The 273,003-nt window shown below is 38.2% G+C and overlaps 2 protein-coding genes across 4 annotated transcripts; one reads left to right on the forward strand and one right to left on the reverse strand.

Annotated features, from left to right (window-relative positions):
* Window positions 1-7,684: 7,684 nt before the first annotated feature.
* Window positions 7,685-171,083, forward strand: TSHR (thyroid stimulating hormone receptor). 3 transcript variants are annotated; one of them, XM_082619937.1, is made up of 12 exons: window positions 7,685-7,944; window positions 8,249-8,570; window positions 87,397-87,512; window positions 95,095-95,166; window positions 100,493-100,567; window positions 117,109-117,183; window positions 119,647-119,721; window positions 121,686-121,763; window positions 125,194-125,262; window positions 142,382-142,459; window positions 165,341-165,529; window positions 167,678-171,083. In XM_082619937.1, exons 2-12 carry the CDS (start codon window positions 8,490-8,492, stop codon window positions 169,089-169,091), a joined length of 2,322 nt encoding a protein of 773 aa, XP_082476063.1. In that variant the 5' UTR covers window positions 7,685-7,944; window positions 8,249-8,489; the 3' UTR covers window positions 169,092-171,083. The 3 variants fall into 3 exon arrangements, with proteins under 3 accessions (XP_082476063.1, XP_082476064.1, XP_082476065.1); XM_082619938.1 differs by lacking the exon at window positions 87,397-87,512; XM_082619939.1 differs by lacking the exon at window positions 87,397-87,512 and having other exon boundaries at window positions 95,099-95,166.
* Window positions 171,084-213,290: 42,207 nt separating this feature from the next.
* GTF2A1 (general transcription factor IIA subunit 1) lies at window positions 213,291-258,488 on the reverse strand. Its single transcript, XM_082620189.1, has 9 exons — window positions 258,033-258,488; window positions 254,087-254,188; window positions 244,525-244,729; window positions 242,802-242,866; window positions 239,299-239,374; window positions 237,126-237,259; window positions 234,454-234,774; window positions 225,926-226,015; window positions 213,291-217,512 (listed from the first exon to the last, which is right to left on the reverse strand). The coding sequence occupies exons 1-9, from the start codon at window positions 258,060-258,062 to the stop codon at window positions 217,405-217,407; spliced, it is 1,131 nt and encodes a 376-aa protein (XP_082476315.1). The 5' UTR covers window positions 258,063-258,488; the 3' UTR covers window positions 213,291-217,404.
* Window positions 258,489-273,003: the final 14,515 nt, after the last annotated feature.

Consider the following 273,003-nt stretch of genomic DNA (forward strand, 5'->3'; position numbering starts at 1 on the left):
CAATTAACAAGATAGAAGAACAAAAGAACCTAAAGTTAGCAGAAGAAATCATAAAGATCAGATCAGAAATAAATGAAAAAGAAATGAAGGAAATGATAGCAAAGATCAATAAAACTAAAAGCTGCTTCTTTGAGAAGATAAACAAAATTGATAAACCATTAGCCAGACTCATCAAGAAAAAAAGGGAGAAGACTCAAATCAATAGAATTAGAAATGAAAAAGGAGAAGTAACAACTGACACTGCAGAAATACAAAGGATCATGAGCGATTACTAAAAGCAACTCTATGCCAATAAAATGGACAACCTGGAAGAAATGGACAAATTCTTAGAAATGCACAACCTGCCAACACTGAACCAAGAAGAAATAGAAAATATGAACAGACCAATCACAAGCACTGAAATTGAAACTGTGATTAAAAATCTTCCAGCAAACAAAAGGCCAGGACCAGATGGCTTCACAGGCGAATTCTATCAAACATTTAGAGAAGAGTTAACACCTATCCTTCTCAAACTCTTTCAAAATATAGCAGAGGGAGGAACACTACCCAACTCATTCTATGGGGCCACCATCACCCTGATACCAAAACCAGACAAAGATGTCACAAAGAAAGAAAACTACAGGCCAATATTACTGATGAACATAGATGCAAAAATCCTCAACAAAATACTAGCAAACAGAATCCAACAGCACATTAAAAGGATCATACACCAGGATCAAGAGGGGTTTATTCCAGGAATGCAAGGATTCTTCAATATATGCAAATCAATAAACGTGATACACCATATTAACAAATTGAAGGAGAAAAACCATATGATCATCTCAATAGATGCAGAAAAAGCTTTCAACAAAATTCAACACCCATTTATGATAAAAACCCTGGAGAATGTAGGCATAGAGGGAACTTTCCTCAACATAATAAAGGCCATATATGACAAACCCACAGCCAACGTCATTCTCAATGGTGAAAAACTGAAACCATTACCACTAAGATCAGGAATAAGACAAGGTTGCCCACTCTCATGACTATTATTCAACATAGTTATGGAAGTTTTAGCCACAGCAATCAGAGAAGAAAAAGAAATAAAAGGAATCCAAATTGGAAAAGAAGAAGTAAAGCTGTCACTGTTTGTAGATGACATGAAACTATCCATAGAGAATCCTAAAGATGCTACCAGAAAACTACTAGAGCTAATCAATGCACTTGGTAAAGTAGCAGGATACAAAATTAATGCACAGAAATCTCTGGCCTTCCTATACACTAATGATGAAAAATCTGAAAGTGAAATTAAGAAATACTCCCACTTACCACTGCAACAAAAAGAATAAAATATCTACAAATAAACCTATCTAAGGAGACAAAAGACCTGTATGCAGAAAATTATAAGACACTGATGAAAGAAATTAAAGATGATACAAACAGATGGAGAGATATACCATGTTTTTGGATTGGAAGAATCAACATTGTGAAAATGACTCTACTACCCAAAGCAATCTACAGATTCAATGCAATCCCTGTCAAACTACCACTGGCATTTTTCACAGAACTAGAACAAAAAATTGCACAATTTGTATGGAAACACAAAAGACCCCAAATAGCCAAATCAATCTTGAGAACGAAAAATGGAGCTGGAGGAATCAGGCTCCCTGACTTCAGACTATACTACAAAGCTACAGTAATTAAGACAGTATGGTACTGGCACAAAAACAGAAAGATAGATCAATGGAACAGGATAGAAAGCCCAGAGATAAACCCACACACCTATGGTCACCTTATCTTTGATAAAGGAGACAAGAATATACAGTGGAGAAAGGACAGTCTCTTCAATAAGTGGTGCTGGGAAAACTGGACAGGTACATGTAAAAGTATGAAATTAGAACACTCCCTAACACCATACACAAAAATAAGCTCAAAATGGATTAAAGACCTAAATGTAAGGCCAGACACTATAAAACTCTTAGAGGAAAACATAGGCAGAACACTGTATGACATAAATCACAGCAAGATCCTTTTTGACCCACCTCCCAGAGAAATGGAAATAAAAACAAAAATAAACAAATGGGACCTAATGAAATTAAAAGCTTTTGCACAGCAAGGGAAACCATAAACAAGACCAAGAGACAACCCTCATAATGGGAGAAAATATTTGCAAATGAAGCAACTGACAAAGGATTAATCTCCAAAATTTACAAGCAGCTCATGCAGCTCAATATCAAAAACACAAAAAACCCAATCCAAAAATGGGCAGAAGACCTAAATAGACATTTTTCTAAAGAATATATACAGATTGCCAACAAACACATGAAAGAATGTTCAACATCATTAATCATTAGAGAAATGCAAATCAAAACTACAGTGAGGTATCATCTCACACCGGTCAGAATGGCCATCCTCAAAAAATCTAGAAACAATAAATGCTGGAGAGGGTGTGGAGAAAGGGGATCACTCTTGCACTGTTGGTGGGAATGTAAATTGATACAGCCACTATGGAGAGCAGTATGGAGGTTCCTTAAAAACTACAAATAGAACTACCATACGGCCCAGCAATCCCACTACTGGGCATATATCCTGAGAAAACAATAGTTCAAAAACAGTCATGTACCAAAATGTTCATAGCAGCCCTATTTACAATAGCCTGGAGATGGAAACAACCTAAGTGTACATCATCAGATGAATGGATAAAGAAGATGTGGCACATATATACAATGGAATATTACTCAGCCATAAAAAGAAATGAAATTGAGCTATTTGTAAGGAGGTGGATAGACCTAGAGTGTGTCATACAGAGTGAAGTAAGTCAGAAAGAGAAAGACAAATACCGTATGCTAACACATATATATGGAATTTAAGAAGAAAAAAAAATGTCATGAAGAACCTAGGGGTAAGACAGGAATAAAGACACAGACCTACTAGAGAATGGACTTGAGGTTATGGGGAAGGGGAAGGGTAAGCTGTGACAAAGCAAAAGAGAGGCATAGACACATATACAGTACTAAACGTAAGGTAGATAGCTAGTGGGACGCAGCCGCATAGCACAGAGAGATGAGCTTGGTGCTTTGTGACCGCCTAGATGGGTGGGATAGGGAGGGTGGGAGGGAGACGCAAGAGGGAGGGGATATGGGAACATATGTATATGTAAAACTGATTCATTTTGTTATAAAGCAGAAACTAACACACCATTGTTAAGCAATTATACTCCAATAAAGATGTAAAATAAATAAATAAATAAATAAAATATAAAAAGCCGGGTGACAGCAGAAAATACGGCTCTACATACACTCAGGAATGAAGACCAGAAAGGATAACTAAATAAGTCTTTTCTTATGACTTAAATTTCTTTGAAAGATAACTGGTTATCTTAACAAAAATAATAAGAATGTATTGTAGAGTTTATAGCTTATGCATAGGTAAAATGTACGGCAACAGAAGCATAAAGGCCAGGAAAGGAGAAATGGAAGTAACACCATTATAGGGTTCTTAAACCATACATAAAGCAGTGTAATAGCAGCTGCAGGTAGACTCTGATAACTTAAAGACATCCACTATAAATCCTAAAGCAGGCACTATAATAACCAAACAAAGAGTTATAGCTGAGTCAACAAAGAAGCTGAAATGGAATCATAAAAACTCCTGAATTAATCCAAAGAGGTTAAAAAAACAAAAGGAAAAAGGGATCAAAGAAGAGATGGGATGAATAGAAAACCAGGAGCAAGATTACATACTGAAACCTAATATCAATAATGGCATCAAATGTAAATGATCTATACAATCCAAATAAAAAGCAAAGATTGAAAGCAAAACCTGTTTTCAATCTGCTATTTATAAGAACTGGCACTTCAAACATAAGGATGCAAAGAGGTGGAAGTAAAAGTATAGAAAAAGACTAGCATGGTAACACTAATCAAAAGAAAGTTGGATTGTCTCTATCTATAACATAAAAAAGTCAATTGGGGCTTCCCTGGTGGCGCAGTGGTTGAGAGTTCGCCTCTCGATAAAGGGGACATGGGTTCGTGCCCCGGTCCGGGAAGATCCCACATGCCGCGGAGCGGCTGGGCCTGTGAGCCATGGCCGCTGAGCCTGCACGTCCGGAGCCTGTGCTCTGCAACGGGAGAGGCCACAACAGTGAGAGGCCCGCGTACCACAAAAAAAAAAAAAAAAAAAAAGTCAATTAAAAAGAAAAGGACATCACAAGAGATAAAAAAGTACATTTAATAATGATAAAGGCATCAATTCACCAAGAAAATAAAAGAGTTCTAAATAGTTGTATATTTAATAGTAGAACTTCAAAACATATGAATCAAAAACTGATAGAAATACAATGGAAAAAAAGACAAATCCCCAATTATAGTAAAAAAATTTTAGTACCCATGTCTCAATAATTGACATAACAAGTAGATAGAAAAATCAGCAAAATATAGACGACTTGAACAACACTATCAACAGCTTGATCTGTTGTCATTTGTAGAACATTCAGAATACACATTTTTTTTCAAATACACACTGAACATTTGTCAAAATAGACCTTATTCTGAGTCTCACTAAGTTTAAAAGTTCTCAAGTCATACAAACTATGTTCTCTCTCTACAGTGGAATAAATTTAGAAATCAACAACAGAACAATATGTGGAAAATCCCCAAATATTTGGAAACTAAATAACACACTACTAAATGACCCAGAAATCAAAGACATCAAAAAAGAAAATTAGAAAGTATTTTCAGCTGAATGAAAATAAAATTACAAGATATCAAAACCTAAGAAATGTCTCTAAAGCAGTACTTAGAGGGAAAATCTATAGCACTATACAATATTATTTTTTAAAAAGGTCTCAGATCAAAGACCTCAGCCTTCACCATAAGAAACTAAGAAAAGAAGGGCAAATTAAACCCAATAGATGCAAAAGAAAGGAGATAATAAAGATCTGAGCAGGTATCAATGAAATAGAACATAGAAAAACAATAGAGAATCTATGAAACAAAAAGTTGCTTCTTTGAGAATATTTATAAAATTGTTAAACCTCTAGACATACTTATCAGGAAAGGAAGAGTGAAGACACAAATACGAGTATCAGGTATGAGAGTGCTGACATTAGAACAGATTATACAAATATGAAGAGGATAAGGGAATATTATGAACACATTTATGACAATAAGTTCAAATATTTAGGTAAAATGGACAAATTCATAGTAAGACACAAACTGTTAAAGCTGCCTCAGGAAGAATTAGATACACTGAATAGCCCTACCATCTATTTTTAGAAATTTAATTTGAAGTTAAAAACCTTCCAACAAGTAAAAATATCCAGATAGCTTCACTGGTGAATTCTACCAAATAACTAAGAAAGAAATAATATAAATTCTACACAAACTTACACAAATTTGAAGAGGAGGGAATATTTTCTAACTTATTCTATGATGGCAGAATTAGCCTTATACAAAAACTTTACAAAAACATTACAAAAAAGAAAATAACAGTTAACATCTATGCAAGACTCATAACCAAATTTTAGAAAATTTAATCATAAAATAAATTTTAAAAACTTAATATGTCATGATCAAGTGGGGTTTATCCCTGGAATGCAAAATGGGTTTAACATTCAAAAATCCATCACTTTTATTCACCACATTAACAGACTAAAAAAGAAAAATGCTGACTCATCTTAACAGATGCAGAAAAACATTTGACAAAATCTAATACCTATTTCTGATTAAAAACTCTAAGAAAAGGAGAATAGAAGGAAAATTTCTCAACCTGATAAAAAGCATTTATGGAAACTATACTTAACATCATATTTCATGATGAAACAATGATTTCCCCCATATGATTAGAAACAAGATGATAACTGCCCTTAATCTTTCTACTCAAAATTGTACTGGAGTTTCTAGCCTGTACAGTCCAATAAGAAAAAGAAATGAGAAGCATTCAGATTGGAAAAGAAGTAAATGGTCTATACTCAGACAATACAACTCATCTATATGGATAATTGGATGGAATCTACGAAACAGCTTCTAGAACTAATAAGTGAATTTTGAGATATTGCAGCCAAGCTATCAGATAACTGCAGCCCTAGCCGTCATTTTGTTTGCAACCTCATGATAGACCTTAAGCCAGAGCATCCAGTTAGACCTCTCTCAAATTGCACCACAGAAACTCTGAGATAGTAAATGTTGTTTTAAGCCAACATTTAACATTTTGGAGTTATTGATTATGCTGCAACAGATAGCTAATATAGCCATTGCCTATTCATTCATTTAACATTTATTATTTCCTAACTCTGAGCTAGGCACTGTTCTTGGTGTTAGGGATACAGTGGCCAAAAAAAAAGCAAGGTTCCTGCTTTCATGGAGCTTATATTTTGATGGGGATGGGAGAGCAGCAAGAGACAGGCAATAAATGAGTAAGCGAATTAATAATAATAACCAGAGATAAGTGCTTTGGTGAGGTAATATGATGGGGGGATCGTTACTTGAGAAAGGTTTTTCCAGAAAAACTTATGATATTTAAATAACAACTTGAATGATGTGACGATCTGGGGACAAATTGTTCCAGGCATAGAGTTCAACAATAGCAAATGCCCAGAGGTGATAATAAACTTGTCTCTTTCCAGGTCCAGCAAAGTGATGGTAAGGGCCGGATCTTGAAAAACAGGAATCAGCAAACTTGTCTTGCAGGTCAAATCCTGCCCGAGTCCTGTTCCAGTACAGCCTACAAGCTAAGAATGGCTTTTACATTTTTAGAGGGTTGTATGAAAAGGAAGAAGGAGGAGAAGATGTGACAAAGATCCTATGTGGCCCACAAAGCCTAAAACATTTAGGTTCTTCACAGGAAAATTTCTTCACAGGAAAAGTTTGCAGGCACCCATAGTAGGATTTCATTGGTTAGTATAAAGAATTTATACTTAATTTTCTTAAAATTTTTTTTTATTTATTCTTTTTATTGTGGAGTAGTATTCCATTGTATGGATATATCACTCTTTGTTTATCTATTACCTGGTGGAAGAACGTTTGGGTGATTTCCAGTTTGGGGGGATTATGAACAAAGCCACTAAAAAATTGAAATACACATATTTAAAGTGCACAGTTTGATGGATTTTGGCAAATGTATACATCCACTTATGTCCAGTCTAATCAAGATGTAGAACATTTCTATCAATATAACTGCCATGAGTTCTCCGCTGTCCTTTTCCCGTCTAACCAATCTCCCCTAACCATTATTCTGATTTCCTTCACCATAACTTCCCCCCGCCGTCCCAGAAGTTCATATAAATGGAACCATATAGCATGTGAGAAGATGCTATATGACGCTATATGGTCCTTTTACCCAAGAAGAATTAGTAAGCAATTGAAAGCTTTTGAGAGCGAAATTGGCACAATCTGATATTTATTTTAAATTATCTTCTTGGCTACTGTGTGAAGGATGATGAGTAGACAATAGTGTGCCCCTTAAGTATTCTTCTTCTTCCCATCTTCTTGGGGGATATACGGCTCGATAATATTCCTGGCCAGACCAGAATTTACAGGTCGACTTCAACTACGTAGAGCAAAGCTCGATTCAAGAGTTCCTTTCAAGGCACTCGAACAGTTTCTGCCGTTCCCGGTTCCCCCGGCAGGTGGCGCCAGAGCCCAGTTCCTGGCCTGCCTCGCCGAGTCCGCGCGCTGCCTTGAGAGCCGGACGCCGCCGAACGCCGCCAGACGGCTCCCCGCGGCAATTTCTGCGCTAGTGGCTGCGCGCCCCCAGTGGTCCGGGTTTGCGCTGAAGTTGGGGAGCCGTGAGGATGCCCCCGTGGGTGTCGCGTCCCGGCCTCGGCCGCACCTTGGGCTGGCAAGCCACGTGTGCCCGCCTCCGATCCTCGGCAGAGGCGTCCTAGGCCAGGAGGAGCTGAAGTTCTGCGGCCCCGGCGTTCGCCCCGGGTCGGTCCTTTCCGCTGCAACTTTCTCTGGATAGAGGGTGCGTGCGGGTGGATCCCGACAGGCGGCGCTTTAGGGAGGCTACCCACCCATGGGAAGAGGTGGCCCATTGGGTTTAGAGCCAAGGAAAGGAGGGGGCGTCTGAACTAGGCTTTGGAGGGAAGTAATGGGAGGGGCGCGCGAGGCAGGTTGGAGAGCAGAGGGGACAGCCCGGACCGGCGCTGATTGTCAGGCAACAGACGGGAGTGGCATGGGGCAAGTAAAGTGAAGTACGTAAGCTTGTTTGGGTGGAGGGTTGCCTAGGGAAACGGAGCACTTGAGAGCCTCTTCTGTTCCCTCTCCAGCCTCCTCTTTGGTGCTGAAGTCACGACCCCATCGATTTCTCCTTCCTCCCACCCCTCCCGCTCTCCTGCAGCCTGAGGGAACCCGAGGCGCAAAGGGCTGAGAATGAGGCGATAGTGGAGGATGAACACATAGCCTTGGAGCCCCGAGGACAATGAAACCGACGCCCTTGCTGCAGCTGGCGCTGCTTCTTGTCCTGCCCAGGAGCCTGAGGGGGAAAGGGTGTCCTTCTCCGCCCTGCAAATGCCACCAGGAGGACAACTTCAGAGTCACCTGCAAGGATATCCACCGCATCCCCAGCTTACCGCCCAGTACGCAGACCCTGTGAGTACCTGGGAGAGGAGAGGGGAGGACTCAGGGGCCAAAGTCAGCTAGAAAAGGTGGATGGAGTGCACAAAAAGAGCTTGAGAGGGTTGTGTGTGCGTGTGTGTGCGTGTGTGTGTGTGCGCGCGCGCGCAATGAGTAAAAACTCCATCGACCAAACGTGGGATTGCTGACGCTCGAGTTACTCATAACACAGAAAAAGTAACGAAATTTTAGTACAAGATGAAAAGTGAGAGTTGTTCTTTCTAAAGAGCTGCTGTTCTGCACTTTGCCTACTCCCAGCCCTGGCTGAATCTTAATTTTACTTAAGATGTAAATAAGATTAATAGCAACTCAAAAACGGATCCCTTTGAGCTTATTTTGGGTGATGAAAATTGCAAAAAAAAAAGGGGGGGGTTCAACTTTTAATCTTTCTAGATGGGAAATTATCTTAGCAGGTCTCTTGGTTCATCAAACAGTTGACAAAAATTTAATCAGGGCTCTTTTAAAAATACAGTCGTCCCTCGGTATGCATGGGGGATTGGTTCCAGGACCCCTGTGTACACTAAAATCCGAGGATGCTCAAGTATAGCATTTGCATATCACCTATGCACATCCTCCTGTATACTTTAGATCATCTCTAAATTACTTATAATACCTAATACAATGTAAATGCTATGTAAATAGTTGCCAGTGTGGGGTAAATCCAGGTTATGCTTTTTGGAACCTTCTGGAATTTTGTTCCCCCGAATATTTTCAATCCAGTGTTGGTTGAATCTGCAGATATGAAACCTGCCCAGATGGACGGTCAACTGAATATCCTTTATATTTTGTCTGGAGCTCACTTTTTATGAAGTATCTGAGTTATTTACTCAAATGTGAGATACCCACTGATGTAGTGCATCCAAAAATCTCTTTTGGGTTTGGCATGGTAGAGGTATAAAGAGATGAAATTTCATAAAGTACATTTTTATCTGCATGTTAAATGTTACCAGATTAGAAACTTGCTGTTAAATGAGTTTTGTGCACATCTGTTCCTTAACAGACATTGAAATCAACGATTGAAAGTATAATTGTAAACAAGGGAAGAAGGCTTTCTTGGATGATTAGAAATAGAACAGTAGGAAAGAATAGTAAGACAATCTGGTTTTACTATTTACTTAACTGGTTAAACCCAGTTAAGGTACAAAAGCTCAGGTTATTAAAGAAAATGTAGGTAAGTGAAAAGCAATGGTGAAGTTGTATTTAAGATTTCCTCAAGAATTCAGCTCATAGGGACATTCAACAGTGGGTTATGAACATTTCGGACACAGGTGTGTATTTCTATGCTGCGATATCTCAGTTTCTTATCTCACCTGGGTCAATTAGTGCAAAAGCATCCAGTGAATAACATTCATTCTCGGGCTTCCCTGGTGGAGCAGTGGTTAAGAATCCGCCTGCCAATACAGGGGACACGGGTTCGAGCCCTGTTCCGGGAAGATCCCACATGTTGCAGAGCAACTAAGCCTGTGCACCACAGCTACTGAGCCTGCGCTCTAGAACCCGCAAGCCACAGCTACTGAAGCCTGCATGCTTACAGCCTGTGCTCCACAACAAGAGAAGCCACCGCAGTGAGAAGCCCACACACCAGAACGAAGAGCAGCCCCCGCTTGCCACAACTAGAGAAAGCCTGCGTGCAGCAATGAAGGTCTCCATGCTGCCACTACAGAATAAAATACGTTCTTATCCTCTTGATTGACTCCCCATGTCTCCCATGATAAAACTCTTTTGTACATTGACTCCCCATGTCTCCCATGATAAAACTCTTTTGTACAACCTACAAGATCCTTTAAGACCTAGTCCAGTCTTTCAAACCTCATGGCTCCTACTCTGTCACACTTTTCACTCCTACTGAACAGAATTTCTGGCACTTTTCCCAAAGTTCTTTGCTCTCACAACTAACTGCCTATGCCTTCCCTTCCACATTCTCTTCCCTCTGCCTAAAGTGACTTTTCCCTTTTCTTCATCTGGCTAATGCCTACTCCAAGGTCCAGATCAGGTGTCAACTCCTTCAGGAAGCCTCTCCTGGCCCATGACCCCTAGGCTGGGTGAGCTACATTCTCCACAACATTCTGTGCATTCACCCTGTCCTAGTCCTTACACACAGCTTTTCTGTAACTTGATATTTCTTTGAGTGCCTGTCTAAGCAGGACGTGAGCTTCTCTAACACAGGGACCCTGTCATTCAACCCTGGACCTACTTTGATGCTCAAAAAAAAGCTTGTTAGGTGAATGAAAGAACAAACAAATATGCTGGTCTCAGATCGTCCGCTGTGTGTGGGGAGAAAGGAGGCCAGAGAAATCACGACTTCAGAGACTTCTTTAAAGGGAGCAGAACTTCAAGAGTCATTGAAGAGAAATGTGGCTCTGGCAGTGGAAGGGAAGTTGGAATCATTCTGTATATAGTTCCACCAAGTGATGAGGAGACAGGTAATGTCAGAGAAAGAGCAATGAAATCAGAGTCAGGATACACATCTCTCCCCCCCTCTCTCACTAACTGTGAAATTAGGTGAGATAATTTATGTGGCAGGACCCAAGTTTCCTTCAGGGTAAAAGGGAGGGTTCCATTAGGTTCTTTCTGATGCCTGTGATGCAGTGAGAATAGTCTGAAGGAAGCCACTGAATCACTGGATAAAGACAGTAGTGGGGAGAATCTGACCTTGAAAACAGTGGGAAGATGGGGAGAGGGAGGGCAGGAGGGGAGCTATTCTGAAGAATGAAGTTATCCTGAGATAGAGAAGAGAAAATTGGTGAAAAGTATAGATTAAAGAGCGTGCTAATTTGAACAATGACCACAGCCCTGGGCAAAAGTAGCAGAATGATTTTCAAATCTTTTGGGGGCAGTAGAACTCTTCTGTGAAAGGAAAGCTTATGAGAGAAGTCAAATATGTAAAGCGAACAATCATACTGTGCTTATTCCTGTTCTCAGTACTTTATACCACCTCACCCATTGAATCCTCACAAGATCCAATCGAGTAGACGATTGTATTACTCTCATTTTATAGATGAGAAAACTTAGGCACAACAGAAATGAAGCTATTTGCTCAATGTCACACAGCTTGTAAGTGGTACTGCCAGGATGTGAAATACTGCAGAGCTGCACCCTGAACACCCTGCTTTCAGAAGAAAATGGGTCTCACCCTGCCAGCTCTTCCCCAGTATGGTCGTGAGGCTTTGGAGAAAAAAGTTTGAAAGGTAGTGATGTCCAATGAGCCACAGATAACCTTGGGGGCTGTTGTCCCTAGAAATATGCAGTAACTCGGAAAATGGGAGGGTAAGAGGAAAATAAAACAAGGAAAGAAAGAAGGAGGGAAAGAAGAAATTGGGAGGGAGGATTGGGACGGAGGGAGGAAAAGAAAGACTACATCTATCGTACAAGACCTTCCCTGCTGGAGCAAACCAGATCCTTGTCATTAAAAACCTGTTCCGAGCGGTAACCCCTTTTCCAAATACAGATGCTGTTTAACCACTGCCTAGCCATTTTACAAATTACTATGGTGCAATTTTCCCTAACCCTTACCTTCTATCCACATAGTATGGCGCTGAAAGGTAAAGAGATTGCCTCTTTCTTCACCACCCATACCCCTGTCGCATGGGCTGGGTGGGAGTTATACTGTTTATGGCTCCCACTGAAACAGTGGTTCTGAATCTTTTCTTCCACTTCCCCCCTCCAAATGGGCATGATACACTCTCTTTATAACAGTGGTTCTGACTAGGTGAGAAGTGAGGGAGAGCTAGTATCCCTACTCCCTGGTGGAACATTCTAGAATCTTTGATATACAAGTAGTCTGAAAAAATTGCTCCTTCCAATTGAGAATTACTGATTTAAGGGAACGTTAATGAAGCAAGAAGAATAAAATTTAAGTTTTCATGTATAATTATAGATCATATTACCTTAACACCAAGGATAACAAGATTGGCCCATCACTCTCATTCAGAGAGTTGCCATTTGCTACTTCTATGTATGAGACCATCCCTTCTCTGAATGAGGAGGTAGATGAGGTTAGACGGCTGTTCTGGATTTGTGTGGATTCTTCCTCAAGAAAGTGCTGCCTTACCTTGCCTTGTCCTTTTACCCACCTGCTTTTTGTTTTATGATGGTGACAATCATTGCCTCCACCCTCTCCATCCCCCGCCTTCCAGAGTCTAGGGCTTCAGTGAAGTAGTAGTTTGTCCATCACGCACTTGTGTGCCTTCAGAAATGTTTCTGAAGTAGTTGTAGCTATTGTTTTTGGGTTCTGGATTTTGCTTCAGTTTTTAGTCATTTGCATTCTGTATCTGTGTCTCTAATTGATGGCTTGTCCTGTGTCTTCTAAACTGAAGATGGTAACTCACCATCTTCAGGATTTTTGCTTTATCTGTGTTCTACCTGTGCTATTATTTACTCATTATTTTTAGGTTGACTCACTTCTTTAACTAAAAGAAATCTGTTTAGAAGGCTTATATTGTGACTATAAATGGAAAATTAGCATGCCTTGCTCTAAATAGGAGGTAACTAGAAAACTAAATACAATTAAAACATAAATGTAATTCTATTCTAGCTCTAGACTATTGTCTGTGAATGTTCTGAGCCTGAGGCTGCCTTCTCTTTGTTATAAAGGAAGTTTAATAAGTGTTCAAGAAATATCAAAGAGATATCAATCCACCAATCCTTGGTGGTGTCAGAAGGACTGAAGGACAATGGAAAAGGGAATCAGTTTCTCACTGTGTGATTCAATATTATTTAATGCCATGTGGGCATTCCACCTAAAATAATCTCAAGTATCTCCAAATCACACCTGTTTTACACTTAGGGAAATGTGGATTAATTCTACATTTCGCAATTACTTCAGTTACAATTAGCGGTCATAACCCGAATAACATTTGGCTTCAACCTAAAGAGAAGCCCTCTGCTTCAGCACCCATATGCTGTCCAAACATGGACCAATACTTTGTGTCTTATAAAGGCAGCTTCACTTCACACTTCCAGGCTCCGTGATTTATTCTCTGTTATTCTGTGTGAGTATGTGTGTGTGTGTATCAGTCAAGGTTTTCATTGGTAAGTAACAGAAAACCCGCTGTGTCTAGATTAAGGAGAAAAGAAATATTTTGAAAGAATTACATATAATTTACAGAATCATTGTAGAACCAGGCTTTGAAAATAGGCCAAGGCCCACAGCAGGCAGGAAGTTGGAACTACCCCCAACCATCTGGTTGGGACAACTCATGGACAATACCATGATCACAGCCACAGGACATCTGTGGTGCTGGGCACCCAGTTGTATAGCTGCTGGACTATCTGTGTGCTGCCATAAGTAATTTCTCGATTGTCCCTGCCTCTTTGAATCTCCAGCCAGAGAATGATATCCTATGTGAAAGCAACTGATTATCTGGTGTAGGTTACCTGCTGTGTCCTAGCTGCTGGGGGTAGGAAGAGGGAAGAGGTCTCCCTCTATCACTTTTGCTGTCAGCAGTAGGAGATTCAGAACAGTGTCCTTCTAATATTACACACAATGGGGAATTTCCCACCAAAGAGGGGCCATATGCCCTCCACATGGCTCATCACTTCTTTCATTCTGTAAATGTTTATTAAGCACTGGCTATATTCCAGACACTGTGCTAAGCTATGGATTTGGTGGAGAATGTTGCCAACATGTCCCTGTCCTCAGGGATCTCACAGTCTAGTGTGGAAGCTGAATATTAATCCAATAATCCCATAAACATGTAATTAGAATTGTGTAAGTGTGCTGAGAGTATACTTGGTGGAAATGGGCGGGGGGTGGGGGCTAGCTTTGACTGGGGTTCAAAGAAGGCTTTGAACTGTATCCTGAACCAGTAGAATTTGGGTATAAGCGTTTCATGGAGGGTGAGGAAGCATTGTTCTAGGAGATGGAACTGCTCGTTTGAAGAACTTTGGAGAATTCTAACTTAAATGCAGAAGGGTTTGATTAATTCACTTGGGACAAAGATATTGATGGGCAACAAAATATGTACTACATACTTTCTTCATAATACAATACAGGTCAAAGTGAATTCTGATGTCAATGGGGGCAGCTTTTATGTCCAAAGAAGGCTTTTGAGGGTAACTGGTTTTAAAAACAAATATTTGACTCATTAAAGTAATAAATGTAGGGCTTCCCTGGTGGCGCAGTGGTTGAGAGTCCGCCTACTGATGCAGGGGACGCGGGTTCGTGCCCCGGTCCAGGAAGACCCCACATGCCACGGAGCGGCTGGGCCCGTGAGCCATGGCTGCTGAGCCTGCGTGTCCGGAGCCTGTGCTCCACAACGGGAGAGGCCACAACAGTGAGAGGCCCGCGTACCGCAAAAAAAAAAAAATTTAACACTCCTGCTTTAAAACATTTTTTAATCCATAACACTTGTCACCTTCCAGTATCTAAGTAATTTGCTTGTTTTTATGTTTCTTGTTTACGTCTTTCTCCACAAGAATATAATCTCCACAAGGGCAAGATTTTTGTTTTGTTTGTTGTTGTTATTGTTTGTCTGTTTTGTTCAGTTATGTATCCCCAGTGTCCAGAAAAGGCCTGGTATGTAATCGATAGTCAGTGAGTATTTGTTTAATAGATGAACAAACGCATGAATGAATGTCTCCAGAGGCACTCTAATGTTATCCCATTGGGTTCTTTGCACCCTTCTATAATTCTTTTTCAAAGTCCTTTAGTTTTATTGCCCTGTTAAGACGGATGGAATTCTGCTTTGTTTCTTATTTTTCCTGGCTATCTGGAACACTAGTTCTTTAGATACTGAAGTGACATCCACATCTCTCATTGTTTGTTCATATTACAAAAGACCTGTTGATGAAGATCCTTTGAACTGCCACCCCCAAGACATTAACTACCCCAGTGCTTTCTAAACTTCCCACATGTAGGGCTCCTCAGCAAGAGGAAGTGGAGTAGGGCCCCTGGGATAGCTGGGACACTCAGAAGGAATCCAGGGCAAGCAGGACATTCCTTCAAAGTCTTTGGTTTATTTTTTAAATTTAACTTCCAAAAAATTACTAAAATTTTAAATTCTTTTCCATCACGTATTTGTTTTTCATGTGGCTTCTTGTATACCTTCCTGGAGTTATTTCCTTGTACCTTCAGGTTAATGCATCTCTGTATTTGAATATCCCCGTCACTTGATCCACAGAAGTGCCTTGATGCACGGAATGGCAGGCACTGAAGGAGACCAGTGAATAATTAGTTTGGGAAGCAGTGCTGTGTGTAAGAGCCCCATGATCAGACCAGCTCTGCAGAGGCCAAGCCTATTCAGTCCTGTTCTCAGACACCTGGGTCCAGAATGGCTGGTTATGTCACCTGTCCCTGGGTCTAAGACTGTCTTCTTATATCAGCTCTGATAAAGTAGTAAACATAAAAAACAAATTCACACTACTTAAAATGTGTTGTTAAATGAGTGAACTTTACCTGAATTTATCAGTCAATTAATTGAAATAGCTTTTTCCCCTCCAGAGCTGAGAAATTAAAATGATCTATTTGATTATTTTAATGTTTCTTGGTTGTACAAGGTATGTTTTTTACCCTTCAGGTTAAGATTTATTCCCAGAGAAAACCATAATTCAAAAAAACACATGCACAGCAATGTTCATAGCAGCACTATTTACAATAGCCAGGACATGGAAGCAACCTAAATATCCATCAACAGAGGAATGGATAAAGAATATGTGGTACATATATACAATGGAATATTACTCAGCCATAAAAAGGAACGAAATTGGGTCATTTGTAGAGACGTGGATGGACCTAGAGTGTGTCATACAGAGTGAACTAAGTCAGAAAGAGAAAAGCAAATATCATATAATAACGCATATATGTGGAATCTAGAAAAATGGTATAGATGATCTTATTTGCAAAGCAGAAGTAGAGGACAAATGTATGGATACCAAAGGGGAAAGGGGTGGGGTAGGAGGAATTGGGAGACTGGGATTGACACATATGCATTATTGATACTATGTATAAAATAGACAACTGATGGGAACATACTGTATAGCACAGGGAACTCTACCTGTTGCACTGTGGTAACCTAAATGGGAGTGAAGTCCAAAAGGGAGGGAATATCTATATGTGTATGGCTGATTCATTTTGTTGTGCAGTGGAGGCTAACGCAACATTAGCCATACTCCAATAAAAATTTAAAAAAAAAGATTTATTAACCAGAAGTTCATGGGCTTCCTAGGGGTCTGTGGTTGGCCTCCTGGAAATCTGTGATAATGTAAAAATTTGTATACAAGAACATTAGGGCATTGCTGAGAGAGTCTATAATTCTTCTCAGATTTTTCAATGAAAATCTTCGGAGGTTTCTTGACCTCCAAAGAAATTCTGTTTTGGCATAATTTGGCATTTTTGTGTAACTGTAAGTATACATTTGGTATCACCTATAATTCTTTTTATTATAAACATTTTAATTTTACTACAACGAATGCTAAAACATATTTTAACAACAAAAAATGTCTTGATCGTTGAATGTGATATATTTTCTCCTGAACACATTAGTATCGTTACTTTTCTATGCCTCACACTTAGCCTGTCCTTTGAATAGGCTTTTCACACAGAAGTTCACTAAATGTGGCTATTCTTCAAGCCAATAGTTTAAAAACAGATTTTGCAAGTGTCTAATGCCTCATGTCTGGCATTAACTCCTCCACACTGACCCTGTTTCCATTTTCACTGAAGCTGGTCAGTGTGGTTCATTACTCTTTAGCCCTTCATTCCTGCAATTAAAAAATCATTGAAGAAAATTTCAAGTATGGGCAAAATGGTCCCATTTGTTCAAAGCTACAAATTGGATTCTAAAGGGTTCCATTTAGATGTCAGACACTACTTACTTTGCTTCATTCTTGTATGAATCCTTTAGATCATTCAGGGTGTCCTGAAAATGTTCAAAACAGATTCTTTTCTTAAAATTACAGAGCAGGCATTTGTGATTTTTAAAGCATCTTATAAATAATACTCTCTTAACATAGTGACATGTAAATATGGCGTAGGTTTTGCACCATCACAATAGTCCAGAAATTCAAATATTTCATCATCATCTTAACTAAGCTCCCCACACCCCTTTTGCACCTTGGAAGAGCTCACTGTGTCCCAGTTTTTCTTTCAAAAACACAATCTCTGTATTTATATGATACATGAAGCTCTTGGTTTATATTTGGCAAGCATTAGCTTAATTTTACCCACACCCGTGTGTTATCGTAATTACTCAACTCCAGTTAGAGGACTGAAATTGTCTCTTCTTATTGCCAGGTCACTTTATATTTTGTTATTTCAATCTTTTTGTGAGCTGGGAAACTAGAAGGCTAACTTTGGGTGAAGGATGTGGACTTGAGAATAAATAGGTTCTAAAAGGAGGGTGTCAGTGAGGGGCTTTTCTGTGACGAGTCCTTAGTGGGCTGGGTGACTGCTCTGTTTCCTTCTCAACACCTTTTTCAATTATTTCTGGCTTCATGACCATGGTCCAGAGATTTGAGATGACCAGAAATCTTACCTCTAGATAGATGGCATTTTGTTCTAGTTAGTTATTCTTCCTTCTTTTCTTCTTTCTTTTTTCAATAAATATTCATTGATCACCTATTAAATGTAAATACCATTCTAGGCATTGGAGATATATAATAAATGACCTCCTTGACCTTACATTCTAGCAGGGGAAACAGCCACCGAAAATAAATTAATAAATAAATAAGGAAAACACATAGAATGTGATAAGTATAATGGAGAAGAATAAAGGAAGTGGGAGAAGGAATGCTGGAAGTTGCATTTTAAATGGTCAGAGAAGACCCCACTGAGAAGGTGACATTTGGATAAAGACCTGAAGGATATAAAAAAACTAAGCCAGGCTGGTGTCTGGGTGGGGGGTGATTCTGAGTAAATGCAAAGACCCAGAGTTGGGGGGACAGGAGAAGAACACGCATAATATGTTTAAGAAGTAACAAGAGAGAAATGTAGCTGGAGCAGAAAGAGCTGTTGGAAATGACATCAGAGAAGTTATAGATCATGTTTACTTTATAGATCATTATAAGGTATTTGTGTGTGTGTGTGTGTGTGTGTGTGTGTGTAAAAATAAATAAATATTTGTTTTCTGAATGAGATAAGCTAGTAAGGATTTTTTTTTGGCAATTTGATGAATTTTTTAAATTAGTTAATAAAGCCAAAAATATTCAGTCAATTATATTTAAGTACTCTCTGTAGGCTCTGTGGTGTTATAATTAGTTTGTTTGGTCCTATTATGTTGTTTTTTAAAACAGTAACGGTTCAATACTTTTAATTTCTTTTTTATATTCAATTTATACCAAGTAATGAAAACAGACAGTGGCCAAATAGTGGCTTTATTACTTACAGGGAAACCACTTTGTCCCATGATGAGAAAACCCATCTTATCAGTCCTGTTCAATGATTTAATCAATGTTCTGATGGGCAAAGTAATATGTACTAACTGCATGAAATGTTGCAAGTTACTACACTCTCATAATCAGTGTCTCCATATTCCCACTTATTTTTACTGAATTAACTAATCAATTCCACAAATATTGTGTATTTTATGACAGCTACTCTTCTAAACATTAGAATATAAAATTGAACAATAACATCAACTTACAAATCTACAGCTTCATGTTGCATATATTTGCTTAAATTATGCAAAATACACAGAATGTTAGAAGATGATACAGAATACTGAAAAAAAGAATAAATTAAGGGTGGCCAGAAGTTCTGGGGTTAGGGCATCTAATTTAGAATTTAATCATCAAGGAAGACGTCACTCAGTAGGGTATAACTCAGCAAATATCTGATCTGGAGGAAAGCATTCCAGGCATCAGAAATGAGTGCCAAGGCCTGAGATGGAAATATCGCTAGTAAGGATTTTTAATCACCCCTCCACAAGAAAAATCGCATGAAAATAAAATACCCCGCATAGGTCAGGGTGTTAACTCACCAACCTTCTGGGTTTCTTATGCATGGATGATAAAAGAGTTTCCAGATATTAACAGAAAAGCCCCGGGGTGGAAGGTGAGAGGAGCATGATGCAGGGCTGAGATGCAGCACTGTCAGGGTGGACCTGGGTGAAGCCAGCTGGCTTCCGCATGAACCGGTGGCTGCGGAATGGCTAGAATAGGAGACACCTAAGGCTGAGAGGATCTCAAGTGAGGTATAAGAGATCTCCAATGTAGTTCACTCTTTGCACCACTCAGAATCTGCCCAAGATTTCCATTATATCCTTCTCCCATACGAAAATACATGATCTGCAGTTTTGTACGAATGATATGCCCTTACTTCTTTCCTGAGAGAGAGGAGGATACAAGTCCAATCTGCCACTCCCTTCGAGATGCAGTCTTTGCAAAGACATAATGCAGGAGAGTTTCTGACATGAGCTAAAGTCTTCTCTGTTGTGTTTGATCCCAAGTTTGTAATTGACAGTTATCATCTCTCTGCAACTCCAATTCTAGATTTCTTTCTCCTTCGGACAGCACTTTGACTGGCTGGGGTGATTGCCTAGTGGTAGGACCCAGACTTGCACCTGCAAGTGTTCTAAACCCTTAGTTGCCTTGCCCTTTTCAACTATAGTCGCCCCATTTTCTCATTCACCATTATCACTGGCCACAGAAGAACCAAGGTATGTCCCAGTGAAATTCCTGGGTTCTAGACATACTCCTTGCAGCTGCTAATGTGTAGCAGCCACACCAGCTTCTCCTGGTTCTATTATTCCCATCAGTAAAGAAACTCCTTTATTTTCCTATTCATCCACTGGTACAAGGAGCCCAAATGACCAGGTGGTTATTATAGCATCAGGCCCCCTGTGTTTTACTTTGTGGAAGTTATCTGTCCATCCAGGAACTAGGACCTCTAATCTGGCAGGAATTGAGAAGTTCAAGTTCTGGAAGTAGGTCACTGTGGTGATGGTGAGAAGGGCCAATCCTACCAACTCCCCTAGGTACTCAGACCGAAGTATTCTAGCTGTAAAGAACATAATAGCATACAATGGCTATTGGTTCAGTGTGTATACTTCATTAGATCAGATCCCCAACCCTGCAGGACTTAGTCTCCAAGTTGGAACCTTAGCTGAGCCTTTAACGGGTTAGTCCCTCATTTTATTAGGCAGTCTGCTTCTGCACGATGAGGTACATGGTAGGACTAGTGGATATGGTGGTCATGCACCCTTTGTTGTGCCTTCTCTGTCATGAAATGTGTCTCTTGGTTGAGTGTTGTATTGCACTGTTGCACAAGTTGCTTGTTGCGGTATTGTGCAGGATTTCCTACTGGTAGATCAAGCATTTTATAAGCCCTTGAATAGTGGTTCTGGTGAATGTGTTGAGGTCAGGGAAGGCAAACCGAAATCTAAAGTAAAAATTCTTTTTAAAATGAATCACTATTTTCTACAGGGCGGAAAGAGTCCAGTGTAACCAAACTGCCACCAAATGGCTGGCTGTTTTCTGGGGAAATTTATCTTATCAAGGTTGCAGCATAGGGTTCTGCTGTTGGCAGGTTGGGATTTTACAGAGGCAGTATCTTGACTAGCTTTGATGAAAAGGAGCCCACGTTTGGCTTCAGTCCCTGTCACCATGCCCATTTCATTCATGTTCACTGCACCATAGAATGGGTCATCTTGTCCACCTGGTTGTTGAACATCACCTGTAGGGTGGCATTGTAGAAATTTCCTTAGGGTGATCCAGCCTCCCTTTCAATCAATAGACTCCTGGTCTCAGAGATATTAAAGTTTTTTTTCCAAAAATGTGCATCTTAAATTAATGAAATAGAGTATCTCTTGATGTAGGTCAAGCAGTATTAGAGTGAAGAATTTGCCATAACAGTAATTTTTAGGGTTAAATTAATGCCTTGATGCCAGAAAACTTGAGTTTCAAAAACATCTAGTTCTTCAGAGTGTTTGGATTTCTGAAAATTGCCATGATTTTTATCTACTATGGTTTATTAATCCAAATTACTTTTATTACATCATAACAGTTTGAGCAATAATAGGAATTAAATGAGTTCTGTGTACTGCCTTAAAAAGCCTATCACTGTTACGTTATTTTCTTTTGTTGAATTATGTTCTGTGTGTGAACTCTGTGTCCAGCCCCATGCTATGTGTTTTCACATACGATATTTCACTTAGGACTCATGGTAGCTCTGTGAGGTAGATGTTTGACTCAAATGAGGAATCTGAGACCTAGAAATGTCATCTCTCTTGTCTTTTATGTCACAACGAGTTTAAGTGAAAGGGTATTCGAACTCGGGTGTCCTAACTCTAAATTCAAGGCTCTCTCTACTATTCTGTAGTTCTCTTCCTAAATAACTCCCCACCGCCCTCTCTTAATTGATGTGAAATTCATACAGTACACCACTGAGTAGTATTTAGTACATTCATTGTGTTGTACAGCCATCACCTCTAGTTCCAAACTCTTTTCATCATCTCTAACGGAGATCCTGTACTGATTAAGCAGTCTCTCCCCATTCCCCCTCTCCACATAGCCCCTAGCAACCATTAATCTGCTTTCTGTCTCTATGGATTTACCTTTTCTAGACATTTTATATAAATGGAATCATACATACGTGACCTTTGTGTCTGGCTTCTTTTACTTCATGTTTTCACATTTCATCCACGTTGTAGGGATAGAAAGAATGTGGGTGATCAGACGAGTGGCACAGTGCAAAAGGAGATGTAAAAGGCCAAGCTTTGTTTACTTTCAAGATTTTTCATACAGGTTCATTTCTAACACACCAGTATAAAAAGGACCCCCACTCCTTGTCTAAACACCTTACACCTTAGATATAATAATCTGAACACCAAAAATGTCCATACTTATTCTCAGAGGCTTAGAGCTACAAAATGACTTTCCCATGTCAAAAGGTTTTAAGAATACCCATCTTGTGAGGGAGAGTGTTTCTAGCCAGTTGGCTGAGGAACACCACGTTCTTATCCCTTCTGGATCCCACAGCAATCTTAGTCAACACTTCTACAAAAAGGTGACTTAATAGCAATGCATGAGCCATTATCCATAACTCTTACCCTTTTAAGAGCCAATATTTATGCAAAGGACTTCCCTTTGTTATAGGGAAGCTACAGAACTCAAACAGTATCCCATTTGTAATGGTGTTTCTTTTAATAATACTTTCCATCTCCGTTAAAAATTTTTAACCAATAGGCCAATAAAGAAAATTTGCTAAGAATAAGAAAAGTTTAAATGAGAGAAGTAGATTATTCTTCCCCTTATGTTTACCAGAGTTTACTTCTCAGCTATTTCTTCCCAACCCGCTCTGGACTTGGAGGCAGAAGCTGTATGGTCAAATCCTAGCTTTCCATCAACTCACTGTGTGGAAGACTCTATTTGCTCAACTCACAGGATGAACAAGCTAGTAAGTTGTGCTATACCCACATCATGGAGTGGTTATGAGGATCACGTGAGGTTATGCTAGTAGCATGTACGTGAAATACCTGATAAACCAGAATAAAGCCTTGATCACTGGTTAACTATTATCACTAATGCAGTAGTGGGTCTGAGAGCCTGTGAGATATGGCCTGATTTAACCCTTGATGTGGGTATTATATTGCCTCGGGGAGGTCAAGCTTCCATGCAGGGACCATTCAGCAGCTGTTTGGCTTGAGGGTTGTACAGCTTTACTAAGAAGAGCAAACACTTGTCCACTGTGCAAAAGGGACAGTTTAAAGATTTACAAGATTTCTTATCTTCTTCCCGAGATATTCATGCCTGAGGAGTTACTGTTAGTAGGGTAAAGTGACCGAAATTCTAGCTGGGAGGGTCTCTGTCCCAATAAGGCCCATAAATCTCTAGGAAGGGTTTATCTGTTCTGTGTCAGAGTTTGGCTGAAAGGCTTGTTAGTATTTCCAAACTCTCCAGATGCCCCTATTTAATGCTTGGCTGGCCTTCTTATGTAGCATAACCAAGTTGCCATTTCAAAACCATCCTCAATCCCTGGAATCTAAAACAACAAAGCCAGAAGCTCTGAAATGTGCTCTACAAAGCATGAAAAATCCATTAAGGTTCTGTCTGATTCAGTTCTGTGTGACAATAGGAGTTCTAATGTATTTATGAAGAATTCCTTCTACTCTTAAGAAACTGGGTACTTTACAGAAAGTATGTTATCTCATGACCAAAAAAAAAAAAATAGAGTGACTTGGAGGGGCTATGCTTTCTTTTTATATTATATCCAATGTCTTCAGTTTCAATAGCAGCAAAGTACAGAGGGAAATATTGTGGTTAAAGCCATGTCAGCTAAAAGTCATAGTGAAGAGTAGAGGATGGAAGTTTCTGGAGCAATAAGTAAATGATTATATGACTAGGAGCAACAAGTAAATGATTATATGACTATGTGACAGGACTCTATATAGTAAGAGTGGTAAATAGAAATGGAGGTCATAAATCAGGAGACCTTCAATAAGTCATGAACATTTTAGCAAGGCACTTAATCTTTCTGTGTCTCACTTTTTGTGTTTGTTAAATGAACACCAAGGAATGGCTCTGTCCTACCTCAGAGAACTGATGGGTAGACCAGGGAAGTAACTGTTCAAGTGTAGAAGGTGCTATTCATTATTCAAGGACAATCTTTCTCATTCAGCAGAGTAAGAATATGGGGGGTTATGCTTTATCAAATATTTGGGGGAACACAGATGTATCATATAGGGATCTTGAGGGAATTAGACTGTAAAAACAAAGCAACAACAGCTAAATACTTAATTTAAAAGCATCCGCATCCACATCCATCCTTTCCTCCTCCACTCTTACAATAATGGAAGAGGAATCTCTCCACCTGTGTCCACGCTCCCTAGTCTCTTCACCCTAGACTTTTTTTCCTCTCTCTTTCTCTCCCAGATCCTTTCCACTGCTCTCCAAACACACTCAAGTCTCTATCTTATTAAAAAATCTCTCTATAGTTCTCACATCTTAGTCCATCTACCACTCCTACTTCCCTGCCTTCCTCCCCTCACAGCTAAATATTCATAAAGAGTTTTCTCAAGTTGCTCTCTTGATGTTTTTACTTCCTATTCATTCTTTAGCTTAGTGAAATCTGGCTTCTGCCCCCACCACTCAATTGAAAAATCTCTTTTCCTAAGTGACTAACAATCTATGTTGCAAAATTCAGTGGACATTTTTAGAAACTTTCCTGGATTGAACCTTTGGTAGCAGTGATGACCATCTCCCTTGGATTCCTCCACTTTACACTCTGATTGCCTGGTGCCTCGAAGTGGCTCTCTGATCGTCATCTAAGGTAGGGCTGCTATCGCACAATGAGGGCAGATACTGAGATACTGAGCCAGTTAAGAATGTCAGCTGCACCCCTACAGCTTAATAGCAAATGCTTTCTTGAACGGAGTGCTCACCTCCACAACTGGATCTCTGTTGGTCTCAGGATCACAATTGGTATTTATTGTCTCACTCTTCCACTGTCCATTCTAAATTCCCCTCACACTCAGCTTTCACCTCAGCTGGTCTTGATGACGGATCTAGTTGTCTGATCCAAGCTGTCATTCCTGAGGGGTTTGAGCCCATAATAACTCTACCCTTCTCAGGTCAACGTTGCTGTCCGTGTCCATTTTAGTCATAATGGAACAAGTACTTCAATATGCCCAAATGGATCAGCTGAATTCCACACATATTCCCTTCTGCTCTCATTGTGGAACAGCAGCCCTACCCCTTCCTGCTGATCAGGATCACTTACTCTTGCCAAGATATTAACTCCTCCTTTAGTCTGCTGATTCCCTGGACATAAGGAGTCCAAAATGCCTAGGTAGCAGTCATAGTTTAAAGTTCCCTGCAGAGCCTAGAATTGTAGGGATGGGAAACACAAAGATCCTTAGTGGCTCATTGGATATAAAGCAACTGAGGCTACTCCTGCTTCGGCTGCTTGGTTCCCAGGCCGATTTTTCTTCCTAATAGATCAAACATCCAAATAGAGGTTTGTGATTCAATGTGTAACCTGCATAATGGTACCCCATCACGGTGGAATATTGCCTACAAGTTGTGCCTTTTGCAGGCTATTCCATTGCTCAGTAAAATCAATTGCTTCCAGATTATATGGTACTTGATATGACCAGTGGATCTCCTGATATGGACTCACCTCCCTATCTCCTTCTCTGTGAAGTAGGTCTCATCGTCAGATGCTCTATTATATGAGATTCTATGCCTGTGGATCAGACACTTTGAAATCTCTTGAATAGTGGTGCTGGTTGAGGCTCTAGAGGCAGGAAAGGTGAACAGTTACTGATAATGTCTACTATTATGACAATAAACCACTGGCCCTTCTAGGAAGAAAGGGCTCAATGTGGTCAAATTGTCACCAAGCAGCCATGTGGTGCTATCAAGTAATAATGCCACGTTGATTTCTGTTGCCAACTAGCTGGACTTTCAATGGTGATAGTGGCCAGGTCAGCCTTGATAAGTGGGGTGGAGGGGGGCGGGGGGGTGTCTATGGTATTGGCGTGCAGTCTCCACTCTGTTAATGTTCCATTTATGCTAGTTCTGGGGTGGCCAATGATGAAGGCTGGCTACTGATCAATGATCAATCATTGATCATTGATCAATTGATCAAGTGATTTTGTCTTGGTTATTTCAGTGTTTCTTCTATGGTAGCTGCTTTCTGACAGTCATTAATATATGATACAAAGGTCTTCACATTTTACATCCTTTCTCATATATTCACTCATTCTCCTCCATCTAGCCCAAACATTTTTCCCTTCAACCTTCTCATCTTTGTCTTTTCCTTTCTTTTTTTTCTTTTCTTTTTCTTTCTTTTCTTTTCCTTTCCTTTCTTTTCTTTTCCTTTTTTCCTTTCTTTTCTTTTCCTTTCCTTTCTTTTTTCCTTTCTTTTCTTTTCTTTTCCTTTCCTTTCTTTTCTTTTCCTTTCTTTTCTTTTCCTTTCCTTTCCTTTTTCTTTTCTCCCCCCTCCCCTCCCCTCTCCTCTTCTTTTCCTTTCTTTTCCTTTTTCTTTTTCCCCCTGCATCCTGAATATCTTTGATTTTCTTTCACCTGGGGTCTTCTCTTCACCTTCCTTCTTTTGCACACAGCGTCAGCACTTATCTTATGGAGCCTGGCCCAGGTGCCACCACATGGGGTGTGGGGCTGGGATTGCCCTGCGGTAGGGCTCACAGAGTGCCCGGGGGGTAAGGGCGGGGGTTAGCCTGGGGGAGAGTGCTGAATGCTGCAGAAGTGAGTGGTGCTTGGCGGCAGGAACTGACGGAGGCTCAAGGGTGCCGCATCTGTTTCAGGCAGTGAATAACCTCAGACTTCCGGTAGCTGAAGACTGTGGACTGTCGCTGCCCAGCTGCTTTTTCTAGTCTTTTTCTTCCCAGGCCCCTGACCAGATGGCCAAACCATTTGTTCACAAATCCATATCTATTTTTTATCTCTGAACACTTTTCCATGAATTGAACCCATTAGGAAGATTTTCCCTTGCTGCTGTCTTTCAAGGCCACTTCCACTTGCAGCTGATGTCCATTTTGGGTGGACATAGTGAACCAACATCTACACATCAGCAAATGATCCATTGACCAAGATCTGGCTTTTTGTTTTTCCTTTAGCTTCTCATATGGGACCTCATACAGCCATAGGTGTGAACAAGGAAGGGACTGTGCTGCAGTCTTAGTAGGTGACTTGAGCGTCTGGGTTACCTGTTCAGACAGTTTACTCATGCTTTGTAGTACTGCTCAGGTTTGATCTTGGATGTACCACTTTCCATCTCATTAATTGCTGCTGAGTCTGCCAGATACTATGACTTAGCCAGTCCTATAGAATTCAGCTCATGATGGACAGTTTAGGATGCGTGGCCTCTTGGTTTCCAGGGTCCAGTGTTCAGTCTCATTTGACTGAGAGCCCAGTAGCTTACCAAGAGCTGTTTTTCTGTACTGCAGATGGTGCGGCCTTGCTCTAGAACTCCAGGGGACTGCGTTATGGTTCTTTTGTGAGGGCTAACCATAAAGTCCACGCCACACCATCTCTTTTTCCAGTATTAACACCTCCAACACAATAGGGTCTACCAGGTCATATGACCCAGCTGCCTGCGCTACAACCTAGTGTGCAGAGTCCTGCTCAGTCCCTACCCCAAGCTAGCAGGCTTCCATGTCAACTGATATATAGACAGAGCAATCCTTGTATAATACTCTATTGAATGAATAAACCACAGTTTGTCCATTTTCCTACTGAGGGATAAATAAAAGCATAACTCTTAACTATAAGTCCTGAGTTTGGTCTTCAGCTTTCTCTGATTTCACACTGGACTGTACAAGGGCCTTTACATTTAGTTTTCAATTGTTTGTTAATTGTTCTCAGCTTTTCGTTATCTGTCTGTAGTAGCTTCAATTACAAGTTAATAAAAGCCAGCTCTTTCTTTGGATGCATTGCCTTCCTTCACTTCCCTCACTCCCACCTTAACCCATCCCCACTACTTTTCTAGACCATGAATCATTGCAAAGGCCAGGAAAGTTCCTCAACAAAACATTCTTCCAAGCCACTACTGGTGAAAGTTTTAGTAATTGGGCTGCTACCTGGTGCCAGGGACTACTTGTACACCGCGTACCACCCAGTATGGGATCCTCATTATCAACCTGCAGAAAGTGATCCATTCCCTAAACTCTACTTTTGCTCCTGCTTTCTCATACCTGTTCTAGTACCAACTGTATAGGTTCAGTTATTCTGGGACAGATGCTGAGACAGAATTAGGAGTGCAAGTGGTTCGTTGGGGGATAACATCTGTGAAAGGTAAAGGGAGAAGAAGCAGACTTTGGCAGGGATACTCTCAAACTGTGCTGCACATCTGATAAAGTCTCAGACAACCCAGTGGGGAGCTCTTGAGTGAAGATTGCCTGTTAGAGGAGCCCCACATTGGGTGTAAAGGGTAGGCTCTAGTGCCTCTTCCATGCTCAGTCACTGGCTGTGGGCTTCCCAGGAAGAGTGGGTATTGGTTCAAACTCTGACAAATCCGAACTTGCTACAGATGGAGGCTGGCAGCTAACTGCCTCTTGACAGCAAAATAGAAAGCTGTTTCTTCCAAGGTGATCTGAGTGGCATGTCTCCTTGGCTGCCACATCCATTTTTCTCTTTCATCTTTTCTGTTTGCACATCCCTGGTTTTCCTTACAAGCTTCTCTTTCTCCATCCATCATTTAAACGATGTTGTTTATTAAGTTCTCTTCTCATAGGACACTTGCCCCCAACTGTCTTGTTCACTCCAATTCGTACGTCTATTGAGATGCTAAATGAATTGCAATTTCAGATCTTTAGGCTAAGTCTATTTTCTGAGCACTAGGCCTATATCATCCAAATGCCTATTTAGACATCCTACAGACTACTAACATTTATATTTCCAAAAGTGACCTCATTATCTTCTTAGCCAAAACTACCTTTCTGTCTACTCATCTGAGTGAGTGGATCACCATTTACCCAGATACGCAAAACAGACAGCATATAATAGTATCTTTGGTACTATCTTCTCACGCATCCCTAATATCAATCCATAATCATTACCAATCTAAACATCTCTTGAATCTGTCTCTATTTCATTCGTGTTACTGCCATGCAAGTTCACACCACCACCATTGTTTTCCACCTGAACCACTATAAGTGGAGATTCTTCTGTCCTTATTAAATGCAGCAGTCAGAGTGATGTCTAAAGTGTACTATGGATGGGGGTCTCAGTTCCCTGTTTAAAATACATTATTGGTTTTCGTTGCTCTCAGGAGAAATTTCAAACTCTACTTGGTTTATGAAGCCTGTGTGATCTGGCCCTGCTTCTCTTTCAGGCAGATCTCTTACCAGTTTCCCTCCATTTCAGTCACTTCTATTATTTCAGCCACTTTTCTTTTTCTTTTTCTTTTTTTTTGCAGTACGCGGGCACCTCACTGTTGTGGCCTCTCCCGTTGCGGAGCGCAGGCTCCAGACGCACAGGCTCAGCGGCCAGGGCTCACGAGCCCAGCTGCTCCGCGGCATGTGGGATCTTCCCGGACCGGGGCACGAACCCGTGTCCCCTGCATCAGCAGGCAGACTCTCAACCACTGCGCCACCAGGGAAGCCCTTTCATTATTTTTATAGTCTAGAATGTGTATGTACTCTGCTGTTCTTATGCAGTTTTGCACAGGCTATTCCTTCTTACTGGAACATTCTTTATCTGCACTCCTTTTTTATCTGGTTAACTCTTACTCATCCTTTACTTTTTAAAATTATAATTTACATATATAAAAGTACAAAAATAGCAATGCAGATGGCTGTGTATTACCATCAAGATTAACCAGAAGTTGGGGCTTCCCTGGTGGCGCAGTGGTTAAGAATCCTCCTGCTAATACAGGGCACACGGGTTCGATCCCTGCTCCGGGAAGACCCCACATGCCGTGGAGCAACAAAGCCTGTGCACCACAACTACTGCGCCTCACTCTAGAGCCCATGAGCCACAACTACTGAAGCCCGCATGCCTAGAGCCCATGCTCCACAACAAGAGAAGCCACTGCAATGAGAAGCCCGCGCACCGCAATGAAGAGTAGCCCCAGCTTACCACAACTAGAGAAAGCCTGCTCACAGCAACAAACACCCAACACAGCCAAAAATAAATAAATAAATTTATTTAAAAAAAGATCAACCAGAAGTTAACATTTGGCCTTATTTGCTTCAGCTCTCTCTTTTATATTTTAAATAAGTAAAATGTTATAGAAACAGCTAAAGCCCTACCATTAGCCTATATTTTCCTTTTCTCCCATCTATAAGTCAAGATATATTTCTGTTGTCTCTTGCCTTCTATTATTGCTGTTAAAAATCTGCCATCAGTTTAACTGTCATTCTTTGTCTTTGACTTCTATTTGCTTTTAAGGTCTCTTTGTCTTTGATAGTCCACAGTTTTACTATAATGTGTGTAGGTATTATTTAATTTTTATTTATCCTGTTTTGAACTCATTGTCATGAGAATTCTCAGTCATTATTTCTTTAATATTGTCTCTCCTCATTTTCTCTATTCTTTTCTTCTGTAAGCCCTATTAGATGTATTTTGGATCATTCATCTTCCATTCTTGTCTCTTAACTTCTATTTTATGTTTTCCATTATGATATCTCTCTATGCTATATTTTATCTATTTTCCATGGCTTTATCTTCCAATTCACTCTTCTTCAGCTGACTACTTTTCTGTTTAATTCATTCAGTATTACTGCATATATTTTTCATTTTTGTTATATTTCAGTTATCTGTTCTTTTTAATATTGCTCTATTATTTTTTGTGGTTTGGGTTATATCTTTTATGTTTTGAATTATTTTAAACAAGCTTACTTTATAGTTATTATGAAATTGTTCTATTTTCTGAAATTCTTGGGGTCTCAGTTTGCTAGCATGTTGAGTCTACTAGCTCTTTCATGGTGAATTGTAACCTCCTTATTTTTAAATTTTGGATTATAAACTCATCTTCAGCAGGGCTGTGTCACTGAGAATCTTGTGCAGCCTGGGCTGTGAGCCGAGCATGTTTCATCGGGAGCTCTGTATTTGTTTCTATCAGCAATGTCATGGATCTCATCACTCAGGTCCATGCTTTGTGTTACTATCACTGCTTGGGAGGTATCTCAACCAGGCAGCAGTTTAAGTGCTAATCCAAACACCCACGTCTATGGGTAGGTGCATTCCAGATTCTCAAAATATTTTTTTAATACAGAATGTATACAAGGGATATACAAACTTTGATCAGTGGGCAGATCTTTTCTGACTCACATTTTCACTAAGTGTGTAGCCATCTTACATTGCTAATATTGTAACAGTATCTTAATTCCAACTCTGCCCTTCACGTATGCCAATGTCTGTTCTTATGACCCACTATCAGCATTAAAAGCCAAGCTCCCAGGTTACTGAGTCTGGCAATGCCTTCCCTACTATCACTTTCCTATTTCTAGAGCACTCACAAGGCTTACCATTCTGTTTGCCGTTCTCTCTTGATACCAGGGGAGCTCACCTATCCATTGAAAGAATTATAGTGTCTTACCCAGAATTTACAGATGGTCATAGTGGGAAGGATTTTGGATTGTGTAGACTTCCAGGAAGTCTCCATCTTTCAGTTTCTAGATTATTCATTCTACAGATATTTTATTGTCTCAGGGACTGTATAGGGTGTTGAAGACAGTGTCTTAAGGAAAAGGATACAGGTCCTATGCTATCAACTGTACAATATAAATTAGGCATCAGTTTCTCCAGGAAAACTTCCCTAACTTTCCTCAAATCTAGATTATGTAGACCTAATTCAGCACTGTATGTTTCCTCATTCTTTAACACTATTTTAATTGCATATTTACTTGTGTGTATCATCTTCTAGACTGGACTATAATCTCCAAGATGGTAAAGAATGTCCTCTCGATTAATGATTCCACAGCACCTTGCACAGAGGCAGCATACTGTAGGAACTAGAATGTAATTGTCAAACACAATTATTTCCAAAGATACTTGAAAATTTTCAGTCTTTATGAAAATTCCATTATCAGCCTTTTATTTCTCCCATCATTCTTACAGTGTCAACCTTTCTTTCTTTCTCAAGTTTTTCTTCTCTGCATATAAATTTGCTCAGGCTTCCTCTATTCTTAAAAACAGAGCAAAGCAAAATGATACCTCCCCTGGTACTTGGTACCCTCTCAAGATAGCACTCTATCTATTCTTCAGTCATGTATTACTTCATTCTCCATTCCTGCATCTGTGAGTTCTCTTAAAAGCAAGGCAAAGCATTTGCAACAACATGGATGGACCTAGAGATTATCATACTAAGTAAAATAAGTCAGAGAGAGAAGGACAAATATCATATGATATCACTATATGTGGAATCTAAAAAAAAATGATATAAATGAACTTATTTACAAAACAGAAATAGACTCACAGACATAGAAAACAAACTTATGGTTACCAAAGGGGAAAGGGGAGGGGAGAGGTAAAGTAGGAGTTTTGAGATTAACAGCTACACACTACTATATATAAAATAGATAAACAACAAGGACCTACTTTATAGCACAGGGAACTATATTCAATATCTTGTAATAACCTATAATGGAAAAGAACCTGAAAAAGAATGTGTGTGTGTGCGCACACGTGTGTGTAACTGAATCACTTTGCTGTACACTTGAAACTAACACAACATTGTAAATCAACTCTACTTCAATTTTTAAAAAAGCCAGGCAAAGCAGTCTTGGTGCTTCCCATATGTCATTTCCAAAGTAATACTGGTCCTCCATGAGGCAACTTGCTGTAGTACTTTGACACTGGATGCCAGCATTTATGACTTCCAGCCAATTCCCTTACCTCCTGGTGACCCCCTGAAGGCTTTGCTTTCTCATTTCTATGCGGGTACTTCAACTCTGGTTCAGTTTTTTAATATTAATTGTATTTTAACTCTACTTCAAGTCTTATGCTGCATCCCACACTTTAAAAAATTAAAAAAATAAAACCTTTCATTCCCACTTTTTAATTGACAGTACAGTTCACCTGAGCAACCAGGTTGCTCAGCTCTGGAAGTTCTCTGTTGTTTCCTGGTAACTGACAGACCAGTACTTCGATTAGGTCACACTGCCAGTGCTAACCATTTTGCTTGATGTAATTACCCCTCAGGTTCTAGTATCTTCCTTTCACTCTCATATTCCTCACTGCCACTGTTTGCTCATCTCTGTTCATTCCTCATTCCTTTGCCACTTACTTCTGACCCCATCCTTCTACCAAAACTTGCTATCCTGTGTATACAAGGGCTTCTTTTCAGTCTTTATCTTCTGGATGCTTTCTGGTGTTTGAAATTCTTGTCCTTCCCTTTCCTTTCTATCCATAACACATTTATTCTAAGAACTGGAAGTTCTGTTACAAATTATCTACTTTAGGGGTTTTCAAATTTGACTACAGGTTAAAATTGCCAGGAGAGCTTATTAAAAATATTGGTTCCCAGGCCCCATTCCTGAAAATTCTTACCCAGTAGGTCTGAGGTAGAGGTTGGAAATCTGTATTTTAATATATTTGTTCAGTTAGGTAAAACGTGTGCGTGCTAAAAATTTAAACAATACTAATGCATAAATGCTAAAATGTAAGTCATTCTCCATCCTTCCCCTTAAGTTCCCTAAATTCTCTCCCCAAAGGCAACCACTGTTAACATTTTCTGGAAGATCCATCCATACCCAAATGTCCATATTTTTAATACATGTTTCAATTGATTTTGATACAGCTGGTTCATCAAACTTGGGAAACCTTTTACCCTCATCTTTCTTGAAATTCTTTCTTCCCTTGGCATCCTTTATGCTGGTTGTCCACTATCTCTGACAGTCTGAACTCTGTCTTCTCGACTCATGCCTCTTACTTCTGACACCTAAGTGTGGGTATTCCCTAAAGGCGTTCTCCTTGATCTTCTTCTGTCTCTGTCTTCCTCCTTGACCATCCCTCCCAGACCCGTGAGTTATTCAGAGAATACACTCATCCTTTAGTCTCTCTCTCCAACATTTTAACCTCATCACAGACCAATATTTTTTCTACTTTTTAGACATTTCTGCCTGGTTGTCTGGAAGGACCTCAGATTCAACACCCAAAGCAAACTCATTCTCCTGTCAACAGAACTGCTCATCCTTTGCTCTTGCCTGCCATCTTTACAGTCTCCCATCATCATTGCCTTTTCTGTCTCTTCAATGTTATCGTACCTCTGAAATGTCTCACACTTTCATGCTCTGCATTCCAGTTTTATGTTACAGGATTTTACACACTACTTTCACTTCTGTTTCCCATTCCCCTGCCCACTGCTCATCACCCGCTTAAGGACAGGAGCTCTGTCTTCTTTATTTCTGTGTTCTCAGCACCTTGCTGTCTCTCTGTCACATAGTAAGTGTTCTATAGATATGCTGAGTCAATGAATACAGGATAAAGCTCAAACTTAGCTTGGTGGTTGAGATCTTCCATTTTCTACTTTACCAATTTCTTTGATTTTGGTATCCATTTACCCCTTGCTTTGACCAAAATGAACTAGTCATACTCTCTCGCATACATGTTATACTTTTCCTTCTGTGTTCCTTCGTGTATGATTCTCCTGCCTGACATGCTCATCTGCCCAGTGACTGCCTATCAAAACCCTACAGATCCTGAAAGCTCAAATGCCTCCCTCATTCTTCACAGATGTTTCCCAAATCTCTAAAGCCCTGGGTCCGCACAACATTTGGATTCAGAAAATGCACCTGTCAGATTTATAAAGTCACAGGATTTTAGGTGTGGAAAAGACTTTTGAGGTTATCTAAGGCAACCCTGTATTTTACAGCTAAGAGCACTGAGTCCCAGGAAGAATAAATGTTGTTCTCAAGCCAGTGACCCATAGAGCCAAACTTAGAAGGCAACTCTCCTGAATCCCTTTTTCAGAGCTATGCAATTATTTTATCTTCTCTTCTAGACTATTAGCACCTAAGGTCACGGATTGAATTTTATTCAGCTGTGCTTCCCTTGTACCATCTAATCTAGTGCCTTGCAGATTCACAAAGTTATCCTGGATTGAAATGAACTTTCGTGTGCTGGTTAATTGATATTTTTAGCTAATAGCCATCTTGTCCTAGATTCCCTGGAAAACAGAGTCTGAGGCAGAGGTTACTTGCTGACGTGAGCCTGAGGAAAAAGAGAAGTAAGGCAGGGAGGGCTGGGGAGCAACGCACTGCTGCAGCTTCCTTCCAAGTAAGCCAGGAAAAATCCTGCAGGTCATGTGGCGAGTGCATCTGCACAGCCATGTAGGGAATCTGTGGACAAGCCCTGTGGAAAACCCATGTTTCAGAAGACAGTTCATAAGAAGGCACCTACCCACTCCCTCCCGTCTCTTGTTTCCCATTGATTGAAGTCACTCCCCTGCACTTACAGGTGTGTCATCTGGCCTCTTTGATGGCTCCTTGGAAAGCCAGATTCCATGCCCAATTAGAAGGCTTCTCATTTGAGTCCATAATAGAAGGGAATGCACATAAGATGCATCCAATAGAATATCCCTGACCTAAGCCTGTTATGACTGTTACTGCGTTAGTTTCTATATTGATGCTAGAAACACAGGACTGGTGGCAGTTTTTTTTAAGAGAGAGGCCTGAAATAGGAATAATTTTTAAACATTTTATACAAGTAAACAGCGACATTCATGAATAAGAAAATTAAAATACAGATCGAACAAGTCCTGATTTTTTTCTCTCTTAGTCAAAAGTAATTTGTAAATTCATACATGGCTTTAAAAAAAATCAGTATTTTCTCCTATAATGTTATTATGCTAAATTAAAAGACCTATAAACTCCTCTTTCCATTAAATTGCTCAGTATAGTGCAAAAGAGTCCAGCCTTTAACCTGTCACTCTCTGTCCTCATATGTTAACTCACATCTTTAATGGAAGCTGCTCACCAGTGCACATGACAAAAAAACACTTGAGTGGGGAAAAGAATTCTTTTTTTCAGACAAGTGGTTTTACCTACTTACAAAAAAGACTTGAGAACTTGGACACACTTCAAGAGCCTCTGAATATTTTTCTTCAGCAGAAATTCCAGCCCAGACATTCAATAACCCAGGTCTGTTTTCAAAGTGGAAATAAAGAAACAAATTTCATAAAGACAGGGCAAAATTTGAAAGCAATTAATGATGACAGGGCCAGGAATTTTGCTTCATTTTGTTATTAACCCTACCCCTCTTTCCAGACTTTATTGTCAGATATTGGAGAAGAGGAGGGGGGAAAAGTCTGGGAACTGAAAATAAAATTCAACAGAAAGGGGACATTTGAAAACCATGTTAGAGTAGAGCAAGAGTAATTGAAGGGTAAGCAGATGGTCCAAGACACTGTAACAACAGATGACAAATAAGAGCCTGAGGAAGGTTCACAGACTTCAAACTCTGAAAGGAATTTTGAGGACCAAGTTCAGCTGACTTATTGGTGGAGAAGTTGCTCTAAATTAATTCACACCACCAGAAGGATTCACACCATTCAGAGGAATTACATCCCTCGGTGCCGAAGAGATCCAGTCATCAGTCTCTGAAGGCACAATGTGGAATATCTGGGGAATCTTGGGGAAAAAAAAGGTGTTGAACAGAAAATAGGACCACTTTGTCCTGGTTTTCTAAAAAAGGGGAAAAGACACTTCTTACTTGCCGGGTCACTTAATTGCTCTGAGCCTCTGGTTCTTCTGTAAACTGAGGATTATTTGCTGACCCTATTATCCATCAGAATTGTTTTGAGAATTAAATAAAATCTGCAAGCTAATCATAAATCCTAAATCAATATAAAAATGTTAGCAGTTGTTTAAATCTCTTCCTTCTTTGCATGTTCACTGCACTTTACACGGACTCACGGACTCCTGTTACAGGTCTTAACACGTTGCATAACATAACTGGAAAGTTTGTGTCCAGTTTCCTGACTGGACTGTGAGATCATCAAGAGGAGAGACAGTGACTTAGTTTTTCATTTGACTCCACAACCCAAAACAGTGATTAGCACTTAGTGGGTGCTTAATCAATATTTGCTGAATGAGAAGAGATTAAAAAATAATCCCAGTAGGCTATGTTATAAGTCAAAATGTGCTAGATGATAGATTTAACCGAGATGAATATAAACCCTATAATCAGCTCTAAATAGTAAATTACACAGTTACAGGATGGTAACATCCTCGCCCAGATTTCATGGTAAAAAACCTCTGGGAGCTGTAGCTAACTATAAAAAGAGCCAAGAGACAGATGAAATTTCTAAAAATATTAACATTAATTTTATTAATAGCATAGGGCATCCAAATCAAGAGAAATGATAGCCTCACTGCATTCAGCACAAGTCAAATCACACTTTAAAAGAGAATGGACAAACTAGAGTAAATTCAGGTGACTGCCATCCAAGATGGTAGACAGTACCCCAGGCTATATTTTAAAAGTTGAAAGAGCCCAGATAGGGCCCTGGGGGAGAGAAAAATAAAAAAACAGACTTCAGCTGTTTTCGGATATTTAAAAGCTATCCAGTGTTGCCCTTGTAGGCAAAACTTAGACGGGTAAAAATTTACTTCCAAATTGGATTGTCATCTTTCAGATTTAGATACAGTGTAAGATGGAATGTTCTGAAGATAGCAGCTGTTCAACAGTGGAATGGACTCTTCTAGGAGATGGAGAGACAAGCATTCAGGCTAAACACTTGTGGCTTAGACTTTCCTTGTAGTCCCCTCGGTGCCTAGCATAGTGCTGAGCACACAATCCATATTCCCTAAATATTTCTCTCAGATTGATGCCAAGCAAAACAGTCATAGTTAATTATGAGCGCATGCCTATCCTGCCCAGTAAAGTTTAGAATTGGGCAAATCATCCAGAGGTGTGATCTCCAGATTCAATTTATTGTGCGCTCTTATCAGTACATTTTTGAACATATACTCCTAATATCCACATTTACTTATAAATTCCATGCTAAACTACTGAACTAATCAGCACACTTTATACACGCTTATAAAACACACAAATAATGTAAAGGCAAAAGGTGTGAGAAAAAGAAATGCTAGTGTGTTACTTTCTGCACTATAGTGGCTCAGCGTGACCCCCTGCTTTGCAGAGAACCAGCGGACCAGTTAAGGAGTTTAAACGTACTTCTGTCTCCAATACCTGGCTGTATGGATGCTTCTTGGTCTGAATTATCTACATATCAATCTTAAATTTTTCCTTTTCCCATGTAGATAAAACTAGTTTTGATTTTTTTTAAAGAAGGGTAAGTGATTTTCTGGAGTTTCTGTATATTTTTATAAGTCAAAAAAATTAATAGTTTCCTGTTGACCCTGCATAATTTTGATCCTATTTTTCTATCTTATGTCTTCAAAATAGGTGCATTCCCTCATAAATATAATAAATTTTACAAAATTGCAACTGTGTGGTGTTCTGTTGAGACAGAAATTTAAATAAATGCATCAGCAGGAACTGAATCAAGAATTTATACTCCTTTCTGTCAGACTTTCAATTAAATCCCAAAGTCCCCACATGAACCCAGCAGCCTTGTTTGAATACTTAGAGGTTCTTTGCTTCACCAATATCTTTTCCCTTTCCTAGGAGATTTGAACTGTTTTTGCATAAATTATTATGCAATACAATGCTACATATTCCCATGATTGTTCTTTATTTTTGGAAACATTGTTCTTTGGCCAAGTGGCTATAACTTTATTGCAACATTTTCTGAATCACATTGCTCCATCGCAGGAAGCTTTCAGAGAACCAGCAGCGGGAGTACTGAGAGACAAGCTGGTGTCATCTCAGAAATTTATTTCCAGTTCCCTAAGGGGCCCAAAAACTCCCACAAATTCAGATCTGGTCCTCAGCAGAAAGAAGCACTGTTCTAGTAATTGGGAAAACCTGGGGTTTAAGCAATGGCACCATTAGGAATCCAATCTCTTGCCTAAGTTTTCTTGGGATTCTCATAGCAATAGAGACGTCTCCTGTACTAGTTCCTCCTTGGGCCTCCCTGGCTCCTGTTTTCTCAAATCTTAATGAAATAGACCCTGTGGACTGAGGTGGGTGGAGGTAGTGGGATAGAGAGAAAAAGAAAAAAGTTTCTCCTTGTCCAGCATCCACTCACCAAATCTGTTTCTCCCAGAGCAAACACAAGCCTTAGCACTGGTTTACCCAGTCTCTTACTACTCTGCTCTCTGGGTACCCTGAGACCAAATCAGTAAGCAACTGAATCTCAGGTTCTTCAACTGTAAAGAAGACATTATTATTATCATCATCATCATCATCATTGTCATTATCATACTATTACCATCTTTTTAGTCACTTCTGTTTCCTGCACTTAATCTCATTTAACCTTCACGTCAGCCCTATGAGTCAGGTTTTGTTGTTCCCACGTTACAGATAAGGAAACTGAGTTTTAGTGAGGGTTCAGGAACTCAGACAGGGTCATGCAATTAGAAAAGAGTAGCCCTGGGACTTAAATGAAGCCTCTGTGACTCTAAAACCCCATGCTCTGCACCTCCCTTGGGAATAAGAAGAGCAATACCATCTCACAGTTATACCTTACACAGCACTTTAGTCTTTAGTATACCCACCTCAGAATAATTCCATGAGGTAAACAGGAAAAATATTAACATCTCTTCTTCCCTATTCCTCTGTACCTCTTTAGCCTGCATTTTAAAAATATTTAAGGAAAGTAAAGCCTAGAAAATGCAAAGGATTTTTCTAAGCTCATATGGATAGTAAATGGAGTTACAACTTTATTTGTGAGCATACTACAATGCCTTGAAGTTATTACTTATAAAGGTCAAGAAGAAGCTACTGCCACATTCTAAAGAACTCCAAGTGATTTCCAACAATGAAAAACTTGAATTTCTTAAATAGTAACTATTCTAAAAAGAAGCTAGAATGGCTAATCTTGGTTCTCGGTCTCTCTAAAGCCAATATAAAGGAAATGAGAGCTATACAACATTATTTTGACCTCATTGGCCACCAGAGAGCCCAAGAAACAGTGCATGCAATATGGTAGAAGGACGGATCAAAGAATGTGTTTTATAAGGATAATGAATTCTGCTGACTTTTCTCTGTCTGGGCTCTCATAATTTTGGCTTCTTTTGTAATCATACCCTGTTGGAAAGCCACATGGCTTGGACTGATTTTTGCCTGCTACAGATTTTGGATTCCAAAAGTACATCTCCATGACTAAAGAAATGGGCAGTCCCAGGTTGGCTGGCTCCATCAAGAACACTTAAAACTTGATTGCACAACTGCATGGCCAACTGGGGTCTTAGCATTAACTTGAATTTTCTTACTGGCATCCAATTTTGAGGATATCATATTGCTTGGGGAAGAAGGGAGTAGTTATTATGATTTTCATGGACTTGAGGAGTTTTAGTATTGGAAAGAGGGACTTGGAGATCATCTATTTTAATCTTCTACTGAATGTAAGAATCTCCTGTAGTTGATTCATGATATTCATCCTTTGAATACGTATGGTAAAAAGAACTTACTATCTCGTTTTTGAAGAGTTCTGTTTTCCTTTCCTGCACTGGAGAAAATCTAGCACTATTGGTCTTAGATGTGTCTACTTGAGCACCACAGATCGAATCAGAAAGAATCTCACTTCCATTTAATGACTTTCCTCCTCCTTAGTCTTTTCTAGGCTGAACATTCCATTTTTTCCCTGCATTTTCTACACAACATGATCCTCCAAACTGCTACACTTTTGGATGATAGATTGAGGAGATGGGAGAGGAGCAAAATATTTGTCTCTTCCCTAACACATTTGCCATTTCTCTCACACACACCCACAACTTAACTTTTTTGGAAAAGTTTCTTAAGTAAATAAAAATAGCCTCCCTTTGTTTCACAAATGGCAGAAAGACAGCAGTACCTTCTTGTCCCCTGTTCTGGATCAGAGCAAAGATTCTATTTCCTCCTTTTAAACTACTTCATTAATCTTTGTGACCAACTATATCAAATGGGCGCTGGGACAGTTCACAGTGGTGTAAGCACAACTCACTTGGCTTTCAAGGTTTCCCTCTAAAGCACAACAAAGCTGCTTCCAAGTTCCATGCAGGGGAGAATGAGCTGTGGATGGCTTCCCACCTCAGCAGGGTCGATCAGCATACCACCTGTGCCCACATTCATATTGATAATTAAACTGCACGGAGCTACTTTAATTGTAAAGATAAAAACAGAATTTCTCCATTAATATAGCCAGATGGGGTGGCTTGCCAACTCATTCTCTGTGGTTCTAGAAAATGCCCAATAAAATAATATTAACTCTAAAATTAAGCTTTGGGTTTGAAGGTGCTACCATGCTGTTGAGCCACAAGAATATATTATTTTTAACTTCTATAATGCTACTAATTTTAGTAACTTTGGCAAAGGGAATATAAAAATAGGCTGTCCCCAATTTATAGGGTTGTGCTCCACAAGTCAGTTGTTTGGAATGTATTTCACACATGTATTAAATTTTCCGGCTAGCCTACTAAAGAGTTTTTAACCCTTAAGATGCCAGATGTTGTAATACCATTTCCAGAAATCAGCTGTAAACCAGAATGCAGTCTCGGGTTTTGTTTTTTGGTTTTTTGTTTGTTTGTTTGTTTGTTTTTGCTTCACATGCACCTTAAGCACCGCCAGAAATAGTCTGGCATCTAACACTATGTTTTACCATGTTTCTATGGGTTAAAATGTCAAATGTCCAAGTGACTACTGGGATCACTAAGAACATTTTCATGCTTTCCCTTTCCTTTCCAATAGTCAGTCCCCCTGCCCCAGTCAGCTGAACAAAGAAACCCGAGGCTCCTTGTGACCTGAGCCTGGTGGTGGCTGGGAGGGTGAGGTGCAGTGATAGATGCCAAAGACCTTCTGGAAAAAAGCACACTGTTCAGGTATACTTCTCAGTCTTCACTGGTTCTACTCAGACACCCATTCTTTTCTTCCATGTCAGCCTGATTCATAGTCTCTTCATATTCATTCTCAGTCTCTCTCTTTTTTTCTCTATCTTCCTGGGGGTCACAATGAAGTCTTTCATGTTTGCTTCACTTGTCCCTTAAGCATTCTCCAAGGTTTTAACGGTTTTTTAGTTTTTACCCCCACTGGGTAGCAAAATGAATGAATGAATGAATATTACTAGGGAAATAGGAACTATAAAGAATCTCTCTAGTAGCATCCTCTGTCCCTCAATATCTCTTTCCATTTTCTGTCTTACTAACACCTGGAAGGGAGAGGCAGGATCACCTTGACCCTACTGGTGGGTCAAGTAAAAAAAAGGAAAAGCAAGGACAGGCTATGCTATACCTTAAAGGAAAGAAGGTGACGTCTGTCTGGCATCTGTCTGAGCCTTGGTAAGGAAGCAGAACAAAGCTTCTTGGGACATTTGGGAGTGAGGAGCTGGGACCTAGCTCTACTAGTCTTCCTTTCACCCCCTTTTCTCTTGTCACAAAGGAATAGGTATTCCCAACCCTTTCCAAGGCCATACCCCCACCTCTGTTACCTTCTCCCCTTCCTTTCCTTCAGAGACATGTTCAGCTATTGTGGGAGCACTGTTCCCTATCCACAAGTCCAAAATTCAAACAGCTCTGTACAGAGACAATTTTTTGGTAACTCACAGAAGCAGAACTTGGCCCAAACTGAAGTGAGTTAGTTATAGTCTTAATTCATTCATATATTTACAAGTGGCATATTTGTAAAGGGCTCTATTTTCCTGCATCTTCCTCTTTCCAGCAAAGTGTAGAAGTTAAAAGCATAGACCCTAGTGCCCCTAGCTGGACTTAAAGCCTATCTCTGATACCAGGTGTGTGTGACCTTGCTTAAGTTACTTAACTTCCCTGTGCCTTAGTTTCCTCGTTCGTAAAATGGAGATAATAGCAGTACCTACCTCAGTGTTGTTGTGAAAATTAAAATGAATTGATCTATATAAAGTGCTCAGAATAATTCCTGGCACATGGTAAACACTTTACATTTATTATTACCATCATGCTTTGTCCTTCACCACTACCTACAAATATTATCTCATTTCCCCATTATAAAAACCCTACCCTTGATGCTATCTTCCCAATACTTAACTCTCTATCAATTTCCTTTCATTCTCTGTCTTAAAGAGAAGACCATACATTCGCAGTTCCCGTTTATGTTCAGTCTGATAAAATCCTGTCTGTTATCCCTTTACTCAACTCTGTGGTAACTGCTCTCCTAAAGGTCCCTTATGACTCTTAACTGCCAATTTAAAATGTTGCAGTTTAGTTTTTATTCTGCTTGATATTCCCATAGATTATGATATTTCTGTAACAAATAGACCCTCTTCCTACCTCGTCTCCATTCTTCCTCTCCTAAGACTTGCTCATTAAATGTTGACCTTCCCCAGGATTTGATCCTTTGTTCCTTTTGTACACTCCCCAGGCTCCTTAGAAAATCTCATCCAGTATTTGTCTTTCTGTGGCTGGCTTATGTCACTTAACGTAATGTCCTCAAGGTTTTGTATGACTCCACTTATTTGGGGTGTTTAAAGTCATCAAATTCATAGAATCAAAGAGTGGAGTGGTTGTTGCCTGGGGTTAGAGGGAGTCAGAAATGGGCAGTTACTAATCAAGGGACATAAAGTTTCAGTTAATCAAGATGAATAAGTTCTAGAGATCTGCACAACATTGCAAATATAGTCAACAATAATGTATTATATACTTAAACATCTAAGAAGGTAGATCTCTAGTATTTTTACTAAAATAAAATAAAATTTAAAAAAATAAAAATAAAATAACACCTAAAACTTAAATCAGAAAAAGCTGGTAGCTGTGCAATAGCCAGCTAGTAAGTTTTTCTTAAATTTTTCGGTAAGGAAAAGCAGTTTGCATAGTAATAGCACACTATGGCTTATGTGAAAGAGATATTTATTTTCTTTTGAACAATATTAAAACAAATAAATTATTATACAGTTCAGTAACGTAATGAGCACACAATAGAGTTAACCTTTTAAAAGTCACTTCTGGTACAATCACAGTAATGTAACATAGACGATTAGAGTTATTTCTTCCCACCTTATAAAATTGCCTGCTCATTTCACATTTTTCTTTTAATGTTCTTCAGTGAATTATTGCATTTTATAAAAATTTCAGTCTCATCATATAATGAACCTCTATTGATTGGTTTATTTTAGTTCCATTTACTATTAATTATCAACAATGAATCACATTTAAAAAACATGTTAAAATGTCATCCTTTATTTGTGTGCTAAGTTGATCATTTCTTTAGAGTTATAAGAAAGTGATTTAAGTACCCTTCTAAAAGAATAAAATTTGAATAAGCCAAAAGAAAAAGGAAAAAGAAAACCTCATCCAATTTAACATGTCATCTATCATCTGGATAATGATTACCAGACTTTATCATTAACCCTGAACTCTTCCAGGTACTTCAGACTTCATTTCCTATTGCCTCCTAGACATCTCCACTTGATGACCTGCAGGAAATTCAAACTCAGCTCATCTCAGCCAAGCTCATCATCTTCTCACCAATATCCTGCCCATAATCCCCGCTCCCAACACCAGAAGAATCCCACATTTGTGCTTCTTCATTCTTAATCTCAGTTTTGACGACATTGTACTTCACCGGCTAGCTTCAGCCAGAAATTCCAAATCACCACCTTTCTTTACTTCCCACATTCAATTACTCACTAAATCCCACCAATTCTTTTTCAGTATCATCACGAGAATCTACCTACTGCTTCAGTAAGAACTTCCATCAACTATCATGTAGATCAGTGGCTTCACACTTTTGACCATGACCCAGAGTGAAAAATATGTTTTGCATTGTGCCCCAGGACACAGACGTATTTATGGATGTGTGTGTTTTATTTTATTTCCTTTCCCTAAACTGATGACCATGATACCCTAAAGTGATTTCACAATCTACCGATGGGTTACAACCTGCAGTTTGGAAAAACACTAACCTAAAGTAATGGCACTTTTCTACACGCTCCCTCTCCCATATCTGTAACAGGGGTTTAATACATAACACTACAGGGTGTGTGTATCAGGACCTCCAAGGGCAGGTGTTGCAATTTGAAAAAGAAAATCACCCCCCGCAGGTGATTCTGATATCTCCTATATGTTCTACTCAGTTATCAAAACAATAAGAAATATTTATTAAGCTGTATATATAAAGCATAAGGCAGTAGTCAAAATAAGCATGATTTACTTATCTGGCTTTTATATTTACTTTTACTCAGAGTCCTCACAGGTCTCTTAACACTCCAAGCATTTCACAATTCATACTTTTGCACATATTATTCTCCTGCCTTGGAATGCCTTTCACACTCCCTTTCATCAGGCGCATGTCTACACTTAACAATGTATATAAAAATCTATTTCTTGGACTTCCCTGGTGACACAGTGGTTAAGAATCTGACTGCCAATGCAGGGGACACAGGTTCGATCCCTGGTCCAGGAAGATTCCACATGCCGCAGAGCAACTAAGCCCATGCACCACAACTAATGTGCCTGTGCTCTAGAGCCCATGCTCTAGAGCCTGTGAGCCACAACTACTGAGCCCACATGCCACAACTACTGAAGCCTGTGCACCTAGAGCCCGTGCTTCGCAACAAGAGAAGCCACCGTAATGAGAAACCTGTGCACTGCAATGAAGAGTAGCCCCCGCTCACCGCAACTAGAGAAAGCCCACACGCAGCAACTAAGACCCAACGCAGCCAAAAATAAATAAATTAATTAATTTTAAAAAACTCACTATCTCTTATAAAAAAAAGAATCTATTTCTTTACAAAAGACAACTCGATAGTAGGGGTACTGTGTCCAGTTTATGTGCTGTCCAGTTACTCTGTTTCCTGGTGAGCATGGGCCCTGCAACAGCTCATGCAGTTCCTACTAACTCACCCCAAAAAGCTCTGGTACATTGACCTGCACCTTATTTTTCTCTGATGTGTTCTGATTCAGAGGTACTGGAAGTCAGGTTCAAGGTGAAACAGGAGGGAAGGGGGCAGGCACACCTTTTATTTATTTATTTATTTATTTATTGGTTGCACCTGGGCTTAGTTGTGGCAGGCGGGCTCCTTAGTTGTGGCATGTGAAGTCTTAGTTGCGGCATGTATCTGGGATCTAGTTCCCTGACCAGGGATCGAACCCAGGGCCCCTGCGTTGGGAGCTCAGAGTCTTATCCACTGCACCAACAGGAAAGTCTCAGGGCACACGTTTTAAAAGAATGACTTAGCCATAGGACATGACAAAAACTGGTTAGAACCAACTAGGTCCAAGATGGTGGAAGATTTGACTTCCAGTGGACCTTTAGCCTCATTATATGCTCATTGTAATACATTAGCATAAGCTAAGTGACACACCAACCAGCGCCATGACGGTTTCAAGGCCGACCATCAAAGATCAAAAAGTGGGTAGTGGCCCAATTCCTGGAAATCTCCACCCCTTCCCCCAAAATAGTTGGAATAATCCTCCTTCTCATTAGCCTGTGAAATTACCCAGCTCATAAAAACCAACCACCCCATATTTCAGGGCCTCTCACCTTCTGAGATGGCCCACACTCTGTCTGTGGAGTGTCTCTCTCTAAATAAATTCACTTCTTACCTATCACTTTGTCTCTCACTGAATTCTTTCTGTGATGAGACATCAAGAACTTGAGCTTCATTAAGTCCTGAGACCAGGTGTGTGATTGCAATTAAAAGACCATGGCTTCAAGTCCCAATCTGGGTTGCAGAGTTTCAAAGGTTTGTTGAAGAACAAGTAGAAAGCTGAATCTGACAGTATGGACTGCAGGTTTTACAACCACATGGCTTTCTGATTAAGAGAGTTTCCATCCTGATGAAACCAGGGTTTTTTTCCTCATCCCTCTCCTACGTGGAAATACAACATGAGGTAGTACTGTTATGATCCCCATTTGAAGGATGAGGGAGCCAGGGCAGAGAAAGATTAAATAATTTGTGCAAGACACATCCCCAACAAGTGGTAGAGCCTATAGTTTGAAAACATCCTTAAAGATGAAAATGTATTACTCGCCTCTACTATTGTATTAAGGGGGGAAAAAAGCCCTAAGAATCTAGTTTATACTTGCTTACCCAGTGGTTCAGTTTTTTCTGGCTACTAATGATATGGTCTCCAAACCCTTTTGTGTACACGCTCTCAGTCAGCACTTTAAAATATATGGGTATGTGTGCATGTTTCATAGACACATACTACTGTGTTAACATACCATGTAAATTATAAGACACACACACACAAACAGAAATCCAAATATTTTAAAATTATAAGTAGAGGTTCTAATTTTTTTTCTGTACTCCAGAACGTTGCCTTGGACACTGCGCTTTGGAAACCAGCTATAAAGTATTATACTTAATAGAAAAACATGCTTTCCTCCATACACAGAAATAAAATTGACCTACAATCAATATTTATTCACAGAATTGCTTTTCAAGGTGTGTTGGTCTGCATGTCACGTCCCCCAGGGCAGCATTAAAGACAAGCATTTGCAGTTTTGAGATGGCTAACCCTGATTAGGAAAGTAAATTATAACTGCCACAGATTATAATCTGACTAATGTGCCCTTGAAACTGCTAGGCTACAGAAGTTTTTGAATTTGGGGTCAAATAGGAGTGATGGGAAGAGGGCTGGTTGATTAACAGCAGATAAGAGTTCTAAATAATTTGACTTCTGCCTAAAATAGCTATGGGACTTGGGTAAAACATTTAATAACGTCCTTTGATTAAATTGCTTTTGCATGTATTAATTCCACTGATGTCATAATAACCCTGTGAAATAAGTAGGGCAGATACTACCACCTTCATTTTACAAATGAGCAAAGGCTTAAAGAGGGAAAATAACCTGCCCACACAGCATGAGGTATAAGTGGGCTTCACCACAGCATTTTTGAGTTTTGTACTGCCTTGTTTAACCTCTTTCGGGTTCACTTCTTTAAAAAAAAAATGTCTATCTGTAGAACAGTTTTAGATTTAACAGGAAAATTGTGGAGATAGTACAGGTAGTTCCTATATAACCTGCACCCAGTTTCCTCTATGTTTTGGTTTGTTAGAGCTGCCATAACAAAGGACCACAGACTGGATGGCTTAAACCAGTGGTTCCCAACCTTTTTGGTACTAGGGGCCAGTTTCGTGGAAGACAATTTTTCTATGGACTGGGGGTGGGTGGATGGTTTTGGGATGATTCAAGCACATTACGTTTATTGTGCACTTCATTTGTCCAGTCTACTCCGTAAGATGCAGCTTAATTGTCACTTGCCACTCACTGATAGGGTTTTGATATGAGTCTGCCAGCAATTGATTTATTATGGTCTCTGTGCAGTCAGACCTCTCTGCTAACAATCATCTGTACTTGCAGCCGCTCCCCAGCGCTAGCATCACTGCCTCAGCTCCGCCTCAGATCATCAGGCGTTAGATCCTCATAAGGAGCTCGCAATCTAGATCTCTCGCATGCGCAATTCACAGTAGGGTTTGTGCTCTGCTGAGAATCTAATGCCACCGCTGATCTGACAGGAGGCGGAGCTCAGGCGGATATGTGAGTGATGGGGAGCGGCTGTAAATAGCTTTGCTCGCTCACCCGCCGCTCACCTCCTGCTGAGCGACCCGGTTCCTAACAGGCCATGGACTGGTAGCAGTCCATGGTCCAGGGGGTTGGGGGCCCCTGGCTTAAACAACAGATATTTATTTTGTCATGGTCCTGGAGGCTAGAAGTCCAAGATCAAAGTGCAAGCAGCTTTGGTTTCTTCTGTGGCTTCCCTCCTTGGCTTGCAGACTACCTCTTTCTCACTGTGCCCTCTCAAGGTTGTCCCTTGATCTGTGTATTGTCTGTGTCCTAATCTCCTCTTCCAATAAGGACACCAGTTGATTAGATTAGAGCCCACCCCAATGACCTCATTTTAACTGAATGACCTCTTTCAAGACCCTATCTCCTGGGACTTCCCTGGTGGCACAGTGGTTAAGAATCCACCTGCTAATGCAGGGGACACGGGTTCAATCCCTGGTGCGGGAATATCCCACATGCCGTGGAGCAACTAAGCCCATGTACCACAACTACTGAGCCTGCGTACCACAATTACTGAAGCCCACATGCCTAGAGCCCATGCTCCGCAATGAGAAGCCCACGCACTGCAATGAAGAGTAGCCCCTGCTCGCTGCAACTAGAGAAAGCCCGCGTGCAGCCAAACTCAGCCAAAAAAAAAAAAGACCCTATCTCCTAAAGCAGTCACATTATGAGGTACTGGGGGTCAAGACTTCAAAGTATGAATTTTGCAGGGGACACAACTCAGTCCACAACACCATTTTATTAACACCTTATATTTGTATGGTACATGTGTCACAATCAATAAACTAATATTGATATATTAACTAAAGTCCATACTTTATTCATATTTCCCTAATTTTTACCTAATGACCTTTTCCCATTCCATGATGCCATTCAAGATACCACATTACATTTTGTTGTCATTATGGACTGAACTGTGTCTCCCCTCCCCCCACCCGAATTTTTATGTTGAAGCCCTAACCCCCAATGTGATGGTATTTGGAGGTGGGGTCTTTGCAAGGTAATTAGGTTTAGATGTAGTCACAAAGATGGGGCCCTTGTGGTGGGATTAGTGCCCTTATAGGAAGTGGGAGAGACCAGAGCTCACTCTATCTCCACCATGTAAGGACAAAGCAAGAAAACTGCCATTTGCAAGCCAGGAACCAAATCAGCCAGCACCCTGATCTTGTACTTCCCAGGCTCCAGAACTGTGAGAAATAATGTCTGTTTAAGCCACCCAGTCTATAGTATTTTGTTATGGCAGCCTGAGCAGACAGAAACAGTCATCATGTCTCCCTAGGCTCCTCTTGATTCCAACATTCTCAAAGGTTCCTTGTTTTTGATGACCCTCACAGTGTTGAGTACTGGTCAGGTATTTTGTAGAATTTTCCTCGATTGGAATTTGTCTGATGTTTTCCTTGTGATTAGACTGGGGTTACAGGTGTTTAGAAGGAAGACTGCAGAGGCAAAATGCCATTCTCATCATATTAACATGATTTATCACTATTGATATTAACCTTGATCTCCCAGCTGAGGTACGGTTTTTCAGGTTTCTCCAAAAAAGTTATTCTTTTTTCCCCTTCAATACTGTGCCTTTGGAGGAAAGTCACTATGTGCAGCCTGAACTTAAGGAATGAGGAGTAACACGTTTTCACATCTTTTATCTGTAAACCAGCAGGGCTGGAGTAGTTGATTTCTAAATCACCTTTAGTTTTTTCCCCATAATCATGAGAAGAGTTTTTCTGATTTAAAAAGAAGTCTGTATTCACAGAACAGGGTGAGAATTCTGAAAGCTTGTGGGGGTGTCTTCTTCATACCAGTGACAGATTTGGATGCAATGCACTGTTTTCAGTAATCAGTACTCAATAATTATGTTAATTGCTGATTAGTTGCATCTGACAAACAAGAAACTATCATTTTCTATACTAGAAATTTTACCTTGAATACAAACTTTATGTAGTTTACATTTTTTATCCCAGTATATGATGCATGCATTGAAATTCAACCAACATGAATATGTAAAATAAGGCAAAGTAAGTGAATGTTGAATGGAAATTGTTTTTAGTCTTTATCAGAGATGAATTATTCTTAAAATATGAAGAATTGCTAATTGTTTCATATCAATTTTCTATTTCCTGCATCAGCTTAAAAGTATCCACATTAAGAGATTCTTGAAAACTCCAATTATTCTAGGAATAATAGACATTTTCTCTTTAAATATTGGAACACTAATTAGTTGTTCTTTAAGATTTCCTTCTTTAACGATTATAGAAGCACATCTGTTCAAGTTAGCAACAACATTTTATCCAAGCAACATGGAATTGTGTTTTACCCATTACCAGTCTTCAGATGACAAATAATTTTGCTGTTTACAAACTAATTAAAATCAAGTTTAAACCCCATTAAACATAATTACATGGGCAAAATACCCACCTTTTTAAAGGAGAGCTCTACAGTGTTAATTTAGAAGAATGATTATAATTAATAGTTTCCACATTCTCAGATTTTTAAAACAATATTAATATAACCATACTTTTATCTCTTTATAATTTATGGGAGAGGAAGCAAATGATCCTGTCTTGAATATAGGACAAATTTTTAAATGAAGTTTCTGGAGGTTTCAAGTTGGCAAAATGTTTTTCAATGGCATCATTTGTCTTATAGGCCACTATTATTCATATACTTATTGGCTACCCTCTGCATATTATAGGTTCTTTATTATAGAACATTTAAAATACATAAACATATACAGTGTACTATAGCAAATACCCTCTTTCAAGAAAATTATTAATAATTTTTCTAGTTTTATCACATATGCCATATCCATAAATACCATAGGATTGTGTTTTATATTTTAACATTTTATTTAATAGTATCACATTTTGTGTATAATTCTATACTTTACCTTCTTGACTCCATATATGAGTTCAAGAGAAATTAATATTGATATATGTAGCGTAGTTTATTTTAATGGCTATATACTATTTCATCACGTAGCTAATCAAACTTTATTTATCCATTTTCTTATTGATAAGCTTCAAGTTGTTTCCAAAAGTTGACTCTTGTGAAGAATGCTGCAATGAACATCTTTGTATATGTTGCCTTGTGCCAGTTTCTTTGGGGTATATACCTAGGAAAGAGGATTTGTTGGGTTGTAAGATACAGTATACTTCAGCTTTATCAAACTATGCCAAATTACTTTTTGTAATGATTGTAGCAGAATTCACTCCTAAGAGTAGTACATGAAAATTCTTATTTCCAAATATCCTCACCACATCCTTAGATGTTAAATGTTTACCAATCTGATGAATATTTTTCTTGCTCTCATTTTTCTTGTAACTACTGAGGTTGAGCATTTTTCATATTTATTCATCATTTTAACTTTCTCTTCTGTAAATTGTTTATTTATTGCCTTGTCGTTCTATTGCTTCAAAGAGTCCTTTATCTATCTTGGGTATTAATGCTTTGGTATACAATTGGTAAGTATCTTTTCCCAGTCCATCACTTGCCTTTTGATCTAATTTTTAAAATATGTATTGAATAGGAAGTTATATTCTAGTCATTTAACTTTATGTGTGCAATCCTTTATTATAGAGGTAATTTAAATTTTGATGTAGCCAAATGTATCTTTAATTTCCTTTCAATCAAATCTAATAATTTACTCCACTGAGGTATTGCATGTCTTCCATTTTTAACTATCTTGTAGTTTTGTTTTTATTTTTCTATGAGATTTTTTTTTAATTATATTTTCTAAATGATTTTTGCTGGTGTACAACAATGCTATTGATGATTGTATGTTAATCTTGTTTAAAACCAACTTTGCTGAATTCCCTTGATTTTCCTTACAGAAAAATATATAAATATGATTGTTTTGTTTCTTCCATCTTAATATCAACTCCTAAATTTTTCTTCTCTTAGTGCATTGATTAGGAACTCCAGTACAACACTGAATACGAGCATCCTATCTTCTTGATTTTAAAGATAATGCTTTGGAAGTTTACCCATCACATATGAAATTTGCTGTATTTTTTAGTAGATGCCCATTGTAAGGTATATCAATCAGGATTTAGAGTTAGAGGTAACAGAAGCTTACCCCAATTAACTTAAGCTGAAATCAGACAAATCCATTACCAAGGACACCATTGCAGGTATTGCTGCCTCATGGCACTGAGTACTGCTCCTATCATGTTCTCATTTCCATGGCTATCAGAAAACTTATCAACTTCATTATGGCTTGTTGTCACTCTCTCAAGATTCAAAGGTGCATATGTGAGCAGCCAATTAGCTATAGCTAGGAAATAAGCATGATTAGGTTAGGCTTTTCCTTTCTTGTACTGTCAAGATTGTATGAACTTCATAAAATTAGTTGGTACACCCTTCACCCTTCCTTCCTTCCTTCCTTTCCTTCTTTCCTTCTTTCCTTCCTTCCTTCCTCTTTCTCTTGTCCTCTTTTCTTCTCTTTTTCTCCCTCCCTCCTTTCCTTCCTTTTCTTCTTTCTTTTTTTCTGGAATGATTTGTACAAGAAAGAGAATGTCAGTTTCTTGAAAGTTTGGTAAATCCATTCAGGCTGGTGCCTTGGGGGAGATAGAGATAGATAGATAAATAGCTAGATAGAATTTAATCATTATTTGTCTATTTAGGTTTTTCTATTTCTATTTTTGGCCATTCATTTTTTTCTAGAGACTAATCAGTTTCATTTAATTTTAAAAATTTATGAGGATAAAGCTATTCATAGTATTCTTTTCAGGTTGTTTTTTTTTTTTTTTTTTTTTTCGGTACGTGGGCCTCTCACTGTTGTGGCCTCTCCTGTTGCGGAGCACAGATTCTGGACACGCAGGCTCAGCAGCCATGGCTCACGGGCCTAGCCGCTCCGCGGCATGTGGGATCTTCCCGGACCGGGGCACGAAACCGTGTCCCTTGCATCGGCAGGCGGACTCCCAACCACTGTGCCACCAGGGAAGCCCGTTTTCAGTTATTTTTATAAATCTGTACAGTATGTGTAGTTGTAGCCTCTTTTGCATTCCTAATACAGTTATGTATTGTGCTTTCTTCCTTTTTTCTGATCAGTCTTGCTAGATGTTTGTCTATTTTATTTTCTCAAAGAACCAGCTTCTATGTTAGTTTATCAAATTTTTAAAATTATGGTACAATATTTATGGCCTAAAAGGAATTACAATTAGAATTTTTAGTCATATGTAGTAATTTCTAGGAAAAAGTTTGTTTGTCTCAATGACATTGAAGAGTCCCCTGGAAAATATGAATTAAGATTTTTTTTTTCTATGTAGTTCTTGCAAGGAGAATCTTAACAGATGTACATATGTGTAGAGACATTTAGGTGTTTTTTTCTGATGAACATCTGTCTATATAGGATTTGTTAGGTAAGCGCCATTGTGATAGACTTTGTTGCTACAAATATGAACATACACGCCCTGTCCTCCAGGAGTTTTCAAGCCAATGAAAATTTATAGCCACTTTTTACGTTTCACTCTACTGTTAGGAGTCAAGGTCATTATTAATCAGTTTTCATGACACTAGGCACTGACTTCCTGGGAAAGTGACTGGCCTGGACCTCACAGCCTCCAAAGCTTTCTCTTCATACCAGACCACACATATGGCCCACGGAGTGATATTTACTCTGACCTTGTAGAGTCCGAGAAAACATTGTTTAGTGGTCTGGCATCATCTATATTTACTTGGCTTGATTTGGGATAGAGTATAATCCTAGCTCTTGATGAAAGGATTTTCATGTATTAACCTTATGGGTCATGATATTTGTGGGATTATTTCCACTCATAAAGTGATTTGTGGAAAAAATATGTACTAATCTTTAATTTAGGATTAAAACAGATATACCCAGGAGACATGAGTCTATAAAATTCACCTTAACTTGAGAAATGCAATAAATAAACATTTCTAAAATATCTTGTTGGTTCAGTTATTTCAGTCCAAAACCAATTGGAGATCTGTTCTATGTCAAGATTCCCAAGCCCTCTTGTGAGAAGGAGCTGTTTTTCACAATGTCAGAGATGGTCCTCCTCAGAGCCCTACAGGGTCTGCCCATATAGAAGTTTTTGTCTCCCCAGGAAGAAACAGGATGACCTGAGCTTAAGTGTCAGACCAGAGAGAACGGTCAGATTTAATATCAACAGCCAGTCCCTGACTTTAGAGGTATCCTGGCTGATTCACACAATGCCAAGCAACAAATATCTTTCTTTTAGGTGTCAGAGTCCAGTATGGTGGGGAGTTTGTATCTAGGGAATATAAGGGAGAATAAATGAGATCCTACATTGAAAAGCCAGCCAGAGTGCCTGAAAAATAGCTTTCAATAGATTTCTTCTCCACTTCCTCCTTCTCCTCTTCATCTCATCCTTAGCACCCCTCTAGAATTGTCTGTATAAGCCCTAAAGGTTTAATTGGACTTTGGCACCATACAGTTAATGCTACTGGATTCTAACATGCTCCAATAGCCACAGTTTCATCGAGTGGGATCAGGGTTGGCAGCCAAACTAAGCTAATGGACTTTGTCATCATAGAATTCCCACACCAAGTAGGAGGCATAAAATGACTTGGAGACCTGGTCATAGTTCCTGTAGCTATTAGTCATGGTGTGTTGGTGGAATGCAATCTCAAAAATTTATTTCCTAAGTGCTTTCCAAAGACCTGGTTCTTCACACAGACAGTTTTGGCCAAATGTAATGGCAGGGAGAAACTACAGTGTCAGGGAGAACAGAATTTATGCTTTAAGTTTAATTTTATTTTGGAGCAAGTGTTCCTTAAAAATAAACCTTCACCTGATCCTAATTTTCATATCAATGCTATAGACTAGTGATGTGAGTGTTGGGGATAGAGGTCTTAGCATCTGTTTATGTGGTATAAATACAGAAATGGTCTGGTTCTGAGTAGTAGGATCATGATCAGTGTTTGGATATAAACTCAAAACCTCTCTAAGCCACGTGTTCTTTTTTGAAGCATAGAAATTGGTCTTTGCCAACACCCTAAATCCCTTTGTTTGAGAAACTTTAAAAAAACATTGAGTCTTCTTGCCATAAAGTTCTGCACTGCATCTAGAAAGCTTCTTTAAAAAATAGCTCTGAAAACCTGAGGCTGGCAAAGAAGTTGGATAGTTGAAGGGGAAATGATAGAGCATTCTGTTCTGTGGTAAAGGGGAACAAAGGAAGGGGGAGAAGTTATTATTGTCAATTTAAAATTTTGTTTTAAATTTCTAGTGTACAGTGTTCAAGACTGGCAAAAATTTCCATTTGTTTTATCCAAACATAGTTACAGTGTTCGATGTGTGTTAGAAATCCAGCATGTGGATGCCACCTCCTTAAATTTTAATAGCACAAGAAATGGGAACAGCAAGGGAATAAGGAAATAAACAGAGCACAGGCTTTTGCAGTTGATGGAATGCCAATGGTGCTTGGAGGTAACAAAGGTAAGCTAAGGAAAGAATTGAATTTGAGCAATGTCTCGCTTTTACCCATGTTACAAGTTTCAACCAGTTCTAATGTTCTGCTAATATTTTATAATTTTATAGATGGTAAATTTGGATGGTGGAAGAAAGGGACTGGCATTAGGGTAATGCCCGGAGGGACCCTGGAGTAACCCCAGTGCAGCTTGAAGGTACTGGGAAGGTAAAAGGAGAGAGGGAGTGTACAGAGGGAAACTTGACCCCTTTACAACTGAGGTCAGCTGTGTGTGACACTCCAGAGCATTATTTCTCAAAGTGTGGCCCCCAGGACAGCTTGCATCCAAATTACCTGTGAAACTGTTAAAACTCCAAGTTCCCAGATGGCACTCCAAATCATTGAAACCAGAACACTGGGAATGTGGCCTGAGACTATGCATTTCAAACAAATAGGCAATTTCAAGGCATGCGAACTCCTGTTTGAAACTTTGTGCCAAAGAATGTCAAGGGTAAGTAAAAAAGTAAGAAAGGAACCTACAAATACCATACATTAAAATACCATATATAAAAATGGCCAGTGCTCAGTCTTCCATAACCCTTAGGTCAAACTCTCCTCTGCAACTGCCTAGAGAGTCATTGGGGAAATTTCGAACATGGAATTTTTGGAGAATCTTTAGTGTAACTGAAAGAAGGGAAGAATTGCAAAATGCCAAATAAGTAGATAACATGCCATTTTTTGGGACAGATTGGCCAGGGCCCATTTCATGTCTCTCCATTCCCATCTTGAAATGTACAGTCCAGCCATACTGAGCTGACTACATTTCCTCAGATGGACCAGGCTTTCCCTTGTCTCCATGCCTTTGCACTTTGTTGTTGCCTCTGCCTAGAATGTCTTTCTCGCGAGGGCAGATTTCTATTTGTTTTTCAAGTCTTAGTTCAAGTGTTGCTTCCTCTGAGGAGCCTGTCCACCCCAAATTCCACATTGCACAATTCTCTATAATAGCACTTAACACCATCTATTGAATTACTTACCTGTCTTTCCCACTAGCCCACTAATTTTTCAGGGCCATTTATTTATTTCCTCTATTTAGTACAGAGCTTAGTTCATGAAAGCTGCTTGCAAATGTTCTTTAATAAATGACTTAATGTCACATACTGCCTAACCTGCATAATCCAGTAGCAAGAATATTGTCACTTCACGTTGTGTAAGATTCCATTTGGAGTAAGTGAGAATTTTAGTTCAATAAATGAAATCAGTCAGTTATCCAGTAGCATGAATTAATTCCACCTTTGGTTTTCCAAGGGTGGGAGAGAAACTACACACAGAATAAGGAAGAGGTGACATGGGTAATTTTGAGAAAAGTTTTAAGGTTAAATTTTTTCTGAGTGCAGCCATGCAATGAATGGGTGAGGGCTGTGTAAGGGCACTGAGCAGGAAGGACTTGGCAGGTAGGCCATAGAGAGGTTGAAAGTGTGGGGTGGAGGTGGGTTAGAGGGAGGAGGATGCAAAGTGCTTATTTCAAAATTTTACCTAGAGATGGCCCTGCACTCAAGAGTGGAGGCAGCTCTATTTACAACAGCCAGGACATGGAAGCAACCTAAGTGTCCATCGACAGACAAATGCATAAAGAAGATGGGGCTCATATATACCATGGAATATTACTCAGCCATAAAAAGAAACGAAACTGAGTTATTTGTAGTGAGGCGGATGGACCAGAGTCTGTCATACAGAGTGAAGTAAGTCAGAAAGAGAAAAACAAATACCATATGCTAACACATATATATGGAATCTTAAAAAAAAATAATGGTTCTGAAGAACCTAGGGGCAGGATAGGAATAAAGATGCAGATGTAGAGTATGGACTTGAGGACATGGGGAGGGGAAAGGGTAAGCTGGGATGAAGTGAGAGAGTGGCATGGACATATATACACTGCCAAATGTAAAATAGATAGCTAGTGGGAAGCAACTACATAACACAGGGAGATCAGCTCGGGGCTTTGTGACCACCTAGAGGGGTGGGATAGGGAGGGTGGGAGGGAGACGTAAGAGGGAGGGATATGGGGATATATGTATATGTATAGCTGATTCACTTTGTTACACAGCAGAAACTAACATACCATTGTAAAGCAATTATGCTACAATAAAGATGTTAAAAAAAAAAAGAGTGGAGGCAGACAGCTCCTCCTTCTCTGATGGCCATGGCCTCCTTATGGCTCCTAAACACAAAACTAAAGCAGGTCCTAATTCCACCACATTAATAAATGAAAGAATAAATGAAAGTGGGGACCTGGCCTGAGAATTTGACCACCCTAAGGAAAAATGCATTCAAAATCCCAGAAAACAGATTTTCAAACAAACTTTTGAAATCTAACCAACTCAGAAATTGAACAGGGCCTAGATTAGCTTTCTCTTACAAATCAACTTAGTAATGAAAACAGATTTTATTTGTGCAAAGGTCAGTACTCCAGAGATACAGCAAGAGATATTTTATGAGAAGGAAACTAGATGCAGTTTGAGGAGCCGGAGATATTTAAAGAAAAAAGTACATTCCTTAAACAAAGAGTAACAAAATGACCAAACTTTCTGAACCCAAAAGCAGACACATGATCTTATAAGTCATATAACATATGAGTTGGCCCACTCCAAAGAATCTGTGGTGTGATCAATATATAAAAAGTGTGACTCAGCTGTGCCAAAATACAAGCAAGATTGAACAGGCAAGAAAATGTGAATGGTTTAGTTCAAGCCAATCGCCATTTCTAAAACTCATTAACAAATATTTATTAAGTGTGTGTGTGTGTGTGTTTGTGTGAGAGAGAGAGAGAAAGAGAGAGAGAGAGAGATACTTAGGCACATAATTATTCGACAGATGTACATACACAATTTCTCAATCTTTTTATTGGGCTGAAATATATGGAATTGCAGGGTTTGGGTCAAAAATTATAGAATATAAGTTGTTTTGTGTGGGTTTCATATGGTTTGACCTAAAGTTCTGGAACAGTACCTTGGGATCTCTGATGAAATAAAAGGAAATCTCTGATACTTATGTCAAGGAACAACTCAAGATCAATTCAGACTAGACAGACAGATGGATAAATAGATGTTTTCCTTTCATTTTACTCTAAGATAAATGTTGAATCTGAGGGTAATATATATTTATTTCTATCTTTAATAATTTCAAATTTCTTAGAAACATAGACTGTTAGACCTGGAAACAACCCTAGATAACTACTCAGTGAGTTTAGGTAGTTAATCAAGTAAATAAATGTTTCAGTTTGCTTATTTATTTTTGTTTATACAAATCAAGATTTTATTAAGCTGCCCATTTATTTCGGTTTTGGGAGCACCATGGTTGATTTTTTTCTATGTTTTTATTGAAGTATAATTGATTTACAATACTATACTTGTTTCAGGTGTACAGTGTAGTGATTTGCTATTTTACACATTACAAAATTATCACTATGATAAGTCTAGTTACCATCTGTCACCGTACAAAGTTATTATAGTATTAGTGACTATATTCCTCAGGCTGTATATTACATCCCTGACTTATTTATTTTTTTACTGGAAGTTTCTACCTCTTAATCTCCCTCATTTATTTCACTCAGCCCTCTACCCCACTCCCCTCTGACCACCAGTTTGTTCTCTGTATCTATGAGTCTGTTTCTACTGTGTTACATTTGTTCATTAGTTATAATTTTTAGATTCTATATATAAGTGAAATCATACAATATTTGTCTTTCTCTGTCTGACTTATTTCACTTAGCTAATACCCTCTTGATCCATTCGTGTTGTCACAGATGGCAAGATTTCGTTCTTTAATAAATGTTTCAATTTACTAGTGGTGGTTATGGGGGCATAGGCTTTGAGGTCAAAGAGATCTTGATTTATCTATTTATTTGACAAACTCTTTTTGATATCTCACCATTAAGCCAGACATTGATAGAAGCTAACTTCAAATGGTGAACGAAAGTCATCCTTACTACCTTACACAGGATTGGTTTTGTGGGACTCAGTTTTCTCTGTTATTGGGATGGGAGAAGGATAAGAGCATATGCCTCAAAGAGTTGTTATGAATATTAAATGAAGTAAATGCATGGAAATTATTTAGTAAAGTGCCAAGCATATGGTAAAATTTCAGTGTATGGCAGCTGTTGACATTACTGTGGGCCAAGTCCTCATTTTAAAGCTGACAAAAACTGTATCACCCAGATGTTCTCATTCTCCTCACAACTCCAACTTCTCTTACCTCTGTATAGGTTTTATGCTCAGAAAGCCTTGCAATATGGTGGCAAAGACGGACACTGGGAGCTCTAGGCTTGTTCTTGCTGCTAATGATTCCAATGAGAAGACCATGCCTTTGCCCAGGGATTAGTGGGTGGTGAGCAGAGTGAGGGGTTAGCCCCACTTGAACCACAAAGAAAGTATTTATGAGAAAGAGGGTTTCTACTACTAGAAAACAAGGATCAAGGAAAGGCAGGCTAGACAGACAAGAACTATAGCTGCCACAGTTCACTTTAGTGAGACAAAGGGGAAAAAAGGGCTGTATATGTGTGGTGGTAGTAGTGGGGTATGTGTGTGTGCATGCACACATATGTGTTTGTGAACTGTGAGTTTGACTTAGATGACTTTAAAGCAATGGACTAGAAACCACAAAAATGATCAGTTCCTAAAGAAAAAAAGAGAAAAGTGAGGACTCACAAAAAGGTCATTTTCAAATTTGCATTCAAATTCTTTCATTTTACACTATTTTGCACAATTCCTTATTAGTTAGTATGGTGAAGTCAACTACAACACTAAGGATGAGAGCAATCGAAGTAAGATTCCTATGATTTCAATGCTCAGAAACCTATCTCAAATTACCATTTCATGAAGATAAAGATGGGAGGTGAAGATAAGCATCGGCCTACCTGGAGATGATAAGGCCAAACCAGATTTCTGTACCAGGTAGATGCAGGTGATGAACCTCTTGTATTTGCAAATACAGAAACCGTCAGGTACACCATGAGATTAGATTCTATAATCTAGAAGAATAGGAAAAGTAGGACTCCTTGAAGAAATTTCCATAACAATCTGAAACTTCAAAATATGTGGGCAACAGGCACTTTCTAAATGAGTATGAGTAACCACTGAATGAGTTCATGCAATGAGCAGAGTCATCAAGAATTTACACTGCTTTACCACATTGATCATAATTTGCATCAACCCAACATCATTGATCTCAGAAATATTAAGAAACATGTCCCAAAGTCACACAGCCCATAATTTAGAAGGCTGGGTTGGGAACCCATATTCCCTGAATCTTAACCTATAGCTCTTTGTCTATACTAGTGGTTGTCAGACTTTAGCATGAATTAGAATCATGTAAAGAGCTTGTTAAAATACACATTGGATTGCCAACCCCTGAATAAGGGCCTAAGAACTTACATTTCTTTCAAGTATACAGGCAATGCTGATGCTTTGGGTCCAGGGACCACACTGAGAATGACAGGTCTATACAAAACCTACTACCTTTAATATTTCCTCAATAATAAATATGAGATACAAGTAACTGCCAACACTCACTGAGAATTTACAATGTGTCAAGCACTGTTCTACGTATATCTATGCATGTTAATTCCCATGGGGCAGGGATAAAGCAGGCAACTTACCCAAGGTCATACAGCTGATATGTGGCAAAGCTGGGTTGCAAAATCAGGCCATCTGGCTCCAAAGGCCAGTATCTAATTTATACACTATAGTCCACCTTTGGTACTGCAGTAGTACCTGTGGTATATAAGTCTACCCTTAGCACGTATCCAGTGTAATGTCAGAAGACCCAGAGCTGACAAAGACAATGGCTCTTACTGGGAGCTGCTGGTGTACAGAAACTGAGGTAATGAGTAAGAAAGAATTCTTTTAGTAATATCCACAATCTCTCCATTGCCCATAATTCTACAAACAGTAATTGCAATTTGTCATATTTTTACATTGTCTTCTTTTCTGGTAAATCCCCAACAAAAAAATGTAAAATATTAAACATGAAATTATGTAGGTACTAATCAGAATACTGATAAATGTTCAGTTTGATTGCAACTTTTTTTCTTTTACAAAATCTGCAAGCAGAGAGTCAAGTAAATAGAAATGGAAGTGGTGACAAAAAACCTAAGAAGAGATATCCAAACAAGTTATCAGAATAATAAGTGTTGAGAAAGATATTGGAAGGTGGAGTCTGAATTCATGGAATCAAAGAGCAGGACTGTGAGAGCAGGGAATGATGGGGGTCAAAGTTTGGGTAATTTGGTTTCCAACCACAGAAAGAAACCTTGGATGCCTTAAGAAAAAATGTACTTAAAGGCTATAAGGTTACTCATATCATTTAATAATTCCTTCCAGAATATGTGTCTTTGCTGACGAATCCCTGATCAACCTTTGAGGCCCAGCTTACATGTCTCCTCCCCTGTAAAGTCTTCTGTCAGCATAATTGATCACTATTGCACTGACAGAGTTCATCCCTTCATTTATGGGATAGGTGTTCTACCTGCTTGTCTTCCTCACTAGGATAAGAGCAAAAAGATTCTGTGTTTTGTTCATCTTTGTTTTCCCTAAATCTACCGATTGTAGTAAGGGAAGGAAGAAAGGAAAGAAAAGGAGTAAAGAACAGAGGAGAGGACAGTAAGAGGGAGAAGGAAAACAGAAAGGTAAAATAAATCATGTTCTCCTGCCTCTAAAGAAATTATGGTGCATGAGAGATCTGGTAGCCTGGTTGTTAGATAATGGAAACCTCAATTCTACTTTATACTCAATAAACATTGTTAAATGACATTAATTGCCCTACCACTCTGGGAAGAAATCTGTAATTTTATAATGTTTTAGATCAGTTCTTTTTAATATTTCTTTGCAGCTCATTCAAACCACTTAGCACACTTTTAAGTATGCAAAATATATAATCTGACTCGTGGTAAAGACATTTTCTAGGTAACAATATCAGTAAATATATGGCTGCACTTTCAGTTATGACCTACTTTTACTCTTTTCTAAGTTTACAACCTCAGTCCATTCTCAATGACTGATACTGTTCAATAGCTGGTACGTCACATCCATTGACCTAAAAGTGGGCTTTAAAATTGCAGTTATTGGTATGGGTATGATGGTTAATTTCATGTGTTAACTTGACTGGGCCACAGAGTGCCCAGATATTTGGTGAAACATTATTCTAGGTGTTTTTGGATGACATTAACATTTGGTTAGTTAGACTGAGTAAAACAGATTGACCTCTCTAATGTGTGGGCCCTGGATTAATCAGCTGAAGGCCTGCATAGAGCAAAAAGGCTGACCCTCTTGCAGTAAGAGGAGACTCCTACTGCCTTACTGTTGAGCTGGGATACTGGTCTTTTCCTGTCTTTAGGCTTAACTGGAACACTGGCTCTTCTTGGGTCTTGAGCTAACAGCTCTTGGACTGGAACTTGTAGCATCACCTGTCTTGGTGCTCAGGCCTTTAGACTTATGTTGGAACTACACCATCAGCTCTTCTGGGTCTCTAGCTTGGCACCTGCAAATCTTGGGACTTTCAGCTTCCACAATCACATGAAAACCAATTCCTTATAATAAATCTATCTCTCTATATATACATCCTGATGGTTCTGTTTCTCTGGAGAACTCTAATACAATGGCTAAATCAGTAGAAATATATACTTGTTTTTTTTTTTAATGTGAGAAGAGTTGGAAAGTTAGGTTTGGACAAATCTGAAGCTGTTTTTATGAATAAATCTCTAATACTGATTTTTTTTAACTTAATGCCTATATATCTTTCACATAAAATTAGATACAATGGGAAGGGTGTTTAGCTGGGGGTCCGGATGCTTGAGTTCTGGATTGGATTCTTATTATAAACTATATGTGAAACCTTGACCAAATCACTGAATCTTGCTAGGCTCAGGTTCTCTCACTTTAAAAGTGAAAAGATGGACTATTTAGTTTCAGAATAGTAAAGATATCTAGATCCTATACCACTCTCTGGAAACAAACCAAAACCAACAAGGAAAATTAGCAACAGATATTCCCATTGTGATTATTAGAAAATCCTCATTAACTTGAACCATAATGTACATGAGGAACAGCTGTCAAGTACAGTAAAATTGGCTCAGAGGGAGGGAATAAACTGAAAGAAGGGGGCTGCTGGGGATCATAGCCTGAGAGGGCAAAGGTCTCTGAAGTAGGTGGTACATACCAAGGAGCAAGACATTCATAAAACAAGATGGGTGGGCTCGAGGAGCTCTGGAAACCACACAAGATACCCTGCAGTGGCAGGGGAGATGATGATTAATAAGGGCATTTGCAGACAAGCTAACTCTTCAGGAAGTTATCTTTGTGTTTGGCAGACCAGATGAGAAACTGAATGATAAGCATTTTAGGCTTTCAATCTCCATCCTCTATAGAATGTAAACTCCATGGAGACAGGACATTTTTTTTTTCTGTTTTATTGCTATATTCCCCAAATCTAGAGTTGTACCTGACACAGAGAAAGTGCATAATAAATAAGTATTTGTAAGATGGATGGATGGATGGATGGGTGAAGAGAGACTATGGCTAAATCAACCCCTTAACATACTTATAAGTGATACACACACACACAAACACACACACACATGCACACACCCTTTCATTTTATTTGGGACCTTGATGTGAACTGAAAAATCTTCCTGCCATCCCAGAGCACCTCTCTGTCCCTTCACATATTCTCATACATTATTCTGCCACACCCAGAGAAAAATCCTTCATTATCAAAAAAGAATTTGATAGGATTTATGCAAAAGCATAAGATTTATGCAAAAAATAAAAACCTATACAAGTGACAAAGAAAAGGAAAAAAACAAATAAAAATTATAAAAAGGATACCTACCAAGCTATTTTTATTGCCATAGAGCAAACAAAACATGTGACAAAAGAGTTATCTGTGAGCTCACAAAACTTAATGAGATAAAAGTCTCAAAAAATAAAAAAGAATAAGACAATGTAAAATTAAAAAAAAATTAATTGGCAGATCTTGGGATAGAAGTGAAAAAGAAAAATAAAGTTATCATAGATATAAAAGCCTTGATAGAAACAGCAATGCTGCCAATGCTGAAAATACATTCAAGACATCTTGAGAAAACTAAGCAAAATGAAATGGAAAAGAATAAAGATTATAGTAGATGGAAAAAAGGTAGCTAAAAAACACAGAAGGAAATCCAACACATGCAACATATGTTTTAAAAGATAAGAACAGAACAAATGGAGCACAAAAGTATTCCAATATGTGTCAAAAACTCCTGAAATAAAAGAAGACCTGAATCTATAGAATTAAAGGACACAGTATTCCAACAGACATAAGTATCTCCTAATACCCATGGAAAATCTAGTAAAGTTAATGGATTTCAAAGAAAAAGAAAAAAAATCCAGAGAAGAGTGACATAAAGATCCCACCTGAAAATCAAAAGAATTAAGGTAGCTTCAAACTTTCCACATTCAGTGCAAGGAAGAATAAAGTCATGTCTGAAAAGTTCTCAGGGAAATAAAGTGTGACCCCAAAATTGTATACCGAGACACACTAGGCACTTTATCTCACTGTTCATATATGCAATAACTTTTTCAAATATTCAAGAAGTCAGGAAAATACAAACTACATGAGTTTTTAAAAAAATGATTATCAAACTTAATCAAGATATGAGGGTATTACATATAATAAAAGGACCAGCTGTGAGCATAGAGTCACTTTATATGTAGAACTCAGGTTAAAATAACTTGAGGGCATTATGATTATAGAACAGACTATAAACATAATAAATTATCACTTTGTAGAAATAATATAAGTAACAAAAACCAGGTCTAGAGAGAAAAGAAGATGGAGGTAGTATAAGTGTATTTATTTCCTATTCTTCAAAGTATGTGCTTAAGGCTGCTCTAAGATCAAGTACATAACTAAAAAAATAAGTGTAGCAGAAAAGAAAAACAAGAAGATGAAACTGAAAGTATTCTAAAAACATAATCACTCAGAGTGGGGCATTAATAGATACTGGTTAAAGAAAGAGAGAATGTTAATATATTATTTGAATTTATATTTTAGAAGATGACAGAAAAATTACTAGAACTAAAATTGGACCATACATCTTCCACATTATGAAAAAGAAATATACACATGGGCTAAATGAACCTAAGAAATCACAAATCAATGGTAAAATGTTAAAAACAAAGCATAAAAGACTTCCACTTCCAGGAATATTCACAATAACATGAACATAACATGCACATAACATAAACCACTCCTGCTGAGAAAAAGTAACAAAGCAGGATAACAAAATTATTTTTAAATCTCACTGTCATCAAGGTAGTAAAGGATTGTAACAAAGAAGAGAGAAAGGAAACCTGGAGAGGTGAATCCCAGGAGTAGCTGATGATTCTGGAAGAGGTAATTAAGGGAGAAAGTGAGCACAGATTTTGGCAGCCCCATAGGTCTAGACGGTTAAAAAAAATTCTAATCTAAGTTTTGTCAAGTAGGGACATCTGACAAAGCCCCCACATTGAGTTGGGATCCCAAAGGGCTTCATCTTAATGTAAGGAGTCACTGGAAGAAACTTGGAACTAAAGTACAGTTTCAAATCATCTCAGTCCCTATAATTGGATTAAGGTGATCTAGAATTGCTGGTGCCCCTAACCACCTCCAAAGGCAAATGTAAATCCCACCTGGAGGAAGATAATTCCAGGCCTTAAATTATTTCAACATTTTTTCCATATACAGTGTCTTGCACAGAATTAAAAATAACCAGACAAATGAGAAGAGAAGATGACTTAATAAAAAAACCAAGAGAAATAACAGCAATAGAAATGGATGCACAGGAAATTCAGATAATGAATTAGAAGACAACTTTAAAATTTTTAATAGAAAAGATTTTTTAAAAACCCAAAGTTTGCTGTACAGTAGAAACTAACACAACATTGAAAATAACTATACCCCAATTAAACAAAAACAAAAAACAAACCAGAGTTGATTGTTTAAAAAGATGAATAAAATTGATAAACCCCAGGTGAAGCTCCTCAAGAAAAAAGAATAAGAAATGAAATAGGATATATCATTACAGAGCTTACAGATATTTTTTAAATTATTATATCATTTAAAGGTATTATTAACAACTTTATGTTCCTAAATATTGGAATTTAGATAAAATGGACAAGTTTCCAGAAAAAAATTCAACTTACCAAAACCGACACAAGAAGAAATAGAAAGTCTGAATTATCCAATAAACTTAAAGAAATTAAAAACCATATCAAAGGTTCATTGTAACTTCCCCAGAGTTATCCCACTCACTTTTTCTACTTAAAACTTTATTTCCATATTTTTGAGAAAGCATTCATTTTTCTATAGGAATGTTTGAGGAATTTTTTAAAATTATGAGTACCTATTTCCTCTTCATCTTATTTTACTCAATTTTCTCAAACTCTCCTATGATTTACTTTTAAGGATTATATGTATTAGCATCTCAATTATATTTCAAACCATAGGAGGCAGACCATGTGGCAGAAGAGTGAAGGAAGAAAAGGAGTAAGGAGGGAGACATGGAAGAAGGGAGAAAAAAAAGAACTATTCTGACTTGAATTATTAAAGTTCTGCAACCACACCATTTGCTGCCTATTTATAGCCTTCTGACATATAGTCATGAATAGTCATGGCTGTCATTAAATATGAAATATATTCAGAGAAGCAATATGAAAAGAGGTTAAGATTTGTGTGTATGTGTGTGTAGTCTTGTAGTCCTTGAACAAGGTCCTTGGACGAATTACTTAACCCCTCTAATTTTCAATTTCCTAATCTATAAGATAAAGATCATCATGGTACACCTCCCATACCACTGTAAAGATTAAATGAGAAAATACACATCACAGTATGAGTACAGAGCCTAGGATATAGCAGAATTCTATGAATAGTAGTTATTTATAATTATGATGGAGAGAAAATAAATTAAAATATATGTGATATGATTTTAGGCTTTAAAATGTGTTAATGAGGAAAAACCCAAATCAGTCAAAGTCTCTTTATGCTTCTTTCATGGAGATACAAACTTTCTATACTAAGTGGTAGAAATGAGTATGGCTATTCCGGGAAACTGTTCTAAGTTGGCCTACCTGATGGCCTATGAGTTGAACGAAACATTTGACATTTTTCTAAAGAAGGGAAGGTGAAATAATAACTTGGCCTTTCTTTAAAAAAATATACCAGGGACTCTGCATCCTTGCCAGTTTTCTGTTACACGGTTTGTTGAGACTGCCCAATATTGTCTGGAATTTCCAAGCCTCAGCACTATAAAAATAATTCACTAAAACCATCCTCCAAATAATTTTATATTGTGTACTTACTTAACACTGCACTTTGGACTACAGTATGGGATGGATATGCTGGGAATTATGTTGGGTTCAGTGAGAGTCCTGTATAAAGCCTATTTTGTCGTAATGAGCAGACCCTGATGTTTAAGGAATTGTGCTGATAGACTCTAGAAACTTATTACCTACAATTACTAGAACATATTTATCACAGCAAAGAGGGCATTTAAGAATGGCTGATGCAAACTCTGCAAAACAAGGTTATTGATGTTCCAGTTTGAACCTTCAAGAGCCCTTGAAGGAAAAAAATTACTTTCACAGTGAACTTTCAATTGCCTGCTCTCTGATATCTAAACAGAATAGACTGAGTTCATTTTTTTCCTCGTCTCTTGGCTAAAAGACCAGAGCAAACTGATCCTTCACTTAATTTCAAGAAAAAACAAATCGTATTTCTTTTGGTTAAATTCATTTTTCACCTCAGGGATTGAGTTCCAAGTCATCACATCAAAATATATTTTCTTTAAAAATCTAAAATCCTTTCTCTGAATTTTACTGAAAGTAAATTCTACTTTAATTATAATACGAGGTAAAATATTTTGGTGTTAATCCTTTTCTCTTTCAGTGAATTAAAACACATAGAAGCACTATTTAAAAATCATGACGAGAGATAAATGTTAAATTCTTTTTACCAAGGACCTTTTGTTTTATGAAACCAGTTTTTCCATATCCGAAGGCATCACTCAAAAAAGGACTTCACTGAAAAGTGTTTTTAATCATTCTGAATGGAATTATCTGAATATGACCTCCCAGATACTGATGCATTTGGATTTCCCATCCACTTAGACTATTTCATTCATAATCAAAAATCATGTGGTTTCATTTTTATTGTTTTTTCAATTGAGAGGATTGTCAGGAGGAAAGGTGAATATGACTTTCTTGTCTTTTTTATTTTAATCAAGAGAATTGTCAATAGGAAATGATTTCTGTATAAAATACACATGGAGCAAATATGATCTTTTGCTCATGACATTTTTCCATTATTACACTGGAGATTTTTCAGGGGTACACATCATGTTTTGCTGCCCTTTTCATATAAAATTATAGCACCATAAAACTTCAGACCTGTCTGTGAAAGCTGAAGAGTATTGGGAACCAAGAAGCTCTGACTGATTGCCATGATGAATAAAACAATCAGGAAATCTCTAGATTTTTCTTCCATAGATTTGAATATCCAGGTATGCCCTGCATAAGCCCTCGATCTTAGAAAACCTGTCTATACTTTTCCAACAGGGGACAGGGGAGATGGAAAGCTGACCTGCCAGTGACATATACAGCATTATACTTGGAAGAGCATGGGTTCCCTCCACCCTGCTCTTGGCATCAAGTCACCAGTTTAGGTTATGCAGTTTAGGTCTCTAGAGTCATACCTTTGGAGGAACTACAACCATAAGAGGCAAAGTGGGCATTGGCTCTGAGTATCTACATTAATATTTTGATGAATACTGTTTTTCAAAACTTATTTTTTACCAAACGTAAGGTAGATAGCTAGTGGGAAGCAGCCGCATAGCACAGGGAGATCAGCTCGGTGCTTTGTGACCGCCTGGAGGGGTGGGATAGGGAGGGTGGGTGGGAGATGCAAGAGGGAGGGGATATGGGAACATATGTATATGTATAACTGATTAATTTAGTTATAAAGCATAAACTAACACACCATTGTTAAGCAATTATACTCCAATAAAGATGTAAAAAAAAAAACAAACTTATTTTTACTTGAGTAATAATTTGAGTTATGGTAAAAATGTAAAGTGTGTTGGTTGGGAAAAAACATTAAGCTTCAATTTGGAGAAATAAATATATTTTAAGGGCAATTCTATCTACATTGTTCCACATTTATTTACACTTTGCTACTATTGAACACCAGTAGGGTATCTGGTCTCAGATCTTAAAAGTTTTTTTTGTTTGTTTGTTTTAGTTAGATAAAATTTAATTTTTTTTTTAATGTGCATCTTTGGGCATCCGGTATTCCATGCATCTCTGGTGATTTCTTTTTTTTCTTTTTAATTAATTAATTTTTTAACACCTTTATTGGAGTATAATTGCTTTACAATGGTGTGTTAGTTCCTGCTTTATAACAAAGTGAATCAGTTATACATATACATATGTTCCCATATCTCTTCCCTCCTGCATCTCCCTCCCTCCCACTCTCCCTATCCCACCCCTCTAGGTGGTCATAAACCACCTAGCTGATCTCCCTGTGCTATGTGGCTACTTCCCACTAGCTATCTATTTTATGTTTGGTAGTGTACATATGTCCATACCACTCTCTCACTTGGTCACAGCTTATCCTTCCCCCTCCCCATATGCTCAAGTACATGCTCTAGTAGGTCTGTGTCTTTATTCCCGTCTTAACCTTAGGTTCTTCATGATCTTTTTTTTTTCTTAGATTCCATATATTTGTGTTAGCATGCGGTATTTATTTTTCTCTTTATGACTTACTTCACTCTGTATGACAGACTCTAGGTCCATCTACCTCACTACAAATTACTCAATTTCGTTTCTTTTTATGGCTGAGTAATAGTCCATTGCATATATGTGCCACATCTTCTTTATCCATTCATCTGTCGATGGACACTTAGGTTGCTTCCACGTCCTGGCTATTGTAAACAGCACTGCAATGAACATTGTGGTACATGTCTCTTTCTGAATTATGGTTTTCTCAGGGTATATGCCCAGTAATGGGATTGCTGGGTCATATGGTAGTTCTATTTTTAATTTTTTAAGGACCCTCCATACTTTTCTCCATAGTGGCTGTATCAATTAACATTCCCACCAACAGTGCAAGAGTGTTCCATTTTCTCCACACCCTCTCCAGCATTTATTGTTTCTAGATTTTTTGATGATGGCCATTCTGGTGTGAGATGATATCTCATTGTAGTTTTGACTTGCATTTCTCTAATGATTAATGGTGTTGAGCACTCTTTCATGTGTTGGCAATCTGTATTTCTCCTTTGGAGAAATGTCTCTTTAGGTCTTCTGCCCATGTTTGGATTGGGTTTTTTGTTTTTTTGTTATTGAGCTGCATGAGCTGCTTATAAATTTTGGAGATTAATCCTTTGTCAGTTGCTTCAGTTGCAAATATTTTCTCCCATTATGAGGGTTGTCTTTGGTCTTGTTTATGGTTTCCTTTGCTGTGCAAAAACTTTTAAGATTCATTAGGTCCCATGTGTTTATTTTTGTTTTTATTTCCATTTCTCTAGGAGGTGGGTCAAAAAGGATCTTGCCGTGATTTATGTCATAGAGTGTTCTGCCTATGTTTTCCTCTAAGAGTTTTATAGTGTCTGGCCTTACATTTAGGTCTTTAATCCATTTTGAGTTTATTTTTGTGTATGGTGTTAGGGAGTGTTCTAATTTCATACTTTGACATGTACCTGTCCAGTTTTCCCAGCACCACTTATTGAAGAGACTGTCTTTTCTCCACTGTATATTCTTGCCTCCTTTATCAAAGATAAGGTGACCATATGTGCATGGGTTTATCTCTGGGCTTTCTATCTATATATTGATCTATATTTCTGTTTTTGTGCCAGTACCATACTGTCTTGATTACTGTAGCTTTGTAGTATAGTCTGAAGTCAGGGAGCCTGATTCCTCCAGCTCCATTTTTCGTTCTCAAGATTGCTTTGGTTATTCGGGGTTTTTTGTGGTTCCATACAAATTGTGAAATTTTTTGTTCTAGTTCTGTAAAGAATGCCATTGGTAGTTTGATAGGGATTGCATTGAATCTGTAGATTGCTTTGGGTAGTAGAGTCATTTTCACAATGTTGATTCTTCCTATCCTAGAACATCGTATATCTCTCCATCTGTTTGTATCATCTTTAATTTCTTTCATCAGTGTCTTATAATTTTCTGCATACAGGTCTTTTGTCTCCTTAGGTAGGTTTATTCCTAGATATTTTATTCTTTTTGTTGCAATGGTAATGGGAGTGTTTTCTTAATTTCACTTTCAGATTTTTCATCATTAGTGTATAGGAAGGCCAGAGATTTCTGTGCATTAATTTTATATCCTGCTACTTTACCAAATTCATTGATTAGCTCTAGTAGTTTTCTGGTAGCAACTTTAGGATTCTCTATGTAGAGTATCATGTCATCTGCAAACAGTGACAGCTTTACTTATTCTTTTCCAATTTGGATTCCTTTCATTTCTTTTTCTTCCCTATTTCTCTGGCTAAAACTTCCAAAACTATGTTGCATAAGAGTGGTGAGAGTGGGCAACATAGTCTTGTTCCTGATCTTAGTGGAAATGCCTTCAGTTTTTCACCATTGAGGACGATGTTGTCTGTGGGTTTATCATATATGGCCTTTATTATGTTGAGGAAAGTTCCCTCTATGCCTACCTTCTGCAGGGTTTTCATCATAAATGGGTGTTGAATTTTGTCAAAAGCTTTCTCTGCTTCTATTGAGATGACCATATGGTTTTTCTCCTTCAATTTGTTAATATGGTGTATCACATTGATTGATTTGCATATATTGAAGAATCCTTGCATTCCTGCAGTAAACCCCACTTGATCATGGTGTATGATCCTTTTAATGTGCTGTTGGATTCTGTTTGCTAGTTATTTTATTGAGGATTTTTGCATCTATGTTCATCAGTGATATTGGCCTGTAGTTTTCTTTCTTTGTGACATCTTTGTCTGGTTGTGGTGTCAGTGTGAGGGTGGCCTCATAGAATGAGTTTGGGAGTGTTTCTCCCTCTGCTATATTTTGGAAGACTTTGAGAAGGATAGGTGTTAGCTCTTCTCTAAATGCTTGACAGAATTTGCCTGTGAAGCCATCTGGTCCTGGGCTTTTGTTTGTTGGAAGATTTTTAATCACAGTTTCAATTTCAATGCTTGTGATTGGTCTGTTCGTATTTTCTATTTCTTCCTGGTTCAGTCTTGGAAGGTTGTGCATTTCTAAGAATTTGTCCATTTCTTCCAGGTTGTCCATTTTATTGGCATAGCGTTGCTTGCAGTGATCTCTCATGGTCCTTTGTATTTCTGCAGTGTCAGTGTTACTTCTCCTTTTTCATTTCTAATTCTATTGATTTAAGTCTTCTTCCTTTTTTTCTTGATGAGTCTGGCTAATGGTTTATCAATTTTGTTTATCTTCTCAAAGAACCAGCCTTTTTTTATTGATCTTTGCTATTGTTCCATTCATTTCTTTTTCATTTATTTCTGATCTGATCTTTATGATTTCTTTCCTTGTGCTAACATTGGGGACTTTTTGTTCTTCTTTCTCTAATTGCTTTAGGTGTAAGGTTGGGTTGTTTATTTGAGATGTTTCCTGTTTCTTAAGGTCGGATTGTATTGCTATAAACTTCCCTCTTAGAACTGCTTTTGCTGCATCCCATAGGTTTTGGGTCATCGTGTCTCCATTGTCATTTGTTTCTAGGTATTTTTTGATTTCCCCTTTGATTTCCTCAGAGATCACTTCATTATTAAATAATGTATTTTTTAGCCTCCATGTGTTTGTATTTTTTACAGATCTTTTCCTGTAATTATATCTAGTCTCATAGCGTTGTGGTCGGAAAAGATACTTGATACAGTTTCAATTTTCTTAAATTTATCAAGGCTAGATTTGTGACCCCAGATATGATCTATCCTGGAGAATGTTCCATGAGCACTTGAGAAAAATGTGTATTCTGTTGTATTTGGATAGAATGTCTTATAAATATCAATTAAGTCCATTTTGTTTAATGTATCATTTAAAGCTTGTGATTCCTTATTTATTTTCATTTTGGATGATCTGTCCATTGGTGAAAGTGAGGTGTTAAATTCCCCTACTATGATTGTGTTACTGTTGCTTTCCCCTTTTATGGCTGTTAGTATTTGCCTTATGTATTGAGGTGCTCCTATGTTGGGTGCATAAATATTTACAATTGTTATATCTTCTTCTTGGATCGATTCCTTCATCATTATGTAGTGTCCTTCTTTGTCTCTTGTAATAGTCTTTATTTTAAGGTCTACTTTTTCTGATATGAGAATTGCTACTCCAGCTTTCTTCTGATTTCCATTTGCATGGAATATCTTTTTCCGTCCCCTCCCTTTCTGTCTGTATGTGTCCCTAGGTCTGAAGTGGGTCTCTCGTAGACAGCATGTGTATGGGTCTTGTATTTGTATCCATTCAGCCAGTCTGTGTCTTTTGGTGGGAGCATTTAATCTGTTTACATTTAAGGTGATTATTGATATGTATGTTCCTATTCCCATTTTCTTAATTGTTTTGGGTTTGTTATTGTGGGTCTTTTCCTTCTCTTGTGTTTTTTTGTTTGTTTGTTTGTTTTTGTTTTTGTTCTTTGCTGTACATGGGCCTCTCACTGTTGTGGCCTCTCCCGTTGCAGAGCACAGGCTCTGGACGCGCCGGCTCAACAGCCACAGCTCATGGCCCCAGCCACTCCGTGGCAGGTGGGATCTTCTCAGACTGGGGCACAAACCCGTGTCCCCTGCATCGACAGGCGGACTCTCAACCACTGCACCACCAGGGAAGCCCTCTCTTGTGTTTCTTGCCTAGAGAAGTTCCTTTAGCATTTGTTGTAAAGCTGGTTTGGTGGTGTTGAACTCTCTCAGCTTCTGCTTGTCTGTAAAGGTTTTAATTTCTCCATCAAATCTAAATGAGATCCTTGCTGGGTAGAGTAATCTTGGTTGTAGGTTTTTCTCCTTCATCACTTTAAATATGTCCTGCCACTCTCTTCTGGCTTGTAGAGTTTCTGCTGAAAGATCAGCTGTTAACCTTATGGGGATTTCCTTGTGTGTTTTTTGTAGTTTTTCCCTTGCTGCTTTTAATATATTTTCTTTGTATTTAATTTTTGATAGTTTGATTAATATGTGTCTTGTCGTGTTTCCCCTTGGATTTATCCTGTATGGGACTCTCTGTGCTTGATTAACTGTTTCCATTGCCATATGAGGGAAGTTTTCAACTCTAATCTCTTCAAGTATTTTCTCAGTCCCTTCCTTTTTCTCTTCTTCTTCTGGGACCCCTATAATTCGAATGTTGGTGCATTTAATGCTGTCCCAGAGGTCTCTGAGAGTGTCCTCTGTTCTTTTCATTCTTTTGTCTTTATTCTGCTCTGCAGTAGTAATTTCCACTATTTTATCTTCCAGGTCACTTATCCGTTCTTCTGCCTCAGTTATTCTGCTATTGATCTCTTCTAGAGTATTTTTAATTTCATTTATTGTGTTGTTCATCATTGCTTGTTTCCTCTTTAGTTCTTCTAGGGCCTTGTTAAATGTTTCTTGCATTTTGTCTATTCTATTTCCAAGATTTTGGATCATCTTTACTATCATTTTTCTGAATTGTTTTTCAGGTAGACTGCCTATTTCCTCTTCATTTGTTAGGTCTGGTGGGTTTTTACCTTGCTCCTTCATCTGCTGTGTGTTTTTCTGTCTTCTCATTTTGCTTATCTTACTGTGTTTGGGGTCTCCTTTTCTCAGGCTGCAGGTTTGTAGTTCCCATTGTTTTTGGTGTCTGTCCCCAGTGGCTAAGGTTGGTTCAGTGGGTTCTGTAGGTTTCTTGGTGGAGGGGACTAGGGCCTGTGTTCTGGTGGATGAGGCTGGAGCTTGTCTTTCTGGTGGGCAGTTCCACGTCTGATGGTGTGTTTTGCGGTGTCTGTGGCCTTATTATGATTTTAGGCAGCCTCTCTGCTAATGGATGGGGCTGTGTTCCTTTCCTGCTAGTTTTTTGGCATAGGGTATCCAGCACTGTAGCTTGCTGGTCGTTGAGTGAAGCTGGGTCTTGGTGTTGAGATGGAGATATCTGGGAGATTTTCGCCGTTTGATATTATGTGGAGCTAGGAGGTCTCTTGTGGACCAGTGTCCTGAAGTTGGCTCTCCCGCCTCAGAGGCACAGCACTGACTCCTGGTTGGAGCACCAAGAGCCTTTCATCCACATGGAAAAAGAGGAAAAGGGAAAAAATAATCTATCTTGCTCCCAATTCCACCTCCTCAATTTGGGATGATTTGTTGTCTATTCAGGTATTCCACAGAGGCAGGGCACATCAGGTTGCTTGTGGAGCTTTAATCCGCTGCTTCTGAGGCTGCTGGAAGAAATTTCCCTTTCTCTTTTTTGTTCGCATAGTTCCCGGGGTTCCTGCGAGGTAGCAAAAGTATCATCTTCCTCCTGTACTTCTTCTCTCCAGGTCCCAACGTCACCTTCACATGGTCTGCTAGTGTTGGAGGGTATCCTGCAGAGGTGGGGGGTGGCTGTGGCTCACTGTGGGGACAAGGACACTGGCAGCAGAAGTTCTGGGAAGTACTCCTTGGCATAACCACTCCCAGAGTTCCTAAAAGTTTTTTTTTTAAATCTGCATCATTTGGTTTATTCCCTTTCAATTATGTTTTAGTATCTCATGTATTTAGAACAATTTCCTAAAAATCTTTTGTGGTTCAGAAAGAAACATAGAATATTAAGGCTGGGCTTACTCTTTATCTGGTGCTGTCCAAGAGAAATATAATGCAAACCACATACATAATTTCAAATTTTCTAGTTGTCACATTAAACTAAGTAAAGAGAAATAGGTGAAATCAGTGTCAATTGTATGTTTAATTAAATTAGTATATTCAAAATTTATAATTTTTACATATAGTCAGAATAAGATATTATAAATGTTTTACTTTTTTTCTTATTAAGTCTTCAAAATCCAGTGTGTATTTTACACCCACAGTTCATACAAGCTGCATTTCAAGGGCTTGGGAGTCACATGTGACTATGACAATTGTGTTGGGCATTGCAGCTGTACTCTATGGGGGGAAGTTATGGCTACTGTACTGGGTTGAAAGAACCAATACTTCCTTCTTTCCACTATGCTCAACCCCCAACCCCCATGCCTTTGACCTTTTAATGAAAAAATGACTCTTCTACAACTACAGAGCATGCTCATAGCTATGAGTAAAAATGATCCAACCCTGCTCCACCTAACCACACTTTTTAAAATGGTTAATAACTTTTCTTTCATTACAAGTGAAATACCTGTTTTCTGTAGACAAATTAGAAAGTACGGATTACAAAAAGAAAATTTTAAATATCTCTAATCCCACTCCCTGAGAACTTCTAATATTTTGTTGACCATCTATTTAGAAGTTTTTTTGTGCAATCGATGTAAAACAGTTTATAATGCATGCACTCTTTTGTGACTCTTTATTTTTTACCTAGTATTACCTTTTAAACATTTCTCATGTTCTTTTTATGCAACTTCTAGATAAATTATTTCCATAATGATCAGATTAAGAGGGATGACCCAGCCACAGGTCCACCCTGCACAGAATCACTATTAGCTCCATAACTATTTAAACTCATGCAGAGTCTAGGTCAGAAGTCTAGATTGCCCTACCACTCAGGTAAGTTCCATCAAGGGGTCCCCTGGGTGTCTTTTCCTTTCAATAAATCACACTGAGAACCATCTTAGTCCTTTGGTGAGGTTCTAGCTACATCTCAGCTCAGGAGGGAAGGGGTAAAAGCTTTACTTCCCAGGAGACCTTGATCCTGGTACAAACTTTCTCATATCTTCTTCAGTGATCAGCCCTTCAAGCAAAAAAAGTAATGGAATAGAGAGCTTCATCAACCCCCAAAATGGGCTTCTCTTACCTTTCTCCCAGGATGGCTTCACCTCTGGCTTCAAAGGTCCTGGGTTCTAATCCTTGCCAATTCATTTGTTGTGTAACCTTGAGCAAGTCAGTTAACCTCACTGAACCTCAGTTTCTCTACTTGTAAAATGGAAATTAATACTATTTATATCACAGGGGTGTTGTAAGGCTTATATAAGGCTTTATGTTACATAAAGGTTTTATGTAACATAAAGCACTTAGCCCAGGAGCAGGCACCTATTAAACTCAGTATTCATTCCTGTTCGTTCCTGTATAGGTATTCGTTCGTTCCTGTATAGGTATTACTTACCTATACATAACTAAGAAGGGAAATAGCAGACTGTGGTGCTCCATCCATATCAATTTAGATCCCTTTATTGTTTCAGTGGACCCCTTCCCCAACTTCTGTGTGTTTTTGCTTCTAGCAAATCATGCTTGCTCTTTAGAGGAATGCCTGGAGCTGATTTGAGGAGTTTATAATGGACTGAAGTAGGACTATGAAAGCCACACTTTTTCTTTGAGTGAGGACCAACTCTAAGGCATGATCTATACTCCAGAGCTCTCTGTGGGACCCCGCTGAGGCTGGGACTCTGCCTGAAATCACACCTTCACTCTCACAGTTCACACACACACACACACACACACACACACACACACTTCTCACTCTTTCCTGTCCTGCTTCCCTCTGTCCCTCTACAGTTTCCCCTAGGAATACTTCCCTAATAAATCACTTGCACACGAATCCTTGCCTGAGGGTCTGCTTCTGGGCAACATGGACTAAGACAGGAAAATCCAGTGATTCTTTCTAAAACAATAAAAATCTATTCCAAGATGTGTTGATGTCTTGACAATGTTAATAGCACCTTCTCCTGTGCACACACAAATTCCAGTCTGCTTAATGGGATATCAGATACAGTAGTAATACATAAAGCTTATCCCTAAGGTTGAAATAATAATGAAACCTTGTAAATTACTTCATGAGGGGAAAATTAGTGTTTGGCCATTTTGAGGCAACTCGTTTTATCATCCAGTTGAAATGATTTCATAAAATGGCTATTAGAAAAGCTTACCCCAAAAGAATCTCATGATATGGAGAACTGAGTGTTTGTAGCCTTATAAAAAAGTAATTGATTTTTAAACTGTGGTAAGAAAGCATCTTAATGTTATTTTTTAAATAAAATTGTTTGGAGTGAGGACAATATTTATTAGCTTGTGCCCCCCTCCTTCCCCACCGAGGAAAGCTCCTTGTGAACCATTTTCTTGTATAATTTGTGGAACAAAATCAGGAAAATGTGTGGAGTAAGATAGCATCTAAAAATGAGGCAGATAGGAAGTCCCTCGTGGTCCAGTGGATAAGAATCCACACTCCCAATGCAGGGGGCTCAGGTTTGATCCCTGGTCGGGGAACTAGATCCCACAAGCATGCCACAGCTAAGAGTCTGCATGCCACAACTAAGAGGTCCGCATGCTGCCATGAAGATCCCATGTGCCACCACTAAGACCCAAAACAGCCTAAATAAATTAATAAATTAATTTAAATAAAATAAAATAAAATAAAAATGAGGCACAAATAACCAGTAAGGCTTGGTCAGTTTGTATAACCCAACACTTTGGGGAAGGAATGAAGTAGAAAAAGGAGGGGGGAAAGACACTTTATAGAGAATTTTGGAGATTCATCAGGAGTGGGCTTGAAAGAAGGGAGAAGCAAAGGAAGGACTTTTAAAAATGTGTTGTGAGGATTAAGAATGATTCCCCTTTGGAGATCAGCTCGGTGCTTTGTGACCACCTAGAGAGGTGGGATAGGGAGGGTGGGAGGGAGGGAGACTCAAGAACGAAGAGATATGGGAACATATGTATATGTATAACTGATTCACTTTGTTATAAAGCAGAAACTAACACACCATTGTAAACCAATTATACTCCAATAAAGATGTTAAAAAGAAAAAAAAAAAAAGAATGAGTCCCCTTTGAACGCTCCTGCACTCTTGGTGGGAATGTAAGTTGGTGCAGCCACTATGGAGAACAGTATGGAGGTTCCTCAGAAAACTAAAAATAGAATTACCATATGATCCAACAGTCCCACTCCTGGGCATATACATGGACAAAACTATAATTCAAAAAGATACATGTACCCATATGCTCATAGTAACCCTATTCCCAATAGCCAAAACATGGAAACAACCTAAATGTTCATCAATGGATGAATGGATAAAGAAGATGTGGTACATATATACAATGAAATACTACTCAGTCATTAAAAAGAATGAAATAATGCCATTTGCAGCAACATGGATGCAACTAGAGATTGTCATACGAAGTGAATTAACTCAGAAAGAGAAAGACAAATACCATATGATATCACTTATACGTGGAATCTGAAATATGGCACAAATGAACTAATCTACAAAACAGAAACAGACTCACAAACACAGAGAACAGATTTGCAGTTGCCAAAGGGGAGTGGGGGAGGGAGAGGGATGGACTGGGAGTTTGGGGCTGGTAGATGCAAACTATTACATTTAGGATGGATAAACAACAAGGTCCTACTGTATAGCACAGGAAACTATCCAATCTCTTGGGATAAACCATAATGGAAAAGAATATCAAAAAGAGAGTGTCTATATATATATGTGTGTGTGTGTATCACTGAGTCAGTGTGCTGTACAGCAGAGATTGCCACAACATTGTAAATCAGCTATAGTTCAAATAAAAAAAAGAACGGTTCCCCTTTAACACTAACTCCCACAAGTAAAGACAGGACTTCCTTTTACTAACTTAACAGTATTTCTTTGAAAATGACATTGCAGTGAGCCTAGGTCACATGGGGCCTTAAGTTATTTTTGAACTAATTTCAACCTCTACCTTTCACTATTCCCTCAATCAGAATCAATTTCAGTTTGAAAATGAGAGACCTCTGTTCTCTTCAAACCACTTCTTTATCCCTAATAATTGGGAGGGCAAATATTATGAGATAAGAAGTTAATTATAATACCTATTAATACTATTATAATCACAATCATAAAATTTTCATTTAACTTCAGTTAGATTGTTTTACCTGGTGGTCATTATAACCCTGTGAGTTAATGAGAAGAGATACTGTTCTCCACACATGAAAAAAAATTGAGGCTCAGAGAGTTTAAAATTCAACTAAAGTCACAGAGACAGTTATTAGCAGAGTTGAGATTGGCCAGCCCAGTCAAAAGGCAGTTAAACTCTCTCCCCCATTGTACTGATGGAACACAGGTGGTAAAATAAACACTAACAATGCTACATGGAGAAGAATCATTTCTAGTTTGCCTCTTTACAGGTTATTAAACTCTGTTATTACCCAAGTTTTCAAGTAACTTTGCAACCAGGATAGAAATAATAGAGGGAAAGAGAACAGTAGACATGAAGCTTAACTTCTGTCATTCTGCAGGTGCTTATTAAATCAATCCTATTACATTTATCTCAGCTTGGTGAGGTTTATTATGATAAGATGTGGCTACTCTTAGCAATATGTGATATATGTAAAATTCATAGCACAATATTTGACTGGGTATTTTAGTTATCTATTATTGCATAAAAAATTAGAGGTTTAAAACAACCATTTTATTATATCTAAATTAAAATCAGGAATTATATAATCTAAATTATAATCAGGGTAGGATAAGATATAGCTGAATCATTCTCATGGCATCATCAGAGTTCACTTAATGGTATTCGTGTGACAAATGGGTGTCGCTGGAGAGCCCAAGGTATGTTCCTTCACATGTCTGCTGCTTCGTGGGGATGGCTGAATGCTGGTCTCAGGTGGGACTGTGACTGGAGCTCCTACACTCTTCATTTCAGGGTAGTCAGACTTCTTTCATGACAGTTCAGGGCCCTCTAGGAGAATATTCAAAGACACCCATGTAGAAGCTTCAAGACATCTTCTAATCTAACCACAAAATGCAAGAACACTACTTCTACCACATTCTTTGGTCAAGCAACAAAGGCTAGCCCAAATTCAAGGGGAGGAAAATTTGTGGCCATCTTTTTACTACCACAGTGGACATCAGTAAATCTTTCTTTCCCTTCAGTAACAGTTTCCACATTATCTTATCTCTCTAAGCAATAGGAATTTTTTTTTAAAAGGACAGGAAAAATGATCCATAACAAAGAGAAACTCAGTTGATAACAACAGACCCATAATGACAGAGATGATGGAATTAACAGGCAATGACACAAAATTTCTGTTATAAGTCTTCTAAAGAAACTCAAGAAAAGAAAACATGACCATAATGAGAGAAATGGAAGATATGGAGAAGACCCAAATGGAATTCTATGGTTAAAAATACATAAAATGAAAAATTAACTAGATGGGCTTAATGGCATTAAACACTACAAAATGAAAAATATTAAGACTTTGAAGACTTAGCAATAGAAAATATCCAAAATTGAGTACAGAGGGGAAAAAAGATATTTAAAAAAATGAAGAGTGCATCAATGACCTGTAAGACAAAATCAAGTCTTTAATACACATGTAATTGGAGTTCCAAAAGGAGATGAGAGAGAAAGGGAACAAAAGAAAATTTTGAGGCAGTAATGACCCAAACTCTTCCAAATCTGATAAAAACTCTACACCCACAAGTCCAAGAAGCTCTAATGAAGCAGAAGAAGAATAAACAGAAAGAAAGCTACACCAGGGCACATCATAATCAAATTGCTGAAAATCAGTGATAAAGAGAATATCTTAAAAACAGCCATAGAAAAAAATAAATACACAGAGTTCTTGTCAGAAACTCCACAGGTTGGAATGCAACAGAATGACATCTTTAAGTACTGAAAGAAAGAAAAAGCTGTTAACCTATAATTTCCGGCCCAGTGAAAATATCTTTCCATATTGAAAGCAAAATAAAGACTTTTTCTGATAAACAAAAGTTGAGCAAAGTCTTTGCTAGCAGACCTGCACTAACAACAATAAGAAGAATAACATGTTAAAGGAAGTTCTTTAGGCAGGAAAAAACAATACCAAATGGAAATTTGGATCTACATAAATGTATGAAGAGCAGCAGAAGTGGTAGGGAGGAAGACTATGGTTTGAAATCAGTGTATAACACTTAAGACGCAAGCACAGAAAAGAAAATTAACTCATTCAAAAAATTAACACCTGAAATGCAAATTAGGAATGAGAAGAACTTGCTTTTTGATCATTTGTTAAATAAAATTATTTTTCTTCTCCCTAACAACAACAGCAAGAACAAAAACATACACACACAGGTACACACACACACATCTCCTTCAAAAATATTTGACCCTGGTATTTAACATTTCTGAATAGAATATATATATGATTAATCTATGCATACTAACTCTTTGATGTTTCACTCATTGTCCTGACTGGTTTGAAAGTTTCCTAAGCCAATAGTCTTTTCTCCCTGGGTAAAATTCACTGACAGTACTTTGAAATTTTAATGAGAGATGATGAACTTAATGAACTGCCAATGTGCACGTGACTACCAGAAAAAAATGTTAATGTTACCGTCTGCCAAAGCCTGCATTGCCATTTTTAAGGAAAGCTACTTTTCGAACACTGGACAGATGGCAAGGGTTCACCAAGTGCTTTTATCTGGAGTACAAACTGGAGGCCAGCTATGTTTATGGGCATCATTTTATATAAGACCTCATGCATTATAATTCCTGACATTCATTCAGTATTGTGTGATATATAATTCACTTTTCATTTCTCCTCATAATAACTAAGTGAGAAGAGTGGATAATATTATCACCCTTCTTTGGTTAAGGTTCAAAAAGCCTTGACTCCCAGTCCATCACCCTGCTTCTTTCACTGACACTTTTAATCCTTCAGATTCTGTTATAAATTATAGCCTTCAGGTTTCAGCTTAAATCAGTTCTTTGGAGAGGACTTCTTATGCACTTGCACAGATCTGGGCTCTTCCGTCATAGCGTTAACACATTTATAATAATATAGTAAGTTAACTGTATTAAATAGGTTTTTTAATGTCTAGCTCCTCCACTGGTCTCAGCTTCATGAAGGCAGGATGTCCATCTGAGTTGTTTATCATCGCATTCCCCTCACCATGCATGGTGCCTGGAACATGGTAAGCACTCAACATATGTGTAGTACTAAATATGTGTTGATTCCTGAAGTGCCTCTGGGTCACACCTTCACAACAAAGGAAAGAACCTATGGTTATGTAGTTTCAGAACACCATATGTATATATACTTTATAGTGGAATGCTTGCAGGACTGCTATTACTTTATTATAAGAACTTAAGTCACTCCACCTTTCCTCATATTATTCATCCATAAAATAACAAGGTTTAGACAAATATATAGGTTTTAAACAGTGCTCCTCAAAGCCTAAAATGCTCCATGAGGGTTGAGGAAGTGTTAAAGGGAACCGTTTACATTTTTTCTTTTATTTACATACCAAGTACGACTACCACACAAAGTAAACTGTAGTCCAAGGCTCTGTAATAAAATATTCCCAAAAACATTGAGGCTGCACTATAATGCTCCCTAGTAAATTAGAAACAAATGAAATAGAGGAAATTTTTAAAGTAACACATAATGGATCATAATAGAGATATATAAAATCTCTTAAAGGAAATAGAACAACCTCATGCAATCTAGTTGAAGAAAATATCCATCTGGCAGAGAATTTATCAGCCATAAACGCAGAGAGAAAGTGGAGTCACACATGAGAATTGTGGAAATTCCTGTCTAGTCAATGTCCAAGACAAATGAAACTTAAACCAGTGAATGCAAAGTGCTGTGATCCCACAGACAAGGTCATTCCTTGTAAGAAGTGGTGATGTTAGGCTCTCTTAGCCTGAGAGCATTAAAAAAATGAGTTCATCTCCTTCTTTTGATGGATTTCATGCTCTACAAGCAATCTCCTGAATCTGTCTTGGTTCCCTACAATAGTCTGCCCACAAGAAAAAATGGGCTTGGCATCATGACTACTCTGGTCCATGTGACAGTTGTATTTCTCATCATTGATTAATAAATTGGCAAACAGATTTGTATGTTTTTATTTCTTTAAAAAAAAAACTCATCTAGTGTTCAACCACTATGTGCCAGACATTGTTTTAGGTGCTTCTAACAATAATTTATTAAATCTTCATGGCAACCCTATGAGGTAGGTATTATTATTATCATCTACATTTCATATTTTGTAAAACAGCAAGCAGTAGTGTATACTGAAGAATCTGATGTCTTTTTACCTGTGATTAAAACCCTGCTCTCCTACTGAACAGCTGTGTGGCTCTTAGCAAGTTATTTAACCTTCCTGTATCTCAGATCGTCATCTGTAAAATAGGGATAATAATATTACATAACTCACACGGCTGTTATGATGATGAAGTAATAAATGTAATGTACTTTCATAGTGCCTGGCTCAGAGTTATATAGATATTTATCATTTTCAATTTACATCCTTATTGTACTAGTCTGGATTCTCCAAAGAAACAGAATACATACATATATATTCTATATACAGAGACATAGGCAGAGAGAGAAGGATTTTTTACAATAAGGCATTGGCTCACATGGTAATGGAGGCTGGGAAGTCTAAGACCTGCAGTTGGAAAGCTGGAAACACAGGAGAGCTGACAATATATTTCCAGTCCGAGTCCAAAGACCTGAGAATCAGGAGAGACTCTATGTAAGTTCCAGTTAAGTCTGAGTCCAAAGGCAGGAAAAGACCAGTGTCCCAGCTGGAAGATAGGCAGGCAGAGAGAAAGAATTTTCTCTCTTATACAGCCTTTTTTTTTTCTATTCAAGCCTTCAATGAATTGGATGAGGTCCATCCACAATGGGGAGGGAAATCTACTTTACTCAGCCTACTCATTCAAATGTTTACCTCATCCAGAAATACCCTCACAGACACAACCAGAATAATGTTTAACCAAATATCTGGGCACTCTATGGCCCTGTCAAGTTGACACACAAAATTAACCTTCACACTTGGGTTTACAAATATACTTTTTTTACATGACTGTGCATATCTCCAAATCCTTTAGCAGTTAAAAATACCAATCATGAGGTATTGGTAAATACCAATTGGTATTTACATACACATCTACCAGTCTGGCTAAAATTTTAAAGACAGATAATACCAGGTGTTGGTGAGGATGCGGAGTTAACTGGAACTCCCATCCATCACTGGTAAGAGGGAACATGGTACAGTCACTTTGGAAACCAGCAGTTTTTGTTATAATTAAGTATATATTTACTTATGATTCATAAATCCCACTCCTAGGTATTTACCTAAGAGCAATGATTATATATGCCCATAAAAAGTTTGCACACAGATGTTCATAGAAGCTTTAACCATAATAGCCCCAATTGGAAAAATATCAATTAGAGAATGAATAAACAAATGATGTGTATTCATAGTTAGCAATAAAAAGGAACGACTGATACAGGCAACAACATGGGTGAATCTCAAAACCATTAAGTTGAACAAAAGAAGCCAGACAGAAAAGGGTGGCTAATGTATGATTACATTTATGTGAAGTTAACAAAAAGAGCAATCTGTGGTTATCTTCTGAGAGGGATGGGGTTACTGATTGGAAAGGGGCACAAAGGAACTTTCTCAGATGATGGAGATATTCTATATTTTGATCCAGGTCCTCATCACATGGATGTATGTGTTCATATATGTAAAGTGTAAGTATACCTACCTATACTGGATGAAATACAAATTCATATTTTAAAGCAAGACAAGAAAAATTTAAACATAAATTTTTTCTCTGCCCTTTGGCCTCCCCCCTCCCCTCTAGTGCACATTGTGTGTCTGCATTATATGTTAACCAGACCTCCCCAACAGCAGAAATAACTGCTCAGCCCTAAAGATCAATTTTCTCCTTCTGGCGCCAGCCGTGTAACTCCTCGGAAGATAACATTCCTTTCTCAATCCTAGAATGAGTCACAGTGACTCACTACTCCCCTGTATGTGCAGACATCTCTGTGAGCTGTATGTACAATGCCAGTGTATCATTTCCCTTAAAGATAACGATTGGTGTGGAACAGACTATTCACACAACCTGAGGAGATACTGGCCCACACCCAGTGGAAGTTCTTAGCTTAAATACTTAACTGATGACCTACTAATATTACTAGTCATATTCCTTGTATTCTGCCTAATTGTACAAGATTATTGTTTCTTATATTACCAAATGTGTGACTGAGACTCAGATAAAATTAATGATGATTAAGCGCCTTGAAACCTAATTGATCAAATTTATAATTCTATAAGATCAATTGTTGTAATAGTGTAACTCTAATTATGAGGAGAAGCAACAAGAGGGAACCATTTCCTGGACCATGACAGACTAGTAAGACAGGCAGTCCAGAGGATTTTGGCTACTGTTAACAGGGCCTACTTCAGTAACAGCACACTGAATGGCCTATCAATGAAATCCTCACCTGACCTGGGGATGAGCATTCCTAGCACCATGGGATAAATTGCTCATGAAATGCCTCCCAAACCTTGGTTGAAATTAAGACCGAAAGGGAAGAGATTATAAAATAAAGAATGTTGTCCACTACCCAGGTCTACACATTAGCCACTGCAGTCGCTGACCTGCAATATACCTTGAAAGGAATTCATGGTGAAGATCAGGATGAGGCACTCTGTACTCTGGGAAAACTGGCAGAACAGACCTTCAGGTAAATATTTTCAGGGGAAATTTTTTATAAACCTGGATTCTTGCATCTTCCCATACTTAGAAAAGCACTAAACCATTAACTAAGACGTCTGTTCCTTGTGACTAGCAACAAATTTCTACTGAGATGTGTGTTTGATTGTATATACCCCATTCACCAAAATCCAATGTATACTGGCCTTCCCCTTTACCTCTTCAGAGCAGTTCTCAAAGCTCTCTGAGAGACTGTGTCCTGGGTTATAATCCTTAGACTGGCTCAAATAAAAATTTCCATTTCATTCTTAGACTGACTATTGATTAATTTTTTTGTTGACACACTGGTATACCCTTAAGTAGCTAAGTAGACATTTAAGGTTTGTGCATCTTAACTGGACACAAATTATACTTGTGAAAATATTTCAATACAATAAGTATCCCAAATGAAATAAAACTAAATTAAATATGTATTTTTTAATCTGGAAACCAAGCATCATAAATAGAAAATTCTCTCCCAGATGACGTAAGCTGGACAATTTCCATAAGCCAGATCTCTCAGGCCATTGCTTGGGTTTCTAAGTCTCAGATAACAAAAATTAAAGCCCAAATGGAAACTGTCTGTCCCAGAATGATGACTCATAGGTGCCTCTGGAATCTGGGTGTTGCAGTTTCACACCTTGTGCTGCAGGCATCACCTGGTATTTTTGTACTGTTTGTAAATAATTCAGCAGCAGCCCTGACTGAAATCCTACCCTACCACCAAAAACAGAAAACACAACTTAGTACAGATTAAAATTTGTTCATACTTAAACATACGGCCTATATGTAAAGAGTCCCAACTATTTGACTGCGTGATTCTTCTGGGTCTACATCCCTGATATTAATCCTCGTGCTTGCTGCACTCTCTCACAGCTCACCACAGAGTTAGAAAAAAAAAATTTGTACAGTGGTAAAACAAATTCACCAATGAGAATTTTTTTCTCAGCAAAGTAGAAACAATGGGAAAACGATAAACGTCATATTTAATATTGTCCAGTTTATAGTGTACAACTTCACAATATATAAGTATCTGGATTATTTGCACCAATTCTCTCTTCTTCTACTGCCAGTACTTTCCAGTGCTTTTTATTGTCACACTTGGCACATCTAAATAAATTATCAGTTGATTGACACAAGTATTTAATAAAAAGGAGCTTCTACAGATCTGCTAGTCAACACAGTGCCTGTAGTTAACAATAATGTATTGTTCACTAAAGATTTGTTTAGCAGGTAGATCTCATGTTAAATGTTCCTAACACACACGCGAAAACCAAGAAAAAACAAAGAAAAGGGGACACAGGAAACTTTTGGAAGCAATAAATATGTCTATTACCTTTATTGTGGTTTCATGGGTGCATGAAACCCATATGGGTGCATATGGCCAAACTCATCAAATTGTATACATTAATTATGTATAGTTTTTTGTATGTCAACTAACCTCCACAAAGCTGTTAAAAATAGAGTTAATGTAATTCTGAATAAAAAATACTTTCTCCTAAAATTTTTTTAACTAAAAAATAAATAAAAAGGAGCCCTTGAAATGCAGATGATGAGGGAATTCCCTGGTGGTCCAGTGGTTAGGATGCCATGCTTTCTCTGCCAGGGCGCGGGTTCAATCCCTTGCTGGAGAACTAAGACCCCCCCCAAGACGCACACACGGCCAAAAAAAAAAGAAAGAAAGAAAGAAAGAAATGCAGATGACAATATTAAACAAACAAGCTTGGTGCAGAATCACAAAATATTCTCAGCCTGGGCTTCCCTGGTGGCACAGTGGCTAAGAATCTTCCTGCCAACGCAGGAGACACGGGTTCAAGCCCTGGTCCAGGAAGATTCCACATGCCCTGGAGCAGCTAAGCCCATGCACCACAGCTACTGAGCCTGTGCTCTAGAGCCCGCAAGCCACAACAAGAGAAGCCACTGCAATGAGAAGCCCGCACACCGCAACGAAGAGTAGCCCCCGCTCACCACAACCAGAGAAAGCCCATGCACAGGAATGAGGACCCAACGCAGCCAAAAATAAATAAATAAATAAATTTATAAAAAAATAAAATATTCTCAGCTGATTGCCAAGAGACCAAAAATGTGACACGCAAGTGGAAAGTTTGGTGTTTCTGGACCACACAAGCTCAGCCGTGGCAAAGATCAGCAGGGATTCTCAACTCATGAGATTCAGTCTGGCTCATCTGCTCATACTCCACATTCTTTATCAAGTAAAGGCTGTAGTGGGAAACCTGAAGCATTGATTAATTAAAACCTCACCCACATGTACACACCGACACACAAACTATGTATTATGAGTACATAGTACTTAAAACTGGATCCTATTTGGCAAAATCTGTAAGTCAATCAGTGGCATTTCACATGCATTTCTATTTCTGCACTGCAGCTTCCAAATGCAGATATTTGAGAAATATAAATCTTGCCTGCTCAAAGCCCAAAGGAAACATTTGACTCTAAGTCATATTCTCACTGATACTTCTTGGTTAAATAAGTCTTAGAAAAACAAATTAAATTACATCAGCAGCTTAAATATTTATTCTCTCTTGTAATTTCCATATCTTAAAGCCAACCTGTTTAACTATTAAATGTACATAGTCCACTTAGGATACAAAACTATAGCTGTAAACTTTTTTCCCCAATGAGTTATATGTGATGCCTTAGTCATTAATAGTAAATACTGATACTATTTGTATAAAGTAAGCCTTCTGAGTTTTTTCACTCTATTTTAGAGAGAATAATCATTGCCTTCTTATTTTGAACCATCAAAAAAAAAAAAAAAAAGCAGAGTCTCTTCTGTACCTGGTGTATTTTCATATGAAATAAACACTATTTTGATGCTAATCCTTTGGATAATAGTGTAAAGCTTTTCTAATGTTTTTATCAAAAGAATGCACTCTTAGATACGTATTTTTCTCTTCCAAAAATATTCAAAATGTATTCTGAAAGTAAAATAAAATATTTTGGCCAAATAATTACAATCATTTGCTTTCTTTCCTCTCCCATCTGCTTTTAAAGCAGTAATCACAAAGTCACAAGATTCTTTGAATAAAGTTCTGCTTTTGAAAATATAGACAATGGAAAGAGCATCCAACTGTATGTCCCTGGGTGAGGGGACAAAAAAGAGAAAGAAGTTGATGATAAACACGTATCAGTTAGCTCTAGTTACAAAATTACTGCCTAACAAAACCACCACCAAACCTCCTTAAGGGTTAAGGCTCATGCATCTGGGGTCAGCTAGAGGTCAGAAAGACATCCACATATTACAATAACTTACTCTCCAGGATCCTCATAGTAAGACTAATGGGGGAAAATGGAACAAAGTTTCTATAAATAAATACGGTGTCATCCTTATTTAATTAGCTAGATGTCATGCCCTAGCCCATGATTTTTGCTCTTTATTAGAAGGGAGATAGATGCTTTGAGAGAAAAGTCTTCCTACATATTTTTGTGTAAATCAGAATAATAACATTTTAAAAGCTGGGGAAGAAAGTAGAGGATATGTGGTGAATTTTAGAGTGGCAACCAAGACAATTTATACCCAAAGTAAAAAAATATGTTTTTAACTCATTAATGAATTTATTTTTACAGATGATATACACACTACTATGATTATATCCAGGTAAATTGTACAAGCTGCTAAATTGAATTTGGCAATTTGTATGATCAGTGGCCATTCTGATAGTTCATTCATTTAACATTATTGAAACCAGTCTTCTGCATTATAATCATCATGTTATTAACTAAGTTCATTCAATAAATAGATCATTCATTTTCATCTTAGGCTAGGACTTATTGCTTAGGACTTATTGTGCATATTGTATCATTAGTAAGACAGCTGTACTGAGATACATAATTCTTATCAGTGCATTTATATGGGTGGCTTTCTTTTTTTTTTTTTACAACTTTATTGGAGTATAATTGCCTCACAATGGTGTATTAGTTTCTGCTTTATAACAAAGTGAATCCGTTATACACATACATCTGTTCCCATATCCCTTCCCTCTTGCGTCTCCCTCCCTCCCACCCTCCCTATCCCACCCCTCCAGGCAGTCACATTGCACCGAGCTGATCTCCCTGTGTTATGTGGCTGCTTCCCACTAGCTATCTACCTTATGTTTGGTAGTGTATATATGTCCATGCCTCTCTCTCCTTTTGTCACAGATTACCCTTCCCCCTCCCCATATCCTCAAGTCTATATGGGTGGCTTTCTTTGATGAGAAATCTGGCTGAGAACAATATCTTGTTTGTGCAATCAAGCAAAATGTTAGCATTTCAAAAATGTTTGTCTTTTAAAACACGTTCTGCATGTAGGTGAGGAAAAAAAATATTTCCCTTCTACTCCTCTAGGTTCTCAGCTAGGGCTTTGTAACCAAACACAGAGTGGCAAGAGAAAAGCATACAAATATACTTAATGCAAGTTTTACATGACATGGGAGCCTTCATGAAGAAATGAAGACTTGAAGAAGTGATTAAACTTGAGCATTCTTATGCTAGGTTTAATGAAGATAGGAAAGTGGTGGGAAAATGTGACAGGACAAAGGGGTATGAGCTGAGAATAGTAAACTAGGGGAAACTTGCAAGGTCTGTTCATTCAGAATCCCCTTGGCATCCCTCTGTCTTCCATGATAAGGCTGCTCCTTTCCTCCGGGGAGGGCATCTCTCACATGAGGGTCTTAGGGCTTGCTTCAGAGTGTGAAGGGGAGTCAGAGAATCCTTCTGACACCTCTGCTTCTCAGATTCCTCCAGCTTAAAGTATTCAGTATGCCAACACAATATGTTTTGGGATAGTGTGTCCTGAACTCCATCAACTACAACTAACTCAGTAGTAGGAAAAAGATCTTTGTTCTGACTTAAAGTGTGTATGTGTTTACGTGTGTGAAAGAGAAAGAGAGAATCCAAGAAACATGTATTACAAATTTCAGAAATTCATATATTGGAAAACGATATACACATTATTTGAAACTTTAACCAAAGGCTATTAAATTGCATTTAGATGTTATTTCTGTTCCAAGTCAAACTTCTCTGAAACCATTGTTACTCTAATTTTCTTTTAAATTAAGTATAGCTTCTTTACTTTTGAAGACAGAATAAACCCCCAAATTTTTAGCCAATGAAAGTTACAAATTAAGTCCGCATTACCTACAAGCAGTGTGCAAAATCTTAGATAAGTATGCCCTCAATATCCATGCCTTAGGACATGCTCTATAAGTAAGACTATCTGTGAGCTTAAGTAAGTCTCTTCGGGTGATAACCAACAGGTGTGTACCTTATCCTTTGTTTTTCTTAGGCATGGCCCAATTTTACTGGGAGATTTTAGTCCCAAAGACTTGTTATTCTCATTTTTTTTAACTTCAGAAACTTGGATCTGGACCAACAGGCTTTTAATCAATCCAATTAAGGGAATGTAAGTGGGAGACCTGTGAGGGAGTACAGGTAATCTATGGGACCTGAATTTCTGGAATCATATGAAGGCATATTGCACTTTATGCTGAATCACCAGTGTTGCAAAGGGCTGACAATCTACCCTTTTGTCATTCACATCACCTCCCTCTGCCCCCTTTTATAAATTAATTTGGTTTTACTGAGGCTTTGATGAGGCAAGTTACAGATATATTTCTTGATAGACAGACATGATGTAGTGGGTAAAAGGAATGGCTATAAATAGGTCTTAGTAACGTGGTGATAAGATGTCAGGGGAGGGGAAGTGTTCTATATTCCTGTGATTAGGTCTTTTAGTGAGCCTATGCCTCTGGACTGTGAACTTCACAACTGTTTCTCAGTTTTTTTCTCTCCCCCCTAGATAGGACAGAATGGCTAGAGTGAGCTGGAGTTGTGTATGTCCCTTCCACAGCATCTGGATAACTAGTTTCCCCTGAGGGCAGGCCTTGTTAAAAAGAACAGAGTGCTCTGATGTACAGTTGGCCCTTGAACAACATGGCTTTGAACTACATGGGTCATTCATGGATTTTCTTCAGTAGTAAATACTACAATACTACTTGATCCAGCAGTGGTTGGTTGAATCTGCAGATGCAGAACTGCAGATACTGAAAGCCAACTATAAAGTTATACGTGGATTTCCGACTGTGTGGGCATTGGTGCCCCTAACCAACCTCTCCATTGTTAAAGGGTCAACTGTATTTCCAGATGGTTCCTTTTCCCCTCCCTTTGACAGAAGCACAAAGGGATTTTCCCCTAGTGTTTACTCTTAGAACCTTGTGGAACTCCTGGAGGTAAATCTCACAAAATTGTGGAGGTCCGCCTGTGACTAGGTTCTCCTAGAATTTCCAACTCTCAGAGTTGTCTGCACTGCACCTCTGGCAATTGGTCAATTACAGCTCAGGTTTTCCTACCCTACCCTGGCACTGGTTCCCCCTTATAGTTTTTGCTCATGAGTCTCTGCTCTGGGAAGTAGGGACTCCTTGTATTTACCTGTCTCTCCAGTCCTGGGGACAGTGGTTTGCCCTATGTCTTCCCCTGTCCCACAGATCCAAGAAGAGTTGTTGATTTTTCAGTCTGTTCAACTTTTTGCTTACTGTTAGGAGGGAGGGGTGACTTCCAGGCTCTAGTCATGCAGAACCAGAAACCAGAAATTCTAAATATATTTCAATCACTGCAAAAATTAGTAGTTCAAAGAGTACATAGATCAAGGAAATAGATTACTGAGAAAAAACCCTGCAGCCTAGAAGGAAAAATACACAATCTCAGTATGATGTCTTTTTAAAAGGTAGCAAATGAACAATGTGTAATTACCAACATTTAAATGGCAAAAACAGACCCATGGAGAAGAGGATAAGCATGGTGAGGCATTGGCTTTTTGCAAAGCCAGCTAGAACAGTAAGTACACCTTTCTCCATACAGAATTCTATTCAAGCAGTTGCTATAACAAAGAAAGACAATAAAAAATGGAGGATCAAGGTGGAGAGACATACTGGAATGCATAAAGATGTCTCATTGAGAAAGGAAACCACTCTCAGCCTTCTGAAAAGTAACAAAAAAGCAAACTGGAAGAAAAGACACAACCATTTGGTTGCATATGCAACAAAAACATCATGATCCTGAGAAGAATTAGCTCCTTGTCAGTCATTAATTTCCAAATTGCAGCAAGTTGATGATAAGATCAAGGTAATGGTTGAAGAGACCTTTGCTTGGGCAAAAAGATTATAATCATACCACTATTTTTAATCTTTAAGATATATCAAATGCATTTAATCCTCTTAATACATACTCTGGTGGCATTTCAAGATATTTCCATTGACCGTGAATTCAGTAGTCTTAATAAACTTATGAATATATTATGTTGCCCTTCCATTAACAAATTAAATATGATGTTATACAAGGCATACTAGTTCACTGATAATTCAAAGGCAAAGTTTGAAGATTTATTGTCTGCATTTGATTCTCACTCTCAATTCTTGTTTTGTTGGGGGGAAAATTGTTTTCTTGCTTATGTATGATAAAATATACATTGTAAGGATTGTCATGCTTCTAATAATGTGTTCTGTATAATTAAGGTGGGTTACTAGAAAAGTCTAATGATTTAAACTCTAATTGTGTAACTGTTATTTTCATAGGAAGTTTATAGAGACTCATCTGAAAACCATTCCCAGTCATGCATTTTCAAATCTGCCCAATATTTCCAGGATGTAAGTCAATTTTTTTTTAATATAAAGAGCAGTTTGCAATTGTGACATGTTATTTTCTAAATGTGTTCTATCAAGAAAAATACTTGTTATATATCGCACTTGCCTAAGTCAATAACATCTACATTTCCAATATATATGAAGTTTATGTACAAGATGTTTATTTGATTTGACTACATCTTTATTCCTTAATTCCTAAATGATTTTTTAAACCTAAAGTAAATTTAAATTCCTTTGGCTTTAAGAATTTAATAATTCTTGATGTATATCAATATATTTTGAGATGTGGCAAAACCTTAGCCAGGAATCTCTCCCTTAAACAGATCTATATATCTATCTCTAATCTATCTATCCCAGTTACCAATTCTTTATTCTCTTTTCACCACTAGTACAACTGTTTACATTTTGTCGTAAATGTAGCCAGTGATTTCAGACTTCTCACTTTAAAAATAACTAAAATTAATTTGAAATTTTGAAATCATAGAAAACTGAATTGCTATACACTCAAGAGTGAGGAGAAAAAGGGGTTCCATGTTGCATTGACAAAGAGTATATCTGTGTCTGAAATGAACCAGGTCTTTATTTCATTTAGTTGATTCTGACAAGCAATGCAGATAATCCAGGCCTACCAATGACAATACCACCAGCCCGTGTGGTCTCTGGCTAAGTTTATTCATTTCATGACCATTTATTGAGTGTCCATTGTGTCATGTCAGGGGCATTTGATGTTTTTGGTTGTCACAACTGAAGAGAAGAGTGCTACTGTCATCTAAGGTGTAGAGGGGAAGGATCTGCTCAACATCCTACAAGGCATAGGATGCCCCCCACCTCCAACAAAGCATTATCTAGTCCAAAATGTCAATAGTGCTGAGACTGAGAAACCATCCCAGCTGAACATCTCTGCAGTTTTTTTCTTTTTCTTCCAGCCCTTCCTTTTTCAAATTCTTGCCTCCTTTGGTTTCCCTGATGTTGTTCTCTCCCTCTTTTTAACATCTTACCCTGGCTACTCTTCCTCAGTTTCCTTTCCTGGATTCCTATTTCATTTCATTTAGTTACTTACATACCAGTTCTTTGTTTATTTTGTCCTAATTCCTTTATACCCTCCACACCTTGAATGAAAACTCCCATTCCTTTGGCTTCACTATTACCTAATACAACTAATTCCTAAATGAGTATCTCTAGCCCTGACTTGTTCCTACAGTTCAGGCCTGTATTACAAACTTCCTTCCAAATAGTGTCACCTTGATGTCCCACAGACACTTCAAACAACATATCCAAAATAAACTCATCATCTTCCTCCTAAACTGTTCCCTCTCTACCCCTTCTTTTAACAGCAACATCATTTAGTGGTCTGGAAGCTAAAAGCCTCAAATTCCCCTTTAGCTCTTCCTTTTCCCTGATCTCCCCTATACAATTGCCTATTTGGTGTCTCTACTTGGCTATATTCATTCATTCATTCAATGAATATTTATTGAGCCCTACTTTGTGCCTGGCGCTTTGCTAGATGTGTCACATACAACAGTAGACAATACTTATGGAGCCTCCAGTTTCCTTCCTAAGAGAGTGATAAGTGCCATGATGGGGTCAGTTCTAGGGTGACCTGGGAACTCATATGAGAGGTCTGTTACCTGGATATGGGGTGGGGTCAGTGAAGGCTTCCTGGAGGAAATGGTGCCTAATTTGCAATGTGTATTATCTGGCCAAAAAACAAAAGATGGAAAGATAGTTCCAAGCAGAAGAGAAAAGGGATGTCAGTGAAGTTAAAAATAAATTTGTTGAGGCTGGAGCTTAGGCTGGGAGTGGAGACAGTAGAGAAAAATAAAACTGGGAGGGAAGTGAGTACAGGGCCTTGTGAATCATTTGAAGGAGTTTGAAATCTTCCCTAAGGACCAAGCCACAGAACGATTATAAGCAGGGAAGTGACAGATCAGATGTTTTAGAAATATTCCCTGGCTGTGCTTTGGAAAAGCGGTGGAAGTGGAACAAGACTGGAGGCAGGAAGTTAGTCAGGAGGTCGATGCAGTGCCTGGGGAGAGGGGACGGCAAGTTGAATGGTGAAGGCTGAGTGGGAAAAAAGAAAAAGTGGCCAGGTTTGAGAAATAAGGGAGAACTGACAAACTTAAAAGTTGGTTGATTTTGAAGGGGGAAAGAGATGGAGAATTTCAATGACATTTCTGACTAGGACACCTCTGTGGTTGATGAGCACATTTGCCAAGGTAGAGAAGTTTTCTGTGCATTTGCTGTGGAGGGACAGGGGGTAAGTTAGGAATTCAATTTGGGGCCTGTGGCATTTGAGGTGCCTTTGAGGCATCAAACAGCTATGTCTAATAGATATCAGGATAAAATTCTTTTATTAATTCATTTGAGAAATATTTATTCAGTCCCTGGTATATATCAATCATTTTCCCAAGAGATAGGGATACATCAGGGAACAAATGGACAAAGAGCCATGCTCCTGTGGAGTTCACATTCGAAAGAAAAGAAATAAGCAAGGAACCAAAAACATAATAAATAAATATATTAATACAGAAGGGAATATGGATATGGCAAAAAGGAAAAAAAATCAAAGTAGACTAAGGAGAACTGGAAATTCTGGGTATATAGGGGCACTCAGGAGAGATTTGGGTAGAGATTAAGACTTGAGAGTCATAAACAGGTAGAAGTAACTTGGACCAGGGAAAGGCATCAAAGAGAAGGAGAGGCTTAAAAAAAAAAACTGAACAAAGAACAATTTTAAGAACATGAGGTCCCTAAGGAGGCAGGAGGGAATGGGGTCCAAATAGAGGGATTGACCTTCTACAGGAAGATGGGCACCTTTTGTACTATAACGAGAAACAGTAGTTAGAGATGGGGCAGATGCAGGTAAATTAATAGGCTTATTAGAGGGGGATTCAAGGAATTCTCATCTCAAGGTTTCAATCTTTTCTACAAATTATTAAAAAGATTATCTACTAATATTTGGGTAGAAAGGGCAGAGTTAGAAATTTGAGAAGGTTTGAAATAAAATGATGGGCAATAAAAGAAGGAAGTTTGACTGGGATATTCAGGACATCCAGGCAGATTTGAAGGTCCTGATGAGGACTCTTCCAGGGAGACTATGTTTAGATTCTCCAGTCTGGGTTAAGTGTGCCCTGAACCCCATCAGAAAATTTATCACGCTACATGTTAATTCCATTTACCTGTCTGTATCTCCCACTACTGTGAGTTCCTTGAAGCTAGGGAACAGGTCTGAGTGGTCAATGCTCATTTACTGACATATAGTGAATGTTTAATAGATATTTGTTGAATGAAAGCATACACACATACCTAAATAATAGTTAGGGAGCTGTCACATCTGCGGGGCAAGAGATCACCAGGTAGCTTTGCCTGGAACAGTACAAATTCCCACCTATTATTCTGGCATAATTATTAATAGCACCCTGTATTAACTCACAAAAATATCCTATTTTGGATGATTAATGATATGGTTACTCTAGTTATTACATGAGACTTGCATGCTTAGAAGAAATATGAGGAAGAGGTGGGATCGGATTTTTCCTGATTATAAAAATGGGATAAGCAAGTAGGGAATCACTGCTTTTATCCTACTGAATAAATGGTTCCTATATGTTGTCTTCACAACCAAGCTATGAGAGTCCTCTAAGGAGGTATCATTCAGTTGGAGAAATCGGAACTTCAGTGATTATGACATGTGCTGAATGACTAAAACCTTAAGAAAGGTTTGCACCTCGTAAACTAAGAAATTCAGGAGAAAATTTGGAGCAGTGGATACGATGCAAAGTTAGGAAAACAAGTTTGCAGCCTTCGAAATTAATCTTGTCCTTCAGATGGCTCAGCTTCATCCATTATAAATCCCCACAATCTCTACACAATAAATTAATTCTTTTCAACACTTCAGTGGTTTCCTCTATGTTAGAGATATGATATTTGGATCAAAATAATTTATGTAATATTATCCACAAATAACAATGACTTGGGAGACCTGATAAATCAAAGGATAATTGTTTAGAGAATAAATAATTCAAAACAGAAAGCACAGGACCTTTAGAATACACACAATACCCAAGAGAAAAAAAACTCAAATGGAACAGTCAGCACTCCTCTTATAAACATTGTATTAATGAAAATATTTTACTGGCAGATTCAATTCAAACTATAGGCCAGTGGTTCTTAACCCTGCCTGCACATTAGAATCATCTGGGAAGCTTTTTAAAAATAAAAGTGTTTGCCCCATCCCTTAAATACTCTGAATTAATTATCCTGGACCGAGTCTTGGACATCTTATGTTTTAAAAGCCTCCCAAATAGTTCAGTTGTATGGCCAGGGTTGAGAAGCTCTGCTACGGCCACAGGTGGACACCATCTGTTAATCATTAATTTTCCCAAATGTCATAGAAATGCCTCTCAATAAAAAGAAGTCATTGAATTTGGCTGCATTAGTCATTCTTATTACAAGATGGAATTTAGGAGACTTTTTGAAACGTCATCCCTTATGTATTCTTGACAAGTTGTATTTAGAGGTTTCTCTTTTCTCCTTTTTAGTACTTAAAACTTTTATTGTGTTGCCTTTCACTTACAAAGTTCAAAATATTGAGTTTTCAGCCTCTCAAAATCAAGAAGTCTTGAGAGAATATATAGTCACCACCCTATGGAATGTTCCACTAGAGAAATGTGGATTTTTCTTCATCTTCTTTATAACTACATCTCTGACCACATGCAATTAGGTACTCCATTAAAAATGCCTCTTATTTATTGGTGAATTCTTTTCTAACGTCTTTCATTTTCTGCTATTTTGAGTAACTCACCTGTTCATTCATTCATTCAGTCATTCACTTAATCCATATTTATTGGAAGTCTACTACATGACAAGCAATATGAAAGGTACTCAAAATTCAGTGTCCATCAGAAACAGACAGTTCTCCATTTCAGAGAACTGGCAGTCTAATGAGATAATATCAATCAAATATCATCCAAACACTTGCAAAATTTCATTTGATAATTAGTGGAAGGAGAAGTTCATGGTGCCATGAGGATATACTAGGCGAAATTTGACCTAATCAGGAAATTTGGGGAAAGCTTCTAAAGGAAGTATCTGTTGAATGAAACCAGAAGGGTGAATAGGTCCAATGAATTGGGAAACTTTTAGATAAAACAAGATCTAAAAAAAGTAATAACTAATTTTAACATAATTAGGGAGAAACCATGAGGGTTGTGCATGTTGCATGACCTGGGAAGCCCCTGACAAAGAAGTTACATCAAAATTAATAGTATGTTTGCAGTTCACAACCCTACTAACTTTCTACTTTGTTTTATATTTTTGTGATGTTCAGCTACTTGTCAATAGATGCAACTCTGCAGCGGCTGGAATCACATTCCTTCTACAATTTGAGTAAAATGACTCACATGTAAGTACAATGAAAAGTGAAGCATAAATCCAAGCCACAGCCACTCTTAATTGATAATTTGGGGGCTTCAGATGGCAATAGAAACTAGAACATGGGTCAGAATTTCCATTTATGATTCAATTCTTAACTTGTTCTCACTCTCAATTTATGTTAATTCATCCTAATTCTAACTTGCATGGCTGGAAGTTAAAGACAAAATTAGAAGTCCTCTTTTTGAATTGTCATTTCTTTCTATTACTACAGTGTCAACAGATTTTATTGATATGGATATCAGTGTCAATAAATATTTACTGACCACCTACTGGATTCCAGGGCCTGTGCAAGTTTCTGCAAAAACTAACTTTTTTTCCTCATTTAGGAAAGAGAAATGTAGCCTTGTGAGATTAGAACAGGAGTGGAGTTAAGAGCTCTGGCTTTGGAGTTGGTCAGAGTTGAGTTAAAACCCTGGTTTCTTTGCCTGTCATTGTCTAACCTTGATGTTCCCTGGTGGTCTAGTGTTTAGGTCACAGCAATCTCATTATCTAACCTTGGATGTGTCACGTAATCCTTCCTAACCTCAGTTTCCTCATTTGTAAAATAATGGTAATAAGAATTCCAACTTAATATGCTTATTATAAATATTGAATGACATAATGCATGTAAGCATTTAGCACAGTGCCTCCCACATAAAACCAGTCAATACACTTCATAAATAATTATTCTGTTTTTATTTCTGTAGTATCTTGCAATCTATAAAAAGTTTTACACAAATAATCACATTACATTCTTTTAAGCAGCCATGTATTATGAAATATTAACTCTTTTCTTGATGAAGAACAAAAATATTTATCATCTATGAATACTTAGTATGTTCTAAACATTATGCTGAACACTTAAATACTTTATTTATTTAACCTTCAAAAAACAACGCGGTGAAGTAGAGATTATCATTTGTATTATTTATTTAAGAAAAACATAAATGTAGAGAGACTAAATACATTATCCTAGGTCACAGAGTTACTAACATATAGGGTCAGAGTTTTTACATCATAAATATGTGACTCAAATCTTCTTTCCCTATGTAATAAAGTATGCTGCCTTTAACACATTTTTGACCAGAGATGTATTACAGCCACAGGTATTAGTTTCTGCAAAAATCCCCCGGTCAATAATGTGTTAAGAATACTGAGACCCAGAAATTTGTCTCCAGCTATGGTAGGCTAACAGACATTATTATATCAACCATTGGTTTGAAAACAACTAGAGGAGCTGGAAAAAAAATCTGTTTAAAGGTATTTGAGTGTTATAAAGGCAGCAAGAACTTAAGGGGAGAGAAGCAAACCCCCAAAACAACATTTGATTACTTTCCTCTTGAAGTATTTTCTAAACTGTAAACAACAGCTGAGAGGCTGCCCAGAGGTTTAGGCAGTCTCATAGAACTAGGGAAATAAAAACTGGAGTTCAAAGCTTACTAAGGAGATGGTTCCTAGTAAACACCCAAGGATTTTAGCTGGGATGCCAAAAAGAGCTTCATCCCAGAAGTATGGTATAATGGGAAATAGATCAGTCCTCACAAAGACTAAAGCTCAGCTTTCAATAAAAAATAACCAAGCATACAAAAAAAATTAAAAATAAAGAAATTATGGCAAAAATCAAGAGAAGAAAACAGACAATAGAAAATGATCCACAAGAGATTCAAATATTGGAGTTATCAGACAAACTTTAAAATAACTATGATCAAGACATTCAAAAATTTAATTGCCAAGATAGAGAATTTTAGAATAGAACTGGAAAATATTTTTGAAAGGATCAAATGGAAACTCTAGAATTTAAAAATTCAATAACTAAAATAAAACCTAAATACATGAGTTTAACAACAGATATGTATAGGTCAAAAGAGAGTAAGTAACCTAGAAGTTAGGTCAGAAGAATTTATCTACCCTGAAGCATGGAGAGAAAAAGAAATATGTGGCACACTAAAAAGTCTAGCATACCTATTACTGGATCCCAAGAAAAAGAAGAGAAAGAATGAAAGAAGCAACATTTGAAAGAAAATTTCCAAAATTCATGAGACATCAAGTCACAAATCTAAGCAGTACTGCAAACCCTTAAAGGATAAATACAAAGAAAACCACATCAAGGCACATCATAGTAAAAGTGTTAAGAAATCAAAGAAAGAGAAAATCATAAAAAGCAGCCAGAGGAAAGAAATACATAATACTTTCAAAGAAGTAACAACATGACTGAAAGCTGACTTTTCAACAGAAATGATGGAATCCACAAAGCAAAAAGTAAGATATCTGCAAAAAGGAGAACCACAAAAATAACAACAGCAAATATCAGCCAACCTAACCAAAAGATTCTCTGAAATTGAAGACAAAAGAAATACATTTCAAGCAAACAAAAGCTGAGAGGATTCATCACCATTAGACTCATATTAAAGAAACTGCTAAAGGGAATTATTAAGGCAAAAGGAAAATAATCCTACCTGACAGCACAGAGGTACAGGAGGAAGTGAAAAGCAAAAAACAAAAACAAACTAACAAAAAGAGCTAAATATAAATTAACCTCGACTGTACAAAACAAAACAAAACGTCTTATGGGGTTTAAAAAACAGGCAGTCTTTGCTCTGCGTGATAGTGTTGGATCATAAAACTGCATGCTGAAACTGTGCAAAGCGATCTTAATCAATGAAAAAAAGATTACTTTTCGTGACAAAAGTTCTTGTCAAAACATTAAAATCTCTCTTACTATTGGGTTATAAATGCATGGGGAAAGTGAAAATAGTAAAACTAATATTTTTAGCACATTGTAATTTTAAACGTTAGAAGGATTTAGAAGTAAAATGTTTTATTTCTTTCTAAAAAGCTTATCAAGAGTAGTTTGAATAGCACACACATTTTTCTCTGTTGTATATATAACTTACAAGAGAGTATCACGTCACTGTCTTGGCAAATTGTCATACTCCTTTCTAGGTCTGGATCAGCTTCCAATATCTATCCTCTGTTCTTTCAATGTCAAAATATTTCTGACAGTCCCTTTAGTGTAAGTTCTTTTTTTTTACCAGCATCATTTCTTTGGGGACATCTTCATTCTTTTATTCACAACCACTTTTCTTATTTATGTCAATAATGCACCTTCACTTAAGTTCCTCTTATTAAATGTCTAGAGTCTCTCAAATGGTAGCAGTATGGATGTTCCCATGGTTAGCAGTTTCTATGACTCTATTTACATTTATTCAAATTTCATTTCCAGCACTATCACACTTTGTTTCTTTGTTTCTTCCATCTTTGTTGGTCAATTACCTCTTTCAATTATCCTCTTTTATAAAATGTTGTGTGGGTCTATCACTGAAAGTCATGGAGGCAACACAACTGCACACCTTATTGTTTGTGTATGAACTGAATAATAGATGCTCGCTGACCTATCACCAATGACTTTGAAAGGAGAGGTGTAATTGATCACCTATCATGATGTGCATCTGTTATTTACATAGTGATGTGTGGGCTGAAGAGCTGGCAGCAAAGTTTGTACTTTATGCAATTACTCATAGTTAATATATTGTGGTAACAAACTTGAACCATGTGGTTGGAACCAGTTATTATTTAAATTTAACTAAATAATGGTAACTGAACCTCATGCATATGGGAACCATGCAAAGCAAGGACTGCCTGTATACATAGAATTCAAATACACAATAGCAAACAAATGATGGGAGGGTTTTAAATAGTGTTAATGCGTTCTAAGTTCTTTGAATTGTCTGGGAAATGGTAAAAGCACTAACTTATATTAGACTTTTACAAATAACGAATAAATATTCTAATCCGTAGGGCAAAAACTAAAATAACTGTAAAAGAATGGATAAATAACAAGCTAATAATAGTGAGGAATGGAATAATAAAAATTAATACAAAAAGGACAAGAAATTAGAAGAAATAAAGAACTTCTGGAACAAATAGTAGATTTAACTCCAAATAACCAATATTTACATTAAGTGCATAAAAGGACTAAACACTCCAATTAAAATACAAAGATTGGCAAATAGGTTAATTAAAAAATGCTGCTTATAAGAGACATACTTTAAATATAAAGATATAGAAAGATAGAAAATGTAAGCATGAAAATATTAACATGCAAAGAGTAACCAAGAGAAAATTGATATAAATATACCAATATATATAAAGCATGAAGCTTTGCTATATATAAAAAGAAATTTTACTATGATATAAAAGGATTACTATACACTGTACCAAAAAGATATAATGATTCTAACCTTGAATGTCTATAAGAGCATATCTTCAAACCATATAAAGCAGAAAGTAACAGAACTAAAAAAATAAAATAGATAAATCCACAATCATAGTGGGAGTATAATATAGCTTTATCTGATAGAACATATATACCAAAAAAAGTAAATAATCATACTCATAAGAAATTAATATCTTAGTAGCTTACAAAAAATTAAAATCAACTGAATTCTCTGACTAGTAGGTAGTACACTTCTAAATAATCATGGATCAAAGAAGAAATCCCAACAGGTACTAGAAAACAATTTTAACTAATTGTCAATAAAATATGACAAATCAAAACCTGTAGGATGCAATTTAAGTCATACCCAGAAGAAAATGTATATATTAGAAAAAAGGCTGAAAATAATTCATTTATATATCTTTCACAATAAATTTATAAAGGAACAGTGAATTAAAACCAAAGAAAGTAGAACAATACCCAAGAAAACAGAATTCAGGTCATTAAGAACACGAGTTAAAATTCAAAACCAAATCTCCAGACTCCAAATATAATGTTCATTTACCATACCATTTTGCTTCTCTGCCCCACTCACCAAAAAATCAAGGCAACTGATTTGTAATAAAGCTCTATATAAATCCTGCATCTCTTAAAAGCAACTGTTTTGTTTTATTACAGCCTTTTTCTCATAAAGATTCTGGTTGTTAATATTTCTCTTATAAATATCCATTTTCCCTCTCTGAGCAAAAGTGTTAACTTCCTAAAGCTAAGGAAACAATTAAATACAATGACTACAACAAGGATGAATTTGAAAATGGGTTTTTTAAAAGATATTTTCCTTATATATATGAGGCATTGAGAGCCTAATATCTTAGAAAGGAAGAGAATAATGCATCTGGCATTCTTCAAATTTTCCTACTATATATCCAACATTATTATCTGCAAATGGTTCTAGTCAACATGAAGGATAAATAAAGACTTTGGGTGCCAAACATCAAAAATTTGTTTAATCCACAGACCGCATAGTACTGTCAACCAAAATTTCCTGGGATTCCTGAGCACAGAATTAAAGCCCTCTGATTTATTTAGGAAATAGCTCTTCACCATGTTGGATTTGCTGCAAGGGTAGGTATTAAACTAAGGAGTACTGATTTCAAATGTCAGTGCCTGTTGCCAGTGCTTATTGAAATGCCTCAGTGAGAACATCAGCAGTCAAAGAGCATAATGTTATTCTGTTTCATGAATATATTTCCTTCCTCAGCTGCCCTCTCTCTACCCCTTTTTGACCATGTGATTTGGTGACTAGACTGATCTAGGGCTACGGAGAACTCACACTTCATCATCCCCACTTCTAATCAACTCTCCAATGCCTCTTCAAACTTTTCCTGCCAAAGCTCAATATTTGTCCTCTGAGACAGCTTCCTAATTCATGTTTAGATTTTATTCCCTGATATGAATTGGGGTGGTAGAACATAAACATTGCTTCTGTTAGTGACCATGAGCTAGGTTTCCAAGGATACAAAGCTACCCATTCATTCAATAAATACGGTATGTTTAACACTGTGCTAAAGCTGTGGTAATTCCATCTTATAGCTAAACGTACACAATAATCCACTATTCAAAATAGTGGATTATTCTATTTTTATCCAAACCCTCTTCCCCTGGGCTCTGTGATACCACACTCCCAGCTGTCCTCCAACCATGCTGGTCAGTCTTTCTCATTCTCCTTTGCTGGTGTCTTCTCCTTCCCCACTTCTAAATGTTGGGGTTCCATATGGCCCAGTCCTGTGTCCTCTTCTCACTCCACATTCTCCCCCATGTGATCTTATCCAACAAGTCTCAAACTTACACATCTAGTCCAGGCCTCACTTTTTAAGTATTGGGCCATTAACTTATTGGTCTACTTGACATCTCCTCAGTTGTGTTACATCTCTCTCACTACTTAAATACCCCAAACTGAAATCTACCTCTCCTCCTGAAATCTGTAACTCCTCTGATATTTGCTGAGCCTGTATATGGCACCTCCATTCACCTTACTGCAAATCCCAGACACCTGAAGGGATCACTATACCTTCTTTCCTCATCACCCACTTCTAATCCTTCACCATGTCCTGACCATTCTACTATGCTAATATATAAAAAATTCATCCTCTTCCTCTCCGCTGCCACCACCCTTGTCCAAGCCACCATCATCTCTTGCTTGGACTACAATAACTTCATGGTCTAACTGGTTTTTCCAGTTTTGGCTTCCTCTATTTCATTTCTGCACAACAGCCAGAATGATTTTTCTCTTAGGATAAATCCAGAGTCTTCAACATAAACTTCCAGGCCCAGGACTTCAGCCAGCCCTGCCCACCTCTGCCTCCTCATCTTGCTCCATTCCTGCACACCTGTGTTCTTTAGTTCATTGAACAGTCCAAGACCTTCTCCACCTTAGGGCCTTCACATCCTTTTGCCTCTGTCCAGAAAGTTCTTTCTCTCTCTCTTTACCTGGTTAACATTACCGATTATTTTTTCAGCCTAAATATTACTTACACATACCCTTGATCCCACCTAAATTAATCCTTCACTTGAATCTATGACTGAACCCTTTATTTTTGCTTTATAGAACTTATTAAAATTTGTGAGAACAATGCAAATGTGTGAAGATAATAATAAATGTTTCCACAAGGCAGTGTATTTTATGTGCCAATCACTCACACCATCAAACCAAAACCAAAAAACGGGGAACAATTAGATATATTCTAAACATGCACTTTTAAAATCATGAATTGAAGTAGAAGGCCAGTCTGAATTAATGAAAATTACAATTGATAGAACATTTAGTATTATGTGTGAACATACACAGATGCATATATGTTTAGCTGTCCTTAATGAAGAATTTACCATGTCCCAAGCACTATGCTGAAGGCTCAACACACATATTTACTCACTTAATCTTTGCAACAATCCTCTGAAGTAGCTACTATTTTTTACAGAAAAAAATGGTGTTCAATAACTATATATATTTATATATAAAGTGTATTTTATGTAAACATCACATAACTGGACCTTGCTTTTCTGTCTAATAATCCCTACCCTTTTTTTTAGTCCATTACATTTATTGTAATTATTGATATGATTTAAACCTGTCATTTTCCAATTTGTTTTCAATTTTTCTTCTCTGTTCTTTGTTCTTTATTCCTCCTTTGTTTTCTCTTGGATTAATCAGGTTGTTTTTGTTTTCTAGTATTCTGTTCTATCTCCCCTATTAGCTGTTTAGCCCTTTGTAATATTTTCTTGTGGTTATTCAAGGGATTATAATATGCATCCTTCACTTACCACAGTCTACCAAGAACCATTATACCAATCCCCATATCATGTAAGAAATTTTTGAAATTATAATTGCATTTACTCTCTCCCATTTTTGTTCTGTTTTGTCATATATTTTATTTCTATATATGTTATAAATCCCACCACATTGTTATTTTTTAAAAGAGTTAATTAACCTTTAAAGAATTTGAGTAAAGAAAAACTAGTCTTTTATATATATATTCCCATATTTAATATTTCCAGTGTTAATTCCTGCCTGTAGATCCAATCATTCCCTTTAGCCTGAAGAACTTCTTTTAGCATGTTAGTGTGGTTCTGTTGGCAACAAATTTTCTCAGCTTTCATTTATCTGAAGATAACTTTATTTTACCTTAATATTTAAAAATTAGTTTTGCTGGGTATAGAATTCTAGCAAGGCAGTTTTTTGTTTCGGCCCTTTGAAGGTATCTTTCCATGTCTTCTGGCCTCCATTGTTCACTCATATTCTCATCATTGTTCTCCTGTGGGTAACATGTCCGTTTATCTCTGGCTGCTTTTCAGGCTTTCTCTCTATCTTTGGTATTCAAAAGTATGTACCTAGGTGATATTTTCTTTGTCTTTAACCTGCTTGGGGTTTGCTGAAATTCCTGGATCTATGGATTTCTGGTTTTGTTCAAATTTTGAAACTTTTGCCCAATATTTCAACAGACTATGGTGGAAGTGACATCATGCATTTTCAGGCCCAGTCTTTAAGAGAACTGGCAGCTTTTAATTTAGACTCTTGGAGGCTTGAACCACTATGTAAGAAGTCCAGCTACACTGATGGGAAGACCATATGGGGAGGCCCTGAGATTACATGGAGATGGAGAAGCAGCCAACTGAACCTAGCCTTCTAACAACCTGCATCAGAGCCAGGCATAGAAGCACAACCATCCTGGACCCTTCAGATTGATCCAGACACCAGCTATATACCAACCAATGATCCTAGGGGATGCCACATGGGGCAGAAAAATTGCCCAGTTTAGCACTGCCTGAAATCCTAATCCACAAAATTGTGAGCTATAATAAAATGGTCATTACTTTAGCCATTTAGTTTGGGATAATTTGTTATGCAGCAATAGATGGCCAGAAGAGGTGGGACACTGAGAATTTGTAATAGAAAACTACAAGAATGGCAGGTTTCTTTGCAAATTATTGAGGGTCCTAAGTGGTTACAAATCAGTTCTCCTCAGTTCTAAATTTCAGCTAGGATACTGATTGGACCCAAACGTGTACATATGATAAAGATTTATAACTGTAAATTGATGAAACACTAGCCACATCCATCTTCTATTTCATTTCCTTTATAAAGAAGCCAATAGCATATAGTAGACGGTTGCTGTTGTTACTCCTATTAATAGTAGCTACCAATTACTGGATGCCTTTTATGGGCACGCACTCTGCTAAAAGTGCTTCACATATACTGTCCCACTTAATCATACTAAGCCTCAGTTTCCACTATGTAAAATAAAGGTGGTAATAAGTATCTCACAGGGCTCTTACCCAAGTTTACTCAGCTAAGAAATTTCAGAGTCAGAATTTGAAACCAAGAGTGTCTGCCTCCAGAACCAAAGCAAACTCAAAATATCTCTTTAATTAAAAGAAGAAATAATTAAATAAAGTGCTGCCCTCAGAAATATGTTTTTACTGTTTTGTGGATTTTTGGGGTTTTCTTTTTGTTTTGTGGATTTTTTTAAAAATCACGAGTAAATAAAAATTCTACAACTGGGTAGGTAAAACGTGTGATTTACAGCAGATAGTGAGATAAGACTTAATTTTGCTGATTCACTGAATTGAATCAAGTGGATTTATTGGAGGTTTTGAGGGCACCAGTCTTAGTCCTGATCATTAAATAATCATGAAAGTAGCTGTATACAGCCTCCAGGCATATATACACTACCATGTGTAAAACAGATAGCTAGTGGGAACCTCCTTATAATGCAGGGAGCTCAGCTCGGTGCTCTGTGGTGACCTAGATAGGTGGGATGGTGGGTGGAGGGGTGAGGGAGGTCCAAGAGGGAGGGGATATATGTATACATATAGCTGATTCACTCTGTTGTACAGTAGAAACTAACACAACACAGTAAAGCAACTATATCCTGATAAAGAAAAAAATAAATTGAAAAAAAGAAAAATCATTTTTATAATGTTCTATTTCTAGTGGAAAATCTGCTGATAAACTTACATTTTCCTCAATCCACTTCAAAACTCTGAACATTTATAAACTCTCTTTGAATTAGCATCTATTTTTAAAATTCCTTAATAAATTAAAAATGCATCAAAATCATGAATATCACCTTCCATTATAGATTATTTTCCCCCAGTTATGTAATGGAATGTTAGTGGTAAAATACTTTATCGATAATTATCATAGTAGAATAATTAAGATCTCTCTCACTGAAAAGCCTTGATACACAGTAGCAGAGACAATAAAACTCAGAAAAGTCTGATGGGAGGAATAAGTTGTTAACTTTGGAGTATACAGTGTAAAACCTCTCCCCTGACTTATGAATCTTCAGTAAATTCTACATTGCTCACTTTCTGATGCGAGTGGATTCCTTATTATCAGCAGGCAAGCATGATGGAACAGAAGAACGATGGGACAGTCCCTATCTGGGTTACATTTTAGAAAAATGTGACTACAACAAGTATTTTATAATCCTGTAATCTGGTGTTGAAGAAGTCCCCCCAAACTAAAATTGATCCATTAATAAGCATTTTAGAATAAAGTTGTTCAATAATTTTGAGTCATTAAACTTACTCTTATCTTAAATTTAAAAAAAGAAAATGTAGGAAATAACTTATTCTGTGAACTTATAGACTATTTCTGAAAAGTGAGTGTTAGTCCAAAAATCAGGACTTTAGAAGCTAAGGATCAAATATATACAAGAGCTTTGACAGCCTTGTGCTTTTTAACCCAGTAATTCCATTTCAGTACATTTTTCCCTAAGAAAATAAACATAGGTATGAGAAAAAGGTTCACATAAAAAGCCATTTGTCTCAGAATTAATTTATAATAGCAAAAATTTGGAAACTACTCAAATGATTAGGTAGAAGAATGGTTTAGTATGAAATATTGAGCAACCATTACACATCTTTTGTCATAGACTAATCTCAGAGGAACTGCTTTTGACACAATACTGTTAACAACAACAACAACCAGATGTATCTATGGAGAGAAAAAAACTAATTTTCTTTGGATCATGGAATGATGGGAGATTTCACGTCTTTTTGATGTGAAAGTGTTTACAAGTTTTACAATGTGTATACATATATATATATATATAATCTTTATAGTCAGATGAAATAAGCTTTTTAAAAATTAAAGAGTCCTTCAATATGCATTAATTTTGAAATTAATACTTGATGTTAAAATACATGGGTGATTTATTATGTGATAAAAGCCTATCACAAAATGTTACTTCAACATTAATTTACTTAATTCTTAGTCCCAGTTTTCACATCGGTATAGTACATCATTTAAAGTATTTAAAGTAACAAAATTCTGGCTTTGCCAACATATTCACATCTTGTTTTTTTTCTTCATGTTTTTTGTTTGTTTGTTTGTTTATTTTTTTCGGTACGCGGACCTCTCACTGTTGTGGCCTCTCCCGTTGCGGAGCACAGGCTCCGGATGCGCAGGCTCAGCGGCCATGGCTCACGGGCCCAGCCGCTTTGCGGCACATGGGATCTTCCCGGACTGGGGCATGAACCCGTGTCCCCTGCATCGGCAGGCGGACTCTCAACCACTGCGCCACCAGGGAAGCCCTTCACATCTTGTTTTTAAAGTAGTTAAATAATTAGTTGCTACTTCCCAACACCTCCTGGAGCATGTAGTAAAGTTGCACATGATAGATGTCCACTAATTATGTGTTTAACTTTAACGAATCTCTCCACACACCACTCACTAGAGTAAGCAGATCTAGTCAAAGTCAAAGTGGCCTGCCTCCCATTTTTTTGAACCATTGCCACTTAAAAGCAGACTAGAAAAAAAAAACCTGAAAATCAAGTTGAAATAAGAGTTGCAAAGGATCTGGGACTGGCTGAGAGCTAGGTTTTTGGTTAATAGTCTTGCTCAGTTTCTTGTTTTAAACAACACAGTCTTATGCATTATTGCATTTGTATTTCTTAAGAGTCCAGCTATGCTGACTGGGGCAGCTTCTCTTCTCTTCAGTTACTTTAATCCAGTCTCCAAGCCCGGTGGGAGTCTGAAGCTTTCCTATCGCCCTTGGCCCCATCTAACTTTGCAGGTGAAATGCCAACTCGACTTTATTATCGCCCTCAAATCTTTCCCAGTTTGGTGTGCTTTTCATTCATGGACTGGAGGTGTTTAGGGTATAGGCAAATATCTCTAAGGCTGAGGATCACAGTCAAATGCCAGGACTAATGCCTATAGAATAATTGAGGTGGGATGGGGGACAGGACAATGGAAGAAAATCAGTAGTTGGAAAGTTCCTTCACAAGAGGGTTTAAGCCTTCATTTCCCCCTTTTTGGCTGCTCCCTCCCCAACCTGAGAACTCCCTTCTCTCACCTTGCTGATTTCCCTGTTCTTTCAGTTTAGACTGGGTGCTAAGTACCTGCCGCAATGCCAGTTGTTTTAAACAAACCAATTTCTCTATTTTGGGCTCTTATTGAGAATGAACAAATATTTCTCAGAAGAAGAAAAAAATCCAGAATCTAGATGTATGATTAAATGAACCTAATGTATGATAAATTATTAATCTGCTGTCTTGTGAAAACACTGCACACTGGACATCATTGTTAGACATTTCATCTAAATGTCCATTTTATTTGAAATCCAATGAAGGAAAATTAAGCAATAATGAGTATTTATATTTAAGCTCTGGTCGATGATCTCCTTTAAACATCATTTAAAAAAAAAAAAAGCTGTATTTGGAGTTAGAATTCCTAGTTTAAGGCCCAGAGTTGCCTCTAACTGTGTAACAGGAGATCAGTCACTTAACCTTTCTAAGCGTCTGCATTGTTTTGTCTGCAAAATAAGGATGATGTTACCTGCTTCTCTAAAATCAGTTCTTCTATTCCCTCACTGGTAGAACTGTCTGAGTAATAAATATACCCAATCCCTTTTTGCCTTATAATTTTCCAATGCTGGGTTTTTTTCTATTCAATAAGCTTCAAGATCCTCAAGTATTTCCCTGACACAGCTAAATCGCCCCACTCCGTGGAAGAGCATACTTGAAGATTTAAGCAGACTATTTGGCACTGCATATTAAAATTTTTTATATAGGTTATATATTGCTTTTTTTAATTTGTTTTTTTTTTGCATGGCTTTTATTATATTTTTTCCTCATTTGAACAAGATAAAATAAAAAGTGAAATTCACACATTCTTAGCCTCCAAACCTTTCTCCTGGAGATGACCACTATTAACAGTGTGCTCTGTATTTTAAGAATTTATTGATGCTTATTTTATGAGTTTGGGTAGGCTAATTACTGTAAGAAATAGACAAAAATAAAAATGTGTAAACCCTAAGGTAACAAGTTTACTTTTTCTTTATGAGACAGTACTGGGTAGATGAGCAGGTGGGCAGGGTAGCCTTCCTCCATGCAGTCACTCAGGGACCCAGGCTGCTGATCCAGACGCACTGACATCTTCAGCTCTTGTTCAAGCTCACCCTGCAGGACATCTCTATTCCAACCCACTGTGCTGCAATTGCATATAGGTTTTCTTTCTCTCGGTGTCCCCAGCTTCCTGGCAGCATATCTGGCCTCCTGCACACTTGAGCCATAATTGCTTTACTCAAAATTGTGTGATTCAAATTCACCCTCCCAGGCATTCTTGGAACTCATTCCAGCTTGGACTCCTATTTCCTCCTTCTTATCAGAGGTTTCTGGTACTTACCTCTACACCTCCGTTGCTTTTTTTTGCAACAGCTATACCAGCTGCATTCAATTCTGACATCGGTCTCCATTTAGCTAAACTACTAGCAGTCCATGCCCCACTCCCCTTCTTTGTTTCAGCAGAGATTTTATTTTTCTAGATTTATTGAGATATAATTGACATATAACACTGTGTAAGTTTAAGGTATACAATGTGTTGATTTAGTATACTCATATACTGCAAAATGATTTCCACCATTGCATGAGCTAACACCTCTGTCCCGTTACATAATTACCATTTCTTTTTTGTGGTGAGAACATTTAAGATCTCTTGTAGCAACTTTCAGTGATATAATACAGTATTATTAGCTATAATCACCATGCTGTACATTAGATTCTCAGAATTGCTAATCTTATAACTGGAAGCTTGTACACTTTAACCAGTCCCCTGCCCACACTCCCACCCCAGTCCCTGGTAACCACCACTCTACTCTGTTTCTCTGAGTTTGGCACTTTTAGATTCCACGTGTAAATGATTTCATACAGTATTTATCTTTCAGCAGAGATATTTTAGAAGTCATTTGTGAACAAGTGTTAGCCACTTACCTCAGAAGGTGGCTTCTTTTGCCTGGTGTTTTCTTGTGGTATCTCTTGTCCATCTTTCCCCTTTTTTTCACTCATACATTTTCCCTGAAAAATCTATCTCCTCTTTTGTGTCTCCCTCTCTCTTCCTGTAGCCTCTCTCACCCCTTTCTTCTCTTACAGCCGCCATGTTGTTTGCCAGCCTTATTTCATCAGCTGTAACCAACAGCTGTGTTTCATTTCCCTTTCATTCTCTATCCCTAAAGTTGATTCAGCCAGGCTACACTCTTTTATTGTGACATTCTCTTGGGCTGCTCACTCAAGTTCACTTGTTCAACAATAGTCACTCAAGGAGCAATTTTCCAGACTGCAAACCACACTCAGTTGTCAAACTCTTCTAACTAGTTTATGTTTGATTGACAGACAGTTGAACCGTCCTCTCCAAATGGAAAGCTCTGGCAAGGAGTTTACTGCTTACCACACAGAGCATCTCAACTCAACAGAGTCTGATAGTCTTAGAGGGGCAAGGTGGGCTTGCTATGAGAGTGCGCAGTGGGGTAGCCAATGGTCCTAGTTTACCCAGGATAGAGGAAGTTTCAGGGATGCAGGGCTTTTAGTTTCAAGACAGAGCAAAATTTAAACCATCTAGTTTAAAGTGAGTCTTTCTATGCAGGGTCTTGGTTGGATAAAGATCATGATATGATAGTTTAGGATTAGTGAACACAACAAGGCAAAGATTTTGAGGTGAGGGTTTCTAAGAGTTTTGGGATATAAACTGGTGAAGTATTGACGGGTCTTTCAAGAAGTTCCCAAAATGAATAATAAAGTTATTTTCCTGGGCAAAAGTTATGCTAATGAAGACAAGGGACCAGGAAGGTTATGCTAATAATAGACAGTAAGCTGAGGTGGGGGAAGTGGGAGATGGTTTCTGTTCTCAGAGTTAATGCCACTCTCTCTTTTCCAAGGTCTGTTTCATATCCACTGTCCTTTGTCAAATGCAAAACCTAGTGGGGTTTTTTGTTCGTTTGGTTTGGTTAAATTTTTGCAAACATTGCATTACCTCCAACCCCAAGTCTCCAATGTCTGCTCCAGCTTTCATTCCACTCAGGAGAATAAGAATAATAAAACTATCACCCATAGAGCCTTCACCATAAGCTAAGACACATGTCAAACCCCTTATAGACATTATTTGACCCTCATAAGAGTCTTATGAAAGAGGCACTATTATTGTCCCTATTTTACAGATGAGGAAACTATGGCTCAAAGAGGTCAAAGAACTTGTCCAAGGTCATGTAGCCAGAAGTGGCAGGGCCAAGATTTGATCTCAGGTCCATCCAACTATTTGGTAATAAAAAGGAGCAAATTACTGATATATGCTACACGTGGATGAACCTCACAAACACTGTTAAACGAAAGAAGCCAGACGCACAAGACTACATATTTATGATTCCATTTATATAAACTGTCCACATAAGGCAAATTTAGAGGTAGAAAGGAGATCAGTTGTTCCTAGGCAAGAGGCAGGGGGTGGGAATTAATTGCAAATGTGCATATGATTATTTTTGTCATTGATAGAAATGTTCTAAACCTGGATTGTGATGATGATTGATTTTACAATTCTGTAAGTTTACTGAACATCATCTAATTGTATCTAATCACAACGCATGAAGTTAATGGAAATTCTCATTCAGTAAAACTCTTTAAAAAATCCCAGAGGCCAGATTCTAAGTCTTCTAGTTGTTACCAGCAACCACTAGGTGCAGGTTACTTTAGGAATCAAGCCTTAGGTGCCATTCAGAAGGGGATAGACTATAAGTCTTACTAAGTTTTCCTACCCTCTTCACACAAGCCTAGGGGGGGCCTTTAAACTCTTTTAACCAATCTACACATGTTGAATACATTTAATTCTACCAATGAGAGCTTATTTCTAAACAGGCACTAATTTCATTAATGCTAACTGTGCATTTTGATTAGCATGTATATAAACCTAAGTAGATAAGTTATAGACATATATGATATTATCACATGTGCTCAAGAGCTTTCAATTACTGATATAGAAAAATAAACCCAAGTGAACTCTTAATACTCACTACCTCAACTGCCTCTGAAAGAGCAATTGACAGAGGAGCCTCGCTGACCTTATTCCCTTGCTGTAATCCATTATATAATCCACTCAGACCCCCCACTCCAGGGCCAGGTTACTTGCTGTTGTTAATAAAGATATCTGCCCTCAACAAACCATTGGAGAGATTTTTCTTTTCTATTCAAATCTAAAAGGAAAAAAGGCTCTGAGACTGTAGATAAGAGAAAGGTCACCCCAAAATTTAAATGTATTGAAACTAAGCCAGTGATGAGAGCTAAACAGCCATTGTGTCCCTGAAAGGAGCCAAAAAGTAGCTTGTTGTGGATGGGACTGGCTCCTGGGAGAAGAAGTCCCTGGGGCACCATGTAAATGTGTATTCGTCTCAGGAACATTTGTTAAACCTGATTTATGTTGTTTTATCTTTCATAAGAACAGAAAGGGATATATTACAGTGAATATGTTTCTTGTACTTTTACAGAGAGATTCGGAATACCAGAAGCTTAACTTACATAGACCACGGTGCCCTGAAAGAGCTCCCCCTTCTAAAGTTCCTGTAAGTATTAACTCCTGTCCCTTCCTACCTTTTTTTTTTTAAGATAATTATAATGTAGGAATATCCCTAGGATGATGTGGGCCATTTTAGTGGTGTGTGGCCTGGAGCAAATCACATCCTGTGACTTACTCCCCACCTTTTCCCATGAGGCAAGGTAACAGGTGAAATGATCCACATTTTAAAAACCTATTCAAAAGTCAACACATAATGCTGGGACCAGAGACCTGCCCCAAGAGACATGAGGTAGAAAATGCCACCATGTATATATGGTCTTTAAATGAATATAACAAAACAAAATAAAAACCTCGGAAAGCCCACTGGTCAATTTTGTTAGGAAATGGGTATCACAATATTAGAGTGACTGTTAACACAAAAACAAACAGAAAACAAAAAAGGGTAAAACCTAATCTCTTAGAGCTAGGGGGACAAAAATGGAAGGGACAGCACTTACTGCTTTGCTTTGGTGACACCTTGTGAGCTAACTGTAACCTCAATGAGAGCAAGGACCACAACATTTTTGTTCTTTGTTGTATCTTTACTGCTTAGCGCCTACTGTCTAGGTACTCAAGGAAGTGTGTTCAGTGGATGTGTGTGTATGGCCTCAGGTCTTCTGGCTACCTTCCCTTCTTCCCTTCTTTCTTGCTCACGTGCGTTGTAAAAAATTAGAACACAAAAACATTATGAAGAAAAAAAAGCCAACCTTAATCCCAATACTCAGAAATAATCACTACTAACATATTAGTTCATTTCCATCTAGGGATTTTAAGTAAAAGTATATATCCAAATGTATTTTATGAAATTAGTCTTTAAGGATGAATAGAGTTTATCCAGGAAAAGGAGGGGGAGGGGTAGAAGAGAAATACAAGTGGATGGGATAGCATGATAAAGATACAAAGGTGTAGACCCACATGCCTTTTTTGGGGAATGAAAAATAGTTCAGTATTGAAGAGGTAGGGGTGGGAGATGCCAGGAGAACAGAAGAGGATATGGATGCAAAATGTGGCTGAAAGGGTATCTGGGGAGTAATAAAAACTTATAGCACAAGGCAATTGCTCCTGTGTGGACTTTGAGTTTCAATCCATCAGTAACTCTTTGATATGGTGGTCCCCTACTATGTGCAGGGCTCAGTGGGGAACATGTAGGATAAAAAAACATTGTCCTTGCCTTCAAGAAGCTTACAATCTAGTTAGAGAAGATATTATATATGGGATTGAAAAGTTCCTCCCCTAGGAGAACAATGGTAAGTGACAAATAAGAGGTACATATATTATCTGGGGGTGCAGGTAATTAGAGGAGACGTCCAGAAGGAGATGGACTTGTTCGGGGTTTTGAAGAATAGACAGGTCTTGGTCCAAATCCCTAATATGGCACTTCCAGCCCTTTTTGATATGGTCCCCACTTAACTCTGGGTCTCACCACCCCACTCTTCCACATGAACAGCTGTTGTAATTGAACTAGTTTTTTTACTGTTCTTCAAATATACCTCATGGAATCTTACATCTCTCCTTTGTTATTTAGAATGTCCCATTTGCTTTTTTGAAACCTCAGGCTCTGCTTCCTCTTCAAATCATATGTCTTCCCCTCTAGAAGGAGTCAGGTCAGAATTTGCCTTAGATGGTACAGCAATGGGATTAGAATTTTCTCTACTGGAAGACTTTCTTTAAAGATTTACTGGTAGTTACAAGTTCTCACCACGTCATACTGAAGCTCTCAAAAAAATCACTAAATCCACTACCTATGTTCTAGTAGCTGCAAGAAATATTAAACCAACTAAGTCTGAGAGGCATCCAGAGTTTGAGAGTTTTTGTATTCATGCTGTCAATGCACGTTTTAATCTTGACATTTTGCCCTGATGACACAGCTTTGGAGAGTGAAGATATTGTCTTTGACTGATTTCCTCCCTTATCTGGACATATTTTTATGGTACTGCTGCCATGGTATTCTCAAGTGACTGCCATGGGAATGCCATTCTTGGTAAAATAATGAACACAATATAATGTAGAGTTTGAAAGAAGAAGCCTGGCTTTGAATTGGGTAATTATATTGTCTTCCTGTCCCATCCTCTCCTTATTCTACCCTCCCTTCCCCCCAACACATGCATAACGTCTTCCAATTAAAACAAGGGAATCACACACACACACACACACACACACACATGAAAAGAAACCTGAATTCCTATTTCTAGGAATCCCACTTGGTTCAAACAATCCCCAGATTCTTCTAAACAGAAAAGATGTATTGACACTGGTGGACTGGGTTAGATTCTTGTACCTTCAGGGAGCATCATTTCATCCAAGGATTAGAACTTGCCATGGTCTCTCAGATAATTAATGGAGGACTTAGGATATGATCCTAGTCTGACTTCAGAGCACATAGTTTTAGCTATTACATTATTCTACTTCTTATGTGTTGATTTTCTTACCTTATTTCTCTTCTTTTGTTCTTCTTTTTCATGTACTTTAGTGGCATTTTCAACACTGGACTTAGAGTATTCCCAGACCTGACCAAAGTTTATTCCACTGATGTATTCTTCATACTGTAAGTGTGCACATATGCAATATTTGGCCATATTTTACTTGCCATTGACAAGAACTAGGCTGCAGCCAGAGGGGTTGGTTGAAACCAACTGAAGCAGTTGTTTCAAGGAGGAAGCAGTGATCAGCTGTGACAAATGCACTGATGGATGAAGTAAGGCAAGGACTGAGAAATGGCCATTGGGTTTAGTAATACGGGGCATCAGTGATTCTGAAGAGAATGCTTCCAGTGGGGTTCTGGGGGTGGAGAAGTCTGGTTGGAGTGGGCTCAAGAAAGAACCAGAAGGGGGAATTAGAGAGAGTGAGCATAACAAAATCTTTAGGGAAGTTTTACTACAAAAAAGAAGCAGAAAATGCCTCAGTAGTTGGAGCATATTGAATATGGAGAGAAGGGTTTTTTGTTTTTTTTTTGTTTTTAATGGAAGAAACTATGGCAGATTTGTTTGCTGCTGGGATTGTTTGAATAGAAGGAATTTGATGATAATGATGATACTTTATTTTCCACATAGTTTTTCATAGCTTTTCACTCTCCCATGTGTTATCATATTTGCTCCTCTCAACCACCTTACGAGACATAAAAGGAAGTTACAGTTTTTCCACTAAACAAATGAGGAAACAGAAATAGAAAACCTAAGGGATTTTGTCTGAGGAGAGTCCCAAGGAGCAGTTGTGAGTGGTGCTCAAACTACTTCCTGTGACTTCTGATTGGGGCCATGGTGCTCTTTTCCAAAACCTATGACACAGTTAAGTATCTTACTAGTTGTTTAGAAGTGAAAGGATATATGCAGAGAGAATTACAGACTGAGTTTGAACTATCGAATCAGCAAAATGTAGAATGATAGGATCCAAACTCTTGGGATTTTGTTAGAAAAAATACCCACGCTTCTTTGCTGCAGAAGAGCTCAGTTCAAAATACAGGCCGTCTTCCAGCAACTAGACTGGCATAGAAATGTCCTCTAGGAGTATATGTCTTGCAAGTGGAGGGCACTTCAGTAATACTCATGAAATGAAATCAATTGATCCCATTCTAGCAACCCTTTTTAGGGGTTCCACACGCTGAGAAAACGAGTTGCTCTGGACAAAGTATTTGTCAGAGATTCATGAGAAATCTCTGAGACCCACCTGCTCCCCTTGCACGTGAGGATTGTCAGGAACCTCAGCCCACACCCAAAGCTCACTTGTTCACTGCACATGTGGGGCTTTGAGTGTATGTCCACCTAGGACAGCTCTCACCACCTCACCGGACCTCTGAGCCACCAACAGCTAAGAAGGGTCAATGACACCTAAAAAGAAATAAGATAAAACTGAGTTGTAGGGCTTCCCTGGTGGCGTAGTGGTTGAGAGTCCGCCTGCCAATGTAGGGGACACGGGTTCATTCCCCAGTCCCAGAGGATCCCACATGCCGCGGAGCACCTGGGCCCGTGAGCCATGGCCGCTGAGCCTGCGCGTCCGCAGCCTGTGCTCCGCAATGGGAGAGGCCACAACAGTGAGAGGCTCGCGTACCGCTAAAAAACAAAAACAAACAAACAAAAAAAACCTGAATTGTGTCAGGTTATTTATTTAAGGGCATATGTGCAGCAAAAGCCCAGCTCCAGAAGGAAAGCATTTTTTTTTTAAATTTATTTTTGGCTGCATTGGGTCTTTGTTGCTGCACACGGGCTCTCTAGTTGCGGCGAGCAGGGGATACTCTTCATTGTGGTGTGCGGGCTTCTCATTGCGGTGGCTTCTCTTGTTGAGGAGCACAGGATCGAGGCATGTGGGCTTCAGTAGTTGTGGCTCATGGGCTCTAGAGCGCAGGCTCAACAGTTGTGGCACACGGGCTTAGTTGCTCTGCGGCATATGGGATCTTCCCGGACCAGGGCTCGAACCCGTGTCCCCTGCAACGGCAGGCGGATTCTTAGCCACTGAGCCACCAGGGAAGCCCAGAAAGCATTTTTTTCACCAGGTGTTTTTGTTCCTCTCCTGCAGTGAAATTACAGACAACCCCTACATGACTTCGATCCCTGCGAATGCTTTTCAGGGCCTGTGCAATGAAACCTTGACACTGTGAGTATTGCCAGTTCCACTCCTGCCAACAATGAAATATTTATTTGGGCCACTGTACTATTTCCACAGGCCATCCAAGAACCGTACTACCATAGAGTATGTGCTCTATGGTCTACCGAGGGTTTCACATAGTTAAATAAGAGTAGTGACTCATGGTGTGGTGCTCTATAGGTGACGAAGTGGTTTAGGTAACGAGACTATTCCCTTACAGAAGTGGTCAGCGCACTTTATCTGTAAAGGACCATTCAGATTTTACAGACCACATGGCCTTTGTGGCAACTGTTCAACTCTGCTATTTCAGGGCAAAAGCAGCCATCCACAATATATAAACTAATGAGCATAGCTATGTTCCAAAAAAATTTTATTTACAAAAACAGCCAGCGGGCCAGATTTGGCCTGCAGGCCTTATAATAGTCTGGGTTCTAGTATCCCCATTGAATAGAGGAAGAACCTGGGGTTAAAGCAAATTTAAGTGACTTTCCCAAGGTCACTGAGCTAGAAAATGGTGATGCTCAGGGCTTTTCATACTCTGTACTCATACTTCAACTGTGTTGTCACAAACTATTATTAAGCTCCTATGAAGGGATATTGAATAGAAAACATAGTTCTGCTCTACATCATCATTTTTCCAGAGTTTGAATGGATTCTGCTCTTTAGTTGTTCAAAAGAAATGCTAGATCAGGGAAATTCACAAAATGTTCTAATGAAGGAGATCTAATAGAGGTACAAAAGATAAGTTAATTCTCCAAGCCGGTAAAAATTCCCCTCTCTCATCAAATTAGCTACAAAGTACAGTTGGGACTATGTCCAAAGGATCCCATCTCTCTAGTTTCAGTACCACTGCCCAGGTTCAGGCCTGGTGGGGGTTTTGCCCAGATTGTCACCCAGCTCCGTTTCTCCAGTCACACTACAGTCCAAGGGTTCTTCATCGTATGCAAACCTGATTGAATTATGTCCCAGCAAAATTAATCCAAGCCTCCACACGACTCTTTGAAGAGGCAGTTTCCAAGCATTCCAAGTCAAGCAGTCTTGACCCTGTGAAGCTATCTCAACCTCTGGGACTCTATCCACAGTGGAGCATTTCAATTCATCCTTCTCGAAAAATGGGGAGAGCTCTCTTGATAAGACAAGAGACTCCTCAGCCACCATTTCACTTGACAGCACAGCAAAGACTGGGGTTTAGCCTGCTCAGTCCCCAAACCTCAAGGCCATTTACCTCTTCTGTAAACCCTTCCATTGTGCCCACTCATTGTATATAAACACCAGTCTCAATTTCTTTGCAGAATGTTTCCTCCACCTTTTGACATCTTTTTCTAAGGACCCATATCCCAAGCAGCCCTCTCAAGTGAAAGCTGCTGTTTGTCTCACACCAAGCATGGGGCCCAGTAGGCATTTGATAAACCTCTGAATGAGGGAACCTTAACTTTCCTGAAATCTAGAGGTGGGGATGGCATAGCTTGTCCATTATCTTTTCAGATGATTATTTCTACATACCTGCAAAAGCCCTGGCTTCTTTAAAGCTCATGCTCAAAAAACTATAAACGTGAAAGCATATGTGTCCAACAGCAAACTTTGTACCCATATTCCTGGTAGGATAGAGTTTCAATCAAAGTTTGCAACCCTTTGTGCTTTCTTTCTTTACTATGTTTTTCTTTCTTCATTATTTTCCCTTTTTGAGACCTACTTGTTCAATAAGAGTTTTATTTAATCTTTGAAATGTAATTCCAACAAAGAACATTTTTATTGTCCAGGCCTCTCAGCAAAGTTTGGGAAAATAGAAATGCCAGATGTACAATTCTCACGTCTTCATTAATGAACTCTAGTTCAGAAAAAATTAACTTACCTATAGAGCTTTCTCAGCCTCTGTGCTTAGCGTCCCTGTGCATTGCAGTCCTCCCCCAGGACACCTTAGTAGGAGGAATTAAACTCATTGTGTAATTATTTTAAACAAAACAAAAAACAGGGCTTCCCTGGTGGCGCAGTGGTTGAGAGTCCACCTGCTGATGCAGGGGACACGGGTTCATGCCCCGGTCAGGGAAGATCCCACATGCCGCGGAGCAGCTGGGCCCGTGAGCCATGGCCGCTGGGCCTGCGCGTCCGGAGCCTGTGCTCCACAACAGGAGAGGCCACAACAGTGAGAGGCCTGCGTACTGCAAAAAAAACCCCAAAAAACAAAACACAAACAAGGATTGCCTCTTAGTTCTTCACAACTACATAAGATAAATCCAAGTTTGCAAGGTATTCATTTTAACATGGTCGTCTCATAAGTGTCCACACCTTACTTGTTAAATGTATAGCTGTTTTATCCTCCCAGTAACCGTTTGATTAGGTATTATTTTATCATATTTTTACAGACAAGGAAAACTGTGGATAATTGAGGTTGAGAAGTTCTCAGGGTCACCCACTATGAAGTGACAGAGCCAGGTCTGATTCCAAGTTTGGAGTCTCCTGTGTGCTTCTTACTGTGTTACCAGAGTTCACAGGAGGCACTGCAGTAGTTTTCAGAGTTCCCCTACAGTCGCCACTCACTGTGCCTGATTATGGACATGGCAGCCTTCTCTTATCTCATGCTAGTAGCCCCCAGGAACACCCATGCACCCCTGTGTAGACCAGAGTTCCCATGGCTGGAGCTCCTTTTCCAGCAGAAAGGATGTGTCCTTTTGGTGGGTGGGAAGAATTGCTTTTGAGTTCAGAAATCCTGATTCCCGACAGCTGTGCATCAGTGCGGCTTTGGCAAATCACCTCCATATCTCAATAACCTGACTAGGAAATAGAAGAGATAATGCTTCAGTGCAGCCCCTGGAATCACTGTATGAATTAATTAGTTGCAGAAACATAGCAACAAGTTAAAACATTAAAACTTCCCCAAAAGGCCATGGTCTATCTATTTTCTTAGATTTGTTTTTGAAGTTCAATTTGATTCAGTCCAAAACCATTTAATTAAGCATTTAATGTATGATACACCCTGAGGATTAAAAATATGACTATAAATGTGAAACAACATTTTAAAGAGAAAAATATAAAACCTATGCATTCAGATGAATAATATCTTTTAAAGTACTCATCTTGAGAAACTGCACTTATTCCTCCATTATTGACATTGGGTTAACTATTTCCTGAAACCCCAGTTTTTTGAGTATATGTAGATCATTTTTTAAAAAATCCTTAATGATTGCAAATCTTTCCTCATTAAAGTGAATCTGCTTCTGGGAAACAGCTTAAAGCTCTAGGAGCTAAGACTGGAGAATGGGGATTCAAACTGGAAAACACTATTCCATGTCCCAAATAAGACGTACTGTAAAGTTTTCTTGTATGGCCTAAGAACCTTCATGCACATCTCTGGCACTGAAGAAATGAAGCGCAACCCTCAGAGAAGGGCCAGCACTACCTCTTATAGGTCACTGATTTCTCCTCTCTCTGTTGATTATAGGAAACTATACAACAATGGCTTTACTTCAATCCAAGGACATGCTTTCAATGGGACAAAGCTGGATGCTGTGTAAGTCAAGGGTTGCCATGGAAACCACTATCCTGCCCTACACTCCCTCCCCCAAGAAGGACCATTCAGTGGGTCAGAATTCTGCTACAGATAGGTTCCACCAGAGCATTCCTCAACCCCAGAGTTAGCATGACCAAGACTTGGGGATAATGTTAAGGAACTTGACAAGAGCCAGCTTTAGTGGACACACATTAACTCCAATTCTAAATCCCAAAGCTTTTATCCTTAATAAAATGGAGAATGATGGTGTCACCTTCTATTATCTTGTAGGAGTGTGTGTGTGTGTGTGTGTGTAAATGTTCATCTACCATGTACATGAAGTAAAGGGGTATCTTTAATGAAAGTCCAAAGCTATTCAGAAGGTAAGGCTTTTCTTTTCATTTTATCTGACATATTTTCAGGAAAGGTGTCAGTTTATATTTGATTCAGTTAGAAATAGCTGAAAAGCCATATCCAGATTTTGCCTTCTCTGCAAATAAATAATGCCTAGAACAGGATACTGGCAAAAAGATAGTGATTAACATGGGTCTCTGTCTCTGTAGTACTTTTCTATCAGATCTCTGTGGTCCCCAGTGTCCATGCCAGAGCATACTTTTTGTCTAAGAGCTGCTAGACTGGTTCAGCCATACTGGTGTGTGATTTAACCTAATAGCTAATAAATGACAAAGAGCTTTAGTAGAGTCTGCTTTCCACAGTATGGTGAACTAGATAATTTGTTTCTACTAGGAAAGAACTAGATGATATATTTTGAAAAAAATATGTTTTATGTCATATCCCCAAGAGAGGAAAATAAAACAACTAACAAACCAGTAGCTGAAACCAAAATGGTGGGTGCTTACAGAGGGTGCATTTCCCTTGGGGGGAGCTGCCAACATCAGTGGTGCCAGGAGACTAGACTCCAGTCAGTGAGAAGGTGAAGAAGTGATGTAAACCTGAGACTGCTGGATTAAACCAGGGAACCTGGATGAGAGCTGGAGTGGGACCACACTAGTAGAACCTCTGGACTCCTGGCAGAAATAAATGCAAACCACTGCAGAGGAAAGAACCCCAGTGCAGGCCCAGATTTTTAAAATCAATCAAATAGGTGCTTACGGTCAAAAATCACACATAGGAAAGGAAGAAACTACCATACGTAAGAGTCAGGTGAAGCAACAAACGATAGATTCTTGTGTTAATTTGTTTTATGACAGTTTATTGATTATTTTTAAACAATTATATTTTTTCCATTCCAGAAGTTCTATTTGCTTCTTTTAAAGCTTGCCTGCTCATTTTTGTAATTCCATCTTTTTTTTCCCCCTTTAAACATTTCATACATAGTTGTTTTATAGTCTGGAAACGATCATTGCAAAATCTTAAGGCCTGTGGTTCTAGATCTGTTGTGCTCTACGGTGCTTCTCAAACTTCATTGAGCATATAAACAATCTGGGGGGTCTTGTTAAAATGCAGAATCTGATTAAGTAGATCTGGGGTGAGCCCCAGGATTCTGCATTTCTAACAAGCTCCCAGGTGACACTGATACTGCTGGTCCATTGACCAACTTGAGCAGGGTGAGTTAAATTACCTGCACAACATAGGTGAGTAAGTTCAAAGTCATTATACCTTGGCGTGGCTTCCTAAGTTCTGTTTGAAGTGGGGTCTCACTCTTTACCAGGCTTTTGGGTTTCTTAGTAGTCTTTGTTAAGTGAAGATCAGAGTACCTATATCTAGATTGCCTAGTTGTAGGCTCATTTGGGTTGATATTAGTCATTTGTTTAAATACATAATCATAGGGGAAGTCTGAAAAGACTCAACAGAGTAACATGAATACTTATACATCAAATTTATTTACAGTATTGGAGAGACCCTACTTCCATCTTAACTTTATCATTCAAATCTCACACAATCCTACATTTAATTTTCTTTCCTTTTTTTAGTGTGCAGGATGTTTACTGAGGAGTGCTCCTGAAATCTACAGATATGGAAGGGAGGGTATAAGAGCAAAGCAAGATGGGGTAGCAGGAAAAGTTGGCTGACCTGACAGAGAACTCTGGAGCTAAATATGGCCTAGAGTTTTCCTGTTTCGCTAAAATGGCCAGACAGCTATACTCCCATCTTCTTTGGTCATTAGATTTAAGCTACCCTAACATAGGTGTCCTTAGGTGAGACCATTCTCTGCAGCTGAGGCAATCCCAGGGACTGATAGCTAAAGCTTTTCTCCTGACAGTAGGCCCAGCAGCTGGATAGACAATTCCTTCCTAGATGGAGGACCCAGGTGTATGCACTCCATGCCCATCACTGTCATAACTTGAACCTCTTGGATTCAACTTATTTATTTATTATTTATTTATTTATTTATTTATTAACGTTTTCATTGGAGTATAATTGCTTTAAATGGTGTGTTAGCTTCTGCCTTATAACAAAGCGAATCACTCATACATACATATATATCCCCATATCTCCTCCCTCTTGCATCTCCCTCCCTCCCACCCTCCCTATCCCACCCCTGAAGCTGATCACAAAGCACTGAGCTGATCTCCCTGTGCTATGTGGCTGCTTCCCACCAGCCACCAACTTCACACCTGCTAGTGTACATATGTTCATATATACATTACCACTTTCACTTTGTCCCAGCTTACACTTCCCCCTCCCCGTGTCCTCAAGTCCATTCTCTAGGAGGTCTGCGTCTTTATTCCCGTCTTGCCTCTAGGTTCTTCATGACCTTTTTTTTTTTTTTACATTCCACATATATGTGTTAGCATGTGGTATTTGTTTTTCTCTTTCCAACTTACTTCACTCTGTATAACATACTCTAAGTCCATCCACCTCACGACAAATAACTCAATTTCATTTCTTTTTATGGCTGAATAATATTCCATTGTATATATGTGCCACATCTTCTTTATCCATTCATGTGTCGATGGACACTTAGGTTGCTTCCATCTCCTGGCTATTGTAAATAGAGCTGCAATGAACACTGTGGTACATGACTCTTTTTGAATTATGGTTTTCTCAGGGTATATGCCCAGTAGTGGGATTGCTGGGTCATATGGTAGATCTATTTTTGTTTTTTAAGGAACCTCCATACTGTTCTCCATAGCGGCTGTATCAATTTACATTCCCACCAGCAGTGTATGAGCGTTCCCTTTTCTCCACACCCTCTCTGGCATTTATTGTTTCTAGAGTTTTTGATGATGGCCATTCTGACTGGTGTGAAATGATATTGCATTGAAGTTTTGATTTCCATTTCTCTAAGGATTAATGATGTTGAGCATTCTTACATGTGTCTGTGGGCAATCTGTATATCTTCTTTGGAGAAATGTCCATTTAGGTCTTCTGCCCATTTTTGGATTAGGTTGTTTGTTTTTTGGATATTGAGCTGCATGAGCTGCTTGTAAATTTTGGAGATTAATCCTTTGTCAGTTGCTTCATTTGCAAATATTTTCTCCCATTCTGAGGGTTGTCTTTTGGTCTTGTTTATGGTTTCCTTTGCTGTTCAAAAGCTTTTAAGTTTCATTAGGTCCCATCTGTTTATTTTTGTTTTTATTTCCATTTCTCCAGGAGGTGGGTCAAAAAGGATCTTGCTGTGATTTATGTCATAGAATGTTCTGCCTCTGTTTTCCTCTAAGAGTTTGATAGTGTCTAGCCTTACATTTAGGTCTTTAATCCATTTTGAGTTTATTTTTGTGTATGGTATTAGGGAGTGTTCTAATTTCATTCTTTTACATGTAGCTGTCCACTTTTCCCAGCACCACTTAGTAAAGAGGCTGTCTTTTCTCCATTGTATATTCCTGCCTCCTTTATCAAAGATAAGGTGACCATATGTGCATGGATTTATCTCTGGGCTTTCTATCCTGTTCCATTGATCTATATTTCTGTTTTTGTGCCAGTACCATACTTCTTGATTACTGTAGCTTTGTAGTATAGTCTGAAGTCAGGGAGCCTGATTCCTCCAACTCCATTTTTCTTTCTCAAGATTGCTTTGGCTATTCGGGGTCTTTTGTGTTTCCATACAAATTGTGAACTTTTTTTGTTCTAGTTCTGTGAAGAATGCCATTGGTAGTTTGATAGGGATTGCACTGAATCTGTAGATTGCTTTGGGTAGTAAAGTCATTTTCACAATGTTGATTCTTCCAATCCAAAAACATGGTATATCTTTCCACTGTTTGTATCATCTTTAATTTCTTTCATCAGTGTCTTATAATTTTCTTCATAAAGGTCTCTTGTCTCCGTAGGTAGGTTTATTCCTAGGTATTTTATTCTTTTTGTTGCAGTGGTTAATAGGAGTGTTTTCTTAATTTCACTTTCAGATTTTTCATCATTAGTGTATAGGAATGCCAGAGACTTCTGTGTATTAATTTTGTATCTTGCTACTTTACCAAATTCGTTGATTAGCTCTAGTAGTTTTCTGGTAGCATCCTTAGGATTCTCTATGTATAGTATCATGTCATCTGCAAACAGTGACAGCTTTAGTTCTTCTTTTCCAATTTGGATTCCTTTTATTTCTTTTTCTTCTCTGATTGTTTGGCTAAAACTTCCAAAACTATGTTGAATAATAGTGGTGCGAGTGGGCAACCTTGTCTTGTTGCTGATCTTAGTGGAAATGGTTTCAGTTTTTCACCATTGAGGACGATGTTGGCAGTGGGTTTGTCATATATGGCCTTAATGATGATGAGGAAAGTTCCCTCTATGCCTACTTTCTGGAGAGTTTTAACATAAATGAGTGTTGAATTTTGTCAAAAGCTTTCTCTGCATCTGTTGAGATGATCATATGTTTTTTCTCCTTCAATTTGTTAATATGGTGTTCCACATTGATTGATTTGCGTATATTGAAGAATCCTTGCATTCCTGGGATAAACCCCACATGATCATGGTGTATAATACTCTTAATGTGCTGTTGGTTTCTGTTTGCTAGTATTTTATTGAGGACTTTTGCATCTATGTTCATCAGTGATATTGGCCTATAGTTTTCTTTCTTTGTGACATCTTTGTCTGGTTTTGGTATCAGGGTGATGGTGGTCTCGTAGATGAGTTTGGGGTTGTTCCTCCCTCTGCTATATTTTGGAAGAGTTTGAGAAGGATAGGTGTTAGCTCTTCTCTAAATGTTTGATAGAATTTGCCTGTGAAGCCATCTGGTCCTGGGCTTTTGTTTGTTGGAAGATTTTTAATCAGTTTCAATTTCAGTGCTTGTGATTGGTCTGTTCATATTTTCTATTTCTTCCTGGTTCAGTCTTGGAAGGTTGTGAATTTCTAAGAATTTGTCCATTTCTTCCAGGTTGTCCATTTTATTGTCATAAAGTTGCTTGTAGTAATCTCTCATGATCCTTTGTATTTCTGCAGTGTCAGTTGTTACTTCCTCTTTTTCATTTCTAATTCTATTGATTTGAGTCTTCTCCCTCTTTTTCTTGATGAGTCTGGCTAATGGTTTATCAATTTTGTTTATCTTCTCAAAGAACCAGCTTTTAGTTTTATTGATATTTGCTATCGTTTCCTTCATTTCTTTTTCATTTATTTCTGATCTGATCTTTATGATTTCTTTCCTTCTGCTAACTTTGTGGGTTTTTTGTTCTTCTTTCTCTAATTGCTTTAGGTGTAAGGTTAGGTTGTTTATTTGAGATGTTTCTTGTTTCTTAAGGTCGGATTGCATTGCTATAAACTTCCCTCTTATAACAGCTTTTGCTGCATCCCATAGCTTTTGGGTTGTCATGTTTTCATTGTCATCGGTTTCTAGGTATTTTTTGATTTCCTCTTTGATTTCTTCAGTGATCCTTTGTTTATTAAGTAGTGTATTGTTTAGTCACCATGTGTTTGTGTTTTTTACAGATTTTTTCCTGTAATTGATATCTAATCATAGCATTGTGGTCAGAAAAGATACTTGATACGATTTCAGTTTTCTTAAATTTACCAAGGCTTGACTTGTGACCCGGGATATGATCTGTCCTGGAGAATATTCCATGAGCACTTGAGAAGAGAGTGTATTTTGTTGTTTTTGGATGGAATGTCCTGTAAATATTCATTAAGTCCATCTTGTTTAATGTATCATTCAAAGCTTGTGTTTCCTTATTTATTTTCATTTTGGATGATCTGTCCATTGGTGAAAGTGAGGTGTTAAAGTCCCCTACTATGATTGTGTTACTGTCCATTTCCCCTCTTATGGCTGTTAGCATTTGCCTTATATATTGAGGTGCTCCTATGTTGGGTGCATAAATATTTACAATTGTTATATCTTCTTCTTGGATTGATCCCTTGATCATTATGTAGTGTCCTTCTCTGTCTCTTGTAATAGTCTTTGTTTTAAAGTCTATTTTGTCTGATATGAGAATTGCTACTCCAGCTTTCTTTTGATTTCCATTTGCATGGAATATCTTTTTCCATCCCCTCCCTTTCAGTCTGAATGTGTCTCTAGGTCTGAAGTGGGTATCTTGTAGACAGCACATATACGGGTCTTGTTTTTGTATCCATTCAGCCAGTCTATGTCTTTTGGCTGGAGCATTTAATCCATTTACATTTAAGGTATTTATCAATATGTATGTTCCTATTAGCATTTTCTTAACTGTTTTGCATTTGTTATTGTAGGTCATTTCCTTCTCTAGTGTTTCCTGCCTAGAAAAGTTCCATTAGCATTTGTTGTAAAGCTGGTTTGGTGGTTCTGAATTCTCTTAGCTTTTGCTTGTCTGTAAAGGTTTTAATTTCTCCATCAAATCTGAATGAGATCCTTGCTGGGTAGAGTAATCTTGTTTGTAGGATTTTCCTTTTCATCACTTTACATATGTCCTGCCACTCCCTCTGGCTTGCAGAGTTTCTGCTGAAAGATCAGCTGTTAACCTTATGGGGATTCCCTTGTTGTTATTTGTTGTTTTTCCCTTGCTGCTTTTAATATGTTTTCTTTGTATTTAATTTTTTTGTTTGTTTTTTTGTTTTTTTGTGGTATGCGGGCCTCTCACTGCTGTGGCCTCTCCTGTTGTGGAGCACAGGCTCCAGACATGTAGGCTTTTGGTCATGGCTCACAGGCCTAGCCGCGCCATGGCATGTGGGATCTTCCCGGACCGGGCACAAACCCATGTCCCCTGCATTGGCAGGCGGACTCTCAACCACTCCGCAACCAGGGAAGCCCTGTATTTAATTTTTGATAGTTTGATTAATATGTTTCTTGGCATCTTTCTCCTTGGATTTATCCTGTATGGGACTCTCGGTGCTTCCTGGACTTGATTAACTATTTCCTTACCCATATTAGGGAAGTTTTCAACTATAATCTCTTCAAATATTTTCTCAGTCCCTTTCTTTTTCTCTTCTTCTTCTAGAACCCCTATAATTCAAACATTGGTGTGTTTAGTATTGTCCCCAAAGTCTCTGAGACTGTCCTCAATTCTTTTCATTCTTTTTTCTTTATTCTGCTCTGCAGTAGTTATTTCTACTATTTTATCTTCCAGGTCACTTATCCATTCTTCTGCCACAGTTATTCTGCTATTGATCCCTTCTAGAGAATTTTTACTTTCATCTATTTTGTTGTTCATGATTGTTTGTTTGCTCTTTAGTTCTTCTATGTCCTTGTTAAACGTTTGTTGTATTTTCTCCATTCTATTTCCATGATTTTGGATCATCTTTATTTTCATTATTCTGAATTCCTTTTCGGGTAGACTATTTCCTCTTCATTTGTTAGGTCTGGTGGGTTTTTTTCTTGCTCCTTCATCTGCTGTGTGTTTCTTTGTCTTCTCATTTTGCTTAACTTACTGTGTTTGGGGTCTCCTTTTCGCAGGCTGCAAGTTCATAGTTCCCGCTGTTTTTGGTGTCTGCCCCCAGTGGCTAAGGTTGGTTCAGTGGGTTGTGTAGGCTTCCTGGTGGAGGGTACTAGTGCCTGTGTTCTGGTGGATGAGGCTAGATTTTGTATTTCTGGTGGGCAGGTCCATGTGTGGTGGTGTGTTTTGGGGTGTCTGTGACCTTATTATGATTCTAGGCAGCCTCTCTGCTAATGGGTGGGATTGTGTTCCTGTCTTGTTAGTTGTTTGGCATAGGGTATCCAGCACTGTAGCTTGCTGGTTGTTGAGTGGAGCTGGGTCTTGGCGTTGAGCTAGAGATCTCTGGGAGATTTTTGTCGTTTGATATTACGTCGAGCTGGGAGGTCTCTTCAACTTATTTATATACATTTGTAGAGAGTTCTTTTGGCATTCTTCCGGGATTCTGGTGGTCATCTCTTTCTCCAAACTCCAGAACTCCACACCCCAGAGGCCCTCCTTTGGACGTGCTCCCTTTCCCCTTCCATGCCTGTCCTCTACTTTTCAGCATATTTATTGAACACCTTCAATGATCCTGGTACTGTGCTTTCCACTGGCAATACAAAGATGAAGAAGACCAATGTGCTCCCTGCTCACACTTAACACACATTCTAGTGGGGTCAACTTGAAGGCAGCAATATCAAGGGTCAAAGTACATTAGGAAGAAATGTACCCAAATCAAAATATGCATTTCAAATTGAAAATAACTGAACACTAAGTATCCTTGCTTGGTGACATAAGCATGATTTTCCCTAGATTTATCACATTAAAGAATTATTAGCATTCAATTTTAATATTACATGAGTTTAACAAAATGTTTTCCTCTTTATTCCTAAAAAGCCATGACCCTTAGGGAAATGATCTTCTCAATTCAAATTTTCTATGAATGAAGTGGGGAATTGGGACTTCTCAAAATAAGTTTGACAGTTTGTAAATACTTAAGGTATAAAGATTTCAGAAGATTGTCACTCTGTTCTAGACATCAGTGTCATCAAGATGTTAGCATTAAGGCAACAGAGAACCATATTAGCAAGGGCTGGGATAGGAACAGTGAAGAAACTTTCAACCAGGGAGACCAGAGCTGATAATATGGCTTCTGAATTCAGTGTGTCCACCTGAACCCAAATTCGCCTGAACTCAAATTACTTTTCCAGAATCCTGGATGAGAAGAACCCCAAACCAACCTCAAATATAGAGTAATTCATTTCTAAAACTTTTGTTTTTCCACAAGCAAATTATTTTAATGCCCAATATGAGGATCTGTGCTTTCAATTATTTGCTTCTTTGTCCTGCCATATTTAGTCATTGGACGATATCACCCTCAATCCCTCTCAGTTATCTGACAGAGATTTGAGTATAAAATTCAGACTTTAAGGTCTGCAGAGCATGGTTCTTGGTATTGGCTGCAAATTCGAATCACCTGAAGAGATTTGGAAGCCCTGATGCCTAGGCTTTACCACCAGAAATTCTGGATTAATTGGTCTGAGGGTAGCCAAGGCATGGGAATTTTAATATCTCCCCAGTGAGTCCAATGTAAAGCAAAGGTCAAGAACCACAGCTCTGGTGTATGTTATCACTCTTCTTGTCCAATAGTCACATTTTACACATAAAAGGAATGAAGCCCAAAGTGAACATATGGTCTTTTTTTTTAATATGGCTTTTTACATTTGATAGAGCTATCAAGTGGCCAAACCAAAGACAGAAAGTGGATCTCCTGACTCAAGACTCCCCTGTGCCCTGCTGGGATTCATAACTGCTGACTTACCAGCCACCACTAAGGCTTGGACACCCAACGCGTCTTGCAACTGCTACTTGTTTCTTAGCCCAGGAGAATATTTACACTTCTTAGTCTTTTAAAGTCATGAAATGCAGAAGCTAAAAGATCTTGTAGCTGGAAAGAGTGGACCCATGTGAGAGAAAGGAGGTCACTCAAGATTCAAGGCACAACCAGAAGTTTCAAAGAATAGTCACACCAAGCAACAGTGTCATTTGTCAGGGAGAACCTGACTTTAACCAATGCAGCAAGGTCACCAACTCAACCAGGTTCCAAATGAGGTCTGAGTGAGGGACACCTTGATGAAAAGGCTGGCATGATCAAATGTTATTAAATTCAAAGATTTGGTGTTAAAGTCAGCCTATGTGTGTTCATCATTTTGCTTCAAAACTTCTCATGCCTACTCATAATTGGCCTCTTGGTCGTGTTTAGAGAATTCCACAGACACTTCAAGAGATTTCCAAAGTGAATTTTCTGTAATCAGCAGACTGTTCTGCTAAGTGGATCTCAGTGTAAATCTAGTAGCCTGTTACTTTACAGTTTTGGTCATAAAGTCAGCTGCAGAATATCAAAGGAGTTTAGAGACATTTTTATTGAAAAAATGAAAAAAATAACAATGGAACAATAATTTCTATCCCAACTTCTCCCTAGCTTTTGTGGTAAGAGAATAATTTGGGGGAGGGGAGGGGGGGGCATTTCCCAAACTATGTTCCTTAAGCTCTCTTTCCATGGTAAATTAACCAGTGTTACTTTTTAACAAGCTATTCATTACCTTATAAAGTTAAACAAAGTATACAGGTGGACTTCTTGGGTCTTTTGATAGAATAATCTGAATTACTAATATCCAATAGGGGGATACAGTATGCAGAGCTTCTCAGGGAGTTCTTGGTTCCAGGAGCACCTTTCTGGACTGGTGTTCCACAGAACACTTTTTGGGGAAAGCTACTCAAGAAGAATCTTTTGATATACTGCCTTGTTCGGAGGCAGGTAAATTTAACAAGGTTTATTCAAGAGGCAGGCTATGGAGAATATTAAGAGCCAGTAAATTTTCAGATCATCCTCTGGTCTTCTGAAGTTAAACCTATGAAAAGATTATGTAGGGAAACGGTCTCTACCTTCCTACCAACTTTCTTCTTAGACCATATCATGGGCTCTGTGAGAGGTTTGGCTGATGGGAAAGAATTATTCTGATGAAAACAATGGATTTTAATTCACTGATTCCCTGAATTACATACAGTCTCTTCTAGTCACTACAACTATCCCTTGAAACACAGGAAAGAAATCAACGCACCATTTTCACATACTTTCTTGACATTTTTATGTAAAATTTGGAAGGGTTTAACAAATGTGGGCAATATTTCTTAACTGAGAATCATTTGTTTCTTGATTTTTAGAAGTCTAGATCTGAGATCAGCAAACTTTTTCTGGAAAGCACCGGATAACAAATATTTTGGGCTTTATGGGACATAAGATCTCAGTCACAGCTACTCAACTCTGCCGTTGTAGTGTGAAAGCAGCCACAGACAACTCATAAACAAATGAGCATGGCCGTATTTCTATAAAATTTTATTTACAAAAATTGGTGACAGGCAGAATGTGACCACATGGTCATAGTTTGTGGACATCTGGTCTAGATGTAGGTGTTCAGTGAGGATGACCATTGTGTGATGAAATATGTAGTTTATTTCTCCCAATTCCTGGTAAAGGTTAAATGGCAAACATGGGATAAAGATAAGAAGTATCTGGACAAAAATATTTTAGGGTTTGAAAGTTAAGATCCAATCATAAAATAAAACAAAGATATTTTTATCCAATCAGTATTTTAAATCTGAACTTAAATCTCTGCTCCTGTTATAAAACAACATTCCATCTATTCGTTCTACCCTACGTTTGTGATTCCTGGTTGATGGAAACTAAATTTTTCTTAGCTTTATGCACTCCATTAAAAGGGATCCTATAAATCCAAGGTAAAATCAAGATGATAATCATGATAAAGATGCCTGGAACTAGAGGAAGATAAATAAGGGTTGAGCTGTAGATGGAGAAAACAGAGGTCAGGTTTCCATAGTAATAACAAAATAGTATTCACTTTGTGATTTTAACATGGAGCTAGTGCCTCTATCCTCAATACTAACTGTGATTTAAAACTAATGTAAATATATCAGTATTCTATAATTACCGTAATATTGTTCAAAGACTGTACATGGCATGTTAGCAATTTGTTGAATCCTCCAGAAGTATGTTCAAATATTTTAACTTCTAATTTAAACAATTGCTCATCCAAAAGCATGATTATTCCTCATTATCTGCCTCATGTCAATTTACTGAAATTAGATTTGACCTCACTTAGACCTATTTTTTTAGTGTAACTGAAGAACACGGTTGCAGCCAAGTTGGACAAATTCCACATTGAGAACAAGCACTGATGCCTCAGCAGCAGTTGGGTAATTAAAAGTTCATGAAAATTATGGCAGATGCTCAAAAGTACATGGTCCTGTGATTTCATATGGAACCAAGCACACTGTCATCACTCAGATGTGGAATTAATAATAATACAAGCATCCCTTGCTCAACAGAAGTTGAACTGCTCTCAGTCGCAAGTTAAGTCACACATTCATTCTTTGGAACCTCTTTTCCACCCTCTCCACACAATCTGGCATGGAGATATTTTGCTTATCTCAGAAAATTTAATTCTCTGTATTGTATTTTGTATTGTCAAATTCTAGCAACAAGCTACCATATGACAGTAAACATTTGGGTAGAAAAAAATACCATTTTTGGGCCTCCCTGGTGGCGCAGTGGTTGAGAGTCCGCCTGCCGATGCAGGGGATACGGGTTCGTGCCCCGGTCTGGGAGGATCCCATATGCCGCGGAGCGGCTGGGCCCGTGAGCCATGGCCGCTGAGCCTGCGCATCCGGAGCCTGTGCTCCGCAACGGGAGAGGCCACAACAGTGAGAGGCCCGCATAGGGAAAAAAAAAAAAAAAAATACCATTTTGATGTGCTAAGAGCATACTGAAACACTAATCGTTATGAACAGAGAAGTCAACACAATTCATGTACTAATTAGCATCACACATTAGCTTATTACAAGCAAAACACTGCAGCTTGGAGCACTGGGAAAAGATGACGATAGAGAAGATTATAGGATTAATGCAGGCTATTATTTCTCATGGAGTAAGTATTTGAACAGCTTGTAGGATACGCTCCAAGGCTGGTTTTTACCTCTGCCTGTTGCAGCCTTGAGCATTTTCTCACCTTTTACTGGTTACAGGCAGGTATCCTGATTTCAGCTACCAAAAGGATTTTTATGGAACAGTGAGGTCTGCACAGGGATTCTCTTTAATTTTCTAAATAACTGATGCTATGAGAGGGAAACACAGTTCCCACAGAAGTATTCCCATGAGAGTCTCACAGTATAAACAGGTGCCCGCCCATTTACCCTAAGGGGATTGTGGAAATGCAGGCTCAAATTCTATCTTGGAGCTGAAATGTATCCTAAAACTCCCCAGAGAGCAAAGCTCAGCAGCAACCACAACTTTCCTTACGACAGTGTCATACTCCTCCCTCTGACACGTCCTCATTTAAACATAATATAGAGGGTGCCTTGAGCTAGGAGTTACCCAGCAACTGGACTTTCATTTAGTCATCCAGCATGTTTTTACTGAATGGCTGTTGTGTGCCAAGTGTGAGTCCAATGGGGAAGGATGTGAGCTATGTCTATCATACTGGGTTCATCAACTGGATATTCTTCCCCAGCTCATTCCTGACCATCTTCATTTTTCTGACCACACTGTTCTTCCTTAACTGTGAGATACATGGTACTTAAATCAGGGCAGGGCTTCTTAACTCCCCTCTCCCTACACCACCCCACCCACCACATGAAAAATCTGACATATCTTTTCTCGGAAGAACTTCATTTCTTCCAAGAGGTTCTCAAAGAGGCATACATACTCCAAAGAGTGAAAAGGCATTGAATACTCACATGTAGCAGTGTCTATCCTATTTTTAAAGGAGATACCAGTCCTTTTCTGATAAGCACTTCGCAGTATTTGTATTTAGAAAGACTTTCAAGAAGTCTTTCCTTTCACCGCAGACTCCGAGACCTTCTACTCTTCTTTTGTTTACATTCATCTTGTCCTTGAAAGAGATAGTTTAGATGATCACACACACATACTCTCCCAATAAAATAATCATTGTCTGGAGTAGGTTACCCATGTAGTCTACCAAGATTTGTGATTGATTTACCCAAGTTGGCTTACAGAATGTGGATTCCAGAGCAATCAGGATAAGTCCGGGTCAAGGAATCAGTTTAACTAACCTGGCATTCCCAGTAAACATCATATGGTAAATGAGGCTGATGGAAGCACAATCTTCTTGGATATTAAGCCTTCTGCAGATATATTTCCCCATCCCCATCCCCTCCTCTCCAGGAGAAGGTAGGATCAGCAATCTGAACCCAAGGTTAAAGCTTCATGGCATTATCATAATTTGTGATAATAAGACCGCCCTCCAAACTGCTAAACGGCGGAATGATTGTTTCATTTTTAAGCACCTAATTATTTCTAAGAGATGAAGTGCCCAAACAACCCTCTTGGTTTTGAAGAATGCAGCCTCCCTCAAGAGTCCAGTTCATCTCCGTTCAAGTTGGCTGCACCCTCTCTCCATCCTCCTTCTCCCCTTCTGGACTCTGGCTGGCTTTCCCAGTTTAAAATCTTCTGCAGCATTTCTGGTAAACTCTAACGCTTATCAACCAGCCTCCTTATCCTTGGGGGCGTATTGAATATCAGATGAAAACACTGCAGAATTGGACAAGCAATTATTTAGTTTTACAATCATTTCTAATGATTAGAGCAAGCCGGTTTTCACTTGCAGCAGTCAGAGATGAAGAGGAAAAACTGAGATGAGTTCACCAGTCCTTACTTGATTTTCAGCAGTCTGGGAAAAGAATGTGATCTGCAAGTTGCATGATCCAGAGAATATAAAAAGAGACACAAGCCAGTGTGGCACTTGAGTTGAGTTAGTTGTCTTTTTACAAAACCATGCTACTCAAGATCTTCTCTCCAGGTGTTTTGTCTCCAAGGCGGCTCTTGTCTGCTCTGGCTATCACTGACCATGAACGCTGTGGACACAGTCGGTTGAAGGAGAGTCAAACAACGATCAAATGAAGCTTATGAGTGAGAGCCTTACATGATAGCCATTCATCCAGAAGGCACAGACTTGCTGCTGTAACATCTTAGTTGCATCTTTGTACATATATGAGGGTTAATTGATACACCTGCTCCATTTTCGAGTTAACAGTGCCCTGGAAGCTTGGTATCCATCCAGCCATTGCCTGAAGAGGCCATGTCTGGACCATACCCTTGTGGCATTTGTAAACAAGTTGCTTGTCACTGCCATCAAAAAAGTCAATTGGCCACCACACCATATGCTGAGTCTTCTAGCTTCCATTCCCCATTACTTTTTCCTTAAAGTAAAAGTTTAGCATAGCTCACCTCACTATTTTGGAGGAAAAGTGCATTGAGTTTTTTATTCATTCATTTACACCTTCATTTAGTAAATAGTTATGGAGGCACTGAATTTGGCACTGGTGATACAACAATGAGTAAGACAGAGAGCTTAAACTCTGATTTGGGAGACAGACGATGAAAAAGTAAACAAATACACAAGATAATCACAGACTGTAATAATGCCATGAAGGAAACAAAGAATGCAATGAGGAAAACTGATGGTGGCTACTTTAAGTTAGTTCTCAAGCTTGATTTGAGAAAAAATGTAAAGGATCACAAAATGTATACCAATTTATGAGATGTCATTGTGTGAAGTCGTAGTACTTGTCATTTGGTTAATCCCTCATGCTGCCCAGGAGAGGGAGACTTCTTGGTGGTTGGTAAAACTCTTCCTCCAACTGCTCCAGTGAACACCCATCTATGGCTCTGGGGCTGCCCTCTCTTATTCTAAGTTCCATCCTCTACAAAGGACTAGAGAGGAGCAGGACCTGCTGGACCAGGAGAGGTTGAGGGCAGACCTCACAGAGGTGCTGTTCCTGCTTTTGCCTTCTGAACAGCAACAGAGGCTGCCTCCTCATGGCTCAGCCACAAATAAAGCCAGCCTCCCTCTCCTCAATTTCACCAAGAGATGCAGAGAAAGAGAGAGAGAGATGACTAACCAAGGAGAAGTTCTTCTGTGAGGGCTCTGGAGAAAGAATCCTTCTGACTCAAAGTCCTCATGTCACACTATTTTTTTTTAATTGAAGTATAGTTGATTTGCAATGTTGTGTTGGTTTCAGGCGTGCAGCACTGTGATTCAGTTATACACATATATAGATATAGTTTTTCATATTCTTTTCCATTATAGGTTATTACAAGATACTGAATATATTAATAGTTCCATGTGCTATACAGTAGGTCCTTGTTGTTTATCTAGTGTCACACTATTCTTATTAATCATCACCCTTGAGAATTTTGCATCATGAAGAGCAAACACCATAAACAGAATAATGGAGGCATTATCTGTATCTAAGCAGATCTCCTGAGTCTCCACTGCATTCATTTTGCATCAACAGGTGACCACTCACTGACTCTTAAATTGACTAGTCTATGCAGGAGTGAGTTATTCTAAACATGTGTAAATTGAGATCATTTATAACAACGAGAGTTTATACGAAAACACACACACATATGATGGCTATATATATATACACATATATAATGCTTTGTTTCTTTTTAGATAACATTGTTCTCTAAAAAAGCTAGGGGGGAAAAAGCCAGTTTCAAAATGCTTGGAAGCTTTTATCCATTTGGAGGTATTTTATGTTTCAGAATCACTTTGTGACTTAAATTGCTCAAAAATATTTTACCCTCAACTGCCCAATATGTTTTCAAAACAGAAAGATCAATGTGCCCATCAAGGCCCTTCAGGAAACGTATACTCTAATCTTATCTGTATAACCTGTCCCCCATTCCCCAGATAGGATTGCCACAGAAAATGCTGGCCACCCAATTAAATTTGAATTTCAGATAAACACCAAATAACCTTTTAGTATATGAATGTTTCAAAAATTACATGGGAAATACTTAAACTAAAAAATTATTCATTGTTTATCTTGGCATCCTGTATTTTTACTTGCTAAATCTGGCAATCCTGCCCCAAATAAAAGATGTGAATCTCTGACAGTTCCCATCACCACTAGCCACCTTCACTGAATACCTGATTTAAGCCCAGTCATCAAAAGTAAATGTAAATATTGATCAATGTTGAGAAACAAAATTTAATTTAGTTGGTATTGAAGAAGATTGAAAAATACAGTCACCATTGGCCAGGTAAATAGGGAATTGGGCAACTTTTATATAATCTAGATATGCAAACTAGATCATAAACAAGTTCGCTTTCAAAGACTTCTGCCATAATTAATGTGTATAAACCTTGCACAATTGAAACCTAGAATAGTTTGAGTGCTTAAGCCGGAAGAAGGTAAGGTGTTTTCCAAATTCCTAAGAAACAGGTAATAGCTACGGAGACCATGCTCGCATTTTATTTTGGTATTTATGTTAATTTGCTTAACCTCACCTAATCCATCCTCACTCTTGCTTTCTCTAGTTACCTGAACAAGAATAAATACCTGACAGCTATTGACAAAGATACATTTGGAGGAGTTTACAGTGGACCAACCTTGCTGTGAGTAAGACATACAAAAGAATATTTGCCTTTTTTTTTTTTTAATGGAAGGGAGGGGGCCATTAAGAAGAGTAGCTGATGATGTCTGTGGGGAGGGAATGTTGTTGTCTTGGATAAAGACTTCTGCTAGTACTTTTCTGCCCAGCTGTATAGGTTACTGCTTGGAAGAAAGTCCTTGTTCTTTGAGACCCAGAAGACCCCAGATTCCACTGTGCCATCCTGATGCCTGATGCCACCTTGGTGTGGACATTCATGAAGGCCCTCTTTTGGAAAAAAAGACATTTTTGAGCAACTGGTGTTTGCAAAATTCTGAGATATGAGGTCTACAAATAGGCGGAAGGCACTCTAGTCTTTGCTGAGAAATGAATGTGTATTGCATAATGCAGTACATTATGGTATTGTACCGTACGAGGGTTCATAGCACAAAGAAGGAAGAGTATAAACAGTTTGATTCATATCTGGGAAAACTTACAATCACTGGAAAAGATGGGATGTAAACAGTTTTTAAAACAGCATGAAAAAAAGTTATTTGTGCATTTCCTCTGATTTATACCTCCACATGTAATCATGATTAAGTTCTGTTGATTCTGTCTCCCGCAAGCCTTTTCTAGTGCCATCTTCTCCATCCCCTTGGTTTTGCCTTAGTTTAGAACTTCGTTCTTGAGCATCTAGTACAGTCTTTGCCAAAGTGGAACAGAGCCCCCCAGGAGAAGCACAAGAAAATCCATCAGAGGCACGAAGTTTCCATCCATACATAAGAGGTTCCATTTAAAAATAAGAAAAAATTGGGAATTCCCTGGTGGTCCAGTGGTTAGGACTCTGTGCTTTCACTGCTGAGGGCACAGGTTTGATCCCTGGTTGGGGAACTAAGACCCTGCAAGCCACGTGGCATGGTCAAAAAAAAAAAAAAATTAAGTTCTACTAATACTTTACATATAGATGATCACTGTCCCTCAGGTGTCAGGTAGGTAATGATTGCATCCCAAGGGAACAGCTGGTGATCCACAGTCTCGAAGACTTACATCCTCACTCTCACTTTTAACAATTTCACTTCACTTTTAGATTGAATACACCCAGTTAAGTGGGTTTATGGCCTTACTTTCTCAACACACAGGCTCCATATAAGAGGGCAGAGTGACCCTGAAAATCTATTGTACCATACGGGGGTTCATTGTTAACTCATGGCAAAGTACTTAAAAAGTATTATGCATTTTTCTTTTTATAAAAAGACAAGTGAAAAAAAGTGTATTGACCTTTTCTGTGATATTTTTTTTAACCTGGAAGACAGTTTTTAAAGACATCTTTAACTGCTCCTTCAAGATAAAGGTGATATTTCACCAATGAATGAGGAAAGTTGTTGCTCTTCTAAAGAAATGTGTGCTTTGGAGAGAGTCTTTACAAACAGGTATTTGGAAACTTTTCCATGTTATGTAATTTTCCTGATGAAAATAGTGAACGTCACATAAAAATTTTGCTTTTTTAAAATCAGAAATTGAATTTTAACATGTTTTAAAACCTTTCAAATTAAGAGTTGCAGTGGGTTTAAAATCCATATATATAAAATATAAAAAGAAACATCTTTAGATTAGTTTGCAAAAACTACTTGACAGCTGAGAATATGAATTTCAATAAAAACATGTATTTAATTACTGAATTGGATTGCTAGATGAGAATCTTAATTTAGTAAGTACAGCCAAGCCTGCCCTATTCCATTTGGAACCATCTATTTTTGTGAGGTAACTTTTTCAATTGACAACCATTTAAACCAAAACCAAAATAAACTGACCCAGAAGCAGACCTCTGAATAGCTGTATCAGAAAGTGTTAAATGACAATTTTCATAATTAGTAAAGTATTATTTAATAACATTGATTTCACTTTGGTGAAATATTTTTTTAAATATTACTTATTTGTTTTATCCTATCCTATTTGTTTTATCCTATCCTTTTAAAGGTATGGTTAGTGTGTTTTGTAATGTATAATATATAACATGGTATTACAGTAATATGTGTATAGAGCTCATAAATATACATATGTTAAAGTACATACTCAGACATTTTTTACTTATAAATACATGACACTGAAAGAATTTGAAGACCAATAGTGTAGACCAGAAACATTCAAAGTGTGGGTCCACTACAAGGTTGGCTCCAGAATGTACTTCAAAGCACAGCTTCCTTCATGGAGAAAGTCCTCCTATGAGAGCAAAGTTGTCCAAACTAAGCAGTGTGCTTAGTGAAGTAGTTGCTTACATTCCAGTACAAGCTTCTTACTTTATCAAGGACTCATAAGAAACAGCCAATGGTCACCACACTTTGAGTAGCACTAGTCTAAATGACAAGAGTCTCCAAATCTCCCCTGGCATTCTATCTTTGACCTTCTCAATTTTACCCTCCCCAAACCTCCTTGTGTTCAAATGCAAATAGGATCTTAAAAACCAATGCTGGTCTCCCATTCCCCTCAGGATAAAGACCTTGGTGTGGCATGCAAAGCCCTGCTATAATCTTCAGCTTTATCTCTCACCCCTCTATACACTCCTGACCAATCATCCGTCCATATTGAAGCTGCCAGCTCCCCTAATATTCCAACATACTTATATGGCTATGCTAAACTCTTGCTCTTCCTACTGCTTTGAAAACCCTAGCAAACCTTATCTGTCTGATAAGCACCTACTACCATTTTGACATTTGAGTAAAGATCTTTCTGAAGTCATTCTTGGCCCTCCTCTCCTTAGGGAAGGATGACCATTTCTTCCCTTATACTCCCCGCCTCTATTTGTGCATCTCATGGCACCAGTGACATGTTTCTATCTATCTCTCCAGGAGCTCCTAGAGGGCAGGGGCTATGTCTGTTTCATTTCTACAGTTCTAGTTCATATTACAGTGCCTGAAACACAGTATTTGCTTAAAAATGTTTGTGAAATTAATACAGTATACTATAAATATTTGAATCACACTTCCATAAATGCTATGGCATTTAAGTAGTAGTCACATTTTAAAGATATTATAGTACATTGTCCTTATGGGAGAGTGTCCATTTCTACTTCTTTGGAAGTGGTAAATTAAATTACCTATTTGTTTGTGCTGCTTAAAAGTTGTTTTGATAGTTTTGGTAAGTCTTTTTTTTACAAGACTCTCTAACCAAGTTAAGAGCAGATGTGCAACAGCTTGACGATGCCAGTTCTGCTTCCTAGGGGCATGCCAGGTTATAAAAAGTGAACTAGATTAGGAGCTAGACCTGGAGTTGATCCTTGGCTCCATCACTAATTGTGAGACCCAAGTCTCAGTTTTCTTATTTGTCAAAACAGGGTAGCTAAAAGTAGTGAAACTTAAGTAAGAAAATAAATCTGAAGTATTTCATATATGCTTAATAAATGGTAAACATTATCATTACTTTCACTTCTTCCTGACTCTTGACAGCATCACTATTCTTATCTTTCATAACCTCTCTGATCACTCCCTCCCGATTTCTCTCACTAGAGCTCACTGCCCCAGAATTTCAGTGTGGCTCAGTCCTGGATCTTTCTCCTCTATATCTTCTCCTTTGGTTAAATCATTTGCTCTCTAATATTATGAGAATATGAATAATTTCTAAATTTCAGGTTTCTGACCACAGCTCTTATTTAGTCATCTCACCTGCATGGAATTCCTCCCTCCACTCCCTCTCATTCCTACCCATTCCCATCAGTTTGATGAAACTTTTCCTGACCAACCTCTGCAAATGTACAGTCAACATTTACTGAGCACTTGATAAGCCCAGGACTCTTCATTATGAGCTTTCAATAGGGGAGGGTCACCACTTTGAAGGATGGTCAGGGAAAGCCTCATCAAGAAGGTCACAACTGGGAAAAGATTGGAAGGTCATAAGGGAGCAAGTCATGTGACTATATGAGGGAAGAGCATTCTAGGCCAAGTGCAAAGAGCCCCAGGTGAAAACATACCTGAAGAGGCTGTTATAGCTGTTATAGCTCAAGCAGAGTGAAGTAATAGACATATACATTTCATCCAAAAACAGCAGAACACATTCTTTACAAGTGCACATGGAACATTCTCCAGAATAGATCACATCCTAGGCCCAAAAAGAAGTCTCAATACATTTAAGATTGAAATCACATCAAGCATCTTTTCCAACTGCAATGGTATGAGACTAGAAATCAACTACAAGAAAAAAATGGAAAAATCACAAACACATGGAGGCTAAACAATATGCTACTAAACAAAAAATGGGTCGTTGAAGAAATTAGAGGAAATCAAAAGATACCATGAGACAAATAAAAATGGAAGCACAGTGTCCCAAAATCTATGGGATACAGCAAAAGCATTTTTGTTTTTTTTTTGTTTTGTTTTGGTTTGGTTTTTTTTGCGGTACGCGGGCTTCTCACTGTTGTGGCCTCTCCCGTTGCGGCGCACAGGCTCCGGACGCGCAGGCTCAGCGGCCATGGCTCACGGGCGCAGCCGCTCCGCGGCATGTGGGATCCTCCCAGACTGGGGCACGAACTCGTGTCCCCTGCATCGGCAGGCGGACTCTCAACCACTTGCGCCACCAGGGAAGCCCAGCAAAAGCATTTTTAAGAGGGAAGTTTATAGGGATGTAGGCCTACCTTAGGAAACAAGAAAACTCTCAAATAAACAATCTAAAATTATACCTAAAAGAACTAGAAAAGAAGAATAAACAAAACCCAAAGATAGTAGAAGGAAGGAAATCATAAAGATTAGAGCAGAAATAAATGAAATAGAGACTAAAGAAACAGTAGAAAAGATAAACAAAATTAAGAGCTGGTTCTCAAAAAGATAAACAAAATGGATAGACTTTTAGCCAGACTTATCAAGAAAAAAGAAGAGAAGGCCCAAATCAATTAAATCAGAAATAAAAGAAGAAAAGTTATAACTGAACTACAGAAATACAAAGGTGTTTTCCAAACTATCTACCAAAGATGAAGGTAAAATAAAGACATTTTCAGATGTGCAAAACCTCAAAAACTTGATTTCCCACTGACCTTTTCTTGAAGCATAAACAAATAAAGAGAAAAATGAGAATTTTAATGATCAACATTGGAAAGAGGCAAATGGAATTCCCAGGATGACCAAAAAGGGAGGCCCTGAGAATCTTGAAACCAGGAAATCTACATCAGGGCTAAAGGAGGGCTCCAAGAGAAAGTTCTACAAATAAAAAGGGATTGATAGATTATATGATAGGACTGACTTTATGAAAAACTGAGTTGAGAGATATTTTAAGAACTTTGGAGCATATAACAAGACTCAGCAAGAGGTCCAGTCAAACCAAGATATGTAAATAAAGAGAAATAGACATCTCATGAGGAAACTAAAAATGTTACACAAGAAATAAAATGAAATCACAATATGCAGGCTTGTAATAATCAAAATACTAAATATAGGTTTAACCAAATACAGCCTAAAACTATTTCAGGAAAGTTAAGGGGGTGTCAGAAGGATGTATGTGCAGGGTGATGGAAGAGAGCTAAATCCTCATCTTCCAAAGTAGGGAGTCAGTGGGTGAATGAACAACCAATAAATCAAGAAGTATTTTCAATTATGGAAAGAATACTGGAAGTTGAAAGTGGTTGCTTCAGGGGCATCAGAGAGCAGAAGGCAGGGAAGAGCTGCACAGGAATCTGCTGTGTGTGTTAAGTTTCCAGTATAATTTGCTTTATAAAAATAGGTTCATGCATTATTTTAATAAAATTCTAAATTAAATTTTAAAATAACACCACAAAGCATAGGAAGAAAGGAGAATGGAGATTGTAGCATTTGAGAGGCTCGTAGGAGGAAAATAAGAATTGAATAAGAGTCCAGTCTCATTTCTCCACTTCCAAGCATCTGTCTTAAAATACATCTGTTAACTAACCATGTATGGCCTTGCAACATCACTTTAATTCTTGTCTTGAACTTTTGTCAAAATCTTCATTACTTTATTTCCCCCATATCTTCTCCCCATAACTAGAATTTAAGATCCTAGAGGAAATGGACTGTGTCTTATACTTTTTGTAATCCCCCCACTTCAAAAAAGAAGACAGCAAGTACTCAATAAATCTTGATAAAGTATAACTTAATATCAAAAAGCCATGATTTGGCTATGATTTGGAGTAAAAGCCAAACTTGGAAAATCTTAAACTCCATCTAAAGAGAAGATAATTGGAGTATATGTATACCTCATAAAGGTATTTGTGAATGACTGTATTCATCTCTGTTGACTAAAACAGTCAAATTTGCCCACTTAGTTTACCACCTGTTTTCAAGGTCATGTCTTTAAAAAGAATCTAACTTAAAATAGCTGCAACATCTAAAGTGAGATCTCATCTCCAATCTTTGCTAATTTTTAAAAAGCCTTTTAAATTTAGTTTCATAACATTTTTTCCTTATTGAGTTTTTAATCAAGATATACAATATCATTTTCCATTTTTATACTGTCCATTTTTGATTATTGTGTTTTCTTTTCATCTTATTGTGAAAGAGAAGCTCTTGGTGTTTATAACCCCAAAGGAAAGAACACACTGAAATGTAATGCCTTCCATAATAACCAGAGTCCTCCAAGGTCTAAATTATGTAACTCACTCTAATAAGCATTTAACTTACTGTTGATAATGACTATATTATAATTGTCCCACTTACTATTATAAGTAACTCCTAAGAAGATGAAATCCTGTGATAATATACTTGAGCTTGCACTACATGTTATCAACAAAAACAAACTTCAAAATAAACTATTGTTGCCATTAGCTGATCAAATTAATCATTTGAAAATCCAAGAGTCATAGCACTGCCATCTTGTTTTAGAGAAAAATAAGTCTTTCATATATTTCTTTTGACTCGTAATGCTCTCCACAAGGTCATACTATTAGGTGGCTGAAAAATTGTGGCAGGGTTCTTTCTAGCATGGCTGAAGTCCACAGGCGTGTTGACTACATGATTTTCTAGGTTGATTCTGGGCAAAATTATTTTTTTATTGAGGTATAATTTACATACAATAACATGCACATTTTTAAAGTGTACAGTTTGATGAGTTTTGGCAAAACTATGTTACCTCAGTGAAGGCTTAGAACATTTTCATGACCCAGAAACTTCTCTCATGCCCCAATGTCCCATAGACAGCCACATATCTTTTTATTCTTCTAGTGTAAAAATAGGAGTGAAATGATCAGGTCACAGGATAGATGTATATTTAACTTTATAGGATATACTGTCAAACTGTTTTCTAAATGACTCTCCCATTTTCTAGTCCCACCAGTGAAGTGAGTTTCATACTTGCCAACCTATTGTATTATCAATCTTTTTTATTCTAGCCATGCTAGTGGGTGTAAAGAGATATCTCATGGTGGTTTTACTTTGTGTTTCCCTGACTATTAATGATGTCAAGCACCTTTTCATGTACTTGTGAGCCATTTGTATATTTTCTTTTTACGAGGGTCTGTTCAAATATTTTATCCATTCTTAAAGTTGGGTTGCATGCCATTTTGTTGTTATTGAGGTGTGGTCCTGGGTAATGAAATCAGTTTTAGTCCTAACTACCAGTCCTCTGTCATCCCTAGTTTATACTCTCTTTCTGTTTCTCTTTTCTTTCTAAGGAGACATAGCTAATCTGAAACAAACTCACACAAGGTGTTCATTAACTCATTCTGCAGATATTTTACTGAGCACTTACTGAACTCCATGAAAATTATAAGAATAAGATACAACCTCTGCCCTGAAAGAAGTTACAATCAAATTCAGGAGAAATGTGAATAAGGCACTATATGTTTAATGTAAAAAGAGCCATAAGAAGTATTTAAAGAATCAAGATAGCATTTCTGGTTAGGGTGACCAGCAAAGGCCTTTTAAAAAGAGGTGGTATTTGAGATGGGCTTCAGGTGAGGGGTAGAATGACAATAGACAGAGATAGAAACTATAAGAGGAAGAACAAAGGCAAGCCTACAGTAAAACAGGACATATTCTAAGAGGAACAACAACCAAGAAAACATAATTTGGGCCAAAGGATAGTGTCTGAAAAGCGCGTTGTGTTGAAATCATGTTATGGGGACATGACCTGACTCAGCAGGTAAGGATGACCCACTGAAGGTTACCATGGAAAGATTAGTAATAGCTGCATAATCCATTACAGTTTGTGGCCCTCTTCAACTCACCCCATGCTTCCTTTCCTTGGCCTCTGCCCACCCTTGACCCTGACTATATTAACCCTGGGTAGCTCTGTCCCAGCCATGGCACTGGGACCGTTCATCTCTACATCTTGGCTGTTTGACAGGCACTGGCCCTCCCTCAGAGGGAGGGAAATCGAGCCCAAAGGCCTAATCAGCCTAGTGTTCTTAGTCTTCCTTTCTGTGCCTGCCAGCAGAGCCCCTGGAGTAGCTCTCTTGGAGAGGAAGGGAGCTTCCCAAGGGTGGAAAACCAGAGGAGTTTGTCTACTAGGCTGCTCTACTCTGGGCTGTGAAATGAGTTACAAAGACAAACAGACCTCTTGCAGTGCCCGACTTGGGCACTAAGCCAGACTCATGCCAAGGAAGCCGGGTTGTCAGGGAAGCAACCAAAGCAGGATAAGCAACCTATCCTCCTAAGTCATACACCCTTTTCTCCAGAGGCACAACAAAGGAGAGGGCCTGTGACCATTTTGTAGAGTCTATGAGAGCTGCAAGGAAGGTCACAGAAGAATTTGAAGAGAAAGAGAAGACAATTACCTTTCCAGAATTGTGTGCATGCTGGCTTCTTGCTAAAAACAAAAGGATGGTCTGCTTCAGCCCTAGGAATCTTTGGACCAAAGGAGTTATGTCAACAACTTAGGATACTTGATTCCCCCCAAATCCAGATTTATTGATCAGTAGCATCTCTTACTACCATAGCCATTAATATGAGAAGAAAGGATTAATACTTTAAGTCATGGAAATCTATAATGATAAGGTTACTTTTTACAATTATTGAGAAATTTTCAGAGCATTTCCCAACTAGGGGGATGACTCTGGGAGGAGAAGGATGATGGACTTATTGCAAAGATCCTCAAAGCCATACAAACCTTTCAGCTTCAATTGACTAAAAGCCCAGCTACTATTGTCCTCAAAAGATTTTTACTTTAAATAAAGTTCTGCAAAGCACTGAGAGCCACTGTCCTAGAGCAATGGCCTCAAATGATCATGCATTTTACATCAGGGGATTCAGTCTGAGTAAAGGTTTTGTATCTATGCCACGCCAAAAAGTAAACTAGGATGACTGCATCTCTAAAAAAGAATAATTCACAAATCCATTAACTGTTTCTTTTAACTCAGTTTTGCTAAAGTCAATTATTTAAAGGCTTTTTACTTTGATCAAAACTGATAGACCTACTTGAGAATGGACTTGAGGATATGGGGAGGGGGAAGGGTAAGCTGTGACAAAGCGAAAGAGAGGCATGGACATATATACACTACCAAACGTAAGGTAGATAGATAGTGGGAAGCAGCCGCAGAGCACAGGGAGATCAGCTCGGTGCTTTGTGACCGCCTGGAGGGGTGGGATGGGGAGGGTGGGAGGGAGGGAGATGCATGAGGGAAGGGATGTGGGAACAGATGTATATGTATGACTGATTCACTTTGTTATAAAGCAGAAACTAATAAAAAAAAAAAAAAAAACTGATAGAACAGGGCTTCCCTGGTGGCGCAGTGGTTGAGTCTGCCTGCCGATGCAGGGGACACAGGTTCATGTCCCAGTCCGGGAAGATCCCACATGCCGTGGAGCGGCTGGGCCCGTGAGCCATGACCGCTGAGCCTGCGCGTCCTGAGCCTGTGCTCCGCAACAGGAGAGGCCACAACAGTGAGAGGCCCGTGTAACACAAAAAAAAAAAAAAAAAAAAAAAAAAACCCCTGATAGAACATAAAAGAATCTTTACTGAGTCTGAATTCTAGGTAAACAACACTTGAAGTTTCAGGGAAAAAACTAGAAAAAATTTTCTAAACCATATTAATTTTCTAAACCAGTTTTATTAACTAATCAGTGGTCTTTAGCCAAGAGCCCTCAACAGTGATGAACTTCAGAATAAAAAGCAAGTAGGAACACATATTTTTTTCTCTGCAACTTTACATGTAAATAAATCTACATTTGAGTGAGTGCCTACTAGTCTCAGTGCTAAACATTTTAAAATAAATTATTTTATTTTATACTATCAATCCCAAAGGTTTCTGACCTTTCCACGCTACTCCACTCATAATTTCTGGTAATTTTACCCATATCAATTCTCAGTTGTATGATGAAAGAAGATAAATGAGATTGCATAGGGCCAAATAGATGAGGCAAAAATCATGCATACTCTGTTCTGTAGCAGGTTTTACTCATGATTTTATAATTCACTAAAAGATAATGATAACAGGCTGATAGGAGGGGTGAATCAACCTGAGATTAAATTTTTAAATAAATAACCCACAAATATAAATAAAGAAGCAGTTTACAGTGTATACAAATGAGGCATTCAATTTTTCCCAAGTAAATATGGATGAGTACTAAATCTTTGACTCTTCTGTGATTTTTACTCTTGGAACAGGTGGAAGGAAATAAGGTAGTTAAGGGTTTTCATTCTGACATGCTATCTCTGTCAAGTCTCTGAAATCCATTTTGTTAATTATGTTCTGCTTCTGAGTCTAAAAGAAACAAACACTCGAACGAAAGTGGACTTTTCATTTCTCACAGACTGATAGTGATGGTCATTAGGTATGTGTTGTGCGTCGGGGAGGACAGGGGAGAGGACTTAACACTGAGGAGGACATGTTTGTGTTTCAGCATTTGACTATCGGTAATACCTTGCCATCATTTCCTCTTGTTACTGTGTGGAGGAGCTCCAACCTTACTGAATTACAGTATACAGGTAGTTTTTCATTCCAGGATACATAATGCTGAGACAGTCAACTCCATGAGCTTTCATAGGTCATGGAAGCTATAGTCTTAAATGAAGTGTAATTATGCAAACTCAAGAGTGAAAAGAAAGAAGATAACAGTGATTATCGGAGTTACAAAGCAATTTTGTTTGTACGCAAAGACTTCAAGAAATGATTGGTAATTTATGATCATCTAAATCTTTAGACAAATATTTTCTTATTAATAATAGGGGCGATTTTTGAGCTTCAGCTGTGTGCTAGGTTCTTTACAGATCACCTTGAGTCTCTTTAACTATTCAATAGTAAGTGCCATGATCCCTATTTAACAAATGAGAAAACTGAGGTGCAGAGATATCAGGTAAGTCCCCAAGGTCACCTGGCCATAAGTGGTGATATTAGGATGCAAACCCAGCCTTAACCCAGAAACACCATCAATTTACAGCACATCAGGTCAACCCCTTTCACATAAGATGATTCTTGCTCCTGTTGTAATCCTCCAACTTTGCTTGATCATTTTCTTAAATTTCTACTTAAACATCCCCAGTTCTTGATCATCTGACTCTGAAAAAAACCAAAGTCCTCACCAAGGCCTTCAAAGACCTATGCTGTTCGCCCCCCACCCATGACCCAGTATCTCTGATCTCATCTTCTGCATCTTTCCTCATCACTCCACTCCAGCCACACTGAACTGGTGCCCCCAGGCACGTTCTCACCTTGGGGGTTATGCACCAGCTGTTCTCTCTACCCAGGAGGCTCCTTCCCCAGATATCCATGGGACCTGCTCTTCTGACTCCTTTGAGTTTTTGCTTAAATGTAAGCTCCTCACTGAGGTCTTCCCTGAATTCCCTGTTTAAATGTGAAGCTGCCCATCACCCTTCATCTCATTTCCCTGCTTTCTTTTTCTCCATGATACTTAGCACCATTCAAACTTCTAGCCATTTTATTTTATTTTTTTTTTTATTTTTTTTTTCTTTTTGCGGTATGCGGGCCTCTCACTGTTGTGGCCTCTCCCGTTGCGGAGCACAGGCTCCGGATGCGCAGGCCCAGCGGCCATGGCTCACGGGCCCAGCCGCTCCGCGGCATATGGGATCCTCCCAGACCGGGGCACGAACCCGTATCCCCTGCATCGGCAGGCGGACTCTCAACCACTGCGCCAACAGGGAGGCCCTAAACTTCTAGCCATTTTAGACATCTACTGACTTGTTTACTCTTTCTCCCTCCATTAGTATGTAAATGTAATGGGAGAAGAGATTTTTTTCTCTCTTTCCCCATGGTTGTAACCCCAGTGCCTGATACAATGACTCACACAGAGCAGAAACTCCTTAAGAACGCCTCTTTTCTTATGGGTTCTCTGAAAAAGAGCAAGCCCAGTAGCGAAGTAGTCCATGTGAGCAACTTGTAAATTCTTGTTGCCAGTCAATCCTCATATGAAAAAACTAAAGACATTTACCTGTGGGCACCGGGAGCTTGGAGGGATCTTAAAGTAGAATACCTGATTTTAAAACATGCTAATGATTGACTCATGTTGTAGAAACATAAGCAGTTTATATAAAATGAAGTTGAGGCAGATGCCCTCCTGCCTCCTCATTGTTGCTTCTGGACCATTATCTCTCCTCCTCCTTAAAACCTCTCCCCAACTTTGACTCTCGTGCCCTCAAACATTATCACCCTAATATACTTTTTTTTTAAACACTCTTTTTTTGATGTGAATTCTATACAAACCTTTAATTTTTTTTCAATTTTATTTTCTTTCTTTTTTTAAAAAAAATGTTTTTATTCAAGTATAGTTGATTTACCACCCAAATATCTTTTTTGTTGTGATTTGTGAACTCCAAAGTTACTCCGTCTCATTTCTTGAAGCTCTCAGCACCTGATGTACTGTTACTGATTCCTCTAACACTACTCCTTTCATAATTTTTGTTGATTTCAGTATCCATGTGGATCTTCTTTCCTATACCCTGGCCTCTGACTTCCACTCCAGTAACCTTGTCCTCCACTCTACCTCTAGACTTCAGGTCCATGGTCATAGGCCTGTCATGACCAATGATTCCAAACCCTTCATAATCTCAGTCTCAAACATTCTGCTGTCTTTCCACGTGTTTCCTTCTAATACAGTCATTCCTTCAATTCTCTGGTCTTACTAGGAGCTACAATCTATTACTAATATTTCACTGTCTTTCACCTCTCTCATGTCTTCATTTCTTCCTTATGAAGCTTAAATTCCATATCTATCATTATAAGCACTGACTAGTACACACAGCCAACTAACTACCTTGACCCTCTCACTATCATCCTTGCATAGAAAAACCCTACCTTGCTTAAGTCCAATTCCCACCTACTGTGGGCCTGGACTTTTGCAGGTGGGCTCGGCAAGTGGTTTCATTTTAAATCATTCACCGCTGGTGGGCCCCAAGTGCTGTACAGCAATAACATCCCATTTCCCTAGGCACTCTCCCAGATGAACATGTCAGACCTCCTCCCCTCTCCTCAATTCTCTAGTCCTCTCTCATTCTCATGCCCAGCTGATCACCTTGACTTCCATTTCATTTAGAATAAAATCAATCAGAAGAAAATTCCTCATGGCCCCACCACCACATCTACCCACCTTCCTGTATCTATGTCTACACCCTCTGTCTCCTCTCTTGAATTTTAAGTCACTTTTTAAGGCTGGGCCCTTCACCAAGGTCTTGGGTCCCATGCCCTCTCAGCAATTCAAGGGCATTGCTTCGGCAATCCTCGCCCTTCTGTCCCAGAGCATCTATATTTTCCTCTTTACTGGATTATCTCCCATCAACATTTAAACATGCTATTGTTTCTCCCATCTTAAAACAATATTTCTTGAGCCTATGGATTAAAAGACACCTAAGACACATATCAGTCAGCTGTAATACTTAGGTCAACTTGGCTCCTGACTCCAGTGAGACAACTACCTTGCCTCTCTTGGAACACTGATTGAATATTTGATGACTTTAAAGAGTTATTATTATTTTTAAGTGTTCTTTTATTTTTAAAAGATACTTTAACTTTCAGGACTATATACTGAACTACTTATAATTTTAAAATATCCCTTCAACTCCATATCTACCTCTGTATTCTTTTGTAGCAAGACATCACAAAAGAGTTGGCTAGAATCCTAAATCCTCTCCCCCAATCCCTGTTAAGCTCACTCCAATCATGTTTTCACCACGCCACCAAAACTTCTCTTTTCAAGGTCACCAGTGACTTCCACAGTTGCTAAATCAAATGGCCAATTCTTAGTTCGTGTCTCAGAAGCATTTAACTATGCTGATGACTTCATCCTCCTTACAATACCTTTTTCTTTTGGCTTCCAAGACACCACTTTCTCTTGGTTTTTCTCCACACCTCTGATTGCTCCTTCCCAGTCTCCCTCTCTGGTTCTTCCTCTTCTTGTTGATCTCTTGTTGTTGGAGTACCCCAGCGTTCCACCTGTGGCCTTCTTTTTATCTCTCTTTACTCGTGTCCTTGGTGATCTCATCCACTCATATGGCTTTGCATAATGCCTGTGATATCTAAATAGAAATCTCCAATCCAGACAACTCTACCAAATTCCAGACTTATAACACACTGCCTACTTGACACTGCCACCTGGATGTCTAATAGGCATCTCAAACTTGACCTGTCAAAACTAGACCTCTGACCATTCCTCCAAATTTGCTTTACCTGCAGCCTTCCCCATCTCAGGAAATGGCAACTCCATTCTTCCAGCTGCAGACCATATGTCATGGAGTCATTCTTGACCTCACTTTCTCTCAGACCCCATATCCAAATCCATCAGAAAATCCCATTCGTTCTACCTTTTAAATCTATACAAACTCCAACAATTCTCAGCATCTCCACTGCCACCACTCTGGTCCAAGGCACCATCTTGTCTATTGTTGGTCTTCTTGTGTCCACCCTTTGCTCCCTTTGGTTTATTCTCAAAGCAGTAGTTTGATCCTTTTAAAATAAGCCAGATTGTACCATTCCTCTGAAGGCTTTTGATCTCACTGTGATGAAAAGACAAAGTCCTTTTGATGGCCTACAAGGCACACACGATCTGGCTCCTCATTACCTCTCTGACTTCTTCCATATTTCCTAACCCCCTACTGTCTCAGCTCCAGCCATACTGGCCTCCCTGCTTGTTTAAACATACCAGGTACACTCTCATCCCAGGGACTTTGCACTGACTGGTCTCTCTGCCTGGAAGGCTCTTTCCCAGATATAACTATGGCTCTCTCCCTCATCTCCTTCAGATCTTTGCTCAACCAACTCCTCAGTGAGGTCTTCCCTGACACCCTTCCCCATCTCTAATTGTGACCTACCTCTGGGCTCTTCCTTTCCCCTACTCCGTATTGCTTCTCCCCAAGGTACTTATCGTTATCATCTAACATACTGTTACTTTAAAAAAAAATTATCCCTCTCTATAGAATGTAAGCATAAGAAGAGCAGGAATTTCTGCATGTTTAGTCAACTGCTATAACTCTAGATTCTAGAACTGTACCTGAGACATAGAAAGCAATCAATAAATACTTATTGAATAAATGCACATGCTGTTTTAAAATTTTAAACAAATAATTAAACAAGCTCACTGTCTTGAACTTACAGCTTTTAAGCCCTAGTTATTTTTAACTCAGTATCAATAAATTAATTAAACTGCTTTTTAAGCAGTAAGTTAACCTTCTTTCTGCTCTTAGATGCATTTCATCTACCAATTTACAGATGTGACTACACATTTATAATGGATCAGCTTCTACATACTGACCTTTAGAAAACCCCACATTCATTACAAGCAAACATAAAAGAGACTTGCAATTGGTGCTGAAACATTGGCAAGCCGATTAGTGCTTATTTAATTTGCAATTGAATTCATCAAAGGTTAATCGTGTATTTGATAATGACAAAATATCTCACAAAAAAATAGAAACTGTTCCAATGTTTGGGGATGCTAGAGCACCTAATTGCTTCTGAGGAGCAATTTGTTCTTCCTATGACATCAAATATCAGTTGGGTCTTTTTTTTTTTCCTGGCATCCTTAAAATTTGGTGATATTCTTGCCCAGTATATAACCCTGCAGGCCTCACTCTCTCCAAATTCAGGTCCTGTTACTTTCATTAGACACTTAACTTGAGATGGTTCCCATGACCTAGGCTATTAGACTTCAAACTGTCTGCCAGGCTCAGCTCAGCTGCATTCTGTTTTGTGAGTAAATACTTGCTAGAGACAAATTCTCTTGAAGTTCAGTGTCCATCACTTGATGAGCTCCTTGTGGAAAGTGCCAGAGTCAGTAAGAGAGAGGGAGGCCCTCCAGCTAGTAGGCTTCATTCAATATGGCTGCATTCACAAAGGAATTCAGGTCCTTTAACAGCTGATAGCTACTCTCCATATTCTTATCACTTCAAAACCAAAATTTAAAAATTAAACTATACTTTGAAGGATTTATTTTAGGAAAGATACACTATTAGGAAATTCTGGATTCAAAGTGGTCAAATAAAAATTTAGATGAATGTGAAAAGATACAGCTTCAAATAACTTAAAATGATCCCTGCCTTGTTAAGTCTGAGGATTTCTTCAGACTGAGGCTCTTTCTCCATCAACTCCAGATTTGGAGATTGTCCAGTGTAGCTCAGCACTCAACAAGTATTTATTCTCAGCTCTTGCACACTTTTACATGCTAAATGGAGTAGTGATTAAAAGTCAAAGATGATGCATTGAACTTAAGCCTTTATTTCTTCTCCCTCCCGAGATGCCTCTAAAAAGATGGGAAAGAAAATTTTAATGTACATAAATCAACAAGGACAAAGAAGACAGGTGAGGGCAAATGGATGGTCTGGAGAGCTACAGAATTCGGGGGGGGAAAAAAGGCAGAGGAGAAGGAGGCAAAACCCACAGGGAGCATATATTCAGAGGCAACTTCCTTGCCATGCAGAATCTCTGAAGGGTATGAGATTTAGCTGTGATGGATGTGGCATGTGGCAAGAGATGTGGGGCTAAAAACAAAAGGATTAATTGAAAGTCTCTGTCTGGAAATGGTAACCCTCCACCCCATTCATGCAAAACACCAACAGCCACGTACCTCCCCTCTAAGCTGGAGATTGAAGTCTTTTTTCTGAAGAAGTTGAAAAACTCTAAAACAAAAAAGACCTCCACATTGGCATTTTAGGGTTCAACAACATAATGGCCATCTCCCCACAGAATTGCCCTAAAGCACAGTCTACTGGTAGACAAGCTCCCTATCAGATTTTCAGTGCATCGTTCTTCAGCATGAATGTGACACCAAGGAACACAAGCCAAAGAATGCTTCTAACATGAAATATCAAAACCAAGAAAAACAAATGGGTGGGGGGGGGGCGGAGAATGAGCCTGGAGACGTTAAAGAGAACAGAAAAGAACTTTTACAAGGCAACAGTTAGTGACCTGAGATAAATCTGAGAAGATGTTTTATCCCTGTAACAGTAATGATAATAATGGCTAATATTCATTGACAACACACTGTCAGTTACTGTTCAAGAAGATAAGGAAACTGAGGCACAAAAAGTTAAGTAACTGATAGTAAGTGGGGAAGCCAAAATACAAATCCAGATAGTCTGAATTGAAAACTCATGCTACTAACTGTGTGTGTGCATCCTCAAACATGCTATAAAAAAGGAAGATAAAACAGGAAAGCACTCTTTAAAAATGTATTTGACAAGTATATATGCAGAGCCTTCTGTCTTCTAAGCACCAGTCTGTGTATGAAAAATATAGCAATAAACAGAACAGGCAGAGTCCCAGCTCTCATCAAGCTAAAATTAAAAAATTCAAAGCCAGGCAGAAAGACAAATACTGCATGATCCCTCTTATATGTGGACTCTAAAAAAGTTGAATTCATAGTAACAGTAGAATGGTGGTTGCCAGGGGATGGGGGATGAGGGAAATAGGAAAATGTTGGTCAAGAGGTACAAAGTTTCAGTTATGCAGTGTTAAGTTCTGACTGTCTAATACACAGCATGGTGACTATAGTTAATACTATATTGCATACTTGAAATTTGCTAAGAGAGTAAATCTTAAGTGTTCTCACCACACACAAAAAGTTACATCTGTGTGAGGTGATGGATATGTTAATTAGCTTGATTGTGGTAATCATTTCACAGTGTATACATGTATCAGAACAGCACTTTGTACACCATAAATATATACAATTTTTATTTGTCAATTATACCTCAATAAAGTTGGACATTTTTTAATTCAATAGAAGAGATGGAAGATACAGTCAAGGAATTTTACCAGAAGATTCAATAAAAATAATAGCAGAAAATTATAAGAAAAGATGGAGATATGTCTGATGGTTCCAGGACGGTCCTTTTCCACTTACCAGGAATTCCAGGGAAGAAACTCACGTTATTACATTATTCCAAGGCACAAGTTATCCTGGGAACAATACCAAAAATTGTCTTACAGGTGAAGAGCACAGGTCTCCAAATTGAAGGGACCCCTCCATCCCAGTGTCCAGCACAATAAATGAAAAAAGATCTATATCTATATCAAAGCACACTTTCATGAAATCTCACACCAGGGAAGAGAAGGCCATATAATCATTTCACAATATATACATATCTCAAATCATCATGTTGTACACCTTGAACATAATATATGTCAATTATATCTCAATAAAGCTGAGAGAGAGAGAAGGCTATAAAAGCTGTCAGAAAGTAAAATCACATCAATGACCAAAGAATATATGGAATCTAAAAAAAAAAAGAAAAATGGTTCTGAAGAACCTAGGGGCAGGACAGGAATAAAGACACAGAGGTAGAGAATGGACTTGAGGACATGGGGAGGGGGAAGGGTAAGCTGGGATGAAGTCAGAGAGTGGCATGGACATATATACACTACCAAATGTAAAATAGATAGCTAGTGGGAAGCTGCTGCATAGCACAGAGAGATCAGCTCGGTGCTTTGTGACCACCTAGAAGGGTGGGAAAGGGAGGATGGGAGGGAGACGCAAGAGGGAGGAGATATGGGGATATATGTAAATGTATAGCTGATTCACTTTGTTATAAAGCAGAAACTAACACACCATTGTAAAGCAATTATACTCCAATAAAGATGTTAAAAAAAAATGACCAAAGAATAAGAACCTGAATGGCATCGTACTTACCAAAAGCCACACTGGATGCTAGAATTCAATAGAGTAAAGCCTTTAGAATTCTGAAGAAAAGTGATTTGCAACCTAAAATTTATAGCCAGGTAAAGTGTCAATTGAATACCAGAGTAGGGAAAAAGGTCATTTTCAGTCATACAAGGACTCAGAAAATATCTTGCATATATGACCTCTAAAAAATTACTTGGAAATGTACTCCAGGGAATTCCCTGGTGGTCCAGTGGTTTGGACTCTGCACTTTCACCACTGAGGGCATGGGTTCAATCCCTGGTGAGGGAACTAAGATCTTGTAAGCCGGGAAAAGAAAAAGAAAGAAAAGAAAGAAAGGAAGGAAGGAAGGAAGGAAGGAAGAAAAGAAAGAAAATGTACTCCAGTGAAATGAGGGAGAAAATCAAGAAAGAAGACAACACAGAATTCAGGAAGAGACTCGCGCTGGAGAAAGGGCAGAGACTTAGAGAAGCGTGAACTGTAGACATTGGAGGAACCATGGGTTCCAAGCTGGAAAGCAACAAAACTTGTTCTTTCCAAGTTTTAGAAAGAACATCCTGTCCTAAGTCTGAAGGCAGAATTAGTAGACACTTACTGGGAGACAAGTCAGGAACTTTTTGCAAAACTCAGTTGAAATGTAATTCAGACCTAAACTAAGGCGGTAGTTATGAGAACCATGACACTGTAGACCCATAAACAGCAGAGCTGAAATCTGATTGGGGGTCTAGCTCAATTGCATTTTACTGTAAACATTCATGGCATGAATACTGAACAAGGACAATAGAGAATCCACAAGGACATAAGCCCTGGAAGATGGCACTTGGTGGGCAGGAAATAAAGAAATACCAGTAGGTTTAGAGGGAAGAATCATTCCATTGGGTTATTTTGAAAAGAAAGGCAGTGCTACATCCACTGGGAAGTATAGGAGCTCCTACCTTCCTTTCTGCAACACTCAGAGCTGTCTGATTAAAACTGTAGATCTCTGCAACAGAGGTTAAATTTTTTAAAAGGGGAGGTTGGAGGGGAAGCTGTTGTTCCCCTTGCTTGACTCTGTAAGGGCTGAAGTAGAACCAGTGCAGCAGCCTACATCAGGAGAGGGCCGTACCTCAGAGCACTTTAGGAGCAGTAGGCTTAATGGATACTTAGAGCTACATCAAGTGGCTCATGTCAGTGGGGAGTGAGATGGCTCCAGATAGATTCTAATTTGGGCTGTAAGGAGTCTATGGCCCTGAGATGAGGTTGGAGAGGAAGGCAAGGGCCAGATCTGCAGGGGCCTTGACAAGCATGGTATGAAGAGTAGATGTTATTCATGTACATTAGGAAGTCACTGCAAGGTTTTGAGCAGGAGAATGACCTTGCTCGACCCATATGTTACCACTACTCTACTGTTGTGTGGAGAATGGACTGGAAGGGAGTAAGAGCTGACAAGAAAACTACCACAGCAAGAGATGCTGTTGGCTTGAACCAGAGAGCTTCCATTAGAGATGCAAATACGAACTCTTCTGGAGTTCAAATGCTAGATTAAATGGAGGAGGAGCAGGCTGGTGTCAGGATGGGGGATTAGAAGCTAAATTTGGGATGGATCTGTCAAGTTGGAGCTGCCTATGAAAAATCCATGTGGAAATGTCAAATAAGCAGTTGACTATATAAGCCAAGATCTGGGCTGGAGCTGTATTTGCTTGGTTCCTTGCTTCTGACTTGAGCTTAAACTCCAGATTGTGGCAAGGAGGGCATTAACATTGAACACCTACTATATGCCAAGTACCAATTATGTTACAGATGTTTCCATTACAAAGTTTATACACATTTTCCAAAAACGCCTTCCCAATTCAGCCTCACCAGGATTCTGTGGGACTGAGAAAAGAGCAGAAAATGTCACACTAAAAGCCATGAATTAATTCTACTTTAGTAACTGACACTAATGTCTACACTGTCCCCAACTAGAGGTTATCTGGGAAACGCTCATTGCAGACAAATCAGGGAGTAAATTCCTCCCCCCAAGATTGTTAACGAGTTCCTGGAGGGGTTGCCGCACCTGGATCTATGTTCAAAGACTCCAGAGACCTGAAGATATGAAGGAGACTGATGATAATCCCAGCCCCCAGCCACTGAGCTGTCCTAACCTTCAAGTCTTCCCGGCTGAGTCCCAGACAGTACAGAGCAGACACAAACCATCCCCTCCATGCCCTGTTCAAATTCCTGGCCCACAAAACTATGCTTATAATAAAAAGATTACTGTTTGATGCCGTTTAGTTTGGGGGTATTTTGTCATGCAGTAACAGGAATGGTTACTAAAGTGTTTTCTCAAGAAATATCTATTAAAATGCAAACGTACTACTTGGAAGGATAAACTCTTTCAGATGAATACACACAATCAGTGTATCCAACAGACAGCAAAGCAGAAAAAAGGGGCCAAGAGATACTCTCTTGTTTCATTGACAGAAAAGAGACAAGTAAGTGGCCTCCAGAAAACCGGAGGCATAAAGATGGCCACACCATGAAGACACATGGCTAAAAGAGAAAGAGATGCATCCAAAGGAAGATGAGGCAGGAGAGCAAAGTCCAGCCTCATTTACCTCACAGCTGGGCTTAATTCCTCAACTCTCTCACTAACCACAAAGTTATGCATTTAGGCCAGTTTTCCAAATGTACTTGCTTAATGTTAAAAATCACCTGGGGATCATATAGTAACAAGCACCAAGGGTAATTATTACCCCCAGGCAAGTTTGGGAAATGCTGAAATATGGAATTTTTAAATTAAATATAAAACAAAATAGCGAACATGACACCCTCCCCCCAATAATCACAGTTCTGCAGTGAATGGGGTTAATACTCAAGCTTCCTGTTTATAAAAAGCAAGTAGCAAGTTCTAGCAGCCTTGAACCCTGAGAATGTAAATCCCAGCTAAGTCCAATTACAATAATGTGGAGTAGAAGTTGAAAATATTGGAATTCATTTGTTAATCAGTCATTACTAATTACATGAAACATTAAAAATATGATTGTAAAAAAAGGAATATTTAATGAATGTCAATTTAATTCAATTGATAAAATATAAAATAAGAGAGATGTTAGTTTAAATATTTATGGTCTTATTCAGGCTGTTACTCAACACAAGTAAAAATGATGGAGCAAGATACATAACCTGGATTCTGTGGGACTGAGAAAAGAGCAGAAAATGTCACACTAAAAGCCATGAATTAATTCTACTTTAGTAACTGACACTAATGTCTACACTGTCCCCAGCCTCACCACCTCAATCTGAATCTCATTTCAAATTGTTAATATAAATACTGGAGTTTTCTTTCCCGGAATACATTTAAAGCCTTCTAAAGAATCTGTGGCGAGATTGTTCTGAGTCATGAAGTCACCATGTAACTGGTTATGACTCCCAAGTTCTGTGTCATTAGGAGAAGATTTTCATGATACTGGTATTGATCCATATCGATGAGCACTTTATCAATTCCAAAACCCTAGCCTCCACAGAGACTGGGAGCAATTTAGGCCCCTCTGAGCCTTTTCAAATTTATTTCTCTTGCCTCTTGAGACCATTTAGTAGTTATATGATGTAGTTTTACAGAGTAAAATTGACATCCATCTCTGATTCCAAGAGTTTGTGTGTATTGTAATGGGTAAAACAAAATGTCTGCTGAACTATGTATTATTTGTACTGATAGATCCTGGAGTTCTAAACAATAAAAATGGAAGTCCCTTGCAACATACCAACTTAGAAGCATAATATCCGTCCTTAGACCAGTGGCTGTGTGTAATAACTCAGAGTGCATGTTCTACAGCAGAAAGCATCATGTCATCTCCCCATTAATCTCAGGCCTGTCTGTCTTTCTGGCCAAGAACTGGAAGGCCCTGGCTGCTCACCATCTCTCTGTATCACTGTTCTCTCCCTCCCAGGGATGTCTCTCATACCAGTGTTACTGCCCTGCCATCCAAAGGCCTGGAACACCTGAAGGAATTGATAGCAAGAAACACTTGGACTCTAAAGAAACTCCCACTTTCCTTGAGTTTCCTTCATCTCACACGGGCTGACCTTTCTTATCCGAGCCACTGCTGTGCTTTTAAGAATCAGAAGAAAATCAGAGGGTAAGTGGCAGTGTCTGGAATAAGTGACAAAAGGCTTTGGTGGAAGTTGAATTAATTTCTGGGTTTGAGGAAGAAGCTCTGTGGTTTGAAAACCAGGTGGAGAAGAATTTGGAAACATCCATCAGAGACATGAAGTTCATGGGACACAGTGACTGCAGACCGAAAGTGGTTGCAGATAAGATATAAGGCCTGTGTCGCTGGATCACAGCAGGGGAGGGAAAGATTCTAAGTGATAATGTAGGAGAGGCAGAAATAACCAGATCATGCAGAATTTTGTAGAGGTTACATGACATGATTTCTGGCCTCCAGACCCAACCCATATTAGGTGCCACAACTATGAGGACAGACTTAGGAACAACACAAGCAATTGGATTACCTGGTCAGTTCAGGCCTTGCAAATGTCACAGATCCCTGGTTACAGTGTGGGCTTTGTAGTCACCTGGGTTTGTGTCCCAGCTTTGCCACTTCCTAGCTGTGTTATCCCACCCTACTCACTTAAACTTCCTGAGCCTTTGTGAAGGGAGATCGTAATGCTACCATTTACAGAGGTTTTGAGAAGAGCAAATGAGAAACTGAGTAGAAAACACCTATCACCATGACCTGGAATTTAAGTTCTCATAATATGTATTATTTTATTAACAGGCTGCTTGTGAGGCTGCAAAAGAGGGAGGGCCTTCTTTTTCTCCCACGCTCTCTCCGAATCTTGTCTTCACCTACAGTTTCACTCTGCATCATTTCCCCTTTTGTGTCTGTTCTTCATTTATCTCTTATTCGCTCCCTCTTGGTTTCTATATAGTATCTGCGGGTTGACTTCCTGCACTCAGACTAGCAGTTGTAAATAAGTTGGGATCTAGCTGTGGGGATAGAGGCAAACAGGAAAGTTGAACAGCTGTGCAAAGAAAGCTAATGTGGGCATAACAGCTGCAGAAAACTAGGAGTGGGGTACGGGGACGATGTTAGCCAGCCCTGAGCAGAAAAGGGACCAGGGACGGGTGGGAGGCTAAAGTGGACCCTGAGGGCAGGGTCCAGATTTCTCGTCAACCTCCAAACAGGTTGGAATAGGCAGTCCACCTGGCATTTTAAGCAGAGCTCAATAGATGAATCTGCTCAGCAGCTAAAGCCAGTTAAAGAATCCCATTTGGGGAATTCCCTGGTGGTCCAGGGGTTAAGACTTTGTGCTTCCACTGCAGTGGGCACTGGTTCGATCCCTGGTCGAGGAACTAAGATCCTGCATGCCACGTGGCGTGTCCAAAAAAAAAAAAAAATCCCTTTTGATATCAGTCTGGAGAGCTAGTGAAACACTAAGTCTTACTTCCATAAGCATGTCTGCACAATAGTGTCCATTTATTCATTTGTTCAATAAATATTTATTGAGCACCTGTTATATGCCTGGCACTGTCCTATCCACAGCAAGAGCCTTCTTGCATTTTGTTTACGTTCTAGAATGGGAAGTCAGAAAAGAAACAGGCAAACAAATAAGAAGATATTAGATAGTGCTGTGAAGAAAATAAACACAAGGCTCAGGCAATTTATTAAAGAAGACGAAGGAAGCCTCTTCTGAGGAAAGAAAATCTGAGTTTAAAACTGAATAATGAGTAGAGGCAGCCACTAGTTTTTCAGGCAAAGGGAACATGGAATTCTAAAGCTCTGAAGAGGAATAATAATAATAATAGTAACCAAAATATACATGGCACTAACAATGTTCCAGGTGCTGTTGTAAGAACTTCAAAATGATAAACTCATCTAATCCTTTAACAATCCAAAATGAAATAGATACTCTCCCTATCCCATTCTACAAATGAATAAACCAATGTTCATAGACCTACCCAAGATGAAACAGCCAGTAAATAGTAGAATCAGATCCTAACCTAGGCAGACTGGCTCTAGCATCCATACTTTTTTTTTTTTTTTTAAGTCACTGCTGTTCTTGAACTGGTTGCAGATGAGAAATAAGGACCAATGTTAGTGGTCACACTTGGAGAGGGGAGGGTAATAGGAAATGACATAGGAGAGACAGGCCTGACCAGATCATGTAGAATCTCACAGAATCATGTATATCATACGAAGTAGTTTGCATATTTTGCTGAGTGTTGTGGGGACTATTAGAGGGTTTTCAGCAAGTGGTGACTTATATCTACTGCCTTGCAGAATCCTTGAGTCTTTAATGTGTAATGAGAGCAGTATTCGGAGCCTGCGTCAGAGAAAATCTGTGAAAGCTTTAAATGGTCCCTTCGACCAAGAATATGAAGAGGATCTGGGTGACGGCAGCGCTGGGTACAGGGAAAACTCCAAGTTCCAGGATACCCACAGCAACTCTCATTATTATGTTTTCTTAGAAGAACAAGAGGATGAGATCATTGGTTTTGGCCAAGAGCTCAAAAACCCCCAGGAAGAGACCCTACAGGCCTTTGACAGCCATTATGACTACACTGTGTGTGGGGGCAGTGAAGACATGGTGTGTACCCCCAGGTCGGATGAGTTCAACCCCTGTGAAGACATAATGGGCTACAAATTCCTGAGAATCGTGGTGTGGTTTGTTAGTCTGCTGGCTCTCCTGGGCAATGTCTTTGTCCTGGTCATCCTCCTCACGAGCCACTACAAACTGACTGTCCCACGCTTTCTCATGTGCAACTTAGCCTTCGCAGACTTCTGCATGGGGATGTACCTGCTCCTCATAGCCTCCGTGGACCTCTACACTCAGTCTGAGTACTACAACCACGCCATCGACTGGCAGACAGGCCCTGGCTGCAACACAGCTGGTTTCTTCACCGTCTTTGCCAGCGAATTGTCAGTGTACACACTGACAGTCATCACCCTGGAGCGCTGGTACGCCATCACCTTCGCCATGCGCCTGGACCGCAAGATCCGCCTCAGGCACGCCTACGCCATCATGGTTGGGGGCTGGGTTTGCTGCTTCTTGCTCGCGCTGCTCCCTTTGGTGGGAATAAGCAGCTACGCTAAGGTCAGTATCTGCCTGCCCATGGACACCGAGACTCCTCTCGCCCTGGCGTATATTATCCTTGTCCTGTTGCTCAACATAGTAGCCTTTATCATCGTCTGCTCCTGTTACGTGAAGATCTACGTCACAGTCCGGAATCCCCAGTACAACCCGGGGGACAAAGACACCAAAATTGCCAAAAGGATGGCTGTGTTGATCTTCACTGACTTCATATGCATGGCCCCAATCTCATTCTATGCTCTGTCGGCACTTATGAACAAGCCTCTCATCACTGTTACCAACTCCAAAATCTTGCTGGTTCTCTTCTACCCACTTAACTCCTGTGCCAATCCATTCCTCTATGCCATTTTCACCAAAGCCTTCCAGAGGGATGTGTTTATCCTGCTCAGCAAGTTTGGTATCTGTAAACGTCAGGCTCAGGCATACCGGGGTCAGAGAATTTCTGCAAAGAACAGCACCGGTATTCAGGTCCAAAAGGTTACCCAAGACATGAGGCAAAGTCTCCCCAACATGCAGGACAACTATGAACTGCTTGAAAACTCCCATCTAACCCCAAATAAGCAGGACCAAATCTCAAAAGAGTATAAGCAAACAGTTTTGTAAGTGGTAGGGGGACTCGGGCTGGTTTCTTGAGAGTGCATTCCAACCACTGACACAACACACAGCTGACCCAACCTGCAGGTAGTGTTAAGCTCTGGAGAGGGACCAGCATTAACCTAATCATTGCCTCCAAGAAGGAAGAGAGGCTACCGACATGTCTGAATCCCAGGTGATATCAAAGTAATGTATACTTTCTGGAAGAGTTGCTGGATGCTAAGTGCAGTGATGACATTGTATAAAATGCTTAATAAATATCAACTGATCCATGTTGACATTGAGCTTTCTCACTTTCATATGGCATTTCATACTAAAGATTCAGCAAATGGCAAATGCTATTGACTTGGTTGGTGACCACAAGATGAAACTGGCCCCATGTTGGTTTAGTTCCACTTCATGTTCCCTGATACAACCCAAGAGAATCTGAGTCCCTAGAAACTGAAAAGTCAAGCAGAACATCATGCAAGGAACAGCTATTTTGACAAATGAAGGAGGGGGAAAGTGTAGATTTGAGTTGTTTTTTAAGACTCTGAAACTTAATCATCTCTTCACAAGAATCTACCTGATGTGACCCAACTGTTGCCTGGAAAAACTGGCAAGATTTCAGCTGTTGTGGCTGAGCAAACTAAGAATTACTCTTCTTGTCCAGTCTTCTGGCATTAAAGATGTGAACTCTAGAAAGTACTTATAAATAGTGACAAGTGGGAATTATGAGCGGGGCACACTAGATCTCCCACTGATTAATAAAGCAGGCTGGACACTAGTTTACTATTGGATCTTGGGCAAATTACTGGGCCTCTAAAGTCTGTAGAAATGAAGGAGCTTGATGATCTCTTCCAGTTTTAAAACTCCATGTATATCCCTTTCCCTCAAAACATAGGTTGCCATGACAAAGAGAAAGAAAAACAATAAGGAAGCAGAATCTGTTTTTCCTATCTCGTAGAGCTGCCATCTCCTTCTCTTTGGAGCCTAGGCATATGACACAGGAAATTTTTTCTTTGTTTCATTTTTGGTTATGATGTCTGGACCAGAAATTCTATTGAGTGACCATATTGGGTTGGTTCTGAACCACTCATCTAATTATTAGATCTACACAGCTATAATTATCAGGCCAAAACCAGATTGATATTCACACAATAGAATTAGGGTTAGGGTGGTTTTGCAAATGCTTGTTATTTAGAGTTACTACTTCACTGTGCAGGTTCACTTGAAACATTTAACTTGTCTTCAGGGATTGGTTTCTTTACTTAGCCTTTTCTGACCCACAACACAGTACTAAAGAGAGGTTTCTTCTCTCTGAAACTGCCAGCTCTTTCCAACCTTGTTGACCACTGGACATAAAATCTTTATTCCCTAACAGTGCTCCCTTACTTAATATGGTCAGGATTTTTATCTATAGATGTATTCTCCAGGTTATCTGTCAAGACAGTCCCTTAATTTCATCCCAAAGAGAGATGGCATTTGCTTCTCAGTGCTCATGAACCACACTATGCATTAAAACCACAGCATGAATTAAAAGCTTGTGTTAAGTCTATGGAGTGGGGCAAGTGGGCCCAGTGGGTCCCCAGAGATGGTGACCCTGACTTACCTGGAATCTCTCAATAGCCATACCCATTCCTGATTATCATTGAGATGTGGATTAGATGTCTTAGTAGAAATATTACACATACCTAAAATCATGACTAATCCACCAGTTCACTTGTAACTAATGAAATTAAACAAATGTGTTACCTTTGACATGTATTTCTCATCTGTAACATTTTGAAATACCACATCCTGATAAATAATGTGTTTTATTTTGAGTAGTTGAAATAATGCTTTGGAAACAGTCCTAGAAAAGTAACTTCTACAGAATTGTTGCTAAAATTTGCATTTGCAACATGAAGTAAATCTTCCTATGAAATGACTATGCTGAGTCCTAAAGTATTGCTTTTTGTAATTTGTGAGCTTTTTTAGAGTTATTATTATATGTGCTAATACTAAAGACAGGAAAAAAATTGGCACATTGGCTAATAAATCCATATTAATAAATAAATTATTGACTACTAATAACTTAAGTATAATATTGTATCTTGGTTGTAAATGGTCTTTATGTGAAAAAATTTACTCATGGTAAAATGAATTATGATTTATTGAGAGGCAATGATATCTAAGAGAAAAAAAACGATTGGTGTTGACACTAGGAATTTATATAGTGCTCTAATGAAGGTAATAAATCTACAAGACCTGGTCAGAGTTCACTTTATCTGGCAACTATCTAAAGATTTCAACTATCTAAAGATAGACCCAAATCAGTGAGGACAAACAGCCTCAAGTCAGTCACAACAGATGTCACAAAATTTCATGCCCTAAAATTTAAGCATGTTGCTCAAAGGACTGTCTCTCAAGAAACGCTCAAAGTTTGACTCTTGCTCTATGGATAATCTGCTGCATATCAGAAGCAGCTGATTAGAAAAAGAGAGTCTATTACAAGGCAGCACCATGAGAGGGGCAATAAAGTAAAAGTGAGGGCAAGAAGATGAAACTGGAATCATAAGAATTAAAAACAATAACAGTTTGAGAACAAATACTCCTCACTGCTTGAAGGTTTTGGAGAAAAAACTGTATCATAACACAGTGGTGTGATTCTCATTCATTCTGAATACCTAAAGGGACAAGAAAAACTTGGTAGCAATACATTCTACTTCAAAAGATATAGAGTTCCAGCTCAAAGTGATGGATGAGTTCTGGCATCTATCAATCTTCCTTTTTCAAATTCCACTGAAATGACAGTGAGAAAATATAAAATGGGATCAAGCCAAAACTGTATTGCGAACAGGAGAAATGGTACCAACAACACACCCAAGTCTTTGATGACTTTCTGAAAGATGGAAAGTTTCTGGCCTTGATTTGGTGGATAACTTAGTGTGGAGAAGGCCGCAGCCCAGAATATACAGGATAAAGCTGTAGCCGTGGAAGGATGTGTTCTTCCTTGCAGAGTCCTAAGAGACCCCTAAGCCTGAAGGTCACAGGACTGAGAGGCTAATTATGTAATTAACTGCCAGTCCATCTCACCTGGCCCCTCCCATTCCCTCTCACTCCATTTAGTTAGAAGAACTGACACATTCAGTGTTTGCCCCAGGTTGAAATCAAGAAACTTATCTTAAAGAAAGTGAATGTTCAGTGTAGATAGGGCTAAGTCCCTGGTCTGGGGAAGAGGGCAGGAAGCAAGGAACCTAGCCCACTTGCCCACTTCCTGCCCTCACATCATAAAGTGAAGCCTGGTCATTGACACAGACGCATCAACATCAGTGTCCAGTCAGGGAAAGGCATCTTGGGGAAGAAAGATCTATGCCATCAGCTGACATTAACCATTCTCATCCTTTATTCAAAAATAAAAATGAACCACAATAATTATCAGACATTTGAGAAAGATGAACTGCATATCAATAGCCCAAAAAAGACCAAATTGAACAAAGAGAACATTTCCCTAGAAAAGACAGTTCAGAAACACAGTATTATTTTTAAATTTGTAATTGATAACATCAGAGAAATTTGAGGAAATACTGGGCCCCAAAACAATAGGAAGCTACTATTTTTTTAAAAAGTAATAATCAAAAATGAGGAGAAGTTTTGGCAAATTTAAAATGGGGTTGCCAAAGCCAAGAGCTTTAATAGAAGGACTAGGAGTTAAAGTAGAGGAAATCCAAAATGAACAAATAAATAAAGATGTGAAATATTTGACAAAAGTTGAAAGATACAGAGGATTAGTCTCAAAGTCCAACATATGTCTAATAGGAGTTTTAGAGAAAATGTAGAAAATGTAATAATACCAGAGCAACAGAAGGAAGAAACTTTCTGGAACTGATAAAGATTCATAGTGTCTCCTTAGTACTAAGGGGGCGGGGGGTGAATGAAAAAGACTCACGTGTAGAACAGTCCATATAAAATGTCAGAACACCAAAAGTAAAGGGGAGATCTAAAATGTTTGAGAGTGAATCAAGAGAGAAAGAAAGGGGCTTCCCTGGTGGCGCAGTGGTTGAGAGTACACCTGCCGATGCAGGGGACACGGGTTCATGCCCTGGTCTGGGAATATTCCACATGCTGTGGAGCGGCTGGGCCCATGAACCATGGCCGCTGAGCACGCGTGTCCGGAGCCTGTGCTCCGCAACGGGAGAGACCACAACAGTGAGAGGCCCGCGTACCACAAAAAAAAAAAAGAAAAAAGAAAAGAAAAACGTCAGGTATTATAAAGAATTAACGAGCAGAGTGACCTTTAATTCAAGTTAACAAATTGTATACTAGAGGTCAATGGAGCAACACTTTCAATGCTGTGGGAAAAATATTTAAATCCAGGATACTATACCTAGCCAAATGTGCATCCAAGTGGAAGGGCAAAATAATAACGTTTATATTACAAGTACTAGGAAAGTTTATTTATATCAGATAAATTTTCCAACACTTGGAAATAAGCAAAAAGATAACTTTTTTTGGTGTGTTTTCAGTGCAGTATTGTGCTTGACTTCCTATTGTTCAGGCTATTTTACAACTTGGTAAGGACAGAGGTTAACTTGTGCAAATGATTTTGATCTGATAGAGATTCAACTAACTTCTGCATGGTTTATGGCCCCACTGGATATTAACCAGTTTTGTATCTAACCCAGCAGTTTTATCCTAGCACTTAAGATTGCTTATAGATACTTAGCTTCTTAAGTGCTTTTTTTTGGACCAATTTTAACAATTTGCTGATATCTTCATCAACTTTTAAGTTGAGTAAAACCTTTGAAAAAATGTTTATTTTATATTTGCAGAAGTGTAATTTTCTAACACTACCTATATATCCCATCTGAAAAATTACTTGAAGTTGTACTTCAGATATGATGTAATTTCCTTTTCTATGAATCTCAACACACTCCTGGCTTTACAGTTAATAATATTTGTGTGTCATAATTCTCTAAACATTTTAAAAATCAAATTATATGGCTCACTTATATTTACCAATAGAATATAAATATTACAAGCCTTGACACGTCAAAGTAATGGTACTGCTGACAAAAGTCAGGAGGGGGAGGGGGAAGGGAGAGGAGCAGGACATGATAAAGGAGCTAATTCCCTATCTTACACAGTGGGGAGGGAGGGAAGACTGCCCACAGTTAACAGAATAAGAAATAGAAGTTTGTTTTCTAAGGTTATAAAGTTGACCAACAGAAAAACTTAAAATTAATACCAGCCTCCAAATTTTAAGGCTGAAAGTTAGGAGATTATGCTAAGTCAACTAATTTCCTAATCTCCCTTATGTGCAGACAAAAGATACATTGTCTAAATATGTATAGTTCAAGTCACAGTTACCTAAGTATATAATAGTAATACAATAACAACCACCAGAAGAATTAAAATCAGAAAATGGCTAAAAGTAGTTTTCTAGGGATTGGGACTAGGGATTGAGTACTGTTAGGGGCTGAATTGAGTCCTCCCATATTCATATGTTGAAGCCCTAACCCCCAACATGACTGTATTTGGAATAGGACCTTTTTGGAGGTAATTAATGTTAAATGCAGTCATAAGGGTAAGGGCATAATCCCATTGGACTGGTGTCCTTATAAGAAGAATAAGAGACACCACAGCTCGCTTTCATTCTTGTGCACACAGAGAAAAGGTCATGGGAGGACAGAGTGAGAAGATGGCCATTTGCAAGCCAGGAAGAGAGCCCATACCAGAAACAGAATCTGACAGCACTTCAATCTTAGACTTTTAGCCTCCAGAACTGTAAGAAAATAAAATTCCGTTGTTTAAGCCACCCACTGTGTGGTATTTTGTTATGGCAGTCCAAGGTGACTAACACAGATGAGAACTTTTCAACTGGTGCTCCTCTGTACTGCTAATTTTTTTTATCATATGCTTACTTTTAAAAGACATTGGAATGGAAATTATTATAATAATATTATTCTTTAAGATAATAATTAAAATGTATCATTTAAAGAAAGGTGCAGAATGGCCAATTTTATCAGGTAATTGAGTTATTATATCTTTAGAGCTATAAGAGGGAGGCAGATATCACATTGAAGGTCATTGAACAGTAATCTGACCATTATGAAATTTAGATTTTTAGGATGTGACAAATCTAAGCCATGAGTTTTAAAGTACCTGCTTTGCAGCAATATCAAGTAAACTAAACACTAAGAAAGTAAAAGCCCTTCAGAATTTATTCTATTGGACAGTCTAATCACATTAAATCAGAATTTCTGTTTCCCTTAAATGCATTGCTGTAAGTTGCATAGGGAGAATGAAGCAACTAATTGTTATATGAAATACGAATTTAGTAAGTAAAAAGAAAAACTCTGAATAAAGGAGAGGAAACTAAGATAGTGTAAACAACTTCAATTTCATCACCCATTTAGTATAATTTTGGAAACTATTTTGGGAATTTGAGAATATTTGGGAATATTCTGTTTCATTTATTGAAGTATTTTAGATGGAGAGGGATTAGGAGGATGAAGGACAATTGCTATTGGACAGCACACAATAAAAACTTTAATTGTATCTCAGCGCTGTACCTGCTAGTCTTAAAAAATATAACACAGTTCTGTATAGCCCATCTTGGGGGTTTAGAGTCACAATGCACTATAAAAATGGCTCAGGCTTATGGAAACCACGTAACGATGTATTAATAATTCACCATAATGGGATACAAACAAAGGATTCTAGTCACTGAGAAATTTACAATCAAAAACAGCACTATAGATCTGCCCATTGGATGGGAAGCATTTTGATAAAAGCCTATTTATAACTCATTCCTGTGACTCAGGTTTCTTTCACCACAGGCACTGCAATTTAAGGACTAACCCCAAAGGCAGTTGCAAAAAGGTCTGAAAGAGCCTCAGTTCTCTAGGAGGTTTTTCAAGTTTCTCAGCAAGGGCCATATTAAACGGATGAGGTAAAAGTTTGAGAAAGACAATACTAGTTTCATCCCTGTTTCTTTTTAGCAAATCCCAGGTCTAAATTTTATTACATTCCACATCAGTTCCCCGGACACCATGTGGAAAAGACTTCTGGAATGATAGTAGACAAATTTAGATATTGTCAAATGAGATATGGGCAAATGATTTGTGGATCTGTGGGAATATGGGACTCCTAAGATTTATTTTTTTAATAACAAATTAGAACCATTTTGCTCTGTTTGCTCTCAGATATTTCTCTGATTTCTCTAAGTGTTCTTTAAGCACTTTGACAGAAGAGGAACCAGGGGAAGCATTAATAGCTTCAGCAAACGTTGGAGAAATGAGATACCCTGACCAGTCGATGCCATGGTCCAGATGAAAGAGGAGATGTCTGACATCATACCTGTTTTCACCATCTGTAGGCCAACTCTGGAGAAAAGGAAAAAGTGAGCATACACCTCTGGCACTCATAGGTCTTCCCAGAGACGTATCCAAGTTGCTACTCGATTTCATTTTCATTAATGCACTTCAGCCACTAGTGGGAGCAACAGTTGGAGGAAATTAAAGCATTTTATTCTGCTTCTTTAACTGTCTGACCATCCAGCCTAAATGGCACCCATGGTACCCACTCACCCTACAGCCACACCCTGTCTTCCATCTAGAAGACCCTCAATCTACACTGACCCTTCCATCCTATCCTAGTCCCAATACCCTCTTTCAAACCTATTCATTCTTTTCAATCCCTCTTCATGTCCTAAAAATACCATTTCTTTGGCCCTCATGCCACTATTAAAATGGGGAAAGGGGTCTATATGCTACATCTAGGATATATTCAGAAACTTTTCAGGAATCATCATCATAGACTGGTGATGGAGAAAGTGAGAAGGTGCAGAGTATAGTAGTACCAGCTGTTGAATGGCTCAGGATTAATTACATATAATGAGAAAGAAATGTGTGGCTGGTGCTTTTTATCATTGCCCTCAGTTGAAAAGGAAATGCAAGGGCTAATAATTTCATATTTATATGGTTGCCTCTTACAGCAGTTGCTTAGTAATGCCTACCATTTCTGCAGAAGCATTCTTTAACTTTTTGATAAGTTAATAATAACCACTACAAAATCAATGGTTAGAAGAAGTGTCCAGAAGCATCTAATTCTTTTGGGAAGACATGAGTTCTTAAATGCTAAACTTTAAAAACACTTTATTAGGGGCTTCCCTGGTGGCACAGTGGTTAAGAATCTGCCTGCTAATGCAGGGGTCATGGGTTCGAGCCCTGGTTGGGGAAGATCCCACATGCTGCGGAGCAACTAAGCACGTGTGCCACAACTACTGAGCCTGCGCTTTAGAGCCCGCAAGCCACAACTGCTGAGCCGACATGCCACAACTACTGAAGCCCGCGTGCCTAAAGCCCATGCTCCACAGCAAGAGAGACCACCACACTGAGAAGCCCATGCACCGCAACGAAGAGAAGTTCCCGCTCATCACAACTAAAAGAAAGCCCACGTGCAGCATCAAAGCCCAACACAGCCAAAAATAAATTAATTAATTAAAAAAAACACTTTATTAATAGCTAACACACACATAGATATGTGTATATGTATATAGTAACCCTGTTATGGTTCTTACTAGGTTTCAGTGTTGTTCTAAGTGTTCTATTAAATGTAATTCATTTAGGATAAAGAAGATGTGGTACATATATAGAATGGAATATTACTCAGCCATAAAAAAGAACAAAGTAATGGCATTTGCAGCAAAATGGATGGACCTAGAGATTGTCATACTGAGTGAAGTTAGACAGAGAAAGACAAATATCATGTGGTATTGATTATATGTGGAATCTTAAAAAAGGCTACAAATGAACTTATCTACAACACAGAAATAGAGTTTCAGATGTAGAAAATAAACATGTGGTTACCAGGGGATAAGGGGTGGGGAGGGATAAATTGGAAGACTGGGATTGACACATACACTACTACTATACATAAAATAGATAATTATTAATAACCTACTGTAGAGCACAGGGAACACTACTCAAGAGTCTATAATGGCCTATATGGGAAAAGAATCTAAAAAAGAGTGGATATATGCATATGTATAACAGGTTCACTTTGCTGTACATCTGAAACTTACACAACATTGTAAATAAACTATACCCCAATAAAATTTTTTTTAATAAAAAATAGGGGAGACCTTCAAGAGGGCAGAGGAGTAAGATGTGGAGATCACCTTCCTCCCCACAAATACATCAGAAATACAACTACATGAGGAACAACTCGTACAGAACACCTGCTGAACGCTGGCAGAAGACCTCAGACTTCCCAAAAGCCGTGTGGCTGACAGGGTCTTGGTGCTCCGGCCGGGTGTCAGGCCTGTGCCTCTGAGGTGGGAGAGCTGAGTTCAGGACATTGGTGCACCAGAGACCTCTCAGCTCCACATAATATCAAATGGTGAAAGCTCTCCCAGAGATCTCCATCTCAACACTAAGACCCAGCTCGACTCAACAACCAGCAAGCAACAGTGCTGGACACCCTATGTCAAACAACTAGGAAGACAGAAACACAACCCCACCCATTATCAGAGAGGCTGCCTAATATCATAATAAGGTCACAGACACCCAAAAACACACCACCAGATGCAGTGCTGCCCACCAGAAAGGCAAGATCCAGCCTCATCCACCAGAACACAGGCACCGGTCCCCTCCACCAGGTAGCCTACACAATCCACTGAACCAACCTTAGCCACTGGGGGCAGACACCAAAAACAATGGGAACTACGAACTGCAGGCTGTGAAAAGGAGACCCCAAACACAGTAAGTTAAGCAAAATGAGAAAATAGAAATACATAGCAGATAGAGGAGCGAGGTAAAAACTCACCAGACCAAACGAATGAAGAGGAAATAAGCCATCTACCTGAAAAAGAATTCAAAGTAATGATAGTAAAGATAATCCAAAATCTTGGAAATAGAATGGAGAAAATACAAGACGGGTTTAAAAAGGACCTAGAAGAACTAAGGAGCAAACAAACAATGATGAACAACACAATAAATGAAATTTAAAATTCTCTAGAAGGAATCAATAGCAGAATAACTGAGGCAGAACAATGGATAAGTGACCTGGAAGAAAAAATAGTGGAAATAACTACTGCAGAGCAGAATAAAGAAAGAAGAATGAAAAGAATTGAGGACAGTCTTAGAGGCCTCCTGGACAACATTAAATGCACCAACATTCAAATTATAGGGGTCCCAGAAGAAGAACAGAAAAAGAAAGGGACTGAGGAAATATTTGGAGACTAGAGTTGAAAACTTCCCTAATATGGGAAAGGAAATAGTCAGCCAAGTCCAGGAAGCACAGAGAGTCCCATACATGAAAAATCCAAGGAGAAACATGCCAAGACATATATTAATCAAAGTATCAAAAATTAAATACAAAGAAAAAATATTAAAAGCAGCAAGGGAAAAGCAACAAATAACATACAAGGGAATCCCCATAAGGTTAACAGCTGATCTTTCAGCAGAAACTCTGCAAGCCAGAAGGGACTGGCAGGACATATTTAAAGTGATGAAGGAGAAAAACATACAACCAAGATTACTCTACCCAGCAAGGATCTCATTCAGATTCAACGGAGAAATTAAAACCTTTACACACAAGCAAAAGCTAAGAGAATTCAGAACCACCAAACCAGCTTTACAACAAATGCTAAAGGAACTTCTCTAGGCAGGAAACACAAGAGAAGGAAAAGACCTACAGTAATAAACCGAAAACAATTAAGAAAATGGTGAAAGAGCGGCATGGACATATATACACTACCAAACGTAAGGTAGATAGCTAGTGGGAAGCAGCCGCATAGCACAGGGAGATCAGCTCGGTGCTTTGTGACAGCCTGGAGGGGTGGGATAGGGAGGGTGGGAGGGAGACGCAAAAGGGAGGGGATATGGGAACACATGTATATGTATAACTGATTAAATTTGTTATAAAGCAAAAAAAAAAGAAGAAAAGAAAATGGTAATAGTAACATACATATCAATAACTATCTTAAATGCAAATGGATTAAATGCTCCAACCAAAAGACATAGACTGGCTGAATGGACACAGAAACAAGACCTGTATATATGCTGCCTACAAGACATCCACTTCAGACCTAGGGACACATACAGACTGAAAGTGAGGGGATGGAAAAAGATATTCCATGCAAATGGAAATCAAAAGAAAGCTGGAGCAGCAATTCTTATATCAGACAAAATGGACTTTAAAATAAAGACTATTACAAGAGACAAAGAAGGACACTATATAATGATCAAGTGATCAGTCCAAGAAGAAGATATAACAGTTGTAAATATTTATGCACCCAACATAGGAGCACCTCAATACATAAGGCAAATGCTAACAACCATAAAAGGGGAAATCAACAGTAACACAATCATACTAGGGGACTTTAACACCCCACTTTCACCAATGGACAGATCATCCAAAATGAAAATAAAAAAGAAAACACAAGATGTAAATGATACAGTAAACAGGATGGACTTAATGGATATTTATAGGACATTGCATCCAAAAACAACAGAATACACTTTCTTCTCAAGTGCTCATGGAACATTCTCCAGGATAGATCATATCCTGGGTCACAAATCAAGCACTGGTAAATTTAAGAAAATTGAAATCATATCAAGTATCTTTTCTGACCACAATGCTATAAGACTAGACATCAATTACAGGAAAAGAGCTGTAAAAAATAAAAACACATGGAGGCTAAACAATACACTACTTAATAATGAAGTGATCACTGAAGAAATCAAAGAGGAAATTTAAAAATACCTAGAAACAAATGACAATAGAGACACAACGACCCAAAACCTATGGGATGCAGCAAAAGCAGTTCTAAGAGGGAAGTTTATAGCAATACAATCCTACCTCTAGAAACAAGAAACATCTCAAATAAACAACCTAACCTTATACCTAAAGCAATTAGAGAAAGAAGAATAAAAACCCCTCAAAGTTAGCAGAAGGAAAGAAATCATAAAGATCACATCAGAAATAAATGAAAAAGAAATGAAGGAAATGATAGCAATAAAATGAAAAGCTGGTTCTTTGAGAAGATAAACAAAATTGGTAAACCATTAGCCAGACTCATCAAGAAAAAAAGGGAGAAGACTCATATCAACAGAATTAGAAATGAAAAAGAGGAAGTAACAACTGACACTGCAGAAATACAAAGGATCATGAAAGAATACTACTAGAAACTATATGCCAATAAAATGGACAACCCGGAAGAAATGGACAAATTCTTAGTAAAGCACAACCTTCTGAGCCTGAACCAGGAAGAAATAGAAACTAAGAACAGACCAATCACAAGCACTGAAATTAAGACTGTGATTAAAAATCTTCCAACAAACAAAAGCCCAGGAGCAGATGGCTTCACAGGTGAATTCTATCAAACATTTAAAGAAGAACTAAAACCTATCCTTCTCAAACTCTTCCAAAATATAGCAGAGGGAGGAACACTACCCAACTCATTCTACGAGGCTACTGTCATACTGATACCAAAACCAGACAAAGATGTCACAAATAAAAGAAAACTACAAGCCAATAACACTGATGAACATAGATGCAAAAATTCTCAACAAAATACTAGCACGCAGAATCCAACAGCACATTAAAAGGATCATACACCATGATCAAGTGCAGTTTATCCCAGGAATGCAGGGATTCTTCAATATATGCAAATCAATGTGATACACCATATTAACAAACTGAAGGAGAAAAACCATATGATCATCTCAATAGATGCAGAGAAAGCTTTTGACAAAATTCAACACCCATTTATGATAAAAACCCTGCAGAAAGTAGGCACAGAGGGAACTTACCTCAACATAATAAAGGCCATATATGACAAACCCACAGCCAACATCATTCTCAATGATGAAAAACTGAAACCATTTCCTCTAAGATCAGGAATAAGCCAAGGTTATACACTCCCACCACTATTATTCAAGATAGTTTTGGAAGTTTCAGCCAGAGAAGAAAAGAGAAGATCAGAGAAGAAAAAGAAATAAAAGGAAACCAAATCAGAAAAGAAGTAAAGCCGTCACTGTTTGCAGATGACACGATACTATACATAGAAAATCCTAAAGATGCTACCAGAAAACTACTAGAGCTAATCAATGAATTTGGTAAAGTAGCAGGATACAAAATTAATGCACATAAATCCCTTGCATTCCTATACACTATTGATGAAAAATCTGAAAGAGAAATTAAGGAAACACTCCTATTTACCACTGCAACAAAAAGAATAAAATACCTAGGAATACACCTAACTAAGGAGACAAAAGACCTGTATGCAGAAAACTGTAAGACACTGATGAAAGAAATTAAAGATGATACAAATAGGGTTTCCCTGGTGGCACAGTGGTTGAGAGTCTGCCTGCCGATGCAAGGGACACGGGTTCATGCCCTGGTCTGGGAAGATCCTACATGCCACAGAGTGGCTGGGCCCGTGAGCCATGGCCGCTGAGCCTGCGCGTCCAGAGCCTGTGCTCCGCAACGGGTGAGGCCACAACAGTGAGAGGTCCGCGCACCACAAAAAAAAAAAAAAAAAAAAAAGACAAAGACGTAGAGAATGGATTTGAGGACAGGGGGAGGGGGAATGGTAAGCTGGGACAAAGTGAGAGAGTGGCATGGACTTATATATACTACCAAATGTAAAATAGATAGCTAGTGGGAAGCAGTCGCATAGCACAGGGAGATCAGCTCGGTGCTTTGTGACCACCTAGAGGGGTGGGATAGGGAGGGTGCATGGGAGACACAAGATGGAGGAGATATGGGGATATATGTATATGTATAGCTGATTTACTTTGTTATAAAGCTGAAACTAACACCATTGTAAAGCAATTATACTCCAATAAAGATGTTTAAATAAATAAATAAACAAACAAATAAATAAATAAATAGTGGAAAAGAAAAATAAGTAATTCATTTAAACCTTACAAGAGATTAATGAGGTTGGTAATACTACCATGATTTAGCAGAAAAGAAAACCTGAAATTGAGATGTTTCTTACACCTGGTAAGAAATGAAGCTGAAATTCTATCCCACAGCAGTCTCCTGATACATTCTCCTGATACGTCCTCATAATTATGGTACTAAGCTGCCACTCTATGGCAAAGATTCACTGCAGCTGTAGTTAGTAAAATGACTTTTAAGAATTAAGAAAAAAAAAAAAAAAGAAGCATCTAACCCACCTGTTTGCTTTAAGGTTCTAGCGAATTAACCTCAAACATGCCTGAGGCAATCCTCGGCTTTGTCTTACACAAAGTACTCCTAGGTAGTAAGAGATGGCCTAATTTAAACAATAACTAATTGGACGACAAAGAGTTCAATTTGTTCATTTATTCAAAGTCTGAGCATAGAGACACCAGCTGACTGAAAAATCAGTAGATTATCTAATGTTGGTTTAATTCCACAGAAATACATGGAAACTGCTTTTGAAAAGTCTCTGCAAAGAACCTGATAACTGTCTCTATGACTGACATTCCAGTTACAAAGCCCTCTGAGAGCTGTCAGCTAAGTGTTAAATAGGAACTTAGAAGCTGACAATCACTGATTTGTTTCCTTAGCCTGTATTTCCTCTGATTGTGCGTACTCTGAATTAAGTAAGAAGGAAGGGGAGGACACAGTGGAGAAATTGGTATTAGCCTTAACATATAGAAATATTTTTCAAGGGAAGAATCATCATTGACTTTGGATAATAAAACTACTGGTAAATAAGATGAATAATGATAGCTCTAAGGTCAGTGAAATGATATCAAATGCCTCTATTATAGAGAAATTTAATAAAGAGGAAAATTAAGGCATCAGCTCAGCTTCTTTAATAGAACTGAGTCATACAATTTATCACAAAAGAAAACATCTTTCTAACTTCTAAAGTGGCAAATAAAACTGCCAATCAAATATCAAAAACTTTTTACAGGTAGTTATTCTAACTAAATTAGAGTACTTTATATTGTCTCTGTGTATTATACACCTTGTATAATTATTATAGACAAGGATGCCTGCTTTCTAGTAAATGGAGTACAGACTTTCCTCTTTGAGTTATTGTAAAATAATAAAGTTACCACACTTTGGATTCTTCCCATCTCTTGGTACCCCCATCAGCATGCAGACATGCCATTATTTTTCCCATGTTTTTAAAAATCTCTCCTTACCTCCACTTCTCTCACATTATTTCTTTGGCTCCTTTGCCACAAAGCTAGAAGAAAAAAAACAGAGTTGACTTGCTCACTGTTGCATATTGTTCCCTCCCATTCTCTGTTAAACCCACTCTTAACTAGGTTTTCAATCCCACAGCTCCATGGGAACCAAGCTCATTAAAGTCATTCATGAATCCATGATACTAAACCCAATGGTCAGTTTTCAGCCCTCATGTTACTTGACCAGTAACATGCAGTACTTGATACAACTGTTTACTTTCTCCCCATTTACGCCTTTTTTTCCCTTTGCTTCCAGGACACCACACTATCCTGGTTTTCCACTTACCTTGCTGACTGCTCTTTCCCAATGGCCTTTGCTGATTTTTCTCTTCGCATCAGCCTCTTAATGTCATGATACACTGGGACTCAGTCCTTCATTCTTTTGCCTTTTCTATCAGCACTTATTCCCTGGGTGATCTCAGGTAGTCACAAGGTTTTGAATACTATCTATGTGCAATGATTCCCAAAAGTACATCACCAGACCAGACATTTCTCCAAATTCCTGACTTGTATATCCATCTACCTCCTACCAACTCCACATGACATCGAATAGGTATCTCAAAGTCAACATGTCCAAAACTAAACTCCTAATCTTCTACCCCCAAAGCCATGTCACCTACAGCCTTCCCCATCTCAGTTGATGGCAAATCCTTCAAGGTGCTCAGGCCAAAATCTTGAAGTCTTCCTTGATTCTTCTCTTTATTTCATATCCCACATCCAAATAGTCAACAAGTCTTTTTGACTTAACCTTCAAAATATATTTAGAATATGACCACTTCTTACACATTCACTGCTATCATCCTGGTCTGGATTACCACCATCTCTCTTCCTTGAATTATTAAATGGTCTCCATTGTTCTTCTCTTGTCCCCCTACAGTCTATTAAGGGGTTGACAAATTGGGCCCACTGCCTGGTTTTGTAACATCCTGAGAGGTAAATTGTGTAAAATTTTTTTTTAAATGAAGAATATTTTGAGACACATAAAAAGTATATGAAATTCAGGAACCCTTGTATACTGTTGGTGGGATTGCAAAATGGTACAGCTACTGTGGAAAACAGTATGGAGGTTCCTTAAAGATCTAAAAATAGAGCTACCATATGATCCAGCAATCCTACTCCTGGGTATATATTCAGTAACCCTTGTATACTGTTGGTGGGATTGCAAAATGGTACAGCTACTGTGGAAAACAGTATGGAGGTTCCTTAAAAATCTAAAAATAGAGCTACCATTTGATCCAGCAATCCTACTCCTGGGTATATATTCAGAAAAGACTAAAACTCTAATTCTAAAAGATACATGGACCCCCATGTTCATAGCAACACTATTTACAACAGCCAAGACAAGGGATCAGTCCAAATGCCCATCAGCAGATGACTGGCTTAAGAAGATGTGGTACATATATACAATGGAATATTACTTAGCCATAAAAAGAACAAAATAATGCCTTTTACAGCAACATGGATGGACCTAGAGATTATCATACTATGTGAAGTAAGTCAGACAGAGAAAGACAAATATCATATGAAATCAATTAAAATGTTTACTCTCTGCCCCTTTACAGAACAATTTGCCAATGTCTGGTATATTCTTAACAGATCAGCTAGAGTTGTCCTTTTAAAATTTAAGTTAGACCTGGTCATTCCTCTGCATAAAGTCTCTCCAGTTCTCTCAGAGCAAAAGTGTTACAGTAGCCAACAAGGCCCATGACTGCCTCACTGCTTTCATTTCCTACAACTCTCCTCCTTGTTAACTGTATTCCAGCTGCTCTGCCTTCCTGCTATTCCTTGATCACACCAGCAGCTCCTTAACCAGGCTCTTGGCATTGACTCATCACTGTCTGGAATGCTTTCCCCCAGACAGCTCCATGGATAAAACCCTCACCTTCATCCAGCCTTTGCCCAAATGGCACCTATTCAGTGAGTCCTGTCCTGACCACCCCACTTAAAACTGTAACTTGTTGTTCCATGCTGCAATTGTAGACTCCTTCATCTTGCTCTATTTTTTCTTTTTTCTATTGCTCTTATCATCTCCTAGCAAACTATATAATTTATTTATCATGTTATAATAAACATAGTATAACATAAATTCCAGAAGAATAGACATTTCTGTTGGTTTCTATTCACTGATAATAACCCAGGAGCCTAGAACAATCCCTGGCACATAGTAAATACTCAATAAATATGTGTTAGATTTGAATTGAATTTCTAATATATTATTGTTAACATCTGTGATATGTTTAATTGATGCTGAGCCCTTAAAATGCATCCTCCAATTATAACAGCATATCTCTGGTATAGCATAACTATTTAGTAATTTTCTGCTTTATGATATAGTTGGGCATCTGCTGTAGTTAAAAAAGTAGAGATGGCCTTTTATAAATTCTTAAAAACCATGAGAAAAGAAAGATTCCACTATATACCTTTTCCTCTGCAAGAGTCATTTGTTGAGGCATAAATCTTATAGTAAGGAAGCACTTGTGATTAGAAACCTGAAACCCCTGAAGGTCACTGAAGTTCAGTCTAAACTTCCCTTTTAAAAACCCAGAGAACTGGCCATCCACTTCCAAGAAGAAGTGTTTGAATGGAGTCTTTTTTAGGCTCAACTTATTGTGCATTTATTGAGTACTTATTATGTGAAACACGTGTAAATCAGAGATTTATTTTTACCTATGTCTCTTACAATGAGAGAGGAAGACAGATGTACTCACAGGAGTATTAAAAACTACTACAAAGAGTTTCTGGATGTTAGTACAGAAAAATGCTGTCCAGTAGAAATATAATGCAAGTCACTATGTAACTGTAAATTTTCCAGTAACCACACTTTAAAAAGATTAAAAGAAAGAGGTATAAAATCAATTTTAATAATATACTTTATTTAACCCAGTATATACAAACTATTTTCATTTTGACATGTAATCAATATAATATTAAGATATTTTACATTCTTTTTTCTTCTTCTCACTAAGTCTTCAAAAGTCAGTGTGTACTTATGGCAAATTGCAACTTGGAACTAAATTTTCTTTAGAAATACTTGATCCATATCCAAAGTTCATAAAATTTACAGGTGAAAAAACAGAGTTGCATACCCAAGTGGTTCTAAACACTTAAAAGTTCTCCATAACTGAATTGAGCATTGCTCTTAGAACTTAAAATTGAATTAATTAAAACTTAAAGCTCCATTTTCATTTGCAGCCACCCCATTGAAAGTCTGCATGAGCCACATGCAGCTAATGGCTACCGCGCTGGACAGCACAGGTTTACAGCAAGAAATGTCAAACTTTTTCTGTAAAGGGCCAGAGAATAAATATTTTAAGCTTTGCAAGCCATTCATATCCCTGGCCTAGAAGATTCTGTCTGAGCGATCAGAGAACTCTAAGAAGACTTCAAGTCCATTCTCTAGTAGGTCTGTGTCTTTATTCCCATCTTGCCCCTAGGTTCTTCATGACCATTTTTTTTTTTTAGATTCCATATATATGTGTTAGCATATGGTATTTGTTTTTCTCTTTCTGAGTTACTTCACTCTGTATGACAGACTCTAGGTCCATCCACCTCATTACAAATAACTCAATTTCATTTCTTTTTATGGCTGAGTAATATTCCATTGTATATATGTGCCACATCTTCTTTAACCATTCATCTGTTGATGGACACAGACCTACTTAAGAATGCACTTGAGGATACGGGGAGGGGGAAGGGTAAGCTGGGACAAAGTGAGAGAGTGGCATTGACACATATACACTACCAAATGTAAAATAGATAGCTAGTGGGAAGCAGCCACATAGCACAGGGAGATCAGCTTGGTGCTTTGTGACCACCTAGAGGGGTGGGATAGGGAGGAGGGTAGGAGGGAGGGAGACACAAGAGGGAAGAGATATGGGGACATATGTATATGTATAACTGATTCACTTTGTTATAAAGCAGAAACTAACACACCATTGTAAAGCAATTATACTCCAATAAAGATGTTTAAAAAATTTTTTTAAAAAGAAGACTTCAAAAGAAGGTCACTTTTAAGCTGGGATTTAAAGGATGAGTAGGATTTCAAATGTATAAATATAGGAGGATGGTGGGAAGGGCATTCCAGACTGAGACATAAACATGAGCAAAGTCTCAGGAATGTGAACCACCATTAAGAAAAGGAACCAGAATGCCTAATGCATAGGCTTACAGGACCGGAAGGAGGGAAGGAATGTACTGGTTATTCTCCAGAGGCATTCTCCAACCTTTTCTGCCCTGCAGAGGCTGACCCCTAGGGACTGCATCACCCACACTCTGTTGCCTTCTGGATTCCAGTTGGTTTAGCAGTGAGGGTGGGTGGGCACTGGCTTGAGATCAGAGTGCAGCTCTCCAGCTCCCTCCCTGTCTCCTGGCTGTTCTGGCAGTGGTAGGTCTATGGTTACAGCTCCTGACTTACCCATCTCTCTTCTTTGGCTCCAAGTTCTCTCCAGGGTCTATTATCACCTCACCCCTGCTTTCCCTGTCCATTCAGCCAAGGGGTAGTAATAGCTTTGCTGTGGCTAACTCCTGGGTTAGTGTTTCATCATCCCTGTTGGGTTCCCTCAACCTCACGCATCACTCTGTAGATAGTTTGATCATTAAATTAAATCCTCAGTTAAACCCTTTTAGTGGGCCATCTGTTTCCCGCCAGCATCTTCACTGATTCAAGTAGACTGAAGCCAGACCATGGAAGGCCTTGCATGCCAGACTGTAAAGTTTAACCTCTATTTAGTAGATAGTGGAGAATATCAAGGCTCTTAGCATAGCGTTGTGTGGATTGTGCACTGCACAACCAAATGTGGAGGCCCTCCCTCTTAAGAAAGGGGGTGACATGGTTAAGAAGAACACAAAGGAGGAAGCTGGTCTGGGAGATATTTCTAGGGGAGAATCAACATGACGATACTATCAGTAGCTCAGATTATCATAGGCACTCTATGATACTAAGACAGGCAAGAGTGGTTGTCAGTTTTAAATAGAAGTTGTCACAGCTACTTAAGTCTGAGCTAAATAGCTCATATTCTCCCCAGTATTCCAGAGTTCATCTTTTGCATCAACCTGTGCCCATTCACTGCAGGATCCTCCAGCACTTCTGACTTAGAAACCAGTTGTAGCTGAAGGTTCTTTAGCAGATATTTTTTCACTTCATTATTTTCTGAAGTTAGTCTGTAGTGGTTCTGGGAACCAGATAACCAAGTATAAGGAAGATTAGACATTTCCTTCAGGATGTGAAACCCCGGTCCTATTACAAGTGAGACCTTATAGCAATGCTCCCCAAACTTGTTCGCATGATGGAACGCTGAGAATATCATCATATTGCACGCACACCACCTAAATGGATGAGGCTGCTCTTGGCCAGAGGTGACCAAGATAGAGGCTCTGGCTGCCCCCAACCTCAGTCAGCTTCCCCAAGGGTTAAGCAGTTCAACATTGAGTCACATGTGCCACACACTCAAGACATATTAGTTGTGAAGTTCTGCTTTAGAGCTCCAACTCCTTCTGCACAAGTCTTTTCCTCTTGGAGCGCTCTCAGGAATCATCACTGACCTCAGGCAGGGTCTGGTCCCCTTTAACATTTGCTCTAATCACAGACATATGACGCCTCCCTTGATTCTCTGAAACACCATCAGGGCCATAGCTAGCCCATATTGAACTCTTATACAAATTAGAAAAAGGTGCCCTTGCTCTGGATGGACACTGCCCAGCACCAAGATGTGACAACATCCAGCTGAGATCAGGAATGTTTAAATAAGGTTCTATTAAAAATTCATGGGATTATAAAAAGGAAGTGGCATCACTCAATAATCAGCCTTAGTTGGGCTTGGGGCTCACTGAAAGGCTGCCTCCTTACTTTGCTGGGCACCTTTCTACTCTCCCGCAAGTCACTCTATCTTTGTGACCCTTCCAGCTGGGAAATTAACTGTCCAGTCCTATTGGCTGGCTCTTCCCTAAGTAGCTTAACCTCCTGTGAAAGCCATACTTGTATATCAAATATCGTGATATATTTCCAACCTCCAGTGTTGTACTGAGCTTTAGTAACTATCTTTTTTTTTTTTTTTTTTTTTTTTTGCGGTACGCAGGCCTCTCACTTCTGTGGCCTCTCCCGTTGCAGAGCACAGGCTCTGGATGCGCAGGCTCAGCGGCCATGGCTCACGGGCCCAGCCGCTCCGCGGCACGTGGGATCCTCCTGGACCGGGGCATGAACCCGTGTCCCCTGCATCGGCAGGCGGACTCTCAACCACTGCGCCACCAGGGAAGCCCTTTAGCAACTATCTTGATGATGCCCAAGATCTTAGGGAAGTTTGGCCAGTTCTATGATCTTCTCTCTTGAAGGTTTTACTTCTACTTCTGCTTCTGGGCCACCTAGTAACTAGGCTAATCCCATTAATCTAACAGCATGATCCACTAACCATAATGTATAGTATCAACTCCTTGATCAAAATCAATCCTCCGCCCTCCAAGGTTGGCAATAGAGGAGACTAGGAGAAGAAGAAAAAAAAACCTGAAGCTTTAAAGTACCCTTTCTTTATGGAAGGTCTCACTGCTTGGCCAATTTAAAACTGGGCTTGATTATATTAGGGAATTGACAGATAATTTTAGTTTTTACTTTGGGTAGAATAAGCACAAGAGAGTCTCTCATGAGTCAAATACACATGAGTAAAATACATACTGGGATCAATAGGCCCAATAACTAGTTATGTGCTGTATTTGTGTACATCTAATGTCCTAGGTAAGTCCTGTTGCTGGACACATAGGCTCTTCAGTAATAGCCCAAAATAGATCTGGCAGACTCAGCCTCAGAGTGAAAACGTGGCAAGGGATGAACTTTTTTCCAAATGTGGGGAAGGTTAACATGACCTAAAACCAAAGCTCCTCTGTTCCTTGCCAGATGTGAATGACCTTTTTGTGACAAATAAAAAAAAGAGAACCTTAATGAAATACACCTGCACCACTAGGTGTGCTTACTGCAGACACTCAGCAAGTCCATTAGGTCAGTGGATGAGGTCAAGGACTTGCCTAACTGGGGTCACTGTCAGCTAATGGAATGAAAAGAGAAGGAAAAGAGAAGGAGGAAGAAAGCTAAGCAGTTTTGAGCTGAGACAGGAGTCACAGACTCCTACATAGAGCTGCTTGAAAATATGTCTTTCTCCCCCTTTCTCTTGCTAGAGAATTAGGAGCCTCTCAATGTGTTCACAGTTGACTGGTGTCACACAGCAAGTCCTCACCTCGATGGCATTCTCCCTCTGCAGGCTGCTCAGCTGGAGCACAAGGAAGGCACCTCTCCTCAGCTGTCCCCTAGTGTGACTGACACGTCTCCTGTGCCACTCACCCTTGGATGTCATTCTCTTGGCCAGCATATTATAACAACTAATTGCTCTGATAGTGATTCAAAGAGGAGAATACAAAACCACTGCTGGGCAACTTGGTTCTTCTTTTTACCTTTTTACCTTGGTCTGTAGTATCGGCCACAAGTAAGGCACATCCATGTTAGCATGGCCCCAACAGTATCAGAAAACACCAAATTAAAGAGTTTTACTGCATTCTATGAGACCTTTTGGCACCTCATTGTTTTAGTTAAAACTCTCCAAGATTGTTTGTCCCATCTGATAACGGTGGTTGAATTGGGGAATGGTGGCTCGCACCACTCTACTTCACCTCGCCACCATTGTAAACTATTCAGGTGGTTTGAAAAAAGCTTCCTTTCTCAAAAAAGGTGGTGCATTTTGATTGGCCTCAGTCAATCTGAGGCCAAGTTACCTTGTGACCAGTCAAGGGGCAGGAATTGTTTTAAGAAAAGAATCACAGAAGATAAGGATGCTTCTTGTAGCTTAATAACTTACACTTGGCAGGTTGAACATTAGACTTTCACAGGACTATGTCTCCCTAAACTTCCCACAAGAATCAGACTGTATTCCTCAGGTAAAGCCAAACCCAGTGACTTGGGCCCCTTTGACACAGCGCTCTTTTCTCCTGTCTGCATGCTGAACTCCTTTGCCCAACTGTGGTCAAATCCAAAGCAACACCATTCTGCCAAGTACTATCACCATCGATGAAAGTAGGTAGACTTGAGGAGTTGTTCTGCTTTGCTGGATAGTGTCCCTCTTCTAGAAAAGTTCACAAAGGTGAAGCTCCAAGTTCGTAAGTGAAGAGCCGAGTGCTGCCCAGCATCGACGTGCACTCCCCAGGGTACATGAAGGAGCATCCGGTGTTTGTCAATCATTAAGCCTCTGTGAAACATGTTATATATATATATATATATATATATATATTTTTTTTTTTTTTTTTTTTTTTTTTTTTTTTTTCGGTACGTGGGCCTCTCACTGTTGTGGCCTCTCCTGTTGCGGAGCACAGGCTCCGGATGCGCAGGCTCAGCAGCCATGTCTCACGGGCCCAGCCGCTCCACGGCATGTGGGATCCTCCCGGACCGGGGCATGAACCCATGTCCCCTGCATCGGCAGGCAGTCTCTCAACCACTGCGCCACCAGGGAAGCCCAACATGTTATATTTTTAAAGACAAAATTTTTTAAATACAAAGTTAAAATGATACCTACTTACAGGTAACTTAAATTTATAAGACAAAATGTTGACAAAGTTCTTTAATTAAAGTAATGCAACATCTATACTCAACTCTTCAGAAGCAGCAAGCTGCATATTTAAAAAATAATGAGTTGTTCAAACAAATAAATGAAATTGTGTTTAGGCATCAGGCCCATGCTGATGGCTATCAGGAAATAAAAGAATGTAATTAACTTGGAAAAACTTTCAATGATAAAGAAACAAATGTGATCACTATATATTTTAATCATCCTTGTTACCTTTTGCATACTTGCAAAACAAAGTCATGACTAGCTATCTTATGGCAAACACCCAGGTCATATACTCAACTAAACCCATCTTCCCTACATCTTGGGCACACACCTACAAACACATCTCCCAGCCATGCTTGCAGTTATTGAGGTCTGGCCAATGGAATATAAACAGGGGTAAGAGTGTCACATTCAGGTCCATAAAACCTCCCACACAATCCTCCTGTGCTCTCTGTCTTCTGTCTCTTCCAGACACAAGCAAAGGATCCCAGGGAGAGGGAGAGAGTATCTGAAATCCCAGGGAAAGGGAAACTTATTACATGGAAGGAGCCTATGTCCCTGAATTACTGTGTGGAGCAGAGCCTTCCCTACCAACCTGGAGTGCACTGTGACATGCAGAAAAAACAAACCTTTACTGAGTTAAGCCACTGGAATCTTGGAGTTAAAGAAACATTACATAAGTTCACTTTCTTTGACTAAATCACATTCTTACACTGTATTCTTACCCCTTTATTTCAGAAATTGAGCAACAGTAGACAACATACCTTTATCTTTTCCATAGTTAGAACATACTTGAACTCTTTGCCAATGTTACTTGAATTCCTTGCATGTCAAACCTATTTGACAGCACAGATAGACAATACAGAATTATGAAGTCATCTTTTATGCAGTCCTTTAGACAATCATGCTAATCCATGATGCTAAATTTAGAATTAAAATGCATTGAATCCAAATGTAAATAGTTGGGAGAAATTTTTTTTTTTTATGCATATATTTTTTATTTTCTCCCATTTTTTTTTAATAACAAATTTAATCAGTTATACATATACATATGTTTCCATAACCCCTCCCTTTTGCGTCTCCCTCCCACCCTCCCTATCCCACCCCTCCAGGCGGTCACAAAGTACCGAGCTGATCTCCCTGTGCTATGCGGCTGCTTCCCACTAGCTAGGGAGAAATTTTTAAAATAGTGTTATATTCCTTCTTTAATAATAATCCCATAATAGCCATTTCATGGAAAAGTAAATTTTTTCCCCATGTTATATACATTACTGTCAACAAATATCCCCGAATTACACAGGAAATCACTGTCATTGCCCGATGTATACAAAAGGAAATTTCAAAAAACTTTTTTCTTAAAAGGAATGATTTTGACATTTTTTGACACCTGTATTAATGCTACATGACTAATAAAACCGTAAGAATTGCTTAGACTAAATCAAGGAACAGTTTGTGTTCAAAATGAACACAAGTCAAAATGCTTAAGAGAGAGGAATGTAGTCTTCACCTGTATGGATCTCCACCAATAAAAGGTAAAATATAAAAAATGGAATAACCAAAATGTACATTTTCTGAGTAGAATTAACTTAGGTTTGGAGAGTAATAATAGTGGCATCGACAAAACATATTTTTGATGCCACCATTTTATCTTTGAATTTTTGTTACATATTTATAAGTCAGAAATGTTTATTGGGACATCACCCCTGAGGAGAGACAACTGAATTGAGATAAAAGCTAGAAACTGTCCTGATTTATATAAAGAAACTCCATTGCCTATAATTCATGGAGTAATTGATTTTGTTATAATGACATTTGTTTCACTTTCTTTTAAAACTTCCCACACTAATTTTTTTCTTACAGTTAATGTTCAGGTTTATCCATGCTTACCAATATCTTTGTTCTCCATTCCTTCTTTCACCCCCCTTCTGGTTCCTATAATCAAATTCATTATTTATCAATACTAATTCTTTCAGCCTGGGCCTTATAAATAATACACACTTTCCAGTTTTATCTAAAATTATTTTTATTTTCATCCTCACTCAAATAGTAGTTTTAACTTGGTATAGGTTTCTAGGTTGAATTAGTCCACTTTAGCAGTCTGAGTATACTAACTAGGTCATTGCTCTTGCTTTTGATGAGGAATCTATCTTAGTGAGTAAGTAGCTGGTCTCTAAGTTCAGCCTGGGTCCATGTGTGGCTCCACCATTCACTTGCTGTGTGACTTGGGGGGAAAATACACAATCTTTCTGTGGCTTAGTCTCCCTATCTGTAAAATGGGAGGAAGTCTAAAGCATACTGCATTGGGTTATTGAAAGATTCATGCATGACCAGTGTCTGTAACATAAAAAGCAATTTGGTATCTTTTTTTACTTATCTTGCTCAGGACTAGATGTAAATGTAGATTCTATAGCTGTGCTTGAGTTCTCATGGGATTCTTTCTGTTTCACCAGAGCCCTGGGAAGATGCATGTTTTCTTGAAAGGCAATACAGTGCAGAGACTAAAAGCACTGATTCTAAAGACTACCTGGGTTTCAATCTTCATATGACATTTGTAATACCACTGAACTTCTGGCATATTGTTAAAAAAAAAAACATTCTCTGTGACTCAGTTTTGCTGTCTGAAGTCCCTCTTCAGTGAAGGGGGATTAGAAAACTCCACCGAAAAATGACAATAAAAGCTAACACCTATAACACATGACATGTGCCCTGCACTGTTCTAAATATTTTACTATATTAACTCATTTAATCTTCATAACAACCTTACAAGGTAGGTATTATTATTAATTTCATTTTACAGAAAGGAAAACAGTCATGGAGAGGTTTTTGTTTGCTTGTTTTTACACCACGATGTCTAAGGTTCAATGGATTTTCTTTCCTTTCTTTCACACTCAGTTCTGTATACATTTTTTTTTCTTCTTTTGTACCAAAAAGGCTTGGAGGAGTGGTTAGGGCAAGGGATGAGGAGTAGGGATCGCAGCTCACACTAGCACTGTCTGCTGTGTTGCCAGAATCCAAAGCCTGCAACTGAATTTTGAACACTCTTCAGTCAAAGCCATTGCTAGAAAAGGCTCATTTTGCAACACCACAAGTTCTTCTCTAATTCTATTTGAGAATGTGTTTTAATTTTCTAAAATCTCATTGACAACATGTGGCCTTTTCCACAGCACATCACTCCTAGGAGCCGAAAGTTCTTATCTGTAGGATACGAGCAAAGCAGACAAGAGTCACCTCTGAAACCCCAACCTCTTTCCAAAAATCTCCTGCCTTAATTATTAAACAAAAATAATCTTCCTAGACTCACTAGAATCATTTTATACAATGGAAGAAATAATAGTACAATATATTCATCAAAAATATTTTGCTTGGAAGTCCAAAGAAATAAGTCAAACTGCAGGCTTTTCTGATAGAACCAATTTTTTCTTTGCCTAGTGTGTATAGGAAGAAATAAAAAAAAACTATTGGGAAGAAAAATAATGTCAATAAAATTTAACTATCCAGAATTTAAACTAGTGTAATTTAAATATTGGTCATGAAACTTGCTGTGATTTGCTAAACCATTTACCTGGCAGCTGCAAAACTACAGTATATAAGCACTAGCTGTGAAACTAGTCCATGGTTCCCCTAAGTTCTCCCATCTGAAGCCCCTGATGACAAAAGCTCATGGCCACAGACATGGGGTGGGAGGGAGTCTCTGTAGGTGAAAAAGGCCCTCCACTGAGGAACATCAACCAGATCAGGGCTCAAACCTGGGACCTCCTGGTTACTCTCTTGTATGTCATTAATGGACCTCAAGGAATGACCTAAGTGTAAGCCAGACACCTGATTATACCCCAGTTCTCCAGTCTTGTAGGTCACCATTTCTTTAATATTTAAATTAAAAGGTGTAAACTCCCATTCAAACACAGGAGAAAGCAGCATGCTGACTCCCACCCTGAATAGTCTGGAGACACCCAGGAGTATATGTTTCTCCTGTTGACCTTCTGCTCTGATTTTCTTGATCCACTGTATCTTCAATCCCACTCACATCTTGTCTCCTGCAGTTCTGTCTTCCCTTCACCCTCAACTAGCCCAACTCAAAAGGCATCCCCTCTTCCTTTGATTCCCCAAAGTCGCCATGATGATAAGCCTTTTGAGTGAATCAGACCTTTTTTTTTTTTTTTTTAGATGTTGGGGGTAGGAGTTTATTAATTAATTAATTTTTGCTGTGTTGGGTCTTCGTTTCTGTGAGAGGGCTTTCTCTAGTTGTGGCAAGTGGGGGCCACTCTTCATCACGGTGCACGGGCCTCTCACTATCGTGGCCTCTCTTGTTGCGGAGCACAGGCTCCAGACACGCAGGCTCAGTAGTTGTGGCTCACGGGCCTAGTTGCTCTGCAGCATGTGGGATCCTCCCAGACCAGGGCTCGAACCCGTGTCCCCTGCATTAGCAGGCAGATTCTCAACCACTGCGCCACCAGGGAAGCCCCAGACCATTTTTTGAAGGCTTAAGAGTCAAAGGGATTTGTGGTGATGAGGGTGGGGAATACCTCCCATCACAGAATCATAACCGCATATGCCTTCAATTTGAACTTTAGACACTGCTGTTCTTTTTTTTTTTTTTTTTTTTTTTTTTGCTGTACGCGGGCCTCTCACTGCTGTGGCCTCTCCCGTTGCGGAGCACAGGCTCCGGACACACAGGCTCCGCGGCCATGGCTCGCGGGCCCAGCCGCTCCGCGGCATGTGGGATCTTCCGGGATCGGGGCACGAACCCGTGTCCCCTGCATCGGCAGGCGGACTCTCAACCACTGCGCCACCAGGGAAGCCCGACACTGCTGTTCTTAAAAGCCCCTCAACTATCCTCGATTACCGAAACTTCTCCTGGGCTGTTTTCCTCCTGGGGGACCTCCCTCCACGTGATGCAGGACCAGCCCTCTTCACTTCTCTTCCATCTTCTCCAACCAGCCTTCAAGTTCTCACGATCCCTTGGCATTTTTCACACACAGCAGTTCTTCTCTGTACTCTTTACCTCAAACCTTCTGAAGCCTACTTTTTAACGTCATTAAGGTGCTTCAAAAATAAAGGGCCATCTATTTCCCCCCATTTCCTAGCTCCAACCCCAAACACAGCAGAAGCTGTGACATCGGGCTTTGTAGGATCACATTCCTAGAAGTGGCTCCCTTACTCTTCAGTGTCTTTACAGAGAAGAAACCAGTATAAAGACTCATTCTTCCCATTATATGAATTATGCCACCTCCTCCTGTTATCTCCCTTAAGAAGAACCAAAGACAATTCATTTTTTGTTTTAAATAGTAATGCTTCCCTTCCCACGACAGGAAGTAATACCTGTTCTCCAGTGGAAATGAGGATGACACGTGGATAAGCATATGCAAGCTGCCAGGCCTGTATTAAGTATGGAGGCATTGTGGTCGCTCTGATTTTGACTGGTATTATTTCCTCTCCTTTTGGGAATAGTGATCCTTTAAAAAAATAAATCATTTTATCATGCTATCCTCCGCTTTAAACTCTCCAATAGACTCTCATTGCACTCAGATATAATCTAGGGCCTATAGGCCCTACTTTCTAGCCCTTTCATACTTCTCTAACCTCATCACCCTTCAATCCCCTTCTTGTTTACGCTGTCACACTCCAGCCATACTGGTCTTCCTTCACTGCTCGCATTCAAGACATACGTATTGAGCATCTACTATGTACCAGGTAATGTTTTAGACACTTGAGGTACATCAGTGAACAAAACAGAAAACACTTTCTCACACAAAATATACTGTAGCTGCTATTTCCTCTTCCTAGTACGTTTACCCCAGAGTTTCGCAAGGTCCGGCTTCTCTTCATCCTTTAAGTCTCGGCTCAAACATTACCTCCTCCAAGAAGACTTCCCCAACCACACTTTCTGGAGTAGTACCCACTCCCCTGGCCACTATGTATTTCATCATCCTTCTTTGATCGCAGTTGTACTTACTATTTTTCAATATTATCTTGTCCATTTATTTATCTATTTAATTTTTAAATTTTACTTATTAATCATCTGTCTTTCCCAGTTAGAATGTAAGCTCCATGAAGGCAGGGACTTAGTCTGTTATGTTCCTCATTAAATCCTTTGCACATATGACAGTGCCTGTCATGTTGTAAACATTCAATAAACTGGATACACTGAATGACTGAATAATGGATGAATGAATGAATGAAAGAAATTACATCTGCTTTTGCTTGAAGTCATTTTCCTTGCTCCGTGTGGTCCTTGTTGTCAAGAATGGTGTGTCCCCTGCCATCCCTGGGTAAAGGTGGACATGTGACCAATTTGGGTCAATTATGGACTTGCATTCTTTGGATACAGTGATTAATCCAAGGATTGGGCACCGGGTCCAAGCCAGGCCAATCAGTATAGTTCTCCAGATTTTTCAAAATAGGAAGTTAAGAGGGGTATCCCTTTCTTCTCAGCTCAAAGCTTTAAGGATTTATATATAGGGCTACTGGTGGCCACCATCTTCCTTTGACATAGAGTCTGTCGAGGGTAGACCAGAATGAGATTAAAATTTAAGGTGAAACTGGACCAAGCGATGGAGCTAGAGAGAATGCCTTGATAACATTAGTTAAGCCTCTGCTTCCAGTCTTGTTTAAAAAGCCTAGTATCCCAATTCTGTGAGTCACTAAGTTTCTATTTTTTACTTAAGCCAGCAGAGTTGGGTTTTTGTACTGTGTGATTGAAAGAGTCCTGACTATGAGTTGGTGCTTATACAGTAATTTCTAAGGCCTCCGCTTGTTTTCCAAATGACAATAAAGCACCACCAAGCAAGAGCGATGGCATTTGCCCCTATCGTCCTAGAGGGCTATTTAAAACCTGAGCTTGAGAGAGGGATGCTACAAGTCTACTCCCCTGCTTCAGAGAAGCTGCATACTGCTTGAGAGGTCACACTAGTTTTTCCCTTCCTCTTACTACTCAGTAAGCAACAAGGAGCAAGGTTTATGTTAAGTGGAGGGTGACTTTGTCTCCCACCCCATACTTCCCCTGAAGAGCATCCTTTGCCCCAGGTCTGGCCATCAATAGCACTGGGAATGGCTGTGATCCTCTCTCCATTTTCCCCCAACCCCACTCCCCTTTCCTAATGGCCAGAGCCCAGATGAGAGGCAAACCAAGATCCTATGCCTAAACACAGTGGTGGCTGACTTATTCATTCTACTCCTCTATGAAAGGACAAAAGCAATGACATCAATAGGTTGATTGTGCTTGGGTGGTTGTAAAACAATACCTTTCCTGCCAAGGCCAGAGCCTGCAATTCACACTGGCTTTAAATCTCATCAGAAAACCCAAGGCAAAAGGCAGCAAAAATTAAATAGAGGCAAGGCCCTTATCTCACTATGCTTAGCGCCTGACAGGGCCACTTGACTTTTCAGTCTAATTCTCTTTAAACATATTTATAACCTAGCAGGGATCTGTTCCTTTCCTTGAAACCTCCCAGCTTGAGAACAGCATCTCCCTCCACAGGGCTCTCATCTCTCCCTATCTTTTCCTTTAAGTGCTACAATTAAATAGTTCATCAGAAACAAAGGCCTCCTCACATTCCCACTCATGAACTTTCTTTCAGTTGCCAAGACCTAGAGGCAAGAAAACACTGTACTGAAGGAGCTTCTAGGGTCTACCACATTCTCTGAACCACACAATGAAAAGAGAAGACATAGAACCATATTTGCCCTGACATGTGACAAGGGGAGAAGTATACCATTTCTTGGATATACTCTGTACAGAGACCAGTATATGTACAGTATGTACCCTATTTAATATTAATAATACTAATAGCTAACTGTAGTGGGTGGAATGGTGGCCCCCAGAAAGATATGTCCATGTCCTGGAACCCCTAAATATGACTTTATTTGGAAAAGGGGCTTTTGTAGATGTAATTAAGTTAAGGATCTCCAGATGAGATTATCCTCGATTACCCAAGGGAGCCCTAAATCCAGTGACAAGTGTCTTTATAGAGTAAAGCAGAGAGCTTAGACACACAGAGGAAAAGGCCATGTGAAAATGAGACAGAGACTGGAATGATGCAGCTCTAAATCAAGAAAAGCCTGGGCTACCAGAAGCTGAAGTGGCAAGGAAGGATTCTCTCCCTAGACTCTTCAGAGGGGACACAGTCCTGCTGACACATGACTCTGAACTTCTGACTTCCAGAACCGAGAATAAATTTCTGTTATTTTAAGCCATCCAGTTGGTTGTAAGTTGTTATGGCAGCCCTAGAAACGGAATGCACTGGCCCACATTGTACTTACCCTGTGCCTACACCTGTGCTAGGTGCTTTGCCTTCATTTTCTCCTTTATTCATGGCAAATCCTCCTTACATGGGAGGTATTGTTCTTCCCCCTAAACAATGCCTTGCCCAAAGGTTTTAACTGCCTTGCCCAAAGTCCCCTGAGGAAAGGTGGAGCCTTAACTCAGATTCAGATCTACCTAACTCTGAAGCCCATGCTCTTTCCACCATGCCTCTATTTCTGTATTTAATAAAGTGTTTGTTTTCAAATTATTAAAGAATAGGGTCTGATCCCGATGCCCAGTTTCTAGAATATTTGACACCCAGAGCACTTCATTTTTTAACACCTCCTCCTCTCATATATGACACAATTATTTTCAGTAATACTCATGAAATGAAATGAGAGTATTTCATTTACAGACTAAAATGTGCATTAACCAAACAAAAGGATTGCACTTCAGAGTTTATACCGTTTTATATTTAAGCTGAATAAAATTCCCAGTGGTCACAACGAAGGACATAATACCTAAATTTTGTTTCTTTCCTTACAATTATTGTGCTCCAACTGTTTCTTCCTAATCTACTGTTTAAAGACAGAATTATACACTACCACAAGAGTTGGACGCATGAGCTTAGCCTTAAATGAGTGTGAAGAATTCTGAACCCAGGGGAATTTATTCTTGAAACCAATGAATATGACTGTACCCCAAGTGTCAGGGTCTGACTGTATAACTGGCAGTTGTCCAGATTAACTTCCACACTGATTATAATGTTTGTTAAAAAATATGTATACTTTAAAAAATTGTGGTTAAAAACATAATATAAATGTAACCATCTTAATTAACCATTTTTAACCGTACAGTTCAGTAGTGTTAAGTATATTCACATTGTTGTGCAACTAATCTCCAGAACATTTTCATCTTGTAAAAATGAAACTTTCTACCCATTAAATAACTCCTCATTTCCCCCTCCCCCCAGCCTCTGGCAACCACCATTCTACTTTATTATTATTATGAATCAGACTACTTTAGATACCTCCTATCAGTGGAATCATATGGTATTTGTATTTTTGTAATTGTCTTATTTCACTCATGTGAAATGTAGAAAAATGGCTTTTAAAAGATATGTAATGCAAATGAAGCTAACAAATATATTATTATTAAAACTCAACACTAACTGCTGTATTTAGGCCAATTAGAACTTACACTAAAAAATTATTTCTTGCAGGGAGTGGTAATAATAAAAGCATGCCGAATTTAATCAGCTTTATTATCACGTCTAAATTCTCTGCAAACAGTTCGCTCCCTTCTTGCCTGTTCCTGGGACAGATTTCCCCCTGCCTTGGGGGATACCATTGCTGCAAAATGTGCCTAGAAGGGCCACGTGCGACAGCTTTCCCTGGAGGCATGCCAGGCCGGGCAACAAGAGTTGCTGCCCATGCTCACGTACTTAAATTAAAAACTGAAAGTAGGGCTTTTCAGTGACCACAGGGCATCAGCCTCTGGGTTTCTATATTCCTGCTGCGTTCTACAATGAAATCTTCAAAAGCTGTAGGAACCACTTTGATTACACTAGGGAGCTTATTTGGGAATAAACCTCCAGAAGAGAAGTGGTGTGAGCTCAGGGTAGACAACCCTCCCTTCATGTAAACAAAAATGTTTTTCCTGAAAACATGTTCTTTTCCTCTAACTCATTTAACCTGATCCTATTAGTAGAGGGGAAAAGCCATAACTAACCACTTTGCTGATCCTCAAGTGAGCACAGAACCACTCTCCAGAGTGGCTTTGCCACTGTGGCCCCAGGTGGTGTATTTATTTCTCTCCCTGTCTTTTCAGTGTCTTTTTAGAGTGGTGAATGCAAACGGTGAAGAGTCAACGAGTGTTCCCAGAATGCCTCCTCTGAACAAAAACAGGAGACCAGGCTGCTGTAAGGCTGCAGCTTCTTGTCCACAGGTTTAGCTAAGGTGAAAACCATTTGTTCCTGCAAACTGAGGAGATGGAGAGACCTAACTCATCCTCGAGCTACAATCTTGGCCTCACTCTGCAACAAGCCTAAGCTTCACTTTCATCATTTCACTATGGGATCTTAGTCAAATTACTTGATCTCCATAAAAATAACCACCCTCAGGGCTGTTGTGAGAATTAAAAGAGCAGCCAAAGCTTGTGGCACTCAAGGAAGATTCACTCCTAGTCTCTTTCCTTCATCGAAACCTGTATTCCCAAACTTTTCTTTCTGCTCCACTAAGAGCTGTGTCTATAAAACCTTTCAGGGCGCTTCTCCTGTCATCTTTGATGCCCTTCTTATTTGGGAACAAGAACTCCCCACATAAGGTCCCTTGACTGTGGGAGGTAAAACTCTAGGGGGAGGCTCCAGAATATATAGGACATGTCAAAAAGAGGGTCTAACAAAGAACATGAAAATAACATTAAGTACACATCACACACAAACTCCTTATAACGTAGAACATATAAACTAAAAAGTGCCATCTCAGGATAGGGCACAGGGTCCTGATGTATGTTCATACCAAGAAAAGAGAGGAAGTTTTAGAGTGGGGGGCCTGGTGCAGGCAGACTTGTGCTAGAACAGGTTTAGGGAGATGTCGATGACTATGGAACCTCTGTGCCCCTTGTTTCCTACAAATGGGCCTCCAGTGGCCTCATCCAGGCAAGCCACAGCCTCCACAGAGCAGTGATGCTAGCGATGAGGCATCTTGACATGACTCTGCCGACCCTCCTGACCACTAACTCTACCAAGACTGTATTGGGTTGGATTTTGGGTCTAGCTATCACGGTGCATGTGTAAGTATTCAATAAATAATGACAAAGCTATAAATAAGGAGCTAAAATTTAACTGAAACTCTTTTATGCTCAAGTATAATCAGCCAGCCAACCACAATTGTAACTGTTAAACAGTAAACAATGTTAACAATAATAATGTAAATACATTGCTGTTTTGTGTATCCAGTGAAGGTTATAGGATATTGAATGCCTAATGGGAGGAAGGGGTTAATATGAAGGCAGAAGACTCCCTTCAAGGGAAGGAAGGTGATTCTTAAGACATGCCTCTGTTTCCAGTTTTGCTGAATCAAACCTTGTTACCCAAGCTTACCGAGAGACAAATGTGGAAGTGTTTGACACTGGGATAGATGTATAACTGAATAGGAACCTTGCTGCTGAACCATGCAAAGGACAATGCTTTGCATGATTAAGAAAGCTTTTTATGCTAACTCCTAGATCACTGTGGCTCATTCTCAAGTGAACTGAGCTACACTGTCAGGGCTCTTGGTTGTGAACAATAAAAACAAAATCTGATTAATTTAAGCAGAAAAAGAATTGATTACAAGAATAGAGTAGTTTGCAGAATCAACAGGAAGGCTGAAAAACCAGGCTCAGTGAGCAATCAAGCAAAGGAGGCAAAGCCACAGCCCTGCCCCAGCAAAAGTGTGCTTAGGAGGCTGCCACAGGTACCCTTGCCCCAGACAGTCACTGTCACACCACTGGACCTAAACATATATAGGACCTCTGCCTGGTCCTGAAACTTTGTTTCAAGCCCTCAAGATTCAAAGTCCTCTAATTTTAAAACTTACTACAAAGCTACAGTAATTAAAACAATGTGGCACTAATATAAAAGCAAACACATAGACTAAAGGAATTGAGAGCCTAGAAATAAACCCTCACAAATATAGCCAAATTATTTTGACTAGGGTGCCAAGACCATTCAATGGGGAAAGGACAGTCTTTTCAACAAATGGTGCTGAGAAAACTTGATATCCACGTGTAAAAGAATGAAATTGGACCTGTATCTAACACCAAATGCAAAAATTAACTCAAAATGAATTAAATACCTAAATCTAAGGCCTAAAACTATAAAATTCCTAGAAGAAAACATATGGCAAAAGCTTCACAACACTGGATTTGGAAATGATTTCTTGGATATGACACCAAAGGCACAGGCAACAAAATTTAAAAAATAGATAAATTGGACTTCATGAAAATTAAAAAAATTTGTGCAGCAAAAAACAATATCAACAGAGTAAAAAGTCAATGCACAGAATGGGAGAAAATATTTGCAAATCACATATCTGATAAGAGATTAATATCTAGAATATACAGAGAACTCCTAAAACTCAACAACAGAAAACACAAACCACCCATCTCAGAAATGGGCAAAGGACTTGAATAGACATTTCTCCAAAGAACAAAGAAGATATACAGATGGCCAATAAGCACATGAAGCTCAACATCACTAATCATTGGGGAAATATGAAATCAAAACTATGAGATACTACTTCACACCCATGAGGATAATGACTATAAAAATTTTTTTAGAAAAACAAGTGCTGGTGAGAATGTGGAGAAATTAGAACCCTGTGCACTGTTGGTAAGAATGTAAAATGGGACAGCTGCTGTGGAAAACAGCATGGCAGTTACTCAAAAAATTAAACATAGAACTATCATATGATGCAACAATTCCACTTCTGGATATGTACCTAAAAGAATTCAAAGCAGGATCTCGAAGAGATATTTGTACACCCATGTTCACAGAAGCATTATTGACAATAACTAAAATGTGGAAGCAGCCTAAGTGTCCATCACTTGATATATGGATGAGCAAAATGTAGTATACACACACACACACACACACACACACACACACGGAATGTTATTCAGCCTTAAAAAAGAAAGAAATTCTGACACCTATTACAACATGGATGAACCTTGAGAACATTACGTAAGTGAAATAAGCCAGCCACAAAAAGATAAATACTATATGATTCCACTTATATGAGGTACTTAGAGCAGTCAAATTCATGGAGAAGACAGTAGAACCATGATTACCAGGGGCTGGGAGTAAGGGGGAATAGGAATTTTTTGTTTAATGGCTACAGAGTTTCAGTTTTACAAGATGAAGAGTCATGGAGATGGTGATGGTGATGGTTGCATAACATTATAAATGTATTCAATACAACTGAACTTTACACTTAAAGATGGTTAAGATGATAAATTTTATGTTACCAGTATTTTACCACAATTTAAAACACTGGGGGGAAAAAACACAACAAAGTCCTTAGTGTAAGCATGAGACTGGCTCCCTTGAGATTTTGGCCCTGTTTCTGGATGCAGAGGGAGATGAGTGATTGCCTGCCCCATTCTACTTCTGTAAAAAGAGGTATAGCCCTGCCCTCCATCCCGCTTGGCCTGAAGCAAAATCTGCACGGTGTTCTGGGAAGCCTAAACAACAAAGGTCCCTCCTTTATCCTATTGAAATTAAACAGCCTTAAAAAGCCTTTATTCTCATCATCTCTTGAAACTAACCTGGGTGCAATTCTTCATTTTCCTGTCTGTACTTGCTCTGCCCAGCTTTTCCAAGCTAACCTACGGCATCCATAGTGTGGAAGATCTGTCAACATTGCAGAAAAGTCAGTGTGCCTTTTTCAAAATGAAGAAGACAGATCCTTGACTTTCTTCATAATAACAAGCACAGCACTTTTATTTACTCACTCGTTCATTTATCAAATATGTACTTTTAATGTCTGGCACAGAGTTCAGTTCTGGAAATACGGTTGACATATTCACAGCCCTAATGGAATGTATAGTCCAGTGACCCAATCTTCAGCCCCTAAGGAATGCCATAGAATACTCTTCTCTTGAGGCTTTTAATAAATGCCCACATTCTCATCAATTTGATTGCCCCCAAAGTCTATGCCTAAGAAAACAAAAATGGCCCAGATAACCCCTCAAGTTACCCTTATCCTATGGGATGTGTAAAATTTTCAGATTTTGAGCTTTTTCATATTTTAGAGCTCTCATAAAGAGATGATTATTGAGGAATGGAAATTATGCCTTTAAACCAAGCTCCCTTAAAACAACAAAACAGCCAGCTGTACCCTGTTTCTCTAATTACAATCAGGAGTATTTCACACAGGAGGTACAAGACTAAGCCCACAGAGACACTCTGGCGGTCCCCAGGTATTCCCTCCCACCCCATAGTCTGCCTTGTTGTAGAATACAATTGACTTTTTTTTTTAACATCTTTATTGGAGTATAATTGCTTTACAATGGTGTGTTAGTTTCTGCTGTATAACAAAGTGAATCAGCTATATGTACACATATATCCCCATATCCCCTCCTTCTTGCGTCTCCCTTCCACCCTCCCTATCCCACCCCTCTAGGTGGTCACAAAGCACCGAGCTGATCTCCCTGTGCTTCCCACTAGCCATCTATTTTACATTTGGTAGTGTATATATGTCAATGCTACTCTCTCACTTCGTCCCACTTACCCTTCCCCCTCCCCATGTCCTCAAGTCCATTCTCTAGGTCTGCGTCTTTATTCCTCTCCTGCCCCTAGATTCATCAGAACCATTTTTTTTTTTTAGATTCCATATGTATGTGTTAGCATACGGTATTTGTTTTTCTCTTTCTGACTTACTTCACTCTGTAGATGGACCTAGAGTCTGTCATACAATTGACTTTTATTTTGAAAAGGCAACAAGGCTTACAGAAGCTTCTCACAGATAAGTCCCGGAGAAAACAGAATGGTCTAGGAGGGTAACTACTTGACCTCAAATTGAATGGGATATTTTCACAAATCATTTTGCATCTGTTCTTAAAACCAACATGTGACAGGCTGTCACAAGGGACCAGAGATTCATTGCCAAAAACACAAGCAGTTAGTACAAATATGTAAAGTAGGCCAGGTGTAAGAAGAGGAGAATTGCCATCCTTTTGTCTCAACTGTACATTAAAAATCACCAATGTATACTATTAAAACAAGTTCGAGGAAACTTGGCCATGGGACATCACTGCCTGTAGGCTGCATGCCTCAAGGAATCTACCTAGGTATCAGGAGACCTTCTGGCTACACCTTTTATTAGTTGCACAATGTTGGTTAATTTGCATTACTTTTTTGGGGTTTTAAAGTCCTCAACTGTAGAGTATGAAGATCAAACCACAAGAACCTTAAGGCCCTTTTGCTAATATAATGAAATATTTTCAGGGAATTCCCTGGTGGTCCAGTGGTTAGGACTCGGTGCTTTCACTGCTGGGGCCCGGGTTTGATCCCTGGTCAAGGAACTAAGATCCTGCAAGCTGTGCCACATGGCCAAAAAAAATTCAGACCTAATATGTGCCCTACACTTTACATACACTATATCTTACAAAAAAAGGATGCAAGGTAACCATTATAACAATGGTTTTACTATAGATTTTATAGATGAGGGATCTGAGGCTCAGAGAGAGTAGTACACCTGGTACTCAACCCCAGGTCAGCCTGGTTCCAAAGCCTGAGCTGTTTCACCCTATAGTATTTTCCACTGTGTGTCTAGGAGCTATGCTCATAGGCCCCTCTGAGTATAGGGAAACACAGTCTCAAAACCTAGGCCTACAACAAGCCAGCAAATCATCAGGGAAAAATGCAGAAAATTGTATACAATTAAAAAGCAGAGAGGTGAGAAGAAATAAAGTAAAAGAATGGTAAACAGAAATACAAAATCAGTATTTATGATAAAAGTAAGTGGAATAAATTACCTACTAAAATACTTAGTTACAAGAAGTCATGAAGGGGCTTTCCTGGTGGTGCAGTGGTTAAGAATCTGCCTGCCAATGCAGGGGACATGGGTTTGTGCCCTGGTCCGGGAAGATCCCACATGACGTGGAGCAACTAAGCCTGTGCGCCACAACTACTGAAGCCTGTGCTCTAGAGCCCGTGAGCCACAAATACTGAGCCTGCGAGCCACAACTACTGAAGCCCGCATGCCTAGAGCCCATGCTCTACAACAAGAGAAGCCACTGCAATGAGAAGCCCATGCACCGCAACAGAGTAGCCCCCACTCACCGCAACTAGAGAAAGCCCACGCACAGCAACAAAGACCCAACAAAGCCAAAAATAAATAAATAAAATAAATGTATTAAAAAAAAAAAAAAGAATCTGCCTGCCCATGCAGGGGACATGGGTTCAAGCCCCGGTCTGGGAAGATCCCACATGCTGCAGAGCAACTAAGCCCATGCACCACAACTACTGAGCCTGTGCTCTAGAGCCTGCGTGCCATAACTACTGAGCCTGTGTGCCATAACTACTGAAGCCCGCATGCCTAGAGCCTGTGCTCTGCAACAGAAAAGCCACTGCAATGAGAAGCCCATGCATAATGAAGAGTAGACCCCGCTCACCGCAACTAGAGAAAGCCTGTGTGCAGCAACAAAGACCCAACGCAGCCAAAAATAAATAAAAAAAAAAAAAAAAAAAAAAAAGTCATGAAGGATGCTGTTTCTTTCCATCTTCTGCTCTGCCTCCCTATATCATCTTTATCTTAAGCTCAGTTCTCAGGGTCATAGGATGGCTGCTAATGCAATTGGAGCTAATGCCTCCTCATCCAAATCTGACAGGAGAGAGTCTGAGCATTTCAAGCAAGAATCCGGAACCCCTGAATCAATGACCATGGCCAGGAAAGAACGGCTTAAGCTAACCAGGACCTCATCTTTATTAAAATACTATCCTCTTTGACTTGTAAAACACCAACCTCTCCCCTTTCTTCCTACTTAACTGGCCTTGCTTCCTCATTGTCCCTTACTGACTCCCAGGACCAGCTTCCAAGGTATGTGACAAGTGCAGTCACAAAGGGCTCCACTGTCACCATCTTGAAATTCTTAACACATTTTGAACAATGGGCCTCGCATTTTCATTTTGTATTAGGTTCTACAAATTATGCAGCCATTCCTGTTAACTAATCCTTTTCCCAATCTGTCTTGGGAGTGCCTTTAGGGTTGGTCCTGGACCCCTCTCTTTTTACATTCTTGCTTAGGTGAGTCATTTCTATGGCTTTAAATCCTCTCAATATGATAATAAATACCAATGGTCTTATTCAGCTCAGACATCCCCGCTGAGCTCCATCTGCTTATATCCATCTTGCCTTCTTGATACTTCAACCTGAATGTCTAACGGGCACCACAAACTTAATATATCAAATATGGATCTTTTTATTTCTCCCCCAAATATCTGTCCTCTCCCATGCTCACTACACTTGAGCCTCTTAGATAACTTTTGTACCTTGTAGATACCATCCCCCTGTCCTGACTTGAAGCACTTGTGTTTCTTGTTCCCTCTGTCCACCAGAAAGCTGTTACCATTTTGCACTCCGGCAAGCAATGCATCATAAGGTCCATTTATCCACACCCTGACCATGACAGGGTATTTTTTTCTGGTCATTGGGTAGATGGAAAAATGATTTATTATTATTGTCTTATTTTGTATTCCTTCAATTATTAATAGGGTCAATTAATTGACATTCGCCTTTCTTCTTAGATGAATTGACTTGTTATATATATATGTATTTTCCCTAATGGAGTATTTTATTAATTTTTAAGAGTCCATTATATTAAAAATATCAATTGTCTTCATAAAAAATGAGTTAGAGCAAACCTGGGATGAGGAAGGACAAATCAAGAGATGTCAATGTAAGACAAAGCATGGTAGAAGCAAAAGGAATGTTCCTGACAATGGGAATATAAAGATCTAAAGGGAGAATGTTGCAGGCATAGGGGAAAATCAGGTGTAAATGCCTTGCTTAGGAATTGAACTTTGTGTTTGTGTTACTAGGTGGGTCCCCTCTATGTAGTTGCCACCTGTGCATCCAGACTGTGACTCACTTCCACATGAACACATATTAAGAAATGGGCTTTAGTGAGACAAATCTACAAAGTCAGGGTCAGCAAGAGAAGAATGAGCAGGGGCCCACATCCTGTCACAGAGGCAGGCCAAGGCCAGGGGCTCTGATAGACACAAGTTGAGATCCAGTTGAGGGAGCTGCCCCAGGTTCTCCCTTCATAGGAAAGGCCAAGTGTAACCTTTGTCAGACTAGTTGATGCCAGTCTGGTTGTGGGGTGACTCAGACTAGATACCAGTGAAAAAAAGAAGGGAATCAGGAACAACTTGTGGGTTTTGTTTTGAGCACCTGGTAGGCAGTGGAACTATTTCCTAATAATGGTGAAGACTAGGTTAGATGATACTGAGCTTCAAATCCCAGTGACTGGGAGAACAGTAGTCACTGATACACACAAGGTTTGGGAGTGGGGAAATAGAAATTAGAATGAATTCCATTTCTGTCACATTGTGTTTAAGAAAGCAGGCTATTCCAGAAGTGATCAGGAGGTAACTGGGATCATTTCAACTCAACAACCTTCAGAAAGATGAAGTTTGAAGATAAGATCCAGAACATTCTTGATTCAAGAACACAGAATTCATTTCCAATGTGAAGACCACAATTACAAGTAAGCTTCTAGAACTATCTCCATTGGCACGCTCAATGCTCTCTATAATTGCTAGTTTTAAGTCCTCTGATCTCTCACTTTAATCTGCAGAAGCATCAACACGGTGTTTCTATTAAGATAGGAAGATAAGGAAAACTCACAAAAGTAACCTAGCCAGTCTAAGATCTTTTCTGTGACCATTATGCCTTACTAAAACATATGGATATATACACATGTGCCAAGGACTGTGCTAAATGCAATGTATGCATCATGTCATTATCTTATCTTCACAACAACTCTATGAGGTAGTAGGTTTGGTAACATGCTGAAGCTCACACTGCTGTCAACCCAATCCACACTGGGATTAGAAACCAGACAATCCAACCTTACTGCTTTTAAAGGCAGCAACCATTTTAACTCTGGCTCATCCAATAATACTATCATAATTCCTGGCCTATGGGAGATCACCAAAAAGAGTTGAATGAGTGAGTTAATACGTGCTCTGTGCTCGATTTCCTTTCAAACTAAGAAAATTTGTATTTCAGAACAGAAACAAAAGTAACCAATTATTTATATATGCATCTTCTTCCTTGGTTGCGAAGTAGGAGCATTGACACAAAGGTCATTTGCCTCCAGAAAGAGGATTGCCAACAATCACTAGGAGAGGGGTTCAGGTCAGACTCAGAGTGATGTAATCATAGTTACAATGTCTTTCAATAACAATAATATTTCATTATCATTTTCTCCATAAATGAAATGAGCAGAATCCACTGATATTTAGGAAAATCATACAATTCTTAAAATGTTGCATTGCTACTACAGTTTTAGCTTTGGGAAAATTCAATCTATTTTAGACATATAGTTCAAGAAATGTTTACTTTACGGGAAAAAAGGCTTAAAGCCTTCTGGTGTATTTCATTATTCCTGTCCATGCCCATCATTCCCTCTTCTTCCCTCAGGCACTTCCTGCTACAGACAGATGCACTGCTTCACTAACTCAGCCTCCCAGGCTTAATTTGCTTGGCTGTATCCAAATCTTTCACTGCCCCTCCTTAAATCAGACCACATTCTCTTTTGCTATTTTTGACCATTTAAAAACATTTTTTCCGCTCCACAGGTCATTTTAAATTACATAATTATGAAATTAAGTAAATAATTGGGATATCTGAGTGCTTACCATGTACTATGAAAATCTTTACATGTATTATCTTTAACCCTCAAAACCATATTGTTGTCATTTTACATATGGAGAAACTGAGGCCAAAAAGGTTAAGATCATCAATGTAGGAGCTTGAATTAAACTGCAAAAATACAAGATTTGCTGGCAATAAACAAAATATCTTTATTATGATTGTTTTAATGGTTAAAATTTGCATGTTTCCTAGATAAAGTAGTCCGTAACAGGATTAAAAAATTACAAAAAAGCAAGCTTCTTAATGATTCATTTGAATTAACTATAAATTAAAATACTTGCTAATTATTTAATACCTTCTAAAATAACACAAAATATATTCAATATGTAATACAAGCCTTAATAATCTGATTCTCCTTTTATGCAATTATTTACAAACTCTGAACTAAAAGAAAAACATATGGCTAAATGGTGGAATTAAAGAACAAGTATGTCCTCAAATAATTTTATCCTAAATAATCTATTCTTCGGAGTAGAAATACTCACTTAATACAGTATGTTAATTATATCAATTTTAGCTACACTTTGTTCGTGTGAATTTAGCCCAATTTAAATTCCTATGTGCCTAGAAATTACAACTATTCTCTTTAAAAGCTACTAAGAATTTATAACACAGTTTAATATTCAGACTGACATCCCACCCTACTTATTTTAAAGGTACAGATTTAATGATACCTTTTTTTGATAAATGGAACTTACTAACAATGTAAAGAATTTTCCTTTCTAAACTGTATAGTTTTACTCAGTTATCTATATAACAATGTTATAAACTAGTAAGCAAAGCAAGCAGCATTACTTTTTTTAAATAACATCTTTAATTAAAGTTTTTGCAAAGGTAAAATATTAAACTTAAAATAGGTCTTAGTACATCAAAATACTAAGTTCTCTAATTGTATTCCAAGATGGTCTTTAAAACATAATATCCCATATATCACAGAAGAGCAACCTTGATCTGCAATTGTACAGAATGAATTTTACAAACATAATAAATATATTTACGCCCTTACACATAACAGTATGTACAACAGCAGTTGACAATAGTAGCTCAGAACAGCAAAAAGGATTAGCCCCTCCCCCCAATTGTAGCCCTGATACATACTGGATGATTTAAAGAAACTTGAAATAGTAGCTACTAACTCAATGTAGTTCTTCCCTTAAGAGAGAAGAAAAAACAAGTTTATCTTGTTCCTCAAAATAAACAAAAATATCAAGTTTGGTGTGTTCTTCCTTAAACCATAAAAAAATGACCAAAAAACCAGACTAAGGCAGGTTTAAAAAGGGAATACAAACTTCGGAATAATTTCCATAGCATAATAGATTAAAATGCAAAAGTATTTAAAATAAACCCATGAGGAGATATATAAAGCAACTATTTTTTAACCAATGAATTCAAAACCTGAAATAGCTGATTCAGACAGATAGGTGGAAAATAGACATATGAAATAAAATGAAAATGTACAAAGATGGATCAATAAAATATTACATTGCACAAAAGCTCAAAAAAGTTCAAGATGAAATAATCTGAAAATATAGGAATTTTCTCAAGTGGAAGAAAAAGCTAAGTTATAAAGGGGATTCCCAAGAAAATTATGTCTGATTTCCTATACAAGGTGTATTTATCTTCTGAAAAGAATGGTGACGTTATTGCTATAAGATAATCAAAAATTACTCTTAGAAGGAGATAACCCTCTTCATTCCTCCATAAAAGCCAGAAAAAAAGAAAACCAAATCCTTGATTTTCATACAGCAAAAGAAAATCTTTATACAAAAGCTATTATATTTTTATGTTCTTGCTGTCTAAGCCAGTCTATTAGAGTATGCTCTTCAAGAACACATTTTAATCACTATACACACTGCTCAAATCTTGATGTATCCCTAAAAGAATAACATCAAGGTGGCTTTGATTTTAAGAGAGGCAACAATATAAACGTGGTATTATGGTGGCATTTAATAGAAAGAAATGTGAACATTTAAAAAAATATAAAAGCCCAATATAAAGATCCCCCTCATATAACAGACATTTTACTCTAGAAACTAATTGCACATTAAAGAGTTGTTTCAGCCAAATGTGGCGCTCCACAGAATTTAAATGTGCTCTCAGCCATTCAAATGGTCTGATTATCCAAACGACCACCAAAAAAGAGTACATACACTGAAAGGCACGCATTTCCACACTTTATCTAGTACTTTTGCGTAAATTTTCCTTAGCACTGTTGATTGTTTTTTAGTTAAAGGTGCCATCACCATCTGTGCAAATCTAAACAAATCCTTTTCTGAAACCTTTATTTATTTCATAATACTAAGTCTGAACTATTTTCCCTCTTTGAATAAACACGTTATTTTCATTTCAAAATTCTGAAAGTGGGAATCCTTGCCTTTTCAAAGGAATGACAGAACCTAATGAAACGATTTATTAAATAAAATGTTAAAAGTATGATTAAGAATTCAAGTACAATAAAAGATAAGCAAGTGGCATTCTTATAGCAAGCCACTATAATAAAACTAAAACATGCTATTTGACTAAAAAGGAACACGATGCAGTAATATATAAGAGCACAATTTGGTATGCAGTGTTGTTTGGACCAGCTTTCAGAATATTCACAGGTAAAAGAAAAGCACTTGCCAAGTATGTCATAATTAATATGCAATATACACAGGTGCAAATATAAATGGCTATTTCCTGCTTCAAAATAACCCTAATGAGTCACTCTGAAAGCAGTGGTTGTTCATGTTTGAGTATGTTATAAAAACAGGCCAGTATACAATTCTATTATGAATATGAATGTTTTCGTCTACATAGAGAGCCCAAAATATAAGCTGAATATCATACAGTAATCCAAGGTTCAGTAGCAAAAGAACTACTAGATAGCAAAAGGGTTTTAATCAACACTGCAGCAATGCTAAACTTTTATAGGTAGTTCAGGTCACTGACTTCTTCACTGGGTAAATATAAACCTACTAGCAACTATACTCAAGGGCAAACAAACAACAGGACTTCTGTGATTTTATCCCCTCTCCCTTCTCTCCTCCCAGTCTCATTAATAAAAACAAAAAAAAACCTGTGTGTGCTTTGAGCATAGTGGGGTAAACAAATAAACCTCCAGAAAACTAAATTAATATAGTAAAAATTAAAACCGTATCACCAGTTATGGCATCTAAATAAAACCTAACTACTAGCATGCTAGAAACCACATTTATACCAAAGTTCAGAACATAAGTTAAAGGGACCAAGGTGGTATGTGGGGTGGGAAGCAGGCAAAAAAAGAAAAAAGATTAGCCTTTTCAAGAAAGTTTAAAGATTTGTGTTAAAAAAGGAAAAACAATATATAATACCTCACAGTTTTTCTTTGCAATGTACTTTAAAGTGTTTCTATGTTACTTCTGGAAACACAAAGGTAAATAAAAGGAAGACAAAAATGGAAGACTTAAAAAAAATTCAATATACAAGTAAGTTAAACACATGTGAATTTTGTCAAAATAAACCATGAAAAGAATTAGGTGTAAGAACAAAGGTGAATACACAAGTTCCTACAGTTCTCCCAAGCAACTCGTTCACACTGAACATAGCACTGCCACATTGTTCTTTATAGCCCCTTACAGAATACAGAGCTGTGCATTCTTAATATCATATTACATTTCTATTATTTTTAATATACAAGTCAAATTTCTATGCTTTCTTCCTGATGTGCAAACTGGAGCCTATGTCTATATTAACAATGGCCTGGAAGGGCCACCAAACGAAAGAGAGGTAAATATGTACTTAGTGGCCCACCCTCCTCTAATCCCAAAATTTCTCCCTCAAATTACAAAGTTGCATTTTAAAAGTGTGTTCACTTAGAATCATTTTAAAATTCTTTACTAGTAAACACAAAAAAACTTTTTATAATTACTAAATTGTTTAATAAAAATCCAGGTCCTCACCACCTGCTCAATGCTTCAATCAATGCACAGAATGTTATCTAAATGTTTGTTTAGCTTAAAGACTAAACACATATATAAGCGTATAGTCTTTAGCCCAACAGGAAAATCTATCTATTCATATGTATATAATTTCAGCTAGATGGTACCTTTGTGCAATAACACTGTATTCCTGAGGAGCCACTGGGGTTTCTTTTTAAGGTGGGGGGGCTAAAAGAAACAAATACAATTTTTCTGTTAGGAAATTGAAGTTATTTTAATTCTGCTCAACTCAGATGAGACCCAAGTCTTTAAACTACATTTAATGAATCTCAAAACCTAATTAAAATAAATACCCATTCCTGGGTAAATTTTGTCTCCAAACTGTGATCACTGTTTACTTCCTTTAACTCAAATAGATGTTTCATAAAGCAGGGAAGGAAGAGGTATATATTACTGAAGGAGAACAGCAAGTAAAAATATTTAAGACCTATTATGAGAGTTCTAAATTGTTTCCTTATACAAGTGAATTAAAATTCAACACATATTCTTACCCTTTTGTAAAAAGCTCACACGCAATTTTTACCAAATATAACCATGTACAATAAGCAGTTTCGGTTCAATCTATCAGAAGGGAAGTTTCTTCAGTTCATTCCAACAAGTAATCTGACTGAACTCAAGTTGGAGGAAGGAATATAAACCAAGCTTTACATGCTAATTACCAGTGGCAGGTACCTGTATTTAAAATCAACAATTACGGTTTTCTTACACAAAATCCCAACCCTCACCACCCCAACAACCCCAGGTGCTACAGTTCCATGGCTTGCCAGTTAGAAGTAGTGTCTGTGTTGTCAAGGTCTCTTTGTCCCAGTAGCTCTGCTTCTACTGCACTTCTCTGACATGCAGAAGTTAAGTTTTGGTTGGTATATGTCCCAAGTTTCAAACTGTCCACTTTAAATTTTTTTTTAAGTTTCTTTTGTTTTATTTATAAAAGAAAAGAACCAACTCTTCACCATTCTGCATCTCCAATGGCTTTGGAAAATATATAATCTCTTCCATTAAGATTCATAATGCCATCCTTGAGATGAAATTTCCATTTGTTTTTACTTCTGTGTATCTAAATAAATAAGTAAAAAATGTATGAGATAAAATAAAAAGAGGAAACAAACAACAACAGAAAAACCATTCACACATCAAACTTGTATATGACCGCAATTGCAAACTGGTTTCTTTTTTAGTTGAGATATAACTGACATGTAACATATTAGTTTCAGGTGTACAAAGACTATAAATAGTTACAAATTTTTTTCCTGTGACTAGAACTTTTAAGATCTACTCTCTTTGTAACTTTCAAATATACAGTGTTATCAACTGTAGTCACCATGCTGTATTATATCCTCCTGATTACTTATTTTACAACTTAAAGTTTGTATCTTTGACCACCTTCACCCATTTCACCTACCTCCAAACCCTCATCTCTGGCAATCACCAACCAGTCTGTTCTCTGTATCTATAAGTTCACTTTTTTTGTTTTAGATTCCACATATGAGATCACATGGTATTTGTCTTTCTCTGTCTGATATTTCACTTAGCATAATGCAAAGTCCATCCATATTGTCATAAATGGCAAAACTGCCTTCTTCTTAAAGGCTGAATAATATTCAACTGTACATATACATACACCACAGCTTCTTTATCCATTCATCCACTGATGGACACCCAGACTGCTTCCATTCTTGGCTGCTGTAAATAATGCTATAATGAACGGGGGAGTGCACATATCTTTCATAGTTAGTGTTTTTGTTTCCTTTTAATAAATACTCAGAAGTAGAATTGCTGGATTGTACGGTAGTTCTACTTTTAATTTTTAAAGGAAGGTTTACACTGTTTTCCATAGCAGCTATCCCAGTTTACATTCCCACCAATAGTACCACAGGGTTCCCTTTTCTCCACATCCTTTTTAATTCTTGTCTTTTTGATAACAGCCATTTTAACAGGTGTGAGGTGATATATCTCATTGTGGTTGACTTGCATTTCCCTGATGATTAGTGATGTTGAGCACCTTTTCATGTACCTGTTTGCCATTTGTATGTCTTCTTTGGAAAAATGTCTATTCAGGTCCTCTGCCCATTTTTAAATTGGGTTGTTTGTTTGTTTTGATGTTGAATTGTGTGAGTTCTTTGTATATTTTGGGTATCAACCCATTGTCAGATATATCCTTTGCAAATATCTTCTGCAATTCAGCAAGTGACCTTTTTGTTTTGTTGATGGTTTCTTCCGATGTGCAAGCGCTTTTTCGTTTGATGTAGTCCCACTTGTTTATTTTTGCTTTTGTTGCCTTTGCTTTCTTGTCAAATCAAAAAATCACTAATAAGACCAATATCAAGGAGCTTTTCATCTCTGTTTTCTTTCTTCCATGGTTTCGGGTCTTACATTCAATTCTTTCATCCATTTTGCACTGATTATTTTGCATGATAAAAGATAGTAGTCCAGTTTCATTCTTTTGCATGTGGCTTCCCAGTTTTCCCCACACCATTTATTGAAGAGACTGTCCTTTCCCCATTTTATATTCTTCGCTTCTCTGTCATAAATTAATTGACCACACAGGAATGGGTTTATTTCTGGGCTCTCTTTTCTGTTCTGTTGATCTATGTGTCTCTTTTTATGCCAATACCATACTGTTTTGATTACTATAGTTTTGCAATACAGGTTGAAATCAAGAAGGATGATGCCTTTGTTCTTTCTCTAGATTGCTATGGCTCTTCAGGGTCTTTTGTGGTTTGATACAAATTTGAGGACTGTTTGATCTCTTTCTGTGAAAAATGCCATTGAAATGTTGATAAAGACTGCACTGAATCTATAGATTGTTTTGGATATTATGGACAATTTAACAATATTAAGTTTTCCAATCCATGAGCAAGTAATATATTTCCATTTACTTGTGTATTTTTCAATTTCTCTCATCAATGTCTTACAGTTTTCAGTGTACAGGTCTTTCACCTCCTTGGTTATATTTATCCCTAGATATTTTTTTCTTTTTGATGCAGTTGTAAATGGGATTGTTTTCTTAATTTCTCTTTCTGATAGTTCATTATTAAATAGTGTATAGAAACTCAACAGATTTTTGTATCCTGAAATTGACCAAATTCATTTATTAGTTCTAACAGTTTTTTGGTGGAGTCTTTAGCATTTTCTATGTAATATCATGTCACCTGCAAATAGTGACAGTTTCACTTCTTCCTTTCTGATTTGGATGTCTTTTATTTCTTTTTTCTGCCTAACTGCTCTGACTAGGACTTCCCATATCATGTTGAGGAAAAATGGCAGGAGTGAGCATGCTTGTCTTATTCCTAATCTTATAGGAAAAGCTCTCGGCCTTTCATTGATGAGTATGTTACATGTGGGATTTTCATATATGTCCTTTATTAAGTTGAGGTACATTCCCTCTATACCAACTTAATGTTGAGACTTTTTATGTTGAATTTTGTCAAATGCTTTTCCAGCATCTATTGAGATGATCACATGACTTTTATCCTTCATTTTGTTAACATGGTGTATCACACTGACTGATTTGTAGATGTTGAACCTTCCTTGCATCCCTGGAATAAATCCCACTTGATCATGGTATATGATCTTTTCAATAAATTGTGAAATCAGTTTGCTAATATTTTCTTGAGGATTTCTGCATTTATGTTCATCAGGATGATACTGGCCTGTAATTTTCTCTTCTTGTGGCATCCCTGTCTGGTTTTGGTATCAGGGTAATGCTGGTCTTGTAAAATGAGTTTAGAAGTGTTTCCTCCTCTTCTATTTTTTGGAAGAGTTTGAGGATTGGTATTAATTCATTAATTGGTATTAATGTTTGGTAGAATGTACCCATGAAGCCATCTGGTCCTAGACTTTTGTTTATTGGCAGGTTTTTGATTATTGATCCAATCTCCTTACTAGTAATCAGTATGTTCAGATTTGCAATTTCTTCATGATTCAGTCTGAGAAGGTTGTGTGCTTCTAGGAATTTATTCATTTCTTCTAGATTGTCCAATTTGTAAATGTATAATTATTCATAGTAGTCTCTTATGATCCTTTATATGTCTGTTATCAGTTGTAACATCTATTTCTGATTTTATTTACTTGAGTCCTCTCTCTCTTGGTGAGTCTAACTAAAGGTCTGTCAATTTTGTTTATCTCTTCAAATAACCAGCTTTTAGTTTCATTGATCTTTTCCATTGTCTTTTTAGTCTCTATTCATTTATTCCCACTCTGATCTTTGTATTTCCTTCCTTCTACTAACTTTGGGCTTCTTCTTGTTCCTTTAGGTGTAAAGTTGGATTGTTTATTTGAGATTTTTCCTTATTTCTTGATGTAGGCATTTCTCTCTATGTACTTCTTTCTTACAACTGCTTTTGCTGCATTCTACAAGTTTTGGTATGTTAAATTTCTATTTTCATTTGTCTCAAGGTATTTTTCTAGTTCTCTTTTGATTTCTTCTTTGACCCACTGGTTGTTCAGTAACATATTGTTTAATCTCCATCTAATTGATTTCTAGTTTAATACCACTGTGGTCAAATTGGTTTTTAATAGTTTAATTTGACAACCTCTCTTAAAAAAAAAAGTTCACTAGGTGCGTTTTTCAAAAATAAATTTACCTATAATTAGTAATACTTATTTTATAGCTCTCAGTACTTGTATTCATTAAAGTAGTTAATAATATTTCTCTGAAAAACATCCTATCTCTACCAGGTATGTGTATATATGTCATTTCACAGGAAATTTTATACTGGCAAATATTTCAAACAGCAATACCCTGTGTTTTCCCTGATGCTTCTAGACCATTTTTTTGGTCTTTTCTCTGTAACTCCTTTTATATCTACACGATTGATTTGACCTTAGGCTTTTCTTCATTCCTCTTATCTACTGACCACCAGGACACTATCTTTTCAATATTGGTATCATGTTTACAACTACTCTCTTCTTCTTCCTCACATATAGTAACAACTTCCATATTGCTGACCTTTTTAATACCGTGGCCTCACTGTATTAGAATTCACACTAATATTAGTATTTCTCTAATTATTACGTTCTCTCTAATTCTATTTTAGTTGTCTTCAGGGCACCTGGCAACTGTTTTCTAAAAGGCTATCAATAATCTTCTAGTTACCATGTCAACAGCCTCTTGTCATATGATTTATTACAATATCCTTTAGCTGATTTCCAGGACTTCACTCTCTCCCTTCCTTCCAATCATCTTTTAAGTATCACTGCCACTTCAGGCTTTCATTTTCAAAAGAGAAAATTATAGCCTGGAGAGGTTCCATGGCATGACCAAGGGCATATCGCAGTTAAGTGACAAAGATGATTCTCTTGCCCCAGTCCAAGATGCTTTCTACTAATCAGGCTGTTTCATATAATAATGCAAAAATTCTCACTATATACAGGTATTTTCTTATCCCACTGCTAAAATCCCATGGTCTAACATCCCCGTGCAGACAGTCTCCACGGCACATTCTTAGCAAATCACTGTTCGGTGTCTGCTTGAGTATGATTAAAAGTGGGGGCTAAAGAACTGCAAATTAAGTTACCCCTTCCTGGGGTAGCTCTCTTATAACTCTTTCATACTTTACCCCTTACTGAAACTGCTTACTCCAAACTTCTACTTATTGATCGTAGTTCTGCCTTTCGGGAGTTAATTTAAAAAACAATTACATACTTTGTATATTTGAAAATCACTCCCATGCCCTTCCTCTAGATCACTAACTTAAGCTATATACAAATTTAACATGTGTCAATTTTTTCTCACTTATTAAAACAAAATAGAGTACAATAAAGTGAAACAGTATTCAGGACAGAGACTCCAGCATTAAGTGGTCTTATAGATCTGGTCTAATTACACTATGTAGATTATTACACCTAACACCTTAGGATGGATGATTTGAATGTCTTAACAGATATAAAACTTAACATGTCCAAAACCGGCCACTCTCCTTTCCCAAACTTGCTCCATCTGCAGCCTTTCCCATCCAAGTTGATGGTATCTCCATGCTTCTGTCTGATTCTTCATCAAAAAAAATTCCTGGGGCTTCCCTGGTGGCGCAGTGGTTGAGAGTCCGCCTGCCGATGCGGGGGACGCGGGTTCGTGCCCCGGTCCGGGAAGATCCCACATGCCGTGGAGCAGCTGGGCCCGTGAGCCATGGCCACTGAGCCTGCGCGTCTGGAGCCTGTGCTCCGCAGCGGGAGAGACCACAACAGTGAGAGGCCCGTGTACCACAAAAAAAAAAAAAAAAAAAAAAAAAATTTCCTGGACTCATTCTTGATCCCTCCTTTTCTACTGAACATACAAGAGTCAGGAAATCCTGTTGACTCTTCCTTCAAAACATCCAAGAGCCAGCTGCTTCTCACCACTTCCAGTACTATCATCTTAGCCTCAGTCACCATTATCACTCACTTGGATTACGACAATATCCCTCTATTAATCTCGTTTCAACCTTTGCTTCTTCTCTGCTCTCAACAAAGAATGCTAAGTAATCCTTTAAAGATTAAAATGTAAGTGATATCACTTTTGTCTATTTGAAACCTTTCAATAGCTTCCCAATTCACTCAGAGTAAGAGTCCATGTCCTACTACACCACCTGCCTTCACCTAGCTCTGACTTAATCTACTACTATACTACTCCCCCAAGTCCAGTTACACTGGCCTCCTTTTTGCTCCTCACACACAACAGGCAGGTTATGCCACTGAATAATGACAGGGCTAACTTTCTTCAAGTCTTTGTTCCTGTTCCGTTTTCCCACTCTAATTTCCCATACCAATTATCAGCTTCTAGCATAGCATATGAATTACAGTTGACCCTTGAACAGTATGGGTTTGGAAGGGCAGAGATCCACTTATACATAGGTATTTTTCAATAGTAAATACTACAGAATTAAGTGGTCTGTGGTTGGATGACTACATGCATGTGGAGGAAGCGCAGATACAGAGGACTGCCTATGTTACATGCTGATTAACCCTAGCATTGTACAAGAGTCAACCGTAATTTATTTGTTGTTTGCTATGTTTTAACATCTGTCGCCCTCAACTAGAGTAAGCTTCTCAATAGCAGGGATTGTTTCGTTTTGTTCACTGGTGTATCTCAAGTTCCTAGAATAATACCCTGGGACATCACAGACACTCTTTAAGTATTTTTTGAATAAAAAGATATCTGTCTCCTCTTTTCTTTGACTTCCTGTAGAGAAAGTATTAACTATCCTAAAAATGGATATACAAATTTATTTCCAGTACAAACCAAGTGACTACAACCTGAAAGACATGGAATTAGATAAACAAGTGATATATATAAAAAATAAATAAATAAATGTGCAAACAAGTGCTGAATAGCCAGGAAAAAGGAATTCCACAGACAAGTAAAGAAACTGACTGCATTCCGCTGCAAGACAACTTGCAAAAAGCAAATGTAGAAAAGTTTCATGGATCAAATGATAGTCCATATACTAAGCACTGAAGTCATATTGAGTAATAAGTAGTAAATATTTTTACTTGAATAAAATCACAAAATACAACTTAACAATTCATTGGCCTTTAATTAAGCCCTTCCTGAAGGAGTGTCCTGAGTGCCAGGAAAAAGGCCTCTGAAATTTCCTAATGACAAACATATTAAATAAAATTACCTACAAATAAGGCTGAAGATTCAATACCTGATGCCATCAGTCCTTATCTACCCATACTTATGGGAGAACCCTGCCTCATTATTAAGTTTAAGGTTCTCATTTGATTTGCAATACAATAACTCTATGACTGCTTCTAAAATTGACTCGTTGTTGAAATTCTAAAATTTAGTCTTCAAAAATAAACTCCTAAAGTTCAAGTTGCCTCAAACCACACCCATGCCCATTTCAGAACACACCATTCTTTACTGTTGGCTAAAACATCAAGACTCAACCCTCCAGTCTCCAGAACTCATTTGATTATAAAAATTAGATCTCTGCAAACTTTATAACTGTTTGTCACTCAACACACTATTTAAAGCTATTTTTTAATTTCTTAGCTTAAAACATTAAAATATTGTCTCTTGGAGCAAAACAAGCCAATTTTAGCATTTAAAATATTAAGTGTACAAAGGAGAATACAACGTCACTTATAGTATGAAAATACTTAGAAGCATATTCTCCAGTCAAGCTAAGGTAAAGGTCCTCTCTTGACTGATAAATCTGACATCTTGCTATCATGAAACTGTGTCCTGGATAATTTGGCTGCCAACAAGTTCCCTTGAGTCTTCCTGGCAATAAAGATTTACTGGTATCTCCCATTGTTTTAACTTCAATATGCTTCCTCTATGTGCATGTAATGAGAAATTACTTTTATTATAATGTGCTTGGTGTAGGGTATTAAAAGTGCTTACTTAGCAGTCATAATGTACAAGAGTGGATGCCCTGATAACTCTGAATCAATGACCTCACTAACTTAATTCTATAATTTCACTGGTATTCAACTCTCTTGACTTTACCTTTTCATTAGGAAATTATAAGATTTATTTTCTTAACATTTTCCCTATAGATGTTTGCAGTAAACATGGCTAGTTATAATATTCATTTCTATAAAAGCAACACAAATTTAAGATTTTCATCATTTGTAAAGGAGGGCATGCAGGGCACAAATCTTGTATAATAAATGACTTCAGCTCCAGTATCTGACACATTTAGGCACTTAATAAATATACATTTATTGAATGAGTAGTGCTTATAAACAAAACCCAACTACTTCTGTTAGAGTTTTCAGCACATTTTAAAGACCTCTGCTGAAATTAAATTATAAAAATGCAATATAATTTGTGGATTTACTATAAATTTAATGATTATAACCAGAAAAAAAAATTTATTCCAAATTAAATGTTTCAGCAAATAACCAAAATTTTAACAGTGCCAATAACTATAACAAAAATACTTGGGAAGTAGCATCCTTTCTAAGAATTAAGAAATCAAGGAATCAATAACTAATTCTCATAGATCCTAGTTTAAGAACTTTTTACTGCTACCAAAATACAGCAAAGCTAAATAATTTAAAACAATTTTCAGTAAAAATGTATCTTTTGTTAGTTATCAGTCTTGTTTCTTGCCGTTGTTCTTTTCTCCTTAGCAATAAAAAAAGGTTACAGAAATTTAATTAGTCTTTTAGTTTTGAGATAGTTGAGGTTAGAGGGAAAACACGGTTATCCCACTGAGTTACTATTCATGTTAAAGGACAACCACAAAGTGGCTTTACTTTGTTAACAGGTTGGGAGACACAGTCTAAACTGAAAACAACATACTTCCCATGAGTTCTTTCATAACTCTTTTTTCAACTGTAAAGTTATACAAATTAATTTCTCATTCTATTAAAATAATCTAACTAAACTATAACATTGGTTTCATTCACACTGTTTATACTAAATATAAGAGGCATCAATCAGCTGACCAAATGCTTGAACAAGGCACACAGGATGGTTTAGGGAAGAAATTACAACAGAAAAAATGACAGTAACCTGATCATAAAACACTCACCTTATCATATTGGCATACAACAACATTTTCTGTGTCAAAGAGTTCCTGTCCTTCCTCATCACTCACATCATCTTCACTATTGAGGGGTTCCTAAAAATGCAAAAGGGAGAATTCATTTACTTATACTTCATGTATTACTAGAAAAAGGCCCTTCTAATATTCAGAGAAAAGAAACACAAAGACCTTGATATTCTTTGAGAACCAAGGGCCAGACAGATGCATATATACCATGAACATACTGTTAACTGGCTGTGTTAAGACTCTACCAATGTCACTGAAATTCCAGCATGAAATTAAATACAATAATTAAAATAGTTAAGCTATATAATTTATAAGCCTGAAAAGATGTTTAATTTTACTTCCTTTATTCTTTCCTAATAGTACGAAAAGATGATTCTCTTTAGTAACTGTTTTAAGATGCCTAGAAGTGGACCTAACAAAATATGAAGGTTTAATGAGATAATGGTAGTATGTACCACCAGAAGTAGCAGTGTAAAAGGGAAAACAGGGTTATAAAACAGCTTGGCAGCCTGGATAGTCTTTACATTAAGGACTAGGACTAGGAATACAAATTAGTATTAGTGGAGACTTAGAGCATAGTTAAGGCAATCATATTTAAAAAGAAGGGGAGGATCTCGGTCTCAGTATCGAAGAGAATTAAAGGCCAAGATCTAACTAGAGCATAAAATGACCAACTAAGTTAACCTTGACCTCAGTTATGGCAGAAAATAAAACATACAACTCTGATTTCTAATTAATGAAGAAAGAGAAGCTAGGACAAAATGAAGGTGGAAAGAAAAATAATCAAGATGATATTAAGTCTAGGCCTATACTTACACACATGTATATGTATATATATTCTTTAATTTAAAATAGGTATCACCAATGTAAATGTAAAAAAAAATTTACTGAGGTAAAATTCACCATTTTAACCATTCTAAGCTGTACAATTTGCATTTAGTGCATTCATAATGTGTGCAATTACCACCACTACCGCCATTTCTAATCAATATTATAGAGCTTAGGCAACAAGGCAAGAAAAACTATTCTTTTCACTTTTGATTTGACTGCCTACAGAAAAAGCATGAAAGAATCAAGAAGCCACCTGGTAAATAAAGATGACGGTAGCCCCCAGCGCCCCCACCTGAAAACCCCGTTTTCCTTGATCAACCCACCGTGTCCAGGGAAGGAGCCAGGAAGCACAGCGAGGTTGCGTTAAGTACACGTGGGAAATCAAGAACTATGATATTTTTCTCTGTTCAAACAGCTTTTTAAAATTTGCTATGGTCTTTATAACAAAAAAGAAAATTGAAAAAAAAATAAGTAGAGTAGCAGAAGCCTTTTGCTACTCATCATTAATCAAGGAAATAAAAATTAAAACCAAAATGAAACAAAAGTTTCTACCTACCAGACTGGCAAAAATTAAGAAGCCTGACAATGTCAAGTATTGGTGAAGATGTATAGACATATGCACCATTATACACACTGACTGCCAGAAGTATAATTAGTACAACTATGTGGCATTTTATCGTAAGTTGAAGATATAAATGCCTTATGATTCAGCAATTCAAGGTTAAGGTACAACACTCAGAGAAACTCTTACATGTGTCCCCAGAAGACACATACCAAAATATTTTATAACTGTAACAGTTAACAAGTAGAAACAACCCTAATGTCCAACGCATCACAAAAATGCATAAATTTTTAACATTTAACAGTGAAAATAATTATAGGTATATGCAACAACTTAGATGAACCTCAGGAATACCATGTTGGCAAAAAAATGAACTTGTAGAAGAATACACAATTATTTCACTTTTTTATAAACAGGCAAGTAAAATGAAACAATATGCTCCTTAGGAATATAAATACATATGGTAAAATATAAAGGTATAGTGATAAACACAAAATTCATGAGCAAGGTTACTCTGATGGCAGAAGGAAGAGGATGGGGATTGGAGACGGGCACCCAGGGGACTTTATTTAGGCAGTGGATTTTTTTTTTTAAACTAGATGTGGACATTGGGTTGTTTATATCATAAAATATTTTTATTTGTTTCATCTATTCAATATTTAATAAAATAGTATTCTTTAAAAAAAATTAACTTAAATCAGCAGTTCCCAACCTTTTTGGCACCAGGGACCAGTTTCGTGAAGACAATTTTATCATGGATAAAATATTGGCGGGGAGAGGGGCTTCCCTGGTGGCACAGTGGTTAAGAATCTGCCTGACAATGCAGGGGACATGGGTTCAATCCCTGTTCTGGGAAGATCCCACATGCCGAAGAGCAACTAAGCCCATGCGCCACAACTACTGAAGCCCACACGCTGTGCTCCACAATAAGAGAAGCCACTGCAATGAGAAGCCCGTGCACAGCAACAAGGACCCAGCGCAGCCAAAAAAAAAAAAAAAAAAAATTTGGCGGGGGATAGTTCAGGCGGTAATGTGAGCGATGGGGAGTGGCAGAGGAAGCTTTGCCTGCTCACCAGCCACTCACCTCCTGCTGTATGGCCCAACTGCTAACAGGCCGCAGACCAGTACCAGTCCACGGACCAGGGGTTGGGGACTCCTGACTTAGATAATTTAGAAGAAGTTTGTAAGATAAATCAGAAGATTATATCTTAGGCTGCAGAAGGCAATTAACAGTGAAAACTGTGGTAAGACAAACACCATCTTGAATACAAGTAACTAAGCTGGAACACTGAGGAAAACAAAGATATATTCACACGCTTCTAAAAATACACAACAAAAAATCAATAAGAAAGGATGGTTTGATCAGGAAACTTGCACAAACCTCTCAGATAGCCTCATCCACCAGAGGGCAGACAGCAGAAGCAAGAAGAACTACAATCCTGCAACCTGTGGAACAAAAACCACATTCACAGACAGACAAGCTGAAAAGGCTATGTATCAGATGAAGGAACAAGATAAAACCCCAGAAAAACAACTAAATGAAAAGGAGATAGGCAACCCTCCAGAAAATGAATTCAGAATAATGATAGTGAAGATGATCCAGGACCTCAGAAAAAGAATGGAGACAAAGGTGGAGAAGATGCAAGAAATGTTTAACAAAGATCTAGAAAAATTAAAGAAGAAACAAACAGAGATGAACACAATAACTGAAATGAAAAATACACTACAAGGAAGCAACAGAGAATAACTGAGGCAGAAGAATGGATAAGTGACCTGGAAGACAAAATGGTGGAATTCATTGCTGCGGAAGAGAATGAAGAAAAAAAGAATGAAAAGTAATGAAGATACAAGAGACCTCTGGGACATTAAACGTGACAACATTCGCATTATAGGGGTCCCAGAAGGAGAAGAGAGAAAGGACCCGAGAAAATATCTGAAGAGAGTATAGTCGAAAACTTCCCTAACACGGGAAAGGAAATAAGCACCCAAGTCCACGAAGCATAGAGAGGCCCATACAGGAGAAAGGCAAGGAGAAACATACTGAGACACACAGTAATCAAACTGGCAAAAATTAAAGACAAAGAAAATTATTGGAAGAAGGGAAAAATGACAAATAACATACAAGGGAACTCGCATAAGGTTAACAGCTGATTTCTCAGCAGAAACTCTACAAGCCAAAAGGGAGTGTCATGATATACTCAGATGAAAGGGAAGAACCCAAAAGCAAGATAACTCTACCCAGCAAGGATATCACTCAGATTCAATGGAGAATTCAAAAGCTTCAGAGACAAGCAAAAGTTAAGAGAATTCAGCACCACCAAACCAGCTCTACAACAAATGCTAAAGGAACTCCTCTAAGTGCGAAACAAGAGAAGAAAAGGACCTACAAAAACAAACACAAAACAATTAAGAAAATGGTAATAGGAACAAACATATCAATAATTACCTCAAACTTGATGGATTAAATGCTCCAACCAAAGACACAGGCTTGCTAAATGGATACAAAACAAGACCAATATATATGCTGTCTACAAGACATCCACTTCAGACCTAGGGACACATTCAGACTGAAAGTGAGGGGATAGAAAAAGATACTCCATGCAAATGGAAATCAAAAGAAAGCTGGAGTAGCAATACTCATATCAGATAAAATAGACTTTAAAATAAAGAATGTTACAAGAGACAAGGAAGGACACTACATAATGATCAAGGGATCAACCCAAGAAGAAGATATAACAATTATAAATATATATCACCCAACATAGGAGCACCTCAATACATAAGGCAACTGCTAACAGCTCTAACAGAGGAAGTCGACAGTAACACAATAATAATGGGGGACTTTAACACCACACTTACACCAATGGACAGATCATCCAAACAGAAAATTAATAAGGAAACACAAGCTTTAAATGACACAATAGACCAGATAGATTTAATTGATATTTATAGGACATTCCATCCAAAACAGCAGATTACACTTTCTTCTCAAGTGTGCATGGAACATTCTCCAGGATAGATCACATACATCTTGGGTCACAAATCAAGCCTTAGTAAATTTAAGAGAATTGAAATCATATCAAGCATCTTTTCTGATCACAACGCTATGAGTAGAAATCAATTACAGGGGGAAAAAAAACGTAAAAAACACAAACACATGAAGGCTAAACAATATGTTACTAAATAACCAAGAGATCACTGAAGAAATCAAAGAGGAAATCAAAAAATACCTAGAGACAAATGAAAATGAAAACACGACGACCCAAAACCTATGGGATGCAGCAAAAGCAGTTCTAAGAGGAAGTTTATAGCTATACACACCTACCTCAAGAAACAAGAACAATCTCAAATAAACAATCTAAACTTACACCTAAAAGAACGAGAGAAAGAACAAAGAAAACCCAATAGCAGAGGAAATAAATCATAAAGATCAGAGCAGAAATAAATGAAATAGAAACAAAGAAAACAATAGCAAAGATCAATTAAACTAAAAGCTGGTTCTTTGAGAAGATAGATAAAATTGATAAACCATTAGTTAGACCCATCAGGAAAAAGAGGGAGAAGACTCAAATCATTAAAATTAGAAATGAAGAAGGAGAAGCTACAACAGACACTGCAGAAATACAAAGCACCCTAAGAGACTACTACAAGCAACTCTATGCCAATAAAATGGACAACCTGGAAGAAATGGACAAATTCTTAGAAAGGTATAACCTTCCAAGACCGAAGCAGGAAGAAATAGAAAATATGAACAGACAAATCACCAGTAATGAAATTGAAACTGTGATTAAAATCTTCCAACAAACAAACATTTAGAGAAGAGCTAACACCCATCCTTCTCAAATTCTTCCAAAACATTGCAGACGAAGGAAGACCCCCAAATTCATTCGATGAGGCCACCATCACCCTGATACCAAAACCAGACAAAGATACTACAAAAAAAGAAAATTACAGACTAATATCACTGATGAATACAGATGCAAAAATCCTCAACAAAATACTAGCAAACAGAATCCAACAACACATTAAAAGGATCATACACCATGATCAAGTGGGATTTATCCCAGGGATGCAAGGATTCTTCAATATACGCAAATAAATCAATGTGATATACCATGTTAACAAACTGAAGAATAAAAAACATATGATCATCTCAATAGATCCAGAAAAAGTTTCTGACAAAATTCAACACCCATTTATGATAAAAACTCTCCAAAAAGTGGGCATACAGGGAACCTACCTCAACATAATAAAGGCCATATAAGACAAACCCACAGTAAACATCATTCTCAATGGTGGAAAACTGAAAGCATTTCCTCTAAGATCAGGAACAAGACAAGGATGTCCACTCTCACCTCTATTATTCAACATAGTTTTGGAAGTCCTAGCCACGGCAATCAGAGAAGAAAAAGAAATAAAAGGAGCACAAATTGGAAAAGAAGAAGTAAAACTGTCACTGTTTGCAGATGACATGATACTATACATAGGGAATCCTAAATATGCCACCAGAAAACTACTAGAGCTAATCAATGTATTTGGTAAAGTTGTAGGATACAAAATTAATCCACAGAAAGCTCTTTCATTCCTTTACACTACTGATGAAAAATCTGAAAGAGAAATTAAGGAAACACTCCCATTTACCACTGAAACAAAAAGAATAAAATACCTAGGAATAAACCTACCTAGGGAGACAAAAGACCTGTATGCAGAAAACTATAAGACACTGTTGAAAGAAATTAAAGATGATACCAACAGATGGAGAGATATACCACGTTCTTGTATTGGAAGAATCAATATTGTGAAAATGACTTCACTACCCAAAGCAATCTACAAATTCAATGCAATCCCTATCAAATTACCAATGGCATTTTTTACAGAACTAGAACAAAAAAATCTTAAAATTTGTATGGAGACACAAAAGATCCCCAATAGCCAAAGCAGTCTTGAGGGAAAAAAACGGAGCTGATGGAATCAGTCACCCTGACTTCAGACTATACTACAAAGCTACAGTAATCAAAACAATATGGTACTGGCACAGAAACAGAAATATAGATCAATGGAAGAGCATAGAAAGCCCAGAGATAAACCCACGCACCTATGGTCAACTAATCTATGACAAAGGAGGCAAGGATATCCAATGGAGAAAAGAGAGTCTCTTCTTCAATAAGTGGTGCTGGGAAAATTGGACAGCTACATGTAAAAGAATGAAATTAGAACACTCCCTAACACCATACACAAAAATAAACTCAACATGGATTAGAGACCTAAATGGAAGACCGACAGTGTAAAACTCTTAGAGGAAAACATAGGAAGAACACTCTTTGACATAAATCACAGCAAGATCACTTTTGTTCCACCTCCTAGAGTAATGGAAAGAAAAACAAAAATAAACAAATGGGACCTAATGAAACTTAAAAGCTTTTGCAAAGCAAAGAAAACTACAAACAAGGTGAAAAGACAACCCTCAGAATGGGGGAAAATATTTGCAAACAAATCAACGGACAAAGGATTCATCTCCAAAATATATAAACAGCTCATGCAGCTTAATAGTAAAAAAACAACAACCCATCCAGAAATGGGCAGAAGACCTAAAGAGACATTTCTCCGAAGAGGTCATAGAGATGGCCAAGAAACACATGAAAAGATGCTCAACATCACTAATTATTAGAGAAATGCAAATCAAAACTCCAATGAGGTATCACCTCACACCAGTTAGAACGGGCAACATCAGAAAATCTACAAACAACAAATGCTGGAGAGGGTGTGGAGAAAAGGGAACCCTCTTGCACTGTTGGTGGTAATGTAAATTGATACAGCCACTATGGAGAACAGTATGGAGGTTCCTTAAAAAACGAAAAACAGAACTACCATACCACCCAGTAATCCCACTACTGGGCATATACCTTGAGAAAACCATAATTCAAAAAGACACATGCACCCCAATGTTCATTGAAGCACTATTTACAATAGCCAGGTCATGGAAGCAACCTAAATGCCCATCGACAGACGAATGGATAAAGAAGATGTGGTACATATATACAATGGAACATTACTCAGCCATAAAAAGGAACGAAATTGGGTCATCTATAGAGTCGTGGATGGATCTAGAGTGAAGTAAGTCAGAAAGAGAAAAACAAATATTGTATATTAATGCATATATGTGGAACCTAGAAAAATGGTACAGATGAACCAGTTTGCAGGGCAGAACTTGAGACACAGATGTAGAGAACAAACGTATGGACACCAAGGGGGAAAGTGGTGGCGGGTGGGGGTGGGGGTGTGATAAACTGGGAGATTGGGATTGACATGTATACACTGATGTGTATAAAATGGATGACTAATAAGAACCTGCTGTATAAAAAAATAAATTAAATAAAATTTAAAAATTAAAAATAAGATAAAGTATGGTTTGTGTAACTGAAGACAGACACTAAGAGTAGATAAGGTTATCTACGGAACTGGTATGGAATACGGAACAAAAGGAGGTTTTGAATAAATCGGTCACAGTTAGCTTTTTCTTAAGTTTCTTCCCTTCCGAAATGTTGTTTTAAATTACTGAAGGAAAAGATTACCACATCTATCTGTTCTACCAATGTTTAATCTTTAAGCTACATCCTGATGAATGCATAAGCCAAAGAATTAGAATTCCATGCACTGTCTCCATCACCTTTATAAGCACCATTTAATTTGGTATTCATTCATTTTTTTGTTACCAGCTATAGAAATATTTTATAAAGATAAATACATCCAGGGGCCTCCCTGGTGGCGCAGTGGTTGAGAGTCCGCCTGCCGATGCAGGGGATACGGGTTCGTGCCCCGGTCTGGGAGGATCCCATATGCCGCAGAGCGGCTGGGCCCGTGAGCCACGGCCACTGGGCCTGCGCATCCGGAGCCTGTGCTCCGCAACGGGAGAGGCCACAACAGTGAGAGGCCCGCATACCGCAAAAAAAAAAAGAAAAAAAAAAAAAAGATAAATACATCCAGAACAATCTAAAAATCTTAGGGTATAGTACCCTAACAGCCTCTAAAAAAATATAATTCATCAGTTTGGTACCAAGCAAAAGAAGAAATGATTGCGTAGTTTCTTACTTCTAGTCTTTTACTAGAAACTTACCTCTTCTACCTGCCCATCTTCAGCTCCATCTTTCTCTTTGTCTTCCTCCTCCTCATCATCATAGTCTTCTTCTTCATCTTCATCTTCTTCAGATGACGTATCCCCAGTCCCATCAACCTGTAACACCAGCGGGGCTTGCTGTTGAGCAGGCTGGGCCTGTGGCTGCTGTTGTCCAGCTGCGGTTAGCTGTGCTTGTGCTGGTGTAGGTGCTGCCACTGTTGTAGGTATAACCTGAGTCTTGTTTCCTGTGAATAAGATTTGCTGGGGCTGGATGATAACACCGGTTTGTGGTGAAATCCCTCCAGGAAGAGGGGCCAGGACCTAAGGCAAAAGAAAAACTACAGATTAGTAACTAGCTAGAGGACCAAGTAGCTCAGTTTCATTGCTTGGTACACAGAAATAGGCCCCAGTGCTGAAGAATCACCCCAAATCGCCATATCTCATACATAGTTAAAACTACCAAAGCACAGGAGGAATGTTTAGTGAGTGTACTGATCCACTAAATTTTCATTTTACCATTCAAATTTCTAAAGGAAAAATATTTTCTGAAGATAATTCCTCCATTAATCAAGTACTTGCTATGTATATGCCAGATTCCAGGCCAAGAGTTACACATTATTAGTTTATTTGCTTGAGGTATAGAGATTTAATAACTTGCAAAGCTTGCAGTCAAGTCACTAAGAGGCAAAATGTGAACCTAGGTTTTCTGGTTCTGCTCTTATTATTATGCTACACTGCCTCTCCATGAAGAACACTGCCCTGGAATCTGAAGCCCTGGGTTCCAGTTTTGTCTAAGATCACAGATAAAGATGTAGCAGAGCAAGTCATTTAACCTCTGTTCACTGTTAGATTAGGGTCAATGGTTCTCAATGCTGGCTACAATTTATAACAACCTGGTAACTTAAAAATACTGATACCTAAGCCCCCACTCCTAATATTCTGATTTAACTGGTATAAGATGACATCTATTCATTTTATTTAAAGTTCCCCAGGTAATTCTAATCATGCAACCAAAGCTGTGAACCACCAGATCAGATGATTTCTAAAGTTCCTTCCAGACTCTGCATCCTAGGATTCTAAAGTAAACCACAACTCAAAAAGAACCTATTAACAAATAGTAATTATATCTATTATAATGAACATATTTATAATTATAGTTATTAAATAAAAAGCAGAGAATGCCTAGTGATAAATTAAAGCACTAAATGGCAATTCCTTGTCATTAGGTTCAAGGAAAGCAAAAATAATAAGACAGTATTTCTTTTAAGAAGTTTACAGATTAATGATGCAATAGACAAAGCAATAACAACTCAAAAAGATAGAAGATGTCATAGAAATGCCATGTATAACATTATGAAAAGACAGGAGAGAGTACTAAATTCACCTTGGAGGGACAAGGCCCGGTCAGGGAAGCCTTCCTAGTAGGCAACAGTTGAGCTTCTAGCTTCTATTTGTGTTTTGGGAGATTAGCTAGGCTTTTTCCGTTTGCTTTGTTTGTTTGTGGGGGACTGGAGAGAACTGCTAGAAGGAAGGCCAAAGGTGGCATTCTAAACAGAACAGCATCAAGTGAAACCCAGAAGTACCAACAGGACAAATTTGGAAGGCTGTAAGTAGGCTGGATTAATGTTCCTCCTCTGTACTTCTATCACTGTACTATCATATTAACGTTATTTGTTTAGGTATCTGTCTCTTTTTCAGAGTACACAAGTTCCTCAAGAAAATAACCATTTCTCTTTCATCTTTGTCCTCACAGTACAAGAGTTTAACACCTGGCACAAAAGCATGTGCAAATATTTGTCAACCTTGATATAAACAGCAGCTAAACCAGGTAACAACTGGAAGCATGGCAAAAAATAAAATGTGGGAAAACCAAAAAAAAAAAAAGAACCCGAAAAAGATCTCATAACCCATGCTGAGGAGTTTACACTTTTTCCAATAAGCAATTGGAAATTATTAAAAGATTTTAAGATTTTTAGAACAATGACTATAAATATAGAGTAGCAGTCAAGTTAGGAGGGCACAAGGCTGGAGGCAGGGAAATCAATTAAGAGGATAACACAGTATTTTAAGTGAGAAATTATGAGAGCATGAACTAAGGAAATGACAGAAGAGACTGTGGGAAAAAACTAGTTTCAAATATATTAAGGGACTGAAAGCATGTTTAAACTGCAGTCTGAAAAAAAGGAACTATTAAGAATTGGTAGGATTTCATGATACCTTGGATATTAGAGGTAAGCAAAAGGGAGGATTCCACATACCCCCTTCCAGACAATACATAACCATCATGAAACTAGACTCATGCCTGCTTTGTTCACTCCTAAATCTCTAGTCTCTTGCAAAGACCCTGATACGTAGCCACCCAATAAATGTGTGTTGAATGAATGCTGAATAACTAGCTTAGGAGGCTGGATGGAGAGTGGTGCCACTTATAAAAAGCAGGGGGGAGGATGATAAAGGATGAGTAGGGATAGTAACAATTCAGTCTTAAACATACTGTAAGTTAAGCTGTGAGGTGTACAGGAGGAATTCAGAATGACAGGTTGTGTAGTATTAGAGAAGAGTCTAAGAATTTGTATAGATAAAGCTATAGAAAAAGGGATGGGAAACACCCAGAGAATTCATACAGAGGCAGAAAAAAGAACCCCATGGTGGTCAGAACTTAAGATTTTTACCTGTTGTATAACAGGAGCTTGTACTCCACCAGGCTGCATTTGTGGTATAACCTGTTGTTGTAGAACTACTGACTGCTGAGGCTGAAAGATATACTGGGCACCATTGGCTGCTCTGACCACTTGAAGAAGCTGGCCTAAAGTAAAAAGTATATATTCCAAGTTACCACTTGAGCAGTGATCACCTCAAAACAAACGAATTCATAGCGAATGTCAGACCATGGTGAATGTCAAGAATTACTAAGAAGGCTAACAATTTTATTAAGGGCTGTCATCCATACACAGTAAACTATAGTCTTTACCTTCTCTGACTTTACAACATGCTCTAATACATTGCTTAATATGTTTTATTTTCCTTATAAAACTGTTTCCAACAAAGTTTTAACAACAGATTATGAGAGTTGATTAAAAGCATAAATTATCTTGACTAACAAGTCATGAGAGAGGAATAAGTAACATCAGCAGACATTTCAGGGGCTGTTCATTTTTAAAGCTTTAAGGAAACAGAAGTATAATAATGCATTAATATCTTGAACAAAAGCACAGCATTCCTTAGCTTCAAGATGACTTAAAAAACAGTAAGAGTTTGCTGAACCAATTAACATTGCCACATAACACTAACAGTATGACTGGCTTATACCAAATCCCTCTAATATATTGTTTTAAATGATGCAGAATGTTGAATTAATTAAGTAGTAAGCAATTATATCTCATTAAAATATGTAGCAAGCTGCTAAGTTTTTTCTTCAAAAATTTAGAAATTAACAAAATAACAAGAAATTGTATAATCATTATGCTTTTTTTTAACATCTTTACTGGAGTATAATTGTTTTACAACTGTGTTAGTTTCTGCTTTATAACAAAGTGAATCAGCCATACGTACACTTATATCCCCATATCCCCTCCCTCTTGTGTCTCCCTCCCACCCTCCCTATCCCACCCCTCTAGGTGGTCACAAAGCACTAAGTTGATCTCCCTGTGCTATGCAGCTGTTTCCCACTAGCTATCTATTTTACATTTGGTAGTGTATATGTGTCCATGCCTCTCTCTCACTTCATCCCAGCTTACTCTTCCCCCTCCCCGTGTCCTTAAGTCCATTCTCTACATCTGCGTCTTTACTCCTATCCTACCCCTAGGTTCTTCAGAACCACTTTTTTTTTTTAGATTCAATATGTATGTTAGCATACAGTATCTGTTTTTCTCTTTCTGACTTACTTCACTCTGTATGACAGACTCTAGGTCCATCCACCTCACTACAAATAACTCAGTTTCATTTCTTTTTATGGCTGAGGAATATTCCATTGTATATATGTGCCACATCTTCTTTATCCATTCATCTGTTGATGGACACTTAGGATGCTTCCATGTCCTGGCTATTGTAAATAGTGTTGCAGTGAACACTGTGGTACGTGACTCTTTGAATTATTGTTTTCTCAGGGTATACGCCCAGTAGTGGGATTGCTAAGTCGTACGGTGGTTTTATTTTTAGTTTTTTAAGGAACCTCCATACTGTTTTCCATAGTGGCTGCACCAATCTACATTCCCACCAGCAGTATAGGAGGGTTCCCTTTTCTCCACACCCTCTCCAGCATTTATTGTTTGTAGATTTTTTGATGATGGCCATTCTGACTGGTTTGAGGTGATACACCTCACTGTAGTTTTGATTTGCAAGAAATTGTATAATTAAATTACAGAGAAAATACTTAAAATCCAGGTAAATAAGTTATTCAAACATTATTATCAAAAGTAAATTTTGCCAGCTATGGAGAGATACTATATAAAACAGAATGCAATAAATTTGCTCTTAAGATACTATAGGATTTAGTTTGATATCACAAATTAGTTCAAATGAGTTAAGTTTAACTTATTTGGTAAGTTAAATGTGTTTAGCAAAAAACCAAGTAAATAAGCACTTCTATATAATCATACTTCATTCAATAAATAGTATTCCATTCATGGATCAAAAGTTCAAGTGCAATTCTGATCTTCTCTACTGCATCCTCAGCAGTGATTATGGTTTAATATGCCATGGTCCTCAAATCATCTTATTTTAATAACGTAAGCCAAATGGTAAAAGAAGTATTAAGATCTTCTGTCTTTCAGTGAAGACAAAACAAAGGCTAGACGGTACAATTTTCTGAGTTATATAAATAATGGATCAGTTATTCCTAATTACCTGAATTTGTTAATATCTGTTGAACAGGAGTCACACCGGCAGGGAGTGCTAAGGTAGCAGCTGTAGCAGCAGCACTCTGGAAAAAAACAATGAAAAACAATCAAAACCATGTATGTTCATAGCAGCACATCAGTTTATCTCTGGCATATTTTAAGTATTTAAAGTTTCATTTAGTATATACTAAAATGAAAAGTTCTAACAATAAGACTAACTGCCATTTTATAAAATGGTACAATAAAGATCATTGAGCCTAAACATCTTACCTAATTATTTCAAGCAATTAAGTAGATTAGGAGGTTTTTTCACCTGGAGAATGTACTCTAAGGAAATCTAACCCACACTAACAGTGTTGTACAATAAATAAAATAACCATTCCATCATTTCCTTACTTATTCTGTTTCCTTACTCCCAATTCCTTGTTGTCAATTAATATACTTATGGCAAAAGGGTAAGTACCTTCACTTTAGAAATCCTAATATTTTAAATTTATACCATGATTAACAGGTCTCTAAAGAAAACCTTGTATCAGAAGACTGCAATTCTTAGCTGGCAACTCTTCTAAGATGCCATAAGGTGACAACACTGGCATTATCTAGGTGAAACATATATTACTGACAGTTTTATCAACATAGAAAATACCTTAAAAATCTTAAGTCACAAAAATTAATTTCTACACTTGAAAGTGAAGTTAGTATCTGACTTTAAATTATAAAAATATACATGGAATTATACTCTGAATGTTTTTAAATCCAGGATAAATTCTTGATTTACTGCTTCTGGAGACTTCTCCCCTTTCCTCTGAAAGAATTACACTACATTTTTACTGTTTTTTTAAAAAATCCTGAGCTCAAAGTATTTCCATGTATCTCACTGTAACTATATACAGGTAGTTTTCCCCCCTCCCCCTTCAACCTTTTTTAAGGTACCAAACCTTCATATACTCAATCTAACTTATACATTTTTAGAAACACCTCTATTTGAATACGCTTCAAGAAATAAATATTAACTGTGCTTTGAAGTCAACAAAACTTGGCAAATTACACTCAAGTAGGTTAATGATACAACTATCTAGTCAGGCTCTAAGTATAGCCTTCCAAGAAAATATGCTTGTTGCCATTTGACAGGCCTAAGTAATCTCTATATCTTAAGCCTGAAACTCCCATTATGTCCCCAAAATCCAGCTATCTAGCTCACCAGGTTCTCTTTATAAAATGCAGGTTCTGCATTTCATTTTACTAAATAAATGAAAGATTTAAATAAATGTCTATATAAGCAAATGAAAGGTAATCTAAATTTAAGGAATATATTAACAACCACTTACTATTGAGAAATATTATTTAGGAATATTAATTGCCTATAATTCACATTTTATAAGATTAATAGATCTCCCTCTACTAGCAAACTGACCTAGTGTTTCCCTTAAAGCATACATGAGAAAATAACCACCTGCATACCTCTGCACATTCAAGTTGCTATAAATATTTGTTGTGATGTATCATACACAAACCATCTTTTATTAATGTCTGCTGAAAGTTCCTTCCTGTATTTTGTGAAAAGGCCCTAACGTGAATAATGCATTTGAGCAATTTCATAAAGAGAACCTGCAAAACTAGTCTGATATAAGGTCCTGTTTCATACGTTCCCTGAAATAGCTTTCTACCAAATGTATTACACCACTATCCCATATTCTTATATTAAAAAAACTTTTTTTTCAAAATCAAACTGTTTTTAATGGATATCTTTGAATCAGGAATAATAATGCAAACAAACAAAAACACAAAAAACTTATTTGTAAAAAGCCTATACTGATTACATTTTAGAACATGAAAAACACATAAAGCAAACACTAACTGAAAACAAGTAAAATGCTGAAATATGTATAAATGCTAACATTTTATTGATTGAAGTCTGACCTATGATCTGTTTAAATACATATGCTCTTTAGAATCAAGGAGACACAGCAAATCAGTAAGAGATGGGCCATTAATTTTACCAGTCTTTTTAAACACAATTTTAATTCAAAATTCTCTCCCATAACACTTAAAAGTCTTCAAAATTAGATGGGTCTACTGCAAGTGATTCTACCAAACTTTCTGTTTTAAAATGATACAAGTTATTCCCTAGGAAACAGTCTCAATAGTACCAACTACAATATGGATCCTACAGTGAGACTTATTTTTAAGGATGGAGGTTAAAAAGAAATTTAGTGCCTTAAACTTGAAAGGGAATTTTTTTTGAATAATAAAAATTCTTGTGAGAATCGATAGGCATGGACTTTTGTGATTTTCATGCAAAAGAATTGACTCCAGGAACTTGAACTGGAAGTACAAACAGAGATTCTTGATTTTTTGTGAATTTAAAAATTCCAATTTCTATCGTGTAGAAATTTGCAATTCTGTAAAGTTATACATTTGTTAAGGCTGGTATGTATCAATAGAAAGAAGTTGTTTGTCTAGTAGGTAAGCCCTGCTTCCTATATAGCTTATAAAACACAACTGAGCTTTCAGGTTCACTCATCACTCACAAAATACAGTAACTTTTTAAAAAAATATTGCTTTTTCATTAAAAAAAAAAAACTCTGGATCTGAAAAGAAAATCTCACTGCTAACACTAGACTAAGAGATCTTATTTAAAATAATGATTCTTACCTAATAAAAGGATTTGGCTGAATTTAAGAATGGAATGTCAGAGCAGAGACACCACTAACAGTCTGTGTAGTTTAAACAGAAGAAAAGCCATTTACAAGAAAATGCCGGAACTATTCTAATTAAACTTTGTTTTAATGTTTTATTTTAAAAAAAACTGTGAGGATAGAAGTAAAGATTTTCTAAGGATCTGAGGGTTTCTTTCTTTCAGTTTTATAGTTATATCTGATGGGATATATTATATGTGCTAAGTGAAATTTGAAAATTTGAGGACTTATGAAGTTCAGTGGCTATCTCTTAGAAGTATCAAAAGTCTAATGTATAATAAACTCAACTGGCTAAAATGCATTTTAAAGTAGCAATTTACATATTGTAATAAAATTTATTAGGCTATGCTATGGTTAAATCAGAGAAAAAATTGTAAATGTCTGATCTTAACGATACTAGTTATCTTTATCCAAGTGGTTCATTTTCATTTTAAAAATTTATAGTTCTTAGCATTCTTAACCTCTTTCAGTTAATGGGTCTTCTGCAACATAACTATACTTGGCATAATGTTTGGTAGGTCCCGTAAACCTATTTTCAAAAAATAGCAGAAGATAAAACAGCTCCCACAAAGCATCATTCTTTTGGTATTTTCAACAGAAAGTTGCATAATTTTATGAACCTTAATGTCTAAGTACCAAGCTAAACTTTAGATTTGCTGTTAAATCCAATACTTAGGAAACCAAACAAAACAGCTATTTTGCTTAAGTCTTGAATAAACTTCGAGTTGTTAATATACAACATACACAAGCATAATCACAATTTGGGTTAGAATAAACAGAGCCAAGCAAAGTGCTATGTTCTGAGTCTTACCATGTTTGATGCATTCATATGTTGTATCAGCTTAGAATCAGGAACAATAACTTGTGGTGCTGCAGCTATGAAAAAACACAGACACACATAAAAACAAGGAACCATGAGGCTATTTCATAAGAATGCTGTACCATACTGAAAATTCTTTTCATGCTTTCCACATTTTCTGCATGCAAATGCACTCAACCATTTGATATCTCAGAATGTTATAAACTTCTATGGTAAATAACAGCTGCGACATACCCACCTTATACTGGAAAAAACACAATTAAAAAAAAGATTTAACAACACCTAAGGACACGAGGGACCTTGGGAACATGACATAATGAGATACCTAACACCTAAACATATATATTTCTGTGCATTCTTAAACTGGAAATTTTCAAACATAATTTAATATTGTCTTGCCAACTCACAATAACTTTGTTATTAATATAATGATACTACTGCTGGAATGCATTATTGACCCATTAAGAGTGAGCTCAAAACGTTATAATCTACATAGTCTTTTAAAATCTTTTTCTTCCAATTTGACAGTTTCCAGTATCTTATTTCTATCAACTTTTTAAAAAATACAAATCATAAATAATGGCAGTATCACTTAAGCATAAAAGGAACTAAGTGTTTGATTCCGCAAATTTCAGAGAATAAATAGATAATCCCATTATCCTAATATTCTCTGAGTGAAGAAAATCAAATTTTAATTTATGATAACCTAAAATCCTAGTGCCAGGCCTGAAGGCAATAGGAGGAACGGTCATCAAGAAACATTAAAAGGATAAAATTACTTGATGCAAGGTATAGAGTAAAATCAAATATTAAGTCTTATTTGATATAAACAGTAAAATAACTCAGACATTTCTAACGTGCATCAATATCAGTTTTAAGTCTTACATACACTCTCAGATGAGGCAAATGAGTAACTAAACAGTTACCTTAAGATGAAGTTTTCATTTATCTTTATTCTCCTGACAACAAGATTTACAAAACTTGAAGGCCTAGGAAGTTTTATAACTGAACAAATGCTTGTCATGACCGAAAATACTCCATGTAGAGGATCAAGCTTCTAAGCCTTTTCAGGGCCCAGATTTTCCTCAGCTGTGATGTTTTAAGAGCTACTTCACAGAGCCTCTATTAGACTGCAATGAAACAAAACCTATAAAATGACTTGCACAGTACAAGGCACTATGGATGCAGTCTATAAATACTTGTTTTTTCTTATCTTTAAACCCCATAATATAAATTAAGATGTCATATATCTACTCTTCACTTAAAGGAAATCTAATTCAGTCAATTTAACTGCATAAATTAATAGGGAATAAGAATTTCAGATTGCCAAAGTATAGTTACAAGAACCCTCCAGTGTTTATTTATAAAAACTAAACTCAAATGTCTTCACAGGAACAAATCAGTTTCAAAGAAAGTAACGCTTCTACTATATAAAATAATGAAACCCTTAGTAAATAAACCTTTATAGATCTGACTTAGGAAATCCACCGTTGTGTAGCCATCTGAAAAAAGTAATAATATACTTACCTAATATCATTTTAGGCTTTCAGTTAGTGAATTACTTGTTTATCATTACTACATAAATAGGAACCACGTTTTATACACACACAGATACAACCCCCTCAGCCAGTAGAAAGGAGACACCCAGAGTGTTTCTCTTCTTTGAAAATGACAACTTTCATTTCCAAGTTGCAGTAGGATCAGCCAGCCTCACCTTGCTGTGATGCAGGAATAAGGACCTGCTGAGTCTGCGCTTGCTGAGGTACTGTCTGTTGCGGCTGAGCCTGGTGGTGGTGGTGGTGGTGGTGATGCTGCTGCTGCTGGGGTTGCTGCTGCTGTTGAACTTGCAGTAAAAGCTGCTGCTCTTCTGAATGAAATCCATCTACTGCCCTAGACTGCATTAGCTTATTCTCCCATAACTAAAGCAAAGAATATTAAAGATTTCTAAGTAAGAGTCAGGGAAAACAACGCTGGACACATGGATAAAACATACTTTATTACTCAGTTTATAAAATTTTCACATTTTCAAAACTGATAAATCTACAAATCTCTAATTCTTACTCAAGTGTATGCCACAATGAAAACCAATTTTTAAAGTACACACCTCATTTTTGCTACTTAAGAGTACTGAAGAATTCTTTTGTTTCTTTTTATATCTTCAACAAACTTTCCATAGTAATTCCTTAGTTGCCAAGCAGTTTCATATAAGCAATTTTTCAGTAATCAAAAATCATCCTTTTTAGTATCAAATCCATTGTTAGCTATTTTATGGAAATCTTTCTTTCCTAACTTTTAGATAACATATAAAACATAAATTCATCTTTCCTTGAACTATGAGCAACATTATAGAGGCAGTCCTCAGGTTAGAAAACCCTACCTTTCTCTATCTGTCCAACCCTACACAAGGAAAAAGAAACAGCAATGCCTAATATGCTTTCAGAGGTATTCTCAACCCTCCACACTTCTTGAAATTCCCTTCCCTCTTTCATTATGACAAGGATTGACAATCCTTTTTTGCTTAACCACTTCTATTTTCTCATCTCACCCTTGGACAGCTTCTGTGATGAAGGAAAAAAAAAAATCAAAAGTGGGCAAAAACAAGGAAGTAAAAGAAAATATTTACAACTATTCCATCCTTCTCCCTAACACATTTCCTCTCTGTAAGGCTTAGTGTTCAATCTATAGAGCCCTTATAAAAAAACTGCCCAAGAAAGTTACAAACCATTCCTTAAACACACATATAAAATTTAATTCAGCCATTTTGTACACAAGGATCTACAGATACTTTGTTTTCTCCCCTAGGATCTACTCTTGGGATATTGCCTAACTCATGTAAGGCTTCTATCAGATCCTTCAAAAAGCTCCCTTTGCCATACTAACAGGGATTTTTATAAACTGCTGACACAACTGTTTTAGAAATTCTAGATCTACATGTTAATAACAATTCCAGCACATCTCTAACAATTTAGCGAAAAAGTAAACTAAAAAGGTCCATTTCCCAGAGCAACCATTCCCCAGCAGTCTCAGTATTTAGGCTCACCTGAAGACTATTCTTACAGAGACAGTAACAGTATCTATTTCATGCGTTGTGAGGAGTAAATAAGATTTCCATGTAAAACATTTATCAGAGTCTAGCATAAAGTCAGTCATCAATAAAAGTTATTATAATTATTGTAGTGGTGGTATTAATTGTGTAATAGAGCATTACAACAGAAGTCAGGAACCCAATTAGTCCTGGTTAGGCCACTAAACAGCTTTGTGGACAAATTATTTATCTTGCTTTGTGGACAAATTATTTATCTTCCCTGAGAATTTTCTCATCTAAAAAGGGAACAAGTTGAATTAGATTACTTCTAAACGAACTTCCAGCTAGTAAATCTAAGTCAGTGCAAATACCAGACTAAAAACAGCTAGGGTTCTTCCTAGGGTAACAAAAAACTACTTTTTGAGAGCCCAAGTTTTGTCTGGTTCATTTCTATGAAGTGGGCACCTAGCATAACACACAGTACAAAATAGGCTCAGACACTGAATAAAATACACTCTACACTGTAAAATACACTCTAAATGTATTATATAGTAAGGCTATATAGGTAAGCCTCCCAAACAGTTATCACCCAAACTGTCTACACTTCTTTTCCCTGTTTCAAAGCAAAACAAAACCTCGCTTCTTGTAGGCCAAAATCAAGGTGAAAAAAGTACTATTAATTAATGCTTTAAGAAACAGGTCTTTAAGGGACTTCCCTGGTGGTCCAGTGGTAAAGAACCTGCCTTCCGACACAGGGGACGCGGGTTCAATCCCTGGACGGAGAAATAAGATCCCACATGTCCCGGGGAAACTAAGCCCGCACGCGCCACAACTACTGAGCCCGCACGACACAGCTAGAGAGTCCGCATGGCGCAAACTACAGAGCCCACACGCTCTGGAGCCCACGCGCTCTGGAGCCCATGCACTACAACTACAGAGCCCACGTGCTCTGGAGCCTGTGTGCCACAACTAGAGAGAGAAAACCCGCACACCACGACTAGAGAGAAGCCCGCGTGCCACAACGAAGAGCTCGAGCACTGCAAGGAAAGATCCTGCACACAGCAACGAAGATCCCACATGCTGCACCTAAGACCCAACACAGCCAAAAATAAAATAAATAAATAAATAAAATATTTTTTTTAAAAAAACCGGGTCTTTAAACCATAATTTTCTAAATTTAAAGCTTCAGTTTCTATCACCTCCAATTGGTCTACCCACTGCAATCCTGACTCATCACTTCAATGAAGCTTCCATGACAATGGTAAATATTAACAAATACACATTATGTGCTAAGTGCTCCGTACCACTACTCACCTAGTCTCCCAAGTCAATGATCTGTGAGTCAGAATCTACCCCAATGCCCTATCATTACCGTCAATTTCCTTTCCAAAGCATTATTTCAATCTATCCCTACTATAATGGCCCCAGTTCAAGTCCCTTCCTCCCATCAGCATTACTGCAGTGTTAATGACTAAGCTAATTGAGCTCCCTGCTTCAAATCATACATTCTACACATAATTATTGAATATCTCCCAGCTAGACACTGTTACTGGCATTGAGAACAGATAGTGAACAAATCTGACAAAGATCCTTGTCCTTACAGAGCCTACATTTTAGTGGAAACTTGTGCTTCCAATCTATCCTCTATAAATCAGTGGTCCTCAAAATGTGATCCTGGACCAATAACATCAGTATCACCTGAGAACTTGTTAGACATACCAATTCTAAGGCCCCACCCCATCGAATCAGCAACTCTGGAGGTAGAGCCAGGAATCTGTTTTAATAACCTATCCAGGTTATTGTGATGTACACTAAAGTGAAAGCTGCTGCTTTAAAGTATAAACCAATACTTTTCAAACTGCAGACTGCAACCCATTAATGCATTATTAAAAGTTAATTTAGATTTTTTGGTAAATGCAAACAAATTTTTCTTTTTAAATGTCAGACTGTACCCCTATCAACTGAGACTCTTTGAAGCAGAAGTCCAAAACTCTGTCTTTTAACTAGCACCCCAGAGAATCCTTCTCACTCTAAAGACCAAGCTCCTTAATGCAGTATTATGTTAACTTCTACAAATGCTACTATAACTTGCACTCTATTTTCCAAACTACCTGCAGTTCCCTGAATATAGCATACATACGTCCTGTCTAAACTTTCGTAAACTACTCCTTATGACTGACAGTCTTCCCACACAATTCCCCAAAAAATGCAAATGCAAAGTCACACAGCCACAAAGAAATCGCTCACTGCCTCTATACCTTAGAGATATTTCTATTGGTACACTTTCACACTAAGTCTACCTTCTCTATTAAAGTATGAACTCCTTCAGGGTAGAGACTATGTCTTATTCATAACCTAACAAAATGACTAAGAACTTATCAGAAATTTAATATTAATTCCAAAGAGAATGGAAAACGAACTTGTTTTCTAAGGTAGTTTCTCTATAAAGATGCTACCAACATTTTAGGCAGAATAACTCTTTATTTACAGGGTATTACCACAGGAAGTGTACATGAAATACAACACTCCTCTAGCCTACTAAATGCCAAAGATGCCCATTAGTCATTGTAACAAGCAAACATGGAACCACACATTTCAAACTGCTTCTGGGGGAGCAAGGGGATGCTGGAGTAGTGGGCCACTGAGAATCCATATTTACTAAGTACCAAATACTGTTCTAGGTAATGTGAAAAATACAAGAATAATACCATACAAATATTTGGCATTACACTTATAATATCAAATAATGTAACGTTCAAATTAGTTGCATGTTTTCTGTTTCTCTCCAATTTCATTTTAAAATAATTTTATTTATCAAACTATTTTATTTTTAAAATATCATCTGTTTAAAATAATGTAATACTGTTTTGGCAACAGTAATCATATTAATACCCCTTAAGACTACCAAGAATACTGAATTGTTATTTATTTATTTATTTATTTATTTAGCTACCTTAGAAAATAGGAAGAACTCTTTTGTGTGTGTGTGTGTGTGGTACGCGGGCCTCTCACTGTTGTGGCCTCTCCCGTTGCGGAGCACAGGCTCCGGACGCACAGGCCCAGCGGCCGTGGCCCACGGGCCCAGCCACTCCGCTGGCACGTGGAATCCTCCTGGACCGGGGCACGAACCCGTGGTCCCCTACATCAGCAGGCGCACTCCCAACCACTGCGCCACCAGGGAAGCCCAGGAAGAACTCTTTTCTCCACATTTTTATAGTACTTTTTCCCCCCAACACTATAGCTATTGTTTCTGGCAGTCCTATTTCAACAATCTTTGCCAGGTCTCCGGAATTAGACATGGAGAAAATTCATTTTCTGTTCCCAAAATATTTTGGATATGCATCATGTTATGCCCATCACGTTTACTAGACTAACACTGAATTCTTAACGTGCACTTAAGTACTTTCTGTGTACACTCGTTTTTCACAAAAATTCTTTAAAATAGACATTATTATCTCCTTTTTACAGAAAAAGAACCCGAGGAACAAGAAGTTAGGTACCTTATCCAAGATCACCAACTAACAGCAGGCAAAACCATCGTACAGTCCAGGCAATCTGACTCAACAGGGCTGGACCCTGAGAGTGAAGAGTAAATGTCCTTTAAATTTTAAATTTAAAGTTTAAATTCTGGACTCTAGGCCCTCACTTGCCTCACCATAATCCCAGCACCGGTCCGAAGTTCTAATCTCTAAACTGTACTGCTGCTATCAGAGCAGGTCTAGTCACAACTCTGGTACCTTCCTTATCTGGAGACAAAAGGCTTAGCTTCAAGTCTCTACCACTTGCTAAATGATCTGTCAAAGCATATTTATTCCATTTTTTGATCTATAAAACGTTACCAGATCTACTGCTGCCTGGCAGTATGCTGGGCTAGAAATTCTAAAGGATTCTCCTACTCTCACAAAAACAACTAGATCCTGGATAAAACATAAGACAATTGAATTTTTGGGCTCTTTAGAAATGATGTTGGGGAACAGAGCTTTCCTCAAGGCCAAATGATGTAGAACAGTAGATCATCATACAACTAATGGTTCAAGTATTTATATACAACTAGAGTATATTTAGAATAGTGGTTCTCAATCAGGGGGATTTTTCCCCTTCTGCCCCGGGGACATCTGGCAGTGTCTAGAGATATTTTTGGTTGTCAGAACTAAGGGGTGCTACTGGCATCTAGTGGGCAGAGATCAGTTATGCTGCTAATATCCTACGATAACTAGCCTTCTACAACAAAGAATTAACAGGTCCAAAATGTCAGTAGTGCCAAGGATGAGACAGATCTAGGGGCAGATTAACTTCTTCAGATTTGTCTCCAAATGAGGAATTCTTCTCACTTTGTTTTATTGAGAGGCCATGTTTTCTCTCTCCCATTGTACTTGCTATTTGGATAGGGGTGGGTCTGACAGTTTAGAAATCAGGATAATTTTATCACTTACTTTGAAGAGGACTTCTAGACTGTCATTTCCACCCATAGTCATTTACCAATCTAAAACACAATTTACATTCAAATATAGCTTTATTGAAAATCAAGTGGTGATCATTTTCTAATGTATAGAAATCCTGAATCACTATGTTGTGCACCTAGAACTAATACAGTGTTGTAGGTCAATTACACTTCAATTAGAGAAAAAAGCAAGAAAACCAACATTATGCTTTATGCATCTTTTCTATCTCCCACAGTTCATACATTAAAGGAGACCCACAGTGTTAACAGATAATCTCAAAAATCAGGTTGAATTTTTTCAATGTAGAAGGTCCCTTCCTGAATTATCTAGTTAAACTTCAAATTACAGGCACTCTCACTACTCATCTTAATTCATAATCTAATACACCACTGTATCCTGCACAGCCGTATGGAAGCTTTTGATAAAAGTTTGTAAAACACTATAAAATGGTGAGAAAGGGGACAGAACTAATGACAGAGTCCTTTATAAACCTTAAAATATGAAATATTGTTAGTTTTCATTAGCAAGAATATCTAAACTGACAAGGTCTAATACAGTAGCCACTAGCCACACATGGTGATTTAAAGTGAAATTAATTATAATTAAATAAAAATTCAGTTCTTCAGTTCCACTAACCATATTTCAAGTGTTTAATAGCCACATGTGGCTAGTGGTTACCATACTGGAGAGCACAGATATAGAACATTTTCATCACCACAGAAAGTTCTACTGCATAATGCTGGCTGGCTGTCAGACTGTTAAAACTAGGGCACATTCTGGAAATTCTAATGAGATCCTGAAGAAATTTAGTGCAGAGAATTAAAATAACAAACTCATTTCAGTCTAACAGTTTTATATTTAAATTCAGCTACAACCCAGAATAAAAGAGTATGCCCCGTTTAAAGAACAACAAAAACATTAAACTACTTTTTTCAGTTAGATTCTGGAGCAACATGTTATTAATTTGTTTAATTAAGTATTTACTGAATGCCAACCACATATGCCAGGCATTATGGTAGAGGCTGGGGATTCAAAGTTGAATAAGTCACAATTTTTGTCATAGAAATCTAAGCAGTAGACAAAAAATCAGTGCATAACCTATAAAACGTAGATATTATTTTTATACTACTTTTATACTATATTATATGTACATATATCTGTATATATGTGTATACATGTATAAAGTCTTATGTACTAAAAATGCAGGTGGAGCTATGTGGTCTCAAAGATAGCTCATTCTGTTTGGAAAGAACACCTTGATTCTAACTGGGACCAGTAGGAAAATATCAACAGACTCTGTGAAAAGCAAGAGGAGATAACAACTTGGATTGACCACTAGTCTGACATACCGCAAATTAAAGCCTTTGGGACTAATTTTTTGCACCTAAAAATGCTGTACCTTCTACATAAGATCACAGAACTACAAGGACAACCATTATAAGGCTATAACATATTTGTAAAATATTCATTACATGTAACATGAAGGAATCAAAATAAGTTTATTCTCTTCTTATTCATATCCCTGAGATACTTTATGTGTTTGAGTAGTTTATATTGCTATTCTTCCAACTCATGTCTCAGAGTTGGCATTCCTTCACTTGTATTTTTAAATACCTACTCTTCACTTTCAGTAACCATTACATTTCTCACAAGGTAAATAAATATTTCCTCGTCTCATTCAAACCTATATTTTCCCTTCCTCAAAGGGGCAGATTCATACTGAAAACTCTATAGAAGCTGCCCACAGATGCTGCAACATTCTAAGATATATTTCATCACCACAACACAGGTGAGATTTGCTTTATTTAAAATAGTAAGTTGCTAAATTGCAGCCTCCACACCTCTGTTGAATGGATAAATAAAACCACAACAAATGCTCCTTAGCATTCATTAACTGTGATTACTTATTTATACATAGCTCTAAAGGAGCTCAATTCCCAATCTCTAAGCCAGCAGTTCTAAAACTTTTTAGTCTGAGTCCTTTATCATTTTTACAAATTAATGAGGACCTCAATGAACTTTTATGAAATTTTAAATAAGATTTTTTTTAATGTTGACATTTAAAAATAACAACGTGGGCTTCCCTGGTGGCACAGTGGTTGAGAATCTGCCTGCTAATGCAGGGGACACGGGTTCGAGCCCTGGCCTGGGAAGATCCCACATGCCACGGAGCAACTAGGCCCGTGAGCCACAACTACTGAGCCTGCGCGTCTGGAGCCTGTGCTCCGCAACTAGAGATGCCGCGATAGTGAGAGGCCTGCACACCGTGATGAAGAGTGGCCCCCTCTTGCCACAACTAGAGAAAGCCCTCGCACAGAAACGAAGACCCAACACAGCCAAAAGTAAAATAAAATAAATAAATAAATAAATAAAAGAAATGCATTTCCATTTAAAAAAAAAACGATCCCGAGGAGTAAAGAAAAAAAAATAAAATAAAACGTATCCATTACATGTTAACATAAATACTTTCAATGAAAATAACCATATCGTCCAAAAAAATTTCGTGAGAAATGGCTTAAAAGGAAAATAACTGGATTCTCATGTCTGCTTCTACGTTCAGTTTGCTTTCGTTGATGTATATGAAGAAAATCTGCCTTCTCATAGCTAAGTAGTTGGGAAAGGAAAAAGTATTTTAAGTGATGGTTTCTTAACAGTTAGCTGCAATGTACAATCTGAAACCATATACCAATTAACTTTTCAAACTCTTCGATTAGAATCCATTAATTTATCTTTCACTTTGAAGGGATTTTGCAACATCACGCATTGGTCATTTGGAAAATATGAGTTCAGTGAAGTATGCAGATATGCCAAATGTGAACACATTTCATTACAGAATATCATGAATAGAATATCAAACAACTGCATGTCTTAATATCAACAATGATCTCATCTCAACCTTTACGTAAACATCTCTTTAATATTTGGTACATCAAAATGGGAGGCATGCATAAAGCCCTTCTGCTGCATATGGAACAGTTATCTCAAGGAAAAGCACTTGTGTACATTTGAGTTGCAAGTTTAACTGGTCACTTTTTTTCATGGAATACAACTTTTACTGGAAATATGACAAACATACTATAATTATTCAGACTTGGGCATCTGTCCAACCACATGGACCCCCTGAAAGAGCCTGTGGGGAAGTCCACTGACCATATTTTGAGAACCACTGTTCTGAGCAGTAAGGCAAAAATATTCCATGATTTCATGAGTCATTACAGCATCAAGAAAACACAAATGCTAAATAAAAGTATCTATATATTTCTGCTTAAATCCAAGTAAATAGAAGAGGCAGAAAAGCAGCTCCCAAGCTAGAATACATTATAAACCAAATATTTGGCCCACATAGAGAATCGGACTCCAGAACGTGAAATTTATCAAGCACTTAATCTCCACAACATAAATACATTTTAGAATACCAGTGCATTAAGACCACAAAAAAAGGAAAAAAAAAAACCTTGCAGGAAAGTCAAGTAATTAAAACATAAATGGATATTAACTGCCCATTAATAATAGCTAATACTATTGCCAGGCACTTTGCTAAACACTTTATATAGTCATTACATTAAATCCTCAAAACAAGCCTAAAAGGTAAGTACATTCTCATCTCACATATAAGGAAACTGAAATATAAGCAGTTTGCCTAAGGTGAGAGGAAGAATGGATGGTAGAGCTGGGATTCAAAACCAGCACCCTTCACATAACTATATTGCTTCCTGCAACAAAGTCAAACGGTCATCATATGGCAAAATTACAGAGTATAGTTTCTAACTGAAGAGAATGTTTAAAAAAAAAAAAAGCAGCAAACTCACAGTTTTTAGTTCCATCAGAACTTGTTCATCGACTCCATCATCCAAAAAGATGTCTCTCACATCATTAATTACATCTTCAATCACAGATCTGTATAACTTAGGCTTTAAAGGGAAAATAAAAGACTGCTGAAAAACACGTTATTTTCACATATTAAAATATATAACATTTTCACAAATTCAAAACAAATGTAATACAACAGTCCCTTTTCCAACTCTCTAAAACTTATTTGAGAAGATATAACTTTAAAGGTATGGCCATTCCCATAAACATCATTTGCCTTAGTTAAAATTAATTATTTGATGACTGCATATTTTAATAAAGGTTTTACGACTGTTTAATACAATTCATATACAGAAGATCATCAAAGATACAAGGTCTATACAGTTTCCAGTTGTAATTTCCCATGTTGTTATAGTCAAAACACTTAATGTGTTTTGACTATATCCAACGATATAGTTATATGGGTTGCTATGTCTGGTTTTTATTATTCCTTGCTTGGTTTAACCCGTTGTATCTCCTAACGTCATCGCTGTCTTAACAGAAACTTATGTCCTGTGATTTGCCTGGTAATAATCTGCAACCTAATAAGTATTCAAATTTAAAAATCACCTAATTTCAGTTTTTGTTACCCAGTCTGTACCTTTAAATTATACCATCAAGCTGTTCATATAACCACAATAACAGGTCTCAAAGTCTCAGAGGAACAAGACACAGTGATCTCTTTTCCAGGATTTCTCTCCTACTACTGCCCAGATGATGCTATGGAATAGAATTATAAGCAGCCTCGATATTTATTTTTAAACTATTATTATTATAACTATTATTGTTGGCATTACTTGGGGGGAAGCTTGCTTTTAGAAGGTTGACAGAAAAATAAAATGAGAATAGATGTGAAAGCACTTTAAAAGTATAAAGTACTTTTTAAAAACCAAAAGGTAAGAGACGGAAGAATTTGCCCAACCCACATCCTATCTTTAATGGACAAAAGGAAGTTTGCTTGTCAGAGTGTAAAACCAGAGATGCCTTGCTATAAATCTTATCCATTATCACACAGAGCTAAGATCAACAGCCTTTTTAATACTTTGTCATTATTTGTGTTTTATATCTTGCTTAAAAGTTACTGCTTACCCAATAAAACCAAGGGTTTGCTCTCATAAGAAACTCAAACAGATATAAATGTTTCATTAGCATCTCTCCCAGCAATACTGTTATCACAGGGGAAACTTCTTATGTGTCCTTGTCCAGCCAGAAATACAAATAATGAGTTCCTCTATACAATTTACCTCAACCATTAAAAACTATTTGTTCCTTTTCATTACAACGAGAAAAACAATTCATGTATCTAGGTTCTCACCTTTGCCGTTCCACTCACTCACCTGCTTTTTATTTTGCCAAATCTGCCTCTGTGAACTAAAATTATTCATGTGATTTCTGCATCTCTACAGTGCCTCCTTATGCTAGCATTCTTATTCTATACATAAGGAAAGTCTATCTGACTATGGGTATCACCTTATCTATGGCAATTCAACTACTGAATTACAAAAATACATTTATAAAGTTTTTTTTAAAACCAATGACTCAAGGCATTATAAAGATACAGTGTAATTTTAAAATGGTAGTATAAATCTCAAATTGATGATATAAATTATTTTTTCAGCAAAATAGATGTTCTGGTGTTTCTGAAGTCGGTCATCCCTAAAAATACTCTGCTTGGATATATCCACACATTTATAGGTACAATGTGCTTTTTTCTGGCACTCCCTACTTAATGAATCAATCTTGCTTTAAGATTTTGCTTTTGTAATTTAATTAACCCACAACTTGGCCACTTAATGGATTCATATGCACTATAGTTAAAGAAAGGGAAATGTGTATTATTCATGAAGTATACGCAATTTAAAATTGTTCAAGAGTTAAAAAGCGCGCAAAATACTGACGTTTTTCAAAGTATGTGAGTACACAGGCATTTGAAATAAGCAATTTCTTAATTATTATTTAAAATACTAAACTGTACTTAAGCCAAAGTTTTTGCCTTTTATGAAATACACGGTAATTTAGGTTTGTCCTGGTTTTCAAAAACCAGATATTCCAAACTTAAAAACTCGTAAATTAAAGGGCCATTAGTGCCATTATCTAATGATTAATTAAAGGATTTCTTTCAAAAGTGTTAGTCTCTGGTACAATATTGGAAAATAAGTTGGATTAATTTCTATATTGGATATCATATTAACATCCAATGCAGCAAAAACACTGTCTACTTAGAATTTTAATTTTTTAATACCCAGTTTGCACTAAGCAAATTACTCACAATTCCCCGATCCATAAATGTACTGTAGACATAGGTCCTACGTCGAAGCTTTAGGCACTTACTATTTCTTTGAAAAGCTTCGTATCTCAAATATTATAGGAAAACATAATGAAATATTAGGAGCTATATTTCTAACATTTCCTGAATACGTGATAAACAAAATACTACCAATATCAAATCCTCCACAGCTAACAATTAATGTAGAAAACTTTTCAAAAAAAATTACCGACAATAATGCATGCATCTTCTGAATACAAGAACGATTAGACATCTGAGCTTAAATTCTCTTTAAAAAATAAAAATAAAATAAAAAAGGATGGCAAGTCTGTTTTCCCCTATCAAAGACCGCAAATCCCAGCTGCTGTATGAAAACAAAAACTTGGGGCTCTAAAAGCAGACCCGGTTGGGCACGAAATTACAGTGTACGGAAAGGATTTAAGAATAAACTGAGCTCTGCACGCGCCAGCCTCTCGCCTCGGGAGCACGCACCTCCCAGCCCCGCTCTCAGCAGCTCTCACTATTTAAAGCCGGATCTGGTGTTTAAATGGAGAGGCGGTGACGTAGGCCTGAAAAGCACCTTCCCATCCTGGCAGAGTCTATATTAGAGAGCGGCAATGGCTCTATATAAACAGGGCAGCCAAAGGGAGGAGGACCACAAGGCTCAGGGACTGAAAAGCAGGGTAAGCGGCCGCAGCCATGATGGATCGACCCGAGTCGTCAACGGTACGGAGCCGGGCTGCCGTGGGCTTGTCTGCATTTGGGACCGGGCAAAAAAGTGTTTTATTGTCATAATAAAAATAAGAGAGTGGGGTGGACTAGTGATCACATTTTGCGTTGGTGACTGAAAAGGTTATTTATGTGACTGCTTTTTGCAAACCTACGTGATCGCAAGTAAGAAAAAAGGGACAAACGGTGAGTAGTAGGCAAATTTCAAGGCGAAAGCGGGGCACTTTGACCACTACTGTAAGCTTTGTTTGTTTTGGTGCTTTTGCTAGTCGAAGATACGATGGGGGTTTTGCTTCCCCTTCGCCATTTTACCGATTCGGAAGGAACCGAGATAAGTGCTTTTCAACCTTCGTCTTTTTTTTTTTTTTTTTTAAACATAAAATGGCCCCACTGAAGGCTCTTTAAGCACAACCGCCAAAACGCCCAAAGTAACCCCCAAAGTAGCCATTAACCTTTCACTGCGTTAAAGTGGATCGCGGTGGGTCTTGGGGATTCGCCCAGCTCCCCAAACACGGTTTTTGTTTTGAGGCTGCTCCGGGAGCCTTCTCCAGCCGGCGCGGCCGGGCCCGCTTCGGGGAGAAGCGGCGGCGCCCCTCCCGCCCTCCCTCCTGGCAGCCGGGGTCTGGGGCCGGGGCCGCGCGCTCGCCCCGGCCCAACCGCCCCGCGGCGGCCCCAGGCCCAGCAGGCGCCCCCGCCCTCCCCGCCGCCGCGGCCGCGAGCCTCGGCACCCCCCCGCGCCCGCCGCCCGGCGCACCGGCCCGCTCCGCCTGAGGCGGGAAGCGGCGGCGGCGGCCGCGCGGGCGACTGAGGAGAGTCGAGGCCGGGAGTCGCGGCCGTCCCCGCCCCCGCCCGGTCCGGCCGTTGCTGCCGCCTGAACGAAGCCCCCGCCGGCCACCAAACCACGTCCTTACCACGGTGTTTGTATTTGCCGAGTTCGCCATTTCCACACACAACACAAACAAGAGGGGGGAACCCCGAGAAAAGATGAAAACAAAAACAAACAAATAAAAAAAATCACCCGGTGACCCAAGCCACCGCAAAATTGGGGGGAAAAATTTTTCAAACAAAATCGGATCCTGACGGAGGAGAGGGGAGCGGTGAGAGGAGGTAGAGGAGGAGGAGAGCAGTCCTCGGAGCTAAAAACTCGAGAATCGCCCTTAAAAAAAAAAGGCCACGACCCTTCAGGGGTCCTGGGGGGCGGTGCCCGCTCCCCACCCCGCACCAAGGAGGGAAACCACCACCGGTCGCCGCTCCCCGCGCCGCCGCTGCCGCCACCGGCTGCAGCTCCAGCCGTCCGGTCCGCCCGCTTCTCCCCTTTATATAGTGAGCCAACAAGCTGCGCGAGCCGCCGCCACCGCCGCTGCCGCCGAGAGACAGGGCGGAGGGGGAGGGAGGGGCGGAAGGGGCGGGGGCAGAGGTGGGCGGGGCTGAGCGCGAGACACCGCGAGAGCCGCGTGCGCAGGCGCGCCGGGGCGGAGGCCGCCGCGCGTCGTCACGCGCAATGGAGGCTGTTCTGAGGGCAGGGCCCGGGGACTTAAGTAGTAAAGTTGGACCGCTGTCTCCCCAAGTCTCGCGTGATCACGTGGTCGGCACCCAGGCGGAAGCTTTGGGATGAGGAACTTGCTAAGCACTGCTGGAAAAAGCGTGAGTTTTGGTGACACAGGAGTCCAGAGCTAGCTGGGATCGCCTCCCGTCGGGCATTTATGCGCCGTCGCGCGCTGGAGGGGATAGGAAATGCGGAAGGGGCGCTGGCTGTTGCCCCGCTAGGAATGGCCGCGGAGGAGGGCCGGTCACGTGGCCCAGGTTCCTACCCCTGGCGTGCTCGGACTGAGGGAAGTTTCAAATGCGGAGTCATCTCCGAGAACGGGCTAGACTCAGATTCCGAGTTCCGAGGCGTTGGCACCTCTTGCCTAGGATGGGCCTTTAGCTTGCAGAATTGTGTACGAGTTCTTAAAAGGGATGAAAGCTGATTTGGGCCCCCCGTAAACATATTCCAGAATTAATAACACCTGCAGCCGTATGAGTTCTCTCCACCAGTAAGCTACAAAGTCTCTGGGTTTAAGTTCCCCAAAGGTCCGGCCTCTACTATCCCACGTACTTTAAATGACTTTTCAAGGTGGTGGAAATGCCACCCCACCCCACCCACCGCCAACCGAAACACTGATAACCTGGATTACGACCGCACAACTTTTCCCGGTTTTTAAAAATATTGCCCAAATTCAGTGACTCCACATGCTCAGGACATACTAACATCTGAAATACTTGGCATTTGACACACCAAGTCACATGGCCTCTCGCTGCGGAAGAGGGGCAGAAAATGTCCATGTCTTGTACTGCAACTCAATAGGCTTTTGACCTGCTCTGCCCAAGCTAATCTCGCCTTTATATCAACATTTCACGCAGAACAGAGAATGCTCTGTTAAGAAGGCAGAGCTCACAGTACCTAATTTTCTTGTCCCTAGGAATTTCCAGAGACATGGAATGTAGTCTGGACAAGTGAGGGAGTTTATCCTCAAAAGGCAAAGCAAATCAAAATGTCAAACTTCTTTGCCTCTGAAATCATAGTTGAGGAATATCAGTTGCATCTCAGTTCCCTGCACAACTGCTTCTTTGGGAGGATCAAAAGAACAACAACAACAACAAAAAAAAACACAGGAAATCATAGTGTTCTTTATATATTATATAAAATTATGTTTCCATCAACATTTGTAATTCATTTAATAGCCGGGTGACCATTAGCGGGAAAAGTTATACTAACTAATACTTTTCATTTCTTACTATTTTAAGATGACTTGTTACCTCCTTATGTAAGTACTACTTTTTAAAAAAATAAATGTATTTATTTATTTATTTTTGGCTGCATTGGGTCTTGGTTGCCACCTGCGGGCTTTCTCTAGTTGCCCGCAGCGGTGGCTACTCTTAGTTGCAGTGAGCAGCTTGTTAGGAACCAGGCTGCACAGCAGGAGGTGAGTGGCTGGCAAGCAAATCTTCATCTGTATTTATAGCTGCTCCCCATTGCTTGCATTACCGCCCGAGCGCCACCTCCTGTCAACATTATGGTGAGTTGTATAATTATTTCATTATGTATTACAGTGTAATAATAATAGAAATAAAGTGCACAATAAATGTAATGTGCTTGAATCATCCCGAAACGACACCCCCCCTGCACCGCCACCCCCCCTCCTCCGTCCGTGGAAAGATTGTCTTCCATCAAACTGGTCTCTGGTGCCAAAAAGGTTGGGGACTGCTGTTTTGGTGAACAGAGAAGTTGAGGGGAAAGATCTTGTATCTCAAACTTGCTAATCCTAATGGAAGTCTTATTGTAAAGTATACTGCATAATTACAGCATTCATTCAAGATATAAAAAGCACTGATATATTTCAGTCCTCAAATAAAATTATAATCAGGGTTCACCTAATTTTTATTTGAAGTATAGTTGATTTACAATATTGTGTTAGTTTCAGGTGTCCAGCAAAGTGATTCAGTTATATATATGTAATTTTTTTCAGGTTTTTTCCATTATGGTTATTACAAGGTATTGAATATAGTTCCTTGTGCTATACAGTAAATCCTTGTTGCTTATCTATTTAGTTTGTATCTGTTAATTCCATACTACTAATTTATCTCTCCACCCTCCCTTAGGTCTTCTGCCCATTTTTTTATTGGATTGTTTGTTTTCTCGATATTGAGTTATATGAGCTGTTTGTGTATTTTGGATATTAACTCCTTGTTGATCGCATTGTTTGCAAATATTTTTTCCCATTCCATAGGTTGTCTTTTCATTTTGTTGATGGTTTCCTTTGCTGTATAAAAGCTTTTAAGTTTAATTAAGTTCCGTTTGCTTATATTGGCTTTTATTTCTTCTGAATTGGGAGATGGATCTAAGAAAATATTGTTACTTATGTTCGAGAATGTTTTGCCTATGTTCTCTTCCTGAGTTTTATGGTGGCATGTCTTATAGTTAGGTCTTTAAACCATTTTGAGTTTATTTTTGTATATGGTGTGAGGGAGTGTTACAATTTCATTGATTTACATGTAGCTGTTCTCCTTGCCCAACACCACTTGAAGAGACTGTCCTTTTGGTATTGTATATTCTTTTAAATTCTTTGTTGTAGATTAATAGGTGTGTGGGTTTATTTCTGCGCTATCTGTTCCATTGATCTGTTTTTTTCTGCCAGAACCATGCTGTTTTGATTACTATAGCTTTGTCGTATTGTCTGAAGTCTGGAAGGGTTATGTCTTCAACTTTATTCTTTTTCCTCAGGATTGTTTTGGCAATTCTGGGTCTTTTGTCATTCCATGTAAATTTTAGGATTATTTTTTCTAGTTCTGTGAAAAATATCTTGGGTATTTTGATAGTGATTGCATTAGATCTGTAGATTGCTTTGGGTAGTATGGCCATTTTAACAATATTAATTCTTCCAATCCAAGAGCATGGGATATCTTTTCATTTCTCTGAATCTTTTTTTTTTTTTTTTGGCTGCACTGGGTCTTCGTTGCTGTGCGGGCTTTCTCTAGTTGTGACGAGCGGGGGCTACTTTTCGTTGTGTTGCATGGGCTTCTCATTGCGGTGGCTTGTCTTGTTGTGGAGCACGGGCTCTAGGCGCACAGGCTTCAGTAGTTATGGCATGTGGGCTCAGTAGTTGTGGCTCGTGGGCTCTAGAGCACAGGCTCAGTAGTTGTGGCGCATGGGCTTAGTTGCTCAGTGGCATGTGGGGTGTTCCTGGAGCAGGGCTTGAACCTGTGTCCCCTGCATTGGCAGGAGGATTCTTAACCACTGCACCACCAGGGAAGCCCTCTCTGAATCATCTTAAGTTTGTTTTATCAATGTCTTATACTTTTAATGTATAGCTACCTCCTTGGTTAGGTTTATTCCTAAATATTTTTTTGATGTGATTTTAAACAGGATTGTTTTCTTACTTTTTCTGATATTTTATTGTTAGTGTAAAGAAATGCAACTGATTTCTGTATATTAATCTTGTATCTTGCTACCTTGCTGAATTCATTTATTCTAATAGTTTTTGTGTGGAGATTTTAGGGCTCTCTATATAATCATGTCTTCTGCAAATAGTGACAGTTTTACCTCTTCCCTTCTAATTTGGACGCCTTTTCTTTCTTTTTCTTGTCTGATTGCTGTGTCTAGGTCTTCCAATATTATGTTGAATAGAAGTAGTGAGAGTGGGCATCCTTGTCTTGTTCCTGAATTTAGTAGGAAGGCTTTCAGCTTTTCATCATTGAATATTATGTTGGCTGTGGGTTTGTCGTAAATAGCTTTTATCATGTTGAGATATGTTACCTCTATACGCACTTCAGTGAGAGTTTTTATCGTGAATGGATGTTGAATTTTGTCAAACGCTTTTTCTATGCTGTTGAGATAATCATGTGGTTTTGTCTTTTCTTTTGTTAATGTGGTGTATCACATTGATTGAATTGCATATGTTGAACCATCCTTGTAACCCTGGAATAAATCCAACTTAATCATGGTGTATGATCCTTTTTGTGTATTATTGAATTAGGTTTGCTAATATTTGTTGAGGATTTTCACATCTATATTCATCAAACATATCCTGTAAATTTTTTTTTTTTTTTTTTTTTGTAGTGTCATTGTCTGGTTTTGGTATCAGGGTGATGGTGGCTTCATAGAATGAATTTGGGAGTGTTCCTTCCTTTTCAGTTTTTTGGAATAGTTTGAGAATGCTAGGTATAAGTTCTTCTTTATTTGGTAGAATTCCCCAGTGAAGCTGTCTGGTCCTGGACTTCTGTTTGCTGAGGGCTTTTGTTTTTTTGTTTTTGTTTTTGCAGATTCTGTTTCACTTGTAGTAATCAGTCTGTTCAAATTATGTTTCTTCTTGACTCAGTTTTGGCAAGCTGTATATTTCTAGAAACTTGTCCGTTTCTTATAGGTTGTCCAATTTGCTGGCATATAACTGTTTATAGTATTCTTTTATGATTTTTTATGTATCTATGGTATGAGCTGTTATTTTTCCTCTTTTCTTATTTTGTTTACTTGGGTCCTCTCTCTTTTCTTCTTGATGAGCCTGGCTAGAGGTTTGTCGATTTTGTTTATCCTTTCAAAAAAAAAACAAAAGGTTTTATTGATCTTTTCTGTTTTTTAATCTCTGTTTTATTTATTTACTGTTTGATCTTTATTATTTCCTTCATTCTGCTGACTTTATGTTTTGTTTGTTCTTCTTTTTCTAATTCTTCTAGGTGGTAGATTATAAAACAAAGTTAACTTTTGAAAAGAAATCCCAAAATTGAAAATAAAATGAAGCAAATTAACCTAACAGTGTATTCCATAACACACAAAGAGGAACTTTTTCAAGTGACTTTAAAACACAGTCATTAAACTATATATATCTGTAGTGGGATATTCTCTAAGGACAAAAATATGAAAAGTTTTTTTCACTGCTCTCAATATTTTTATTTGTGGTGATAATGTTATATATGTATTCTTTTTTTTAATGTGATATGTGGGATAAAGAAGATGAGTAATTATATGATCTAATTATACCATCCCAGTCATTGCTGAGAAGCGGGATTCCCAACATAAGAGAAATGAAATTCAGATTTAAGACAGAAGAGGATAAATGAAAATTCTGTAGTCCTGAATTTAAATTAGAAGTGTCATGGTGTATTTTGTCTTAAATATTTCTCCCTGGCTCTGAGAAACAATAACCAACCCAATAGCAATGTGTATACCTAGTACCTAGATTATGGTACTTTAAGACCAGTGCTCCTTGGAGAAATATCTTATTCTGATTCTAGGTCAAAAGCAGAAAATGTCTTTTTTTGTTTTTTTAAGCAACAAAAACCTAAACTCAATACATTTTAACTTATAAAATATATTGAATACATGTTCTGAAAAAGTCTGAACACCTCACTGGTGATCAGCCCAATATCTGTGAGCACTACTAGCTCCTGGATTATTATCTTGAAGTACCATTTTCCACTAAAAGGAATTAGAGCTACTTGTAAATATGTCTCATTCCAGGACTGGGGCAAGAAACATATACATTTAAACCAAATGAATTGCATATTATTGCCCTACCTAATGCAAACTGAATCTAGAATATATTTTCATACAGATAGCATGAAAGTGTATTAGTGTCTTAGAGCTGTTATAACAAAGTATCACAAACTGGGTGACTTAAAACAACAGAAATTTATTGCCTCATAGTTCTGGGAGCTGTAAGTCTGAAATCAAGGTGTCAGCAGGGCCATGGTCTGTCTGACACTATGGGTAGAATCTTTCCTTGCTCTTCCCAGTCTCTGGTGGTGGCCAGCAACCCTTGGAATTCCTTGCCTTGGGTCACATCACTCCAATCTCTGTCTCCATCTTTACATAGCATTTTCCCTGTGTCTCTACATTGTTTTCCTTCAGTTCATGTCTATCTCTGTGTCCAAATTTCCCCTTTTTATAAGGATACCAATCATATTGGATTAAGCCTTATCCTAATGACCTCATTTTAACTTGATTGCCTCTGTTAAGACACTGTTTCTAAATAAGGTCACTTTCTAAGGTACTGGGGTTTAGGGTTTCAACATATCTCTTTGGGAGGAGGTAAATCAACTCATAACAGAAGATATCAAAGACTCCTAGTGTCATGTCAAAAGAATTTAGTAGCCAACATGAAGAGGCTCCCACTGGCCAAAGATGAGACACTTTGAGTATCAATAGGATAGTACTTGCAGCAAGTTGAATTGCATCAAATATTTAAATCCATTAATTTATAATGCTGCTAAAAAACAAAACATGAAAATTCTGATTGGTCACCATTGGAGAATGGTAGGGAAACAACTCATCATTTTGAATACTGGTAAATAAAGAAATATAATCAAGCATTTCCAGCCTTTCCTACATGAATTGTACCAAGTATCAAATAGTAGATGTAGTGGTTTGAATGGTAGCCCACCAAAAGATACGTCCATGTTCTAATCATCAGAAACTGTAAATGTTATTTGGAAAAAGGGTCTCTGCAGGTATAATTAAGTTAAGGATTTTGTGATGAAATCTTTACTGTGTTAGACCCTAAATTTATTGACAGGTATCTTTATAGGAGACACGGAGGTGAACAAACAGAAGAGGGAGAGGAAATGTAACCATAGTGGAAGAAATTAGAGCAATGCAGCAACAAGGAATGCCAACATCCACTAGAAGTTGGAAGAAGCAAAGAACAGATTCTCCCTTAGAGAATCTGGAGGGAGTATGGCCCTCCAGATTTTTGTTTTGGACTTCTGGCCTCCAGAACTATGAGAGAATAAATTTCTGTTGTTTTTAAGCTGCCACATTTGTGGTTATTTATTACAAAAGCCTCAAGAAACTAATACAGTAGATAAGAGGAAGTTTCTCTTTAAAGAAGTATTACAGCTAATAAGTGAATGAAGAATAATAGAATATCACCATTTTGCAACCTCTAATGAATTAAGAAATGGAGGTGTTAAGCACTGACATCTGCCAACATCATAAAAAAAAATAAAATACCCAGGTATTATGTACTTCTTGATGAAGAGCATGCTACCACCTGTAAGGTAGTCTTACCCACACTCCCACCCCAAAATATATATCCTGAATGTGATCAAGCTTCTATATCCAATTAACAATGTACAAAAAATACACAGGTTGCAGGGACATTTTCAACTATGTTTCAGAAATGCAGTCAGCAAAATCCAGACCCTGGGAAGCCACAGGATAAATGATTTAATTTCTTCAACAAACAAATTCAGAAAGAGAAAGGAACCTACAGAGAAAGACACTTGAAAGACATATCAGTCAATCACAATATATGGAACTTACTTAGATCCTAATTCAAATAAACTGTAAAAGAAAGATGACAATTATGAGACAATTGGAAATTCAAACACTTACTGGATATATGATGAAATTAAAGAATTATTGAATTACATGAAATTTTCCATTAAAAAATTAAAAATAAGCCAATGGATCCTCATTTACAATCAGTAACAGTTCTTTATCCATACAACTTGTCTTCCGGTGGAAAGACCGTTGGTATTCCCAAGAAGGCCTGGTAGGTATTGTGTTACAAATGTAATTAATATTAAGCATTGTGTTTAATTACATGGGTTTCCTCTTTCTCTGATTCTTACATCTCAGCTACATATGCCTTATCTTGATTTACAAGTTGAACAGCTGTGATTTGGGACAGTTAAAAATGGTGAAAAGTAAGGTGCTTGCTCAGATGTTTTTATAAAAATATGCTTCTAATGGCCAACTTATCTTTGATTTACCTACCAACTTTACCTTCTTACTCATATATCTTTAACTTGATAGAGGCTTCTGATATGAAAGATAATTCTACACAGACAATTTTCTAATAAAATATATCATAGTGGATAAATTAAATCTGAGTTAATCTACAAACTATATCTTAGAGAATTATAGAACCTGGAACCAGATGGCTCAATTTCAGTTCTCCAGAACCTACCTTCCTCTGATAGTAAAGATAGTAGAGATTATGAAAGGGGAGGTGGCAGAAAGATTATTGCAGCTTCCAGGCCATAATGGAAGTAAGGAATTTGCGTAAATACTGAGGGCTGGTCTTTGACTTAACAAGGGTTTCTGGGAGAAAATCAGAAGGTGCAGTTCAGATACCTCCTTGAGGACAAGGATCTGCATTAATGTAGGATGGTTCTTCAAAGTAAGGAGATAGCAATTAGGGAAAAGGAAAGGATGTTTAAACAGGAAAAACGGAAATTTAAAAAAGAAGCGGAATTTGCCATTTTGAGTTCCCTGCCAAGTTGAGAAGCAATAATAATTATAATGGACTTAGTCTAAAAGATTTAATCACAAGGTACCTCCTTTAAAACTTGTAACAGTCCAATGAGACAAGTAATATCCCTTTGTTATGGATAGGAAACTGAGACTCAGGTTAAGCAGTGACTTGCCCAAGGTTATATTGCTATTTACTCATGAAATTTTAGAGCTCCAGGTTTAAGGCTTTTTCCACCTGTCTTAGAAATAAGCTATCAATCCAGGAGGATGTGAAGGTTTTGAATCAAATTATGTTGGTAGTTAAGCTTGCCAAATATATGTTATATATGTGTTTAACTTCATTTGGGAGAAGAAACTATAACAAAAATTGGAGAGTTGAAAGTGAGATTAGTCCCGATTAAATGTGATTGCCTTTGTAAAGCATCATCAAAATGCATTTATTAAATCATTTAAATAACTGATGCCTCTGTTTCTACATTAGTTGAAAATCATTCATTTGTCATTCCAAATAGCACTTACTCAATTATTGAATTTGGTGAGAACTGTCATTTTTCTATTTTTCTAGCAAGAGTCTTTATAATCAAAACATTTCCGTCTAACTTTATAATTATATTTTAAATGCTTTTATAAAACAAGAAAATGGAGGGTTACCATTTTTAGTGGTAGAACATTGGGAAGGGGAAGCCTTTCTATTTTACCTCATGGACCACTGGTATAACTCCCATTGTGTAGATAGAAAAATAAATGAAATTGGGCCTGTGCCAATGTCATTGCACAATAAATTAGAAGAGGCCATGTGTATTGACAGGGATAGTGGTACAGCAGTACCCAAGAGCATGAGCTTTGTAATCAGATAGACCAAGATGCTTGTCCTTGTTCCAATCATAGGCAAGTTACCTCATCTGTAAAATGGCAGTAATATTAGTAACTCTCTCTACTTTAGAGAGTTGTGGGAGAATTAAGAGATAATACATGTAAAGCCCCTTAGCACAGTGATTGGCACAAAGTAGGTCCTCCATAAAGATCAGGAATAATAATAATTTTGATGGTAATGAAAATGAAATGGGTTCTATTTTGTCTTTGTCTAGATTATGGTAAGCAGTGGAGTGGAACAAAAATTAGGAATCAGAACACACTTCTGAACTGAGTTCACCAATTAAGCAAGCTCATACCTATCTTTTATATTGGAGTATAGTTGATTAACAGTGTTGTGATAATGCAAGTTCATGTCTATCTTTTGAATGTGTAAGTTTTTTCCATTGGTAAAATTAGAATCAAAGAAGAAAGCAACTCCAAGTTGGAGATAAAACACATACTACACTCTAGATAAGTACATTTTTTAATACCAGTTCTTGAGGATAGATCATTTGAATAACTGATTTCTCTGTCTCAACATCAGTTGAAAATCATCACTTTGCTGAAATGACTCAGATTGTTTAAAACTGAGGCTTTATATAAACTCTAGTCGAGTTATAATTGCTCATTTGTGAAGTGTAGAATGCATTGCCATTCCTCAGTAAATCTCAAATTAAAATGATAAGTTTTCAGGCTTCAGATATATTGTAGTGTGTGATAAAAATCAATACTGTTATTTGGCCACAGGATGGCAAAATACACCTGAGCCCAGATAGAATACAGGACTAGGAAACCACAGTCCCTAGAATGGTGTTTCATTTCCTCTTCGTATATTTTGCTGCCTGCTTAGTGACATTTACCACTAACAATGGTTTTATTTTCAAACGATAGAATTCATCACATATTTGCTTCTTAATTCTAATTTTAGCAAACGACAACACAATCAAGTCCAAATCCCTTCTTTCTGTCTCTCTCCCCTTTTCTCTTAACCTCCCTTTATGTACTTTCCTTTCTCCCTCCCTTCTCTTCTCAGTCTCCCTTTCTTCCTTTGCTTTTATTTTTCCTTTTTAATGCAGTAGTTACAGAATACCAAATATAGCCTCTGTTCAGTGACCTTGATGTAATTTCATCATTCCAGTATTGGCTTAAAAAATGAAATCAGAATTTCTGTCTGACTTTTTACAAATGTGATTGGATGATTATCAAACAACAGACCATTTTGAAAGTCTCAGTATGTTCTTAGTCTCCATACTTAGCCCTCTTAATTTTAACCTTAACCAATCATAACATTTAAAAATTTTATTGGGGGTGGGGGGGACCACAAAATGAGGGGAATTAAATTACCAAAACCATCAAAGAAAAACTATAGAAAATAAAAATGAAACTCCTGTGTTCTTGTCTTTACTCACACCTCTCAATCACACCTGTGTTTTCCCTGTACCTATCTCTAGATAATGGAATCATGCTTTAAATTATATATGCAACTTGCTTTTTTCATAGACCCAGTCTATCACAGATCTCTTTCTAGGCTAGTAAATTTCAAGCTGACTCAGGTGTTTTTAGTGGCTGCATGGAATTTCATAGTATGAGTATACAATAATTTATTTAACTTGAAAGTGCAGTTAGACTCTTTCCTTTTTTGCTATTTTAAACATTGTTGCAACGATATCCTTGTGCATGCCCCTATATATGCTTTTGTTACTATCTTTGTAGGGTGGATTCTAAGAAATGGAGTTGATGAGTCTTAGGATTTCCACCTGTTAAGTATCATACTTACGAGTTACCCACGCTATAGATTGTCCCTCCTATCTTTTTGACTTTATAAAGATCCCATGTAGCTGTCCTATAAAGTTGAGACCAACCTCCTTTCTCATTCCTCCAGAAAAAGTTATTTGCCTTTTAAAATTTGTTTCTCTATCTTTCTTCATACTACACACTTATAATGTTTTTCTTCACATGTCTTTGTCCTTTCTTCCTTTCTGGAGAAATGAGCTCTTGAAACCTTTAATTCCTTCCATCATTTCCCCTATCATTATTTCTCTATATTTTTTTAATCATTTGGAAAGTAATAATATTTGATACAATTGTGTATTTTGTTTCAACATACATTTTAAAGGAAAAACTAAAACAAACATTTCCCCAGTGTTCTTTATTCTGGTACTTATTTTTCTTTCATACAAAGGGAAAGATTAAGCTGTGCCTAATTCTAAGGCCTGGAAATATTGTCTTTTCTAAATTTTGTACATAGTTTCTCCTTTTTTAAAAAAAATTATAATTACTTTTTACTTGTGTGATTCCCACTAGACTTTTCTTCCATTCATTCAACAGATATTTATGGCACATCAAGTCCTATTCTAGGCCAGGAGGGTACAGCACAGAACAAAACAGACAAAATTCCCTTCACTCATGAAGCTCATAAGACTGGTGAGACAGACAACAGACGAGATAACTAAGTAAATATATAACATGTTAGGTAATTGTAGAAATTCAGGTGAGAAGAGTGGAGATGGAAAGAAAGATTCATCATATGTTTTGAAAAGAGATCCAGTTAGGCTTGCTTTGGGTAGGACATGAGGTTTAGATAAAGGAACTATCAAAAATACCTCATAGGTTTCTGGGACTTCCCTAGCAGTCCAGCGGTTAAGACGCTGCACTTCCACTGCAGGGGGCACGAGTTCAGTCCGTGGTTGGGGAGCTAAGATCCTGCATGCCGCAGGCACTGCACAGCCAAAAAAAAAAACCCTCAGGTTTATGTTAAGTAAGTGGGAGGATGTTGCTAAGGTTGGGGAAAATTGAGGGAAAGACATGTTTGGGTGAGAAAAGTTCTGTTTTGGTTAGGTTTAGACATCTGTTGAACATTCAACTGGAGACGATAATATACTGTTGAATATGAGTTTAGAACTCAGTAAGCTGACCTGGAGATAAAGATTTATGAATCACTTAGCATGTATAGGTATTTATAGCCATGGAATGTATGAGATCATGGGAGGAGTGTAAGGGGAGAAAGGGGAAGCATGCTGATATTTAGAGAATGGGCCAAGGAGGAACAGCCAAAAAACAAGACTGGGAAGGAGCAGGAAATGATGTAGCATATGAACCAGGAGAATAGGAGTAAGGTTAAGGGGTGGATACAGGCACCAAGGGAAGAGAATGTTTCAAAAAGAGTGGTTACTGGTGTCCACTGCTGCTGAGAAGCAAATAAGATAATGATAGGAAAGATCTTGGATTTATCAAGTTGAAGGACATTGACAAAAGCCATTATAGGGACTTCCCTCGTGGTGCAGTGGCTAAGAATCCGCCTGCCAGGGCTTCCCTGGTGGCGCAGTGGTTGAGAGTCCGCCTGCTGATGCATGGGACACGGGTTCGTGCCCCAGTCCGGGAGGATCCCACATGCCGCGGAGCGGCTGGGCCCGTGAGCCATGGCCGCTGAGCCTGCGCGTCCGGAGCCTGTGCTCCGCAATGGGAGAGGCCACAACAGTGAGAGGCCCGCGTACTGCAAAAAAAAAAAAAAAAGAATCCGCCTGCCAACATAGGGGACACGGGTTCGAGCCCTGGTCTGGGAAGATCCCACATGCCATGGAGCAACTAAGTGCGTGCAAGACAACTACTGAGCCTGCGCTCTAGAGCCTGCGAGCCACAACTACTGAAGCCTGCACACCTAGAGCCCGTGCTCCGCAACAAGAGAAGCCACCACAGTGAGAAGCCCATGCACCGCAATGAAGAGTAAGCCCACTCACTGCAAGTAGAGAAAATCCACACGCAGCAACGAAGACCCAACACAGCCATAAATAAATAAATAAATAAATAAATAAATTTATTTTAAAAGCCATTATAGTGTAGTGATGGAGATGGAAGCGAATTGAGAAGAAAATAAGTTAAAAAAATGGTGAGGGCAAATATAGACAACTTTTTGAGAAGCTTTGTTGTTAGCTCACAGAAATAGGATTGTATTTGGTGGGGTTAAAGAGGTCAATTGATTTTTTTTCAATGGTTTTTACTGTGGTAAAATACACAAAATTTACCATCTTAACCATTTTTAAGTGTACAGGTCAGTGGTATTAAGTGTATTCATATTGTGCAACTGTCACCACCATCTATCTCCAGAATACTTCATCTTGCAGAACTGAAACTCTTTGTGCATTAAAAAATAATCTCTCATTCCCCTCTAACCCCAGCCCCTGGTAACCATCATTCTACATTGTGTCTCTATGATTTTGACTACACTAAGTACCTCATAAAAGTGAGATCATACAATATTTGTTCTTTTTTTATTGAATTATAGTTGATGTATAATATTATATAAGTTACAGGTGTACAATATAGTGGTTCACAATTTTTAAAGGTTACACTCCATTTACAGTTATTATAAAATATTGGCTGTATTCCCTGTGTTGTACAGTATATCCTTATAGCTTATTTTTTATATAATCGTTTATATCTCTTAATCTCCTACCCCTATATTGCCCTTCCCCCCCACTAGTAACCACTAGTTAGTTCTCTATATCTGTGAATCTGTTTCTTTTTTGCTATATTCATTAGTTTAATTTTTTAGATTACACATATAAGTGAAATCATACAGTATTTGTCTTTCTCTATCTGACTTATTTCACTTAGCAAAATACCCTCCAAGTCCATGCATGTTGTTGCAAATGGCAAAATTCCCTTCTTTTTTATGGCTGAGTAGTATTCCGTTATATATCCCATGTTTTCTTTTTCCGTTCATCTGTTGAGGGACACTTAGTTTGCCTCCATATCTTGACAATTATAAGTAATACTGCTGTGAACATTGGGGTGTATATATCTTTTCAAATTAGTGTTTTCATTTTTTTCAGATATACAGGAGTGGAATTGCTAGGTCATGTGGTGGTTCTATTTTTAGTTTTTGAGAAACCTCCATACTGTTTTCCACAGTGGCTACATGAATTAACATTCCCAACAACAGTGAGCAAAAGTTCCCTTTTCTCCACATCCTTGCCAGTATTTGTTATTTGTGTTCTTTTTGGTGGTAACCATCCTGGCAGGTGTGAGGTGATATCTCATTGTGGGTTTTTTTAATATATAAATTTATTTACTTATTTTTTAGCTGCGTTGGGTCTTTGTTGCTGCACATGGGCTTTCTCTAGTTGCAGTGAGTGGGGCCTACTCTTCATTGCAGTACATGGGCTTCTCATTGCGGTGGCTTCTCTTGTTGCAGAGCAGGGCTCTAGGCGTGCGGGCTTCAGTAGCTGTGGTGCACAAGCTCTAGAGCACAGGCTCAGTAGTTGTGGCACACGGGCTTAGTTACTCTGCGGCAT

The sequence above is a fragment of the Mesoplodon mirus genome, assembly GCF_964341445.2.
Source record: "Mesoplodon mirus genome assembly, chromosome: 4".
NCBI lineage: Eukaryota > Metazoa > Chordata > Mammalia > Artiodactyla > Ziphiidae > Mesoplodon > Mesoplodon mirus.

What these genes read in the sequence shown, in the direction of transcription:
- TSHR (XM_082619937.1), top strand. Translation starts at nt 8,490, where the DNA reads ATGCCACCAGGAGGACAACTTCAGAGTCACCTGCAAGGATATCCACCG. An exon ending in CTGGCAGAACAGACCTTCAG is followed by an intron (nt 87,513 to 95,094) that starts GTAAATATTTTC and finishes TTATTTTCATAG; the next exon opens with GAAGTTTATAGAGACTCATC. An exon ending in TGCAATGAAACCTTGACACT is followed by an intron (nt 121,764 to 125,193) that starts GTGAGTATTGCC and finishes TGTTGATTATAG; the next exon opens with GAAACTATACAACAATGGCT.
- GTF2A1 (XM_082620189.1), bottom strand. Translation starts at nt 258,062, where the DNA reads ATGGCGAACTCGGCAAATACAAACACCGTG. An exon ending in CGGCAAATACAAACACCGTG is followed by an intron (nt 254,189 to 258,032) that starts GTAAGGACGTGG and finishes TTCCCTTTAAAG; the next exon opens with CCTAAGTTATACAGATCTGT. An exon ending in TTGTATGCCAATATGATAAG is followed by an intron (nt 217,513 to 225,925) that starts GTGAGTGTTTTA and finishes TTATTTATTTAG; the next exon opens with ATACACAGAAGTAAAAACAA.